The sequence below is a fragment of the Camelus bactrianus genome, chromosome 17 (genome assembly GCF_048773025.1).
Source record: "Camelus bactrianus isolate YW-2024 breed Bactrian camel chromosome 17, ASM4877302v1, whole genome shotgun sequence".
NCBI classification, from domain to species: Eukaryota; Metazoa; Chordata; class Mammalia; order Artiodactyla; family Camelidae; genus Camelus; species Camelus bactrianus.
The window spans coordinates 5,311,111-5,528,317 of record NC_133555.1 but is presented as its reverse complement, the minus strand read 5'-3'; the positions used below and the strand labels follow the sequence as shown (position 1 = coordinate 5,528,317).

Here is a 217,207-nt window from a genome sequence, read left to right as displayed (position 1 = left end):
AACATGTATCACAGTTTTCCTTGCATGCTGGGAGACTCCTGACAACCTATATTTTCCTACCGATCTTAGCACAGCAGATAGGCTTAACCAAAGAGTGCATCAGGCATTCCAAAATATGTTCCCACCATGATAAAAACCAACAACAATCTTCATACATGTACTTAGCAATGTGTACAGTGCTGTCACATACTGCCATAAATTTTTCTCCTCAAGTGTTAGGACAACCTTCCTGGTCTTGTGATTGGCCAGTGGGTGTGTTGATAAACTAAAACCAATACTCCGTGCTTCACGAAATTTTACATGGACTGGATGTCCATGCTACTAAAAGGGGAATTTTTATGTCATCTTTCTTTGAAAAACACAACTTGCCAAAATGAAAATAAGTAAATCTGAACAGCTCTATATTCTTTAAAAAAAAAAAAAAGACTAACAACTCTTTCTACACATTAAAAAAAATACCAATTTTACATCATCTTGTCCCCAAAATAAACAGGGGACATTTTTCAACATTTTATTCTGAAGCCAACATAACCCTGGTACCAAAATCAAACAAGGATAGTACAAGAAAAGAACATTATTGGCCAGTCTCATTCATGAGTAGAGATGCAAAAATACTACACAAAAACATTAGCAAGTTGAATACAGGGATATTTTTTAAAAAGGGTAATATATCATGACTGAGTGAAGTTTATTTGAAAAATACCAGCATGGTTTAATATTCAAATATCAATCAATATATTTTACCATATTAATGGAAAATCATATCTCAAAACTTTTATTAAGAATATTTGATAAAATTAATACCTATTTATATAAAAACTTCTTAGCACTAGGAATAGAAGGGAACTTCTTTAACTATATAATGAGTATGTACAAGATATCCACAGCTAACACCATGGTTAATGATGAAATATTGCACTCTTTCCTCCTATGGTTGGGAACAAGATAAGGATGTCCATTGTCTGGTTCACAATCTCAGGGGCAAAGAAAACAATTAGAATTAATAAGTGAAATTGTCAAGGTCACTAGATACAGGATCAACATAAAAATAAATACATTTAAAAGGACTTAACAAAAATTATGTTCTTAAACTACAATGAAATTAAGTTAGATATCAGTAATAGAAAGATCTGGAAAGTCCTCAAATATAGGAAACTAAACAATATACCCCTAATTAACTTATGGATCAAAGAAGACAGTAGAAGGGGAATTACAAAATACATTTAATCAAATGAAAATAAAAACACAACACATTAGTATTTGTGGGATGCAGCTAAAACTGTGCTTAGAGGGAAATGTATAGTAATATATGCTTACAGTAGACAAGAAGACGAGTTTCAAACCAATGACCTAGGTTCCTAACTTATTATTCTATTCAAACTTATTCTAAGAATACCAGCTTAAACCTAAAATAAGCAGAAGAAAATAAAGAGAAGAAATTTTAAAGATCAACAAAATTGAAACAAAAAAGCAACAAGGAAAGCAAATCTGATTTTTTTTTTAATTTTTAAATTGAAAATCCACTAGCCAGACTAAACAGGAGGAAAAAAAATGACAAAAATTACCAATATCAGGACTAAAAGACAGATCATGACTACAGACCCTACAGACAGTAAAGATTAATATGGAATATTATGTATAAATATATAACAATAAATTCAACAATTTAAGTGAATTGGTAAATTCCTTGAAAGATACGAATTACCAAAGCTCACTCCAGAATAAATATATATCCTAAATAACCTTATATCTAGTGAGGAACTTATCTTTGTAGTTAAAATCCTCCCCCAAGAAAAACTCAAGGCTCAGGTGGCTTTATTGGTGAATTCTATGAAACACTTAATAAAGATAATATCAATTCTATATAAACTCTTCTGGAAAATCAAAGAGGAGAACAAACTTCTTCCCAACAAATTCTATGAGGCCAGCATTAACCTGAGAGCAAAACCAAAGACATTACAAGGAAAAGAAAAACAAAACTCCGGATACGTATCTTCCATGAACATACATGCAAAAACACAAAGCTTAGTAAATCATATCTACAATACATAAAAGGATCATGACCAAGCGGAGTTCTCCCAGGAACCCAAGGTTGGTTTTACGCTTAACAGCAATGTAACTCACCATACTTAGGGAAGAAAAAGAAGGAGGAAAAAGCATATTGTCATCTCACAGATGCAAGGAAGAAGAAGAGGAGGGGAGGGGGGAAGAAGAGATGAAGGAGGAGGGGAAGGAGGAAGAGGAAGCAGCAGTGATCTAGCTCCAAAAGCCCCTCTCATCACCTGCCTTCTCAGACCAGTCCTGGCACCAAATGGCGGAGGCTGGGGTCTCCAAAAGTAGATGCCCAGATGGAGTCAGGGGTACAAGATTTTATTAGGGATCAATACCTGCAAAGGGAGGAGAAAGCAGGGTTGGGCAGAGGGAGAAGTGGAGGTCTGATTAAAGCTTGAGGAGGCCTTAGCTGATAGAGAGCCGGTGCCATCCAGACCATCAGAGCATCCTGGGCCAGCAGAAGCGGTGGGACCTCCATACCCTCGCCTCACTTGCTCACTCGATGAGACTGTCCCAGGAAGGGCATGGCCTCGGCAAGGGGGTTCTGTCCAGCTAAAGCCAACCCTGCAAGAGTTGACACCTAGAGGCTGCCTGCTGGTCACATTCCTTGTAGCTGGGCAGCAAGACCCCCCCTTGAAGGGGACAGCAAGGCTCTGCAGGGTGGACTGAACTGCCCGAGGTGACACAGCCAGAGAGAAGCAGGGCTGGTACTCAGATTTAGTCTGTTGGCCTTAAACTCCACGTTTTCTCCACTGTAGCCCACCATCTCTGGTAAAGCAATGACCGTGTGCTACATTTTATTCATCAAAGACAAAAATAATAGGCCATCGGTGCTTCTAACCAGCTAAAGCTGGCCAGAATCACTCTTGCACATACAGAGGGACATGCTTAATTGTGTCCTCACTGTGTGTCAGGCACCGGGCCATGCTCTCGACTTAGATAATCTCCACAGCAGCCCCTGCAGTAAGTGCTACTATTATCCCCACTTCACAGACAGGGAAACTGAGGCTTAAGTCAGCGAAGTGACTTGTCAAAAGCAAACTGCCACACACACGTCTGTTTAACTGTTGCACAGACTTCCTCCTACCCTGCACGGAAGAAAGCCTACCCTCAACAAAAGCAATTTCCATGTGAGTTTTCTTGTGTCTTCCTCACGTAGGGAAGTATGTAGTCTTAAGCTTTCTGAAATGTTTAAACCAGCCCAAGGAATCTCATCTTGCCTTCACAGATTCCCAGGGATCCGGGCACACAGAAAGGGACCCTCTTGCCTGTGGTAGGGACAGGGCCTGGGAAAGGTGGGCTGGAGCACAACCGAGTGTGAGGAGGGGTGAGGGGATGACACCCAAGTGATTTGGAGATCCCTTTTACTGTCCACTCTTTTTTTGTCTGTTGATTTACTCCCTTGCATTAGAAAAGGCAGCATTTAGTTTGTTTTGTAAAACAGCATAGGCTTTGGAATCAGGCAGACAAGTATTCAAACCCAGATTCTGCTCCTCACTAGCTGTGTGACCTCTACTAAATAGCTTTACCTCTCTGAGCCTGTTTGCCAATCTGTAAGGTCTGACTTTTCACATCCCTATCTCCTGGCACTGCTGTGAGGGATGCTTATAAAGCTAAGCATGGAGCATAGCATGCAGCAACATTCAACAAACAGTATCTGAGCTCTGGCCACTTCTGGACCACGCAGGAGCATGCCTCCCATCTTCAGCCCAAGACCACCCCCTCAGCACAGAAGCCCTGCCTCAGTTTACACACCAGGGCTCTCTTCCCCTCCTCAAATACCAGCCAACACCCACTTCCCTGTCTCCTGACCAAGAATGGATTCTTCCTATTCACCTCTTGTCCCTGCAGCCAGACTGGCTTGAATTTCTCTCAGTCACTCACTAGCTGTGTTATCCTGGACAAATTTCTTTACTTCTCTGGGCTTCCCATTTCCTATCTGCATAATAGGGATAACAACCATACCCCCTTCTTGGGACTGTGGTGAGGGGTCAACGGCATCGGTTGTGAAGGCTCCGTGAACACTGGCTGGCACACTGGAGGTGCTCGATAGATGTCCGTTCTCTTTTCCTTTCTGCTATCCCCAAGGACTCTATGCCAACACTTTCACTAAAAAGTCCTATCTTACCCCAGGCCTTTCTGTAATCTCGGTAGCAGATCAGTATAGCTATTTAGAAAGACAACAATCAACAATAGCTTTCTTAATAAGAAGAAAATAATATGGCTCACTGTGTCTAAAATCAGTTCCCGTTCATGTCCCCATACTGCGTACAGCCTAGTAGGAGAGGTGGACAGGGATCCACAGACCATAAGCTCTCAGCCTGAGCAGTGCCTGTGACAGCTCACTCATTTCTCAAAAGGACCCCATGAGATGAATGCTATATTACACTCACTTTTCAGATGAAGAAACTGACACTCAGAGAAGTTACAGTTCTTGTTCAGGGTCACCCAACTAGTAAGACGCAGACTAGGATTTGAGGCCAGATCCTTTTCCCCATTCTCTAATTGTGGAACAAATCTAGGGACGGTAGATGGACCTTGTCAAACTTCTAAAAGACAGAATTGCTGTTGGACAGAGGCTGACCAAGTAGGAGTCAGCTTTAGTTTTTAAGACTGTTGTTTGGTGTGTATCTGAGACAGGGGAAGGAAGGACAGACACCCAAAGAAACCGGCACTGTGACGCTTTGTTTCCAAATGCAGGATATGTCAGAATCACAAGTTAGAGGTGGCATGTGGTCTAACCCTTATATTTCACAGATGAGGAAAATGAGGCAGAGAGAAGGGAAGAGGCTTGTTGAAAGTCACAAAGCAATCTCATTAACAACTGGTTTCTCCTCATGTGTATATATCAATCCCAGGGAAGACCCTCATTGGCTCTTTTGGGGTCACATGCTCATCCTTGCACCAACCACTATGGACAGTGGGCAGTTCTAGCCCCTTGAGTGACAGCTCCACCAAAACCAACCACTCTTCCTTGAGATGTCACTAAAAGGACTAGCTCCTTCTCAGGTATTGGGTGGGAATGCTACATCTTCAGAGAGGCCTTCTTCAACCATTCTACGAAAAGGACATTCCTCCCTGACCCTGTTGCCACTTTGATTTTTCTCCAGAGTACTTGCTACTCTTTGATATTACTTATTTCTCTTTCCTTACTAGAATATAAAGAAGCTCCTTGAAAGGAGGGGCTTTGTCTGATTTCTCAACCACTGTAGCCCCAGAGGTCTAAAGCAGGGCTTGGCATATAAAAGTGCTCAATAAATATCTCTGAATTTTAAAAAATGAGTAGGGGAGGAGTTTCCAAAGGATCTGGAAGAAGACAAAGGCAAAGCATGCTGGACAGACAAACCACAACATCCACAACAACCACTGTGGAATTTTTAGCAATTCATTTTTAGGAAAATTGATGAAGCAATTGAACTGCTTTTTCAGTGAGCAAAAATAAATAAATAAATGAAAGTCAGCGGGAGGTCTGTGATCTCTGGTTTCTCTTCTATGTCCCTGACTGGCCAGGGACCCTCCTGGTGGCAGAATGCGACTCACTCCTCTCTGCCTGCTTAGCACTTACTAGAGCCTGGCATACAGTAGGTGCTCAAATAAGGGTTTTGGATGCGTAAACCCAGCAGTAACATCTTAGCCCAGGCTTCTGAAACACTAATGTGCATTTGAATCACCTGAGGGTCTGTTAAAATGCAGATCCCGATTCAGGAGGTCCGGGTGGGTCTAACAGGCTGCAATGCTGCCGTGAGCCACGTGAGGAGCACATCTCAGCCTACTGGCAAGAAGTCTGTGGGCACCTCACTACACAAACAGGGGAAATAACGAGTCAAGAAGAGCTTTCCAGAAGGAAAAATGGTAGGGGCATGTGGAGACCCAGATTCCAGTCCCAGGTCTCCCATCCATAGGCCAGTGAACTCGGACAAGCTTCCGCACCGTCTGAACCTCAGTCCCAGCTGCCAGGGCAGGGCTCCCTGGCCGGCCCCACCCTCCCCACACTCAGTGTCTGGGCTGCAGCAGTGGGGTCCGGGCAGGGCGTCTAAGGCTGAATCAGACCCAGCGCTGCCCCAGATGAGGTCTGCGAACTTACACATGAGCCTGCTTTGCGAGGATGTGAGGAAGAGTTAAGTTCAACATACACTGTAGAAAAGAATCCCTGAACCCTCACGGCTGCCAGCCAGCAGCTTTTATACTTCACGAATTCTCGCTGTCCACATTCTGGTTGTTTTCAGTTTTCTAAGGCTGCCCTCTCCCACTAGCTGGACCTCCCTGAATCTCACCCCACACTCTCCCTGGGGAAAAAACCCACAGACACAGCAAAAGACCCTTTTCTGCCTTCCCTATGACTCACAAACAATAATAAAATGATAACTTCACATTTATTAAGCACTAACTCTGTGCCGGAGGTATCAATAAGACCCTTGCCTAGACTATATTAGTGTTTCCTAAAGTGCAGTAAACACCAATTATAGCATGGGATACACAGATAAGCGTCACTCCAATAGTTATATTATTAATGGGTTAACTTCTATTTGACAGTAAATGATACTGTCTTTCCACTTAGGGTAGCAATGTAAAGTCTCCTTTAAATATAAACAAAATGAGCCCATCAAAACCATAATGAGATTATCACTTGACACCAATTAGAATGGCTACAATTTTTAAAAAATGATAATACGTGCTGGAGAGGATATGGAGAAATTGGAACCCTCATACACTGCTAGCAGGAATGCAAAATGGTGCAGCCACTTAGTACAACAGTCTAATAGTTCCTCAAAAGGCTAAACATAGATTTATGATATGACCAGGTAATTCCACCCCCAGCAATACCCAAGAGGGCTGAACACCTATGTCCGTGCAAACACTTGGACACAAACGTTCACACCATTAGTCAGAATGGCGAAAAACTGAAAACAACTCAGATGTTCATCAGCTGATAAATGGAGAAATAATATGTGGTTTATCCATACAATGAAATATTATTAAGCCATAAAAAGGGATGAGGTGCTGATAAATGCTATATGTGGATGAATCTTGAAAACATTATGCTAAATGAAAAGAGCCAGACAGAAAAGGTACGTAGTTTATGATTCCATTGATATGAAATATCCTTAATGGGGTAAATCCATAGAGATAGAAAGTAGATTAGTGGCTTCCTACGGCTGAGGAGGGGTGGGCTGGGGAAAAATGGGGAGTGACTGCTAAACGGTACAGGGTTTCTTTTTAGGATGATGAAAGTTGGGGTGTTCAAAAATTGATAACAGTAAGGCTTACACATAACTGTGCATATATGAAAACCACTGAATTGTACACTTTAAATGGGTAAGTTGTATTCTGTGAATTATATATCAGTAAAGATGTTATGAAATATGTATAATAATATTAGGTAATACTACAGGTGGCATACAAATATGAAAAATGCATTAAGGAGGCAGATATGGCAAAGTCTGGGAAACACTGGATTAGCTCAGCAATCCCTGAAATAATCCTTTATGGTGAATGTTTTTTCCTGCTACACAGGGAACTGGACTCCAAGAGGTGAGATTGTTCATCCAAGGACAAAGAGTTTCAAGTGGATTTTGAACCCAGGCTACTGACTCCAAGACCAGTGCTCTTATGTGACAAACTACACTGCTTCCTGGGCTCCCTTGAGTTCGGCTCCCACCCATACTTTTTCTGATGATGCCTGTCCCTTAATGGCGCCTCTCTGAGACTGGGGTCTGAACTACACCAATAAGTATCACCTACAACTCTGACTATGTAACATAACAAATAGGATATCACAGAAATGATGGTGTGTAATTTCTGAGGCTACTTTGGAGAATACCAGCTGGCACATCCTGAGGACACCGCAAGCAGCCCTATGGAAAGATCTACATGGCAATAAACTGAGGCCTCTTGCCAACAGCCAAGTGAGCACGCCACCTTGGAAGCAGGTCCTCTAGCTGGATCAAGTCTTCTGATGACTACAACCCCAGGCCATATCTTGACTGCAGCCTCATGAGATGCCCCAGAACTGCTCAGTGAATCTGCTCCTTATTTCCTTACCCACAGAAACCATAGGGTACCATATGTTTATTGTTTCAAGCCCCTAAGTTTTGGGGTAATTGGTTATGTGGCAACAGATAACTAATAACTCTGTGACCAATTCCTGCTGATGATACGTGAGCTGAAAAGTTACACTTGACTTCCAGGCCCAAGACACGAGCGTGCCTTTTCTACCTTCTCTTCTCCTCCCATAGAGATCTTTTTTTCCCCCTCCCAAACAGGTATTTGTGCACCCATGTTCACGGCAGCATTATTCACAACAGCCAAAAGACAGAAGCAACCCAAGTGTCCAGCAACAAATGAGTAGATAAACAAAATGTGATCTATCCACAAAACGGAATATTATTCAGCCTTAAAAGAAGAGAGAAATTCTGACATGTGGATGAACCTTGAGGACATTATGCTAAGTGAAATAAGACAGTCACAAAAGGACAAAGACTGACTCTCAAATGAGGTCCGTCGATTAGTCAAAGTCACAGAAACAGAAAGCAGGATGGTGGCTGCCAGGGGTCTGGGGGAGGGAGAATGGGGAGTTAATGTTTAATGGAGACAGAGTTTCAGTTTGGAAAGATGAAAACAGTTCTGGAGATAGATGGCGGTAGATGGTTGCACAATAATGTGTACTTTACGCCACTGAACTGTTCTCTTTAAAATAGTTAAAATGGTAAAACTATGTTGTATCTATTTTATCACAATAAAAAGTCATGACATTGCCTTAGCTAAGCAGTTGTGCTGAGGGCTGGGGCTTGTGTGCTGACGAACTCTCTTTGCAGCCACTATTCACCAGAGTTGTGTTGTAGACAAAAAGAGTGGGCTGCCTGTACTTAGGGTATAGGTCCAGCTGCATGTAACAGGTACTCAAACAACAGTGGCTTAAATGAGATGGAAATCTATTTCTCCTGTGTACAGTCTGGAGGCTGGCGTGATGACTGCTCCACGCAGTCATTCAGGGACCCCACCTCCACTCTTGCACTCTGCCATTCCTAGGGTGTTCTTCTCATCCATGTGGCTCAAGAAGGCTTACCACTGAGGTTCCCTAAAAAACTAAAAATAGACTTACCATATGATCCAGCGGTCCCACTCCTGGGCATGTACCCAGAGAAAAATATAATTCAAAAAGACACATGCCCCCCAGTGCTCATAGCAGCACTATTTGCAATAGCCAAGACATGGAAGCAACCCAGATGTCCACCAACAGATGACCGGATGGAGAGGGTGTGGTATGTATATGCAGCGGACTGCTACTCAGCCATAAAAAAGAATAAAATAATGCCATTTGCAGCGACATGGATGGGCCTGGAGATTGTCATTCTAAGTGAAGTAAGCCAGAAGGAGAAAGAAAAATGCCATATGATATCACTTATATGTGGAAACTTAAAAAAAAAAGGACACAAATGGACTACTTATTATTTATAACTTAGATGATTGATTTCTTGAATATGTGTAAGCACATTTGACTGTCTTTTATGATTGGATTCCTGCATTCTGTTGATTCTTATTTTGTGGTTGGCTTTGTTCCTTTGATAACTATGTATTTAAAAAGCTAAAGCTCTAAACTGTTCTTAGAAACAATGAACAGTATATACATATGTAAATTTTAAAAATATGTGCAGTGTATTATATATATATGTATTTACATGCAGTATATTGTATATGTGCAGTCAAATTGTATCCTTTTTACCTAATAAAACTGAAAAATGAACAACAAAAAAAGAAGGCTTACCACTACACCTATGTCCTAAGCAGCAGGGTGAAGAAGGGGCATGCCTCCTTTCTTTAAGAGACAGTCATTTGGGGTCTCTGTCCTAGAAGTGGAATGTCATTGCTGCCTGATGAATTTTCTGTCGCTGGTATCCCCCAGCAGGATGCTGGCTGCATTCTGTCTTGTCACGGCAGCCATGGAGGTGATGGCCAGAGATCTTGGGAGCCCCATGTTGAAATTAATACAGCCACAACATGAGTAGACTCTGGGTCCCTGCACCACTGCATGGAAGGCTGCCTGTTAAACGTCTGATAGGGCTTTGCATCGTGAGAGTAAACCCCGAATGTGTGAAAGCTCTGAGAGGTCGGTGTTAATGTGTTACAGCTGCCAGCATTCTCTTAACTGTCACAGAGCTTCATGACTGGAGTTTGGAAAGTCAGGTGACACGACAAGCCTGAGGCCACGCCGGGCAATGGAAAGATGGCTTTGGAGCCAGGAGACCCAAATCCAAGCCCCAGCAACCCCACTTATAAGCTATGTGGGCTGTTCAAACTTTTTCAGCCTGGTTTGCTCAGATGTAAATTGGAGATGATGATACTACAAACCACACACTATTTGTGGAGGCAACTCAGTGAGGGAATCTGCAAGAAAGACAGCTGAGAAAGATCTACTTGGGGCAGCGACAGACACATGTCCCCTTGCCATTCTGCAAAGAGGAGAACAGATGGGCATTTAGAAATGGGCACAGCACATCACAACTCACAGCGTGATGAGAAGCAAATGGCCCAATGGGGGGGCCTGATCTCTAAGCCACGGCTAAATACCCAGCCTCGGGCAGGAAACTGTCTTGGGTTTAGCAACAGCTTTGATTCAAGATTTCAAATAGGCCCCTGAGAACTTACTTAGCTGGGACTCAGATCAGGTTTGAAGTATGGCCCAACTTTTTCAGCAGGCAGCCCAGGAAGGAGAGAGGTTGGATCTCTTCTTGTTTTATCTCAACAGGACAGCACTGGTCTGGAAAAGCTGGGACACTCACGTGCTGGCTGGCACTCTGGGGAGTGTGGCTCACAGCAGCATTTACAGCACAGATGCTTCAGGGCCCTGGCAGAATGAAGAGGCTGGGCACCATACAATGGTGAGTGGCTGGTACCCGGAGCTGTGGGGCAGACTGGGCGTGCTTACAGGCACATTTCAGCCCACAGCTGAAATGAACCTGGAATCTGAATTTATTGCCCACTCTGGCTCCAGTTTTTCTAGCCCAGTGTCATCTAACAGAAATATAAGTAAGTTAGAATGTTCTAGTAGCCACATTTTAAAAGTATAAGGAGAAAGATGAGATCAGTTCTAATAATATACTTGACCCAACAGATGACTCTGATTACCAATTCCAATGTGTGTAGGGTTTTTCCCCCACCACCAAGCAATTCTCAGACACTGGCTGGGTGTCCTACCACCCAGCCCAGTTCTGACACCGTCTACAGGACAGAGCATCAGGCTCCTTAGATCAAGGGCTTGGTCCCACAAGACTGCACCGTTCCCCACTTCAGATGCCAGTCTCAAGTCCAGATTGTTGCTTATGCTTCTGGCCAACAGGCTGTAAGTCACAGGTTTTCACACCCGCCTCCTTGGGTTTGATTCCTTTGCTAGTGCGGCTCATGAAACTCAGAGAAACAGTTTACTTACTAGAATATTGGCTTATTATAAAAGGAGATAGCTCAGGAAGAGCCAGAAAGAAGAGATGTATGGGGCAAAGTATGGGGAAGAAGCACGCCACTCTTCCCAAATGTCCACGCATTCACTAATTCAGAAGCTCTCGAACCCTGTCCATTTGGGTTTTTATGGGAGCTTCATTGTATAGGCACAATTGATTAATTTATTGATCATTAGTGATTGATTCAACCTCCAACCCCTCTCCTCTCCCCAGAATCAGGGAGTGGGGATGAAAGGTCCAGCCCACTATTAATGGTAGGTTCCCCTGCAAATAGCCCTCATCTTTAGATGTTTTCCAAAAATCATCTCATTAACATAGACCCAGTTGAGATGGAAAGAGACTTGTTATGAATAACAAGACAGCCATTTCCCTTTTAAGGCTCTCTAGGATTTCAGGAACTGAGGACAAGAGACCAAATATGACAAAGATGTTTCCATTGCCCTTTTCCTTCGGGAAATTCCCAGGCTTTTGAGTGCTATGAGCCTGGAACTGTGGCTGAAGACCATACACATATATGAGAAATATATTTTGGTCATCTGAATTTATAAGATATATATATACACAATATCATACCACTAACCCAAGTATCATCATTTCAACATGTCATCAATATTAAAAACACTGATGAGTTATTTTACATTCTTCTTTTTTATACTAAGTCTTCAAAACCCAGAACGTGTTGTACACATCTCAAGTGGGACCAGCCACACTTAAAGCACTTAGTGGCTGCTCTGGGGGACAGTTCAGTTTCAGGCAGTTGGCATCCCCCAAACCCACTGAGCATCTCCACACCTCCAGGCCTTTGCCCACACTATTCCTCTGTTTGGCCTGGCCTCCTTTCCTTTGCTCACCTGAATGCCTGCTCATACTTCAAGAGCTTAGTGCAAATGACACATCCCCCAACCCCCTAGGATGAGCGGACTCTTTCCCCTGTGCTCCCGTAAGACCCTGCATCCACCTCTGTCCCAGTGCGTACCACATTGGATTATTGTTTGTTAACTAGCTGAAAGGCCAGGACCACTTCCGAGCCATCACCAGCACTGAGCCCCTGCTTAGCACACAGCAGACCCTGGGGCAACTGTGGCTTTCTCTGGGATGAGGATGTTAGGGCACCACGAAAATTTCTTTAAAAGTTCCCCATTAAGTTTTTTGTAATGGTCACAATAAAGAAAATGGTGTAGAAAACATTGCTGGGGGTGTCACCGTTAACCAGAGAAACTGACCCAGAAAGCTATGATTTCTGACTGTATGTATCTTTAACAGTTATTCAGGTCTTAGTTTGTGATCCTCCCTAGGAAATATTTGAGCAACTTTGATAGACAGCTATAAGGTACTGTATATCCAGGGCCAATGGGGAGCGTACCATTGTCCCAGCTGAGTAACTCAGGGTCAGGGTTGACCTCTGTCGTAACCGGATCAGGGCCACCATGTTGCACAACTCCAGAGTGACCACGTGAATGGTGCCGCTGAAGTCGAGCACTCACAGCCTGTCGGCCGATGCAGTGTTTCAGAAAGACCCACCTGTAGGTAAATGTAACTGACTCGACATGCCGCTGGCTTTAGACATCTGAGCCAGGATTTCAAGGACAGCTCAGAATGTGAGGAACCACATGTGTTCACAAGACAGATGCTGCCCAAACCCAGAAGTGCTGCAGCTCAGAGTGCAAGTGTACACTCAGGGTTTGGGAACTTGGAAAGCCTCTCTCCCAGAAACAGGGCACAGATGGCTCCTGTCCCCAGGCTGGCATTCAGGGTCAAATGATTAAATTCTCAGGCTTAGATAAGGAAAAGGATATGGACCACCTCTTTTTCCCCTCCTTTTTCTACTTAAAGCAAACAGTAAAAGACAAAGTCCACACATGTGAAATCACTGGCCGGAAGAGGACTGTAGTCAGACCAGATCATAGAGTGTAAGTCAGAGAAAGAAGTAGACTTGAATTCTGGCTCTACTGTGTGATTTTGGAGAAATTGTTCAACCTCTCCGGACTTTAGTTTCATTGTAGAATAAAGATATTACCATCCCTACCCCACAGTGGTGCTACGCAGTATAACAGAGAAGGGATGCATGAGGGCACAAGCACAGCCTGTGATAAAAGTATAAGTCAGCTTTTGCTGTGTAACAAGCCCCATTGTCTCCTTCTGGGACTGTGGCTGGAGGGGCAGCAGCCATAGGGGTGTGTTCTTCTCACAGTAATGTCAGCAGGGAAGAGGGCAAACCCAACAAACTGCTGCCTGGCCACTGTGAATCACATGGCCCAGCCCAAAGTCGAAGCAAGGAGAAGTACAGTCTGCCCACTGTGGGGCCACAGCAAGAATGAGGATGCAAACACAACTACGGGGGAGTGAAGAGCTGGGACCAATCATTTGATCCACTACAGTGTACAGACACAGTCATCGTCTCCTCGTGCTCATGCGTGCAAACACTGCAGTGGAAAACCAGGTAGCTCTTTTAGTATTTCCTTCTTCCAGAAGACGGCTGTCTCAGACATTGTGGCAGAAGATAGGTGAGTGGAATGACGACTCAGAGAGATTGCTAAGGATCAAGGGGAGGGAAGCGTTGCCAGGAGGGCTCCCCCATCCTTCCATATTAATTCTGGCTCTACCAGTAAAGATCTTAAAAAGCAATAGCCTCTTTACTGCCCCCACCCTGTCCTGAGCCAGCACCAAGGGCATTCAAGGAAAAATGTTTCTACAGGGACCTGCCCGGAGGCATGTCCTGGGTCTGGTGTGTAAGGGTTGCAAAACGATGCCTCACGTGGAAGGTTCAGTCAAGGAGCCCTGGGAGTTCAGGTGGTGGAGAGAGCACTTTAGAATTCATGAAGAAGGCGAGCATTAAACCGAGCTTAAGATAATGAGCCCTATCTGATGAGTGACCAGGGAAGGGAAGGACTTGAGTAAAATTGTATGAGCCCTATCTATACTCAGTGGCTCAAAACAACACACACTGTTTATTACAGCTTCTAAGTCAGGAGGTGGGAGGTGGGCTGGGCTGGGTTTGCTCATACCTCTGTGGGTGGCTGGAGACTCTGCTTTGGTCTGGGTTTGTCTAGGGGCAGCTCAGCTGGGGTGGTGCCGCTCTGTGTGTATCCTTTTTTTTCCTCCTGGACCAGCGTTCTGACCTGGAGCATCCTTTCTCAGAAGCAGGTGAACAGAAACACTCACAGTCTCTTGAAGCTTGGAACTGGCACATCATCACTTCTTCCTCATTCTAGTGGCCAGAGCAAGTCTGAACTCCGGTGCTAGGCAGGTCCTGTAGAGGTACATGGCAAATGGTGTGGGTCCAGGGAAAGGTGAAGAATTAAGATTGTTAACGCAAACTTATTAGAAACAGGATTGGTGGTAATAATGAAGTAAGGTTCTTCCAGAAAATTGTATTCTCCATGACTCTTATGATCGGGAAATCCCATCTCTAAGTACCCACCATGGCATCCCTGCTGTGTGCTGGTCCAGCTTCCACTTTGACATCTCCCGCTCTGATGTGCTCTCCATCTGCTGGAGCACATTATTCAGACTGGACACCTGGTAGGAAGTTCTTTCTGGTACCTAATACCTTTTTGCTTCCTCCCTTTGATGCTGGTCCTGCCACTTAGGTTTCTGGTCCAGCAGCCACTCACACGATTGAAGATCGTGCACTGGTCCAGTGGGTCTGGCTCTTCACTCCCCAAGTGAGCCAGCAACGGGCACATCTGCACAAAGTGGAGCAGGACCATCACCCCCACGGTGGGATGCTAGAGTTCTACTGACCAGGTGTACCTCACACCTTCCCTTCCCTTCCCTGCTACATCCAATCTCAGGTCAAGTCCTCCGGACTTCCCACCCACCCCATATCACTCTACTCCACCTTCCTCTTTTCCTCTCCACTGCCACCTCCCTTGTCTAAGCTGCCATCATCCGCTGCCAGGACCACTGCAATAGCCTCTTTACTGCCCCCACCCTGCCCCAAATCCACTCACATTGCAGTCACAATGCATATCTGCTCATGTCACCCATGGCTCAAAATGTTTCCCCTTCAGGCACATCATGTTGCACACTCTGTGCTCCAGCCTTGGCCCTGGCCATCATCTTTCAGGACCTCCAAACCCCTCCTCACCCAGCTCACTGCTCCTGCCCCTTCAGGCTTTGGCTCACCTGTCACTTGCTCAGGGAGCTCTCCCTGACCTCCTTGACAAGGTCCCATCTCTGTTACAAGGCCTCCCAGTACCACAGACCTCTCCTTTGTGATGCATATCAGAATCTCCAACTTTCCATTCATTTCTGTGATTACTCGACTGGCACCTGAGTCCTCTGCTATCCATCCCATAACAGTGGGCAGTACACAGGCTGGGTGGATCTGTAGTGTCTTGTAGAGTCGCCAGATTCCCATGGTGTAAATACCACCATCACAACAGATTTCAAGCTACCAACAATTGTGGCTTGCAAAATCCCTGAATAATCACTTTAATAATCAGTTTTCACCAGGTAGTATGAGATGGTTCCAGTGTCCCACCAAGGCAGGCCTTGTGTCTGTCCCCTCAATGACCGAAACAACTTCTGAAAAAAAATCACTGAAGAGCCATAAGTATTTGTTTGGTGAATGAATGAATGAGCAGTGCTGAACTTTAAATAAGCCTTCAGGAAAGCAACTGCTGCTTCTAGAAGACGAGAGAATTTAAATGCTTGCCCCAAGAAGGAAATAGGGAGGCAGGACATTTCTGTTCTCTGAAGACTTATTTCTATATTTACTCAACAAAGATGTCTATATCAGGCACAAATCCAGGTGCTTTGCGAATGCTAACCCATTCAATCTTCACAGCAGTCAGCATGCAGATACTATTTGTACCTGCATTCTACAGAGAAGAAAACTGAGGCTCAGAGTACTTGGCCAAGGTGGTGGAATTGGGCTCTGAACCCAGGAAGTGTGACTGCAGAGTCCACGTTCCTAACCATTATGCTATGTTGCATCAGGCCCAGCTCTGGAAATGAGACATGGCCCACATTCCCATCTGTGATCCAGCCGAAGCACATCCGCCCCATGGACATGGTGTGCGCTCTTCAGGTCACTGAACTCAAACAAAAAAGTACCCAAGTAAAAAAGGTTGTGAAATGATGGGGAAGATGTGGGTTCTTCTGGATAAAGACAGAGGAAAAAGATTACGTCTTTTTCAAGAGCCATGAAATAATCATGGGGATGGACTTTAAATATTTATTTGCTAAATTCTAACAAGAGGAAACTGACTTGGTTAACTTTCACAAAGGGAAAAGTGAAAACCTGAGAGGTGAGCTTGGGACCTCAGTATTTGTACAATGTTCTCCGCATATGGTCTCGCTTCATCTTTAAGACCACGGTGGGAGATGAGGATAATCAGGCTTATTTTAATAAACCAAGGACACCAAAGCTCAGAGGTGAGGGGAGGGACCCGAGGCTACGGAACTACCCATCAGCAGAACGCAGCCTGGGTCCGCATCCTCCCTGCTGCTTCACTGTTACTTCCCAAGCAGGTCTTGTAGGATCATAGCCGCTCAGAGGAAGTCAATTCCTGCAGCTAATTATGCCGAGCAGCTGTACAAAGTGAAAACGTAATTAGATTTGAATGAGGTTTACACAGATTCTGGGGTAATAACCTAATACTGCAGTAATAAAATCCAGGAATGTATCTCTAACCTTTGATGTGGTTGTTCATTTAACAAATGAACTCCAAGGTGCCTATTATGTGCTGGGACCGTCAAGGTTATTGACTGACCATTTTACACGTAGCTTTGAGGATCACTGTAAAGAAAGTGGGAAATGGCATTAATTTGAAAGTAAAGCCTGGGACAAACAGATTGTGGGGCAATTCAGAATGTCAGGATCAGCGATTTGATTTTATCTTATAGGAAAAGAAGGGCCAATGAAAGCTTTCAAGCAAGGGAATGACATCACCACTACCGCCATCATCATCATGATCACTGTTCTTAGCTCATCAGGGGCAGAGCCTCGATCTACCTGAGCTCAGTTTATTCTCACCAAAAACGCTCCGCAGAATCTTTGCTCTTGAGTACATGCTGGACAACACGAGAGTGAAGGTTTGGGAGCTGTCAGCATTTAGCTGAATGGCTAAAGGCAGGAGAAAGACCAGCTTTAAGGGGAGACAGAGGAAGACCAGAGAAGCCAGGACAGAAACAGTAGCAGAGGCAGGTAGTGCCAAGGAAACCATGCAGGTGTGAATTTTAAGAAGGAAAGAAGGGAACTATGGCACAGAAGGTCACCTAGCAGTCAGGCAGGATGGGGATGGACACGGAACTGTCAGATCTGCTGACTTAAGAGGGCTCCCAGACTTCAGAGACAGTATTTTCAGAGGAGTGCTGTGGGTGGGCGCCAGATTGCTGTGGGCAGAGGAATGAGGGGGAGGTGAAGACAGGGCAGGCAGCATGTAAACTTACTCTTTTAAGAAATATGATCGTGAGGGGGAAGGGAGGAAGGAAGCCCAAAAGTGGAAGATGATGGCTGGAAGGGTTCTCTGGGGGGATGGAGGTGGGGAGAGACTTGAGCAGTTGTAAGCCAGAATGAAGGAGACGCTGAAGGCAACAAGACAGGGAGGCTATTCCTCAGAGAGCCCCAGGGGGAGCTCCAAGGGATGGGTGGAGAGCTCAGCTGGTGGCTTTAGTAACAGCTCCAGTAGCTGGACTCCTTCTGGGCTGCGAAAAGACAGAGGTGGATCTGATGGTCTCTGTGGCCCCTTGCAGACCTCATACTCCTCTGCTTTTCCTCTTCCTTCCTCCCATCCTCCTCTGGCTTTTCCTTCCTTCTCTGTTTCCACAAATATTTAGTGAGCACCTACAATGTGCTAGGTTCTGTGGCTGTTATCACAAACAAGACAGTGTATATCATCCTTTCAACTGAGTGGAAAGACAGGTATTAAACAAGAAGATGCACAAATTGTGTGTGTGTGTGTGTGACTACACATTGTATGATAATACTAACAATCGCTAATGTTCACTGAACACTTTAATACACTAAATACTTTATAAGCATTTTCTCAGTAACTCCACATACACACACACAATCATAAGAAAAGCACTGCTGGTCTTCCTCTTTGCAGATCAGGAAACTGAGGCACAGAGAGGTGAGGTGACTTCTTCACATGACTAAGAAGAAGACTAAGATAAGTTGAGAATGAGATTCGAATTAGATTTGTCAGTCTCCAGACAGGAGCACTGAACTGCCACACTGTCCTGAGTCACTGTGTTTAGAGCAGTGGGCACTAGGATGGACAAGATATGGAGGCATCCCAACCCTAGGGGAGCTCAGTCTGAGCACTAGGAAGAAACCAAGAATTCATTTACTCCCTTCTTCCTCCAAGCGTGTTCCCTGGACCAACAGCGTTAGCATCACCTGGGCAGGCACTTGTTAGAAACGCATGGGCTCCGGGTCGGATTGACACACTAGATCAGGATCTGTACTTTAACAAGACCCGCCGGTGCTTGGTGTGCACGTTAAAGTCGGAGAAGCCTGTTTTAGAGACACTTCTCTTAAGAGATGGGAAACTGAGGCCCAGGAGTTTGGAGGTTACAGACAGCGGTGCAACTTCAGGGTCTGGTGTCTCGAGCCCAGACTAGGCCTGAATGGACACTTCCACTCTTGTTCTGAGGGGCCAGCGGATAGGACGGGAACGAAGGCGGCGCGCGCAAGCAGCTCGGCGCGCGCAAGGTGCTCCCGGGCTCCCGGGCCGGGCCTAGCCGGGCTGAGGCGACGTGGGCGCCTGGCGGGTCGGGCCGGCGCGCCGCGTCCCCGTCCCCGCGCTGGCCCGGCCCGGCCCCTCAGCTCCACCCCCTGCCTCCCCCTCCCGCCCGCTCGCGCCTCCTGAAAAGCCGGCCCGCCCGGGGCGGCGGCGCAGAGCCGGCCCGGCGCACGAGGCAGGCAGCGCGGCCATGACGGCGGAGAAGGCGCTGCCTCTGGGCAACGGGAAGGCTGCTGAGGAGGCGCGGGAGTCTGAGGTGCTGAGTGGGGGCTGCGGCGGCGGCGGCAGCGGGGGCGCGGCGTCCGCGCGCGACCCGCGCGACAAGCGCGACAAGGCGGTCCACGAGCGCGGCCACTGGAACAACAAGGTGGAGTTCGTGCTGAGCGTGGCTGGGGAGATCATTGGGCTGGGCAACGTGTGGCGCTTCCCTTACCTGTGCTACAAGAACGGCGGAGGTGAGGCGGCCGGCGGCCCCGGCGGGGAATGGAGTGCCGGGAGCCAAGCCCGGTGGGGGCAGGGAGCTACGGGGTGAGCGCGGGACCCCTCCCGCGCCTGCGTGAAGCGGGACCCGTGAGGAGAACGCGGAACCCGGGCCCCGGCGCGCGAGCCTACCCCTGGGCGAGGGGCACCCGTCCGAGTGCGCATGCGCCCTTCGCTTCGCACCTGAGTGTGCCACCTGCTCACAAGCGGGGACTTGTCCACCAGGTGCGTTCTGTCCCAGCATATGGTGCAGACCGAGCCCAGGAGCTGTGTGGGACGGGTGACAGCCCCTTTCTGAGCCTCAGCTTTCCTGACTGGAAACCGGCCTGAAGGGAAGGGACTCATAGTGATCTGAGGAGGCTCGGGTTTTGAGCGCTTACTGAAATGCCAGCCTCTGTACCAAACTTTACCTACATCATCTCATTTCGTCCTTACAGTCATCTTTGTAGGCAGTGGTATACCCATTTTGCAGATGAGGAAACTAAAGGCCAGCGAGGCCACTCATTTAGTAGGAGGTAAAGATGGAATTCTGACACCCAAAGGCCTTGTTGTAAAGTTGATTTGGATGACAACAGGGAGAACTTTTAGGTGAGGCGTTACTGTTTGATTTACTGCCTTTCATTTGCTCATAGTCCTTTCTAAGGCCTCTCTTCGGCCTGTCTGGTGGGAGAATGGGCACCAGTCAGTTCTTTTACTGGTCTCACAGTCACCCACAGCAAATAGCAACAACACTGATTTAATGTTTAGAAGAGGCTTGGAGACTAAGGGGGTGAGGGGCAGGGAGAGGAAGGTGATGAGAGAGTCGTTTCTAGTGACAACATGCCCGAGTCAGTTTGGTGGTGATGCAGTGAAGAATCCTCAAATCTCCCGGCTCAAGGAAGGGGCTCCAGACTTACGAAGCCCCCATCTGTCACATGAGCAGGACAGCTGGCAGGTCCATGGCTAGGGACCTTGTGGAACCTTCTTGAGTTCCACAGTTTCTGCAAGGAAAAGCTTATGTCAATGTATTCCTCCCTCTCTCGGCTGTGTCCCTGCCCCTCCAGCAGATCCCCAGACCCCAAATGAAGGTGGCTCAGAGCTTGGCTAGCAGGGACCACACTGTTAGGCTGAGTGGAGCAGGACTTCCTGTGCGGGCAGCTGCAGGGAGAATGAAATGGCACTGCTTGGCCAGGGCCCTTTCTTTGGAGACATTCATTCTGAAGGCACAGGCCGCTCCAAGCCTGCTCAGCACTGGTAATGAAGTGGCTGCCAGTGTTGTGGCTTGGCAAGGGGGAGAGAGGGAGTAGACTCAGAGACCTCGAACGTGCCCTGTGCCCTCAGCTGGGAATCTCGCCTTTCTCTGCACACTCAGCTTGAATAAGCTGCCGTGTCCACATAGAAGCCTGTGGAAACCCTTTGGGGTAGTCCCAGGCAAGAGTTGTTTTAACATCTCTTTTTTATATAGGAAATTGTCATGCCAAAACTAAAAGGCATTCTTAAGAGCAGAAAACAGTGTAAGTTGCATTAGTTACAAATTCTGCCTCAAATTTAAAAAAAAAAGGTTGTAGTGAGTAAAGTTTAAAAGTGAGTCATTTTTTTTAACTCTAACTTGCCAAGAGTCTCCATTGGGTGTACAGATATCCTGGTTTAATTGATCTAGTTATCTCAACGATTACTAGCTTTGTGACTACATAGGCTTTCAGAAAGTGTCCTCTGTTAGGTTCGAGAGAATTCACAGGTAAATTAAAGCATATTAGGGAAACTTCTGCAGCTTGTTTTAACCACTTATTTTTAGATTCAACAAACAGACCCTCTTATCCTCTTTCACACACTTTTTGCCTTTCTGATATAGTTGGGGGGGGTCTGCTTATCAACTGTGGGCCTTTTTTAAAAAATACCAACGCAGCTCTACTCATAAATTGCAACAATAGCTCAGTATTTCTTTCCCAATGTGAAACATTGGGAAAATAGTATCTTGCCCAGAAAAGCAAAGATCCTCTCAAAACCCGGTAAATACAGACCTATTATCAGAATTGATCAAAATTGTTGTTGTTAATCCTGTGGTTTTAAGAAACTTCATTAGCAAAAAGCAATTTCAGTGAAAGCCTTCATTTGTGAGATGAGATGGTGGAGAATAGCATGTGTTTTCATGCTTTGTTATTAGACGGGAGAGAGAGAATGAGGGATTTGGAAAAATCCCTTTCTTGTTGTGATAGCTTGTGTTCACCCCAGTTATTTAATTTGTTTCACAGAAAGGCCCAGGCAGTGGGTATTGTGTTTCAAGACTGGAGCACCAAAGCTTATGGTGGTCTTTCTCAGATAGATTCAAAGCCAGCCTCTCTGGACAGGTTTTTGCTACGAACTCCTTGTAAATCAGGTCCGTACCTGGGCTTCGTGTATAGGAGCCTGGTGCTACTCAGTGCATAGCTCCTTGAGAATGCTTTTCTGGATGAAGATTTTTTGCAGGTCGCTTCCAAAGAAAGAAGAGGTTCCCCTCCCTTGACCCACTGAGGTTACTTTAGAATAAAAAAGAAGGATGCAACATTCAGAGAGGGACTGGATTTGACCTGTGCTAGAGGGTAAAATGTGTAAATAAAAGAATCAATCATACAACACAACCTTTTTACGTTATCATCTTAGCCGGGCAACAATTCGGTGAGGTAAGTGTTGCAGGTAGTAAGTATTAAAGCCCCATTTTACAGATGAAGAAGTTGATGCTTGGAAATGTGGGGTTGACTTACTCCTGGGAGAAGGTAGCAGCGAGCACAAACCCAGGGTCACATTTTCTGACTCTGGTCCTCATAGTGGGAACTTGAACTCAGAGAACATTGTCTTGCCTGTTGTAGGTACTTATTAAAGCTTTCTTGGGCTGAACATGAAGTGGGCAATTTTAACCTCACCCCCTTATTTTTCATCCTGGCAGGGGCATTCCTGATTCCCTATGTGGTGTTTTTTATATGCTGTGGAATTCCTGTTTTTTTCCTGGAAACAGCTCTGGGACAATTTACGAGTGAAGGTGGCATTACGTGCTGGAGGAAGGTGTGCCCTTTATTTGAAGGTAAGTGTTGAGAGAATCAGAAAATAAAATGATGCCTGAGTGACGGCAGGTGGTGAAGAGCAGGTGAAGACTGTTTTAACAAGATGGAAAGGGACTCAAATCACTGCTGCTCCTTTGTTTCTTTCAGGCATTGGCTACGCAACGCAGGTGATTGAGGCCCATCTAAACGTGTACTACATCATCATCCTGGCATGGGCCGTCTTCTACCTGAGCAACTGCTTCACCACGGAGCTCCCCTGGGCCACCTGTGGGCACGAGTGGAACACAGGTATGGCCCCCAGGGAGGGCCTCTGCTAGTCTTGCTGGGGGACCTGGGATTGGTGGTGTTCCATGTCTCTTGATGTGAGTCCAGATGCCACTGGAACTGAGGGCTCACTCCTACACCTGGTCTATGCACTCTGTGAGTTGCAGCCCTGAACCTGAGCTGAACACTGGCCCAGGGACTGGCACAGGGAGAAGGACTGACTTTGCCAAGTAAAGAAACAGCCCTCTGGGGGCAGAGTTGGGATATGAGGAAGAAGTGTTGAACAGAAATTCAGGGGTTCAGTCTACAATTCCAGCCCTGACTCTGCATGTCAGATTTTCCTCTATAAATTGAAGAGGTTAACTAGATCAAGGGTTGCAGACAGGGGGCCTATAAGCCAGTTAAGCTTTAGATCAGTGACCAGCAAATTCCAAAAGGTATTTGGTTGCCAAAATTGAAAAATCAGAAAAATTCTTATGAAAATTCAGGTTTCCAGCTTTTCTTTAAAAAATTAAGTAGTTCTGACAACACCAGAGCCATGTTCCCATATTCTCACTTTGCAGCAGTGACTACAGCTGAGAAGTGGCTATTGCCTTTGGATGAGGCATCTGTCCTCAAGTTGGCCACAGTCCCCACCTAGCCCACATTGCTCACTTTACCTGTCCAACCCAGGTAGATGTTTGAATACAACACCCTCCTACTCCCTTGAATGGATAACTTTTTAGATTACTTTGGATGCTAATATACTGTTTACTTTTCAATTTGTCTTCTTATCAAGATTAAGTCTTATAATCTAGGGAAGGCAAATACTTCCCAATCTATATCTACAAAGGCTGTGCTCTGTACAGACATCACTAATCGACTGTAGAACTCTTTCCTTTTGAGTCTAGTCTTGGCCTCAGAACACTTCTCCATAGTGTCCTAGGCAGCCACTGCCTTTTGACTGGAACTGGAACACAGGCTTTAACCTTTTCACCATCTATCACCTGTGGTTATGTTGTCCTTGGAAGTGACCAGTCATCCTGAACACTGAGATGTAATAAGTCTGGGTAGGATGTCGGTCATGAGCAAAAGGAACAGTAGACATTAGACCAAGAAAACACTATGAACTGGCTTCTAGCCCTGCACGACTTTCCTTTCTTCCTTGCTCCCCTACCCACCTCATTTTGTGGGATCCCATTTTTCTCTCCCTGGTTCTTAACCTTTCTTTGCCCAGGGACCTAATAGAGATGTTTATTGAACTAAAATTCAAGGACATGTTCTTGGAGGCCTGTGAGTCCTCGTGATAATTTAATTGTGTGTATTTATTTTGAGGATACTCTAAAAATATGTGCATGTCCTGGATCATCTGCATAGCCACCTTAAAACTGAGGACAGTTGGGGGAATCCCAGTGCCTGACTTTGTCCATGTTTACAACTTAAGATGCATTCTTGGTAAATAGCATGGTGGTAGCCAAGGGGAAAAGAGCAGAGGGATTTAATTCTAAAATGGTGCATTAATGCTAAGTGAAGTCCAGCCGAGAACTCAACAAACTGTAGGAACAAAGGTTTTGTGAAAGTGTGACCAGAGGAAAATGGTGGTAGAATTGAGTCTCAAGTAGCCCGTGGAAGAATAAGCAAGCTGAACTCATAGACCCTGCCTCCTATCTGTCAGTTCCATTTTTCTGTTGAGAAGTCCATTTAATTTCACAAGGTGACATTATTGTACTCATCCATTTTATGCTGTCAATTTGAATCGTGTTAGTTCTGTAGTTTAGTTGGTATTTAACTTGTAAATTCTGGTTTTATAGTTGTATGAATACTATGATCACAAAGACTTTATAACTTATTATTTATTTGTATATGATTAAATGTCATTTTAATAAAAATACCTTGTCAACCTAGGGTGTTTGAGAATTTTTTTTTTTACTTTAGGAAAAAAATTTGAGGAACACTATTTTAGAGAATCTGAAAAAAACTGAGGGGGTCTCTCTGCAGAAAAAGGCACAAGGGCATTTTGACTATAATACCAGGTCCTCAGACTCTTCTTAGGACTGTCTGTGAACCCCGCAGACCCTTTCCTTTCCTAATATGGTTAGTACTTGCCAGGGGAAGTGGAGAGGGGGAAGACACTTGGGGGCCTTTTCCCCAGTGGACTGCAAACCTTTCTTCCACTTATCTGCACACGTCTTTCTCTGAAGGCATGTGATGCCACTTGCAATGGGTGAAACATCACATGGAGTAGGTGCTTCCTGCTCCAGAGATGACAGATGCCGTTGGAGGGTTTGTGGGCACACGAGGAGAAAGAAGTGACAGAGTGGGGCCAAACTCTGTCTCTGTGCTGGCCTCTGTGCGGAGTGCGGGGGCTTTTAAATGAGTGTGTGCAGGAGGTGCTGTCCTCAGGGAGCTTGCAGTCTGGTGACTAAGGCAGCTCTCTAAGCCAGGAGGTGCTGTAAAGAGGCCTGGATCCCATGGTGGCAGACAGAACAAGGCAATAATCATGGCAAAGGAGGTGGAGCCTTGGCTGGAATTGATGCCCTGTTCTTCCCCTGACTGACTGGTGACTCGTGAGGAGGGAGAGAGTGAGGGTGGGAGTCCTTCAGCTACTTCTGAACATTGATTCCTCCTCTTCAAGTTAAAGAGAGGTGGGGAAGGTGGCTCCTTGGAGGACCTTTAAATTCCAGCTTTCTTAGAATTCTGGGAGGGATGTCAAGGAAAGCTTCCTGGAGGAGAGGGTAATGGATTGATCTGGGCCTTAAAGGTTGAACACTCAGATGTTTTTAACTTGAGATTCAAATCTCCCTTGGTCATCAAGTTTTATGAAATGAGAAGAGATATTCAATCAGTCCTTTCTTGGACTGATGGAGAGAAGGAGGGAAAGATGAAGACGCTAGGGTTCTTTTCACATTTGGACGTTTGGACGTTATTTCATCCAGTCATCAGGTCTTATGAGGCAGCTGTGTGATTAGCCTCTTTTTACATGAAGGAAGACTGAGTCTCAGCTGCATTCCTGGTGCAGGGACATCGTGACTAATGTACTCTTTAGTCCCCTCATTCCTGCCAGGGCACTAAGCAGAACAGGTAAATGCCATCGACAGGTCTTAGGCAGGGAAGAGGAAAAGATGAAAGATTCAGGAACAAAGCAATAGGAAAGAATTTGAAAGAGACTCTCAGTGGGAATAAAAGAAGGTGCTCTGCCCCCAAAACATTCCCTCCTGTTCCAGTGAAGCCGGGCCTCTCTCTGAAACTGTTTGTTAGTGATTGATTTTCCCCAGTGTTCTCTGAGGCGTGTTTACCTGGAGCGGCTGGGTAAACCTGCCTGCTTGCACCATCGGCTCTGAATGTTTTTCAAGATCCAGCCCTCGCAGAGGTTAATTTTCTTGTGTTTCTTGTTTCCACTGTAGAGAATTGTGTGGAGTTCCAGAAACTGAACGTGAGCAACCACAGCCACGTGTCCCTGCAGAACGCCACCTCTCCTGTCATGGAGTTTTGGGAGTAAGTGGAAACACCTTGTCTCCCTTGGCCCGTGGGGACGCCGTCCTGGTTCTGCCCAGTTAACGTTGCCCCCAGCCCTGGAAAAAGCCTGACCCTGCCTCCAGCCTCGCACTGCCTGGCTTCTGCAGGCCTCTGACTCCTTTGGAAACCAGAGTGGAGATCTTGAGAGGTTTCCCAAGGGGGCAGCTGAGAGAAATGCTTTCTTGTTCTTTGAGGACATGTCAGCTGATGGGCAGTTTAAAAATTCATTTGTATCAAAAGAGAAGATTCGGCGTCTTTGCAATAAACTGAGTCAAGGGTATATTTAGCCTGGAAAGCAGAAGTATCCAGGGGTGAGGTAGGGGTAGGTCAGGGGAGACAGGTTAGCTTTTTCTCAGTAGCTGCGATGTCCTGTGGAAAGGAAGTAGATCAACTCCAATGGGTAGAGGTTGTGAAGAGGCAGGTTTCAAATGTACTTGAGGAAAAGCTTAGTCTCACAGAGTTGTCAGCAAGCACTTCCGAAGGTTGTGAGCCCTTGTTCCTGGATGTATCTGACCCATGTAGGACTGCTGATGGTTGTTGGGCAGGTGTCTGAAGCCATTAACATGATAGGCAGTAATTGTGTGGGTGGGCATCTTCCCAGAGATGGACATTTTTCATCAGTGTTCCAAACGGGGCCGTGACCTCAGAGTTACAGGGCTGCCACGTATGGTTGTGTAAGTTGTGCACTGTGCAGTCCCAGAGGGCTTCACTCACACTGTGAGTGTGCAGAATTGTGCAGTGCCTCCAGGAATTGAAGAGAATTTTCCTCTGTGGATTGAATGCTGGCTAAATGCTTTGAGGCTTTTCAGTGTGAAAAGGTCCAGCTTTGTTGAAGAACTCCTCCTACCCTAATGCTGATTAATAGTAGGGTAGAGGGGCATCTCCTCCCCTCTCTAGAGGTCATTATGCTGAATTTAGATTTATCATTCTATAAATATAAAATGAATGTAAAGAACATGAGTTTATAATTATCAATGAATATAATTTATTTATATGTAAGTAAAATAGTTCTATATATATACACACACATTATATGTATATGTGTATGTGTGTGTGTGTGTGTGTAAATATATATATATATATATGACATTTATACCTCCCACATAATACCTAGGTCTTTCTTGCATGTTTTAAAATTTTATATTAATGGTATCTACTACTCACATTTTTTGTAATTTTGTTTCTTTACTCAGTATTGATTTTGAGTGGTCTCTGTTGATACATGTAGCTTGAATTCATTCATTTTTCCTGCTGTATAGTATTTCCATATATAAAGAGACTACACTGTTTTTAGCTGGCCCCTCTTGGTGGGCATTTAGACTGTCTCCCAGGTCCCACTATTACTTAACACGCTGAGTGGATATTTTGTTTGTGCTTCTCTGCACAGGTGAAGGTTTCCAGGCCATATACCTAAGACTGGAATTACTGGGGGTAGGGTCCATGCCTTGTTAATTTTATCATATTATGTCCAATTGCTTTTAAAAGGGATTGTTCTAATTTACTCTCCAAACAAGAGTTGGATGAGAATTTCTACTGTTCCCCCTTCTAGACCTCGGCGCTTGGTCTGGCCAGAGTTACTAAGTAAGGTCTGCCAGTGGTATAGATATGAAATTGCATCCCACCATTTTAAACTTGCATTTCTCTAAGTACTTATGAGGTTGAGCATCTTTTCATGTTTCTTTTTCTCCATTTGGGCTTCCTCATCTGTGAACTTTCTGCTTATATCCTTGTCTCTTTGGATTGTTTGTCTTTTCTCATAGGCAGGAATTCTTGGTACAGTCTAGATATTAGTGCCCATGCTGCAAATAACTTTTCCTAGCATGTAGCTTTTCTGTCTTATTTATGTATGGCATACAGGAGTTTCAATTTTATTGAATTCAGATTTGCCAATAATTTTTCTTTTTTGTCTGCACAGTTGGTATCTTATTTAAGATATAGTTCCTACCCCAAAGTTGTAAACAAAATTTTTTTTTCTAGATTTTCTTCTAAAAGGTTTAATGTTTTGTTTTTTCACGTTCAGGAATATAATCTACCTGGAATTTTGTTTTTGCATATAGTACAATGTAGGAATCCCATTTTTTAAAATATAAGTAACCAATTTCTCCAGTGTATTTGCTGAATCATTCATCCTTTCCCTGCTGATTTGTAATGCCATCTTCCATATAAAGTTTTCCTAGAAGCACAGGTCTGTTTTGGAGCTTTCTATTCTGTTCATCTCTTTTGCTAATTGTGTGTCAATAGTACACCTACAGTTCAATTTTAAGCCTTGAACTCATAAGGCAAATCCCTCACTTTGTTCTTTTCCAAAAATGTTTTAGTCTTCCAAATAAATTTCAGAATGATCTTGTCAAGTTAAAAAACAACAATAAAGAAAACAACTCTGGGGGGAATTTCAGCTGGGAGAGTATTGAACTTATAGATAAATTTGAGGAAAACTGACATCTTTGTGATTGAGCCTCTCTGTCCATGAACATAGTATAGCCCTCCGTTTATTTAGGTCTTTTTAAAATGCCTAATGAAGTAGTGCTATCTGATGTGGGTGGCAGAGGAGCAGCATTAGAATCAGCTGGTTGGAAATGTAAACTCTGCAGCTCTCTCCAGACCTAATGAGCCATAGTCACAAATAGAGCATCCATATGACCTTGTAGTAGAGTGGAGACTGCTCTGTGGCTGGGCCTGTGTGGCCTTTTCCAGCCCCACTGGGCCGTGGTTTCCCATAGGAATGTTTTGGACCTGTACATTTGAGGGCCTGCAAAACATGGTCTCTGTGCTCCCTTAGAGAACCCAACCTGAATTCCCACACTGGACGAGGTCTCTGTGTAACTTATGTTGTTTTGTACCATTCATTTCCTTTGTAACATGTATGGAAAACCTCAATTAAATTGTTATTTGGGCATTGTGTTCATTTATTGTCTGAATTCCCCAAGAGGCGGTCAGGAAGCAGCACCTGTTCTGGTTTTGCTCACTGCTGCTGGTCTGTGGAAGGCCCCCAGTGAATGGATAGAGAATGTACAGGTACGTGGGAGGAAGGCAGGCAGGCAGGCAGGGAATATTTTCTAGAAAATACTACATGAGGAGAGTCAAAGTGGGCTCTGGCAAGAACTCATCCCGTGACTAAGCTCCTCCGCCAATACCAGGATCCCTTTGTAATACCCACATCTCCCCCTCATTTGGGCACCAGGTGGTGGGAGGAGACAGCTACTCTGTGTCCTCACATGTAACTGGACCTTTTTGTCTGCTACTTGGTCATTCAAGATGAAAACCCATGGGAGAATGAACCTATGGTTCTAGCTTTCTCTTCTGATTCTGTCTGTATTGTCTATGCGGTGTTGAATTCTGCATCCTCAACGTACTGAAACACTGCTGTGACACTCCTTTGTTAATATGATGTTGTTATCGGACAGCTCTAATTCATCTCTTCCCAGAGGTGAGCCTGGAACATGCAGACTCTGTGAGATGCCATTGCATCCTATGAAAAACTCTTTGGGGCTACGCAAATATAAGAAGGACTGGAATCTATGTCCTTCAGTGAGAATATCCTTTGCCTTTGATTAATTCAAATTCCCAAATGTACTTTCCTGTGGAATCATTTGGACTCCCTTCCCTCCTCCAGAGACCGCATTTGGGGCCACGTTGCTTGGTGAGCATAGACTGCCTCAGCCGCCTGCTTACTCACTCATTCAGCCAGGGTCTGAGTGCCTGGTGCACTGCATGTAAGAAAGACACTTTGTGTAGCTGGGGGAGGCGGGAGTGTCAGATGCGGTTCTAGTCGCCTAGAAGTGGAGGGGAGACAAGCCTGTAGATTCCCCAAAAATCAGTTACAAGGCGCTACTTCCCTGCCCACGGCTGGCCATGGCTTCTCCCTGACCTTGGGCATCTAGCATCTTGAACGTTCATTTCCCTTCTCAGGGAATAACTGAACTTGCTGGCTTAGCCACTGAGAGCCGCTCAGGCTCTGGGTTCTGACTCGGGCAGGGGGTCTGTGGGGCAGGGGCGGCTTGTCTTCCTGATGTCTCGTTTCAAAATCAGGCCGTCCTGGTTTCCCTTAGTAACTCATTATGCGTCTGGCACCCGTGCATTTATCTCAATATGTTTGCACTTCTACATTCTGAACCCACGTGGGATTGAGTGTAACCAGCATTGCAGCATCAGATGGGCTTTGGTCTATTTTCACTTCCCTTTCTCAGACCCTCAAGTGCCTCTTGTCCAGGGTTTTGCCGGCAAGTCCGCGCTCGCCACGTATACAGTGGAAGCCGCTTTTGCATGGCACTCGTTCAGCACACATTTGCTGAGAGCATATTGTGTGCTGGGCCTGCATTAAGCTCTCAGGGTGTTCGGTTCTGTATCTTTGTTCAGAAGGATGCAGTCTTGTCTTTCTGGTTTCCCTTTACTGGAGGAGGTTTTTAAAAATTGTTCATTTCTAAATCATATGACCACTTGAATTGATTTTCTTTGGACACAGAATTTGGGCTCAAAGGAGCTAGAGTGAAACTCTAATTTTTGCTGTGTGCCTGGGGCTGCCCCTGCCTCACTCCTAGACTTACCTTTCCCGCTGCCCTGCTCCGAACTGGGCTTGTCCTGGGCTCAGTCTCAGGCTTTTGTTTAGAAGATTCCTCCCAGATTCTTGCGTGTCTGGCTCCTTCTCATCATTGAGTCTTAATTCAAATGTCATTTGGGAAGCCCCTCATCGACCATCCATCTGAATCAGCACCCCAGCCCCTCTCAACCCCGTCACTCTGTTTTACTGTCTGCGTAAGACTTATCTGAACTCCTTGTGTCTTTTTTCCTAGTTTATTCTCTCTGTCTCCATTAGACTAAAAGCCCTGTGCCTGCAAGGACTGTCCCATTTTGTTCCCTGTTGTCCCACCAGCACATTCTAGGTGCTCAATAAATATTTATTGAAATGCATGGATGGAAGAGTGAATGAATGAATGAATGAATGAATGATCAAAGGAATGTGTCTTAACCCCGTGGAGCTTAGTGTCCTCTTACTTTGTGTTTGCCCCATCTATTGAGGGGCATAAGTTCCCAGAATCAGAAACGTAATCCATCTCTTAGGTCAGCTCGCTGGTAGAGAAGTGGGCTCTCCTGTGAACACTTGATTTCTTTATTGCAAAAGTAATCTGGTTTTTTTTTGGTAGAAAATGTAAGAAGTATGTTTAAGTAAGGGAAGGAAAGCACCATACACAATGGGATTTCATTTTCCATGCTGATAAGGCAGGGAGAGGTTACTTGCCAAAATCTACTGCTCTGAATCCCTTGTATCCAGCAGAGCCATCCTGGTAACCATCCCTGGAGCAGGAGCCAGGCCTCCCCGTGGAGCGGAGAGCCTTACTTCTCCACCCCCAGTGATGGAGGCCCAAGCCCCTCTCTCATCGCCACCGGCAACCATCTGCCTTGAGTCGTCATCACCAGGGGTGCCTGCTTGCCCAGAGCCCCAGCCCCCAGAAGGACCAGCGAATTGCTCTGATGCCGATGCAGTCTGAGCGGGACACGGAGAGCAGGAGTTCAGGGCAGAGGCACTGCTTGTACAGGTGTTGAAGTGATGCTCCTTTAAAGTATCATGATAGGGCGTGAGGATGTAGAGACCTGGGCTTAGGGCCAGACAGCAAGGTTTTGAATCCTGTTGCTTCCACATTCCAGCCTTGGGCTCATTACTTAAATGTCTCTGCAACTCATTTTCTTTGTCTGCAAAGTGTGAGGAGGAGGTGGAGCAGTGATTGGGCTTAGTAAGCGCTGAAGCTCTGTGATCTGTTACTATGCATTCTTGATCGTTACAGTAAAGTATTTGTAAATAAAATCGGATAGAAAGGTATTTGTTTTCACAGATTGTGGGTGTCTTACGCTAAGTCATGGAAAGCAGTGATTTGCTGCACCATGAGGGTTCTGTCTGAGGTTCCTTTTATGTCCTAATGTGTGTAGTAAGGGAAGGGAAGCCACATTTAGTTACTAAGGACCTACTGTGCGCCCTGGCCATGAGCATGGCCCTCCAGGCCTGTCACTTCCTTTAATCCACCCCGCCACGGGATAAGTGATAAAAAGATAACCATCTCACTCAGGGAATTCTCAGGCAGGGACTTGTTAAAGGACTTATGCAAAGTACCCCTCTTGGCTAGTAAGAGTCAGAGCTGGGCTGAGAGCCGGACACTGCGATCCTCGCCTGCGTTCCTCCACCCTTCCGTGCCTGTTCGCACTGCCTGTGTCTCAGATGCCATCAGCTGCCTGTCTTATCGAGGACAGAATCCGACTGGCTTGTCCCTCCTCTCTGCAGCCCTGTGACCCTAGGTTCTTGAAGGGAGAGTTGTGCTGCAGATGGAGGGGTATAATTGATGGAGGAAGGGAGAAATTAATGAGAAGTGACTTAAGAGAAGCCTCCAGTGCCTAGCACAAACACACACACACACAAAACCTGGTGGTGAGGCCCTTTCCACGGCGTGGGATCCCTACTTCTAGAGATCTTATAGATCCCTCTTCTTACTGCCTCCTCCTTTGCTGGATTGCACCCTCCAGCCTTGCAGGACCAGAGCAGGCATTGAACTTGGGTTATGTCTTCCTGGATTTCAAGAGGTTCCTGTAAGAACCTACTTAAACCTTGCTTTTGAAGAACTCTGGTTTCAAGCTAAGGCAGGCGTTGAGTGTGAGGTGAGCAGACCTTGATGACAGAGGAAAATTGATGCTGGCCTCCCAGTGTATAGTTTATGCCCTATAGCTGATGGCACAAAGGGTTAATGAATGACTTTAATTCAGGCTCAGGTGCAGAGTAACTCAGAAAGGGTTGTTACCAAATTTTAGTGCATTATCTCCATTCCATATCATTTCTGATAAAACCAAGAGATAATATTTGAAACTCTCCAGATTTACACACATGCACACACACCCCCTCCATTCCTTGCTGTCCCTGGAAGACCTCCAGGATGAGGAAGAAGCACCAGAGCTGGGAGCTGACTCTCCCACTTACTGGTGGGGGCCTGGGCGTGTGATCCTGAACCTGTTTCCTCCCTGGTAAACGAGGACACCTCACAGCCCTTCAACGTGCCGTCAGCATAAAGTGAGGGAGGCAGGTGGGCAGTCACTGGTCAGCGGTAGCTCCTCTCACTCCTGCATCTCGCCCATTCTCGGCCTGTCCACCCTCCCCACCCCACAGCTCGGGTGCACCAGGTGACATTCAGAGAATGCAGGTCCCCTGGTGGGATATGCCGGAGCCGGGGGCAGACCTCCACTCCCGCCCTGGGTCTCTCATCCAGGGCTTTTCCCGGCGTCAGGTGTACCTTCCTGCCCGCTGTCCCTCTGTAGCAGACAGTGGCTCTCTGCCAGCCTGAACACAGTGTCTCAGATGGACCACGCCCGACAAAGGTGTCTAACTCTATTGGAGCTTTCAGCCGCTTATAATGCAGAGCTGCTGTACCAGAGGCGTCCAGGGGCTGGGAAGGCTTGGTCAGCACTCTGGGGCCATGCTGAGTCCTGGCAAGGGGCAGACAGGCAGGAATCTGAGGGTCCTGGAGCCCCAGCCACCAGGTGGTGAGGCCCTTTCCACGGTGTGGGATCCCTACTTCTAGAGATCTTGTAAATCCCTCTTTTACTGCCTCCTCCTTTGCTGGATCTCACCCTCCAGACTTGCAAGACCAGAGCAGGCATTGAACTTGGGGGCAGGAGACTGGGGTGCAAGGCCAGACTCTGCCACTTACCAGTTTGTGATCCACGGCAAGCTACTTATCTCCTCGGAGCCTCAGTTTGCTCTGAGCAATGGGTGTAAAACAAGGTCACAGACACGAGAGTGCCCAGTTCTCTGTTGCATGGTGTGTTCTGCACAATGTTAGGAAGCAGTGCTTTGGAGAGACAGAAACATAGTGGGGCACTTCCTTGTTAACAACTTTTTAATAACTTTGTGGTATAATTTACATACCATGAACTACATCCCTTTTTGGTATACAAGTCGGTGATTTTTTTGAGTAAATTTGCCAAGTATGAAATTTCACCACAAGCTAGGTTTGGGATATTTCCACCTCCCTAACAAGACCTCTCATGCCCATTTGTGGTTAACCTCCACTCCCACCTCCAGGCCACCATTCCTGCACTTTCTGTTTCTGTGGATTTGCGTGGTCTGGACATAGCATACTAGATGGAGTCATACAATGTGTGGTCCTTTGTCACTGTCTTCCTTCACTTAGCGTAATGTGCCCAGGGTTCATCCATTTTCTAGCATGTATCACTGCTTTCTTCCTCTTTGTAGCTAAATAATACTCTGTTGTATGGATGTACCACAAATGTTTGCCTATCAGTTGATGTACATTTGTGTGGTTTTCTGTTTTGGGCTATTTATGAAAAACCTAGGAGTGGAGTGGCTGTCTTATATTTAACTTTGTAAGAAACTGCTGAACTTTTCCCAGCGTGGCTAAACCATCTTACATCTCTGTGAGAAATAGGTGAGGGTTCCATTTCTCCATATTCTTGAGGACACTTATTATTGTCTGTCTTTTTGATTACAGCCATCTTCATGGTTGCACCTTAGTGGGTGTGAAGTAGTATCTCATTGTAGTTTTAGTTTGCACTTTAATGGGGAACAGTTCTACATAAATCTGGGGAACATCAGGTTAGACGGAGCTATAGACGTGTCTTTACTGCAGGACTTCTCAGAGCCTTTAATATCCTAATGAGCATTGAGACTCCCTAAGGAGGGCTACCTTGTGCAGCCATTTCTCAGTGAGGTCCTGGTGTGACCTGGGAACTTAGGGTGTCTTAAAGGATTCGTGTTTTTTGGGAAGTATTAGCTAAGGACAGGGGTCAGGAAACTCCAGGCCAAATCCCATCTGTTGCCTGTTTTTGTAAATAAAGTTTTATTGGAAGATAGCCATATCATTCATTTACAAGTTGTCTCTGGCTGCTTTCACACTGCAAGGGTAGAGAATAGTTAGGATAGAGACCTTATGTCTGGTGAAGCCTAAATATGTATTATCTGGCCTTTTATAGAAACAGTTTGTTGACCCCTGACCTCGGAGTGCCGGGTGCATGTAGACACTCACTTCACCTTTAGCTGGAAGGAGGCACTGGCCCTCGGGGGACGGAGGGGACCAAGGAAGCACTGTGTGAGGCTTTGTATTATTCAAGCTGGTGCTTGAAGGACAGGCAGGATTTTGAAGGCGTGTGAGAACTGGGAAGGGCCTTCCTGGCAGAGAGAACAGTGGAATGAATCCTGGAAAGCGGAGAAGTGCGGGCTGTGTTTGGGGACTGGTGGGGACTTCCGTATGGCCCGGAAGGAGGACTTCTGCAGTGACGGAAGAAACAGGCGCGGAGCTCCAGACCCCTCAGAGCAGATTCGTTGCCTAGTTGTCTTCCCTGAGCGACACATTTCTGGTCCATCTTCCCCAGGATGGGGCTGTGGGTCCCAGTTCTGTCTCTGAAGTTGGACAGATGTGGCTTCAGTTTCTGCCTCTGCCTTTCCGGGGATGTTTCTTCCTAAGCCACAGTTTTCCCACCTGAAAAGTGAAAATCGTGGTTACACTCACCACAGTCAGCATGAAGGAAGTGCGCACTGTCACTGTCCTTGTCGTTACTTTTCTGCCCCCTGAGGACAGGGCTCTTCTGCCGTCCTCGTGGCTGTGGCCTTGCTCCTGGTGCACTTAGCAGCATGCAGGCAGCCCCTGTTCACTATCCCGAGTGAATGCCTGGGGCAGAGGTCTGAATTTCTTGTCCTGAGCCCCCAGCTTGGTTTAGGGCCTCGGCTAAGGGCTCTGCAGGAGCCAACCCCCTGACACGGGGAGAGCTGAGGGCCTGCTCTGGGCCAGAAAAGTGGAGAGCAGGACCCTGAAGGTGGGGGCTTCCAGAGGGGGCAGAGAAGGCACATTTGTTTTGGTGATGGGCCCTTTTTTGCTTGTTTGTTGCTTTGGGAGACCAGAAAGGAGGCTGGAGCAAGGCTATTTATAGCCTGGCCCCTCAGCACCAGCTTTTAGGGCGGTCTCTGCGTCCCTGGCAGCGCTCCCGTCCATGGCAGGTTAAAGAAAGGTGATGTGTTTGCCGGCTCCGTGCTGGACATGAAGATGAGGCCCCCGCCCGTCTGGGAGCCGTTCCCACACCACCTCTCCCAGGCTCTCCGCTGGGGCGGGAGAGAGGGCTCTACTCTGTCTCTGCTTTCTCTGGTCAAACCTCTCCCAGCTCTAGAGGCTGTGTCTGGAAGGGAAGCACCAGGTGTTAGGCTGTTCCTTTCCTCCAGACTCAGCCCCTCTGTGTGTGTGAGATGCTGAGAGTTAAGCAGGGTGATGCAGAACGGACTCCAGCCACTTCCTGCAGGCTGTGGAAAACGTAGGAGGAGCTTTGAGTTCGAGGCATCCTTTCTGGGGTTGGCTTCTGCCAAGGTAGTGGGGTGTGTGGGCATCAGAAGAGCTTGGTTTCAGGTCCCAGTCTGGGCCAGTGCCTTCACCATTTTGGGCCTCAGTTTCTCCACCTGTAAAATGGGTACAGTGATGCCCTTGCAGTAGTTGTGTTGCTGTGAGGGCTGAATGCAGAGAGATGCGAGGGCTCTCGGGGACTGCCTGCCTCAGTCCCCTCTGCTGCTAGCTCCTTCTTGTTCCTTCCTCTGAGTAGTTTGCTTTTAAACTCAGTCTTAGATTCCCCAACACTTTCCCTCCTTTTCCTGTAGAAAATCCACATCTCTGCCTGTGGATTCTTCCCCTGCCACCCATCCTGGGACTTCTGCCCCCTTCTCTCCTCCCTTAAACCCCATGCTTTCCTGTATTTGAAACTCGCTGTCACTCCTGGCTCTTTCCCCTGAACTCTTCCAGGCCTGCCAACCTGAAAATAAAACAAATGTAAGTAAAACAGCTCTTGTGCCCCGTAGCCAGGAACTACTAGCCTCTGACCCAGTCAGAGCAAACTTCACCCTAAAAGCCACCTCACCTGGGTCTCACCTCCCCTCTGCTCCCCACGCAGGGGCGAGCAGCTCTGCTGGCCTCGCCCACCACTCTGGTCCCGAATCCCACAGTGCAAGCCCTCTCGCCAGGCTGCTCCACGACACTTGAGAGATGGGTGCTTCCATTTCAGGACCGCCCTCTGCCTCCCAGGATGCCACCTTCTCCTGTTGCCCCCCTGCCTTTCTGCTCACCCTCCTCTATCTCCTGAAAGGGCTCCTCCCTTCCTGTTTCTGTCCTGTAAGTGAAGGGGTTCAGCCCTCTCCCTCCCACTTCTCCAGCTCCTCCAGGATACCTGACGTCTGAGGGCTTACATCTGAACCTTCTCCCTGCATCTCCATTCTGAGCTTTGAACCCCGAGACCCAATTGCTTCTGGGCCTTGCAGCTGCCTGGGTGTTCCATGAGCATCTCAAAATCATCCTGTTTAAAAGGTTGATTCTCCACCTCTTCTTCCTCTGCCTCGCTTGATAGTTCACTCTTGCTCAGCTAATGACCCCCTATCCGTCCAGGTACAAACCTGGTATCAGTCTAGACCCCCCACTTCCTGGCTACCTGCCACCCCCAGGCAGTCACCTTGTGCCCTTGCTGCTCCCCAGCCCATCTGCTCCCTGCCAGGGCCAGCTCCCTGCCTTAGTCCAGCTCCTCCCCATTTATTGTCCAAAATAAGGCAAAAGTCTCTGCACTGGGCACCCTGCTCCCTTCCATCCTTATTGTCCAATCTTTCCACTGCAGTCGAAGAGAGCTTTCTGAAACTTGCATCAGATGGGGTCCTGCTCCCTTTTAGGATTCTTCTAGGCTTTCATCACCCTCAGGATGGAGCCCCAGCTCCTTAGCAAGGCTCATGTTCCAGTCATTGCTCATCACTCCAGCCTCGTCCTCACCCCCAGTCTCACCCTGCTGCCCCCTGCACGTGGAGCCCTTCTCTGGTCTCACTCTGAGCCCTTGTTCCAGCCTCCTGGCTTTTGCCTTTGGTGGCCTTTCTGCCCCAAATGCCTCCCTCTTCTTTGTTAACTGTCCTCTTACCCTCCAGGACCTCCCCACCCCCACCCCCCACCCCCCCATCCTGATACTGGCCAGATCTGCAGGGAGGGTCCCCTACTTTTCCCTGTCCTGACCCTCTCCATGCTCTGCTCTGTTTACTTGTCTGTCTTCCCCAGTGGGCCATGGGATCTCGAAGGACCTTCAGGCATAGCACAGTACCTGGCACACTGAGAAGATTTTAACAAGTATTAGTTGAATAAATTAATAAACGCCTGGAGGGTACCTCCTGTGTGCTACTTTTATCCAGCGCACAAAGACACACAAGGTGGCTTGAGGGGTTTGGGGGGGTGGGTTTCACCATAGCTTGATTTACAAAGAAGAAAGAAAGGGGTGATTTTAGCATTATAGTGGGGGTCCAGGAGCTAGCGTTGCAGCTGAAATTATGGACCCTGGAGCAGGATCCCTGTGTTCAGGTCCCAGCCCCGTCGCTTGCTCGTGGTATGACTTTGGGCAAATTATTTAATCGCTCGGCACCTCAGTTTCTGATCTTTGAAATTCATAATAATAGTTGTACCTACCCCAAGGGCTGTTGGGAGGGTGAGGTGAGTTCATGCTTGAAAACCTATGGAAAGAAGGGATCATCATTCCCACGTGAGGAAGCTGAGACCCAAAGTCACACAGCTGGTGAGGAGCAGAGCTGGGTGCTGAGCCCAGCCATCTCTGGGTGTGCCAAGGGCTGGAGAAGCAGAGGCATTGCACCTCCAAGCTGGGATTTCAGCCTCTGGGTGGAAGTCTCCGGAAGTAGTGTTCATGGTCTGAAAAAACTGCTTCGTGAAGAACTGCTCTCTTGCCTGGCTCTTAGCAGATGCATAGTGTTACTCGGGTAGGTGTGTTCCTCCCGAGGGCCCATCTCATCTTCAGCATTTCCCACCCCTTGAATGATGGCGGGAGGTCTGTTCCTGGGGCCGCTTTTTGCCAGGGTGTTGGCAGCAAACTCTTCCTTATTCAGACCTTTCTTCTGTCCCAGCACTTCATGGGGGAGGGTCATTAAGAAAGTTTTCCCAGGAAGAGCTGTGCCTTCTCCAAGTCTCCAAATTGAGTGTCCCAGCCCCCATGCTCTCAAAGGCTGCCCTTGTGGCTTTCAAAACAACCCCACAGCCCTGCAGGCTGAGAACCTGGCCCCCGAGCCTTCTTTCTTTAGAAACTCAAGGTCCATTGCTAGTTAGAGTCAGCGCTGGTAAAACCTAAAGAAAATAGTTTGAGGATGTTTTCAAATAATGTCTGGAGGAACAAAAGAGCAATTCATCCTGGGTAGCTTTTAGTAATCTGCTTCCCATTCTGGGAATTAGATTGTTCAATTAAGTGAGAGGGCGCTGAAGCAGGCTGCATGACTCAAAAGTTTGCAGCATCCAAAATTTGGAAAAGAGGGGACCTAAGCCAGCTCACTCCTGGCAGGTCTGCCCCCTTCTTTCTCCCTCCGTCCCCACGCAACTTCCAGTTTTCAGATTCTCCGTTTAGAAAACAGTGACATCAACAAGATGGGGGGGGTGTGTGTGTGTGCGCACACCCCTGCTAGACCTGTCTCACTGTTTCTTTATTGGAGAGTTCGGAGTCTGCGGTGGACAGGACAGAGCGTCCCCAGGTCATTTCCTTCTGCTGCAGCCACTTTCTTTCCTATTCCGGACATCCCCCATTTGCCAGCTGCTGGTTCAGGAAGTTTTAAGGAGCAGTCTGTAAGGTGGTAGGTGTATGTCTTCAGCTGTGAGGCTCTGAGTCTGGAGACAAGGGAGTCGGTGAGCACCCAGAAGTTCCTGCAGGATTTTGAGGGCCAGTGGGTGCATCAGGGTGTCTCTCTGGGGAGAAGGTCCGTCCCTTCAGTAGCTTCTTAAAGGACCCCTGACTCCCTCTCCAAGTCCTCTCAAAAAACAAAAACAGAAACAAAAAGCACTGGAGCATGTAAGTCATTCCTTCATCACTAGAAGACTCTCCTTCCACAGTGGTGCTCAAGGCCTTGCCGTGCGTAAGCAATTCTTGGGGAAACAGGGCAAAATGCAGCTTCCCAGAAACCGCTCTAGAAGGATTCGGACTCAGTGGGTCCAGGATGGGACACAGGAATTTTTGTATTTTTGGCGAGCTCCCCACAAGGTGCTCTGGGTCCTGCTTGTCTGTTATAATAGGTACTCTTAAAGGTTTCATTTAATATGGCCTGTAATTTTAAAACGAATTAAAGCCAACGACTGGGAAGACATAAGAAGCAAATGAAGTAACCGTCGTTAAAACTAAGTAGCTGTCTCCTTTCTTTCTCAAGTAACTTGGGCTTCTTTTTGCCCAACGGACCTTGGTACAGGGCAAGAGCTGTATCATGTGTGCCTTTTTATTCTTAGTATTAATATAGTGCCTAGTACCTAGTAGGTGCTCAATAAATATGTATTTAGGTAGCTGTTTCCCCTCCTGGCTACAGGTCTGCAGCTGGTTTCCTCTTGAGTGAATCCCTGGCTGCACACAGCCTGATTTTGTTTGGGGCCTGCCTGATTTCTCCGGCAGGGATTGGGGCTAGAGGGAGCCCGCAGACCAGCACTAATTGGTGTCATTGAGTAATTAATGCAGAATCAGGCCCCGAGCGGATTCCCAGGGAGACAGACACTGAGGGAGGCTTTCATGCTTGGTGGGATGGGAGCTGCTTTCTCAAAGGACGTTCCCAGAGCGCCAGGGCGACTGGCGTGGGTCTGGAGGGGGTGGTTTGGCAGCTGGAAAGGGGTTCGTGGAGCGAGTTTGGAGGGGGTTTGTGTTTGTGCCATGGTTCTGCACAATATGGAGCGTGGCGAGTCTGACTTTGGAGAAACACAAGCCCCAGGATGGGCTCTGGGTGCCAGGCCTGCGTCAACTCTGAGGGATGGATGGGTGCTGAGGGAGGGCCGCAGCTGGGCGCGTCGGCTGGGCGTGCCGGCTGAGCACACCCAGGGACCCCCCTCCTTAGGCCTGGGCGCTCTGGGAGACCCCCCCTTGGCTGGCTATTCAAGGCTCCCAATGAGTCCTCTGCTTTTCTTTCCTGCTTTTCCGCTCTGACCCCTCTGCCCCAGCATCCCCCACGGATCCCATGCTCTGTTTTCCGGCCTTTGACTGTGCTAGTCCCCGGACCTAAAACAATCTTTGCTCCCTTACTCTCCTGGCTAAACTATCATCCTTCAAAGTCTGGCTTGAATATCACTTCTTCAAGGAAGCTTTCTCGGACTCCCATGGCAGTCAGGGTACGTTGGGTTATGCTGTAGTAACAAAGATCTTAGTAGCTTGAAGCAACAGTTTATTTCTTGCTCACACAACATCTCTGACACGGGGTGACAGGAGGGCTCACGTCCTTACTCAGGAATTCAGGCTTCTGGAGGTCCACCTTGACATGCGCTTCTGTAGTGACAGCAAAAATGGGGAAAGAGAACATGGCAGGTCACACCACCTGGCTCTGAATGCTTCTGTCTGAAGTGACGTGTGTGCCGTTGGCCAAAGCAAGTTCTCTGGCCCCTACTGAGTTCGGCAGGGATGTACAGTCTCCCCCGAGGGAGGGACTTGGAATGTTTACAGCCAGTCCTGCCGTCTTCCGGCACCTTGGACCTAGGCTAAGTAGTTCTTGGTCCTTCCAAAGCCCCTGTGCTTCTTCCATTGTAGCTCTGATACACCCACCGTAAACCATCTGCCAACCAGCCTGTCTTTTACCCCATGGAGTGAATCCATGAAGGCTGGAGGCTGGGTCTTGATTCTTTCTGAGACCCCCATGACCAGCCTGGAGTTTGTCTCAGAGAAGATGCTTGGTGAATGGTGGGGGGCGGGCCAATGAGTGAGTGGGCTATCTCTGCCCCTCTGCAGCAGTAGCTTTGCCCAGAGTGGGGTCCTGGTGGGCCATCTCCAACCTCCGTGACTCTCGGCCCTCCCTTCTGCAGGCGCCGGGTCCTGGCCATCTCCGATGGGATCGAGCACATCGGGAACCTTCGCTGGGAGCTGGCCTTGTGTCTGCTGGCCGCCTGGACCATCTGTTACTTCTGTATCTGGAAGGGGACCAAGTCCACAGGAAAGGTAAGAGGTGAATCTTCAACTAGCCGCAGGCCGGGGAGGGGGCGAGTTGTCCTTGTTCAAGCTCACAGACCCCGAGAGTGCTAGGGAGTTCCTGTTGCAAAGGCCAGCTCCTAAGTTGGGGGACAGGAGGCGCACTGCACAGGGAGTCCACTCAGGAGCCCAGGTCTAGAATCCTAGTCCCCCACCTCTTTGCCACACACCTCAGGGCTGTTCAATTCTACCTTCTGAGCCTCCATTTGCTCATCTGTGAAATGGCAAAGGCTTGTCCTGTTTACTTACTGAGTTGAGAGTCCTGTGAAAAAAGTCAAGTTCAAGTGCTTTGGAAACCAGGAAGAGCTAATCTACTACCATGTGGATTTTGTAATTAAGACGTGCGCCCCCGGTGTGTGCTGGGGAAGGCAGTGCTGGCTGCCTCCGCTGACGGACCCCAAGATCTTGCTCCCCTGCAGTCTGTGGAGGGAGGGGCAGCTGCTCCCATCCTGGAGCTTTGCTGTGCCTCCTGCACCGCCTCCAGGGCCGATGCCTCGTAGGGGAAGAGAAATAGGAGGAGACAGCCCGCTCTGAACTGTCTGAGCCTGGAACTCACTGCGGCTCTTCTGCTCACGTGCTGCTGCCCAGAACCTGAGGCACAGCCCCATCTAACTGCATGGGAGGCTTAGAAATGAGGGGAGCCAAGGGACCTCTGATGAGGACAGCCGTCCATGCCTGCAGGATCAATAAAGGTTATAAATGTGGGGTTCATGGCCCAGCCCAGCCCACTCATGTATTTTATTAAAAAAAAAAAAAAAAAAGGAGGGGTGGGGAGAATTAGTTGCCAACATTTAGAAATCAAGAAGTTTCATATAAAATATGTGAAAAAGGAAACATGTTTCTGGCATCTCTTGGGAAGTTGGAAGATTTGGCAGCCCTGAGCTGAGCAGCCTCCACCTCCTTCTAGGGGTACTTGGTTGGCCACAGTCCCCACCATCCCCTGTCATGCCTGATCCTGTGGCTGAGGGTCAGTGCCATTAGTTTCCTCATTTGTGCTACTCATTTTTTTCTTGTGGGAAAGAGGTAAATAAGATGTTTTTTAATTCCTGGGTCACCCCAACCATGTCACCTCCATGCCTGCCTGCTTCTAGTAGACAGTTGCTCATAAACTTTATTCTAAGCTATTGGCTAGGGGTAGGGCTGCAGGCAAAACCTCCAAGGAAATAGGAAGTTACCAATTCTGGGCCCTTTTACAAAAGATGGTCCCCTCAGCTTCCACAGCGGTAGGGTGATAAAGAGGAAACTCCTAGGATGTGGGGGGACCTACAAGAGGGAAGCCGGGAGAACACAGAAGAGTTGCCAGCAGATGTCCTGTGCCACGGCTGTAAGGAGGCTGAGGATGTACTAGAAAGTCATCAGAAATGTGCCTGGGAGACGAGAGAAAGCAGAACAGAGAATCTCATGTCCCTCCAGCCAACATGATTTCCCTGGTCCTTGCCTTCTCCAGTTTATGTCATAAAGACAATAGGATTTTTCTGTTTTTTCAGATATAAAAATCATTTCATTATTGATACACTACTTCAGACTACACTCATATTGCCCCCCTCCCCCTCCCTGCTGCCTCTTCTGGCTAAAGAAGAGGACAAAGACTGGAGGGGGTACGAACCAGGGTCTGGAACCAGGGTTCATGTCTCAGGTCTGTCTCTCGCTGGCTGAGACCTTGGGCACATCCCTTAACTTCTCTGAGCCTGTTTCCTCTTCTGCAAAACAGGGATTGATAAGTGAGCTCACATCTCATGGGGTGGTTGCAAGAATGAAACACAAGGCTGCACATTCAGCACTTAGTAGAATGTGGAACTGATGGCAAATACTGAGTAAATGATGATTTTTAAAAATCTTGTTATAAAAGTTATTCATTCAAGAAGTAATTCCTAAGGATCTGCTTGATACCTGGCATTATTCAGTGAGTATCTAGAGATGAATAAAACACAGCTTCTGCCCTACCCACATAACGTGTGAAAGTGTTTTGTGCACCGTAAAGAGACAGGAGGCGGTATCATGGTTGGCACTACTGTTGCTCCTACTACGATTACCACGTTTTCAGGAGTTGAGGAGTGGGGCTTGGCTGGGTGGCTGTCGTGCGCGGGTGTGCGGAGCGCTGTGCGGATGAGGTCTTGGTGCGTGCACATGCATGGGCTGTCCACATGCATGTGTGTGTGGCCTTAGCTCTTGGGCCCAGATGTGGGCCATTGCAAATTTGGCTCTCCTCAGCCCCCAGGAGGAAGCTCAGTCCGTGGTGAGGCCACTTGCCACTGGCTGGGTGATCAAGCCTGTGTGTGTCAGACAATTGTAAGGCAGGGACGAGGTTTCTAGGAGGGACAGGCAGGCTGCATTCTAAGAGATTTCAGAAGAGGTTTAGGAAAGGCAAGATAACGGTTACAGAGTGCTCACATGCCTGTTCCATTCAGACCTTGAAACAATCTCATGAGACGGGCTAGCATTACCTCCATTTTACAGATGGGGAAGCTGAGGCTTCGCAGGATTCTGTAACTGGCTCAAGGACACGGAGATAGGGAGAGGAGGGCCAGGATTAACCCCAAGCCTCAGTGACTGCATGGCTCATGCCTTGGATGAGTGTACCATCATTCCTGTCATCTGTGACATAGAGTCAGTGACAGTTTCCTTACGGGCTGGTTATGAGGAGGCCATTCATGAGCCTAGCACATAGGAGGCACTCAGTGGTTATTGATTGCAGCTGCACCTAAATGGTACTATTAAGGGAAATGCTAAAATCCCATGATCAATTGAGTATTTTCCTGAAGACTGGGTTTCATGGGCTCTTCCCCGTGTTCCAGGCCCCAAGACCAGGGTAAGTATCCAGGATGAGATGTGGTTTGCTGGACCTGTGAGATTCCTTAGGGATTATCTGGTCCATCCCACCTCAGTGGATGAGGAGACTGAGGCTTAGAGAGCGGAAGGGATTTGCCCACCGTCACACACTGAGTGTCAGGTCAGGAGCTGGTCTGGTGGCCCAGCTCCCTGGCTGTTTATAAATGAGAAGGTTCTGTGGGTCACATCTGACAGTTTTGAGAGAGAAGGCGACCCCAGATCGGCATGTGGGCGTTTCAGGGGAGGATTTGATGCTTTTGTTAATTGTTTATTACTCACCTCACTTTGGACGTGAGCCCAGCGTCCAAAGCCTTTTCAGATTTGTACAAAAACAGCTAAAAATAAAACAGGGTCATCTGAGTCTTCCTGAATGGGCAGAGGTTGCTCCTGCCTCCTGCCTGAGGGACCCTGGCCAGAGCCGCTTTCATGAGTTGATTCAAGGAAGGGGGAAGAACTCTATCTTCACTCTGTTTTCCAGGCTGTGACTGAGTTGGCATTTCCTCTTCATCCCAAATTCCAGCCTGCTATCCATACCTGGGCCTTGGCAGAAATTTCATTAACTCAAGAAAAAGATTCTGGCCCCAGCCGGCCTCCAAGGCAAAAACTCTAATCCCAACCTTAACTCAGAGAGTGAGCATGTGCCCTGCTCAGGGAGGCAGACGCTGTGGGCTCAGCCTCTCGGCAGGTGGCTCTATAAGTGGGAATTTGGGTTCAGGTCACAAATAAGTAGACCACAGATGAGGCCGTGGGAGTGCTCTCCAGTGGCCTGAGGGGTGGGGTTTGAGCCCCGAAGCTGCTTTGGCATTAGTGTCCCCCCGCCAAGGACAACCACTGCCTGTGACCTTCACCTCCATCTGCTGTGCCTTTCTCAGTGCTTCCCCATCTTCTGGCATCACAGAGGCCTGCATTCAGGATCTCCCAGGGTCAGGGTCACGGTGAGCGATCTGAACTCTCAGAAGAAGATGCTCTGACTGAAGAAAGAGTAACTAGGTGCCAGCTGCAGTGCCCAGCAAGGTGCCATTTGTGGAATGGATGAATTCCGCCTGTGCTGTGGCTCCCTGGGAGGTGCTGGGATGCTCTGGGGAGGCCAGTGGACAGTCTTGCCCCTGCAGAGCATGCGGTGTATGTGGGCAGGCAGATAAGCAGCTGTGATTCTGGGTTTTAGCGCTGGCATGAAGTGAGGGAACAGTTAAGAGAATCAGGTCCTATGAACATGGGGATCCCAGTGGCGGAGAACCGGCTCTGGGGTGTTAGAATGTAGCACTTTCGAGCTGGGAAGGTTTAAGTCCAAACCCTGTTACACAAACAAGGACGCAGAGGCCCAGAGAAGCTGCAAGATTTGCCCAAGGCCACCCCGCTTGGAAGGAGCAGAGCTGGGGTTCACATCCAGGTCTGTCTGCCCTCCCTGAGCCTGGTCCTCATCTGTTCACATACCTCCAGCTGGGTCCACGTGCAGGTTCCAGGACAACACATGGATCAGATTTCTGAGTGCACGGCAGGTGCTTAGTAAGCCGTTTATTTTCCTGCCCCAGTTTTAGTTCTATACAGTTCTTCTTCTCTCTCTAGACACTATTGCGAATTCCCAGAAGTCTGGATTAAAAAATAAATAAGAATGTTTCTCAGTTGTGCACTAAGTACTGAAAAAATACTGAATTCTGAAATACTTGCTTTCTTCAGGAGGAAACTTCCAGTCTGTTTATAACTTGTCATCTTCTGGACAAATAGTTTCACTCTGGACGATTGAAATCAAGTGGAGGCATCTTTGTGATTTTTTTGTGTGTGTCCTTTTTTTTTTTTTAAGATTTTATTTTTTAGGGCAGTTTTAGGTTCACAGCAAAATTAAACAAAGTACAGGGATTTCTCATATACTCACTCCCTGCCCCCACACATATATAACTTCTCCAGCATTCCCCACCAGACTGGTACATTTGTTACAACTGATGAACCTACATGGACACATGATAATCACCCAAAGTTCGTAATTTTCATTCACTTTTGGTGCTGTACATGCTTTGGGTTTAGACATTACAGTATCATATGGAATAGTTCAATAGTTCTGCTGCCCCCAAAATCTTCTGTGCTACCTGTTCATCTCCGCTTTCCCCATCCCTGGTATCCACCAGAAACCAATCTTTTTGCTGTCTCCACAGCTTTGACTTTTCCAGAATGTCATACCATTGGAATCAGACTGTAAGCAGATGTTTTAGATAGACTTCTTTTACTTAGCAGTGTGCATTTAAGTTTCCTCCAGATCTGTACATGGGTTGATCGCTCATTTCTTTTTATCACTGAGTAATATTCCACTGTGTGGATGTACCACAGTTTGTTTATCCATTCACCTACCTATGGATAGATGTCTTAGGTACTTCCAAGTTTGACAATTATGACTAAAGCTGCTATAAATGTTTGGGTACAGGTATTTGTGTGGACATAATTTTTGTGTGTGTGCATGTGTGTGGACATAAGTTTTTGACTTCTTTGGATAAATACCAAGGAGCATGATTGCTGGATCTTATGGTAAGAGTATATTTAGTTTTGTACAAAAACACCAAACCATCTTCCAAAGTGACTATACCATTTTACATTCCCATCATCAGTATAAGAGAGTTCCCGTTGCTCCACATCCTTGACAGCATTTGGTGTTGTCAGTGTTTTGGATTTGGGTCCTTCTAATGGGTATGTGGTGGTAACTCTTTATTGTTTTAATTTGCATTTCCCTAATGATGGGTGATATGGAGCCTCTTTTCATTTGCTTATTTACTATCTGTATATCTGTTCGGTGAAGTGTCTGTTAAGGTCTTTGACCCATTTTGTAATCAGTTGTTTGTTTTCTTATTGTTGAGTTTTAAGAGCTCTTTGTGTATTTTGGGTAACAGTCCTTCAACAGACGTGTCTTTTGCAAGTATTTTCTCCTGGTCTGTGGCTTGTTTTCACATTCTTTTGACATTGTCTTTTGCAGAAGTTTTTAATTTAATGACGTCCAGCCTGTCGGCTATCTTGTTCATAGATTATGCTTTTGGTGTTTTATTTATCTAAAAAGTCTTTGCCATACCCAAAGTCATATAGGTTTTCCTTTATGTAATCTTCTAGGAGTTTTAGTTTTGCATTTTACATTTAGGTCTATGATCCATTTTGACTTAATTTTCGTGAAGGGTGTAAAGTCTGTGTCTAGATTCATTTTGGCATGTGGATGTCCGTTTCTTGAAAAGACTGTGTTTGCTCTTTGTTTTTTTATTTGTCAACCAAATCTACCTTGCCCATCCCTGCCACAAGGTCCTCCCTCTGGTCTCATAGGCCTGAAACCACCAAGTCGCTTTGACAACTCCTCCCTTAACCTCTCACCCAGTTAATGATCAAGTCTGCTTTGTAATCACCCTGGAAAACATCTTGTCTTCTCTGTCTTTATTGTCCATCCATCTACTCACCCACTCACCTAGACTTTCAACAAGTAACGAGCCCTCAAGAGCTCTCCAGTCCCTCCAGCTTGAAAATTCCTCTTAGAATGTCCCAGTTTTCACAAAGATATTGCTGACATGCAGAACAACACAACCAAAATCCCTTGTATTCTGTGAAATAATGATTTCAGATAAATTCAAGGTGGTCTTGTCTTTATTCTGTATTACCGTACTACAACATGGATGCAACGTTGCGGTTTTGTGATATCCTGTTACCTGTTATGCGTATTTGTCGAAGACTGAAAAAAACTGGTCCTTATTTTGTGTCCTTGTGTGGCTTTGCTAGGCCTTTGTCTGATCCAGGGATCAGCCAGCGCTGGCCTTAGGGCCAAATACCACCCATGGCATGCTATTGTAAATAAAGCTTTATTGGAACACAGCCACATCCATATCTTTGTGCATTGTTTACAATCTAGAAGCTTTTGTGCTTCTACAGTGGCAAAACTGAGTGGTTATGACAGAGATTGTGTGACCCACAAAGCCTAAAATACTCACTGTCAGGCCCTTTACAGAAAAAGTTCATGGATCTCTAGTCCAACCTATTAAACTCATTCATGCAAACTATTTGCCACGTAACAAGAAGGTAGCATCTAAATTGCTGTCACCCAACACATGGACCGTTTCAGATACTGAAAAGCTACAGCGATGGTTTGCAATGGAGAGCTTTTCCAAAGGATCCTGAAAATCTGACCCCAGCCTTTCCAGCTCCCAAATGTGCTCTTTCTTGTACCCAAATGCTCCCTTGTTGCGGGTGCTGCTCAATCATTCTTTTATTCATCCTGTGAGTGTTTATTGCTCACCTCCTATGTGCCAGGCTCTTTTCAGTGGTGAGTGAACCACACCTTGAGGCTGACTGTTGGTGGGGGAGACGGAGAATGAGCAGCCATAGAGATGCCATGGCCGGAGAACAGGGGCCTTGATGGGGAAGAACGAGGGCAGGAGACCTCCCCAGAGGGATCAGGGAAGGTCTCCCTGAGAGGGATCCCCATCTGTGATGAGAAGGATGGGAAGGGACTGGGCAGGTGAGCAGCACAAATGAAGTTCTCAAGTGGGAAGGACCTGGTGAATCTGAGAGGCAAAGAAAAGGCGGGGGCCAGATGGAGTGGATGTTGGCATGTGATGGGCAGGGGTCAGACCTTGCAGCCATGGTGAAGGGTTGGGGATTTTACTCTCAGTGCAGTGGAGAGCCACTGAAAGTTTTTGAGCAGGGATAGCATGATCTGACTTCCATCCTTAAAAGCAGGCTCTGGCTGCTTATGGTGACTGGATGGGTGGGGGATGGAGAGGGACGTGCCTGCTCCGTTCGCGGGTGACCAGGGCGGAGGTGCAGTGGAATGGAGAGACGTGGTCCAGTCAGACCCTTCATGGTGCGGCATCCTCATTCTGCGGGACCTGATGCTGCACGGAAGTTGAGACCTTTCTCTTTTTTGACTTTCGAATGGCATGACCTGCCCAGCTCTTGCCTGGAGGCTCTGCCTCTGCAGGCAGCCATCCCTGCCCACCAGGCAATCCAGCGTTCCCTCCTGCTGCCCGCACATCCTCCTTGGTTGGCTCCTGTTTTTCGCTCTGTCCCCGTGCCGGTTCCTTCTGTCCTCCTCTGGGTGGATGATTTATGGATTTTTCCCCCTCCTTTCCTGGTCTCCAGGAGCAGTGGTTGGGAGGGGAGGGTGCTACAAAAACAATTCTGGTCCCTTCCCCGCCTCCTCCTAAGTGCCACTTTAAAGGAAGCAGCAGGATTAGCTGGGATTTTAAGAAGAATCCTGCCTTTTCACTGCTTTAGGGCACTGTTTTTATTCTTTTCAGAGTTCCAGGACACCAAGGCAGGAAAAAAGAAAACACACATACAGACAGACACACTCACACAGAAACAGCTGCAAAGAGCCTTGAATTGATTTTTTTTTCTTTTCCTTCCTTCATTCACCAGCAAGTAGAGGAATTGGAGGTGGTACAAGGACACTTTTTTTCTTTTATTAAATTATAATTGACTTACAATATTATATTAGTTTCAGGTTTACAACATTGTAATTCAATATTTTTACAGATTATACTCCATATAAAGTTATTGTGAAATACTGGCTTTCTTCCCTGTGCTGTACTTACATCTTTGTAACTGACTTATTTTATACCCAGTGGTTTGTAACCCTTAATCCCCTTCACCCCTCTCCCCGCTGGTAGTCACTGCTTTGTTCTCTGTATCTGTGAGTCTGTTTCTGTTTTGCTGTAATTATACAAGGACTCTCAAACAGCCCGTGTCCTCTGCATGATGATAATGGTAAAGCAAATGTTTTAAGTGGCACTTTGATCCAGGCCCTGACCTAAGGTCCTTGCTACATTAACCCTACATTACGACAACCCTATGAGAAAGGTACAGTTGTTGTCCCCATTTTGCAGATGAGTAGACAAAAGCTCACAGGGCTTACGCTGCTGGCCCTAAGGTCATGGGGTAGGGGTGGGTTCAGACCCCTCAGGGTCAGGGAGGAGCAGGGCGGGGCCTTTTAGCAGGTGAGGTTCCTGCTGGGGTGAGCTTGTCCCAGAGCTGCCAGATGGAGATGCAGCCTGGAGGGGCCATCGGTGGCTCCTCCCTCAAGTGTCTGCCTTTTCCTCCCTCCTTCCACCACCGCCAGGGTGGGTTGGAGCTGCCAGCAGGGAAACCATCAGGAGCCCCACACAGAAAATGTATTCTTCGGGGGCACCCTATAAAGTCGCTAATGGATTCAATGAGGCATAAAGCAGGAGTAAAGGGGGCAGGGGGAATAAAAAGGAAAGATGTGTGAAAGGGGAGCGAACGGGCCCAGGAAAGGAACTGGGCAGCGCTGTCTCCCGGCCCTCAAGTGGCCTTTGTTGCAGCCTGAAGCGAGCAGGACGGCGTTGGTGGTGGGGCTGGCGGTGGCGGTGGGGCTCTCAGCGCCTGGCCGATGTCTGCTTTCAGAGAGGAAACTAGAGCGTTCATGAGATGCATGCAGAGAACCCCGCGGGGAGATCCCCTGCCCTCCGCCCCCAGATCCCGAGGACACCCGAAGCCACTGCCGAGGGGCCTTTGTGCGAAGTTGGGAGCACTTCTCACACAACGGTTCTGGGGAGAGCCGTAGATTGTAACATTAAGTCAAAAGAGTTTAGCGTCTTGATTCAGCCCTTTCTTTGGCCTTGAATGACAGCGCTTCACCTTTAGCGGGAACCCTGGCAGCCAGGAAGGTTGGAGAGGAGGGAGGCTTTGCGACTCAGTAATACTGTCTTTATGAAGGCACAAAGGCCCCCCAAAGTCCAAGTGGTTGTTGGGCGGGAGGGGTTCTGCGGCGCTGGCTGCCTCCCGAGAAACCCCTCAGAGCACAGAGAGCGAGCCCGAGGGCGGTGGGCACTGTTAACCCTCCCGGAGCGGCCCCAGGAGCTGGGCCGGCGCGGAGCCCATCCGCGTGCGCGGTCTCCCTGGGAAACGGCGCCCTCCGGTGTGGCAGCGCCAGGAGTCAAGGCGGCTCAGCTCCACGTGAGCCCAAGCGCAGCGCCGTTGGCCTAAACCAGAAACGCGCGGAGGTGTTTTTCTGTGCCTCTGGAATATTAGCACCAGCCTGAGCACCGCAGGGGGAACGTAGAAGAATCGTTTGTTCGCTGTCTATCCTGTCCTCAAGAACTAGGCAAAGAAGGTGAAGTCGGACTAGCAACGAAGAGTGGAATGAACTGGCGTTTGGCGTCAGGAGTCCTGCCTCACCTTAGTCACCTGTGTGATTTAGTGCGGCCACCAAGACCCTCTCTGGCTGCTCATGTCACTTCGTTTCTCTGGGCCTCAGTTTCCTTTTCTTTCAAGGGTAGCGTGACCACTGCTGTGACAGATGCGGGCTATGCTGGTGTCACTAGTGAGAGAACCTTTGAGTTGGGGGCCCCTGGCAGGAAGAGCATGCCGGAGCGGGGAGGACGTGGGGTCAGCGTGTACAGGAGCCTCCAGGCAGGAGTGACGTATAGGCTGGCTCTGACAGATGCGATGAGAGCAGTGACAGACAAAGGTCCCAAGGGGTATCTGGGGGAGTAGCAAGAGATGGCGTGAGCTTATGTAGAGCGTGGGCCAGATGGCCAAGCAGGGGCTGGTGTGTTACGGAGGCACGCACTTGCCAGCGGTCTAGGGACAGTTGGCCAGATCAGTCCAGTGCAGTTGGAGTTGATGGGGTGTCCCTCCAGAGTGCCTGCAGAACCCCTCCTCTCCACCCCGAGGCCATCTTTGTCCTGCCAGCACTCAGCCAGAGCGGCAGAACCAGAAGGAGATATGTATTGAGAGATCCAGTATAAGGAGCTGGTGATTGTGAGGGCTGGCTGGCCAAGTCTGGGGCCCAGAGGGCAGGCTGCCGCTCTCTGCAGGGGCCGGCTGCCCACAGGCAGAGGTTCTTCACCAGGGAGACCTTGGTTCTGCTCTTAAGGCCTTTCAGCTGATTGGATCAGCCTGACCAGATCATTTAGAATAATCTCCTTTACTTCAAGTCAACTAATTATGGACTTTAATCACATCTGTAGAACACCTACACAGCAACACCTGGACGAGTGTTTGATTGAATAACTGGGGGTGGTAGACTCGCTACCTTGCACGTTACAGGGCCCTCCCAGCACCTCCATCCAGGTGTGTCCACCTTTCACCTGGATGCTGGCACAGGAGGCCACCCTGCTGTAAGCCCTGCCCAGGCCCGGACCGTGTATCTGTCACTGCCAGACTTTGTACTTCCCTAACTGTGTGTCACTCTTCCCCTCAAAATGCTCCAAGATGAATGCTCCAACATCTACAGCACCTACTTTGAATTTAAAAATTGCCCAAACAATATTGTAACTAGCTATTTCAAAGCAAAAAATAATCCCTCCAAATTGTCCACCTGTTGCCCTCTGATCCTTATATGTGTGTAACCGTAGTTTGTACCTCATTTAATCACAGCATGATAGAACTTAATGTTTTGCCTTTTTCATTAACAGTTCACCACAGAGCAATTTCCTCGTCCCCATTTGGCCGAAAGATGGTTTTTAAATTCCATGGTATAAATATTTCATGACCTCATAAACTATTCCATGACTATTGGACTCAAGATATTTATAGGTTTTTTTGATGTCACTGAAAATGTTGAAGAAAACACTTTGTTCTCCTGGCTTTCCTTCCCCCAGGAGATGATTTTATTAGGAAGATTGCAAGGGGTGAAAACTCTGCCAGAATCACCTGTCTTATCTGCCCAGAAATCCTCTGTCCACTTCCTCCTACTGCCCCTAAGCCCCCAGCAAGGCTGGGCACCCGCACCTTCTCTCTCCTCATGCCCAGGTATCTTCCCCACGACATTCTTTTTTGTTGTTCTTAGAGGGGTAGGTTTATTTATTTATTTATTCATCTTTAATGGAGATACTGGGGATTGAACCCAGGACCTCATGCATGCTACACATATGCTTTACCACTGAGCTATACCCTCCCCCTCCCCCTTCTCCATTTTTTCCCTCCTGACATTCTGCTCATGGTTGAAGGCCCAGCTGAAATCGGTCCCGGCATTTGGGAAATGTTAGGGTGAGAGATGTAAGACTCCTTCATCCCCAATATTCATTCCCTCAAACCTGCCTCACTTCTCCCTACTTTCTGCCCGCCCTCCCTTCTTCTCCGTGCTCACCTCCCCCCCGCCCCCAGGTGAGCAGGGTGACTGGCAGGCGGCACTCTGTCCTCTTCCCATTCTGACATCCTCCCCACCCTGGTGTCTCTCCCTCCTCCAGGAAGCCTTCAGGGGCTCCTCCCACCCTCATCCTTGGTCTTCTCTCGACTCCCCTGATGGGTCTCACAGCCAGCAGCACCCAGCTGTCCCGCATTTGCCTCTCATTGCCTCATGACTGCTGGGCTCATGGGCCCAGAGACATTTCTTACCCCGTAGGGCAAATATTTATTAAACATGCCCTGTGTACCATGTCCTGTGCCCAGAACTCAGATATCAACTCTAAACAAGTGTAGAGGCTAGAGTTTAGGCAGACGAGTAAACAGGCAGTTACAAAATACCCCTGTGCTGGGGCTAAACGTGGCCCCGGGAGGCAGTGGCATCCCAGCTGGCTGGTAAGTTACGGACGGTTATTAATTACCCAAGGGCAGAGGAGAAGGGCGATTTCAGGTAAAGGAACTGTGTACAAAGGCCAAAAGCTATCTTACATCTTTTTTCCCTCCCTCCTTTCTTTTTCCTTCCCTTCTTTCTCTTTCCTTCCCTCTTTCTTTCTCCTAATGTATGTCAAGAGCACATCTCTTGCATTTCAGGGGCCCTTATGTATTCCTCTGTTCCCAGGGTAAGCCACACGGTAGATACTGGGAACCATTGCTTATTGATTCAGTCAGCCAACAAGTGATGCCTCGCATGTGCTCAGACCCATTGACTGATTGAGGGGAAAGTTCTAAAGGATTTCCTGAAAGCCACACAACCGAACTCTCTCCCCCACCCCAACTCCCAGTGGTTAAGGAAACAGCAGTGGGAGAGGAGTGGAAAATGAGGCAGGGCCTCTGGGGATTGTGTGTGATCATGTGCAGACCCTTTCTGGGGAGGACGAGCCAATGGAGGGTGACTGCAGAGAAAGTGAGATACAGGGGCCACAGAAGCTAAGGAGGCAGACCCACCCAGGTTCAAAGCTCGGGTCCTCCCCCAAGCTAAGGAAACTGCTTTTACGGAGCACCTACTGTGTGCCCGACATTGGGCTGGGCACTCTGGTTCATTGTCTAATTTAACTTCACAACAGAGGGTCAGGTGAGTGTCAGCAAGCTCACTTTGTAAATGAGACACTGTCCCAGAGAGGTAAGTGACATGCACAGGGTCACACGACGCATCGTGGATGCAGACTGAGGACCCAGGTCTGCCAAAAGTGTCCCCAAACCAGTGTTCTTCCCACTGGTGAGTGCAGAGCCCTGAGTAAGTGGTCAGCTCCCATCCTCGCCAGGTGAACACTCATCCACCCACCAGCCCAAGTACTCACCACGTGCCTGGCACCATCAGTGAGCGGCAAGGAAGTGTTTAGGCAGGAGAGAGCAGAGCCAGGTGGACAAGGCTGTGAATCTCCGCTCTGCCCCAGCCCAGAACTTGGTGTGGGCCTTTCTTTGCCTCTGAGCTGTTTCCTCCACCTTTGCGGGGGCCGTAGGAGCACGCATCTCGTTGGGTTGCTCTAAAGCTGGAGTGAGCTGATGCCCGTAAATACTCAAAGGGTGCTTGTCGCAGAGTAAATGCGCAGATCACAATTGTTTTTATTTTATAGCTTGTAATTTCTATAAACCCATTCTCCGGCTTAAAAGTTTTCAGTCTAGTGGGGAAGTAAGCTTGGATTCAATCACTTGAAGATAATTAACACAGTTTTGTAGTGTAGATTAACTGTTAAATGATGGCTCGGTCGGTGTGGAACAGAGTTTGGACAAGGAAGGTGCTGTGGCCCTGAGTGGTCTGGAAAGGCCTCCTGGGAGAGGTGGGATGTGAGCTTCACATTGAAGGACAACCAGCTGGAAGGCTGGGCCAGGCCTTCCAGTGGAGGGGGGAAAAGAAATGGAGACTCAGGGTGGCTGTGGCGGTTGGGAAGTGATAGCCTGGGCCAGACTTCAGGGTCGGGCTAGACTAGGTCCCATGGGTAGTGAGGAGCCATTGAGGGTTCTTGAGCAGGGGAGTGGAGGGCTCCCCAACGGACCTCACATTCACTCTCTGCTGGGCAGCAGCTGTCTTTCCTGTTTGGCAGACACCCCCACCCCCACCCCCACCCTGCAGTGAGAACTTTGGAGCAGATGGTAATTCACTGTGCAGAAGCCAGACACGATCTTTTTCCTGAATCACAAGTGTGCTGTGTCACAGTCGTGTTGGGCCCAGGACGCTGACAGTGATGGTATCAACACCAGGAGACTGGTGCTGACTCTATGCCGGCCCTGGCACCACGGCCTCTACACGCCCTGGTTATAGACCCAACACCCTTGTTCATGATGCAGTTTAGAACACTCCTTTTACCACCTAGAAATGCAATCCATGAATAATCTACCAGCACAGCAAAGTTCGGGAAAATCGATAGAAAACCCCAGTGACTTTTTGAAGGGAAAGCAAAAAGGAAGCAACTTACAGCAAAACAACGTATGTTTCAATATATAAATACTCGGGCACCACAAACATAACGGAGTGGACAGGTGCTGGACGGTGGGCAGTGACTGCATTCAGCTGTGAGACAGGAGAGCCAAGACTCTGTCAAATGTTGTCAGTACTTTCCCCGCATGGTTTACGTCTTGAATAAGAGCTAAGCACATATGTTATCATGGAATCACCGTGAATGCCATGGCTACAGACATGGACTGACTGAACGGGATTGCATTGGCTACTCAGACTCCAAGGGTGGCGTCGCCGTTAGTGACATGATTTTCGGAAATGATGAATAACATTTGCTAAAGTACTGAATAAAAGAGAGTCCAGTCCACCTTCAGTTTATATGGTAATTGCATTTCTGGAAAATTCAGCTTATTTTAAAATGAGGTGAAGTACACTTTGAGGTTGTATGTGAAAGAGTCATACTCTAGGCTTCGTGACTACAAGCAACACACACACGAGTCTGGTGGCACATTTCATGAGAAACAGGGCAGTTTTGTTGTGTGGGGGGACTGTCCCCCCACCCCCGCAGGACTGCCAGCTTTCCCGGGCCTTGGTCATTAAATGCTGCACCTTAGTCCTTGTGGTGACCCGAAAATAGCCCTATGTGTCTCCAGGTCGCCCTTTAGAGGACAGTACTGCCTGTGTAGCAACTGCCAACTTATTAAATTATTTAACCTTCACAGCAGTCCTTTGAAGGAGCAGTTTTCATTCCCACTTTATGGATGTGCACACTGGGGCTTGGAGAAGTGCCATAACCCGTTCAAGGTCCCAGAGCGGGGACCAGAGCCCTCTCTGTTTTTCTGCCTCACCGTAGCACTTAATACTGCCTTAACATGCCATATGCCTTCAGATTATTTCAACAGCCCTTTATTAAACACCTGCTGGATTATAGGCACCCCAGTAAGCCCTGGAGACAGGAGGCAAACATCTAAGATGTGGTCCCTGTGCACCATATATATGATGTACAGACAGGGTAGGGGTCACAACCCAGGAAAAGCATAGAAAGAAGTTCAGGCAGCCAGTGCACAGTCCTTGAGAGGGAGGGACAGGCTGGATCGGCAGGTGGGGTCAGCTTACGAAGGGCTTGTCAGTGAGCATAGTAAGAAGGTGAAAGCAGTGGAGAGCCACGAGGGATTAAAGCAGAGGGGTGGCCTGACAGGGCTTCCTTTATAGAAGGGCCACTGTGGTTGTGGCGTGTGGAATGCGTACACAGGAGCCCAGGCTGGATTCCACGTAGTGGTTGTTCAGTAGGAGGTGGTGGCAGCTTTGAGGAGAGAAGAGGACAGGTTTGAGAAATATGCAGGAGTGAGAATCAGGCCCCGGTGGCTGAATGCAGGGGGTGTAGGAGACAAAGAAGTCCAAGATGAGCCCAACCTCCTGGCTTGAGTGCCTGTGCTTGGTGGTGCTGTGGGGTAAGACGGGGTGATGTGGGGGGAGGGAGAGGTTTGGCTGCAGTTGGGGGAGAAGGTGTCTCTTTGGGGACCCATTATGTTTTCAGTGCCTCTGAGACTGCAGCTGGAGGTGTTTGGGCGGTGGACGGGATGTCTGGAGCTCAGGAGACAGGGATATTGCGTGGGGTCATCAGCATGTGTGTTAGGATTTCTTTACCTGGGGCCCATGGATGCTTCAAGGGACCCCTGAACCCCTTGGAGTTATATAAATTGATGGGCTCATGTGACTAAGTACCTATTTTTAGGGTGAGTCCATAGCTATCATCTTATTTTCAAAAGGGCCTGTGTCCCCCAAAAGATGAGAAGCCTCTGATATGCCCTGTTTCAACTGACCTAAGTCACACCATTATTTTGTATCCCAGAAGGTACTTAATGCTCCCAATTAAGGACATGCATCAGAAGCAGAAACACTTCTAGTTAATCTGCTTTACATTGCCTTCGCTTTCGTTATTCCTGTTGCTTTGAAGCTTCTTTATCTCCTCCGAAGGAATCGGCAGGTTCTTGTGTCTGCAGGTGTGTCGTTGAGGTGTGACAGCGATCAGCCTCGTCACTGCAGTAACAGCGCAATGCAGCTTCATCTACTGGTGGTTATCTCCTTAGATCCTTAAAGTGCTTGGTTGTTTCTTTGCAAGGATATGTGGGGTCCTGATCATTTCTCTAATGACTTATATTTGCTTCACAGAATCAACTTTCAGTCCCTTGTCTGTGAAACACAGTGTAATCTTTTAAGAAGACATTCTAAACATCAAACAGCAATTGATTCAAGTTAATGTAAAATATTTTAACATACAAAGCCCGTAACTCAACAGAAGTGATAACAGGACCCACTCTGACCCAGGTCCCTGACGCTCAGAGAGTCTTAGCTACATTGGAGCTGCCACCTGCAGCAGGGGGATGGGGGTGGGCATCCTGATTTCAGAAATAATAAGGTAAATAGTATTAAAAGTGTGCATCTTAGAACTGATGGAATTCAATCTCTGGGAACAGGTGGGAGACTGAGGGAGAGAATTGAAGAAAATAATGGAGGGGTAAAGATAGGGGCTTGGGGAGCTGAGGGTTAGAGGAAACTGAGTTCTCAGGAAGTAGAGGAAGGCTGGGGCGGGGGTGCCTGGAGGAGGGCAGGCGAGGGGGCCCCCGCTGCCGGCCCTGGCTGATGCAGGTAGCATCAGTGCAGTGAGGGACTGCAGGGCCGTGGACCCCAACTGTGCAGCTCCCCTTCTGAAAGACTTTATTTGTGAAGAGGGGGAAACTGAGCTAACTCCAAGGTGACTCAGTGGGGTTGTCCTGTGAGTGACACCATCCAAGAAAGGGACAGAGGAGGAGGATCAGGTTGGGGGTGGGGGGAGTAATGGTTTTGATTTCGAGCACGGGGAGTTGTAGGTGGGAAAGCCAGGTGGATGTACCCATGGCGCGAGCCAGAGGGCAGGGCTGGCTCCTCACCCACCTGTGCACCCTCTGTGCCTCCCTCGGTATCTGGCATGTAACGGATGCTGGTCAACGTTGGCTGGCTGATTGGCCGATTAATTGATGGAAAGAATGTGTGAAGAAGTGAACCTGTAAAAGACTAAAAACAAAATCGTCAGGAAAGGAAGTGGGAAACCAGAAGCACCCAGTGAGGGAAAGGTTTTTAGCTGGGAACTGGGAGAAAGGCAAGGGCTACGAAGGTATTAGGTTTGACTTAACGGGGAGTCCTGGCATCCTCGGGGTGGGTTCCCGAGTGGAGAGGCGGGAGACACGGCCGCTCGCCATCACCTGAGGCAAGAACCGGAGGCAAGCATAGATTCTTCTTTCAAGAAAGGAAGTTGTTTTGGAAGAAACGTGTTGCACCTAGCACAGGTGATCTGGGAGGGATCCGTGTTGCTCAGGACCCCTGAGGAAGGAACCAGGGGAGCCCCAAGTCACTGGCCTGTGGAATGAACAGGAGGGAATCGGCCTTAGAGAACAGGTGATGCTTGTAGGATCCAGGCAGCATCTTGCTTTTTCTGGCTGCAGACACAGCCCCTGGGCATCAGCTCTCCTCTCCCCTCCATCACCAAGAGCGTGTTGAAGAGGAGAGGACCTGGGGTGGTGCTTCTCTTCCGACGGCCTCCCTGCATTGGTAAACCCCTGCCCAGAATTTAACGGTGTGCTTTCATGGTGCCCTGGGTCTCCATGGCAACACCAGCCTTCTAGTCCAAGAGAGATGGATGGGGTTTAAATCATTATTAGCCAAGGTACCAATGTGTTTTCCTGGCAGTAAATAATAGCTCATAATGCCGGTGGAAGCTTGTCTGGGCACTGCATGGAATATTTATGTCGCTTGGGCTGGTCTGGAAATTTGTTTTCATTTTCGCGGTCTTCATGGTGGAGCTATATAAAAATCAATAGCATTGACTCTCTAGCTAATCTTAATTCACCATGAAATGGGCTTAGACACCAGACTCCACCAGCCAGTGGTTTTGTTTGTTTGTTTGTTTGTTTGTTTGTTTTTTAAAGATATCCTGTGAACAAGGACTTGAATTGGGCTAAACCATGTTCATGAGTGTGATTGTTCTTTATGTCTCTTGTCTCCTCTGGGCCCAGCTTCCCTGCCACCAGCAGATCTCATTTCTTTCCTAGAGGTGAAGGTCCCAGCCTGAAGTGCCCCATGTGCTGACCCTCATGCTGTAAGAAATTTATTCACACAGTGCATGCTAGATCAGGACTCCTTGGAGCAACAGGACAGCCTGTGACCCATCAAAGCCCAGCTACAGGAGGCCCTCTCTGGCTACTCCACTGCCGCCTCAGCTGCCCCTGTGTGTCCCTGAGCTCCCATTGCTCATGCCCCCTGCATGGTCCGTCATTACGACTGCAGGTGTCTGGGGCTGGCTCATTCATCAGCAAGATCTCCAAAACCAGCACAGGGCTTGGCACCCAGAGGGCTTCATACATGGCTGGTGAATTGAATTAAACAGAAAAGTCCTTTACTCTCAGATGGAGAGGCTCAAGCAAGAACAGAGAACTGTTTACCCCAAAAGCCTGTGGTAGACCAGGGATTATGTCCTGTTCTGTTCCATTCATTCTTGCTGGGGTCTGAATGTGCACATTCACCAACTGTTTACAGTCTACATAGGCCGCTGCAGGAAGCATTTTGAGCCCACAAAGATCAGGCCTTACCCTTCAGTAGGTCCCAGCCTAGAGGGAGAGGCAGGTGTAGAGAAGGTAGAATGAACAGAGGGAGCAAAGGGAGGAAGGAGAGCTGTCGACTAAGGGCCGGTGTGTCGAGCCGCTGTGCCTGGAGCCGCGTGGACATTGGCTCACTTGATTCTCACACTTGCTGCAAGAGGTGGGAACTGTTACCCATATTCCAGGGCTTTAAGAACCCACAGCTCAAAGGGGTTGAGTCAATCTCCCTCCATTTTATCCCCATTTTAATGAGAATATCAAGACCTAGAAAAACCACAACTTGCCAAAAATCAGTCACATGCATAGAAAGTGCCAGAGGCAGGGCTTTGAACTTGGTTTTTCTGGAGTTAAGGCCAATCGCGTGTCTGTGTGCTCAGTAGGCTGTGGAAGGAGCACGTCATCCTGCCTGGATGGCCTGGTGTTAAGTCCTGGAAGATGTAGTAACTGAAGTGGTCTTGAAGGTTGGCGAGATTTTGGTACATAGAAAAGAGGGAAAGGACCTTCCTGATGAAGGGAATGACAGAAGCAAAGGCTTGCCCAAGGGAAAGTGCAGGATTTGTTCAGGGAACTCGGGGAGATGTGGTGGGAGACGAAGCTGGGCGGACTGTGGGGGACCTTGAATTCCCCATGGGGCTGGTTGAGTGTAGGCTTTGGAGTTGGGTGGATCTGAGCTTGAATCCTGCCTTTTTCTAGCTGGGCCACTGTGGGCCAAATACTTGATTTCTGGGTGCCTCAGTTTCCACCTCTGTGAAGTGGGAATGGCGATACTAGTTTCTGTCTTTTAGAATTGGACAACATAGGGATAAAACACGTAGAGCCAACAGTAAGTATTAGTCTCATCAATGTATCATCACTCGCTATCTCCTGATCTTCCGTTCCTCCTGAACTGAGCACCTCTTAAGCCCTCTGCTTTCACCCAGGATAGCCCCGACTAGTAAAGCATAACACCATGGGCTCTCAGAGTTGGGCCAGGCCGTGGGTGTGGATGATCTTTTGGTCCCAGTCATCAGCAAAAAGGAAGAATAACACCATCCCCTGGGCTCCTAAGATGCTGGGATTCTTGCCCACTGTGCCCCAACCCTGAAGGTTAGGTTAAATGCTGATCTAATCCTTCCCTCCTGACCTACCAGGGCTCGGAGTGGCATTTTGGGTCAGTATTTAAGAAGTTTCAGCCACTTTCTCTCCATAAGTTGCACCCAAGCCCCCAGCAACCATGTACCACTCCGTGGGGTGCCCCTGAGCTCCTTCCTCACTGGGCTCCTGGAGGCCCATGAAGGCTGGTGATGCTCACTGTTCTCGCTTCTCCAAAAAAGTCTGGCTCCCCCTTTACAGGGTAAGCTTTATCCCTGACATAAACATGTCTGTCATGACACTACTGGAACCCATCCTTCCCTTCGATTCAGTTTTTGAGTCCCTTTTATTCTTTTAAATTGGAATTTGGTCTTAATTGGTCCATCCTTGTCTTCCATTCCATCTAAGAACCCTTTGCACCCCAACCCCTTAGCTGGCACGGCTTCTGGCTGGAGTTGGGTCTCCAGAGGATTCTTGTCCATAGTGGCCACTTTGGCTCATCCCTACTGCCCTCCATCCTTCATCCCAGAGTCTGGCTGCTGCCGGTCCTCAGGATGGCAGTGCACACTTCCCTCTGTCCTTAATCTCTGGGCCCTGTTCACCCAGATTTTCCAGCCAGTGAATTACCACCTCTTTCCACCAGCCTTCTGCTGCCACCACACCAGCAGTCACCCCCGTTGTCAGTGAGAGGACTTTCAGGAGACACTCCTCTGTCCCCCGTTGCCTCTCTGTTTGCATTCCTGAACCCCTAGATGTGTTGTTCTCTGCCAGCCAAGGCCACTTACTCACTGGGCTGGAGGGCACTGCCTATTGACCCAGCGATGCCAGCAAAGGCAATCCCAGCCCTTCCAGTCGTTGAGCAGTCAGTGTCTGCGTGTCGTCTGCTCTGGGTGGTGATCTCCAATCTTCACATCAACCTTTGAAACAGGTGTTATCCTCATTTCACACTGGGGAAGACAGAGGCTCAGGAAGGCCTCAGGGACCTAACCCAGGCACGCATCCTTGTACCTGGTGCTGGGGTCCACACTATCAGGGTGTTTTAAATTGTAACAGAGGTGGTTGGAGCTGTGGCTTACCAAGAAATGGTGGACTCTCTGGCAGGTCTGCTCTAACTGCCCCTTTGATTTTATGGACTGGACCTTTCTGCAGACTTTCTGACTCTGTTTATTCCCATCCCTGGTTGACCCTAGGTGTAGGGTGGTCACTTTCAAGAGATCACCCTCAGGTTCCTCAGTTGTCCTCAGCATCATCTCCTCATTCTGAATAGAAAGGAACAATGTGGGTCATCTGGGCTGGTGCGTTCATTTAAGGAAATATGACGGAGACTGAAAGTGGGAGCAGACCCTACCCAGGATCACAGAGGTGGTCAGTGGTTAGATGTTTAGATTACATGTTTGGCTCCTGGTGACAAAGACCTCAGAGAGAAATAGCAGAAACAAGATGGTTCATTTCTCTGTCCTGTAACAGTCCAAGTGCGGGCTGCCTGCTTTCAGGGACCCAGACTCCTTCTCTTTTGTTGCCTTGCCTTCTCTTCGATGTCACCCTTATTTTTGTGTTCTCAGATGGCTCACTACCTGGTCTTCATTCCCACCTGTGGGAAGGGCAAGAAGGAAAGGATGGGACACAACCCTTCTCTTTAAGAGCACAACCTGCAAGTTGTTCATGGCAACCTTTGTTCATGTCTGATTGGCCAGAACATAGTCACATGGCCACACCTAGCTGCAAGAGAGGCTGGGAAGTGTCCTTGTTCTAGGTAGCCATGGATCCGGTCAAAACGTAGGGGTTTTGTTACTGCAGAAGAAGGAAGAGTGGATCTTTGGTAGGAGGCAGCTCATGGTAAATACTGCTGTGATAGAATGGGGCTAGTGTTGGTCATCCCACCCTCTTTGCTGTTTCCCAGCTCTAATCCTGTCCCTGATTTCCTCCTCAGCCCAGCTCAGGAAGGATGCCATGAAACATGGATCCCCAGGCAGGCCAGTGTTTTGGTATATTCTTTTTGGCTCTGCACATGACAAACTATTATCGTTACACACACACACACACACACACACACACACACACACACAAAACAACACTTTAACTTCTCATGGAAATGTTGCTGCATTGCTAACGTACTGTTATCTCCTTGAGTAGTGAATAGCTTCACTATTTCCTTATGAAAACATGATTCTCTCCACCTATTTGGAGTTTTGTTTCTTAAAGCAGACAGAATGTTTTTTCTACGCTCACTATTTCTGTTAGAATAGTCTAAGAACATCGTTCAAAATGGTGAAGAGGCCAGATATGTCCGTGGTGACCCCCTCCTTCAGATTCTCATTCTCCTGGCATCTTGTTCCTGGAGATCAGCAACATCTTAGTGGAAGTTACGCCAGACTGTTTGGTGCCTGCTATCATGTTCTTTCCTGGGGATTCAGGTTGTGCTCTCTCAGAATCCAAAGCTGAGAAGAGTCTGTTGGCATTCAAAACAATGATTCTCTAAGGATTGGATGTTCAGTACCATGCTTTCCAACCATTTGGCTTGGGCAGATGTACCCCAGACACAGAGGCAAACATGGCTAGAAGGAAAGTGGGGGACAGCTGGGATAACGCAGTGTCTCCTAGCCTGGGGTAGTGGGTGATGATGAGTTGCTGCCCTAAGCCAGGCAAGCTGGGCCCCTGAGGTTAAGGACAGACAGAGGACTAAACAGGAGTCGAAAACAGAAAGGTATTGTCTGGCCAGGTTTGCAGCAGAGATCGCAGCCTGTGTGGTGGAGAGAGCCGACTTCTGATCACTTACATCTCTGTGACCTGGAACAAGCCACTTCTCTCTCAATCCTCAGTTTTTCCTTTGTCTGCAAAGTGATATGAAGGTCAGTTAGTGACACTGTATGACGCATCTCAGGCACCTAGTAGGTGATCAGTTGCGGGCAATGTCTTCCAGTGCTTCAGGTAGCTGGCCCACAGAAGGTTCAGGCCAAGTCAGGGTCAGGACCCTGGATAGCTCCAGGGAGTCCTGGTCCTTTGAAAAGGGTTGTGGTTGATGATGGACTGTTCTAGAAAACACTGCCGTTGTGGGATGGACTTCAGCAATCATCCTTCTTGTCTTTCTCACAGATATGGGAAGTGTTATTTTCCCTGGTGGTCCACAGGATAAGTTTAGAGATATACGAACCCAGACTGAAGAACATCCAGTCACATAATGAGACAGCGCACCCTTTTCATGTGTCTTAAGGCAAAAATGCAGTAAGCTGGCTTATCTCTTAGCACCTTTCTGACACTTGATGATCTTGCTTTTGAGCAGAGAACACGGCTCAGGTTCAGAGCCTTTGGCTAGAATTTAATCACATTTTATCTTCATTGCATTTATTTTTGCATTTATTTTCTATTTGTGGTAAGAGATAATGGTTTTCAGTTTATGGTGGCAAGTCACAATTTTCTTATTATGTATATTTATTTAATGTAAGAGAGCATATTGATATATAGAAGATATTAAGTAAATAATACAAAAGTGATACATGTATATGGTAAAAAAGGGGAGGATGGTAAGAGTGATTGCACTTAGCATTAGTTCACCCCTGCCTCTTTGTAGATGGTAAAATATCTGCTCAGAGAGAATATGGAACTTGCCCAAACTGCCCAGCACATTGGACCTTGTGACCCTGAGGTCTTGGGTCCTTGTCCCTACACCACCAGCTAGCCCCATGCCTTTTGAACAATGCTCAGCTTACAGCTAACCCCATTATCCTAGAAGATTTAGGGAGGAGCAGCCCTCTGCAATTTTCATGGCTTTCTCAATGATCAGACAGTCCCTCTGCTATGAAATAAATAGCTGTATCCTGGAAATAGGGGGAAAAGACCCACAATTCTAGTATTGGAATGCAAATGAGCAATTAGAGTCAATTAAAACAGGATACAGTATAATTACCACCAATTGTGCTAACCTTTATATTCAGAAGGACTTGACCTGCTAAAAGGAAATTAAACAATAGTGTAAAAAAAAAATCTCTTTTTTTAACCAAAGGGTGTGCTTTGGGCAAGAGTCTCCGTTTAGAGGCCTGAAAGGTCTGACAGATGAGACCCTCCTTCGTCCACGCCCACCTCTCTGGGTCCAAGCCACTACTGGCAGTGGCCAGGAACAGCCAGGCTTGCTGGTACATTGGCAATGACCGCATTGTGCCCATAACCAGACCCTGCATAATTTAGCATACTGCCTGAACCCTTGGCTCTTCCAGGCAAATCCTAGGGCCTCAGTCATCCTGAAAGTGAACTTTGTACCTAAACTTCCTTGCCCTCCTTCATTGGACTGGTCTGTCTTTTAAAGGCAGATCTCTTGTGGTTTCCCTATTTCTGAACACTCCTTAAAATCCAATGCAATTTTCTGAACCCCATTTTCTGTGGATCCAGCATTTCAAATGGACAAAATACAAATGCTATTTTGAAGACTGGCATTCTGACCTCGGGGCCCAGATATCAGCCTACTGACTGGTTTCTCTAACATATTTATTGAGCACATTTTGCATGTCATATGCCAGCCTGTGCACCGTGGATCCAGCAGGGGAAGTAAAAGACACAACTCCCTTTCCTTGTGGAACTTACTTGTTAGAAATCTCAAGCTTACAAGGTAATAAAACAGCTGACAGAGAACCGCTATAGTGCTGGGAGGGTGCTGGGGGACTGGGGGCTAGATGTGGGGTGGGGGTCCAGGAGGACGTGCCAGACGACATGGTTTATAGGGGAAGAGGGCGACTCCTGAGGCAAGACTGAGATGCTTCAAACCCACCAATGGGGGCCTCTGCTGCCTGATGCGGCAGATGGGACTGTGGCATTGCAGCTGGAAGGCAGGACCCCTGCCTTTGAGGAATCCTCAGCCTTGTGGGGATTCAGGCATACCCAGGGCTAACACTGTGGGTGGCCCGGGGAGCCAGGATGGACTTTATGGACAAAGAGAGGCATGAAAAGGCAGGGAGGCCCGGAGGAGGCCTGGCACGCTCCCCAGCAGCGAGGAACCTGGCACAGCGGAGAGCAGAGTGCTTGGGGGAGGGGAGGAGGCCGGTCAAGTCGCACAGCAAGTCGGGGCAGCGCCAGGGTTGGAGCACAGGGTCGTCTGACTCAGAGCCCAGCCCTTTGCTCTATATCCCACAAGCTTGAGCGTGAGACTGAAAGGGAGACTCAGGGGCAGGAAGACATAGGCCAGACTCGGAGTGTTAACACTTGGGCCACCGTGTGGGTTTGTCACATGACTGAGAAGAAAGGTGACGGGGGGGCCCTGGGGATGAGGATGAAGGGGTGAGGTGTAGTTTCCAAATACAGTTGGAGATCAGGTTGGCAGGACTTGCTGCTGCTGCTGGGACATGGAGGAAGCTGAGGCCAGCGGCAAGGCAGACCCTGGCTTGAGCACCTGGAGGACAGCCTGGAGGTGCCTCCATGTCCCAGTGGACCAGATTCTGTGCTCATTTCCTCATTCTTGGCTGGTTCTGTACCTTCCTTGCCTGACTGAGCCTCTCCCGTTCCTACTGGAGATCAAGCTCCAGCCTCGCCATCACAGCCCACAGAAGGCTTCATCCCTTTACAGAGACCCTCCAGCCTGTCTCTGTAGCGTCCTTTTCTGGCTGCACGCTGCGCCAGTGGGTTCACGACCCCAGGCACCCCACTCACATGCACACATTCAGCAGTTCTTTCCTTGAGCACAGGACCTGGTCTTACCATTGTCAGGGCCAGGACTGAGACCCTGCAGCAGACTGCAAGTGCATAAGTGAAAAATGGACCAGACCAAGGGAAACAGATAGTGGGTTTCTCCCCAGTTGATGATGGCACTGTGTGGAGTCCTGTGCAGAGCGTCCTAAGGTCACATCCAGGCTTAGGTGTATTGTGATCAACTAGTGATGTCTGGCAGGAGCACAGGAAGGGCGTGGCTGCGTGCATGCCATTTCTGTGCAAGCTCTTGATGACGAGTTCTGTTTGTTTGGACCTTCTGCGGCTGTTCTCGGGAAAAATCAAAGGTGATGTTCACATGTCCGGGATAGAGACAGATTAGAAGGGCCTTTTAGAAGAGCTGGGCCAGCGCTGCGTTTCAGCTTTCACACTGCTCTCCACTTGTGTGCATTACATAATGATGCCCCTAAGCCACCTTTTGTACCCTGACTCGAGGCTCTCAAACGTCGGCTTATAAAGGAATTTTTCTAGCTAATGCCTGCCAGCCAGTGGTTTCATTTTGGCAGCCTGACTTCGTTGTCTGCGCTGTGGTCTCTGGGCAGTTCACCTGAATATTTTCTTTCCCGTGTAGTTTTATTAAATGAGTGTAAAAAGGAGAGTGTGGGTGCCTGTGGAGGGAGTAGAGTTTTCCTAAAAATAATATAGAGGCAGAGCATCTACTTAGAACTCTGAACAATGGAATTGCTTCAAAATAATCATCAGCCATTTAATAAATCATGTCACTGTGCTGACCGAGGAGCAATCTACTCTACATGTTGCATTTGGCCAGGCTATAAATGCCCCTTAATGACATGCCAGTGGCCCAGTCCACTCCATACAGACCAGGCAGAGCACAACCAACAAATGTAGTCACATCGGGATGATCCCACAGATGAAGGACATATTTCTGTGATTTTCATTTGTTCTTGTGTTTTACATGATAATGTTCTTTTTCCTAAATTTTGTGAGCATTGGGGGTTAAGCTCCAGAAATGTCATGAATCAGGTCTTGGGCATTCTGGATAATTAATCTTCTGCCATACAACAGAGAACAGTAGAAATTATACAATGAAAGCAGTAGATTTTAGCCTCCCCAGCTTTATAGACATAAGCTGGTTGACTAGGGAGTGGGGTCATTTTGAAGGAAGAAAATCAAGAACTTATGAAATGCTGCAGACGTATGACAGTTTTGTAAGCTAAGAGAGTGGAGATTTTACAGCACTCTTAGGTCTCTGGACAGGAACCATCAACCCTTGCTGCTTCCTGGTCCCTAATTTGCTGTTGTTGTTATTATTATTATTGTTAATTGCTAGCTTCTCATTATTTATCTGACTTGCCTTCACCTTCTCTGGATTACATTATATATGACAGCAAGAAATTGTTTGGGGTAGGGTGTAGCTCAGTGGTAGAGTGCGTGCTTAGCATGCGCAAGGTCCTAGGTTCGATCCCCAGTACCTCCATTAAATAAATAAATAAATAAATAAATAAATAAATAAATAAATAAAAAAAAAATAAACCTAATTGCCTCCCCCCTCAAAAAACAATCACCAGAACATTTGAGAGGCCAGTTGGTTCAAATGAATATATAGAGCTGTAATTTAACAAAATTAAACCCTGTTTCTTAAAAAAGGGATTGTTTATATTGATGACATGACGTGTAGATTGAGCCGAGGGTTGATTTGGGAACAGGGCTACCGAAGCTGGTGGCTTGGAGCTGTGAGAAGACTGAGGGTGGCCTCATCGTTGTCACCACGGGTTAGGGCCTGCATGAGATTTCCCAGCCTCCCAGGTTGTGTGGGCAGGACCCGTTGACACCACACCCTGATGTTTCTCATTTCCAGCTTTTTGAGGACTGAGTTTAAATCGCTGCTTTGTTGCTTACCAACCAAATGACCTGCCTTCTCTGAGAGTCATCTCTAAGATGGGGAAAACAGCACTGAGTTTGCTTGGCTGTCGTGAGAGTCATGTACACAGCCTGATAGTCGATTGTGTGAGTTTGAAGTCAGCCGGGCCTCCTTGTAAATCTCGCATCTGCCGTTCCTTAGCTGGGCCACCCTAGATGCGTTAGCAGTGGCCCCTCTGAGCTTCCTCATGTCTAGAAAGAGGATAATCATGATTATCCAAAGAATGAATGCCTGGTATGTGGAAGTGGTGAATAAACGTAGCCATTTCTATCGTTGTGTGTAACGTGCTTGGCATGTCCTAGGATTTGTTCCTTCTTCCTTCCACCTCTGTGTCCCAAGTCCTCAACTCCTATTCGTCCTTTATGGGCCAACACCTGGAGCACCTCCTTGGAGGAGCCCTCCCTGACTGCCCCTGAGGTTAGCCGCTCCCTTCTCTGTGCTCCACCATCCTTTGTGCTCCCCGATTACAACTGGGTATTATTCATCTGCCTACATTATCTTCCTACATTGCTGGCGAAAGAAACCCTGCATCGAGAGGGGTGAGAGGCTCCAGCAGTGAAGGAGGGGTTAAGGTGGTAGGTCTTAGAGCGCAGGTTCTTTACCCAAGGAGTCTGAGCCTCTGAACCATCCAAAAGCTAGTACTCACATCTGTTCTTTGCACACTTGTTGGAGGAGGGGGAGAGGGGAGGGTCTGTAGCTGTCGGCAGATGCTCAGAGGTGTCCATGGTCCCAGACATTAGCAAGTTGCTGCTCTGAATGGATGGAATAGGCCGTTCCCACTGGGAGGAAGGAGCTGAGTGATGAGAAGAGAGAATGTGACCAGGGAGGAAAAAGGAGACCAGGAGGGGACGCTGAGTCCTGAGAGGACCTCAGGGAGGGGCACGACCCCCAGAACAGGAGCTCCTGTGGTCTGTCTGATGTTGCTGTTTCCTTCCAAGAGGCTCTTGTGCAAGGAAACTTACGGAAGATGGTGTTTCTTTCACTGCCTTGATTCTTACACAGAATCCACGGGCTGAAAGGGCCTCTCGGGTTCATCGGGTCCAGTTGCCTGCTTCCAAGCAGACCAGGCTGGAATGATCCCAGGAAAACACCAGGCCTTTTCCACTCTAAACAGCTCCCCTCCCGTTCCCTTCTCGGTTTTATCTGATCCTTTCCTATCCTGTCCTGTCTTTGGCTGTGAAAACTTGATTTTCATTTAGAGCAGTGATTTTCAAAAATGTGCATCTTTTACCACATGATCCAGCAATCCCACTCCTGGGCATTTATCTGAAGGAAATTCTAATTCAAAAAGATATTATACCCCAATGTTCATAGCAGCACTATTTGACAGATAACTGGATAAAGAAGCTATGGTCTGTTTATACCATGGAATACTACTCAGCCATAAAAAAGAATAAAATAATGCCATTTACAACAACATGGATGGATCTGGAGATTGTCATTCTAAGTGAAGTATGCCAGAAAGAGAAAGAAAAATACCATATACCTCACAAATGGAATCTAAAAAAAGAAAAAGAAAAGAAGACATTAATGAACTCATCTACAAAATAGAAACAGACTCACAGGCATAGTAAATAATATTGTGGTTATTGGGGAGGAAGAGGGTGGGAAGGGATAAATTTGGGAGTTCAAGATTTGCAATTATTAACTACTATATATAAAATAGATTTTAAAAATTTTCTTCTGTGTAGCAAGGCAACTGTATTCAATATGTTATAATAACCTTTAATGAAAAATAATATGAAAATGAATATATGTATGTATATGTATGACTGAAATATTATGCTATACACCAGAAATTGACACATTGTGACTGAGTACTTCAATAAAAAATTTTTTTAATTATTTTTTTAAATGTGTGTCTTGACCCATTGGTGAATTGTGACATGAATTTAAAGGGGCATGACCAGGTTTTTAAAAACTGAACCAATATGACAGAAAATATTGGAGTGCATCACACATGTAAGATGAGCAAGATTTTGTGAAACTCCCTCTTTCAGCTTTATGTGTTTGTGGGGTTGTGATAGCATATGTATTTCTTTCTTTCTTTGTGGCAAAAAATGAATGGAAAGCGCCGATCTAGCACCATCGTAGGCACTCCATAGATGCTCATGGGAAGACCAGCCTTGAGAGGGTGGGGGCGAGAGAACGGGCCGTGTTAGGGCCTCACTTCTCACCACTGCACTGGGTGGCCCTTTGCTGCTGGCAAGACCGTAGGGGCTTGCCCTGGGGCCCACTGCTATCCCTGTCTTGATTCTTTCCTCTCCTCTCCTGGGCAGGTGGTGTATGTCACCGCGACCTTCCCCTACATCATGCTCCTGATCCTCCTGATCCGAGGGGTCACGTTGCCCGGGGCCTCTGAAGGCGTCAAGTTCTACCTGTACCCCGACCTCTCCCGGCTCTCCGACCCACAGGTAAGAGTTCCTGGCTTCCTGTGCAGTGGCCGCCACCTCTGGGAAGCCTTCTCCATGGAGGCTCAATGGCCCATTGAGTAGTTGGAAGTCTGCAGCCCCCTTCTCAGAATAATACCTTTCAATGCGTAAGTTACAGACACGGGGAATCGGATATATTGAAATACAATCACCAAAACTTTAAAAAAGACATTGGTGATGTGGTAGTGTATGTGCTTCTTTATCGTGACATTAAATAGCAAGATCCAGCATAAGGTGAATGATTTCCACGACTTCAAAGCAGTGATGAGCATAAATGGTATTTGGAGGGGTCTATACCATGACGGAAAATACCTGGGATTTCTGCTGCTAACGGTATTGTGGTTTGTTGCCTGCATTCGTTACTGAAGGAAATGACTTCAGTTAGAGGTCAGTAAAAATAAAAACATACGTTTTTCCCCACCTGAGAACACAAATCTCTGCAGCTGAACATCTCTGAGGGAAACTGGATCTTTGCTGGTGGTTGTTTTTTGTGGGGGAGGCTCACAGAAAGAAAATAATCCGTGACCTGTCAGTTGTCTTTGGAAAGGCGTCAGCTATTCTGAATCATGGGTTGTAACTGTTTATCTGAAGCCTCTCTAGGTGGGGAGGGGCGGTGTGCCTGGGGGTGTCTTAGATAAGAGATGGAAACAGCATCTTTTGGGCCCTGGGCTCCCAGCCTCCAGGCTAACCCAAATTCCTCCTCCCAAAATCCCAGTTCCCAGAGTATAATCCAGACCAATTAAAATAAACTCTCTGGAGGAGGTAGGTCCCAGGTATTGGTATCCTTTAAAGCCCACCCCACCCCACAGCCAGCAATTCCAACGTGTGAAATGACATATTCACCAGATATTTGAGTGGGTGAGGAGGCACCTGTTTTTCTGTGAAAACAAAGATAGATCGTGCAGTAGAATGTGGAATCTGCATTCAGTATAGATCCTGAGGCTTGCGAGAAATTTCAGGTCTGCTGTCTATGGCTTGCAGCCACCCCCTGTTAGGAGAACTTGGATGGAAATGTTTGCAGAGCGCTGGTTCACACAGCTCAGGTATAGCTCATTACAGTGAATTCAAGTGGATGGTGGTGTGGGACTGTGTGCTCATTTCTGTCTCAGTTGGCCATGCCGTGAGGGCCCCACCAGGCACCTGACAGCGGCCGCCTATGTTGCAGGCAGAATCCCTAGGAAGAAGGAAATTAGCTCCTGACGGTTGGCCTTACCAGCTCCAACCTCTGATGGCAAAGACTCAGTTGAAGAAGCAGTTTTGGAAAACGCATTTCCAAAATCACTGGTCTGTGCATTTTTGTGAGGTCTGCGAATGCTGCCTTGATCCTGGGTGGACGTCCTGTTCTCTCCTCTGCTCAGTGGGCTCCCTTCTGCTGGTCCTCAGAGTCAGTCAGTCCCGAGCATCTCCCCGGGTTTCCAAACCTGTCTGGTCATCAGAACACCTTGGCATGTGTTGAAATGTATCGTCAAGGGGCTGAGATGGCACCTGGGAATTTGTATTATTAAGAAACTTCAGAGGCCATTCTGATGATCAGAATAGTTTGTGGAAATCCCGTCAACACATACAACCTTGGAGTTTGCACGCATACACACATGCACACAGGGACACACACCCACACCCACATGCAGAACAAAAGTGAGGCCGGGCGGTTCTCCGTTTAGACCATCTGCCCTAGTCATCCCGGTTTCTTACCAGCTCCATCGTTTTAGGTGTTGGTTCCTAGGCCAGCACTCATCTGCAAGGCTGTTCTGTGAACTGGCCCCTCAGAGCAGTGGAAGCACACAGGGCTGGGAGTCAGGACATGGGTTCTTCCTCTGGTTCTGCCACTGATCCTGAGTGACCTTGGACAAGTTCCTTCCCTCTTTCTCCTTCTGGGCCTCTGCTTCCCTTAATGACATGAAAGGGTGAATTCAATCAGTGGTTTTCAAAGTAGATTTGGAGACCCCTGAGTTTTCCATGAGCCTGGATCAGCAAGCTATGACTGCAGGCCAGCTTCAGCCCTCTGCCCATTTTTATAAATAAGGTCTTATTGGAACACAGCTACAGTATGATTAATTTTTAACTTATTGTCTGTGGCTGTTCAAAGGCATAGCTCAAAGGCAGAAATGAGTAGTTGAGGCAGAAACCATATTGACCCCCCTGATTCAAGGGTCCCAAGACCTGCCCCCCGTCACCACCCCACATTCAGTGACTTATTAGAAAGGTTTGCGAGATGCAGACGCAGTTATGCTCTTGGGTAAGATTCATTTCCAATATCAGTGAGAGAAAGACACACGAGGCAGCATCTGGAGGAATCCGCACGCAGGCTTACGGGGTTCTCCCCCCAGCCAGGAGGGGCTGCGCAGGCCCTGCTCCTTCCAGCGCTGAAATGCGGCAGCACTCCTGCCCAGAGGAACCTGCTCCAGACTCCTAGTCCAGGTTTCTAGTGGGAATGTTTTATGGAGTGTATGGGTACTTTCTGTCTGCGTGATCGATCGCAGTCCTCAGCATTCCAGGCCCTCAGCAGGAAAGCAGGCATTCACCGTAAATTGCATTGCTTGTACAAACAGCCCAGGCAGCCTGCTCCAGCAGAATTGAGTGTCCCAGGCATATAAAACAACCGCATCGCTTAGTGCCACGGGGGACATCTTAGCAGAGTTCCCAGACACCAGTGCAAGCAGGACCCCCTGGAGAGTAGCATCGGGCCTGCGACGGTAACTCTCTCCTGCACACCTGCAAAACATGAAATACTTACTATCTAGTCTTTTCTAGAGGAAGTTTACTGATCCCTGAGCTGGAGAACCCTCAGACACCTGTGAGGGGAAGGTCAATGGACTTTGACCCCCACCTGAGCCCCCACTGCATCCATGTTGCTCTCTGCCTTAGCTGCCACCAGCCTCATTCTGACCACTACCATCTCCCACTTGACAACTCCAGCAGTTCTCCTAATTACTCTTCCACAAATGTCTCTTGACCCCTCTAGTCTACTCTGCCAGCAACAGAATGATCTTTTGGAAATATAGATCTGATAGGCACCTCTGTTTTTAAATCCCTTCTGGGGTTCCCTGTGGTCTTTGGAATAAGATCCAAATGGTGGGGCCTCTAAGATCCTCCATGAGCTGCCTCCTTGCTACACTCCCCCATTATTCTCTTCCTCTATCCTTCCAGACATAAGAATTCTAGACATTGGCGTCCTTTCTGCCTCAGGACCTTTGCACATGCTGTTTCTCTGCTGGGAACTCTCTTTCCTTCTCAGACCCTTCTTCCCCACCTTGCCTGAATAACATCTGTTCACCCTTTAGGGTTCAGTTTAAACGTTATTTGGTCAGGCAAGTTTGTCCCAACTGTCAACCATGTACCCCTGGACTTATTTTCCAAAGTACTTATTCTTTTTGTAGTGAAATAATCATATAATCGTCTACACACACACACACACACACACATATACACACATACATACATATATATATATATTTCCTATATAATTTATTTCTTGTCCATTTATTTATTTGCAGCATATACTCACTGAGTGCCCATGCTGTATCGGAGATTATTATATTCTGGTTGGGGAAGAAGGCAGTAAACAAAACTAACAAGTAAAAGATGCAGTCCCTCAGGTGGCAAGAACCACGGAGACAAAGTGTGGTTATGGAGAGAGAGTGCTGGGGGGAAAGGGCTGTGATTTTCAGTGAGTGGCCAGGGACGGGCTCGCTAGGATGGCAGCGTGGAAGCAGGGTCTTGCCCACCACTGTGTCCCTAGTCCCTGGCTAGCTCAGTGCCTGGTACATAATAGCTCAATAAATGTTTGCTGAACGAATGTAAGAGCCAGAGCTATTTTGGTTTCTAAAGAAAAGATTTTGTTGCTTTAGCGAGAAGTCTAAAAAACCCCAGCTTGCCGGATCTGTGAGCTGTCATGCTTCTTGTCTCTGTCAGTGGTGGCCAGGAAATGGATGTGTTTGTGCGTGTGTGTATCTCCACCAAAAAGCAACAGTTATTGCTGACTGTTTGGGGCAGAGATAAGGACAGTGACCCCAAAGGGAAAGGAGAACAAACCTCCACATAGCTTGTGTTTTTGGAAGCTGGGGTGTGTTGCAGGAAGGGCCCAGCATGGCTGGAGAGGGAGGTGGGAGCAGCCCTGTACCTGCTCTCAATCTGCTCTGGGGGCTGAAAGGCAGGTAGTGAGGGGTGTACAGGCATGTTGAGTCCACATAAGGGTTTTGACGACTCCACAAACTTTGGAGGCTTGTGCATCATGCAAAGCTTGTCTCTGTGTGCCAAGGGAAGGCAGCCTGTAAGCAGGTCAGTAGAATCACAGCGCCCCAGCTAGGACATCTACTCAACAGATAGAGAGATCCTGGTCAGAGAGGCCAAGCTACACAGAAGCTTAGCAACCCAGTGAGGACTGTAGAGCCCAGGGCTCCAGGTTCTGGGCAGGACCACTCCTAAATGAATGGAGATGAGGTCTTAAGAAGAAAACAGATCCACACCACCTAGTTACCACTGTTCTCATTTGTACATATTCCAGACCATGATGAAGTAGAGAGCTCTGGTTTTGATTCCTATTCTCCTGTCATTGGTAATATGGCCTTGAGCAAAGCTCCCCACCTGACCTGGGGCCCAGTCGCCTCTTTCCTAGAATGGGGACCCCAGATTGTACTTGTCTGCCCCATCAGATGGCTGTGAAGTTCAAGTATGATGACTCAGTCCATGGAGGACTGTTCTTTTCCTTTTATTGTTATGTATTTATTTTAACGTGCATTAGGAAAAAATCCAGATATCAGCCACATCAGAATACACACACATGCAGAGCTGATCCTTCAACAGCACACGTTTGAACCATGCAGGTCTATTTATACCTGGATTTTTTTTCCATTAAATTCTGCAGTACAAGACACCGTGTGGTTGGTTGAGTCCCAGGATGTGGAATTCTGGATGCAGGGAGCCGACAATGGGACTTGAGCATCTACAGATTTTGGTATCCATGGCGGGTCCTGGAACCAATCTCTGGAAGATACTAAAATCCGCAGATCCTCAAGTCCCTTACTGTCGGACCTCCGTATCCACAGGACCTGCATCTGTGGATTCTGCCAACCGCAGATCATGTAGTATTTTCTGCATGTGGTTGGTGGAATCCACAGATGTGGAACCCGTGGATACAGAGGGCTGACGGTATACACACTCACACATACACATGACAGCCCTCCCCACAACCACATGGATACATACTCTGAAGGGTAATTGGGCAAGAACTTTGAAAACCAGACATGCGCAGAGGCTGCCACCCAGAACATCACTTATACATGTGCACTAGGAGGCGTGCACATAGGTTTGCTAAAAAGAAAAAAAAAAGTTTATCATAGGAAATATTGGAAATAAATATCCATCAAATCATACATGTGTATATGATTTAAAAAACAAAACAAGTTTAATTTAAGGATAGTATTAAATAAATATTAAATCAAACATGGACATGGCAAAAATAGTGCACGTGGGAGGTGGCTGGCTGAAGTTGGGGACACCGCCAGGGCTGGAGGAACATCTGGGTGGTGGTAGGACTTGCCATAGCCACATGCTCCCCCTCCACACCAGAGGCCAGCTCTCGCAGCTGGAGAAAGCTGGAAATGTTCTATCAGGAGGTTAGTAAAAGGCGTGGTCTTAAATCTCTTGGTAGTGTTTTCCTTTTAAGCAATTCCAGATTTTTTTTTTCTGAGTAATTATCCTGACTTAGTTTCCTGTGTGCACTTCAAATCGCAGCAAGGGGGAAAGTTCCCAGAAAGTGTCACTAGGCCTAGTAGTTCGGCTGCTCTGGGAGAGTGAGCACCCTTGTCTCTTGGGGAGGGTCTAGGAGATGCAATGCCAGGCCTCCTGGGGCTATCAGGAACTTGAGGGTTGATTCTGGAGCCACATAGATGGAGAGCTGGGAGTGAGAGGTGATGGGGGACAGAGAGCCCCAGGGAGGTCGGAGGGCAGCTCAGAGCGTGAGCTTCAGGACGTATTCAGATCTCCGGCCTCTGAGCCTCATTGGTCCCCTGGGCTGCTCCATCCAGCCCCTGGGGATGAAGGTGGTGTCTGGTGGACTGAGGGCTGGCAGGGGGTGAAATGCGCACCTCCCTGGTCTGCAGACTCCATGAGGATGGGGATCCCTATGTCCTGTACCACTCATCTGTCACCAGAGCCCAACAAAGCTGCCCCTTGGTTCATTCCAAATGCTCACTGCATGCGTCCATGTGCCAGACACGCAGTGTGTAGAATGAGTGAGACCCTCTTCCCTGCAAGGGGCCCACAGTCTGGTGGAAGAGGGCAGAGCACCTCTCCTCGCCCGAGTTCCTCTCCCTATGAGAAGAGGGGAGAGAGATGGGCGAGATCACAGCTTCTCGTCCTTCCTTCCAGTCTGTTGAGAAGAACGTGGCGGCTTGTTCCTGATAATGGTCCTTGTGCCAAAGCCAGTGAACGATTCAACCTTTTATGCATCCAAGCGGATGTGAAGCAGCTGCACTCTTGCCCTCCCTTTCGTGTCTTGCCTTCCCAGGGGCTTACTTGCTGGGGGTCTCGGGGGTGCTGGGAGCTGCTGCTGCAGGCGTTAGACAGAACCCCCACGTCCCCTCGTCTCTCCTGCAGCCTGAGATACAGGCCCTGTCCGCGTGCTCCAGGGGTAGCCGGGGGGGCTGCACGTTACCGTCAGAGCTTCCCTTCTCTGAAGACGCGTTTGGGGGTTCAGAGGCCTGGGGTGGTGCCTGTGCAGGTCACCACGGGGAGGGGAGGCAATGACCAACAGGAGAAGACGGTCCTCAGGGGCCTTCACACACACTGGACACTTCTCCCCGCATCCCAGCCAGGGTGGTGAGAAACTCAGATGCAGCCCTGCGGCCTCTCCAGGATCTTGGATCTCCATTAACTCCAGATCCTGGCCGCTCCCCTCCCCTGCTGCTTACAAGGGGCTTAGACACGCCTATCTGCTGTGCCATTTGCATTTACAAAGGGACAAAAGGGGCCTGACTGGTGCAAAGCTCTGGACCCCATCTCCCCCAGCGCTTTCTACAAGGGGAAATCCCCTTTGAGGGGCCCTCCTGGCGCCTCTGGGCTTGTGTGGCAGGGATTCCACACCACCCCCACCCCCACCCCCGCAAGACGAAGTATTGAGCTGGAGGGCCTGGTGGGTGTGTTCACAGGGGCCAGTGAGGCAGGAGCAAAAGCTCCAGAAAGTGAGTAAAGAGCTCGGTGGTGGGAGCCTGGGAGCCGAAGACACCTTCCTCACGGTTGAAAACTTGAAGTCGTTTTCAGGTCTAAAGGGCTGTGCCTCCTGCTGTTGTCGTTTCTAGGGGACCATGGTGGGGAGCTCCCTCTGGACATCCTGCCCACCTTTGGTTTCCCCGTGACACATGGAGTGTCCCGGACTTGGTCGTTCTGTGTCACTGCCCTCCACTCTCTGTGCTGTAAGCTCCGTGAGGGCGAAGGACTGATATGCTACATTCACCCTTAGATCTCCAGCCCTGAATGGTGCCTGCTGCACAGTAGGGCCTCAGTGCATAGTTTTTGAAGGAACGAATGAGGGGCAGTTCCTGACAGAGCCTGTGTAACCTTGCTCTCTGGTGACACCACACACACTGCAGCTGAGGGTGTGCTCTCCAGAGACAGGGGTTTTCAGTGCAGTGGAATCTGGTGTTGAGGGAAGGCGGTTTGGGTCACTACTGCCCTTGAGCATCTGCCCCTCTGCCTCCCTGGGCTCAGGGCTGTCACCTGCCCGCCCGGGTAGCGCCCGGAAATGCCAGCGCACTTCTGGTTTTTAGTTTGGGTGCCTGGCCAGGGCCTGCCACGTAGCGGGGCGTCAGGAACTCGGCCGTGCTCCCCTTCGTGCCTCCAGGCCACCGGCACTAGGCAGGACGGGTCCAGGCCCCACAGCCTAAGGGGAAGGCCGTGAACGCAGAGCCGAGCACCTTTACTGTGGGCCCAGTACGTTCAGTTTCTCATCAAGCACTTGAGGCGACCCCGCACCCCGTCTTTGTCCCCCGGCCATTTGCGTTCCGTGGTCTGTCACAACCTTCTAAACATCTGTCTGTCTTCACTGTCAGCCCTGTGCTCTCTCTGAATTGTGAAGTGCTTCCACTGCATTTCCCCCGCTCACAGTTTTTATTTTCTACCTTTTCGGTCGTTGAGGGGTGCAGGGGCTCTTGCAGGAGACCACATTTTCCCTGCCCCAGATTCCTGCCACTCCTGCTCTGCACTGGGTTTCTAGTGTGTGTTCTCAGAGCAAAACAGAAAGACCTGTCTCAGATCCAAGTCGCGGGGCCTGCTTTCTCAGGGCGTGTGCAAGTCCCCTGCGGAGCCTGCAGCCAAGGTGTCCAGATCCTGGGGATGGGGCACCAGGATGCCCAAACAGCAGGAGCCCTCAGAGCACCGGATCTCTCTCCCTCCCCACCCCACAGGAGGACAAGTCAGGGAAAAGCAGACCCCTGGGTTAAAACCCTACCTGATGAGCCTCATGGGCGTGACCGTGGAACTGCTGCCACCTGGTGGCAGTGTACTCTGATTCCAGGCAAGGACCCAAGGGAAAATGGGCCTCTTGGCTGTTGGATGGTCAAACCAAAACTGACAAAACTGACATCAATTTAGAGATATTGGATATGTTTTTGAAAAGACTGCAAACCTCACTGGCATGGGGGCCACTCCTGGGAATGGAACACCCCCCAAGGTTTCTTTTTGGTGTATTTGATCCTGAGGGAGGGTCACTGCTCCCCCATGCTGGTTTATTGTCCACTCAGGACCAGGCAGAGGGCTGCAGAATCAGATCACACACTGTTCTTGCCTTCAACGAGATGGCAGTCTCTCAGGAAGGACACACAATAAAAACCAGTGATGAGAGTGGGGAAGGGGTGCGTGGGGGTTGGAAGTCACCTGACATAGGTGTGCTCCTTCCAGTCATAGGTAAACTTCTCCAGAGTTAGAGATGTGTGGCCGACCTGGCATCATGTGCTGTTACAGGTAGTGAATGTTTGTTCTTTTCCTTACTGTTTGAAATTCCTCAAGAGGTGCCTGCCAGTGGAATCAGAATGCCTATACACAACATTGAGATTCTGTGCATTGCTAGGCACCCACTGAATTCTTCCAGCCGCAGAGGTGAAGTTTTGTGCTTTTGAGTTTTCAGCGGTTTTAGCAGTACCTTACTAATCTGCAGTTTTGGTGGTCGGAGAGCTGCTCAGTTACCCATAAGAGCAGTGATACTGGTTGTCATTTCTTGACAGCTGAGTCTATACCAGACCCCGTGCTTAACAAACTTGTCATTTAATTTATCCAATTATGGCAGGAGGACCACTTTTTTTTTTTTTTTTTTTTTTTTTTTTTTTTTTTTTTTTTTTTTTTTTTACCAGTCTCTCAGTCATGACCAGAAGCAGAAGTCTGACTTTCCTGCTTACAACCTCCAGCAGCTTCCCCTCGCACTGGGATTAAAATTCAGACTACACACATGGCCAAGACTGAGGAGTCCTCCATGGCCTCGCCCCATCTCCCACATGGCCCTGGGTATCCCAGGCCCTCTGTCCGGACCACTGTTCCATCAGATGGTCCCATGGCCACCTCCCTCTCACCCCCCAGGTCTCCACTCCAAAGTCACTTCTGATCAGCTGAGTTCAAACCTCCCCACTAAAACCCTGTGACTTTTACCAAGCCCCTGTTTTACTTTATTCATAGGAGTAATGGTTGTCTGAACAATCTCACGTGTTCATTTGTTGAAGCCTCCCTGTTTGTTTCCCTGGGTTAGAATGTCCGCTCCATATAAGCAAAGAACCTGTTTGTGTTGTCCGCTGTGGACTCCCTGGCACCTCGCACAGAGCCTGACGCATGCTAGGCTCCCAGTCAATACTAGGATGAGTGGATAGGTGGGCAGGTGGGTGAGTGGATGGACAGATGGATGGATGGGTGGATGGATGGATGGGTGAGTGGATGGGTGAGTGGATGGATGGATGGATGGGTGAGTGGATGGGTGAGTGGATGGATGGATGGATGGATGGGTGAGTGGATGGGTGGATGGATGGATGGATGGATGGGTGAGTGGATGGACGGATGGATGGGTGAGTGGATGGACGGATGGATGGATGGGTGAGTGGATGGATGGATGGATGGATGGATGGGTGAGTGGATGGATGGATGGATGGGTGAATGGATGGATGGATGGATGGATGGGTGAGTGGAAGGGTGGATGGGTAGATGAGTAGATGGACAGGTAGGTGGATAGATGGTTGGATGGGTGTATGGATGGGTGGGTGGATGTAATGGATGGGTGGATGGGTAGATGGGTAGACAGACAGGTAGGTGGATGGATGGATGGATAGGTGGATACCATATGGTGGTTTAGATAAAGGCCTGCAAACAGTCAGAAGAGAACACAGTTATTTCCAATTGCATGTCCCAGAGAAGGCTTTATAAAATAGGTAGCCTTTGATTTGATCCTTAAAGGGTGGGAAAGGGGAAGCTATTTGAAGGTAAGCAAATTCTGCATCTATGGAGGAAATGGTAAGTAGTTCAGTGAGGCTACAGGGTAGGTTTGTGACAGGGAATCATAAGAAATAAGAAATAAGATTGAGACAGCAGACTGAGGCCCCCTCATTGGAAACGTCAGGTGTTATGCCTAAAGAGTTTAAGACTTCATCCAGTGGTCTGTAGGGAGTTGTTAAGTGTTTCTGGGCAAGAGGTTGACTGGCACAAACAAAGCTGTAACTACAGAAGATTACAAAGACGAGATGCTCAGCAGAGCTTGGCGGCTGGCAGAGAGTTTCACAGTGAAACAGCTGCATTTGAATGCCTGCCTCTGACTCACCCGCTGTGTGACCTTGAGCAGGTGACTCACTCTCTCTTGAGACTCGGTTTCCTCTCTCATAAGGTTCTAGAGATCAGAGTCCAGCCTTCACTGCCTCGTGCCCCCTTGTAGATCGGTAAGGTTAGATGAAACAGCATGTGTAAACTTCTCCAGGTGCATAGAAAGAGAAAATAGAGTAAGTTTGGCAGTGAAGAGGGAAGAAGTGGAGACACAGATCAAATGGCCTTGATTTGGGGGAGGGGGAGAGGCTTTGCTGTGTCGTGGGACCTATGAGAAGCGGCCCTCCAGCTGTGCTGTGCCAGGTTTACGGGTAGACGTGGCTGGAGTTAGTGCCCTCGTGTGAGTCTGTGGCTGCTTGCAGAAGCCCAAGGGCACTGCAGAGGAAAGAGACAAAGATGTCAGCAAACATTCAGGGTGCACCTGCTGTGTGCGAGACCTGCCCATGCAGGAGGAGTTCGAGGGATGAATCAGGTGGTGGTTTTGCCCTTGAGGGTTTGCAGTCTCTTAGGGGAGAGGGATGTCACCAGGAGCGGCCGCAGCTGGGCCGTGGAAAGGGAGGCCTCCGGCTGTACCAACACGGGAGAGGAGCATCTGCGAGCCTGTCTCCAGGGACTCTTAGGCCATGTTTTTAGAATTCCAGCCTTATGTTTATTCACCCAGCAAGTAGTATTGAGCACCTGCTGTGTGCCAGGCATTGTGCTAAGTCTTTGCTTTTTAAGTGAATCAACAGAAATGTGCAAAGTATCCACTCTTGCCAGACATTCGGTGGATTCTAGGAGTGGGGAGGGACAGGGTGGATGAGTCATATATACTAGGACAGGAGTTTTTTCATTGGGGGAGGGTCTTTGGCACCCCCTTCCCAAAGTTAGACATAAAATTTTGTGCATTAAACATGTTCTATTTCAATTAATAAGCTTTTAAAAAAGCAGTTTTAGCTTTACAGAAAAATTGAGGAGAAAATACAGAGTTCCCATTACACCTCCTCTCTCCCAACCTCTCCCCAGCGGTCCACATTTTCCCTGCTTTTAACATCCTGTATTGCTGTGGTACATTTGTTACAACTGATGAGATGGTAGTAACACGTTATTATTAACTAAATAAGACCATCGTTTACATTAGGGTTCACTCTTTGTGTTGTACGTTCTGTGGGCTTTGATAGATGCATAACGTCATATATCCACCATTACGATGTCAAACAGGATAGTTTCACTGCCTTAAAATAGCTCCACCTGTTCATGTCCTTCTCCCCCAAGCCCCTGGCGAACACTGAGCTTTTTACTGTCTCCATAGTTTTGCCTTTTCCAGAATGCCACACGTTATGCAGCCTTTTCAGAGTGGCTTCTTTCACTTAGTAATGTGCATTTAAGGTTCCTGCATGTCTTTTTTTGTGTTTTGATAGTTCTTTTCTTTTTATCCCTGAATAATAATTCTGTTGTCTGGATGGACCCCAGTTTGTTTATCCTTTGACCTGTGGATGGACATCTTGGGTACTTCATGTTTGGTCATTGTGAATAAAGCTACCTCAGATATTTGCAAGCAGTTATTTATTTAACCATATTTTTCTTAGAAAGAGTGTGTCCACCCCCAACAGAGATCCTTGTTTCTGAGCTTTGAACCAAAGTTGTAGGTATAGGGTGGGGGTCCCAGCAGACTGCTTAGATTTGAGTCATGGCTCATCTGCTGTGTAACCTCAGGTGCATTACTTAGCTTCTCTGTGCCTTGCATTCCTCATCTGTAGAAAGGGTTGTTGTGAGGATTAAATGAGATAATGCTCACTCGTTATGTGCATAGCATTATGTCCAGCACATAGTAAATGCTCAGTAAATGTTAGCTGTTATTTTCTTTACGAGATGAATATGCCCTTAACTTTATTCTCTTGGTGAGAACTTCAGGCATTTTTATGGCTCTGCGTAGTATGAACTGATTTAACCCATCCTGTTTTCACAGAGCATGCTTTTAAAAGCCTCTAGAGAAGAGATGTGGCAGAGAGGGCAGAGATATTAATGTGAGCTACTATGCTAGCTGTCACTGCACATGTGAGCAGAGCTAAGTGACATTTCAAGACAACTGTCTAAAACCTCACAGCTCAAAGTGTGGTCCCAGAGCAGCAGCAGCCTTATTTGGGGCTTGTGAGAAATGCAGAGTCTCAGGTCCCATCCCAAGTCAGAGTCTGCGGTTCAGCAGTGCCCCCCTCACTGGCTTCATACCATGGAAGTCCAGGGAGCACTGGTCTGAGAGCATTCAGGCAGGCTGAGACCTGTGCGACATCACCAAGGGCCGTGGCCAGGGGAGGCACTAAGGTGAGCAAGGACGCCCTCCTGGGTGTGAGAGCCACCCACCTGCCCTCGCCCGTGCTCCAGGGCAGAGGGAGGGAGGGAGAGCTCACTCCAGGGATTCCGACGCCCGTCTCTCGTGGGACCGTTTGGAAATGTAATGGATCCGTTCAGGGATTGCCCACCCTCTAGAACGACACCATCCAGGAGAGTAGCCACAAGCCACTTCTAACCATTTAAATTAAAAGTAATGAAATTAAATAAAAGGTAAACTTCAGTCCCTTTGTTTCACACATCAGATTTCAGGCACTCAATCGCCACGTGCGGCTGGGGCCTCCCATGCGGGGCAGAGCAGACAGAGAACTTTCTATGCTTACAGAACATCCTATCGGACATGTGTGCTCTAGAGGGAAAAAGCCCCAGGAATCAGAAGAGTCTGTGGGAACTCAAAGTCAAATTTCACTGGGTGCAAAGTGACCCCTGACTGTCTGAATGCCTGCTGTCAACCCTGGCAGTTTCTTTCCTCTACCCCTTAGGGGCCTGGTTATTTCCAGAAGAGTTCAAAGAGTGCCCATTGAAGAATCAGGATAGGGACTGTGGCCACAGCTGTCCTAGGCAGAGGGGACTTCACTGGAGGTCCACCCAGTGAGGTGCGAGGAGGCTCCCTAGTGCAGTGGGGAGACCAAAGATGCAGGTGCCCTGTTAGTCAGAGCGGCTGTTAACCAGCTTTGTCCTCTTTCCAAGCAAGAAAATACCATAGGATGCAAATTTCCCTCCTAATTCCACACTCCCCCTTCCTGGGTCTCTTTCCACCACTTTTATAATTCTGCTTTGTTACTGTCTAGAGTTGATACTTACTTGGATTTTACAGCGTGTTTACCAATGTCTTTGCTCCCTATTATTTTCACTCCTTTCTACTGGATTAAATTTCCTTCTTGCTGAAGTACATCCTTTGGTAGTTCTTTCAGGAAAGGCCTATGGGAACTATGTTCTATTAGTTCATGTCTGAAAAGATATCACCCTGGAATGACATTTCAGCTGGGTATGCAATTCTAGGGTGGTAATTTTAAACTGTTAGTTTAAACTTGGGTGTCCATGTTGCAGGAGCAGTGTGTGATCACACCCATACTTGACACCTCCGCATTGAGTCCCGGGCTGAGGAACAGAGTTTTCTGATACATCACTCACTATAGGACAACCCTTTTCTGGCTCCTAGCTTTTCACAGTAAACCCACCCGGCTTCTGGTCATGCCCAGGACCTGGTATCTTTTCTTCCATGTAATTTTTTATTTATTTTATTTTTAAATTGAAGTTTGGTTGATGTACAATGTTATATAAGTTACAGGTGTACAATATAGTGATCCACAATTTTTAAAGGCTGTACTCCACTTAAGTTATTGTAAAATATTGGCTATGTTTATTCCACGTTGTACAATATATCCTTGTAGCTTATTTCATGCGTGATAGTTTGTAACTCTTAATCCCCTACTCCTGTGTTTCCCCTTCCTCTTTTTCCCTTTCCCCACTGGTAACCACTAGTTTTTTCTCTATCTGTGAGTCTGTTTCTTTTTTGTTATATTCACTAGTTTGTTGTGTTTTTTAGACTCCATATATAAGTGATGTCATGCAGTATTTGTCTTTCTCTGTCTGACTTATTTCACTTAGCATAATATCCTCCAGGTCCATCCGTGTTGCTGCAAATGGTTAACATTTCATTCTTTTTATGGCTTAGTAGTATTCCTTTGTGTATATTTACCACAGCTTCTTTATCCCTTCATCTGTTGTTGGACACTTAGTTTGCTTCTGTATCTTGGCTATTATAAATAATGCTGCTATGAACATTGTGGTGCGTATGTCTTTTCAAATTAGTGTTTTCATTTTTTTCAGATTTATACCCAGGAGTGGAATTGCTGGGTTATTTGGTAGTTCTATTTTTAGTTTTTTGAGAAACCTCCATACTGCTTTCCACAGTGGCTACACTAATTTACATTCCCATCCACAGTGTATAAGGGTTCCCTTTTCTCCACATCCTTGCTGACATTAATTTGTGGTCTTTTTAATGCTAACCATTCTGACAGGTGTGAGGTGTTACCTCATTGTAGTTTTGATTTGCCTTTCCCTGATAATTAGTGATGTGGAATATCTTTTCATGTGCCTGTTTGCCATCCTTCCTCTTTGGAAAAACACCTATTCAGTTCTTCTGCCCATTTTTTGATCAGGTTGTTTGTTCTTTTGATGTTGAGTTGTATGAGCTGTGAGTGGGATATTAACCGTTTATCGGTCATATCATTTGCAAATATGTTCTCCCTTTCTGTAGGTTGTCTTTTTATTTTGTCAATGATTTCCTTTGCTGTGCAAAAACTTTGAAGTTCAACTAGGTCCCATTTGTTTATTTCTGCTTTTATTTCTTTGCTTTAGGAGACAAATCCGAAGAAATATGGCTATGATTTATGTCAAAGAGTATCCTGCCTGTGTTTTTTTCTAGAAGTTTTATGGTTTCTGATCTTACATTTAGGTCTTTAATCCATTTTGAGTTTATTTTTGTCTATGGTGCTAGAGAATGTACTAATTTCACTATTTTACAGGTAGCTGTCTAGTTTTCCCAGCACCACTTATTGAAGAGACTGTCTTTCCTCCACTTTATTCTTGTCAGGGCCTGAAATCTTAACTCTATCCTCGGGAAGGAATTTAAATCCCAGCCCCTTGGGCATCTGTCTACTTGGATAGCCCCGTGGGTTGCTGGGTTTATTCCTTCTCTTCTTTCAGCTTTGACTTTTCTCATTTCTGGCATCTGAAAGAATTTTCCATCCTTCTTTCCAGCCAGGCTATGAGTTTTAAACATCTATTATAGTTCATAATTTTTTGTTTTCTGTATCTCGCATAAAAATATGTTTGACCCTTGGATTTGCCTCTCTTCATCTGCTGGTCTTGAACATGACGTTCTGAATGTCCAAGCAGTAAATTAATATTAAAGGAAGTAGCCTTGAGTCATTTGAGCTTAATTCAACATCTCAGTTTTATTTATAAAGTCATCTGTTTGTGGTGATGCTTTCATATTTCATACTATCCACGATTACATTTTCTGACACTAAATTTGTTTCTCGCACACAGAGTAAAATCATACTCATCAAAGTATTTGACAGAAAGCTCCAGGGGGCCCATTTGTTTGCTGTTTTAACAAGTTTAAGAGTCAGTTTCTAGATTCACCTTCTTTTGTGGTTGAGTTGCTGAGTCCCAGAGACAAGACGTGCCTGACCTATGGCCACAGCTTGGGGAGAATTGGATGAGATGGAAATTCCGGTTGAAACATGTTATCTTTCCATCCTTTGAGTTTGTTTCCCCAACTATGAAATCAAGAAGTCAGACCGGATGTAGAGTGAGGTCCTGACTCACTAGCCTTGTGACCTTGAGCCGGTTACGTAACCTTTCTGGGCTGCCGTCTTATTAAGTCCTAACCTCTCCACCTCGAGTGACTGTTGAGAGCATCCAGCCGGCTGAGCTGTACTTCGGAGCTCCGAGCACACAAGGCTGCTGAGAGGCATCCGCCGTTCTTGCCTTGAACATGCCGGGACTGCCTCCTGAGATGCCTCCTTGGTGAGGAAGGAATGCAGTGGCTCTGATGCTTCCTGACCCAGCACAGATGGGAATAAGGAGGGCAAGGCTTTCCTTGGTCTGTAAGCAGCAAGGTGACGGGGCTTTGATTCCTCTGAGTTTGCTGGGGATTGTGACTTTGGATGCTGAAGACTCACTAGTGTGTGAATCTCACGTTCCGCTTCCCTCACTTCTCGTGTGCAGACAGGTGCTGGAAAGACCCACAGGGCACGTGCTGATCCCTGTGTCACATTCACAGAGACGGCGGATTAGCGCCCAGAGATGTCCCACTGTCAGAGGCGAGTGGCACTGCTCCTTTGTTATAAGCGCCTCCGTCCTTACCTTTCCCACCCTCTCCTGCCCCCAGGAGGCAGTGTTGCCTAGTGTGAAGCTCCCAGGCTCAGAATTGAGGAACCTGGCTCCCCATCACTGACCTTGAAGAGTCATTGTCCCTCGTTGTGCTGAATTCCTTTGCCGTAAAATGAGGGCATGAGGTAAAAGCAGTGGTTTTCATTCTCCCCACTCTCAGTAGCCCTCGACTTTTCCTTCTCCGCATATGACCCACGCTCCTGGGCTATTTCATGCTGACAGGAAGTTCCTCTTAGCAGCTGTATGTGTCTGGTTAATAAAAGGTACCAGAGCCCACGACTTATTCTTTAAAATATCTTCTGTGAAAGTGAGGTCCAGAGAGAGATGATGATTTATCTATGGTCATGTGAATGTTTTTATGTTACAAATCACCCACATGTCTCCAAGGTTATAGACGATAATAGCATTAAGAGTTTTCAAGGCCATGTGGGTCAGTCAGGGGAGAAGGTTGGATGAATGTCATTCTAAGCAAGTGTGTGGTTAACATCCTTGCGGGGGTAATCCAAACTTCGCATGATCACCACTCAAGACTACCCTTCCAGAACACGGACAACATCTCCTTCAACTGTACCTCCCCCTTGGTGGCTTCCATGCCCAGCACGTAGTACGTGCTCACTTAACGCTTGCTGTAGCATGCTGTCATTATCCCAGCGCCATGCTCCTGCCCGGGCCGGGGGCACCATGATACTTGATTCTGTCCCGAAATAGGTGACAGACTAGAGAAGATGCAAAGGGAGGAAGAAGGTAAAAGTTCCCTAAGCAAGACAGATGAGGAAAGCAAATGACAGACATGGGCTTCTTAGCAAATGCCTCAGAGACAGAACATAACGTGAATCTGTGAAATCGTGCAGAGGATGGGGTGGGGGGTGTGCGGTTGTCCACCTCTGTGCCTCCCTGTTCACCACTCCTGCTCCTCTCTTGACCCCTGGAAGGTTGTTCCACCTCAGCCAGAAGGGAATCGGGGCAGACAGTGAGGTTTAAGCCCTGCTCAGGTAAATCCATGAGTTGCATTTGGGTGACTTAAAGAATTCAGATGTGTTTTTAATTATTGAGGGGAGGTCAAGGAGACCTGTGAATCCCAGAAAACTCCTAGGTTTTCAGGCTGGGGACTGAACGCTGAATTTGGCTTCTGACTGTCACCTGGGTAGGGCAGGGATTCGCTCAGCTGATCCCCACTGACGAGCTCATGAGGCGTTGGTCACAGAGCACATATCTTCTCCCAGACGCATCCCCAGGAAGTGTGTCCCTCCCTCTTGGCAGACATGACCCACCTTCCCAGGGAGCTGCTAGTACTACCTACCCCGGGTCCTGCCATCGACAGTTTCCCTTGTTGACTTCATCACAACCTTTCCAGGACATGTCTTCATCCATCCAGCCATTTAACGTTTCTGGGATACACTTCAAAGTAAAATGCAGACATTGGCGCGTTTCGCCCCCTGAACACTTCAACGTTCATGTCGTGATTTATTTTTAAACTGGCCATTGCTCAAGCAGATGCCCGGGATGTCACTGAGGGAGGCATGAGGAATGAGGACAGTCTCTCTGTCTGGTGGCTTTGCCCAGAGCCGAGGCCCTGTCCCGCAGCATCGTTTGGGAGGGAGTGTGTGGCAGCCTGTCTTGTCTCCTGCTGGTCCCCACGCGAGGTTAGCCATCCCTCCTGCTCTCTCACCCTCCATAACCTTGCGTGGTCAGGAAGACGGTCTCATGGCTAGCAGGTGGGGGCAGCCTGCCGGGCTGCGAAGGTCGTGCACTCATCCAGTCTCCGAGCCTGCTTCTGTCCCCTTCTTGGCCTCTCTGGGCTTACTGCTCTGTTAGTCATACTCCCAAGGATCCAGTGTCATTTAAGGTTGTCACCTCTCCGTTCAGAGGAGAGGAGAGGTGTGTGGAGCAGATGGCTGCGTGACCGCGAAGGTTGGCGAGGACGCGGGCGGTGGAGGGAGGACAGTGTATGGGTGGGCGGGTCCCCAGACGTCAGGCACCAGATCCACTGGGACATGGGCCTGTGAGGAGCTGGTCACACTGGGCGCTCTCCTCTTGGTTGAGATGGTGGGAGTCTATTGGGAAGACTGAAGGGAGGACTTTGGGCTCAGCAGATCTGGGTTTGGGTCTTCCACCTACCAGCCAGCTGATCATGGACCACTTCTGTAGCCTCTCTGGGCCTCTGTGTCCTCGTCTGTAAGTGAAACAACAGTGGCACGTAGCTCGAGCTGTGGCAAGAACTGGATGAGGTTAATGGTCAGCTTTGTAAGCCCCCAGCAGAGCGTGAGTCAGGGAGGGTCTGGGGGCCTGGTTTTCTGGGGCTGAGATGATTAAGAGAACGTTGTTTTTTTTTTAGGAGCAAAGGGCGTCTTTGCATTCTCAGACAGTGCTCATGCGGGCAGCAGTGGAGGCTCATGCGGAGGTGGCAGGTTTCCCCTCTGCTCTCAGGGCGATGGCCCCAGGGAGACGGAGACGCCCTGAGGCCTGCAGTGCTCCACTCCCTGGGTTTGTCTGTGGGCCTGGGAGAGGAAGGAGGTGTTGGGGCAGTTCCAAGCCTTTACAAGGGGCCTGGGCGTCCTGCTCAGTGTGAGGCATTCATACCAGGTAGGGAGGAAGCGGGGCTCTAGGACCAGCTGCTGAATGGGCCGAGAAGAGCTGACTTTTCTTCTGCTTCCCTTCCTGGGACACACCTCCTCAGCCCCGAGACCCTTCAAAGATGCTCCTCAAGCCTGAAGTCGTGAGCCGTCTGTGGCCCCTCAGCCCCTCCCGCCAGATGAACATGTACCGTGAGCTGGGTGCCAGCGCGTGCTCTGCACGCATCACCTCATGTCTCCAGGGCAGCTTGGAGCTGCTGTCATCCCCACTGTACCCACAAAGAGACCTCCTTGAAGTCACCCCGCAGAGCCGGCCCTCAGCCAGATCTGCCTGATCCTTTGCGACCCAGGGACGTGCTTGGCTGACTTCTTCTCCTGCGTACACTTGCTGGATTGCAGGCTTCTGAGCAGAGGAAGGCGCTCTTAGTTATCTCTGTATCGGCCATACCTGGCTGGTGTATCATGCTTAGAAAATGAGGTTGAGGGAATTGACCCACTGACCATCAAGTTTCTTACCAGAAGAAAACCTCAGGGGTCTCCTGCCCTAACTTCCAATGCAATGCAAGAATCGTCACTCCATCCCCAAGTCTGCTTGGTTACTTCTAGCAACCGGGAGCTCACCCCAGGGCTGGGTCTCTCAGGGAGGAAGCTCTTCCCTGTTGACTAAGACTGACCCACAGGCACCATGGGTCCCCTCTGGGAGGCTGCTGGGGCAGGAATTTGAGCGCGTTCCCTTTCACTGTCAGAATTCTATTGCACATGGAATTGAGTGGCCTCTTCTTGCATCCACCCTGTGGCTACCAATGGCACTTTCCCACTTCCAGCCAAAGATACAGTGACGAATGAAATACCAGTTCTGTGAATCCGTGGGGTCTGGGGAGGAGTGTTCCATCCCCCCTCTCAGACCATCGCTCTCAGATTTCAGCTCATTTACCATCTCTGACTGGTGGTGGACTTCTTGCACCACAGCTGGGGGCAAAAGAACTCTGTGATTGATTAGCAATGTCTGCCTGGGCAGGAATATGGATGGGATGTGCATGCGGCATATTTGTCATCTCATTGCATCCCGGTTTCCTTATTTTATAGACTGGAAACAGAGGCCAGAAAAAAGAAGGAACTTTAGGGAGAACACACAGGAATTTTCAGGACAACCTGGGATCACAATCAGTGTCCTGACCCTCTGAGTCTAGCACATTCTCCACTTGGCCTGGTAGCTAGGACTCTGCACAGGTCTTGAGTTCTCCCTACCTGTGTACTGGCGACTGAGCTGTGTGGCATTCAACATTTGGGGCGGGGGGGGGGTGCCAAGCATGTGCTGGACAAGGTGTGAAGTGCTGGGGTGCCTTAGTTAAAGAGCAGACCGAACTCCGCGCTCTCCTGGCACTTCTGTTCTGGCTGGGGAGACAGACAAGGAGCAGTGAAGGTGGTGATGTGAGTAAATGTACTGCCTTCTCTGCCTGGGCAGACGCAGAGGAGGCTGCCTCCACCAAATGTGGCTGCTTCCTCTTCCATTTTCCTTCCGAGGGAGCCCAGGCCCCTGCTGTAGGCTGGGATATACGCCACTGCGTGGCTCTCCCAGGGCCAGGAGCCTCCTGGTGTGCCCTTTCTGTCCCTGGCCTTCTGCCTCTGAGCCAGCTCCATGGTCCTTAGAGGAGAGAAGTGGTTATGGCGGGAGATGGCAAGGTTTCATCCCAGCACTGGCTCGGATGACACCAGAGAAGCACCAGCTTGGGGCTCAGTTTGGCCTAGAAGACCCTGGCAGCTGGGTTCTGCAGCCCCACCATTGATGCCAGTCAGACTCCCTGGCCCCAGTGGTCCTCCCGGGGGTAGGTAGGCCTGCTGCTCAAGGGGCATTTAGTAACACATGGGGGCGTAATTCTGGTTTCCTCTATGACGGGGGCACCTCTGGCACTTAGAGAGTAGGACCCGATGATGCTGAGCCACCTGCAACGCACAGGACCCTCCTGCACAATTGGTGTCTTATCCCAAAGGCCAGCAGCATCCTCTTAGAGGAACACTGTTGGGGGAAGAACTTGTCCTAAAGTGCAGCCTCCGCAGCTGTGTGGACAGTCCCAGGAACAGCTCAGGACTAAGAACACGCCGTCTTTGGCCTTGCCCAGACCCTCCATTGCAACGAACCTCCTCTGTTTAGCCCTTTGATAAAATGAGGTTCACTTGTCTCCTGCGATGGGTTAAGATGCAGGCCTGCATGGCCCCAGGAGTCTACCACATAAGGCATGGAGGTCACTGCCATTGGCCCAGTGTCAGTAGCTGCTCGTCTACTCTCTCCACGCTGTGTGACCAGGACACAGCTGTCCAGCCTCTGGGCAGAGACCCAGCACAGTGACTCTGCTCCCTGCTCCACACTGAGGGCCACTAGGGTCAGCCTACCCACCCAGGCTCCCCCCGCGGAACTGAACGGCTCCTCACTGCCCGTGGAGCAACCCTTCAGCTCGGTGACACTTCACTGGCAGGGCCTCTGGCCGGGCTGAGTCGGCCCCCAGGGCTGGCTGCCGGGGGAAGGGCTTGGCACCAGAGCCAGAGGCTGCAGAACGTATTTCCAGTGGGGCTTCCAGGCCAAGAGCTTCTGCCCCTTCCCCTACTGTTCCTGCTGCCCGCCTGCCCAGCACATTAGCATTTAAATGTATCCAGAATCATCTCCCCCAAAGCCCTCCCCCAACACTGAGTCCGCTGGGGAGGGAGTGTTTGAACCCTCCTCCCTCCTGGACTCCCTTCCCTCATAATGGCCATACTGTATTCATCCCTGTCTGTATGTGGCATTAGCCGAGAGGAGGAGAGAGGGTGCCTAGCAACCCGGAGGGGCTGAGAAAGAGGTGGGAAGGAAGTGATTTTCATGTAATTATTCACTTCTACAAAAGCCGCTGTCAGGTACACACTGGAAACACAGCTATTGTATTATTCTCCTAACCTACTTTTAATCTTTTGAGAATATTTACCAATATAAAAGGCCAAAAGAAAGAGTTTAATTCTGCCGTTTTCTGCTGGGCCATATAAGTTACGTTTCTGCCTCAGTGGAAGACTCTGCTTACAAAAATGGTGTTGTGCGTGTGTGTTTGTGTGTCTGTGTGTGGCTGGCTGGCTGAAAAGAAAATGTTAAAGAAAGAAAAAGCTGTGGGTCATGAGCCCAGGAGGGCCACCAAGCCCTGTCCTGGCTACTTGGATCTGAGAGCCACACGCCGCATGTGCTGCTGGGTCTGGCGGCATTTGCCTCTTCCTGGCGGGGCGCTGGATGGCGAGGAGCAGGAGAGCCATGCGATGGATGCTGGCTCCTTGTGTCCCTCCCTGTTGTGCCCTTGCTCGCCACCCTGAGGGCAGGTGAATTGCTTTAGTGATGGGCGGCTGCTGCATTTGGTACTGCTCAGAAGTTGGATGAGCTCCCCCCATGGGGAGGGGGCTGGGATGGTGGAAGAGACTTGGGGGCTCGTTTTCACATGTACAGTGGAGTGGCGTTAGCCACCGAAAAAAAAAATCAGAATAAAGGAGTCATACCAGGTGCCCTACTGCATACCAGGTACGTTGCATTCAGTGTGTCTTTCTTTTGGGAGCAAGGAAGTGAAGTGCCCAGGGTTGCACTGCAGGTAAGTGGAAGAGCAGGACTCCAGCCCAGGTCTACCTGACCCCGAAGCTCATGCCTTTTCCATTAAGCCCCAGTAAGGCTCAGAATCAGCCACTTGGGAAAAGCCATCTCGTTTAATTTAGTCCCCTGCGCGTGAGGCTTCAGTGCCTTTCCCCAGAGCAGGCAACGTTCCAGAGGCTCATTTGTCTCTAAACCCAAGGACTCCTCACACAGTGGCCAGTGTGCACATCTCTCCAGAGCTAAATGGACAGATGACTTCCCCTCTCTGGTGTTAGTTTTTTCATCCATGAAAGAGACATCATAATTGCACCGACCTCGGCAGTGAGTCTGATACTTGTAAAGCGTGTAGAGCAGCCCCTGGCGTGTCGTCGGTGCTTGTGGAGGTGAGCGGGCGTCCTGGTTGTCGGCATCACTAGCAGCACACAGCTCCTCTCACCGGCGCTTTCCTGGGAGGACAGCTTAATGCTCCGTTTGTCAGAGACACCACTCTGACTGTCTCTGAGCACCACTAACTCCAGGGCGCGGAACGGGCACGCTGGCCCACCTGCTGGCGCCAGCTTTGGTAACGGGAGGAGGCGCTGCCCTTCTGCTCTTATGGGCGGCTCTGTTCGCAGACATGAAAGCGCTCTGCTAGGGCAACTTCTGTCTGTAGCCCCTGCCGCTTTAGACCCTGTAGAAAACCACACCTGCAGCTCCAATTCCCTTTACGGAGGAGGGCCCTGGCCCCCGCTGCCCCGCCCCACTCTCTCGTCATTTCCCCAGTCACTTGTCTCCACCAGTCACTGTGTTACAGCTCATCTGCTGTATGTATGGTCCATCCCTCCTGCTGGAACGTAAGCTCCCCGAGGGCAGCAGCCCCTGGAACTTCGCCTGGCACACAGTGGACACTCTGTGCTTGTTTATTGTCAGAGAAAAGGGAAAAGAGGCTTTTTTCTTCTCCTCCAGGTTTGTGAAGAGTGGTGTGTCCAGGGAAGGGATTACTGTTGACTAAGCGCCTGCCATTTGGCTGGGTTCCTGAGCACCTCCTTGGCGCTCTCCATGGGCTGCGCTCTGCGCTGAGTGTTTGTTTCACACACAGCATCTTCTGTGTGTGAGAGAAGGAGGGAGGTACTAGGCACGTATGCACAGCGGCCTTCTCTCCAGCCTCCCCAATTGGGGAAGCCTCTTCTCTCCAAAGGTGAGGAAAAACATTAAGCTGTTGCGTCCAAAGTCCTAAGAGGTTAGACATTCTACACAAAAGGGCAAAGTGGGAATAGCGGGAGGGGGCACATGTGTTTCCACCCCACACACAGCTGTCTCTAACCTGGGCGTGATGACTCCCACCCAGGACAGTGAGCAGGTCGCAGGACATAGCACGATGTCTTGTACACTGTAAAGTGCCATCTGTGTGGCCTGGGGCAGCACGTACTAGGCATCCACCTTGATAGTGTAGCTCCTGAGCGTGGGTCGGGAGGAGTGTGTCCTTGTCCATCTGTCCATCCTTCTTTGCTTCTCCCGGCCAATACCATTGAGGACCTACTCCATGCCCGCTGTGCTGGGCCCTGCTGGTTCAGTTGGAAAGGCAACTTACACCCTGATCCATTGCTTTCTGCACCTACTGTGCGCCCAGGCTCATTGGAACCAGTTGCCCTGAAGGAGGGGAAGTAGCCCCAGCTAGAGGGCAGGACCCCCTCTCTTCCACAGGGGCTCTGCTCCCCGTTCCTATGCAAATCCGTCCTCCCAGCTTCTGAATGCAGACCGCCCCGGCCGCGCTGCCAGAACGCCCCCCATTCATTGCTGCAGAACATGGGGAGGGATCCGCTTCTCAGTGGCTGACCCAGCTTCCTTAGGGTTTGTTCTGTGGAGACTGTTTTCCCTTCAAATTGTGTTGAGAAATAGGAAGCCCTTTCTCCGCTGAGCTGCCCCCTTTGTCGCGTCCTGGGAGATGCTGGTCAGTGGGGCTCAGTTGCCTGGTCTTCCTTTCATGGAGGTGGGGTTGCCTTTGTCCTGTTGACCTCACAGCCACAGCGCTGTTTAAATCCCGCCCCAGAGTCCAGGCCTCCCCAGCGCACCAGGAGGCCCCGGCTTTTCTCTTTACAACATGGAGCCAGAACGCCTTGGGTTCGAACCTGTCTCTGTCCCTTATTAGCTGTTGGATTTTCAATGGATTCGTCTCCTGTATCTAAAAATGCGGATGACAGTACTCCCTAGTGAGATGCTTGTGTCTATTATGAGGTTGTTCCATGGACACCTTGCATACACAGTAGGTTTTCAGCAAATGTTGACTCAGGAGTCCCACCTCCTGAGACGTCACCAAACTGGTAGAAGGTTCATGAATGTGCTGTTAGTCTGTTTTATTAGCTTCTTTTTGCCCCTCTATCAGAGCATTCCAATGGCCCCCATGATCTAGCTTGATGTTTGTGGAATTTCTTGTTGAAGAAGGAAGTCACCGTTGATGAATTAGACTTGGGATAATGCTGTGTGTTCACCACCCATCTCTTTTTTCCCTTCCTGAGTAAAATAGGAAGACTACATTTCCCAGACTTCCTTGCCTTGAGGTTGGGACCACGAGACTTGATCCTGGTCAGTGGTGTGTGGGCAGAAGTCATATAAGTAATTCCCAAGTCTGGCTCTTAAAAACTTTCCAAGCAAAGCTCCAGTTCTCTGTCCCTCTGCCTCCAAGGTTGTGCTACTTGGAGGCATCATAATAAGGTAGGAAGGCTTGAGTCACTGTCTTTGGGTGAAAAGAGCCCATTCACAACCTGTGATGGGCTTTGCATGGCTGAAAAGTAAACTTCCGTTGCGCTAAGCCATTGAGACTGGGGAAGCGGGGCAGTATTATTTAGTCCAGCATAACCTAGCAGGAATTATTTTAACAAATACAGAGGCTCCCTAGTGAGTTCATCTGTTCCTTCCCAGCCAGAGGTGTCGGGGAGGCTAACAGTTGGGGCCCTGTTTTATTTTCACAACCACAGGCATATTTAAAAACAGAGACACACATCAGGTATGCCTGGCTGCTAAGGATTCTAATGGTGCAGAGTCCACGTGAAGACATATCACACTTCATCGTGAGAGTTTTTCAAGAAATCTAATCCTGGAGGTTCTAGGCTCTGCATGCCCAACGAGCATGTGTCTCAGCAGAAAAGTCGAATCAACACTGGTTTTCCAAATGTAGAAAATAGAAAGGGCTAGTGGAGAAAGTTTTGGATGTGGAGTCAAGGAGAGGTTGTTACTAGTAAACTCCCGATGACTTGTAAGTCTGTGTCACTAGCCCAGACTACGGTATTTAGCCCTAGACTTTCCACCTGTCTCCTGAACAGCTCACTTGGATATCTTGTCTAGATTCTACTTATACCCGCTTCTCCCAAGTTACACCTCCAACCTCCCTTACAAAACGGGCTCATCCTCTAGTGTTGCACCCCAGCAAATCCCTCAATTCTGGGTATTCTTCTCTCACCTACAGTGAAACCCAATCTCCTTTAATCTGCCCTCTGAAAATTTCTTGAGATCAAGGAGACAAGATGGCAACAGAAAAAGTATATTTTTTTAAATTTCCCTCAGTCACCTCATCCAAACAGAGAAACTAGGATAGTAAAACCAAAAACCTATGGACAGTACCTTCAGTGTAAGTAGGTGGCTCCATGAACCACAAAATGTGAACAGGTAGGGTCAAAAGCCAGCAGCAGTAACATCTACATGGTATCAACTCTGTGGGATGAGATGAAGATGAAGGCAAAGGGAATTCAGGAGATGGAGAGGCAGGAAACCCAGAAATCTCTAACATGTATTCAGCCCTACAAGGAGAGGACTCTGGGAGTAGGAGGCCCGTGGATCTATCTGATGATGTCAGCCAAAACTAGGAGGGGTATGTGCTGGCTGCAAGGCACAGGTGAGTACAAGAGGACTGTGGGAAGTTCAGGCAGGAGTCTGGGAGCTGGACACTCTAGAGACTGACCAACTGAGGCTCTGTGTCAGAGAGGAACCTCACACTAAGGAGAAACCACTGGAAGCAGAATCCAAATGGAGCAGGACAAAGACACTAGAGGAAACAAAAAGAAGTTCTGGAAAAGAGTGGAGGAGGGAAATGGAGAACAATAATTTCAGAAAGTACTGTCTACAAGGCCATAGTTTTAAAGACTTTCTGAGAATAACAGAAGAGTCAACCCTAGAACTGTGAGGCCAGAGAGTCTACCTGGATCACCTTCATTCCTGTATACAAGAAAACCCCCTTGTACGAGTACAAGACAATGCATTTCACCTGCCTGTGAGCAACAGAAAAGGATTGTGGTCAAATTTTATACGAAGCTATTGTAAGAAAAAAGATGCTATTAAACATTAGCATATGTGAAATTGTTAGACAAAAAGATTTGGAAAGAGAGCTGACAGGAAGGACAGCTTATGAAAGAAAAAAAGTGAAGAAAGAGTTTTTAAAGAATGCAAGAAAAAGTGATAGGTGTAGAAGACAGACAAAGAAGATCCAACATACAGACAAGTTCCCAAGGAAGAAATCCAAAATAATGGAAGAGAACACATACTGAAAACAACTTAGGATTTTTTGTCCTGAAATGAAAGAGTTGAATTTGCATCTTGAATAAGTGTATCACAAGCCTGGGAAAAAATAACCCAGAATAATCAACATTAAGATATGTTTTTATTAGAATAATATTAAAATTATTGGGCTTCAAAGAGAAAGCAGCATACCTATTGGACATTCAGACAAAGAGAGTAAATGCTTTCTAAGGGGAAACAAATCAGAATGACCTCAGACTGTTCTACAGCAGCACTTTGTTCCAGGAAACAGCTGAGCAACGTCAGGATACTCGGGGAGAGAAAAAGAGAACCGAGGATTTTATGTGCAGCCAAACTGACTTTCAAGTACAGAAGCCACAGATCAACTATTAGGAACATGAAAGAACCCAGGAAATATATTTTCCATAAGCCTTTCCAGAGAAATGTACTAGAGAACCAAGCTGACTGGAGAGTCATTGCATTCATTATTAACATTCATTATTAACACAAGGGCTGGGGGTGAGCATTAAATTTATAGTCACCTGTAGAACTCACACTGTTTAATGGCAAAGGGGGATAATATGATATAGACTGGTTGTATGTTCTGATAACACAGACATAGTACAAGTATTAAAAATTGGGAGAGAAGGGAGGGTGTGTATGGAAAGTAGAGTTAATTCACATAATGCCTTTAAGTGTTAACTGGAAACAAATATAGTTTTAACCACAAAGAAGAAAAATCACTTGTTTTGGCTTCAGCAATCCTGCGAGGGAGGTTTAGTCCCCACTTTGCAGATGAGGAGACTAAGCCTCAGAGAGGTTAAGTAGCTTTTCCAAGGTCACACAGCTGTAGCAGAGTCCCACACACCTAGATTCTTGCTATTCGGTGAACTATTGTCCATAACCTCTAGAAAATTCTGGATTTAATTAAGGACATTTATATTTAATTAACCCAGGAATTGAACTTCTAAAAACTGCATTCCTGAGATGAGGACATTTGTCCCTTTGTGGAGTCTTTTTGGAGGCAGGGTGTGGGTGGGGGATTTCAGAGAACCGGGCCACCCCACCCACCCACTTGCTTTCCACCCACCTGACTTCTCTTTTTGCCAACCTTTTTGTGCCTTCCTACAGGTCTGGGTGGATGCTGGGACGCAGATCTTTTTCTCCTATGCCATCTGCCTGGGTTGTCTGACTGCTCTGGGGAGTTATAACAATTATAACAACAACTGCTACAGGTGAGCACTCCCCGGGCCCCACCAACTCTGCACCAGGCCCCTGGAGCCCTCCGTGCTGCCTGGCTTGCAGGGTCAGGAGATGAATGGGCTGTTTGTCGGCCTCTCCCTGCCCCGGGGTCAAAGAGCGGACCACCAGAGGACCTAGGAGAATAACAGATGTGAGGAGAGTGCATTCCCAGACGCAGAATGAATCCACTCCAGGGGATGTATTCAGATCTCCCTCCTCCTCTGTGCAACAGAGATCTACTCCAAGATGGATAAGTGATTGGCCCAAGGTCACACAGCTAGGAGGTGGCAAGGCTGGCACTTGAACCCAAGTCTTCCAACACTGAGGGCCTTGTTCTTCTGCATTCTGTTCAGGAATTTCCTTCCTGCTTCTTCTCACTTGACTGTAAATGCCTCTCCAGTTCCCCCTGGGGTGGCCTGTGCCCTGCTGCCCCTCTCCTGATGGGCCTCCCTCCCTGGCCTCCTGCAGCTGGCTGCACCCAGTGTGAGGCGGGGGTTCATGTAGGAAGACAAGACTGAGGCTGCCTGACTCTGGCTGCCTGGTCTCTCGTGCCTGCTGCCTGAGTTCTTCCCTGAGGCTGAGACCCACGGTCACCCAGCAGTGCATGGTGGGAGTGAACTCTGCACCCTGGTCTCTGGCCCTAGGCCAATGGCCTGTTTGCTGAGGTCTCTGCACCCCTGAACTCAGTGCCCGATCACAGTAGGTGGATATGCAGGGATGGCTGGACAGCACATCCCTTCCACAGAGTTCAAGAGCTCCTTATTTAGGTATAAACTTGCGGGATAATGGCGGTGAAGCCATCCCTGAACACAGATTAGTTGGAAAGAGAAAAGGTTCTTCAGCAATGATTCCAAGATAGGATAAGTATTTTGGTGGAAATAATCAAGACAGAGCTTCCTTTCTTGCCCCATGTGTGAACCAGAGTCAGTGTTAGATTGACTGGAGAGGTAAAACATTTCTTAAAAGGGAGCCATTCTAAAATGAGAAGTAAAATATCGTTTTCATAATGAGAAAGAAGCAGAAAACATCAAAATAATTAAATCACAGAGGAAGAAAGTGACATGTTAGTTCACATACATTTTAGAACTTCTAAAATTTCTGGAAAGACATACAGGAAACTATTAAAAAGAGCTGCCTCTGAAGAGAGGAACTGAGATGTCGCAGATGGGGAGACAGGTTTTTGTCCACCTATAGCTGCCTGTACAGTGCAAATGTTTTGTTTTGTCTTGTCTTCACTCTTGCTTTTCTGATTTTTAAAAAAATCACATTAATACAAATATTATCTACATACCTCTGTATTACATCTCCAAAGAAAACATTATGAAAATCATCTATAAAATTAAAGGGCCTGCAAACAAAATATAATATGATGCTCAAAAGGCTTGTACCCTTAACATGTAAAGAATACAAGCAGATCCATATGAAAAACACTGGAACACCAGTAGAAAAACCAGCAACATACTTTTAAAATAATGAGCTTGTTTTCCTCAACTAGCACATGAGCTGCGGTCTAAGAACAAACTGCATTCTATGCAGGTGAGAGTGCGCTGAGGGGGACGTGTCACTCTCTGCTGGTGGGATGGGAACCTGGACATCATAACCACATCACTCAGTTACTGTGTGAGTCAAGTGGGAGCCTCATTTCAGAGAACTCTTGTCAAAGATGAAGTCCCTCCCACATTGTCCCCACCGGCAAGATAGGGAAATGGGGGCCTGTGGATATCGTGCCCCCAGCTAGATGTGGTGGAGCCCGGACCCTGGCCGCAGTCTCCTGCTCTCCACCCCAGCCCTCTGCTGCGTCCTCTCTGAAAGCCAGCTTTGTGATCCCACTACCAACCCATTCATTAAGTCAACTACGTGTACTGTGTGTCCACTGAGTGCGAGACTCCGGAATCACCGCCTTGCGACAGACACACAGCTCCAGTCTATAGAGGTTGCAACTTGGGGAAACCGAGGCAGTGAAAGCGGGCAGGTCCAACATGCTGGAGGCAAGGGCCCTGGAGAAGCCAGTGCGTCATTAGGCAGCAAGTTCTGCTGTCCCTGGGGCGTTGGGCAGAGAGGTCATTGGGAATGGCTGGACAGAGCAATGCTAGAAAGCGGGGAAGTCAGACCAGGTTGTCCAGAAGATCCTTTTGTCCTTCAAGGCATTCACGGGACGTGGGTCTGGTGGGGTGAGAGGTAAAGCACTGTCAGCCACGGGACACAATAGAACGTGGATGAGAAGGGCACAGGGACAGGGAGAGCAGCACAGCAGACCTCTGGTCCGGCTTGAGGGTGACCCTCTTGGGATTTGGAGCGGATGGTGCCTGCAAAAAGCCGTCAGCACGTCAGCAGCCAGCACTCAGCACAGGGCCGTCTGTGCTGGGCCTTGTGGAAATCTCTTGGTTACTGTCCATCACCACCAGCTCAGCCGTCAGCTCCATGAGGACGCAGGCTGGGTCTTCTGGTTCACCACCATCCCACAAGCCTGGGCTAGCACTGGCTGACGTGTAAGGAAGCAAGGAAGGAGCCGTGCCATTATATTGATGCAGAAACTGAGGCCCGGGGAACATCACTTGCTCATGTTCACATTGCCAGTGATGGAATGTGGCTTGGAATCTGGGCCTTTCTGGCTCCTGCACCCCTATTCCTCACTCCCAGGCCCGGCCCATTCTTTGCCAACTGCTGCAGTCAACAAGGATTTGGTCAAGACTGCCTTGTCATCAGGCTGTGTCTCAGGGAAGTGGCAACTTTCTTCCCCACTGAGCACGTGGGTGAAGTATACTGACTGCCCCCAATCCCTTCTGCCTCCCTGTCCAACAGGCAGTTGCCCCCGCCTCCCGTCAGCAGAAATCACATCCCCTAGGTGACCTTGCAAAATCCTAGGATTCTTTTTATTTCTGTTTCCAAATTGTTCCATGAGCAGATCTTCCCAACTCAGAGGGAGTAAATTAATACCCTCTCTTCTGACAACATAATAGCTCTGGAGGTCTTCAAAGCCCAGCTCAGCTCCTGCCAACTTCAAAGCACTTGTTACACAGCTTTTCACCTAGAAGGTGCCCAGTGGGGAAGGAATTAGAGGAATGGGGATGGAGCAAACCAGGCGAGGAAAATCCTCACTTCAGAACACAGGCTGCTCAGCTCCCTCAGCTGGGAGGTGGGGGTGCTCGAAGGAGGGGGTGCAGGCGCAGGGCTGGAAGGCACCCTATGTCCACTCAGAGCCTCTGTCCCCCTGTGGTGTGAGGAAGTCACTCAAGGCCTCTGGGGGAAGATGGGGACCTTGCAATAAGGGACATTTGTTTTCAACAACCACATGGACGCCCTAAGATGATTTTCCAAAAGTCAGGATTTGGAAATCTGAGTTCTTAGGGAGCTCTGTTTCTGTGTAGCTCCTAGAAAAAGCATGGGCTTTGGTGTCTGAGACAACTGGATTCACATCCTGCCTTCACCTGCAGATGACAGGGAGCCCAAGGGGTGCCTGCCCTCCCTGGGCCTCGGGATTCAATGACATGACATTGGACACTGCAGGTCCAAATAACACAGGAGAATTCTAGATTGGAAAGGCTGTGAAGAAAACACTGTCCTAGCCAGTGCCACCTTGTTTCAAATATGATAAGTCAGAGGCAGGAAACGGGCATACAGGGCAGATTTATTCCAACCTCAGGAATAATTTTGCCCTCCTGGGCTGAGCTGAATTCCCCTTAGAGAGGAGGTGATCAGGCTTGCAGATAAACTTTCCAGGCCTGCCAGCCCAGCCTATGTCCACAGTGCCTGAAGAATTCTGTAAAGGGACCTGTATCAGTCACTAACTGCCACATGAATGCTGTGTAACAAGCAGCCCTAGAATTCAGTGGCTTACCACAACAAGCATTTGCTTTTATTGCTCACAAGTCTGCTAGTCAGTTGGGGACAGGCTGTGGGTTGGGCAGGTTTGGCTCCAGCATCCATGCCAGGCTCAAGCTTGCTCCATGTGTGCATTCTGGGGTCTAGGCTGCAGAGACAGCAGCATCCCTGGAGAAGTCCTCATGGTAGGTCACAGAAGGGATAAAGGACAAGTCCAATTGTACAAGCACATCTCAAGCCTCTGTTTGTGTCACAATTTGCCAAAGCAAGTCATGTGACTGAACCCAAAGTCAGTGGAGCAGGGAAGTAGACTCCATTCCAAGAAAGACGATATGAGAGTGACTAATTGCTGAAAATGATTTAATCGATCACAAGGCCCAAGAGACCCTCTTATCAAAGCCACCTTGTCACATAGCTGGTAAGATCAGGCCCAGAGAGAAGAAACTGCAGGGAGATTTGGAACCCAAGGCTCCTGACCTCCAGTTTAATGCTCTGTCCACTATGCCCTTGATTTCCAGGGGCAATTCCAGGCAACTGGGGGTCATAGTCACCAACATTAGTGTAATCTTTGGTTGCATTACAAGAAGTACGGTGTCAGGAAAAGAAGAGGTGAGAGTCCTGCTGTGTTCGTGAGTTTGGTGCTCAGTCCTGGATGTGACATTTGAAGAGGGGCTGGACAAGCTGGAGTGAATTTCAGATCACGAGCAGGATGAGGAACACTGGCAAGAGAACTGGGAGGTTTAACAGAGCAAACTAAAAACTCAAGAGGATATAGGGCCACTATATTCAGATCTCCAGGCTGTCTGGGAGGGTAGAGCTAAAACTTACCAGAGAGGGTGGATTTGGGTCAAACACCACTTGAGGAAGTTCTCACACTGTGAGCATCAAGAGCCATCTGGGAAGAGAAGGCACCATGGAGTCAAGTGACCGGTCCTGCTCTCTAGGTCAGGAGCAAAGGCTGGCTCATCACCACCCCAGGGATGAACCAGGCTCGGGCAGGAGATTGAACAGACCACCTGGTCCCCTCCCTTTAAAGTGGAGCATCCCAGGTATTGTTAGCCTGACTCCCGCATGCATGCTCTGCAGCAGCTGAGACCCCACGAGGCTGATTCCCTGACCCAGCCGTGCAAGGCTGCACAGCCGGAGCTTGGGGGTTCCTTCTTCATCTTGGCAAAGCCCTGTCGCTTGTAGTCTGATTTCTCCTGGGTCACAGCTTTATACTGGTGCTTCTTTGCTGGTGAGCCCTTCCCAAGAGCAGGGGACAGTCACTGCTCTGGTAAATCCCCTCGTGAGAGTCTGGCCTGGAAGGAGCTGCCCCTCACAGCAGCAGAGCAGAGGCTAAGCAGTGGGGTTTGAGAGACGCTGCTCCCATAAAGAGCTTGGCCAGGAGCGTTGTCTCCCGAGGTTGCTTTGCTGGCTGAGAAGCAACCCTTTCTCTCAGAGGCTTGTGTCCTCTCTTGCTTTCCTTGGTTTTCTCTCCTGCCAGGAATTTGGAGGAGTGTTGGTTTGCCTCCAAGCACTTCCTTACTGGTTGTGCATTTTCCCACTTGTCAGCCTCCCTTCCCTCCCACTCCCTCTCCCTGCTTCTGGTCCATGACCTATTTTATCTTCTAGAAATGCAGGAGAAGCTGTGTGACCATGGGCCAGCCAGCTACCCCTCTCTGAACCATGAGGGCTTCCTCAGGCAGTGGGCCACTCTGCCCTACAGAACGGCCATGGTGCTCAGACAGAATGTTCCAGCAGTGCACCTGTCCCTCCCGCCCGCTGACCCGAGCCCTTCTCGCTGCTCCCTCACAGGGACTGCATCCTGCTCTGTTGCCTGAACAGCGGCACCAGCTTCGTGGCCGGGTTTGCCATCTTCTCGGTCCTGGGCTTCATGGCATACGAGCAGGGCGTGCCCATCGCTGAGGTGGCAGAGTCTGGTAAGTTTGCCAAAGTGAAACTACAGCCTTTCTCCTCAGTTCATTGTTCTCCTGGATTCGAGTCTCAGGACATGGCCCCACTGTCCATCCACAAACCAGGCTGCAGGGAGGGAATCACCAGCCCAGACCACAACCACTGCTCACCTGGATGGCCGCCTTAGCTTTCACTGGCTGCCTTGCCTCCACTACCCTTCCCTCGGTTCCATGCACTACTCCCCTGCAGAGTGATTTTTTCAAAATGCACACTGGAACATGCCCCTCCTTTATGAACAGCCTTTTCTAGCTTCTGACAGAGCTGAATCTTCCATGTGGCCCCAGGGCCCTGTCCTGCCTGGCCCCTGTGGCCTCACCACCCTCCTCATTCTCCCATGCTGACCCTGCCCCCTACCCCTGTGGTCTGCTTTCACTTCTGCCACATCGCTCCCTCCCTCACACCCCAGGGCCTTTGCACATATCCTTCCCTCTGCTTGGAGAGCCTCTTTCCCTTTCCTTGCTCTAGATGTAGAATCCCCATCAGTGTGACATTCTTAAGCGTAAAGTGACATGTGTCTGTATCAAACACACCACAGGTAGGGTTATTGCTGCTGAGGTGATTGTGCAAAATGGTGAATAACTCTTCCCTTGACTCACATGGTGTTTGAATTCTGGGAAAATTCATTGTATATTAAAAAATACAAGAAAAAATAGTTTATATTTACATAGCAACATTAGACTCTAACCTCCAATAAGTCTAAATAGGTTTTTCACCTACAAAAATGTCTGTTGGGACAGTTTGTTGGGGGCATCACAGGGAGCCCAGCCTCCCTGGCCTCCATCTACACGCTGCCGTTCATGCTCCTCATTCGTTGTGACAACCCCAACCACCCCTGGGGCCACACTGCCTCCACTGAAAACCCTAGTCTGGGGTGTGGCTGCTTTTGCCTGACGTGCACAGATAGGGAAGCATGCCTCTGACCCACCAAGCTGAGCAGGGTGGTGGGTGTGAACATCAGAGTAGGGAGCTGGTGGCCAAGCTCTGCTTCATGACCACTAAGGGTCCACCATGCTCTGGATAATGTATGTCAGAGATAGAGACAGTCCCTGCTGAAATTACAGGACCAGAGCTGGACCAGAGGATTTTAATGTGATCAAAGCTCTCAATCATCAAGCGCCCACTGTGGGCAGCAACTGTCTCATGTGATCCTCGGCTCAGCCCTCCAAGGTGGCACTTTTGCTACCCCCATTTTACAGATGAGGATCCTGAGGCTTAGAAAGTGAGGTCACACAGGCTGGAAGGAACAGAGCTGGATTTAATCCAGGCCATGCTCTGACCATTCCATCCTACTGCACACTGTGGGCAGGCCCATGGCACTTCACAAAACGTGCTCCTTCCTCAAATTAAACCACATGCGGCCCCATGAGGAAATGGCATTACCTTTGCTGTGGGAGCTGTGTCCTCTCTGAGAATCTGCTTCCTCCTCCGTAAAACAAATGAGCTAATTCCCACCTCAGGTGTTGAATGAGATTGGAGATCTTTAGTACTACTGTTACTCTTTTCATCATTATTTCCATTTTATAGGTGAAGCTTAGAGACGAGTCATAGAAAGGAAAAGCCAACTGAAAATAAATTTTATTGTTATTTTTTCTTATTTCAAATTGAAAGCATATTCATTATAGAAAAATGTGGAAATATTGACAAAGGAAAAACTCTTCAATCTGATAATACTATGGAGTTCTCCTGCCAGAATTTTCCATGCATGTATACTTATATTTGTGTTGATGGAAACTGGATCACATTATCCTTGGTATTCTGTGGGTTGCATTGTTCAATTCATAATAAAGCATGAGAGCTTTCTGCCTCAGTAAACAGAGATCTCAGTCATGAGTTTTCATGGCTGTGGTGTGTTCCACTGAATGGATGTACCATGACTGATTTACTCTGTCTCACTTGTTAGACCCCACGGTAGTTGTTCATACACTACCACATGAAATGCTCACTGCACCTCTGCAAAGCAGGCTTTGTCAAAGCCTCCATTTGTGGCTATGCACAATGTGCCCTGCACAACTCCAGGGGGTGCCATTTACATAAACAGCAGCCCTGGGCTTTATACTGTCTATTATGGATGAGGACCATGTAGCCCAGAGCGTGAAGTGCTTTGCCTTAAGGCCAGACAGCTCATAGGTGGTGCAGCCTAGCTCTGGCCTCTTCTGCTTTACCTTCCAGTGTCACTCCTGGTGCAAAGCAGGGAAGCTTGCTCTATGGTTAGAGGGTGGATCATACAAAGATCCCTTTTAAAAAGTCCCTATCATTTGGAGAAATTGCAAGTTGCAAATGAATATGTGGCACCCTCACCTTGCTCAGCCAGACCTTACAGGGAAATTTATTACTTTTAATACCTAATTAGAAAGAAAAAGGATTTAAAGTAAAAAATTTAATTTTTTATCTGAAGAAGCTGGAAAAAAGTGGACAAATTAAACCCAAAGTACGTAGAAGCAAAGAAATAATAAAAGTAAGACATACAAGCAATAGAGACAATTTTCAAAGCCAAAATTTGCTATTAGAAACAATTACAAAATGTATAATACCCTGGCAAGACGAATCAAGGGGGAAAAAATGAGAGAAAACACAAATTACAAATATCAGGGATGAAAGAGGAGATATGGCTACAGATCCTACAGGCATGAAAAAGGAGAATAAATATTATGAACAACTTCAAGCTAATATACTTGATAATATAAATTAAATGGGCAAATTCCTTTAAAAATATAGCTTACTCAAACTGACTTAAGAAGAAATAGAAAAACTAAACAGCTCTCTATTTTTAAAAGAAATTGAGTTCATTATCAAAAACTTTTCTAGCAAGAAAACTCCAGGCCCTGATGGTTTCACTGGTGAATTCTACCAAGCATTTAAGAGAGAAATAATATCAGTCTTAACACAAATTCCTTTAAAAATTTGAGGAAGTAAGACTTCTGAGTATCTGAGGACAATGATAGCCATAGAGCTACTTTTATCTGAAGTTTTCCCCAAACAAGAAGGAAAAAAACAAGAGGGGAAAAGTATATTCTCCATCATGCCGTGCTCCCTGAAGGAAATGTTGAAACTGCAGATACCTGTAACAGAAAGAAAAGTCACCGATCCCAGTGCTCAGTCTCTCCTGCAGAGGCAAACCAAGAAAAACTGTGGAACAGACAGAAGACAGAGGCTGGTGAAGGGACCCAAGACTGATTTGGAGCAATCACTAGAAAGATTAAATCTACTCTAGATCTGCAAATATTAGGAAGGATCCAGACAGATCCTTTAGCAGGGACTACAGAAAAGGGATTCAAAGCAGGTGTGATTTCAAAGGGCCAGGACCATTTAAAGGGACAGGCACAATTTAAAGGAGGCACCATTTGAAACACAAAACTTCTGGGGGAGGGGAAAAAAAGGCAAAAAGGAAGGGAGAAAGCACCCTTTGACTATTAGATGAAGGCAAACCAAGAAAAGGGGATAAAATGTGAAGTCCTGCAAAACAAAAGAGTGTCATAAAACCAGGGTGTAGGAAGGGGAGCTCACCCTTCTCCCACACCAAAACAAAAGACTGCCAAAATGCCTGGACTTTGCTGTACTGACAGAAGAGGGTATTATTAAGCTGGGACTATTCCAAAATACCCAGGAACATGAACAAGGGAAAAGTCAAGTCCATACAGAACTACTCCAGAAAATCAGGAGTAGAAATTTCCCACATATCTATGAAGAACCACACTGCCTCTCTGAAAACCAACCATGGACTAGAATAAAATTGTAAGTCAACACTCCAAACAGAATTAAATATACTCAAACAAGCATCTAAGGATGTGAAAAAGCTCTTTGAGTCAGAAACTTTAACAAATGCATGAGGAGAAGAACAGGAATAAATAAAAAGAGACTTGATGGAAATCAGGGAAAAAATGAGAAAAAAAGAAAAGACAGTGTTATCTCAGAAATGACTAAACTGTAAAGTGTCAAGTGGAGAACAGTCTCAATAAGGGGCATTTTAGAAAGGAAGGAAAACAACCAAGCGAATGAAACGACATAAAGAAGTAAACACGATGCTTCCATAAAAGTAGAAATGGAAGACCAGCAAAGAAGAAACATATTCATATTATCAGCATCCTTGAAGAGGAAAAATACAACAGTGGAGCAGAGGTTAATATTTAAAGCTATAATCCAAGAAAACGTTTAGAAACAGAAAAAGAGCTGAATCTATACATTGAAAGGACTCCTTGGGTACTAGGGAAGATTACCCCAGAATGATCAACTCTAAGACACCCTAGTAAAGATACTAGCTTTCAAAGATAAAGATAAATCCCCAAGGCTTCCAGACCAAAAAAAAAAAAAAAAAAAAAATCAAATAACTTAAAAAGGCAAAAGAATTAAACTGGCATCATACTTTCCAAAGCCAACATACCAAGCAAGGCAACTGTAGGGGAGATTTTTTTTTTTTTTTTTTTTTTAGTTTACACAAAGAAATGTGAACCAAGGATTTAATTTCCAGCCACTTCTTCAAATGTTAAGGCTATAAAAAACGATTTTCAATATACAAGAACTTAGACTTCTACAATCATCTGTCCTTTGGAAGAATCTACCAGAGGGTGAGCTTCATCTAATTCATTTAATGACTGGGAAAACTTCAGGAAAAGAACTGATGGTAAAAACTTTAAATATGTATGTAAGTATACATATAAGACCAAAACAAATGTGGGGAGGAAGTGGGACTTGCTTGTTGTAGGGTAGAAATATGCTACGTACTGTTACAAAGTAGAAACCATTCAACTAAAAAGTGGAAAGAGGAGCCAAGAGAAAACAGAAAAAACTCACTGATGACTGGGCAATAGGTGATGGTGAAGGATACTGGGGGGAAAACCTGGAAAGCCACATAGTAAGGGATTAAATAAGAGAACAAGGGTCTAAGAGCATTAAAAAAGGTAAAAATATGAAGGTAACCATACACTTAATTTTTATGTTTTAGAATAAAAACATAAACCTTCCTAAAAACAAAAGCAAAAAAAATTACAAATAAAAGAGCAAAGAAAGCACAACTCATAGAGATACATATACAAAATATACATAATTATAAAATATATTCAGTTAAGACCAAACATATTAACCATACCAATAAATGTGAATGGTCTTAACGCATCTATTAAAAGGAAAACATTTTCAGCTTGGCCCAGAAAGTAAGACCTCCATACAGGCATGCATTGTTTTATTGTGCTTCACTTTGTTGTGCTTCGCAGATACTGCATTTTTTTAAAAATTAAATTTATGGTTTGTAGGGGAGAGTGTAGCTCAAGTGGTAGAGCGCATGCTTAGCATGCACGAGGTCCTGGGTTCAATCCCCAGTACCTCCTCTAAAAGTAAATAAACCTAGTTACCACCCCCCTGCCAAAATAAAATAATTGAATAATACAATAAAATATAAAAACATACATAAATTTTTAAAAAATTTTTTAAGTTAAAAAAAAAAAACCCAAATTGATGATCTGTGCAAACCCATGTCAAGCAAGTCTACCAGCACCATTTTTCCAAAAGCATTTGCTCACTTTATGTCTCTGTCACATTTTGGTAATTCTTGCAGTATTACAGACTTTTTCATTATTACTCAGACTTTAATGGATGAGGAGTTGCTTCTTAGGGATGAGCAAAGAAAGTGATTTCTTGAGACGGAATCCACTCCTGATAAAGATGCTGTGAAGATGGTTAAGATGACAGCCAAGGACTTAGAATACTACATACACTTAGTTGGTAAACCAATAGGAGGGTTTGAGAGGATTGACTCCAATTTTGAAAGAAGTTCTGTTGTGGGTAAAATGCTATCAAACAGCATTGCGTGCTACAGAGGAATTGTTTGTGAAAGGAAGTCGACCTGTGCAGCAAACTTCATTGTTGTCTTATTTTAAGAAATGGCCACAGCCCCCCCAAGCCTTCAGCAACCACCTCTCTGATTGGTCAGCAGCCATCAACATTGTGTCAGGACCCTCCACCAGCAAAAAGAGTGTGACTCGCTGAAAGCTCAGATGATGGTTAGCATTTTCTAGCAATGAAGTATTTTAAACTAAGGTATATACATGTTTTAGACATAATGGTAATGCACATTTAGTAGACTACAGTGTAGTATAAACATTACTTTTATACTTGCTGGGAAATCAAAAATTCTTATGACTTGCTCTATTGTGATATTCTTTGTTGTGGGAGTTTGGAACTGAAACTGCAGCGTCCCTGAGGTATGTGTATGTATGCCTAAAACAAAATGATTCACAAAGGCTAAAAAAGGGATAGACTAGGGTAGCAGTCCTGATATCAGACAAGATAACATTCAAGCACAAATGCACTAAGCATGACAAAGGATACTTTTTAATGGTAAAATCCACAACTCACAGTGAAGATAAAATACAAAAATATATACACCAAATAACACAGCAGGAATCTTTATGAAGCAAAAACTGCAGGAAATGCATGGAGACATAGATAGAAATCAACTAACAACATGAGGAAATTCTACTAAACATATTTACAATAAAAATGAAAGAATGAATCTCCAGAATATATAAGCAGCTCATACGACTCAATAAGAAAAAAATAAGCAACCCAATCCAAAAATGGGCAGAAGACCTAAACAAGCAATTCTCCAAGGAAGACATACAAATGATCAAAAAGCACATGAAAAAATGCTCAATATCACTAATTATCAGAGAAATGCAAATCAAAACTACAATGAGGTATCACCTCACACCAGTCAGAATGGCCATCATTCAAAAATCCACAAATGACAAATGCTGGAGAGGCTGTGGAGAAAGGGGAACCCTCCTACACTGCTGGTGGGAATGCAGTTTGGTGCAGCCACTATGGAAAACAGTGTGGAGATTCCTCAAAAGACTAGGAATAGACTTACCATATGACCCAGGAATCCCACTCCTGGGCTTGTATCCAGAAGGAAATCTACTTCAGGATGACACCTGCACCCCAATGTTCATAGCAGCACTATTTACAATAGCCAAAACATGGAAACAGCCTAAATGTCCATCAACAGGTGACTGGATAAAGAAGAGGTGGTATATTTATACAATGGAATACTACTCAGCCATAAAAACCGACAACATAATGCCATTTGCAGCAACATGGATGCTCCTGGAGAATGTCATTCTAAGTGAAGTAAGCCAGAAAGAGAAAGAAAAATACCATATGAGATCGCTCATATGTGGAATCTAAAAAACAAAAACAAAAACAAACAAACAAACAAAAACAAAGCATAAATAAAGGACAGAAATAGACTCACAGACAGAGAATACAGACTTGTGGTTACCAGGGGGGTGGAGGGTGGGAAGGGATAGACTGGGATTTCAAAATTGTAGAATAGACTACACTGTATAGCACAGGGAAATATACACAAAATGTTATGATAACTCACAGAGAAAAAAATGTGACAATGAGTGTGTATATGTCCATGAATAACTGAAAAATTGTGCTGAACACTGGAATTTGACACAACATTGTAAAATGATTATAAATCAATAAAAAATGTTAAAAAAAAATGAAAGAATGAAAATAATTACAGCCCCTGTTCATAAACATAAGAAAAACAACAACAAAATGAACAAAAAGAAAGCACAAGGAAGGAAATAGTAAAAATAAAAGCAGAAAGTAAAAAGTAGAAAATAGAGAAACAGTAGATCTGGGGTTTTTTTTTAATAATTTAAAAATTAAGTAAATTCTGGGTTTTTTAAAATAAAAATAGGCTAATCACCCAATGATTAAGGGGGAAAAAAAAAAAAAAAAGAACAGCCACCCTAACAGCAAAATAAGAAATGACAAAGGGGAAAGAGCCATTGAAGTAGAAGACATTTTTAAAAATCATGAGATTACTTTGCAATCCTCTTTGCATATAAATTTGAAAACCTGGTTGAAATGAATATTTTCCTAGGGCATAGAGATTGCTAAAATTGACCCCATTTGATTTAGAAAGCTTAAACAGGCCAATTTCTGTAGAAGAAATAGACAAAGTTATGGAAGGACTACCCCACAAAAACCCACCAGGCCCAAGGAGTTTCTCAGAGGCATTCCACCAAACCCTCAAGACCAGATAGTCCCAGTGCTCTGTCAATTATTCCAGAGCATTGAACGGAGAGGAAAACTTCCTAACTCATTATATGAAACATGTAACATTGATACCTAAAATCAGATAGACAGTGCAAAGAAAGAAAGCTGCAAATCAGTATCACTCATGCATATTGATGAAAAAATACTAAATAAAACATTAGCAATCCCAAATCCAAAATATTAGAATCCAAAATCATACTAAGAAGGTAATATACTTTGCCCAAGTAGGATTTATTCCAGGAATAATGTAAAGTTGGTTTAATGCTAAGAAAGCCATTAATATCACACACCCTATTAATAGCCCAAATGAAATAAATCATAAAATTATTTCCATAGGTGCTGAAAACTCTTTGAAAAAACTCAACACCCATTCACTATAAAAAGCAATATTAGATGGAAATTGAAGGATATTCTTAAATTTGTGTATATCAAAGTTTAAAAAGCAAGTACCCATAGTATCTTACCCATCATGTAGGGAAGAAGGAGATAAAAGAAGATACGTGTGCTCGTTTTTGCAGAAGAAATATAAAAAGGAGAAACTAGAAAATAAACAGAATGGTTACCTACAGAGGGTGGGTGGAAAACGCACAGGAAAAGTGGAGGAGTTAAGAAGTAAGGGTGAAAAGGAAGCAGCCCTTCTCTGGGTGTATGTCTTTGTTAGCTCTGACTCTCAGGACCACAGTCATGTTTCTTATACCCCTGGAAATAAATAGCTACTTTTCGTAGGTGGAACCAAAGTGGAATATAAACAGTAACAAATGAACTTAACTGTATTATAAATGAATAATACAACCACACTGAAAAAAATGGGAAACAAAAGAACTCACATAAATGAATTTCAGGAAGCAGTATTTTGACTGGACACTGTAAAGTGGAAAACAAAAACTACTGTATCCTTGTTAGTACAGGGAAATGGGTTAGCAGTTCTGTAACTATTGTGTGTGTACCTTAGGATTTAGCAAACAAGTCAATATAGATAATTAGAGGCAGGTTTTTCCACTGTCTAAGAAAGAAGTTACAAATTAGGAAAGTAGAGAAGCTAGAATGAACAGTATTAGAATTGGAGGTATCAGTATGGATTCATGGTTTCAATAGAAATACGGGTAGATACAGATTCATGTGCATGTATGCTTGTGTGGGTGAATATATGTATACATGTTTCCTGGCTTTGTGTGCCGGGAGGGGCCTATGAGCAATGATACTCTAGCAGCAGTGAGCATACCTTGTGGCCATATCTTTGTTTCTAAACACCATTTTCCAATAAAAGAAACCAGAGCTCCTTGGAGAAGCAGTTGATTCAAGTGCTGGGACAGGACAAGCTGAATCTGGAACATTCTGTGATGCCCCTAAAATAAGAACATGCTCGTAAAAAGAATGGAGGTTTATCAAAAGGACCCAGGAATCAACCTGAAGAACTTTGCGATGGTTGAACCAGGGACAACTTGAATAGCAAAATAATTAATGATAGTATTGGATTGTGATCCCTAGAATAAACTAAATACCCAGGCGTCCATACCAGAAATAAATAAAATTGAATAAATAAATAAGTGGGTGTGGTCAGCTATTCCTTATAGAAGAACTCTAATTGATAAATGTAAAAGGAATGAAGAAAATATAAACCTACTAGGCAAACACTACAGGAATAATTGTTGCAGGCAAGATCCACCAATGGATGATAAAATTAACGGGTAAAAGTTTGACTTGGAACAGAATATTTTCATAATCTTAGTATCTTCCCCAAGAGAGTTACCAAATACAAAGGGAAACATAATAACTTTACAGTGGAGAAGACTGGCATTCACCAGCTTATTCAAATGATCAAGGTAAGCATCACCTGTACTAATATTTATTGACATCGCGTGTCCCCTAACATGATATACTGGAAAAGACACAGCATCGCTTCTGTAGTTTTATTACCAAAAATATGTATAACCTCTGTTTAATAATGCAAGCATCAGACAAACCCACATTGAGGAGCATTCTGCAAAATTATGACCAGTACTCATCAAAAATATCAAAGTCATGAAAGACAGGAAATGGCTGAGGAATTGTCACAGGTTGGAGGAGACTAAAAAGGCATAAAACCATGAAGTGCAGGATGGAATCCTGAATTGGATACTGGGACAGGAAAAAGGACACAAGGAAAAAGATTAGGGGAATGTGAATAAGGTCTGTAGTTCAATTAATAGTATTGTACCAGCATTGATTTTCTGGCTATTAAATATTGGATGTTTTCCCCTAAAATCAAAGCATAGATGTATGGTGTCTCCACTTCTGTTCCATATGGTACTGGAATTCCTAGAGAGTGTGACAGTTAAGAAAAATAAATAAAAAGCATTAAGATTGGAAACTGCCTTCATTCGTAAACAACATGATTGACCACATCAAAAATCTTAAAAAAAACCTACAGAAAAAAAGTACTAAGGGAACTTAGTAAGGTCACAGGATAGAAAGACAATAAACAAAAATCTATTGTATTTTTTATATGCTAGCAACAAACAATTGGAAAATGTTAAACTTTTGCTTTTCACAAGACAATTTTAAAAATGAAAAGGCAAGACACAGACTTGGAGAAAATATTGATAAGACATCTCTCTTGTAAAGGATTCATATCCCAAATATATAAAGAATTCTCACAACTCAATAAGAAGGACACAACCCGATTGAAAATGGGCGGAGAGTCAAGAGGCACTTCACAAAAGAAGATAAATGAATGGACAATAAAGTTATGTGAAGATATTTCACAGTGTTAATCAGGAGAGTACAAATTAAAATCATAGTGACGTAACACCTCACACTCACCATAATGACTAAATTTAAAAGACTGACAACATCAAGTGTTGACAAGAATGTGGAGCCACTGGAACTCTCTAACAGTGTTGGTAGGAATGTAAAATGACACAGCTACTTTGGAAATCAGTTTGCCATTTCTTAGAAAGTTAAACATATGATTACCATATGACCTGGTAATTCCACTCCTATGTAGGGTAGACAAAGCTAATCTATGGTGGAAAAAAAAAAATCAGACCAATGGTTGCCCAGGGCAAAGACAGGGAATGAGGGTGGAGAGACTGCAGAGGAGCCCCAGGGGGCAATGGAAATGTTTTGTATCCTGATTGCAGTGCTGGCTGCCTGGGTATACCCACTTTTCAAAACCCATTGAACTGAATACTTAAAAGGAATACTTATTGTAGGTAAACAGACTTTAATACGGCTTTTTTTAAGGTGAAAAAACAAATGATTAGAATGAATGTTTATGCAACAGTTACCTTTTTAAGTGCTTTCCATGTTCTGCATGATCTCACTGAATTCTCAAAACCACCTCATTAGGTAGGACTCCATTGTCCCCACTTTCCAGCCGAGGAGACAGAGGTAGAGCTCATAGTAACGAACAAGGATGTGAGCCCTTGACCACCGTGCTCCTGAGCTCAAACGTCACAGTCTCTTCCTTGACATTAATTATTAATGACATTTATAAAGCTCATCCTGAGGACGTACTAACAAGCCGTCGATCTGGATCAGCCAAGAGAAGTGAGTGTGAACCTAGGAAATGAGGGGAGGAACCCAAAAGAAGAGGCAGCCTGGACTCCTAACTACCTGCATAGGAATCGTCAGGTGACGGGTCCTTGCCTCACCCAAGACTGGCTGAATTAGAATCTCTGGGGTGGGCCTGAGAACCTGCACCTTAATAAGAAGGCTCTCCTCCTCCCCCCATCTTCCCAAGTAAGAAGAATAGAGACAGGTCTGTGCAGAAGAAGGTCTGAGTGTCTGACCAACCTGGGCTTGACTCCTGACCCTTCCAGACCCTTGCTTACCTCTCTGTGCCTCAGCTTTCTTGTCTGCAAATTGGGCATCATCATGGTAGCAGCAGCACCGAGTGGCTGGGCGGTTGACGTGATCTGAGTGAGAATTAGTCACAGCGCTGGCACAGGGGAAGCACTCAGTACTTGCTGGATTAAAGTAACAATTGAATGAGGCCCAGCGCTTTGTCTCTCTCCTTCCTCTCCAGGCCCTGGTCTGGCCTTTATTGCTTACCCCAAGGCGGTCACCATGATGCCACTCTCCCCACTGTGGGCCACCCTGTTCTTCATGATGCTTATCTTCCTGGGCCTGGACAGCCAGGTAAGGGGTGGGGGAGCCCAGGCTGGGAAGGTAGGGGGGGCCAATGCTACCCTTAGGAGCAGTTCGGGGCCCAGACACCACCTCCTGGTCCTGGGTGTCAGGATCAACCAGATCATGGAGGACACGCAGTTGTAGAAAAGCATCTTCTTCTTCCTTTATCTCTGCCCCCATGACATGCCATGCCTCAGGCGGCCACATCGGTCCTCAGTACCACCACCAGCTCCCACTCCCCCATGTCCCACCACCTGCTTCTGTTCTCATTGTCGCCTGTGGGCCTCTCCCAGACCCCTCATCCCCTTGGCAGTCTGCCTTCCTCAGTGGAGGATGTGTAGTTAAAACCAGCAGTCTATCTGTGCCCATTTTCCTTCATCTCCACACAGATGCTTGCACCTACATTTTCTCACACTGTAATTCACCCTGGCCCACTCACCCAACCATCCTCCAGTCCTCTCCTTGGTCTTCCAGCCAGAATCCTGTGGCTACCAGGCTCTCTTCAGCCTCAGAAATCTGCCCTTTGCCCCTCTGCTTCAACGTGGCTGGTTTCCCTAAGAGCCCCGAAGAAGGTCTTCCAGCCAAAGCCAGTCACTCTGCCGTCAGACAGGGGTCTGTCTGCGAGGTGCTGCCCACTACCTGTGACCTTGTGTGAGTCACTTAGCACCCAAGCCCTGTGGCTGGTGTGTCTGTCAACCACGCCAAGTCCAATTTCTTCCCGTGGATGGTTTATCAGAAGCTGCTAAGCCGAGCTGCGGAAGCACCGGGTGTTTTTGCTGATAATCGGCCCTTCTATTATTTCGGGCAGAGGCCTCAGGAGGGATCGGCGGCTTGTGTGTGACAGTGACAGGCCTGCCTCCTCTGCAGAGGGACATGGGGGCTGAGTCGCGGCTCTGCGAGTGTCGGGGCTGAGCCAGGCCAGCACTAGGGCTGAGAAAGCCTGTTTGCAAAGGGGGCTGGAGGCCAGATGTCCATCACAGAGGGTGGATGGCTGCCTGCTCACCCCCAAGTGTGGATGGCACTTCTCTGTGCTTGGACTGTGTCTTTACTTCTTAATCACGTAACCACATGGGCTGGGAGGCTCCTTATACCATCCCCATTTTACAGAGGAAGAAACTGAAGCTCCAAAATGCCAGGTGACTTGCTGGGCCATGCACCAGGTCTCTGTGCCTGTTGGCCCCTGTGCTCTGATGTCTCTTCAGGTCAGGTGCTAAATCAGCAGCCTCCCCTGAATCTCCTTCCTTCCCTGGGGACCTGCGAGAAAGGATGACTACAGTCAGCCTTGCCGGAGAGGCAGGGAAGCCTGGAGGCTAGGAGCCCAGGCCTTGGAGTCAGACAGGACTGGGTCTGAGTCCCAGCTGCATGACTCTTACGGCTGTGTGACTCTGGACGGTCGCTTCACCTCTCTGCGCTACAGTCTCTTTGCACAGTGAGGATGGAAATACCTTTCCCAAGGAGGTAGAAGTGAATCAGAAAGGATTTGGAGCCAAGAAATGGCTCCAGGGAAGGGGGCTGTCCCCACATGGTGACCTCCCTGTGCCACACAGTGGTTGCAGCCCAGCCTCTGGAACAAGGTTGCCTGGTTCAAATTCAGGCTCTGACACGTACTATCTGTGTGACCTCAGAGCAAGTTGCTCTCGTGCTTCCGTGTCTTCATGTACAAAACGGGGATAATGATAGGGCTTAACACATAGAGATCAAATAAATTAATAATTAAGTAAATTAACTGTTTAGCAATGAGTCTGGCACATAACAAGGGCCATGTGTTCACCATCACCATTATAATTATTATTAGTCATTTATCAAACATCTTCTGAGCATCTCCTCTATGCCACTGGAAACAGATGAAAATAACATGGCCCCTGCCATCCGGGATCTCACCTTCTTGTAAGGAGACAGTTAGAAGCAAGCTGAGGTCCCATGGGATGAGGGGTAGGGACTAGGCTTGGAATAGATTCGGGGGTCTGTTCTGCCCGAGCGGGAGACAAGGAGGAGCAGTCAGGAAAAGGCTCGTGCAGGAGATCTGCCCATAGTGCTGGGAGAACCCAGGGAGGGGGTGAGGGGTGCGCTGTGATCTTTGGGCTGGGTGTTGATGGGTGAATAGGAGTGCAACTGATCCCATATCTGGCCTGTCTCAGCATAGCGGAAGCAGATGCCCAGTGGCTCAAGTCTGCCTGCACAGTCTGGCTGGGCGCAGAGACTCACCCAGCCCGAACACGAGAGCTGAATGTGGCTCACCTGACTGCCTCCACCCAGCAGAGGGGCATCTGCCCACCAGATGCCAAGGGCAGGGGAGCTGTCACAGTCCTGGAGGATGAGCACGTCACGTCCCACCCTCAGGGACTGACCAGAGCCTGCCACCAGCAGAGCACTCAGCTCTCAGGACGGTTATAGAGACTCCTGACTTGGCTCCAAGGCAGAAGCTGGGTCTCATTTAAGTCGCTGACCCCAGGACAGGGCCCAGCACGTAGGTACATGACAGGCAGCATGAGGGAAAGGCGTTGTAGCTTTAGAGTCAGGAGACCTCATTTCAAGTCCTGACTGCTACTCCTTGCTGAGACACGTTGGGCAGGTTGCTTCCCCTCTCTGAGCCTCAGGGTCCTCATGCATCAAATGGGCTTCCTGGAGTGCTGTAAATGCCGGGCTTACTGCTTTTGTTCTTGGGCCTTTGCTGGCGTGAGTAAGTGTGGGAATGAAGGTGAGGCTTGGTGGGAGGGAAGCCCAGGGCTTAGGGCTGCTGCGCTTGCCTGGAGCCAGGGCCACGAAGGGCTCACACCACCGTATCTACCCTGTCCAGTTCGTGTGCGTGGAAAGCCTTGTGACGGCCGTGGTGGACATGTACCCCAAGGTCTTCCGGAGGGGCTATCGGCGGGAGCTGCTCATCCTGGCCCTGTCGGTCATCTCCTATTTTCTGGGCCTTGTGATGCTGACGGAGGTGAGTGATGTGGACACAGGTCAGTGATGTGAACAGGGGAGCACAAGGTTCAGTGCCTGAGCTTTGGGTTCAGCAGGTCTGACGTCAGATCCCAGCTGTCACGTTGACTAGCTGTGTGACCTGCCAGGTCTAGTGCTTCTCAGGGACTCAGTTTTCTCATCTCTGTAATGGGTTTTTGTGAGAATCCAGGGAAAGTTTTTATGAAGCCCTTCGCACAATGTCTTGCATGTGTAAATGCTCTGCTTAAGGTCTCCACTGTCACTGCCAGAGGAGAACAGAACTCACAGAGGGAAAGCCTGGGTTAATCTAGTCATCGTGAGAGTCTCGATGCCTGGGCCACCCCTTACAGTCACTTCTGGGTGAAGGGGACAGTGTCCCTATGGAACCCTTGACTGCTTATGTTTATTGGTCTCAAGTTCAGAGCAGGCTTTTCTGGGGCACCACTGAGAACAGACACACAAGAGGAAATCGGGCACCTTCAGGCACTATGTGTTCCAGCCCCAGCCCTCCACGTGTACCCTCTTGTCTCTGCGGGGTCTGTGAGTGAGGAGGGGTTCACCATGACCCCCAGATTAAGACTGCCTCATAAAACCATGTTTCTCCCCTCCTGCTGCCATCCTGTCTAATAAGTACTTTCTCAAGTACCTGGGGAAGGTGAGATTAGATCTTTTTCCACATACTCACAAAATTAATTTATTTAAAAAGACAAAAACAAAAAAACAAAACAAAACGAAACAAAAAAAAAACCCTGTTGCCTAGAGACAAGAAGAGCTTTTGTAAGAAACATGGAAAAAAATGAGGGATTTCAGACCATGTCCAAGCCACTGATGTGATACTGAGGTTGGTCTGTTGATCCTTCTCATCCTCCACTTCTCAGCTCAAATGCCACCTCCTCCTGGAAGCCACCTCTGCTTTCCTCCCCCCACTAGCACTTCATTCTAAGCTCAGCCCAGCCTCCCTCTGGCTGTTACAATGACCTGTCTATTCACCTGCCTCCCCCACTGGGCCCTGGGGTCCTTGGGAACTGGAGCTGGCCTTGCTCAGCTTGGCACCCCCAGGGCCTGGCACTGGGTGGGCTCTGGGGTGTGGCGGCTCATGTCATTACTGCTCCTAGTCATTGTCACATTAATGGGGGTGGTAATCAGCATCTGAGCAAAGGACTGTACAGCACTTCCCGTTTCCACCTGGCCTCTCACACAGAAAACAGCACTGCAGTGAGCAGGGCTTCATTGGGTGCTGATTAATCACAGGGAGCCAAGTCTTGTCACTTACAAATTGAGGGGTTAACCTGATGCCTTAAAGAGGCTGCTGGGGCTACAAGGAGGGCAGGCGTCGGCGGGGCGCCCCTGACTTGTAGCAGGTGGGCAGAGGGCCTTCCTGGACACACCGCCCTGGGTGCCCCCAGCTCACAGAGCCTTTGTGCCCCCACCCCAGGCCTCGGGTCTGCCCCGGGCACCCCAGGCCCATCAGGGAGCCAGCGCTGTGCCCTCCCAAGACTATGAGTCAGCAGACACAAGGCCCCACAGGCCAACCTCTCCCTCCACGGAGGCGTGTCTGTGAACCAACACACCGGGGACGTTCAAATTGCCAAATGGGCCGTGTCAGCCTCAGTAATTGCTGGCAGGATCTTCTCCCTCATTTATGCTCATTTAAAGCTCGGCTCTAGGGAAAAAAATAGTCCTCAAATGCCTCATTTTCCACTGAGGCAATTTGGTGGTGGCTGAGGGTGGGGGCTCTGCAGCCAGATGCCTGGGTCCAGGCCTCAGCCCGCGACGGGCTAGCTGGGTGACCTGCCGCCAGTGTCCTCACCACCCCGTGCCTCAGTGGCCCCACATGAACACCGAGGACAGCAGCAGCGCCTGCCTGGTGATCACACTGGGCAGAATCAGCCAGACTGAGGTGTGGGAAGCGGTTAAGAAAGAGCCGGCACTTGGGGGGCACTATGGTAGGGCGTCCTTCTGTTTTGTTTTGTTTTTTTTTTTTTTCTTTAATATACGATGTGCTGGGAAGGAGATCCTCGGGAGAGCAACCAGAGGGCCAACTCAGAGTAACTCGGAAAGCCAGGCCCCCCGCCGCTCCTTCTCACAGACGTGAATGCCGCCTTGTCCGGCACAGAAGGGGGGGCCCCTGGCCAGATACGGCCCAGAGATGTGTTGTGTTTCACCCTCGCCGTGGTTTTTTAAGAAGACAAAGAATTGACCAAAATTAAAGAGAAAGATTTCTTGAGAAAATCTGGATTTTTGACGACTTCCCGAAAATCTGCAGGTCCGGCTGCACCCAGGCCTGCATCCCCCAGCAGGAGTCAACCACAGTTGTGTGGGGCCCATGAACTCCTGTTAGCCACAGCCCCCACCACTCCCAGGCATCACACACTGGGACCACTTGTGTCAGCACTGAGGTGTTCCCCCTGATCTAGCTGAAGAGATGAATGAGGAAACAGCCCCCGGGTATGTGGTCTCACATGATGGGAGGAGGCCTGGGGGCTGCGGGACCACGAGGAAGAAGCTTCATTCCAGTAACTGCCCACGTCAGACACACAACGAGGATGTACAGGGTTAGTCCTGGCCTCTTAAACAACCCCCAATTCTGGCATCAGAATGCCCTCCCTCCTGGCTGTCCCTCCCTTTTGCACTTTTATTTCCCCTGCTTTTGATTGTGTCCTGCTAAGGATCTCATTGTCTTATAGGATTTTCTTTATAGATCTCAGCCCTTCCCACACCTGCATCTGGCCTCCCCTGCCTCCTAGAGCTCTTCCCAGATCACCAAGACCAGCCAAGCTCGCACTTCCTAGGCCTTCCACTGAACCTAATCGTCACAAATCTGCATACTACAGAACTGGCCCACGTCATTCCTGCATCCCTCAAAGGTTGCACACCTACTCTGTACAGAGTCTTTGGCTAGATACAGGGGCACAGCTGTGGACAAGCCATTCAGAGTCCCTCCCCCATGGGGTGCTCACTCCACACGATTTAACTTGCACTTAACTGGGACCTACTGCAAGCCAGGCCTTGCACTGAGGGCGGGAGACACACGGAGGACCACTGTGGGAGCCTTCGCAATGGGAGCTCAGAGCTAACAGAGCAGCTGATGGGGGGACCTTTTTAAAAATCATGAATCCATAAAGTGTGAATGAAAGAATGAGAACTGCCAGGGAGGGCTTTTGGAGGAGGTGACATCTGAGCTGAGCTTTGAAGGAACTTACCCAGTGGAAGGGAACCGCATGTGCAAAGGGATAGAGGTGAGACTGTCCCTCAGTCTGTCCAGGAGGGGGCATGTTGAGGGTGGCTGTGGGAAGGGAGCTGAGGCCAGGTGAGGAGGGCAGCCCTGGCTGGCAGGCTGAAGGAAGCCAAGCTGCAGAGTGACATGGTTGGATGTGCACATGGGAAAGATCCCTGTGAAAGCTGGTGCATGGAAGGGTAAGGAAAGGGTGAGGCTGGAGGCAGGGAGGCCAGTGGGGAGGCTGTCGGAGCCATGTGGGGAGAAGGGCTGAGCCTACTCCACCTCCAGCCTCTGGATTTCTGTGTTGTCTCTGGCTTTGGGGGTACAGAGACAAGACGAACCCTTGCAATCCCAGCAACTCACAGAGGGTGGTCCTAGGGGGCGCCCTGGTGTGGAGGGTGCAGCATTCTAGGACGCTAGGGAGACCAGTCTGCCCTGGTGGAAGTGACTCCTGGCTGGTGGTAGCCACAGAGCAGAGGGCCCTTCCCGAGGCCGGCTGACTGGCCCTGCTCTCCCTGTGTCTTCATTCCTCTGTCCGTGTGCCTCTCTTCCTGCCTGCAGGGCGGCATGTACATCTTCCAGCTCTTTGACTCCTACGCCGCCAGCGGCATGTGCCTTCTCTTCGTGGCCATCTTTGAGTGCATCTGCATTGGCTGGGTGTACGGTGAGCAGAGGCCGAGCCCGCCCACACCCCAGATGGGGCCACGGTGCCCAGCGCAGGGTGCTTCGGGCCTGGGTGGGCTTAGCTCCTCTGTGGCTGGTTTCCATCTGCATGGACCTCTTTGTCCTTCCCCTGAGGGACTTCTTGGCCCTTCCCACTTGTTGGGAGACCTTCCTCCTCTTATACCCCTGCAGCACAGGGAGGGGTTCCAGGCTCCAGCACTGTGACCTTGGGTCTGCCTTTTTGCCCCTGGGGCTCAGTTTTCCCATCTGTAAAATGGGGTAGTCACCACCATGTCTCTAAGTGTGAGGCAAAACAGCCAGCCCAGTGCCTGGCCCTCTGTCAGCATCTCCCATTCCCCAAACCAAATGAGTGGGTGAGGATTGCTGGGCTCAGTGATGATGGACACCCCCGAGCATGGCTTTGGAATAGACACCCCACAGGCTACCTCGCCAGGCCCTCACGTTCAGAACCCCAACCCCTACCCCCACACAAGTAACCTAGCTCCTGGCCTTGCGTCAAAGGGACCACCTTCCACCTTTTCCCCAGAAACTCCTCACCGTTTCCTGGGCGTCACTGCCCGAGGTCGGGTGGGGTCTTCCTGAAAGCAGACCAGAAGCCCTCCTCCCACAGTTTATCCTGAAACCTCACATATGTAAGTCCTTGGTAGTTTTTAAAGCGGTAAATAAGGTCCCTGCTGCAATTGTCTCAGGCTGGGGGAAGCAGACGCTCATTGCCTTTCCTCTGAGTCTTGTACAGAAATGCTCTGGGGTGTGTGTGCCCGTCTGCTTTATTCTGGACAGGAAGCAACCGCTTCTATGATAACATCGAAGATATGATTGGCTACCGGCCGCTGTCACTCATTAAATGGTGCTGGAAGGTTGTGACCCCCGGGATTTGTGCGGTAAGGGTCCCCCAGGAGCTGCCTGCAGCCCAGCCACCCACCACTTCTCTACTCCAGAGCCCAGGCCAGGCCGAGGCTGAGACTGAGGAGGGGATGTCCCCCTGGGGGACCCTCTGTGCATTCCCAAAGCCCGAGGCACCCTACACCTTTCGAAGCTGGCAGTGGGGACAGTCTCTGAGCTTGGCCTCACTAGGACCCAGCCCTGCCACCAGCTTGCTGTGTGACTGAGCAAGTCACCTCCCTTCTCGGGGCCTGATTCCGTGCCCGCAAACTGGGCAGCTGGGACCTGCTTCTGTGGGAGCTGAGGGTCCCGTGAACATTTGGCTCTGCTCTTGGCAGTGAAGCAGCAGCCTGGGGGTAAAGAGGGGCCCACACTCTGACCCTCGGACCAGACCGTGAGGATGAGGTGAGAGGATGTTTAATTAAAAACAAAACAGTGCTCTTCACCCGGTTCTCGGCACTGGAAGTATCTCAAAGCACCTTCACAAACATCTTGCTTCTGAAAGGAAGCAAGGCCAAGGCTTCTGCAGGGCGGGGAGGGTCTTGCAGGCTCTGTGAGGGTCTGTTCCCTGTGTTTCTCGCCGTGGACCGAGCAGGGCCTCGCCTCTCCGAGGCTGCCACACGGGATGGACCGTCTTCCCTGCTGGCCACCTTTGTGCAGGCTCAGGGTCCCCCACCCCAGGGACCTCTCCCCGTCTTCCCGCAGGGCATCTTCATCTTCTTCCTGGTCAAGTACAAGCCCCTCAAGTACAACAACGTCTACACCTACCCCGCCTGGGGCTACGGCATCGGCTGGCTCATGGCCCTGTCCTCCATGCTCTGTATCCCGCTGTGGGTCTTCATCAAGGTGTGGAAGACAGAGGGGACGCTGCCTGAGGTGAGCGGGGCTGGCTGTGCTGGGCGGGCTGGTGAGCACCGGTGCAGCCATGGGCGCCTCCGGGTCCCAGCTTCCTCATCTGGGCAGTGGGTGTGTGAGAATGTGCCCCCACGTGTCTCTCGGGGGATCCTGGCCAGCTCCTCCCTGGCAGGTGTCTGTCGTTACTATTGTGCTGAGGCCTCAGAGTTGAGCCATTTTCCCTGAGCTTGGCCTCAGTTTCCTCATCTGTAAAATGGACCAACAGCAGTCCCTCACGTCCAGAGGTTGGTTGTTGTGGACTCAGCGAGTGCAGAGAGGGAGAGCAATTAGACCAGGACCTGGGACAGAGAAGGACCAAGTGTTAGCTCTGATGGTTCTGTGGATTCCATTCATTCAAGACCCATTCCCACAACACAGGGAGCTGGTCTGACACTGTGGGACACCTGTTATGTGTCATCACCCGGCCAGGCTCTCTCCGTCTGCATCTCCTTTAGTCCTCAGAGCCAGCCGGGGTGAAAGGCATCACTGTCCATATTTAACAGGTGAGGGAAACTGAAGCTCAGAGAACTTAAGTCACTTGCCTAAGATCTCAGCCAAAAATTAGCAAATCAAATTTTTTAAACAATTTTATCAAAGTACATTTTCTATATCATAAAATTCACCCATTTCAGGTGTACAACTCTGTGGTTTTTTAGTAGCTTTCCGGGTAGTGCAATTATCACCATAAATCAGTTTGCAAACCTTTTTATCTCCCTAATGAGATCCCCAGTGCCCATTCACAGTAAGCCCTGTTCCCAGCCCTAGACACCCACAAGTCTGCCTCTGTCTCTGTGCACGTGCCTCTTCTGGATGCTTCCTGTCCTTGGAACCACGCAGTACATGGTCTCTTGGTAACGGAGTGAACTAGGACCCCGCCCTTCGACACACACCACACACACCCCCGCCCCCGGCGCCTATCTTCCCTTCACTCTCCCACCTGCGGGCGGATCAGAAGGTCTGAGTCAGTTTCTCACCCATTTAGCAAACTGTCTGCTGTGCTCTAGACACTCTTCGAAGCCATCTGCAAACACTAAGCCATTGAATCCTCGTAGCAGTGCCGTGAGGTGGAGGCCCTTCCTCTCCCCATGGTACAGAGGAGGCAGCTGTGGCACAGAGAAATGAAGCAAGTTGCCCAAGGGCACACAGCCTTGGAGTGGCAGAGTGGGTTCCCTGGAGGCCTTGCTCTCGGGCCCCCCCACCTCGTTTCTGCCCCAGTGCAGCACCACAGGGGGGATTCGGGCTGACCAGTATCTCCCAGGCCATGGCCATAGGCGAGTGCCAGCCCAGAGTCGGCTCCAGCCAGCCCGCCTGCCCACGGAGGGGCCTGGGCTCCAGAAAAGCCAGAGTGCAGCCAGAAGGAGCAAGCAGAGAAGGAAGGGCCCTCTCTCCAGCCTGCTCGTCCCCCAGAGCAAGTCCGGGGCCTCAGCAGGGCAAGGGCGCTTGTTAACTCTCATGCGGGACCAGACATGTCCAGAGGAGAGCAGTCCTGGGGCCCTAACACCTTGGCCCTGTAGGCCCCTGCCAGTTAGTTCCCCACCCTCTGTTGCCAGAAGATTCTGTCAGCTGATGGGAAGGATCTGGAAGGAAAAACAGGGTCAGTGGTACCCACCTCAGGGAATTGCTGTGAGGGCGGATAGTCTGGGTGCTAAGAGCTGTGAACTGGGCAACAAATCTGGGCCTCAGGGCAACCCTAGAGGCAGATGACGCTGTTACGCCTTTGACAGAGGAGGGAACGAGGCGCAGGGGCTGAGTTCTGGCCCCAGTACGTGGTAGAACTGGGATTCAAGCCCAGGTGCCTGGCCTTGGAGCCCTTGCTCCCAAGACCTGCCCTGTGTCAAGACCCTGGTGCCCCGGGGGGTGTTCAGCATGGGGAGGTCTGCCCATTAATCTCCCCCTGGGCAGGATCTGAGAGAGACAACAGAACCTTGATCGTGAGAAACTAACCACCCAAACGTCTTTCCAGCCTTCTGTGGAAAAGGTTTATGCCCAGAAAAGGCCTCCTAAATCCTGACCTGACGTCTTCTCTCAAGGGAACCTGGGGGCACACGTGAGGCTGAGGTGTGGGGCCTGAGGCGGGACCGTGCGGGCAGGAGTGTGTGTCAGGGGTCTGCCCGTGGCCTCCGCTCCCTCATCGGTAGAGTGCCGGCCACTCTGCAAGGCGCCGTGAGGCTGTGGCCGTGAGCGTCAGCATCAGAGAGCATGTTTCCTTCATCAGACAGGGCCACCTATTCCCCTGGATGTGGTGACGTCTTTCTGTGGGGACTGTCCTCATTTGTCCAGCAGCTCCTCCTCACAGCAGCCCTCCAGGCAGGTGCTCCTGCCCCCTTTCACAGGCGGGGAGATGCAGCTTGGAGATGTTGGGTGACTTGCCCCGCGGGGAGTGAGTGGCCAAGCAGCGCTAGCTTCTCCGTGTCCACGGGAAGCAGGGATGCGGCCAGCAGCCTGGGTACAGCGCTCGCGCCCTGGGCCCCTGCAGCGGCCCAGTGCGGGCCTGGGCCCTTCCGCTGACCGTCTCCAACTCCTCAGCCAACTCCTCGTTGTCCCCCTGTCTGGGGGCTGTGGGAGAGGGGGAGACTGAGACCCAGGGAGGTCAATTCATTGTCCAGGACAGAGCTCTGAGTGGCAGAGCTGCAGCCCAGCCTCAGTCTGATGGGTTCATGGCCCCGAGGCATCCACTGTGCTGTGGGAGGCACCCAGGCAGGCCTAGGACCCCGGCAGCCGTGTTCAGACAGCTCTCCTCTCCCCCCACCTAGAAATTCCGGAAGTTGACCATCCCCAGCGCCGATCTGAAAATGCGGGGCAAGCTTGGGGCAGGCCCACGGACGGTGACGGTTAATGACTGTGATGCCAAACTCAAGGGCGATGGGACCATTGCAGCCATCACAGAGAAGGAGACGCACTTCTGAGCGCCGCCTGCCACCTCGATGCCTCTCCTCCTCCTCCTCCTCCGCCGTGTGTACAAATGAACACCCGAACCGCGTACTTCACCTAATGGTAGAGGCTTGCTCGTTTGGCACAGGATTTATTAACAAGTTAATTTTAAGGTGGCCATGTCCACTCTGGTTTAAAGTCACATTCCCCTCCTCGCCCCCCAGTTGTCATGTAAGTAACAGTACGGAGACATAATCCTGCACAGGGACTAGCAGTCTTCTTGTGCTAGGATGGTTTTAACGAGTGTTTGCTGGGGTTTAGGAACAAGTTGTCTCCTAGGGTCCAACTTTTATACTCGGGCTGCAGGGCAGGTGGGTGGGTGCCATGCCTGCCCTCCCCTGTCAGCCTTTTAACCGACCGGTCTGTGTCCCATGTTTGTCCCTGACGGTTGCAGCTGCCCCTCCTCCGAGCCTCCAGGCTTTCCCTTCAGACCCTCCCTTTGTCATCCCCACCTTCCTAGAGGTGGGCTTGCAGACAGCAAGCTATGTCACAGGGGAAACAAAAGGTCGCACCAGACTCGGGACTCCTGGATAGCAGGCCGCGCTCTGGTCCCACCAAGTGGCCTGGGGCACTCCCCTCCCGTCCTCGGCCCGAGCTTCTGCATCTCCCCAATGGGGAGGCCTGGATCAGGTGATCTCTGAGATTTTTCCCGGCCACATCTCTTGAGGATTCTCTCTGCATGCCTCACTGGCTTGCAGACCTGCTGGTTGATCTTGGATTCTTCTGAAGACTTGCAGGCTGTCATCCCTGCTTCCACCCCCCTCCCACCCACTTATTTAAAACTAAGTTTATCATGGAAGCTGTATGGTTTGATTTCATCCGTGAGTGGCCCCGTCCTCTGGAGACCAGCCAGGTCCTCAGCCCCATGGCAGGGCACCTCCTGTCTGTCCTCTCTCACCCTCAGTTCTGCCTCTCTGTCCTGTCACTACTCCAGCCAGGATCTGCATGCTGGGGCCTTCCCCCAGCCTCCCGGGAGGAGCTACAGTCCAGCCTGGAGCCTGGGTTCATCCTCCACCCCCTTCTTTACCCCTTGCCCTCCGCTCTCTCTCGTACCATCATGCTACCTCCAGTCCCTTCCCTGTCCTTCCTGTCACCAGCAGAACCTTGGAACCTTCTCGAGGCTTCTTCCCTACCTTTTTCCCAGGAGCTGTCCCACCTGCCTCTCCGGCCAGGGTGCTGGGAAGCCTCAGCGCTCACTGGAGGGGAGACCCGGGCTCCCGCCCCTCTCCCAGTGGGTGCAGGCCTGGGGTCTGCGGAGGAGGCTGCCGCTGCTCCAGGCCTCCCTGGCTGATCCTCTCTTTTTTAATTGGATTTGACGTCAAATCTCTGCCTTGGATCCTGAGTTATTTGGGGACAGGGAAGGTGCATTCTTTATCCTTTTCCTTTATGTTCCCAATTTCTTTGGTGGAAACTCAACCTTTCTTCAAACAGAGGAGTTGGTTTCCTGTAATGACCCTGTGTGTTTGATTCACCCCACTCCCAGCTTCTCTGCTCTGACCAGCCCCCACCTGAAGCCTGCGTTTGCTAAGACGGATGCCCAGGACCCCCCAGGAGGTCGGGATGCCTGGGTCTGGGCCCCCCTTTTGCACACACAGCCCAGGCCTGCCCGGCATCTCCTTGAGCTGTCTGATCCCGTGGACCCGGGAAATGGATGTGGGAAGATCCGGGCTCAGGCTGAGCCCCCTGCCTATGTTCATCCTTGTCTGCTCTTCTCCCATCAAGTCGGGGAGGAGTCTCCCCAGTGTTGCTGCTACTGGTTCTCCACCAACCGCTCTCACCAGTGCACAGCCCTGCCTTCCGGGGACGCACTGCATTGTACAAGCAACACAACACTTCACTCACTTAACACGACTCATGGGGCAGAGCGGAGGAGGGCTTTTGTTCTTCGTTTTTTTGTAATTTCCTACTAGTATTTGGGTAACTTTGGGGGGTGGGGAGGGCAATGTGGGGGCAGGTGATTCATCATTGTGGTGACTTTTTTGATATTCCTTAGAAACAATACATCCTTTCTGAGATATTTACAGTATTATTAAAAATGAAAAAGGTTGTACTGTTTTGCATAATGGACGTTTTTATTGAGTATTCAAAGGGTACACGATTGTCGGCTTACTCATTTTTAAATATTAAAGAAATGAACAAACTCTCTGTGGCTGTTCCTAGCGGAGTGATGCTCACCGGGTGGTTCTTTCTGCTTTATCACCTTCGTGATGTTCCTGAAAAACCGTCTTGGTTCTGTATTTGGAGCTTGCTGCCTCAGCTTGGGATTACAAATTAGAAACACGCAGGGCTGTTTCAGGAGCCCACACTGCCTTCTGTGTGACCCCGTGCATTGAATGTCTACTGTGTGCGAAGTGCTTTACAGAAGTTCTCTGTTTAATCCTGCAACAACCCCAGAAGGAAGGCGTTCCCCCAACCTTGTTTATTTATTACATCCCCCACTTTACAGACAGAGGACATTGAGGCAGAGAGAAGGCGAGCCATTTGCCCAGAATCCCACAGCTAGTAACCAGCAGGACTAGAAAGAGAAGTCAAGTCTGTCTGACCTCAAAGTCCAGTCTCTTCATCACTGCCCCCAAGTGCCTCTCAGGCTGCAAGACAGAGAAGGCAGTAGCCACCCCGCATTGCCACAAAGTCATGCACCTATGCCATTGGGCAGCGCTGCGTGTCTGAGGCAGGCAGGCAAGGTGGGCGGAAGGACAGGAGGATTTGGAGTATGCAGCCCTGGTTTGGGCTTCAGGACCTGCCCTTGCCAGCCTCAGTTTCCTCATCTCTAAAATGGGGATAATTGCTCCCACTTCAAACTCGGTACTTAGGAAGCTCCTGTGAGCTCTGGGTGTGAGTGGTAAAGCTTCGTGTTCACACAGGTTATTATTATCCTGAAGGAGTTGTGCCTAAGCTCTGAAAGTGTGGTATTGTTCAGAACTTAGACGAAAATCTCTTAAATCTGTGTCTGAGATTTCCAAACACTGGCTTAAGACCCCAGAGTGTGCTTTGTCCTGATAGCACATGGCGCAGTGAGATCATCTACACATGGTGTCTGCTCATTCCTGTCTGGTTGACTCTTGCTTAAAATCCCTGATCTCGGGGTCCCCCTGAACCTGTCTTGGGAAATGGGGGAGGGGATCAGGCAGCAAAGAGCTGACGCTTCAGGCTGAGAGCTGCGTGTTTTGAAAAACAGGGTCATGTGTTCAGTCGGCTTTTACTGAGCACCCACTGTGTTCCGTGCCTGGACCTAGGACTGGGGATCCTGAGACAAGTCCTTGTCTTGAATGTTCCTGCTCTTCTTAGTCAAGAAGAGAGGTGTCCACATTCCTCCGGACATGGAGAAGTGCATGAGGAGAGGATGTTCTGCCTTCCCCCGCCTTTTCCAGCCTGTTTGAGCACTGCAGGGTGGCCCTGGGCAAGTCAGCCCGCTTCTCTGGGCCTGGGCTCAGCCAGCAGGGAAGGGTGAAGAACACGCGACCCCACGAGGGGACATGGCTGGCTCAGGAGTCGCCTCGAAGTCCTCTACACACCTGTCTCGCACTCAGCCCCTGCCCTCTCCCAGGCTGTTAAAGTCAAATGAGCCCTTGGCCTGGGCACCTCATGACCTGTTAGGGAGCAGAGTCAGTCTTTGTCGCCAACTCTCGGCCTTCTCTGTCTCACTTTAGAATAAGGTCCCCTCCGTGAAGGATACTGGGAGGAGCAACGCACGCACTGCCCTCAGAGCCTCAGGCTAGCGGGATGTCAGGACCACCCCCACGAGCAACTCCAGGGCAGGATGTGCCAGGGACCAGGTGCTCAGGGAGTGCCAAGGGCAGGAATGAGAACCATTTATTGAGCACCTACTGTGTTCCAGGTGTCATGCCTGCATTATCTCACCAGAGCCTCACATCAAAGCTCACAGGTAAGTGTTATCAATCCCATTTTTTCATATAAAGGAACTAATGTTTAGAGAGTATAAATAATTTGCCAAAAATGATACTAGATACATCTGGCAAGTGGAGGAGCTCAGTAGGACCAAGGTTGGCGGGGTCTACAGAGAGCCCGCATACCCCACCACCACTTTATCAGACATTTAAAACTTGAGTTGCTCCTTGGGGCGTGGGAAGACGTCACCAAGCAGGGAATGGCATTGGTGTTGAGGGAACACCCTGTGCAAAGGTAGGAGGCAGAAAGACATCTTTGGAGAAATACAGGAGAAACCAAAGTCCTTCCCATTCTGGTCTAGTCTTATAACCCCTTGTGCCACTTCACCTGCTGTGCGGCTGGGTGGCCCCTCCCCAGTCTTTCAGGGTAAGGGGTTTGGGTGACACCTACACCAGTGCAGGTCCTGGCACAGAGCAGGTGCTCCCCCGGGCAGAGGCTTCAGTGAATGAGTGTCCAGCTTGCCGGGGAGTAGGGAGCTATGGGAAAGGGAATAAATAGGCATTGAAGACCTGTCTGCTGCTGGAAACCATGCTGGCCCCTCCCTCTGTATTACTTTGCCCTCAGCCTCCCTGTGGGTTGAGTGGTGGTCACACTCTACCGGTGAGGAAACAGGCTCGGGGTAGAGTCAGCTGCCCCAGGTCCCAAAACTGCTAAGAGCCCCAGGGGTCTCTGGGTCCAAGGCCCATGCCCTTTCCACAGACCACCTTTGGAAGGTACTGAATGTCATCACAGCCATGAGCACTGATGGGTCATTCAAGGCCATGGAGAACCAGGTGGTGGTGGAGGCCGTGTGGGGAAGGTCTTGGGGTCTTCAGGAGCCTTGAAATACCTTTGGTGACACTAGGAACTTCTAGAAGTCTCCACAGTTCTCCAGAAGTGATATTGTGCCACTCGGGTTCACAGAGATGGACAAGGCGATGTTTGGAGCCAGTGAGGCATTGAGAGTTGAAAGGACCATTGGGACCCCTGGAGACCTGAGGGACTGGGGGGTCCTGGGGACCCAGTAGAATGATGTGGAGACATCAGTGCGTGATGGAGCCCTTCGGGAGCTGGCAGGGGTTGAGCACACCGCCAGGTGGGTGTGGGAGTTACAGGGGACGCTGGGACAGATGGAGGACCTCTGGGGAGCACTGCAGAGTTACTGAGGGCCATCAAAGGTAACAAAAGTATCAGGACCCTTGGTCACTACTGGGGGGCTTCAGAGCCATCCAGAGTTCTAGAGGGCACTTGGGGTCACCTTGTGGGAACCGTGCTTCCCAAGAGCGCCTGTAGGCTGCCTTGAGGAAAGAGGAGGCAGGGGAGGCAGGGGAGGCAGGGGTGGAGACAGTGGATCTGATGTGACTGTGAATGAAGAGGGGGTGGTGCCTGCCCGGCAGGGATGGGGAGGCCCAGTCAGATCTACAAAGCACAGGAGGCAGTGGGCAGGGTGGGCCTGGGCCAAGGACTCCACGACCTTGACCTCGAGAGTGGAGCAGGCTTGGCTCTTCCAGAGACCCCCTACCTGGGTGTGTCAGACCAATTCTGGCCAACACTTGGCTTTTCTCGTTCTCGTTTCTCTGCCTTCCTTTTGGGTATCTTCCCAAAGTGCACCGTTCCTAGAGTGAGAAGAATCTTTTAGCCTGGTCTGAGCAGGAGCTTGGCATCGCCCCTCTGCAGAAGGGTGACTTAGGAGAAGCCCAGCAGAGGGTCTGGGCCTGATCTGTGGGAGCCCCTGGCAGATGGTGGGGAGGGGTCAGAGGAAACAGCAGAGCAAAGGCAAGTGTCATTTATCAGTCACCTCGGGTGTCGTTTATTCAGCACCTGCCAGGCACCTGGGATAAGGTCAGGTATTTTCCATTGGCCTCGAGATACCCCTGCAACTGCGATTCATGCCCACTTAACAGATGTGGAAACAAACTCAAGAGAGGTAGCTGGAGGAAATTGCCTAGTGTCACACAGACCGAGCTGGAATTCAAACCCAGGTCTATCAAACCCAGTGTGCTCAGTTTTTCCCTCTATACCAGGAGGCTTTGGGGTTGACCCGCAGGTCCAGCAGGGAAGAATGAGTTAGGGGGCCTCCTGCCTTCATCCCTGCCCTCCCTCCCACTCAGGGTCCTGGACTCAGACAGGGTCCGGAGGCAGCAAATCAGCCACCAGGTGGCGCTGCTGCTAAACCCAAGCCCCTCCCTGTGGTCCCGGCTCTGACCAGTGAGGTCAGAACTGAAGCAGAGACTGGAACTTGAGACCAGAGGATCCAGAGGCTTCCCTCTGGGTGCCCAGACTAGGGACCAAGAGGCTGCCCTTGACAGAAGGGCACCATTCACCCTTTTCACCCTGCCCCATCCCTACCCCAACAGCCAGACACACCCGTGTTCAGTTCTCAACACCCCTACTCGCTGGCTGTGTGGCCTCAGGCAGATGACTCCACCTCTCTGATGTCAGTTTCCTCTTCTGTGCCACTGGACAGAATAAGCCCCTCCGGCAGGGATGTTGCAAGGATTAAACCAGATGGTGGTGCAGGCCCCGAAGTGCCTGAAGCAGAGAAGGACTGTAGTTCTTGTTACATGTCACTCTTCCCAGGATGTTGGCGGCAGAGACCTGCGTGCCTCCTGGTTCTGAACTTGCTCTGTGCCTCTTGCCTCCCTGGACCTCAGTTTCCTAATCACGAGAGCTCTCTCTCTCTTGGTTATTCTAAGGATTGAATGAGGGGGTAGCTATGTGGCATTTGTTTTACAGAGCTCCAAATAAACAGGAAAAGTATTAAAATATTAACGTTTCCAGGAGGTGTGGCTAGGTGAGTATGCAGATGATGATAAAATATGAGGTACGCAGGGCAGCCCCTCAGGGACGGGCCCGGCACACAGGACAGACTGTGGGCTTTGCTCTGACCGCAGACTAGCAGGGATACAGGCCCCGTCACCAGGCCCTGCCTAGATACCCGGCCCAGTCCCTTCCCAGCTCTGTCTGCCCAGAAGTCCTGCCCCAAGCCCATTTGGACACAAAAATACAAATGAGAAGTCCAGGCACGGAAATGGAGGCAGTGATTATCTCTGGGTGATAAGGTTTGGGCTGATTTTAATATTTTTTTTCTATACTAATTTTTTCTTTAACAAAGAACATCTTTGGCTTCTATGGTCCAAAAAATAAAATCAATAAAGCTATTTTTGAAAATCCTCTCCTCACCACTGAGAGGTGGGTTACAAAGCAGGCCCGCAGGGAATGAAAAATGATCCTCATATGATTGGAAGCAGTGATGACAGGAGAAGGGAGGGGAGGGCTTGCCGCCACAAAGTTTCCTCGGTCCTCCGGCTCCAGCCTCCACGCGGGCATCTGGTTGCCCATGAGCTGAGCCTCAGGATGAGGGAGAAGCAAATGGGGCAGGACCCCTCCTCTGGACTGCGTAATTCTCCAAACATTCAGGGACACGCCAGCAGCTTCCAGGCTCATCACAGGGAATTTGTCACAGGAACTTGTCATAGCGAGTTTGTCATGGCTGTCTGAGGGGAGAAGGAAACACATAGCAAGGAAGCCACCTCGGTTGAGGGCTGCCTATGTGCTAATTACTGCTGCCTTCTTATCTCCATAGACTTGCCCTCCCCCCACACACCCACTAAGGGAGCTGGGATCGTTAGCCCAATTTACAGATGAAGAAACTAAGGTCCGCACTTGCATATTTAACTGTCTTCTGAATAGCTCCTTTTGGGTGTCCACTGGGGCATCTTAAACTCAAGTTCTAGTTGAATTCATCTCTGCCACCCCCACCAGTCTGTTCCTTCCTGTCTCAGTCAGTGACCCCACCATCCAGACACTTCTTTCATTCAGCAGATACTGACTGAGCACCCACATGACCCTGTCCTCACGGAGCCTCCATTCTAGTGGGAGGACCAGAAAGTGAATATTTTAAAAAGTAAAAATATACAGCATATCAGAAGATGGCAAGTGATTGGGCGAGAAATAAAGGGGGGAAGAGGCATAGGGAGGACCAAGGAGTATGGAGTGGGGTTGGAATTCTAACTGGGAAGGTGAGCGAAGGCCTCACTGGCAAGGGGAGAAAGGGAGCCTGTGCCTTTCTTGGGAAGAGAATTCTAGGCAAAAGAAATGGGCTGTGCAAATGTCCTAGGGTCAGGGCTTATCTGCACTGTTCGCAGAGCAGCTAGAAGGCCAGGATGACTGAAGCAAGGGGAACATGTAGAAGAGGAGGTGAGAGAGGTGGTGGGCAGCTGCAACTCTGTGGAGATGTTAGATAAGGAGCAACAGGAGGGTTTTGAGCAGAAGGACATAACTGATTTCTGTTTTGGTAAGAACCATTGGGCCACTGTGAGGGGCTTGGATGGAAGCAGGGAGAGTAGTGAGGAGGCTGTTTTCATCCAGGCAGGAGAGGATGAGGGCTGGACTGGAGACACAAAGGGGCAGATGTGGTCAGACTGTGAACATATTTTGAAGGTAGGATTTTCTAAGGGGTTGGAAGTGGGTGGGAGGGAGTTAAGGATGGCCGAGGTGTGGGACCAGCTAGTCAAGTGGGAAATCCTCCTCACTCCCCACATTCCACCGATCAGCCAGTCTCCTCAGTTCTTCATCCTGGAAACCTCTCACCTCCACTCATTTCCTCTCACTCCAGCCACTGCTCCGGGCTATCCACCATCACCTGGACTGCTGCCGGGGCCTCCTGCCTGGCCTGCCTGCTCCCCCCCTCCCACCACCTTCTCCCCTTGTCATCAGGCCCTTCACACCTGTTAGTGCCCCTGACTCACCAGAGCGCTTCCCGCGCATGCACCACCAGCTGTTGGGGAGCTTTTCTCCTGCCTTGGAGTTACCACCCCAAAGAGAGATAAGGGAGCGCAGCACCGACAGAAGGGGAATGAGGCTGGGTCACCAAAACCCCTCAAAGTCCACCGCTCAGCCCTACCCAAGCACCAGACCAGCTCCACAGCCCAGCGTCATTCAGAGGGGTAGAGAATGGCAGCCCCAGAGTTGGCAGGGAAGGCTTCCTGGAGGCGGTGGCAGGGGCTGGGCCTTTAGAGAACTCAGAGCTTAGTGATTTCAAGTGGGAGCTCTGGCACCTCACAGATGTGGGTTTGAATGCTGGCTGCACCACTTAGACCATCTGGGTGACCTTGAGCAAGTCCCTTTACCTCTCTGGGCCTCAATTTGCCTCATCTGCAAATTGGAACCAATAATCCTCAGGCACTGAGATTTTTGCAAGACCTGAGTTCCAATAAGGTGTTGGCTTAATTTAGGATAATGTCTCCTAGGGCCGGAGGGCCCTCATAAAAGAATAGGCTCAGACTCTGGAGTCAGAATGAATCCCCATCCCAACTCAGCTGCTTACCAGCCCAGAGACTGGCAGTGAAGCCCCCACCTCTCTGAGCCTCCACTCCCTCTCCTGCAAAGTGGGGCCCACCTCTTAACCAACAAGCAGCTGCCCACATACCCAGTGCATAGTAGGTGCCCAGCCAAGGTGTTAGGGAGTTTGGACTTCACCCCTCGAGGCAGTTGAACCCGCTGCCTGAACACCTCCCTTACTGGGCCAGGGCAGCTGCAGCCCCCGTGGCGTGTTTTTATCTCCAAGCCGCAGTGGGCTCCGCAGAGCTCGGCAGAGTCCCTGTGCACAGACAAAGAGCTGTTGTTCCCGCAGATCTAAAATTGCTTCCCTCTGATTGCCGCTATACAAACCCAGGCGGCTGCTCGCTTCCCCTATCCAGTTGGGTCTATTTCAAGAACACGCTGATTAGCGCTGATTGCGCCTTGATTATGGCGAGCGCATCGCCCAGCCCCCTCCCCAGGCTCCGTGGGGAGTACACGCTCCCACTTCGACTGCGGTCCTGCTGGCACCCATGGGCCCTGGACCCACAAGGGGTGCAGCGCAGCCAGGCTGGGGTCCTCATTCTGCTTCTACAGCCCGTGGGACTTTGGGAGGTCACATCTGCCCCTCTCCAGCCTCTATTTCCAACACTTCAAAATTCTTCCTGCTCAAGAAGTCAAGGAACAAAATAGTGTCTAGGGACGTGTGACTTTAACAGGGGGCTTTTGGAAATTGTGATGGGTCATGAGCGGTAGGAACATAGTTTTGGCCAGGGGAAGACTCTTTCAAACACTCCATCACACCACACATACACACACACACACACACACAGTGTCACACACACACACACACTCATACACACACTCATACACTCTCACACACACACACACACACACTCACACTCACTCACACACACTCACACACACACTCACACACACTCACACACACACACACACACAGATTGCTCTGCTCCTGCCTGTACTTGAGGCTGCCCTTGGAGCAGTGGGATTGAACTTCAATAACAGAGCTTCCCTTTGCTGAGACGTGCCGGGTGCCTGGGGCACATTATCACGTGCAAATGCCACAGTCCTCTTTTGAGGCCCCTGTTTCATGTCCGCGTGCAGGTGAGGACCCTGGGGCTCCCAGAGATGAAGTGACTGGTCTAGCATCTCCCAGCCAGGGAATGGCTGCGTCTGGACTTGAACCAAGGTCATCGCAGGCGCGTAGCCCGGGCTTCCCAGCACCACAGAGCCTGCTCAAGGCTCTTCGCCAGGGCTAAGGAGAACCATGAATGAGAACAATGGATCAGACGTCTAAGGCTAGTTATTTCTATGATGTCAATCCTGTGTGATCGTGGAAAACTTTTCTCCCCACTAGGGGCCTGTTTCTTCCTCTTTAAAATGGGGGGTCGACTCAGGTTACCCCAAACTCCAGGCCATTGTCCATGGTGCATGGACTGATTCTTGGAAAAATCTGAAAGCAAATTTTTAAAATGCAGATTCTGGAGCCTACCCTTAGAGATCTGAAATCAACAGGCCTGGATGGGCCCAGGACACTCTCCAGGTGAGGGTCAGTGGTTCTGTCTGACGTCAGTCAGTTCTTCCCCCAGACTCCTCATGCCCCCCACACACCCCATCCATCCACGAGACCTGTCTACTCTCAGATGGGCCTCCAATCCACCTAGGGTCCTGCACCCCGATGACTCCCCAGCCCCAGCCCAAGCCCCCATCATCATGCGCCCAAAGCACTGTCTCAGCCTCCTCCCTGGACTCCCTGCTGCCACTCTGGCCTCCTCTTGTCCATTTTCTACACAGCAGAGTGAAGGATCTTCTTGAAATGCAAATCTAAACACTAGTACCATCCCCCCGGCTTAAGCCATCAATGGCTCCCCATTGCTTCAGGGATAGAGACTGAACCCCACACTTTGGCCTACAAGACCCATACATTAGAGAGAGCCAAAGCTCACTTCCTGAAACTATCCTGGGGGAGACTGGGCTGCCCTGGGGTTAGTAAGCTTCTTGTGCAAGGAGGAAATGCAAGAAGGTTCTGTGTATCCACTCAGGAGGGGGCCATGGAGGGGATGTCTGCTTTGGGCCCCCTGGGTCCTTCTCCGGACCTAGGAGAGCCTGTGGGCTTCTAGGACAAGGGAGCTCTGCCCTCCTGGGGCGCGCAGAGTGAGGGGGCAATGGAGACCTGGCTCTGGTCCTCAGAATCCCAGGCAGCCTAAGCAAAGGCCTATTGACAGCAGCAGGGGCTCCAGGCTCTGGCAAAGAGATTGGAATTCTCATTAGATTTCCCACTTGGCCCCTGGATCCTGGGTAGCTCTGGGGAGTGGAACACGCTGCCCAACTCCTGACAGCCCTTCTGGCCCGAGAGGTTTCTGAAGAGTGTTCAGATCACCTCTCCCCTCTCCTCTCTGCCCCCCTGCAACCCCTTCTCCTCCAGCATCCCCCACCACCTTCCTCTTCTTCTCTTCCATATCTCTGCTCCCTCCCCGACTCCCACAGGCTTCTGCTTCTCCTCTGCGCACTCCTGCTGCCTCCTCCCCCCTTCCCATCTCTTTATACCCCTTCCTGTCTGACAACCTCACCCCTGTTTCTCTCCCTCTCTGAAGATCCCCTCTTCCCGACCCTGCTCCCATCTGTTTACTAGACCAGGGACCTCTGTCCACCCTGCCCAGGGTCCCAGGGAGGGCTGCAAGTGCCAGGCCAGGCCAAGATGGACCCCAGCGGCCCAATCCTGAGGAGGGGGACACCAGCCCTGTGTTCTCCCCTGATGTCCTGAGCTCCCACCCAACACACAGTGCTGCTCAAGGACTGTATTGGTGGCTAGAGACCAGCCGTGATCCCAGGATTGACCTCTGGGCAGGAGGGTGAACGTCTGAGCTGCTCTCTAAGTTCCTAGACGAGCCCTCACAGGGAGGTGGGACTGGAGGGTTAAGATTTCTAAGGCACTTTCTTACCCATCATCTCCGTAACCCTCCCTGTGCCTCTGCCGGGTTGGGATGAATCACTCCAGCGTTACACATGAAGAAACCCAACTCAGGAAGTTGAGGCTGTGAGCCCCAAACCTACGGCAGGTCTAACAGGGTCAGGGCTCGAACTCAGCCGTGTGACCCCTGGACACCTGTCTCCCTGTTACCTGGTCCCGGGCTCCAGCTATGGGGGCCCTCATGGGGCTGGTCAGGATCTCCAAGGCCCATGCTTGGGATGTGGGAGAAAGGGAGGATGTTTTCCCAGATTCTGGGACTCTGCAAACCCCTCCAAGCCTCCCACCACCACCCTCGTTGCTAGGCAACAGCTGCTCATGGCTGAGGGTACAAGCAGGGGTTGAGCAGAGGGAGGCTGAGCAGCTGGCTCAGTACTTCACAGAGAGGCTGGAGGAAGCTGTTCCCCGGCAGGTGCAGTGAGAGCCTGCGCCTCAGAGATGCACAGGGACTTACCCAAGGCCACTAGAAAGGAGGGTTAACACATCCCAGCTCCAAAACGCCAGAACTGGCAGGATCCTTGGAAAGTCAGCTCATAAAAAGCATATGTGCTACAACCCTCCATTGCTGAGCCAGGGCAGCCATTGCTAGCGGATGACCCTACTCTCTCCCCCTGAGCCCAGCCTCAGATCAGAATTCTCATCGCGGTGGTCAGGCAGTTCTAACAATGGACCAAAGCTGGCATGCAAGATAAAACTACTTACTTATTATCTCTTCTGTGTTCCAAATCTCTCACTTACAGATGGAGAAACTGAGGCCCAGAGCAATGTGACAGAATAAAACGCACGTGGGGCCTGGGAGTCAGCTAAGCTCAGGTCTTAGCTCTGTGCTTCTTGTGTGTGACTGTGGGCAAGCCATTTCAACTCTCTGAACTGCAGAATCTCCGTTTTAGAATGGGTTTGATGATAGCAGGTCCTCTTTGTGAAAATTAAACAGGGGAGTGGGGGCAAGCCCCTACCCTGGATTCCAGACACAGAGCTGGCACTCAAGGGATTTTTGCCTCCTTCCTTCCTTTCTTGTTTGTCTCCTCCAGGGCTTGGCAGGAGCCAGGCTGAAACTCAGGCATCCCCCGTCCTCAGGACACACCGTCCTCAGTTCCAGCTGCTCCATTCCTTGGGGGAGAACTGAGCTCACTGGGTCTTGGTGGAGCTGGAGAGGGGAGGAAAAGATGGGGCTAGTGCGGCAGGTGTCAGGCTGGGGAGGGGGAAGTTTTCTGGGGTCCGCTCAAGTGTCTGGCTGGCAGCTCAGGTGTTGAGTCAGCAACCTTCTCTCCCTCAACTTCTTTTTTTCTCTCGTCTCCAGACTCAGACCCCACCCCGTGGCTATAGGGGGAGGACCCAGCGAGGCTGCCCCTTCACTCACATCACAAACCACACACCACACACCACACAAACACACACACACACCCCACAGACACTCGCACACGGCATACACCACACACACTATACACACATCACAGACATGCACATATCACAACATACACACACACACACACACACACACACACACACACACACACCCCAGAGTGACCGGAGGTGGTGAGCCAGGCGAGACGGTGTGGCGGAGGTGCGACGTGTGGGCAGCCCTGGTGAGGGTTCTGGGGTGGCAGCGGGCTGGGAGGGGTATTAAGGAGGAAACGGAATCAAGGGCAAGTCGATTTCTACCTTGGGCAAATGGAGGCCACTGCTGTGATTTGTTGAGGGCCTGCTGTGCGCCAGACCCAGATGCTGTGGGGAGTTCGTGACTGCCCCCCAGCCGGAGACTGGGTCTGCGGGCCAGATGGGGCCCCAGGGGGCTGTCCAGGGCAGCAGCTGCAAAAACATCACCCCCTTGCTGCCTTTACCTGACCTGCAGCTGCTCCAGGCCTGCAGGCCCTGGGCAGAGAGGCTCATTGGAGGCCCACCTGCTGGGGTTGAAATTGGAAAGCTTTCAAGAGGTCTGGTGCTCAGACAACAAATTCCCTCACATTCCAGGCGTTCCGCCATTTTGTTCCCTGGACTCCCAATCCAGGGGACTCAGCCCAGGTGAAGGCGGCCAGAAACCTGGTCCCCTGTTACTAGGACCGACCCCCAGAACTTAACTTCCACATTCTGATCAATGCCTCCTTAAGATGAGGTTCCCAAACCCACCAGGAACTTCTTTAAAAAAATTCAGCTCCCCAGGGCCCATCCCTGACTTGCAAATGAGAATTTTCTAGGGAATTCTGTATTTTTAACAAGTTTCTTCATGACTGGGAAGCGCTGCTCTGGAGTAGAGACCTGGCACGTCTCAGCACAGGACAGAGGGGAAAGCTGGGGGCCTTGGAAGGAGAAGGCCTGGGGAGTACATCCCAGCAGACCTACTGTGTGACCCTCGGCAAGTCACTGAACCTCTCTGAGCCTCACTTTCCTCATCTAGAAGGGGAAAATTGAATGTAATTCTGGTCCCTGCATCCACTGCAAAGATTCTTCATGAGGCATGTCAAGTTCCTGGCACTCGGGGTGATTAATCAGCAGCAGTTTTCACAGTTGTCTTGGCGGTATGTCCTTCTTGTGGATGTTTAGAGAGAAACTGCTGGCTTGTAACGGCTTGTAACGGCTCCCGGAATGGTTCCCAGGGCCCGTGGAGCCAGGAGCCTGTTCCTGCTCAGATGGGCATGCTGAAATCTCTCAGGCAGGTCTCCTTGGCGCTAAGGGTACCAGGCATGTGCTTTTTCCAGCAGAGGCCAAGAGGGAAGGATCGTCCCAGTGTCCCCGGCTCCCCTGTGGGTGGGGGCCAGCCCACTCACCCAGTCCCAGTGGACAGGGGCGGAGGGGCCTGAGCAAGGCTTAGAGAGAGGAAACGAGCCCCAAAGTGGGTCAGCACTGCCCTGGACACTAACCCAATTCTGCTCCTTCCTGCCCGCAGGCCTGCGGGCCACGGGACTGTCATTTTGCATTCACTCCTCTCCTGCCAGCGACTTTGACCCCGTTTTCTACCTCTTGCCAGTGTAAGGAGAGGCAGGTTCAAGCAATCTGTGTACAGCCCACAGTGGGCTGCAGGGAGGGTCTTATCGTGAGCACTGGGTGTTCTAGAAGGATTTGTCACCATGTGTCCCAATTTTATTTGGAGTAGAGACTACAGAGGGATCTGGAGGGCAGGATAGTGGTCAAAATAATATGAGCTTTAGGGCAGCCAGTTGCAGTCTCACAACCCAACTCCCCCACTTCCGGACACTCTGTGTGCTTGTGCAATTGGCTTCATTTCCTCTGAGACTCTGTTTCCTCATCCATAAAATGTGCGGTTGCAAAGGTTAAATGAGATGGTATCTACAAACATCTTTACTTGGAGGCTTGCTGAGAAGCACGGTCCACAAACAGCAGCTGTGGTGCTTACTCTGGTATAACAGAGGCTGGGGGCCAGCTTGGGAGGTGGCCAAACCTAGTCTGGAATCCTGGCTCTGGCTCCAGGACCATTGTGATTTGGGACAAGTGACTCACCTTCTTTCATCCTTCGTTTCTTCATCTGTAAAATGGAGACGCTTCCCTCCCATGCTGGTGAGAATCACATGCAGTAATGTTGTAACAGAGCCTCATGCAGAGTAAACTCTCAGCCAGCAATAGCTATTAATAATGACAATCAGGAATTGCATGTGAATCTGTTCACTGCATGTTTAGCGAGCACTTACCTGCATGCATGGCACTGGGATCTGGGAGCACTGGGCCCCAGAGACAGAGATTGACGACAAGTGGATGAACCACCCCAGTGCCGGTTATTACCCCATCTCCATCCTCTGTGACCCCAGTGGGGGAACCCAACTCAGCCCAATCTCTTTGCTCTCCAGAGGAGTCCAAGGGAGAGTGAGGGACCCCAAGTCAGCCAGCCAGGGAGGGAAAGAGGCCAGGCACCCCAGGACACCACACTGCCTCCCCCACTGCCCCTACTCCCCCTGATAATCCGTGGCCCCTCCCTAGGTGGGCAGAGTGGAGCTGGCTTTGAGCTTCCAGGGACTGGTGCCTTCAGAAGCAATCAACTGGCACATGTGGAGTGGAGAGCTCCCCGGTTGTCAGTGACCTAGCGACTCTCCTGGCACAGCTGCTGGGAATCAAGCTGTGGAGGCCAGGGGTTCTGGTGGCTTTTTCTGCCCAGCTCTGTGCCCATATGTCCAGGATGTGAGACGAGGCTCTGTTGAAATCCAGGCCGAGGGGAGTGGCCAGAGGCAGAGGGAAGAGCTGAGTGAGGTCTGCAAAAGCAGTCCCAGTGGAGGCCTGCAGGGGTTAAAAAAGATACCTCCCCAGACTGTGAGCCACATTCTCCTTGGTTGTACTTACTAGCTGTACCTCAGTTTTCTCATCTGTAAAATGGAAACAATAGTAGTACTGAGGTTGCAGGATGGTTGAGAAGTTTAAAAGAGTCCACAGATGTAAAGTGATGAGAACAGGACTTGACACATAGCAGAGCTTAGTGAGTGTTACCTGGTGTATTGTCACAGCGAGCTGTCCTGCTGGGCCAGCAAACACAGACAGGGAATTATCAAGGTGATACCTAAAGGAAGCTGATGCAACTGGCAGATGCATTTTGGTGCCTGGAATGATTCTGATTCACATGCTCTCTACCTCTAATCCACCCCCTCAACCCAGATCTCAGCCACGGCTGTCTATGCAGGCGCCTTCTCACTTTGCTCAAGGACATGCCAGAGTCTTTGCCTAAATGATGGGGGTGCCCACAGAGTTCATGGGGACCTCATGCACACACAGCTCGGAGATACCAGGGAGTCAGCACCCCTTCCCAGGCAACCCTCCATACATGGGGGACAGGGACTGATGGACAATTCTGGGGGAACACAATTCTAATGGGCAACTCCTCAGAAGTTGCTGGCAGGTTTGACTCTCATTTTCTGCTCACTCCTTCTACCTCATTCCTGTCCCTTTGGTGGCCCTGGTCAGACCTTTGTCCTCAGCTCCCTCAGGTGGAAGTCAGCAGTCCCTGGGGCCTCATCCTCACCTGCCCCCAAGTGCACCCACTGCTCAAAAGCAGAACCTCAGGGAAGGCAGCTAAGGTCACACAAGCTCCGCTCCCAGCCTCTCAGAGACAAAAATAAAGTGTGTAATTGTCAGAAGCATTATGGAACTGTCAAAGGTATATGAAATCACTCCCGTGAGTTATTAATAAGCCACGGGCCTAACTAATCAGTGATGGTATAAAAAATGACAAAAATGTTTATCAAGAGATAAAGAGTTTAAAAAAGAAAATATGTGAGCTGTGGGAATAGTTGTCCATGAGTTTCCAGAACCAAGAACCAAGTGTTGGGAGAAGCCGTGTGCCCCAGTGCACAGTGTTCCAGGACCATGGAAAGTGACACAGATGGGGGAATGGGGACTTTGTGTCACCGTGGCTCCTCTGATCCCAGAGCAGCTGCCACAGCTGTCCGGACCTCCATCCACTCCAGTGGCCTTCTGCTCCAACTGCATTGCCTATGTCTAAACCACTGTCAGAGCTGGGGACTCCGCTGGCTGTGGCCTCATCTGCCTAGACTCCGGTGCACTGCTGAAATCACTAAGCCCAAGGCCCCCGTCACCGTAGGAGAGGCTGGAGGTGCATCCTGATGATAATTGTCTTTCTCCAAGTAATTTGAGGTAACTAATCAGCACCTTGATGTTGGCAGCTATGACTGATAATGGAGTTAGTAGCTGTCAAACTGAAGGTAATAAATGTCTCCTTTATTTAAAAAAAAACCAGTTAATTAGCATAATCATGGCATAAACGGGCTAAATTCCTAGCCCAATGTGGGAGATGAATAGGAATTATGATGCCTTAAGGGTCTCTGGTAGAGTTATCAACACCACCCAGGGGGTGGGGTCACCAGTTCGGAAAAAAGGAGAAGAGCGCAAGTGTATGTCTAGGACTGTTGCTCTGTGTGTCCCCAGGAGACGTTATTTTATGTAAAATACACCCCTGTTTTCAAGGCAGTGATGTTTATCTTGGCATTTTTCCAATCCATCCTTTCATGTGTATTTCTTGAGCACCTGCTGGGAAGGCAGCCAGGACTCATTCTTGGCCAAAAAAATTGTTGAAGTTCACAGAGTGTGCTCCCCACCCCCCAAGCCTCTCATCATCCTTCTCACTCCCAGAGAGCTTTGCTCTCTGTATTGTCCGGGTAAGGAGAGAGCTCATTCAAAGTTATACATGTCTGGCAGGGGTCCCTAAGGAGCGCTGGGAATTGAAACAAATCAGCTCTTATGTCTCTCAAAGTCATCTCCGCAAATCAGTTGCTGCCTGAGTTGTGTGCCCTTGACGTGGGAGAATGAGGACAGGCATGAGATGATCCTAGTAACACAGACCCTTATATAGCATTTCCTAAGCGCTGGGCACTGACCAAGACAATATGCACATGCATTTAGTCCTTCACAACATGTGAGGTAGGTACCATTATCATCCCCATTTTATAGAGGAAGAAACTAAGGCTCAAAATGATTAAATAACTTGCCTAAAGTCACCCTGATCATGAGTTCCAGAGCCAGGATTTGAACATAGACAGCCTAAATCCAAGGTTCAGGTAAATCCCAATCTGAACAGGAGAGCTGTGCTTGATGAAGTCAAACACTCATAATCAAGGGCAGGTCAGGGAGCAGAAGGAAAGTAGCATATTCTGAGCACCTAGTATGTAGAAGTGGGTTATGGAGACCTCCAGGGGAACCAAGACCTGGTCCCTATGACTGAGGGGATTGGCTTTTGAGCAGTCGTTTCATGTGCTCTGGGTTTGAATCCTGGCTCCTCCACTCACCAGGCAGATGCCCTTGGGTAAAGGTCCAAGTTTGGGTTCCTCTGGAAGCTGAGCCTGAAATGAGGATTAAAGTTCAAATAGTTTGTCTGAGAAATAAACCTAAGAAACCTCGATAGTGGTGTAAGAAAGTGTATTAGCTAACTATTGCCATAACAAATTACCCCAAAACCTAGTAATGTAAAACAACCAGTGTCTATTTTCTAATAGTTTCTGAGGGTCAGAAATCTGGAAGTTGTTTAGCCAGTGGTTCAGGCTCAGAGTTGCTCATGAGGTTTCAGTCAAGCCATCAGCCAGGGCCACAGTCAATTGAAAGATGGACTGAGGCTGAAGGATTCACTGCAAAACTCCTCTCATGGTTGATTCCTCACTGGCTGCTGGCTGGAGGCTTTAGTTCCTCACAGTGTGAGCCTCTCCATGGTGCCTCCCATGACATGGAAGCAGGCTCTCCGTGGAGTGAGTAATGGTGGGGATGGTTGCCAGACAGGAACCACACGGTCTTTTATAACCTAATATCAGAAGTGACATACCATCACTTTGCCATATTTTACTGGTCACATAGACCAACCCTGATACAATGTGGGAGGGGCTACAAGGATGTGAATACCGGGAGGTGGGGGATCATGGGGATCATCTCAGAGGCTGGCTGTGAGAGAAAGTGAAACTGGGCAAGCAAAGGAAGCCAGTAGACGATGTGTTATCAAGCCAGATCCCACCGTGGGCGACTAGAGCTTAACCCCACAGGGGGACTCTGGAAGACAGAGTGGAACATGCCTCAGAGTCATCCCAACCTAGAAGGGAGAACACAAGGGTATTTTTCCATCCAATCCTCACCCACCATTGGTTGAGAGATGTTTCCATGAGCATCAACTCCAGCATTTTTCAGCTTTCCCTGTGCACTGGACAAGCATCATGGGTGATGCCCTAACAGAATCTACTACAGTGGCAACCTCCTCTCTCTTGCCCTAAGATTATTGGTCTGTAGGTGAGGGTGATAACACCACTTAGATAATTGAGTAACTGTGCAGTGGTTGTGCCTGGCAAATAGGAAGTGTTCAGTAAAGCCTGTGATGTGGCTACAGTGGTCATTCTGAAGGTTGGTTGTGAGGATTAAATGAGATGGTGTCAACACTGCTCTTCTTAAATCCCCATTTCTTGACTCCCATTCCTATGTTCTTTCCAACTCAGCATGTCACAAACTCCAGACAGTAATACTCTAGGTCTCCATGCTCTGATGTTTAGAGGAGCCCGGAGACAGTTGGGGGGCTGGAGGTGAGTGGGAACAGGTTATTTTAAAAGCTGCTTGCAACCTCAGCGTCCAAGAGATGCACAGGGCCCAGGGAGCTCGGTGCCATATCAGCACCATATCAGCACCTTGGACAGCGCCCCCGATCTCAGCCTGGCACAGGCCTGCCTCACCTGGTTTCATCCCCTCCTTGTTAACAGTGCCTCTACAGGAGTTAGATGTCTTGAGATCGTCCTGAATGTCAGCAAAGTGGTTTGTCTGAGGCTCTCTAGCTAGAGGAAAAGAGCTAGGACTCAGAGTCCAGATATAATTGCCTTAGATAAGGTGCCTGATCTTTGTTTCCTTATCTGTAACAAGGGAACAACGTTGGCTTCACTGGACATGTGATGTGGTTTAATTTTCTTCTGCCACTGTCTTGAAATTCTTAGTAATTTTTTAGTAAGGAGATTGGCATTTTCCTTTTGCACTGAGCCCTGAAACCCACTTAGCCAGTCCTGCATGGGAATGATAATCATAGCATTTCCCTCTACTGGGCCTGTTCTGTTCTCCACTCCAGGTCTACTCTCCAGCCTTCTCCTCCTACCCTATGGCCCAGAAGGCTGACCTATTAGGACTTACTCTCCAGCTTCCTTGTCCTCTGACGAACTGTTGAGTTCAGCCAATTAAAGGCCCTGGCTGATGAGAGGGCAGGGGTAGGGTGGATGCTCAGGTCCAAGAGCATACTACCCACCCCCTAGTGGGGTGTTTTTCCCTGGCTCCCTTCCTGCTGGGCCACTGCAGTTTGGCAGGTTCCTCTACTGAAGCCGCAGCTCCAGTCAGGTGGCCCTCTCCTGAAGCTATGGCCACTCTCTGTGTATTCCAGCAACAGCTCCTTCCTTTGGTTCATTTAGGCGCAGAGTTTCTGGCCTCAGATACTTCATCATCCTTTATTGGTTTCCCTGCTCCTTTTGTTGAACTTTCCTGAGTTTTTCCATATTGTGTGCACCTTCTCTTTCCTGTCAGGACCTTGCCTGATACACTCTCATGGGGTTATTGGGAAGGGTAATAAAAATCGCACATGTGACACATTCCATATAGTCCCAGATGCATAGTAAATACTGAATAAAATTCACTATTACTGTTGGTTATCTAGCTCCAAAGGCCTAAAGCTCTGAGCCATTATGCTACCCAGCCACAACCCTCCCAACACACACACACATATACACACCACTCTACTGAAAACAATTCATTTGGTGGCATGTAGATAGCCAGAGATAGCTGTTTCTAGTGGTTTCTGGCTTGGGAGTGAAGCTTGGAATATAAATCGTTCCCAAGGACCTCTTGTTTCTAGCTCATGGGCTCCAGGCCATTCTCTGATTCTCAGCTTGGGTATCTCTCCCTCCCTCTCCCTCCCTCTCTCTCCCTCTCTCCCTCCCTCCCTCCCCCTCCTCCCTCTGCCTTTCTCTTCCCTCCTCCTTCTAAGAAGCTCCAGCCAGCCAGCTGGCCTGTGGAGGCCTCACTACCCTCCAAGACTTGGGTCTCTTCAGCCTTGACCCTCCTCTGAGACACAAGGGCTCTACACTAAAAGACAGGGCTTGGTTTCGCTCTCTGTGTGGGTGAGCAAATCACCTGACAGCTCTATTGCCCTTCCCAGGGGGTAACCGGGAGACAGCTTAAGACCAGGAAATATAGAAAGACCAGTGTGGCCAAGATAGTGCAGTACCATTAACAAGGGCACAAACTGATCACTGCTACTGCTCAGAGCAGTGCAGGGCCCCTTGAACAGCAGGCTCGGCTCCCTTCACCGGAGCCCAAATCCACTAGACTTCCAACCACATAGACCCCCAAACCATGGAACTCCTGCAGCTTTGGGTGTCCTCATTGTCCCAGAACCATATCCATCTTGTTCTCCACTGCATCCTTGGACCCTGACCCTTGCAGTGGGGACTCCATAAATGCATGTTGAGTGAATGAGCGGGTGAGTGGATGAATGAACTCTTCAGTCCATAAGCTAGTACAAAGGCCAGCTGACCTCTTCTTACATTTGAGATCCAATTTATTTCAGATAAAGTCTCTCCTCCACGTTTGCCCTGAGGATGCTATGGGCGAATCTCCCACACGTACAAGGCATCTTTCTCCCAGTGACCTTCTGACTCAACCGAGCATTCACTCCCCTGACCTGTGACAATTCTAGTTGGGGAGAAGATTTCTTCTTTTACTGCTGTGGTTGGTTTTTCCTCTCCCATGCAGCCCAGGCCCTGACCAGGAGCCCCACTGCAGAGACAGGGAGAATTTCCAAGGAAAACTCCAAGAGCACATTTAAGAAAACCACAGAGACAGCTGTTGGGATGGAGAGGCTTGGCTGGGCTGGCAAAGGAGGGGTATGGAGGTTCTTCATGAAGACCTCCCCGAAGACCTACCTGTCTCAGGTCGGATTCCCCAGAAACAGACCTTGAGACAAGAATTCAAATAGAAGCGGCTTATTAGGTGGTGACCCCAGGCAGCCCTAGTTGAGGAAGGTGGAGTGGGAAGGGGGTAAAGAAATGGCTCACTACTGAGCAGGTTACTTCCCTGGGCAGCTGGGGCTCAGTGCTCACCTTGAGCCATCTGTGAAGGTACAGGAAGCTGGGGTCCATCCCCTCCCACTCCTGTCCATCTTTGGCCAGGACTGCTTTCAAAAGTACATGCAGCCTGCCCCATACGGCCAAGAGAAAGCACTCAGGTGGAGAGGGCCAGGGGCAGGGCCTGCAGTGGGAACTGCCTGCACCACCTCCCCCTGAGATGCCCCATCAGTCACCCCACGAGAGGACAGAGCCTCCTCTGATGTGCCCATGGCTTGCATGGCCACCATTTGTGCAGGGGTTTTCCCAGTACATGTCCTCTACCACAATCCTCACCCAGGCCTGTGAGGTTGGGAGGTGTGGGAACAGTCATCTGCTCTTGACAGATGAGGAAACTGAGGCATAAAGATAACATGACTTTTGTGAGGTCAGACAGCTAGTGAGTGAACAGCATAAATGAAAATTCCTGCCCTGATGTCTCTTACATTCTCAGAAAAAAAGGTAGACAATAAAACAAAATAGGTAAGCAAAATGTATAGGACTTTAAAAGGTGAAGAGTGTGGTGGAGAAAAACTTAGGAGTTGACCTAGAAAGGGGATTGGGAATGCTGGGGGAGGGGTACAAAATGGAGCAGAGGGATCAGTGAGAGGACCAAGTTCCAGGCAGAGGGAACAGTAAATACAGACTGCTTTCAAAGAGCCGGCCAGTGTGTGGGGAACAGAAGCAGCCAGGAGGCCCAGATGGCTGAGATGAGGGGTGGGCTTCCCAGAGGAGGGGACCACGGGGCCAGAACATGCCTCGAGGGCCATTGCAGGGACTTGGAGTTCCACTCCTGAGCAGAGGCGGGTATCTGGTCGCTTAACAGAATCCCTCTGGCTACCGGGTTGAGGGGAGGATGAAGGAATGAGTGAATGAATGAATGAACAAGTGAACGAAAGAATGAGTGAGTGAATAAGGATCCTGTGCCTCTTCCCAGATTAATGACTTACTTTAAGGAGAGACAGAAGGTGGGAGAGGGTGAGAAGTGAGTGGAAACTACACCGCACAGAGTCTGGAATTCGGGCCCAGCAGACAGGCAGCTGGGCCTGGCGGGAGGCTGATGGTCTTCACTGTGATCCCGGCTGCCCTGCCGTCCCTGCGTTCCCGCCGCCAGCACGGCCGCAGGGGGGCTGCTGTGATCATAGACATGAAAGCGGGCCCCACGCAGAGAAGATGATCAGAAGCCCTGCGACAACTGTTTGGCCTTCGCAATACCACTTTCAAGAGGCCCCAGGCGGCCCTTCTCATCCTCCTCCAGCCCCAAGAGCAGGCTGAGGCTGTGACACTCCCACCCAACAGGAGAAACTGCACACAGTTGCCAAAATAATAACACTCTGACGAAGGCAGCCCTGCTCTGGAGGAGGAGGCCTATGAGGCTGCACAGAGTGTGGCCGCAGGTGCCTGACCTTCAACAGAGCATCGATCCTTTGGACCGATCATTGCGTTTTCTCTCTCTCTGTCTCTCTCTCTCTCTGCCTTTGGACTGTAAGTTGGGAAGGTTGAGAGAGAAGAGGAAAGAGATGGAGCTGAAAGGGGAGGAAAATGAAGGAAGGAATGGAAGGAAGGAAGAGAGGGGAAGAACAGGAAGGAAGACAAGTGGTGGAAGGGCCTGTGTGAATATCAACTTTGGGCTTTCTAGTCACTGTTTTGGTTAATCAGCACGACAGCCCTATGAAGCAGGTCCTATCAACACGCCCATTTTGGAGCAGAGGGTATAGCTAAGCGTTAGAGCACATACTTAGCATGCACAAGGTCCTGGGTTCAATCCCCAGTATCTCCATTAAAAATAAATGCCCACTTTGCAGATGTGAAAATGTGGCTCAGAGAGGTTAAGTCACCACCCCAAAGACACAGAATGGGGAAGTGGCAGAGCTGGAGTTCTATATTCTAAGGCTGACCCTACCTGTGTACGACAATCTGGTGTGTGGCACATTCTGTGGTTGGTCCTTGGGCAGGGTCAGGACTGAGCAGTCTGAGGTCCCTGGAGCCCAGGCTGCAGGCCCAGGTCAGTACTGGAGCCAGGGACGGGGAAGGACACCAGGTGGAGGAGCAGAGTCCAGCCACCAGGCCTCACTGAGCTCCAAGCGCCCTGCTTTCTCCACTCAGCCATCACCCATGGACTGGGCCACGCTGGGGACGCTGAGAGGACTTTGACATCAGCCCTGTCCTCATGGGGCTACAGACCAGGGAGCCCACACAACCAAAACCCAGGGGAGAAGCTTTCCACTCCTCCCAAAGGACCTGCTTCAATCTTCAGTGAGGATTTGACTAATTCTGTCCATTCCCCAGCATGCCCTGAGCATCTCTCTCTGACAGGCTCTGTGCCTGCCCCTGGGGCTGCAGTGGTGAATAAGACAAGGCCCTTGCCCTCAAGGAGCGCCCAGCCAGGCTACCAGGAGAGGCAGATGGGCACACAGAGAGATCCAGAGCAGGATTATAAATGCCTCGGAGGCAGTCTTTTCAGAGTTGAGTGGAAACCCAGAAAAGCGTTGATTGGAGAAGGTACAGTGGGCTTTGAAGCATGATTAGGAGTTTTCTCAAACCAAGGAGAGAGGCCTGAACATTCCAGGTGGAGGGAACAGCTTGAACAAAGGCCCGGGGTATGACAGGTCATGATGTGGCTGGGAAATTGTCAGGAGGCCAAGGCAGAAGGAGCAGCCAGAGTGTGTCTGTATCTCTTTTTTTCTCTTTTCCCCATATAGTCTCTAAAAATCCTTTTTTACTGCTGGAGCAATTCTGCTCTGCTCTCAGTTTGCATTTCTGAAGTCCAACATTCCCGTTAAAGGTTATCACCCCCAGCCCCCGCAAAAGTATACGAGTATTCATCCAAATAAAACACCTCTCTCTTCCGAGGGAGGAAGTGAGTTTCTGAGCGCATGATTTTCAGCACATTGATACCTGAGAGATGGGAGGATGTTTTTTCATTCAGCTGGAGGACAGGAGTAGGAGAAGGGGCCACCCACTCTCCTAGCCGGGGAGGCTGGGAGATTTGGCATGGATGGGATAGATTAGCAATCAGGGGGAAGTGACAGATGGAAAGGAAAGGGGCTGGATTCAGATTAAAGAGGCCAAGAACGCAGGCTGAACTGCTGGAAGGCTGCCGGGTCGGGGGTGCCAGGTCGGCCAGTGGCCACCCCAGGCTCGCTCGGGGTGAGCACAGAGTTGGCAATCAGAGCTGTCAGAAGTGATTAATTCCTCAACAACACAGTGCATTGGAGAACTGACTCTGACTCAATGGCTCATTAATACCGGACTCTGATCAGCCCACAGATGCTATTTCAAGCCACTACGAATAAAGGGCAGCCTCCTGGGAGCTCGGCATTAACCTCCGTCACTTCCCCTGCAGGACGCAGTCGGGGCCGGGAGGGGGTGAGCCTAGGGTGGGCTCCAGGCCACCAGCCCCCCTCCCGTGTGAGGACAGACCCATGTTCAGCAACTTGGTGGGGCCAGAGCCCAGGGGCAGATCAGGCCCAACCCCTGCCGTTTCACAGATGGAGACACTGAGGCTCAGGGAGGCTCAAGGGTTTTCCCAGGGTCATAGAGGAAGGAACAGGACTTGGACCCGACTCTGGGCCTGAGCCCTTCCTACCCTGCTCTTCTGTCTCCCAGCCCCTGACGTAGATGGGGCATCTGGGAAGGACAGCAATCTCGTCTTACTCAACTCCATCCCCCATCCCCCAGCCCTAGATACAGAGAAAGTGCTTCATGTAGAACACACTCACAAAAGAATAAACTCTGAGTCATGCCAAATGTGAACAGGTGTTTTAATCAGGTACAAACTGCTGTGTGTGTTTAGGGGAAGGAGAGATTGCGGAAGGCTTCCTGGAGGAAGGAGCATCAGAAAGGGGCCTTTAAGTAAAGAGGCCAGTAAAGACTGGCCCTGCCTGGGGCTGCTCTGAGCATCTTCTCATTTCAACCTCTCAACATCCCAACAATGATCATAGTAGTGATTATATCCACTTCACAGATGAGGAAACTGGGGCCCGGTCAGGCTGAGTCCTTTACCCAAAGTTCTACAGCCAGGAAGCAAAGGAGTTGGGACTTGAACACAGGACTTTCTGTTGCCAAAACTCATGCTCTCACCAGCATCTGAAGGCCCAGCTCAAATAGTCCTGCCAAGGGTAAGTCTTCCCAAACTTCCCCAAGATGTGGCCACTCGCCCTTTGGGATCCCCACGTCACTCCATCCCAAGATCACGCTAGCCTCTCCTGCCGGAGGTTCCGGTCAGCTGTGCCTATGGTCAGGGGATCATTGCGGCATCACTCACACCCACACTAAGCACTGGACTTTGCAGGCTGGGAGCCACCCGCAGATGTCTGCCAAGGTGACTTTAATCCATGGAAACTGAGATCTCAGAAACGCCCTCCACAGAGGGTTGCTGGGAGGATTCAGTTTTGGACACAAGTTGGCCGGTTGGTGACACCGTGACATGCAGGTTGGTAAAAGAAGTTACCAGAGAGGAGGGAGGTGAAGGAGTTTATTAGGTCCTGCTGCCATAGACAACAGTGGCCACACAAATGAGGGGTGCCTGTGTGAGCATCGAGGGCCGGTTGTTGGGGTGTTTTATAAGGTAGGGCCACAGGGTGCCTGATAGGCTTTTGCACAAGTCTGATTGGTTGTAGGTGAAGTAAGAGGTTTAGGGTCCATGAAGGGCGGTGGAGTCTGTGAGTCTGATAAGGTGGGCTGAAACAAGCCAGCCTGAGCTGTTGTGAGATTAGGCATTACCTGGGGCTACTAGTTTGTCAGGGCAAACACACCCAGTAAAGAATGTACTTCACCTTTCGAGGGATGTCGAGACATCTGAGAGCCCAGGAACGGGGGTCGTTGGACTTTGAAGGACCCCAGCTGGCCCCACAGGTTCCCCGAGTGGATGCTCAAGCAGAGACTGGCTCAGTGCTGGGCACGCAGTGGGCTTTACTGCAGGGAGAGGTCACTGTTGGGCTGTTGATTGTTACTCCAGCTCGACCAGCCTCCCTTCCTGGATTCAAAGCAACTCCTGTCCCCAGAGAAGGGCAGACCAGGGAAGGTCACACAGCCACTTGAGGTCCAAAGCCAAGTTTCCTGACTCCCCAGGAAGTGCTCCTTGACCCTCAGAAACTTGCCCACTCAGCCCTCATTGAGTTCTTCATCCTTTGACAACAGAAAAGCCCCTTCTAATGAACAGTTCAACCACAGCTCCGCTACCAAACCACACATCTGTTCTCCGTTCCCATCTCATCCTGTCTCCGCTGTTTTCCCTGTTTCTGGCCAGAGGTTAGAAGCTCTGCCTATCAGACCAGCCTGGAGTGTGCTAGGGAAACCGTGTGGGCCCAGGGGAGTGTGTGTGTGTGTGTGTGTGTTTGCCCTACAGGAATGTGAGTGTGTATGTGCATAAGAAAAGCCGCCCCCCTCATGTTTCTCCTTTGCTCTCACACCACAACCACACTCACAACACTTCCAACTCCAGACGCCATGAGTTTTCCACACATCACACAATTTCACCGCCAGCTGGGTGTCCTACAATTCAGTTCTGCCACTGTCTACCTGGAGTGTCAGATCCCACAGTTTAAGGGCTCAGTCCCATGAGACTTCCCTCTCTTCACACGCCAATCATGTGTCCCAAGTTCTCACCTGCACTTCTGACCAGCCAGATATAAACCAGGGTTCTCGCAATCCCCTCCTTGGGCTTGGTAATTTGCTAGAATGCCTCACAGAACTCAGGGAAATGCTGGCTTTTAAGGTGGAGGCTTGAATCCAGGTCTTTCTGTAACCAAACCCATGCTCTCACAAGTATCGGAAGGCCCAGCTCAAATAGTCCTGCCAGGGCTATCCTGCCAAGGTTACTGGTTCATTATCTAATAAGGGATATGGTAAAGGACACGGATAAACGGCCAGATGGAGAGGTACATACAGATTGGTGCAGAGGGGTCCCACGTGTGGGAGCTTCTATCCCTGTGGAGTTGGGGTGCACCGCCTTCCCAACATGTGGGCGTGATCACCAACCCAGAAGCTCTCTGAACCCTGCACTTTGGGGCTGTTTATGGAGGTTCATCACACAGGTATGGCCAGCCATTAGGTCAATCTTCAGCCCCTCTTCTCTTCGCAGAGGACGAGGGGCAGGGCTGAAAGGCCCAAGCTTCTAATCACGGCTTGGTCTTTCTGGGGACCAGCCCCCATCCTGAAGCCTTCCAGGAGCCCACCCAGGGTCACCTCAGTGGAACAAAAGGCACCCCTATCATTCAGGAAATTCCAAGGGATTTAGGAGCTCTGTGTCAGTAACATGGGTCAAAGGCCAAATACTTGAACAAAAGATGCTCCTGGGCTCTTGTCACTTAGGAAATTATAAGGGTTTCAGGAGCCCTGTGCCAGGAGCCAGGGGCAGAGACCACACACATGTATGTTTTCTAGTAGCTCACAGTGTGTGTGTGAGCCCAGCACCACTGCGTGAGGGTGAGCCCAGCGCATGCGTGTGTGGTCTCACACAGACAAGGCTGTCGTCCATGATGCAGTAACAAGTGGTCCCCAGAGCTCAGCAGCTCACAGCGATGAAGATTTCCTTTTCAGCATCTACGTTACTTCCAGGGCCACCTATGGCTCTGCTTCCTGTCAGCTGCACCCTGGGACCCAGAGTAGAAGGGCATCCTCTACCTGGAGTGCTGCCGGTCACCACAGCAGAGGGACAGGAAGCCTTGAGGAACTGGGAGCTGGCTCTGGAGGCTTCCACCTGCAGGGACGCAGCTCTTCCACTCTGATTTCAGGGGCTGGAACGGGCCATGTGATTGGGCCTGTGCCCAGCAGGATGGGACACGGGCCCTCCCACAGGGAGAGCCCGCCCCGCTGTGACTCAGGGATGTGAGGAGCCTGTGGTCTCAGCAGGTCTTGGCTGGCGTGAGAAAATGCAGCTGCGCAAATCCACGTGTTGGGATGCCTTGTGCTCTGGGTGTAGACAGCTGTAGGTCGGTGTTTCTGGATATAAAAAAAGTGTGTGATTGGTGTGCACAAGAGCCTGTGGATGAACGGGAGTGTGCGCGTGACGGGAAGAATGTGGATGGGGGAGTGTGAGCACGTGTGTGTACGTGAGTGTGTGTGTGAGCGTGTGTGTACAGATGTGTATGTGTGTGTGACACGCTCCAGCCAGGGCACTACGCCCATCTGTACACGCGCCAAACGCTTCCAGACTCACACCCGGACATACGTTCCCTTCCGCAGGGAGGGAGCTCTCACAGACGGAGGGTGAGATGCTCAGTTTCCCAGCTGATGATTTAGCAGGTTTGTTCACCCCTCATTTGTGGCCATCTGTTACCTTCCACACAGCAGCTGGGCTGTCCCCACCTGGCCTGCGCACTGTGGCTGCAAAGGAATGGCAGCAGGACCGGGAGGCAGGGTTTCTGTTGTCAGCTACCAGCTCCAGAGCCTGAGGTCCCCTCCCAGTCCCAGGACTGACTCAGATCTCCCTGGGAGGGCGGGGTGGGAGCCCAGTAGGGGACAGACCCAGCCCCGAGCCGTCCCCAATGCTAAGTCTCTTCCAGAAGGGATTTGGGGGTCTCCAAAATGCCTTAGCCTCCCCCAAACCTCCAACACGCCTTCCCTCCTCCCAGCTCACCCCTCCTCCCCCTGCAGGAACCTCCAGCCAGAACAAGCCAGCCAGCCCCTCATCATGGCTGAGAGAGTCACCACGCGTCCAGGTGCTGGTCCGGAGCCAGGCTCTGAGCTTAGTGCATGACATACACTCTCATTCAGACCCACAACGCAGGTGCTACTGTTCTCCCTGTTCGACAGATGAGGAAACTGAGGCCCAAAGAGCCACACAAGTTCACACAGCCCACTGGGAGCAAATCCAAGTCTTGTGCTAAGGTCTCCCTGTTCAGCCCTTTCCAATGGGTCCAGGGCTGCTCCAGGTCACCTCTTCAAGGAAACCACCTGACTAGCAACCTGGAAGGGCCAGGTCTGGACTGTGGCAAGACAGCAGCCCTGGGTGTGGATGCTGGGGGAGCAGGTGGAGCGGAGGATCCAAGTCACTCCATCTTCTTCTCTAGTGACCACCCTACCCCTTTCTAGGAGGAAGACCCTGCCTTCTGATTCCAACACATCCTTGAAATGAGCCTTCCGAGCCCAGGGCTGATCTTGTCATGTCCCTGCTCAACCACCATCCTAGCTCAGGATGAAGTCCAGCCTCCCTAACAGGCTGTCGCTGGCCCTGGCCTTGAGCCTTGCCCGCTTGTCCAGCCCCACAGCCCTACCTCCCATCCTCTCTTTGTGCTGAATTCCTCACCCCCCTCCTTCACCTCTGGTGTTTTGCACACACTGTTCCCTCCACCAGTCCCCTTCATAGCTAACTCCTGCCCACCCTGCCCTCCTCAGGAAGGTCTCCCTCCTCCCAAGTCCATGGCAGATCCGGTCTCTGTGTTGCCTCCTCCCCTCCCCTCCCCTTGAGATGCCTTACACACCACGTGGGATTTGCATCTCCCCCACTGAACTGTAAGTGCCCCGGGGGCATATGCTGCTTCCCCAGTCACTCATTTAACAAACACTATTAATCTCCCTGGGCCCCAAGCCAGGGATGATTCTAGAGGCCAGAGACACAAGGAAACAAAAAGGGAGGATGAGAGGGAGATGGACTGCGCTTGGGCAGCAACTTTAAGACAGGTGGTGAAGGACAGTGGTGGTGACGGATATGCCAAGACCTGAATGATGAGAAGAAACCAGCAACACAAAGGTCTGAGAGTTAAGAGCTCCAGGCTGAGGGGACAGCAAGTGCAAAGGCCCTGAGGCAGGAGTGGGTTTGGAATATTTGGGTTAAGCCCAAGTGGCTGGAGTGTAGACAGCTAGGGGAGGGGAGGGATTCAGAGAGGTAGCAAAGGGTTTCCTCTACATTTTTAATTTTGTCTTTGAATGCTCCAGACTGCCTCCTCCAGAGAGCCTTCCCTGACTTCACGATGCTCTTGTCTCTGAGCACCCCCAGCCCTACCCTGATGACCCAAATCACCTCTCAGCCCCCTTAAGATGGACCAATCTCCAACCCCAAGCCTTGTCTTATTGGGACAATGTTAAAAGCATTTTACAAGTGGCCCTTCCTCTGGTCCTGGGTCCCATGGCCAGGAGAGCATCTGAGAGATTCAGACAGGGTCCCCATCAGGACAGCTGTCCTCCGTGTCTGCTCCAGCTCCAGTTAGCAAGTCACTGGGGGGGAGGGGGGGCAGGCTGGACTGGCTGGGCTGTCAGACTCGGTTATTTATGGAATTCAATTTCCCTGGCTCCCTGCGACTCCCAGGAGCATCACAGGGAGGCTGCAGAGAAGAATTTTGTCTGGGTCTATGAAGGGGACTCGACTGCCAACTGAATCAAACACTGTCTGGAAGGATATATGGACATTTCAGGGCAGTGTCTGGGGACAAGGAGAGGTAGAACAAAGGACTCTAGGCTGAGCATGAGAAAACCTGGGTTCCAGGGCTGGCTCTGCCCCATTGTGAGGCAAGCCCTTCTCTGGGCCCCAGTTTCCATCTTAATAAGAGGTGAGAGAGGTTGACCTAGGTCAGGCATTGACACACATGTTCTGCAAAGGCCATATAAAAATCATGTAGGCCTTGTGCGCCAGAGTCTCTGCCACGGCTGCTCACCTCTGCCCTGCCGTGCAAGAACAGCCATAGCTGATGTGTAAGCAGATGGGCGTGGCTGTGTCCCAAAAAACTCTAAGTATAAAAAATAGGTGGAGGCTGACCTCGGCCCATGGGTTGTGAGTTGCTCACTCCTGATCTAGGTGACTGGTGTGTCTGTCAGGACACTTTAAGTTGCAAGCAAAACCAAAACCAAAAACAACAACAACAACAAAAACTGCTTACACTAAACATTGTCTAGGGGAGGGGGGCTTATTGGGTCATATAAGGAAAAGTCCCAGGGGGCTTCAGGCATGGCTGGATCAGGGACTCAGATGATACCATTAAGACTCATGACTGAGTTTCACTTTCACCACCCCTTGACTGTATTTGCCTCTATTTTGGCCTTGATTTTAGGCAGACACTCTTCATCAATGGAAGTCGGCATTCCTTCTGATTGGGCCAGCTTTGGTCATGTGTTCCTTCCTAAACAAATTGCTACAGTGGGGGTGGTGAATTTTCCCCAGCTGGCCAAGCGTGGGTCACTTGCCCATCTCTAGAGCCAAAGGTGAATCCAGCTCCACCTAAGCCACATGACCTGGGAAAGGTAGAGAGGTGATTTCCCAGAGGGGATTTCAGGCAATGGACGGGGCTACGCTTGCCTGTACCGAGCCTCATGTGAATTAGAACAGTGCCCTCTTCTGGGTGGACACAGTCATACCCTTCAGCTTGGCCAGTAGAGTCCAGACTGGATTTCAGACCCACTTGTCCCCTTGGTCAGGCACCAGTGTAGTGAATGATATGCACTATAGTACATGGAGTGGCCCTGGAAGCAGACGTCTCAAGATGTCCATGTGGCCCTCCCAGTGGACAGTTGGGGGATTCTCTTTGCGGGGCTTGTCCTGGGGTTTCTCCTTATGGTTTCTCCTCATTATTCCTCCCTAGATAATTACAGCCACCTCCTGGATGCCTCTGGGTCCCCACTCACTCTCTCTCCACCCAACCCACACCACACACCATCACCAGATCAATCTTCCCCAGGCTTCCAAGCCACTTCTCTGCTCAGGAACCTTCCTTGGCTCCCCACTGCCATCAGGACAAGATTCCTGTGCCTCGGTCTGGTGCTTAAGTCCCCCCATGGTCTCACATTAGCTGTTCTTTTCAGTCTCGCCTCTTCTACTCTTCTGTGCTGAACCGAGAGTCCAAGATTTGAGTTGGCACCACCATTCACTAGCTGTGTGATCTTGAACAAATTCCTGTTCCTCTGGGCCCTCAGCCTCATCATCTGTAAGCTGGGGATAGCAATGGATATGTCTTGAGGACCATGAATCACAATTTAACAGCAGAATGTTATACAAAATACAAATGCAATGTGTTGTTATTCTACCTCGAGTTACTCCAGCCTTCCCCAGCTTGTGGGTTCAGGTGGGTCCCAGTAATAATCATAAGTCACATTTCATTGGCTCCACCTCCCCCTCACATAGGACCTAAACTGATGTCTGCCAGGTGCTCAGCAACCAGCCTGTCAGCAGTGGCCACCGGCGCCATCCACTGTGCTCTTTCCAGCAGCCACCTTGGCAATTGCCTGAGAAGCTGTCTGCAGCTGTCCTTGCTGATGCCTGGGCTGTCCCCAGGTGTCCCTCAACAGGAGCTGCAGGCCAGGCACAAATGGGGAGAAGGAAGCACCTTGCCCCCTCTCCGTCACACCTGCCCCCTGGACTGGGGCAGAGCCTCATGGGCTCAGAACTTCCCCCCTGTGGAAGGGACCCCTCCCGTTTCTACTGTACTGTTCCCCTCTTCCTGGCCTGCATTCCACACTGCAAAGAGAACTGAAGGGGTCTGTGAATTTGCACAGGGCAAACATATCTTTATTTTAACTCATTCCCTTCCATCACCAATGAAGGTAACAAACCAGTCATGTTGGCCATACCTGTGCCGATGTGCAGCCAACAGAAATCACGTCTATTTTCATGTCACTTTATGGTTCTTGCAGAAATTGCTTAAATATCATTTATGTTCATCATGGCTTTGAAGTTACAGTAGTGACCAGATCCAATGTTAGATCTTGTTCTTTAATGCCTTAATAGAGGAGTATATATTTCACATATATGTGACAGTTGTGATTTTTTTCAATATTTTGATAACTGTGTTTCTTTGTCATTTTGGGTATTTTATCTTACACACTTAAAAACATGGTTCAGAGAAGGGCTCATACGTTACCCCAGCATACCAAAAGGGCTCATGGCACAAAGAAGTCTAGTTAGACGTCAAGATTGCTACCATCCCGGTCTCTCCTGCCCTGTCTCCTCTCCTCTTCTTCCCTCTCCTCTTCCCTGTGAGTAATTGGTACACAGCTCCTCAGATAAGCCTAAACCTGTCAGAACTGCAGCTGTAGGCAGGAGCCAAGTTCACCCCCTCCCCAATCTTGGTGCTTTATAAAACCCACTGTGTTGACCATAAAAGGCTACCCTCCCCTCAACCTGCACACTTTTCCTCCCTCTGCTCACATGGACTCATGCAACACATTTGTGTGTCTAGAGAGAGCACAGTTCTATAAACAGGGCTGCTGGGCTACACCCCCCGCCCCAGCACTGACCTTTCCCCCACTGCTGAAAAAAAGGGACTTCTGCATCATGGCCCCTGGGAACTGGGTCTGGATCACCTGACCTAAAGCTATGATGACCAGCTGGGTCACACAAAATAATGAGAGGCATTTATTCTCTTCTCTTCTCTTAAGAGGAGAAGCTGGGGTGCATGTTCCAAAGTATGAGGGCTTCTCCCACTAAGACTGGGTCTGAAGGAATCTGCTGCCAGGAAAGCAGGCTCCAAATCTGGCCAGGTTTGGGGGAAGCCCACATCCAGGCAGACCTGGCTGCAAACACAACTGCCTTTCTCTGGGTCTCCCTGAGCAGCTGGGGTTGTATGAAAAGAGATAGCTCTCTGAGGGATCTTGTTTTAAAAAGGGCACCGTGAAAACTGGCAGAGACTGAGGAGGAAGAGGCAGAAACTATGCGTACAAGAGTGTCCCAGGCACATTGTATGCATTGGCAAAGACTTGGACTTATATGAATAACCATCAATGGAGAAATGCAGGGAGCACTACCAGCCTCACTGTGGAAAGGTACACAGCCATTCAAATGGAAGAATGAGATCTATTATACACCAAAATGCAAAGATCGCCAAGATGTTGCCAGGTGGAAAAAGCAAGTGGCATCAGAAGCAAGGTAAGGATATTTCTTCTCAACTCTCCTTTTTAATGTCCTCCTGGGAGTTCTAGCTGATACAATATGACAGGAAATGAAAGTAAAAGGCGTACAGGTTGCGAAGGAAGAAATGAAACTATGTTTTCAGATAACTTGTTTCTCTATGTACAAGTAACTATAGCAAGGTTGCTGGATACAAAATTAATATACAGAAATCAACTGCTTTCCTATATATCAGCAATGAACAAGTGGAATTTGAAATTAAAAGCACAGCACCATTTATATTAGTACCCACCCCCATGAAATACTTAGGCAAAATTCTAACAAAATGTACACATGATCCATATGATGAAAACTACCAGCTCTGATGGAAAAAATTGAAGAACAAAATGAATGGAGAGATATTCTGTATTTGTGGATAGGAAGCCTCAATATTGTCAAGATGTCAGTTCTTCCCAATTTGATCTATAAATTCAATGCAGTCCTAGTCTAAATTCCAACAAGATAGTCTGTGGATATCAATAAGCTGATTCTAAAGTTTATATGGAAAGGCAAAAGACCCAGAATAGCCAACACAATATTGAAGAACAAAGTTGGAGGACAGACACTACTTGACTTCAAGACTTCCTATAAAGTTACAGTAAGCAAGACAGTGTGATGCTGGTGAAAGAATAGACAAATAGATCAATGGAACAGGCTGGAGAGCCCAGAAATAGACCCCTGTAAATACGATCAACTGATATTTGACAAAGGAGCAAAGGCAATCAAATGGAGAAACAAACGGTGCTGTAACAACTGTACATTCATATGCAAAAAAAAAAAAAAGAATCTAGACAGAAATCTTACACCTTTCACAAAAATTAACTCACAGTTGATCACAGACCTAAGTATAAAATGCAAAGTGAGGAAAGTCCTGGGAGATAACATAGGAGAAAATCTGTATGACTTTGGGTATGATGATGCCTTTTTAGCTACACCACCAAATGCATGATTCATGAAAGAAGTAATTGAGAAGTTGGAGTCCATTAAAATTAAAAACTGCTCCATGGAAGACAACGTCAAGAGAATGAGAAGACAAGCCACAGAGTGGGAGAAAATATTTGCAAAATACGTATCTGATAAAGGACTATTATCCAAAATACACAAAGAGCTCTTAAAACTCAACAACCCAATAAGAAAACTAACAACCCAATTTAAAAATCAAAAGACCTTAACTGACACCTCATCAAATAAGTTATACAGATGGAGAATAAGTATTTGAAAATATGTCCTACATCATACGTCATCAGGGAAGTGCAAGGTAAAACGACGAGGTACCACTACACACCTATTGGAACAGCTAAAATCTGGAACACTGACAACATCAAATGCCGGTAAGGGTTTAGAGCAACAGGAACTCTCATTCACTGCTGACGGGAGTGTGTAAAGGTAGTTATTTTGGAAGACATTTTGGTGACTTCTTACAAAACTAAGCATACTCTTACAGTACTATGCCACAGTCCCACTCATTGTTACTTATCCAAAGAAGTTGGAAATTTATGTCCGTACAAAAACCCACACATAGATATTTACAGCAGCTTTCTTCATAATTGGCAAAACTTGGAAGCCACCAAGAGGCCCTTCAATAGGTGAATGAAAACATAAATTGTGGTACATCCAGACAACGGGACATTATTCAGCACTAACAATAAATGAGCTATCAAGCCATGAAAAGACATGGAGCAATCTTAAATGCATGTTGCTAAGTGAAAGAAGACAATCTGAAAAGACTCCATGTTGTATGATTCTGACTACGTGACACTCTGGGAAAGCGAAACTAAGGAGACAGTGAAAAGATCAGGGTTCCCGGAGGGTGAGGATAGGGGAGGGATGAACAGGTGGAGTACCAGTGATTTTTAAGGCAGTGGATACTATTATAATGGTACATGTCATTATACATTTGTCCAAAACCGCAGAATGTACAGCACCAGCAGTGAACACTATGGTAAACGGTGGACTTTGGGTGATAACAATGTGTCAGTGTAGGTTCCTCAATTGTAACAAAAGTACCACTTCAGAGGGGACATCAGTCATGAGGGAAGTGATGGACGTGTTGGGGCAGGAGGTATACGAGAAATCTCTGTACCTTCCTCTTCATTTTGCTGTGAACCTAAAACTTCTCTTAAAAAAAAAAAAGCAAGTGGCAGAATGACAACTAAAGTACAAAGCTATTTTTATCATACAAACACACACACACAAAAACATGTTTTCCAGGTATATATAGATGTACGCAAATGGAAAGAAAGAAGTCTGGAAGGATGTTTAGCAAACTGTTCATATCATGTCTGGAAAGGGAGGAGGATAAATGAAAATTAAGTGGGATTAAAAGGAACTTCTGTCTTAAAAATTGTAACAGTTTAAGTAAGGAGTAAATACCAGAAATACTCGTGTAATTAATAATATTTTTTAAAGAGGAAAAATGATGGAAAACAAAATAAGAAAAGAAAGAAGAGAGAGGGAGGAAGAGAAAAGAAAGGTAAAAAGAGAAGAGAGAAACTTGGGGAGAAAATGAGGAAGGGGAAGGTCAGGGGGCACCTAATGGGGCAGAGACCCCCTGTGGCTCTGCAATGTTCTCTCCCATGAAGATGTCAGTGCTCTCCCAGCTCCTGCCCGCCCCAGCCCTGGCCTCGGGCAGAGTGCTTTGTTCTCCTTATCAGTGGGAACCAGCCAGGACCACATCTCTGGACCCACGCCTGGCCAACTGATTGCAGATTGTTTCTGAAGGAGCATTTTGCAATGGGCTTTCCCTCTCCAGGGACTATTCTAGGAATGTCAATAGCTTCTGTGTGGAAGGAAGATGCTGAATCCATTTCTCTTATAAATAATGGTACTGTGATTAGCTGCCATTCTGATGGCAGATGATGACAGTGGAGCAGGCATTTGCTGCTTCTGGATTTCCCAAGATAGAGATGGAGGTATGGAATGCCAAAGCCCTGATGGGGCAGCCACTCCATGCCTGGGTTTGAGAGCTGTGAATTCCTGCTGCCTCTCAACACTGCTCCTGGGTTGTTATCGTTCCCATTCCACAGATGAGGAAACTGAGGCCTGGAAAGGTGAGGTCACTGGTCCAGGGTCTGTCTGACTCCAAAGCCAGCATGTTAGCCACGGTGCTGCATGCTTTGCAGAAATGTTTATTGGGCCATCTCCTCCGGACAAGCTGGGTCTGCACAGAGCACAGGCTTCTCTCCACCTGTGAGGGAATGGGGGCTGCCTCTTCGCAAATGGCAGTCTGTCTGAGTGTTTCAATATTGATTCCAGAAAGGTATGACACGCACAAATATTTGAGCATTCCGCAACGAGGCCGCTGCCGGGGACCTGCCCCAGCGTGACTCCCCGACAAGATAACAAAATGCTCTTGCGTCCGATTAGTCCTATTATCTCCCACGAGGTTCGCTGTGGCTTTTCAAGTGGTTGCGCACATTAATGTGGCGGCTCTTTTGCTAATGGGGGAACTTCTGGCATGGAGCGGGGGTAACAGGATGTGGTGGAGGTAACAGCGTCCCTTCTGAAACAAAACACCAAGCCCTGCTTCCCTGCGGGAATGTTTTCTTAGGTCGAAGAGAGGCTTCTCGGTCTTACTATAATTTTGGAGATGCTGGATGATGGATTTGTGTTGTCTGTGGAGACAGAGTCTGCTACAAGCAGCTGAGGGGCGGAGGGCAGGAGGCATGGGCAAGGTGTGGGGAGCAGACTCCGGCACGGCCTTCCCCTGACCCATCACCCAGCAGCCTGGGGTCTCGGGTTGGCGGAAGTGGAGTGAAGTCTCTTTAATTTAAAAGTGAGGAACCTGGGGCTCAAAGAGGGAAAGGACTTGCCCCCACACACACAGAGACCTGATGACAGATGTGGACATCCTCACCACCCCCAAATCAGGTCTCTTCTCACTGCATCACCTAATGGTGGCCTGTGACAGGTTTGGGGGCGGGGAAGCCCTAGGGGGAGGATGAATGAACTAGCTTTGGAGACAGTCAGGCTTGAGTTGGGATGTCAGCTCTGCTCTTCTTCCACTGTGTGACTTTGGGCCAGTGACTCTCCGGGCCCCCGTTTCCCCACGTGATTAATGTGCAGCAGGTTCTCACCTTCCTGGCTCTGCGACCAGGTAGCCAGGTGCTCTCAGGCGAGTCACTGCTTCTCTCTGGGCCTCAATTTACCAGTTTCTAAAATAAAAGTATTCAACTAGGTAACATCTTGGGGCCATTTCTGGCCTGATGCCCTGTAAGTCTATGAGTCAGTCAATGATCCCGAGTCAACGGGGGTGGGGGGGGAGGACTACGGCAATCACACTAACAATGAAGGTTCAGCCATTTATTGAGGCCCATTGTGTGCGAGAGCTCTGCTGGGCGCCAGCCCTCCTCATTTCACACCTACGATATTACAGCAGCCTCCTACCGGTCTCCGGGTTTCAATTCTTCCCCCTTTCAATCTACCTCACATATCTGGCCAGTCTCAGCAATGTGAAACCCTACCTTACTCTCTGCTCCAGCACATTCAGTAGCTCCCCAGTGCCCCCAACAAGGTCAACTCCAATTCTTTGGGCTTTCCATGTTCCGGCCTTGCCCTCGCTTATGGCATCTCCTACCAGCTGTGTTGTCTAATCTTTGGCTAGCCCTCCCCTGTGTCTCGTCTCAGAGGTGCTCAATGAACATTTGTTGAGTGAATGAACACATGGGTGCAATGTTTCTCTAAATTAGGCTCTTCAAACTTTAGTCATTTTCAAACCAGCCACAAGAGTTTTGCAAAAATCTGTGCATTGTGTCTATTTTTATTTACTTAAGTATTTTCCTTTTTTAGATTAAATAAACGTATCCGAAAAGGAAACTGTACATCACACTGTAACCAGAAGATCAGTATTACATGCCAGAAATAGGTCTCCACTAAAATAGATACAAGGACAAATGAGCAGTGTGTTCAATCCTAACTAGATATTGGTGTCTACCAAGGCTGGGGTCCTAGGCTCATCTCTCATAGTTAACACGGGATTGCTCAGTACTGTGGAGAGGTGTTGAGATAAATTAGCACCAACCTGAGACTTGCCCGTGGACAGAAATCACAAGGACATTATAGGGAGATGAAATAGAAGATCTTTTCCATGCCAAGTTATTCCACTCCACTGAAAATGATCCTAGGTACCACCAGTCATTGCCAGCCTATATTTTGGGAACTCTGCTAACAGAACCCATTGCTCTAGCCCATGAGGGATGCATGTGAGTTCTCTGGAAGATTTTAACCTGGCTTTTAGGAAAGACATGGAAACCGTGCATCAGCTACCTGAACTTCAGTGTCCCTTATCTGAAGCTGCACTGCACAAGGGACAGTTCTCAGAACTCCAATGAGATAAGTTTGTTGTTTGAAACCATCTGACTGGTGGAATAATGAGTTCTCCACCACTGGAGATAAGCAGATAGATGCTAGACAGTCATGGGTGGGTGGGTGGGGGGAGCAAGGAGCGGGGGATGTTATAGAGATAATCAGGGCTATGAAACTGACCTGACAGCCAGACTTTGCTTTCATAAGTAGGCAAAACACATTTAGAGCAATGAAAATAGAGAGGAATTAACTTTTGAACAGGAAAAAGAAAGGGGGATGGAAATGGTTATTATAATTCCTTTATACAAGTAATGCTTCATATTTCTCAGTCCAGCACTGGATTCATCAGAACTATTTTGGTTTTAATCAACATAAACTGAATTCCTACTTGCATAAGTGATGAAAAAGGAACGTAATGAGATTTAAATAATAAAACTGTCTTCAGGCATGGCTGAATCCAGGGACTCAAACAATATTCATCAGGACTCAGTCCACATTCCATCTCTTGGTTCTGTCTCCCTCTGTGTTGGCTTTATTTTCAGATAGGATCTGCTCAAGGAATGAGAAAGATGGCTCCCAGCAGATCCAGGCTTAGGAGCCATGGTGGGGATTGAACTTCTGCTTGACAATAGTTTTAGGAAAAGTCCCAGGAAAAGTTCTCATCAATCCAGCATATGCCACAAATCCCTACCATTGAGATCAGGGTGATGTGTTCTGGCTGTGCCTGGGTCACAGGTCCACCTCTGAAAGGAGGGAACCCCACCCAACCATATGAATGTGAGTGGAGGAGGGGAAGTTGCCTCAAACCAAAATTGAGATGCTATCACCTGAACAAGCTGAAATGAATGTCTGGCAAGAAAAATGAAAAATTGCTTCCATTTTTGCTACCCTCACATCCTTGCTTAAAGCTCTTCATCCAAGATGGTATCTAGCCATCCATTGGCCCTTAGCTCAAATGGCACTTCCTTGAGGAAACTTTCCCCAACCATCCCAAGCTGGGCTGAGATCCCCTGAAATGTGTCCTCCAGGCAGAGCACTCTGGACCTGTGTGGTTATTTGACAGAAGCCCATCTCCCACGCTGGACCAGGACCACCTTGGGGTCTGTGGCCGGTCTGTCTTGTCCACCATGACATCTCCAGGGCCCAGGATGGTGCCTGGTGAGTAGAAGCAGCTCAATAAATATTTATTTGAAGTATTTGAAGTACAGGTGGAGGTCATAAGCACATGGGAGCTGGTGACCAGTGAGGCCTGAGGAATGGGTGGGTCAAGGAGGATAGCAAGATTCCATGCTTGGGGGCGAGAGAGTGGGAAAGAGGCAGGAGAAGTCAGGGTGACCCTGGGGAGCACTGTGTGTTGTAGGACACCAGGATGGGTGACCGGGGTGGGGGACAATGAGGGGTGGGAGATGGCAAGTCAATCAGCAAATGCCAGCCCTGGAGAGAGAGAGAGGTAAAGAGTAGGTCAAGGCTGGACAGAAGGAACCCTTTCTGTGAGTCCTTGTGGGGACCCAGAGGGAAGGGCAGTCGTGGCTCCATTCCCAGGAGTCTTTGTAAAAGGGGTCAGGGGTCCGGACTTGGCAAGGCGAAGGGAGGGAGTCCTCAGGCACTGGGTTGGTGTTGGCTGGGAGAGATGGTTTCTCTGGGACAATCCCCCAAACCTCAAAAACTGGAAGGAGGAGAGTATGGCGGGAAGGGCAGGGGAAGTTCTGCCGTCATCCCTGAGTGTTGTTCCAGGCTGTGATTCCCATTGTAGTCATCTGTTGATCCTTCTGCCCATCATAGCCACTTGTGTCTTTTCTCCATCACCAAGCCCTGGCAGCAGGCAGGGAGCCTTCTCCTGCCCGCCCTCCCTACCACATGCACACATCCAGCCTGGTACCAAGACTCCAAGTCAGAAACTGTTCCCTGTGTGACAGGCAGCGGGAGGTTGCCGGGGGAAGAGGACAGGAGCCTACCCCCCACCCACACTGAGGGGGCTTTGCGATCCACGGAGAGAGAAGGGGGTGACAGAGAATGAGAAACAAAAGAGGCCAGCAGAAGCAGATCGGCCAGGCTGCGAAAAAGAAAAGCCAAGAGGGAAATCCATGTAGACAAGGACTGGGACACAGAGACCTGGACAGACAGTCCAAGCAGGGAACAAGCCACCAGACTGAAGGCGAAGGAATGAGAGAGTGAGAGCAGGAGAGAGGGGAACAGGCGAGACGGATGGGGCGGGGGAGAGGAGAGAGAGAAAAAAAGGAGGGAAGAGGGGAGAGGGAGGAGTGATGCAGAGCGAAGAACTGGAAGCGGGAAACGGGAGAGAGAGGGAGGGAAGACGAGGAGGGGAAGGAAGGGAGCGGGGTGAAGGGAGGCGGGAGACGTGGCCGAGGAATGAACCGAGAGGAGGCTGTCGGGTCGGGGGAGCGCGGCGGGCCGGGGGCGCGCAGACGGGGGCGGGCGGCGCAGTAGCGCCCCTCCCCGGGAGGGGCGGGCTCCCGCGCCCCGGCCCCGCCCCCAGCTCGCGCCCTCCGCCCCGCCCGCCGCGCTCCCCGCCCCTCTCTTCCCCGCGTCCCTCCGCCCGCCCTCGAAAGACCGAGCGAGCAGCGAGGTTGCGGGCGAGCCGCGCCGAGCCGGGGAGCCGAGAAGCTGGGAGCGCAGCGCGGCCCGAGCCGGGAGCGGCCCCGCGCCCGGAGCGCACCGGAGCGGCCGAGCTGCCCGCGCAGCGCCCGCCGCGGGCCGCGCAGCCGGGGCCGCAGGTAGGAACGAGCGGTCGGCGTCGGGGCGCGGGGCGCAGAGCCCGGGACGGCCCAGACTGCGCGACCGGCGCCCCGGGCCGCCGCCGCGGGCCGGGCTGGATGGTGGGGTGGGCACGCCGAGCTTCCAGCCGCCGCGCCTCTCCTGGCCTCGGGCCTCAGGAAGGAGCCTGAGGCGCCGCTCCGACCGTCGATGCGCGCGCCCCGGCCGTCCCTCTGGGACGCGGGTGGGCCCCGGGGGACTCGCACGGGGTCGCGAGAATCTCCTGCCCTTTCCCGGTCGCCGGCCCCTCTTCCCCACAGCTGGCGCTGAATTCTGCTAGAGCCGTCGAAGCGCCGCATTCATCCCCAGGGGGTGGCGGGGACCTGGGAAAGAATGATAGCGTTTGGGGAGCCATGCGCCACTTCTTCCTCTGGGGTGAGCTTCGCCGAGGTCGAGCAGTGCCCCTCTTCTGTTCTCTGAGAGCCATGGGGAGTAGGCGACCCGGGAATGGGACACCTCCTTTCAGTCCTGGGGCAGCTTAAGCTCTCTTGAAATTTTGGCTAGAAAGCACGCCACAGTTTGGGCTTGAGCTGAGCGCGCAGAAGCTCGCGCGCCGCACTCTCCCCACTCCTTTCCCTGAGGAATGGGGGTGAGAGGGGGGTCCCCCAGAGGGTTTGAGGACTGTGTCTTCTTACTGCCTGTTGCCGCGGGGACCGTTCTCACCTTACTGCCTTATGTCCTGTCATTTACTTTATGGGGACTGGAGAAAAGGGCGACCCTGCTCCCTGCGGTTACCCCGGGGCAATGACCACCGGGTCTCTATGCAGAGACCCTTTGTACCCACCCGTCCCCATGGCTGGCACCCACAGATGGCCTGTTCTAGCTTAGCTTGCTCTTCAGACAAGGAACTCAGACCTGATAGCCCTGCACTGAGGCTAATATCCTCTCTAAATGAACGTGAACCCCAAGGAGAAAATTGGATTTTTAAAAGCCTAATGACAGTGCTCAGTTTCTTCCCGATGTGGGGCTTGAGCTCTCCCTCCCTCTCCTAGGAAGCTTAGTCTCATCTAAATGAAAAACTAGGAGGGGGGGGCACTGAAAAAAATGGCTCCTGAGCTTTGGTGACACCCCAAAATCAGAGACTGTGTCAAGCTAAGTGAGCGGACTTTGGGGTCGACCTTCGTTTTTCTGTGACATACAAGATGGGTGTGTGGTGAGAGAGGGAGTGTTGGGTGCTGGATAGAGCCTAGATTCTCTCTTTGGGAACTTTGGGGGAAATGCATTCATAAAAGAGTCTGAAAAGGGTACCCCAACTTCCAAATTCCAGAACAAAAGGGGTCACTAGAAACTACAGTCATCTGGACTCTGTTTCTCTGGGAAGGGTTGAGCCAGCCCCAGCTCTGGTCCTGGTCAGAGGAGCCCCAGACCCTCCCCCAGGCAGAGGAGAACTAGCCCTTAGGGGTGCAAGTCCCTGGAGGAGTGAGAGGGACCTTTTCCCAGAGCAACGGGGCAAAATGGCTGAGCCTCCCTCGAGCCTCAGAAAGAAATTGTCAGGCAGGCGGCAAACAAAGAAAGCACTCTCTCTCCAGCCAAGCGCTGGCTCAGTGGCCAGTCCTTGGAGGACAAACAGGGAGTCCTAGGCAGCGGGACGCAGCCCGGTGTGTCTGGTGGAGCATCTGGAGAGTGGGGTGATCCCTCAGAATCGCACAGGAGAGGGGCAGCTGCTGTGGGAGAGAAGCGGGGACCATCTCTGCATATGCTGTACCCTTTATTCCAGGGCTGGAGGCTGGGTGAGAGGTGGGTGGGTACTGCCAGGAACTTGGGATGGGGCTAGGACGGGAAGCTCGGGGCCAAGGAGGAGGCAACTCAGAGGGTAAAGGAAAGAGCTGAAAGAAGCACAATAGCCCCATCTCTCCCCTGATTTCTCACGCCTGGCAACCAGGAGCTCCCAATGCTATGAATTTGTTCGCGCGCGGCCCAGCACCCAGCAGGCACTCAGTAAATGTCGTAGAATGAAGCCTGCGTGGATGAATATGCAGACAGCACTAGCATGGACCTACCTGCGTCACTGAGCAGGAAGGCTACAAAACGTGGCCTCTGAGACCATGGCCAGGAATGAGCCCACGAGCTGGCTTCAAGCTGAGGTGCTGCCATTTTCTGGCAGGTGACCTTGGCCAAGTTCTCGTCCCCCTTGGAAGGTAGGAATGGAGAATCAGAAGCTTCCAAGGTGCTGAGCTGATAATCCCTGCAGTAACCTTGTGCAGCAGGTGCTGTTCTAATCCCCCACTTCGGAGGTGAGGACACTGCAGTACAGAGAGGGGAAGTGACTTGCCCAAGGTCACACAGCCAGGAGGAGGCAGGGCAGAGATTTGAACCTTGCTCTTCTGACTTCCCAGGCCAGTGCTTGGCCCCATTGCTGGGTCCCTGGGCCTTGGTTTTCACCTCCACAAAGTGACGTGTTGGGGTGATGGTCAGGGTTTGATGACTGACAGTGAAGCCCACCAGACTGCCATCTAAGCAGCGGCTGCGCCCCTGCCTTCCCAGCCTGTGCTAAGAGCAGCATTAAATAAAGCACGTGTGTCAGGCGGCTTCTTGCCTTCACATAAAGACGCCGTTCCTATGCTTGGCTGTGAGCTCAGAAGCTGAGACAGAGACATCCCAAGCCCTTGGAACGTGAAGATGTCTTTTCTCCCTCTCCTGCTGTGTGGGTCACAGGCTGAGTGTCAGTCCCAGCTGATTAAGCCTTGCCCGCTGCCACCTCCAGCCCCCAGCGTTCCGAAGCCCATCCCCTCTTTGCCCTTGGGAGCAGGTGGGGTGCCTGAGCCCCTCCTTGTCACCTGGCCTAAGGCCTGCCTGGCAATTTCTTCCCTTTGATCACTGAAGCCCTCTCCCTGAGCCGCAGCCTCAACACCAAACCCAGTTAGAGGCCCTTAATCACCTTGCTCCCCAAATGGAAAGAGAGACCTGTGTCTGTGCTAGTGTCGGAAGGAACTGCCCTTTTAATTCAACCAAGTCAGGTCGCCCGAGCGTCTCTGCGTGGAGAATGGTGGGCAGAGCCCTGCCCCTGCCACTCCGGGATGCAGACAACCTTGAATTGACAACAATTGCAAAAAGCAGCAGCACCCCCCACCTCCACCGCAGTAAGGAGCCCGCGATGTTACCCACTGCTCTGTCGCGTTCCTCGGTGCCAGCTCCTCACATGGGCTCAGCACCGGTGGTCCTTTCTGCCACCTCCACCCCATTCGCTGGAGGTTTCTGGAAGGTGGGGGAAAGGTGGTACATGAGAGAGGGAAAGGCTGGGAGGCCTGATGTGGACCAGAAATAGGGCTTCCCGGGAAATGTGCCACCTTCACTCCGAGCTTACCTGAGGGCCTCTGGAGCGGGGGAAGGAGATGCGAGTCAGTGGGAAGCCGGCTGCTAGCGGAGATAGGCTTGCCTGGCAGAGACAGTAGGTGTGAACGTAAGCTGTGACATTTCAGCACAGACTTGGATTCAGTCATAAACAGGGGAGAAAAACCACCAAGTGTTGTTCCAATGATAATATCATCAATAACAGTCATCACTGAGAGTTTTGGGACTTGATAACCTACCGGGACCACGCCGTGTGCTTTCCTGATTGCACTGCATTTCATTTTCACAAAAGCCTGTGAGGTACGTAGCAGGATTGTCCCTGGGCAGACAAGGACTGAGAAGGAGAGAGGTCACGGCGTCTGCTGCAAGATCGCTGGGCTTCTAAATGGCCCTGCAGCCCAAACGCAGCCACCACATGCTGACGCCCCTGCCACGGAGAAGGGCCTGGCCTTGCTTGCTTGGCAAGGACCATGACACCCCGTTTAAGGAGCTGTGCAGTTAGAACGTGCTTCCTAGTTTGTCTCATCAGTTGAGCTTTGCCACAGCTCAGGAGGTTGGCGGTGTGATCACTGCTATTTGATAACTGGGGAGGCTGAGGCACAGAGGGATGAGTTTGTGCCCGAGGTCCCTTGGCTGCAAAGTTGCAGAACTGGGATTCGCACTCTGACGCCCCGTACATTGTATTTGTGACCTATGCTTTAGATTCATTTAAAGCTGGTGTTGATGTTGTGCACCCAGCCACCTTTCCTTAACTCTCGGGTGTCCCCCGACTTGTCACCACCCGCTTGCTGCTCTGGAAGCCATCGAGAGCAGCCAAGGAAGCTATCAGCTCTGATTCCCATGATCTGACATGACACGAAAGTGGCATCCGATTTGATGCGAGCTGCCTGCAGCGAATGGCCATCTATTTTTACATTTCTCACAAATTGGAAATTACAAGAAGGCCAGGTCTTGCAGAGCGATTGGCCGGAGCGCTCTGAAAGCAGGGGGTGTGCAGGTGGGTGGAACGGGCCACATTAAGGTGCCAGGGGCCCTCTTGGCTTCAAAAGGGGCCCCCAGCTTCTGGGGCTGGATGGGATCCTGGCGCACAGACCAGGCTGGAGGATGCAGGAGTTAGTGGCTGCTTCAGACAGTGACCTGCAGCTCTGTCCCCCTATCACCTGCACAGTGTCTGCAAGAGCAGGGTCTCATGCCAGCTCCTGAGATAGCAGAGTTCTGGCCAGAGGAACATTCAAGGTCAGAGATGCCCCGAAAGACACTGACAGCAGGTTGCTTTCATGGCCTTATTGTTTAGTAAGGAGGTTCTGCGCAGGGAGAAGGCAGCAGCCACAAGGAGGTGAGAAATGACATTTGGTATCGGTTTTGTGGTTTTCTGGAACCTAGTGCTGATAACAATTCTCCTAGTCATCAGGACAACACTTCACAGTTTGCAAGAAAAAAGAGAGAGAGAGATGCTTTTGTGGCTATTCTTTCTTTTGCTCCCGTGTGGGGAAGAGAATGTGGTTCCTCATATCCTGGAGAAGAGTCTTCTGTCAAACACAAAGAGATTTTTCTTTAAGCTCCTTTTCTCAAAGTGCCCAAATCAGAATGACCTTGACTCAAATGAGGCCTTTTTGTGCACATGTGAATACACACACACTTAACGCTTAAGTGGAATTTCACAAAGTGCCTTCTATTGAAGTTTGCAGTAGCCTGGGCGCTCCAAGTGAAAGTAATATTATTGCTATCACCATGATTGTCTCCACCTTTTGCATGGGGAAACTGGTGTATAGCCAGCCCTGAACACTTCGTCCCTGACCTCTGGCTTCCCAGCTGAGGGGAGTCACCTTTACTAAGCCTGAATCCAAATTCACCAGGTAGCCCCTTGAAGGAGCCCAGAGAAGCCCCAATCTGTTGGAGGTGGAACACAGCACAGTGAGCACAGGGGTGGAGACTGCCAGACAGCCTGGAAGGGCACAGCATGAGGCTTGGAGGAAATGTCTTGTTCCAGCCTCACCTGAACTCTGGCCAGCGGCTCTTGTCTCCTTGGTGACATCTAGAGTTTGGGGTTTGAAGTGTGCTCATTTGGCCAGGGTGGCCCAGTGGTGGTGGGGCTGGGTGAGGGGAAGGAAGGGTGATTGCTCTTAGATGCATGTGCCTGTGCACAAGTGTGCTTCTCTAGATGGATTTGGGTGAAAATGAACACGAGGGACCCTGTGAGATCACCTAAAAGGACCTCAGGACCATGGGAACCAGTAAAGGTGCGGGGAAGTGTTGGTATGTGAGCTTCAGATGGTTTGAGACAGTTTGAGACATGCTATTGGAGCTGCTGTGTGGTTTGGAGTCGTGCCCAGCCAAGAGGGAAGGGAAGGGGTTAGGGTAGGGATGGAAACCACTCACCCGGCCTTTACCCCCACTTCTCCTCTGCCAGTTCTAGGGGAGGCAGGGACACCTGAGGCTTTGGCACCTCCCCTGGCTGTGTGGCCAGCCACCGACCACTGGGTACCAGTCGTGGGCTGCCTGAAGCTGATGAGAACGATGCTAGGGGATAGGTGTTGTGTCCCCATCGGCAGAGGAGGACCCTGAGGCCAAGATGGGTGGAGTTTCTCCCCCCGGGTTACACGGCAGAGTTCAGACCTGGGTCTTGCTGGTACCCACCAGCTGTGCTTTCCCACGCCACCCGCTGCTTCTGGAGAGCACCCAGAGGGAGCTCGAGGCGGGGGTGTGGGGCTTTGACTCAGTGAAGCAGAGGATGAGCGACAGGAAGCAAGAGTGACCGCTGCTTCCCAGGCAGTGCGTGCTCTCCATCCTGTGTCCAGCCCTCGTGGCCACCTGAGCCTCTTAGCGCTCACGTTGGATGTTTCCGGAGCTTGAGCTCAAAGACCCACCTATGTTTTTTGTTTTTTGTTTTTAAAAAAAAGGCTTGGGGATGGGGAAGTAGTCTTACTGAAGAGTCTTCTGTAAAGATGGAGTTTAAATGCACTCATGTATTACATATATGTACCTCCTTAACAGGTTGGTTCAGCACGGCGACACCAAATCATCAGACACGTACGAGCCCCAGTTTTGAGCTCTGACTGTGACACAGGCACTGAACCCAGCATTTTACAAGCAGCATCCTAGGATCCTCAGTAGGAAACTGTGCCCAGGGAGCTCTCGTGGTTGCCCAAGGTCACCCCACTGACTGACCCATGCCAGGACTCAGATCCAGGTCTATGGGACCTGATGCCTGGGCTTGCAGACCAGAGAGAGGAGGCAGAGCTGCCTCCCACGGGTACCGGCTGCCCTTGAGCAGAGTCCTTCCCTAACCTGGGCATCGCTTGCTCAGACCATGAAGCCAAAGGGTTTGGACTGGTTGGGTGGATCGGCTGCTTCCTGCACCCGGTGCCAGCTTTCCAAGCAGGGCAAGGGAGCCTGCACGCCCTACTTCCTCCTCTGTTTCCCCTGTAATAGCCTCCCTGAGACTAACGACTGAGAAACTTAAGACCCCTTTCCCCAAACAGCAGTAAATGCCTCTAATGACAGAGCAGATGCAGCACTGTTAATTACGCCGCGGGTATTAAATGAGAATGCCAGCCCCGGAGGAGTTAAATAGCACCGCTGGGCTGGCAGTGGCTGTGCCATCAGCCTCCACCAAGGCAGGACCACCCCCTCCCCAACCCCGGAGCCAGTCTGAAGTCACAAAGCCTAGTTCACATGGGCCCCCTCCCCAGCATGGGGTCCCAGCAGCTCCTTGGAGCTGGGACATCAGTGGCTGCTCTGGGAAATTTTCTTAGCAGCCTCTGGGGGCGGCGTTGGTGGGGGGTGTCAGAGGCAGTTGTAGGCAAACAGCTGAATCAGATAAAACTTTGAGCACTGACTTTGTGCTAGTCCCTACTATGGGTCACAGAGATAAACTAGGTACTGTTTCTTCCTCTGAAGAGCTGCTCACAGTCCAAGCTATAAATTCACTGAGTGGGAATGCTGTGTCTTCTGGCATCTTTGGTGCATAGTTGGGGACACATAGCAGGTCCTTACCTCTTGCTTTTGATTGCCTACATAGCTCCTTAAGTGAGAGCCAGAGGCCACACAGGTGGGGCCAGAGCAAGACCAGCCATAGGCTGAATGGAGCAGAGGGACACGCAGGGGGCCTGGCTTTCACCAGCTTGGCCTTTCCAGATAGCTGGACTTTCCACTTGCTGGTGACCATGGATAATCCCTTTGCCCACCCTGAGCCTCAGTTTACACATCTGCAGATTGGGCGCAGTGAGGGCCATCATGGCCATAGGCAAAACTGTGTCCCTGAACCAACCCTAGCCCTGAGGCTATCAGGTCACACAGACTGCATAAATGTCTGAAAAATGACATTTTGTATGCAATTCAGCAGGAGAAGACACAGAGTTGCCAAAGGCAGGTCTATTTATTCTTGTGGATTTAAAATGTCACTCAAAACTTCAACCCTCTCCAGTAGCTCTGGGTCCCAACCTCCTGCTTCCTGCACCTCAAAAGCTGTTTCTTACGTTTTTCTAGGCCAGGGAAAGTCACAAAACCCACCTGTTTCAGACACCCCTGTTACAGATGGGTAAACTGAGGCCTGGAGAGCAGGGGTCCTAGCACCTGCGGGCCTAGGACCCAGAGCTTCTAACCCCTAATCGAGTGCTCTTTCCTCTGCCCCATGCCAGCCCAGCTCCACCGTTGAGAAATTATTAAATAGAGTTGGTGGAAGGACTCTGGTTGCCGTGACAACGGAGCCTGTGTCCTCAGAAGATAATGGCGTTGCACAAGGCAGAGTGATGTGTGTTGAATGCTGATTCGGGAGCTGCTGGAGCGAGCGAGCGAGAGTGGAGGGGACTGTGTCTAGAGTTTGAGCTTCCCCAAGAAAGAGGCTGCGAGTGGGGGCAGCTGCAGGGAAACTTGCTTTGTCTGGAAGCGTCCTTGCTATAGCCTCGCAGAAAGGGATCATTTCCTTCACTCTGTGGAGGCACAGAGTGAGGTTCAGAGAGGTGAAGTGACTTCACCCAGGTTGCACACCTGGGCGAGAGGTGGAGCTGGGATTCCAGCCTCCAACTGCTGCAGGGAGCCTAGGCCATGGGACACTGTGAAGGGGAGGGCAGCTGGTGAGGTGGGGACACAGGGTACCGAGTGCCTAGACCTCTCTAAAGACTGTTGAGGAAAGCCTCAAAGATGGAGATTCTGATGGGCCAGGAGCAATAATTCCAGCCCAAGAGGAATAGGAAACTAAGTCCAAGGTCAAAATCCGCCCTCCCACTTCCTAGCTGTGCAAACCTAGGCAAGTCACTTTACCTCTCTGAACCTCAGTGTCTTCATCTGCAAAATGGGGATAACAGACCTAACTCATAGGATTGTTATGAGACCAAATAAGGTACCGTAGGTCGAGCATCAAGCCCCACTGCTGGGCATCAACAATTATTAACCATGGAGAAGGGTCTCCTCCCAACCATGTATCAGCTTGTAATGTGTGGTGTTGGACAGCGGAATTGGCTAAAACGAGTATAAGAACGATAAATAACAGGGGTCTTCATCCAGGCTAGTGAATATCAGCAGAACAAATGAACAGCCCCCGTTACCAAAAACATGCATAAATATTTTGTCTTTGGGAAGCATGACGGATGGACCTCACTGTAAATACACTGTCCCTAAAAGCCTGTGCACAGACCACACCGGGGAAACTGTGTTTGCCCTGTGCCCCCTCTCCAAATGACCCCACACCGCGAGCCCTTTTGGAAAATGAATACTCTTACCCACGCTCTTCATTTCTCTATCCTGCACAGCTGGTGCAATATATCCCCTCCCCTACATGGGAGTTGGGGAACATGGGGTTAACATGCCGAGAAACCCCCAAGTACATCATTTGCATGCTGGCAAAGATGTGATGCAAGCTGGCAGAGGACCCACTCCATTTTGGAAGCAGAAAGAGGGTGCTGGACTCAGGCATTTGGTTGTTTCAAAAGCAAGGGTGAGAGCTGGGATCCGGATTATTTAGAGGAAAACGACCATTTTGTTACCATAAACCTGGCTGAGCAAATCCACCCCCAGAGTAGCAACCTGTTCCTGGATTCCCGGAGCGGGCAGGTCGTTTGTTCTCTGCTGATCCTGGGGCCGGAGGGCAGGGTGGGAGGCAGTGAGCACAAGAGCCCTGATTCCAACTCCTCCAGCCTGTGCCGGGGGCGAGGGTCCGGGAGATTGATTCAGTGGCCACAAGAAGACAGTTGACATTTAGCCAGGATTTGAACAGATGTGCTAATTGCAGGGAGAGGTACCCATGTCCACTTCAGGAACTGTGTTTAATGGACAGTTTGCTCTGAGAATTTGATGTGATGGGCATCTGCGTGTGATGGGCTCCACCGCTCCCTTTTACCCACTGCCTCTGGGTGACGATAACTGGCATTCTGCCCAGGACTTCAGTCCCATGGCTATCTTCTAAAACAGCAACAACAGCCAATAATAATACTAGCCCTAATCCAGTGGTGTAATATCACCGGGCATCAAGGACTTACTGTGTACCAGGCTCTGGATTCGCTACTTTACATATTTTCCCATGTAATCCTCATGGTGGCCATGAAAGTAGACGTTGCCCCTCTGTCTTAGAGAGATTCTGCAGTCACACAGCATCCGAGCTGAGGCTCAAAACCAGGTTTTCTTGCTCTCAGGGCCAGTGGCCTGTTCAGTCCTGGCTCTTGACAAATAAGCCTCTGAATACCCTTGACCTCCCCAGCGGAAGTTATTCATGAGTTTCTTCATTGTTCGTGGGACTTAAGAGCATTAACTCAATAAAGATCCCATTTTCCCAAATGGGTAGTTATTCCTGCTACATGGCATTTTTCACTTGACACAGGAGGGGGGATTCATATGATAAAGATTCCCTTAGAAAGCTTCCTCGATGAATCAAGAACAGATGTGTTGGCTAAAGCGAGCCTTCGTTTGTGTCTTTTAGAAGTAAAATTAGCTTTCTCTTGTAGGAAATATTTGAGACCCAGGAATCTGACCCTGCATCAACTCTAAAAATACACATCCTCCTCGTTCTTGCAGAATATTCTAAAGCGATGTCTCTCGACATGTTTTTAAATCTATGGAGCTGTATTAAAAGAATAAGGGGGAGAAAAAGAACAATAGGACCTGTTGTTTCCCAAACATAAGCTCATAATGCTGAACGTGCTTTTTTTAACCACCCTCACCCCGCAAAAGTTTTGGCGTATTTCCTCGGGAAGGGGCAACAGTAGCCTCCTCTTCTTTACCACTTCGGGAAAGAGCTCTCTGGGGTGACAAGACTGCCATGTACTTTAGGACTGCAGACTCAAAGGCCACGGAGGGCCGGGCGGGTCAGAGAAATGAGTCAAGAGGCCAGCAACAAGGTGACAGTCGCGGTGGGACTTGTAGTAAACTGAAAAACATGGAGCTGCCCCCCCACCAAAGCACGCCACCAAACACAAGTGTGGGACCCGTTCGGCCCGCGGGCCACCAGTTTGAGATTCCTGGTGGTTCTTATCGTGACTTTGTGTGATCTTAGTCCAGACGATCTGTCTTTGGAGCTTCGGTGTGTTTGTCCCCAGAGCGGGGCTGATGGGGCCTGCAGAGCTGTGGAGAGGAGGAAATGGAGCCCCAGGTGCGGACCCCTGACAGGGAACCGCGGAGCTGCCCAGGGCCGTCACTGAAGTACGTGCTGTGACACGGAGTCAGCTCTCGGTTCAGGCTGCGCGTCTGTGTGGGGCTTGATACACGTCCCCATTTAGTTCAGCCAGTCCCTGTGGTGGTGGTTTTTTTGTTTTTTCCCCAAACCTGAATTCTTAAAGGGCCTTAATCCCAGTGCCCTTTAGAGCCCTTCAAGCGCGTCTTGACAGGAGAGGATGGTTATCTACCCCCTGCTTCTCTTACAATTGTGTCTTAAAAGGCAAAGGTCAGCATAAAAGCAGGACAGGTGGGCATCATGGCACTCTTACTTCCTGACCTGAGTGGATCCTTTCCTGGCCGGTGGAGCCTTTTCAGAGACATCCCCTGGAGCGGAATCTCCTGAATTCCCCACGCCAGGCAGAGGAGGGTGGGAAGAGAGACACCAGCTGGAACAGGACCACGAGGGCGTGGAGGCCGGGAACCTTGGCCAGTCCCACCACAGGTCCCTCCGTGCTGGTACTGGGTAGTTCTCAGTTGTGCCTGTAGTCCCCACCCCGCCCCCAGGGCTGAGACTGATGGGCTGGCCCCCAGCACATCCAGTTACCGCAACAGGAGGAAGTTGGCAGGGGAGGCCCTTTGGCCTGGGCTCCCATCACAGCCCCTCAACCGCTCTGACCTTGGGCTCCGCCAACCCCTGAGACACAGGCTGCCTTCCCCTTTGGGGTCTCGGGCAGGTTCAGTGAGATCAGTGAGCAGAGCCTTGTGCAACACAGAAGAAGTCAGCAGCGCACCTGTGTCCCCTTCCTTCCCTCCCTCTGTCCTTCCTTTTCTCTGTCTTCCTCCTGGCCCCTTCTCCGGTCACTCCGTGCTCCCCTCCCGTCTCCCTCTCTCCATCTGTCTTTGGTGTCTGGAACTTTCCTTACAGGAAGCAATGAAGAGCCCACAAGGCTTGCAGACTGTGTCTCTTCACAATCCGGTGACCTTGTGGTGGCCCCTGACCTGGCTGTGCTGGGAGCATGGACACCAAAGAAATCAGCAGACGCCCCAAATCGGGCTCGTTGCTGGCTTCCCAGAGCAGCCATCGTTAATGCTTACCAGCCCACCGCTGCTTTGGAGACAGGGCCACCTTCTCCAAAGCAGACATTTCCTGAGTGCTTGTAATAACAGTGTCCCCTGCCACCCAAGGTAGAGCTCAAGAGAGCACGTGTGTATTTGGCACTGCTTGAGCCACTGTGGGAGAAGCAGAGCAAGCTGAAGACCCAGGTCCCATTAGGACAGAGGTGACAGTGGAGCTGGGGAGATAGGACTGAAGAATCAGTTACTAGTTGGATAAGAAACAAAGCTGTGCGGAGTGCCTGGGCCTTCCCCCATCGCCACCACCACAATCCGGGTTCAGACACCCTCCTCGAGCCCCCTTCTCCCTCTCCTACACCGCTGCCAGGCTCTTGCCATATCACCCCGGGATCAAATCTCCCCACCTTAAGAGGTTCCAAGGTCCCCAAGGCTTGCCCAGTGCCCACTGTGGGGAGGAGCTGTTAGAAGCAAGGGCTTTGGGGTCCAGCAGCCACCTCCTGCATCTGGGCAAGTTGCCCTCCTTCTCTGAGCCTCGGCCTCCACATCTTTGAGAGCTGAACATGATCGATCATCCATGAAACGCCCTGAGTAGCGTGAGCACTGACTAAACGCTCAGTATGATCATCATTCTCATTACAGGGTGCGGTAATCACTTCACCTCTGGATGGGTCTAGGAAGCCTCCAGTGGTTTTGAAGCTGATATTTTTCTCACTCTGGTTGTTGGGTGGGGTGTCCTCTAACCTCCTGCATTCAGAGCCCTTTACTGCTACTGCTGGCTCCCCACCCATGCTCCCTAAATCACCCCCGACTGTCGCCATCCAAGCCAGGCCCCTTACTGTCTCTAAATACATTATGCATGTCCTCTCTGCCTGGAGTGGGCCAGAAGCAGTTAGGCTTGTGGTTAAGAGCAAGGGTTCCAGTTCTGCTTCTCCAGGTGTGATTATTAAAAGAATGTCCCCACTTCTGTCCCCTTTCCACCACTCCAAATGCCATCCTCTCCCAGTTTCTTGTGGAAACCTGGGCCCCCTCAGCAGGGTACCATCCTTCCTTCTCTGGGCTATGGATGTTGATTATCCACAGCCCATCAGCCAGCTGTCCCCAGCGCTCAGTGGCGGCGGGACTCAGACTCCGACTGGCATATTTATCCCCCTGCACCCAGCATGGGACCTGGCTCCCTGGAGGTGCTTGGTCAATGCAGGTTGGATTGGATTGAAAATTGCCTTGATGAAGCGAGGGGCTCAGTCGGGCACTGCAGATACTTAGGGGCCAGAACAGATGTGAGCAAACTGCTGATTGTTGAGTGAGACAAGCAGGCTGAGATGAGAATGAGGATGGAAGTTGGGAGGGTGCTCTATGCGAAAGGAAACCGAGACACAGAGAGGGAAAGGGACTAGCTCAAGATCACACAGCTGGTAAAGTGCGGAGTGAGGATTCAGACTGGGGTCCTCAGACTTCAGAGTCTCAAGCTAACTGCACTTTCTCCTCTCCTTCCTCCTCTCCCCGAGAAAGGCCCTCTTCCTGCTGCAAGCACAGGTTGTGTCTGCGGGTGGAGAAGAGCGGGGGACTCCCAGAGGGGATCACTACCCCTGGAGCTGGCTGCCTCCTGGGGGCCTCTGATTAGAGCCCCAGCCCCAGGGGCCTGGTGAGAGCTCTCAGCCTAGATCCCTGTGACCTCTCATTGGCTCCCCGGACACCTGCAGGGTTTGTGCAATATGACCCTGGGGACAAGTTAGCCTTTCACAGGGCCAGACCATAGAGGGCACAGTGCCAGCAGCCTTTCTTGGGTTTCTTAAAAAGAGCAGCAGGCCTAGTCCTCAGGGAGGGAGTTGGCATTCTTCCACACCCCAAAGGCGGGGCTTGGGGGTTCCACAGGCACCCTACCAGAGACAGGAGAATAGAGCAGTTGAGAGTGTGGACAGAAGAGCCCAGCTGCCTGCATTCAAGTCCTGGGCCCCTCTAGTTCCCGGCTGGGAAACCTTTGGCAGGTCACTTGACCTCTCTGTGCCTGGGTTTACCCATCAGTAAAATGTAGGGGAGGCAGGGAGAATAGGAAGTTCATATACATAAAGCACATGGAGCGGGCCCTGCCTGGCCTCTGGGTAGGTGCCCAGCTGGCTTCCTTCCCGCACTCTGAGGTCTTTTTCTTTCCTTCTTTGTTAATGAAAAGTTGGGGACTTTTTTTTTCTTGTGCGCAACCGCAGAAAAGAAAGAGTGGCATGACTCACTTCACCTCTGGATGGGTCTAGGAAGCCTCCAGTGGTTTTGAAGCTGATATTTTTCTCACTCTGGTTGTTGGGTGGGGTGTCCTCTAACCTCCTACATTCTGGTTTCGTAGAAACCAGACTTCTAGGCTCTCTGAGGCTGCAGGAAGAGGGGAAGGGCTTACACCTCAGTTTCCTTGTCCATCGTGGGCAGTGAGGCCAGGCGAACCCACCTCCACGCAGTCACCTCTCTTCCTCTCTGGAACCCAGCAGGCAGGCTCCAAAGGTCGCAGGCCACATCCAAAGGCTTCAGAGAATGTCACACAGGCCAGATGTCTGGGAGGCATCTGCTAGGTGAGCAGAGGGCCTGGGTTAAATTCTGTGTGACCCTGGGCAAGTCATCTGATGTCTGTGAGCATCAATACCATCATCTGCAAAATGGGACTGATGATCATTTTAGCTTCAGTGTATTTAGCACTTGCTGGGACATGCCCAGGGCTCGAAAATTTAAATCTAGTCCTTATAGTGTGTAAAGTGATTACCGTTGGCCCCATTTCCTGATGAGGAGACAAACACTTGGAGGAAATACGTACCTTACTTGAAAGTCACACCGGGGTGTTGTGAAGAATAGGCATTCAAAACTTGCTGCTGAGAAATGCACCCGGGTCTGCAGATCACCTCTCAAGGATGCTGACGCAGTTGAGGGGTTTGCACCAAGATGTGGAGCTGCTTGCCTTCATCTCTAGAGTAAGAGTGCAGTGGGCTGATAGTTGGGGGGTGGGGAACTGTAGGGGTCATGACACTCATGCGCTGTGTGACCTTGGACCCGCCACCAGCCCTCTCTTGGCCTTTTTCTTCATCTGTAGACTGCTGGTGTAGACCAGGTGTACCCATGTGGCATGGATCAGATCTGGGCCAGAAAGGAGGCTGCATAGGTCCTGGTCCCAAGCCCCGCTGGCTGAAGGTTCAAGGGGAGGGCCTGCCATCCAGACCTGCAGCCCCTGTTTGGCCTGCATTGGTGCCTTGACAGAGAATGACTGCTCGCCCCAGACTGGGGAGGCCCTCTCCAGCTGCCCCTTCGGAGCACTTCTCCAGGGAGCCCTCCCTGACCTCAGGGCGACGCAGGCAAGGGCTGCCCCAGCACCTGCCTCCCCCCCTCTGCCGCACATCCCAGCCTCCCATCGCCTTCTGCTCCACAGCATCAGCTACTAGTTGGCCCTCACATTTGTACAGCGTTTTCAATCACAAAGCTCTTCCGGGGCCATTCATCTCTTTGAACGGCCTCTGAGCTGCTGTTTACTGAGCACCTCCTGTGTGCCAGGCCCTCTGCTCGCCTCGGCCTCCTTCCATGCGTTTTCTCCCTTCAGAGTCTCACAACAGTCCCATGACGTGTAGGGGTCGGTGTTTACGGATAACAAAACTGAGGCTCAAGCGAGCTAAGCAGCGAGCCCCTGGTCACTCAGGGATTTGGCCCAAGCTCTGTGAAATCATCAGGGTCACTCGTAACCTTAGCCTCTGCAGCTGCCGTGGGACCCTGTTCCAGTGCAACCTCTGGTTGCGTGGGTCTGGAGCGGGGCCCAGGACTTTGCACTTCTAACAGGCTGCCAGGTGATGTGGATGCTGCCCTCGGAGAACCGCACTCTGCGTAGCAAGGCCCTAATTCACTGAGCAATGTGAGACTCCTTCACAATAGCCCCAGGCTGGCAAGCCTCAATTTCCTCTCCTGTCAGATGAGTGAAATAGCCCTTGGCTTCCAGGGATGGGATGAGGACTGGGTGATAGCACTTGTGAAATGCTGGGCACACAATAGGTGCTCAATAAATGCTGGCTTTTCTTCCTCGAGAGGAGCTGGCGTGGTTCTGGGTGCCCTACAGATGCTCAATAAAGCCACGTCCAATTGACTGAGCCGAGCATTTCTTCCTAAAGCAGAGAATAAATGGCATTATGTTTCCCCTTGGCATGCTGCCAAACCCAATATTAATTTTTTTCTTGAACCAGAGTTTCAAAAAGAAATTTAAAAGCGGGTAGAGTGATTGCAGTCTGAACCAAGCCTCTGTAATTTCTGTAATTACAGAACGGGAGTGAAACAAAGCAGGAGTGCGCACAGCATCATGGGAGCAGCAGGGCCCCCCTCCCAGGCCCGCTGCTCCCCTCCCCCCAAGTTCTTCATGGCGTCCCACTCACTCCCACTGGGTTCTGGGCCCAGCCCTGGCCCTAGACAATGGCAGCTTGAGATTCTGGACTGGCCTTTCTGCCTCTGCCTAGGTCCCCACCCCACGCAGCCGCTGTCCCTCTGATGCAGTGGGACAGAGGGGGATTGTCCTAGGCAGCTGCCGCAAGCTCCCCTCCCCCAAGCCTGCCATCTGGCCCTGGGCTGGGCTGCTGTCAGCCAGTCCACCAGCAAGGCCTATGGGCCCTGCCTCCAAAATAGATGTCCATGCCTCACTATTTCTGCCTAAACTGCCAACGTTCAAGTCACCATCATCTCTTGCCTGGACTCTTACCTCTTAAGGAGCCTCCTGCTTCCACTCTTGCCCCTCTACAGCCTCTTCTGGGCAGTCAGAGTGAGACTCATAAAAGTAAGTCAGACCATCCCACAGCTTAAATCCTCCACCTTCTCCCAACCCCTGTAGATCAAAATCTCAGCTCCTTGCCATGGTCTCTGAGACCTTGCGTGATCTGGCCCCTGTCTGCCTCTGACTCGATCTTATCCCTCCCACCCTGAACTCCAGCCACCCTGGCTTCCACACTGTCTCTCAATAGTGCCGAACTTACTCCTGCCTCGGGGCCTTTGCACTTGCTGCTCCCTATTTGAAATGTTGTATCCCAGAGAGACACATTTCTGGCTCCTAATTCAAACTGAAACATTTTTTTGTTCAGGCCAAATAAAACAAGCCCAAGGGCCAGTTTTGACCCATTTTGCCACTTTTGATTTCGAGACTCCAAACTCCACGTGTTTTCTTTTCCTTACAAAACAGTTCCTCATTCAGAGTTTGGCAGATGTAGTCCTTCTGCTTCATTTTGCCCTGTTTTTATCGATGGCTTTGGGACTTGGTCACAGAGTGCACTTCAAGGAAGGATGGGGCATCATGGGAACATTTTTACCACCTTCCTGTCTTGGGTCTCTTTCTTTTTTTCTCTTCTTCTTGGAGTCTTTTCCTTTAACTCCATCTTTCCCAGAGCCTCCCTGAGTGAATCTTCTTCTATAGTATGAATCTAATCACATTATCACCCTTGTCCCATCCCTGTAATTTGTCCCTAAGTTCCTTAGCCTGGTTTTTGAGGCCCTTCATAGACTGATCTTCTTAGCTTCAAGCCCCCCTACTTCTGTTCATGTGTTTCCCTCTACTTGGGGTGCCCTTTCCCTCTTTTGAGCCTAACGAACACCTATACAACCTTCAAACCCCAGCTGAATTGTCCTTTCATATGGGATACCTTCTCTCGCTGAATTAACTCATTCCTTCTAGGCCTACAGTGTCTGGTTCACATAGTCGTGCAGCACTTATCACAGAGAATTATGAATAGACATAGCACAGCTATTTCTCTTTAAAGGCTGTGACCTTATCAAGGTCAGGGACCTTGTGTTACTAATCCTTACCACCTGTCCAGCCCAGCCCCATGCGCACATGAGGCCCTCAGTCATAGTTACAAAATCAGATCTTTCTTCTGGCACCTGTTAGTTCCCTGATTCAAACTCTGGTGACCCGTGTGGTGTTCAGAATGCAGAATGCTTGAAACAATTGTCCCACTGCCGGTTCAGGTCTTAGCCCGTTCTCAGGAAATACTTGTTGAATTAATGAAGGAGTGAAGGAGCAGGTGAGTAAATACAGACGACATGTCACTGGTGGTCTCACAATCACTGTGCCGTTTGAACATTGCTTTGGTGAAATTCAGTTAATGGTGACACATTAAGGACCTGGAGGAATAAGTAGCTGGATTCTTGGTCTGCAGCCACCTGATGAGGAAGAATTGGAAGACCCTGGAAAGAAAGCCTTGGACAAATGCCCCAAGTCATGAGGTGGTGAGGCCTCTCCTACCAGCAGCTCCACCAGCAGATAAAGGAGCAGGAGGGAGGGGAGGTGGAGTCTCGATGCCGAAGACACTGGGAACCGTTCTCTGACCCTGGGCAGCCCCGGCACCGGTGTCTGTTCCAGGAAAGAGGGAGTAACACTGGTGAAAAGGTTGTTTCTGCTTCAGAGATCATTAGTTTTCTAGAAAGACAGCGGGTTCCCTTGCCATGAATGTGCACGTGCCTGTGCTGTCTGCATGCAGTTATTCACGAGAGCGACACGTTAACCAGCTGGGTCAGGAATTAAAATTCCCAAGCAGCTATTCCCGGAGTGCATGAGCAAGGCAGCTTCCTGAAATGGCTCTGTTTTCGCCCTGGATCTCAGGCTGTTTCATTAACAGGGTCCCTTTGTCTTTTCCTCCCATCTCTGAGATTTTTTTTCTTGTCAGATTTTATTAACTACAGAATAATAATTTTTTCCCTACTTTTTAAAATTGAAGTATAGTCAGTTACAATGTGTCAATTTCTGGTGTACAACATAATGTCCCAGTCATACATATATTTATATATATTTGTTTTCATAGTCTTTTTCATTAAAAGTTCAGAGTAATACTTTTTAAAATTAACCGAACACACAAAGGTACCACTCCTGGCTTCTGACTGGCCCAAGGGGATCAGCTCGACCACTCTGAGTTGGTATAAAGAGAGCCCAAAGCAAAGGGCTTGACATTTTTATTAGCTGGTATTCCCCACGGCAACTCAAAGGCTGATTTCGCTCCAGCTTCTGAAAATGCTGGAAGATGCTCCAGGGCCTGAATAATAAGCCCTTAATAAATGTTAGCTGCTATTCTTGTTACTAGTATTATTGTTACATCATCCTTGTCATTGTGGCCTTCTGGGATGCTAAGAACACCAGATTAAGAGCCACTATCCGTACACAGTTGGCAGCAGATTAAGAGCCACTATCCGTACACAGTTGGATTGTCTGATCACAGCCGAGATGCCCTGCACCCTCGCTGTGAGCCGGGCGTTCTTTGACATGCTTTACAGGCACCACAACCTTCCGAGGGAGGTATTATTATGCCCCCATTTCACAGATAAGGATCAAAGAGGTGACGTAACACAGCCCAGCGTAAGTGTCTGAGGGAGCTAAGGTCTGGGGCGGTTCTTACGAGAAAGGCCTTCCTGGTCTGAATCCTCAAAGAAGCATCAGTGATATTAACTGACGGCTTTACATTCTTGATCTTGGTATACCGCGCACCTTCTGAAAGGGAAACTCCAAATATGGTCGTGTGGCTCCCTGCAGGGAAGTTAGAGTTTGGCTGAGTCTGAATACACTTTTCCAAATTCTGGAAATCACACGTGTGTCTTCCTCGTGGTGAGTTCTTTGGAGCATCTGCATCTTTGCTCTCTCCAGGCTCGGCACGAGGAGGTATCCAATCTACTCGTGGAGAAGACAACAATAAACTTCCTGGTGAATCGGAAGTCTCCTTCCCCCCAGCCTCGAATGGTTCCCGCAAGGGATGTTCACAGCCCGTCCCGCCCTGTTCCGTACGCTGTCCCATCTTGCCTGCTTGCCAGGGGCTGAGCCAGAGCTGCGCCTGGCTTCCCGCCCCCAGTGGTGTTGGATGAGCTCGTGGCCCAGTGCACAGCACCAGTTTCCAAAGCCCAGTAGATTTGGGAGTTTGGTTTGAGTCTCTCTGATAATCAACAAGCAAATCCAGAGTGGAGGCCAGAAGTTGTTGTTCCCGCAGGACACAGGGGTGTGTGCAGAGATTCAAATTGTGGCAGGAACCTCTGAGCCAATGTAAGCAAAAGCAGGGAACTTATTTGATGACCGTGGGGATGCTCTACAAGCTCCAAGAGCAAGAAGATAGCCAGTCTTAAGAAGTCCTGGAACCACGGAATAGAATGCCTTGAAGACTCTCTGCTCGTCTTTTGGTCTCTGATCGCCTTCTCCCTCAGCAGACCAGCTCTCTCTGCTGCTGTGAGTACAAGAAGGGCAAAAGATGGCTGCCTCAGAGTTCCCAAGTCACTGGAGAACCTGTCTTCTTCCTCAGCCCCATGCCAAATTCCCAGGGAAGGAGCCCTGACTGACTTGCCAGGGTCAGGTGATCAGCTCTGGCCCAAAGTGGTTGGATCCTTTTGAACAATCATGGAGGCTGGTACCCACAGGGGTAAATCTCGGAGACAGTTGAGAGCACCATTGTTTTGGCAGTTAACCGTGGACCCCTCCCCGCCAAGGGGGTCTACTTTAGCCTCTCCCACTTTCCTGAGGCTGCTGTGTCCGCTGCATATCCCAAGACTCCCTGGCAGACCACAGAATCGGCTGCCCCCTGCTGTGCCTGATATTAGGAGACACTAACTTCACTACCTGAGGCTAAAGTTCCCTCTGACATTGCCCTGCTCAGGCCAGGGTCTAGGTGGGCGTCCAAGACCAGCCTGTGGCTTGTCCTTGAGAACAAGAAGCAGGGTTGGCAGTAAAGTTTAGATTGTCTGAAGGTGGTCTGGTTCTCCGTGAACTCTAGGAACAGACCATGGTGTTTGGTAATGGGGACTGCATGTGAGGGGTGGGGGGGGGGGCGAATGCACAGCAAACGGGGTCCCCCCAAGGGGGCAAGGCTGAGGGGAGGAGGCCTCTGGGGCAGGGGGGCCAGGGCCCACACCGCACGTTGCTTTGGCTCAGCTCCTACACCTGAGAGTCCACAGACCAGTGCTCGTGAATGCCTTTTGCTCTGAGGGTTCCATAAGTTTATTCTAGTATCTTTTTTTTTAAAGAAATGTAGAACATTATAGAAATCCAGAAAAGCGTAAAGAAGAAAACAAAACTCACTGTGAACAGGGGCAGCGTATAGCTCAGTGGTAAAGCGCATGCTTGAGGTCCTGGGTTCCATCCCCAGTACCTCCTTTAAAAAAGTCACTGTGAACATCTTAGGATATATCCTTCTGTCCTTCTTGGCGTTTTAGTTTTGTTTGTTTGTTTTTTAAATGAACAGTTTGGTGAGGAGAACAGGGACAAAAATAGGGGTCACACTAAATAAACTGTTTTGAAACCTAGTTTCCTCCCTCCACAAAACAGGAGGCTCTCTCCCACATTCGTTCCTGGTCTTTTACAACATTTCTGCAAGTTTGGATGGAAGACGGAGGAAAATATCCACTGCATTCTTTGGCTCCCGGGAGGCCCTAGGGAGCCACAGCCCCTCTGTGGATTTCTCTTTTCCTTCTGATGAAATTATGGAACGTTTTCCTCACGTCGCCCTCATGCGCACCCCCACCGTTGTCCTGAGGGCAGCAAGCCCACGTCTGCATGTTCCCAGCACTTTGGGGCCAGTGTCTCGCTGCATGCACTCGCTGTGGGCACCCCTGCTGGGTGGTTCCTCCCTCGGGGCTGGTACCCAGCACAGACACTGGTGGGCTTCCTGCACCCCCGCTGCTCTCTGTCCAGGGCTGCCACCTGCCCCGCTTGCCAGCTCACCTCCTCTCCTCTGCTTTGCAGGCTCTCCCCACGGGGGTTGCTGACGGAGCTGCTCTGGAGCTGACCCAGCACAGAAAATCATCAGGTAATATCAGTAATCAGTGTCAAAACAACTACCTCTGGAGTTCCCTCTCTGGACCAGTTGGGTGAAAAGCACTTTTCCAGCCATTAAAGTCATTGTTACCACGATTCTACAAGCCAGATAGGATTATCCCCATTTTATAGGTGGGGAAACTGAGGCCAGAGGCGATCAAGAGAAGTTTCTTAGGGTTACTCAGTGGATAAAAGGCAGACTGGAGATTTGAAACCAAGACTGGTCTGAGTCCAATGTCTTGCACTGTCCTCCACCCCAGGCTGCCTCTGCCTCTACGGAGGTTAGAAAGGTGCAGAGTGTAGGTAGACTATCTGGGGGAGACAGTGGGTCAGCGAACTCACACAAGCTGGTGGTCCTTCCTCGCCTGAGGGCTGGGCTGGGCTGCCAGCTCCAGATCTCCTTTTGTGAAATTTGTTAGAAGTATAAATCCAGGACTTGTCTCCTAGAGATTCTGATGTGGCATGTCTGTGTCTTTGTAGGGCTTCCCAAGTGACTTGGAAGCACAGCCAGGCTTGAGGACTGCTGATGAAACAGCAGCGAGTCCTCACTGTTTGCCAGACGCTGGGTGCTCACTAAGTGCAGAGCAGCCGCCTGATGAGGGACGCACTACTATCGTCCTCAAAATAAAAGATAGGGAGGGGGGCCCAGAGAGGTTAAGACATTTCCTTAAAGTCACACAGCTCGAAAGTGGCAAAGAGGACTTTGATCACGATCAGAGTCTGTGCTCACATACTGCCTTCACCCACCACCTGCATCCAGGATGCCTCCCTATTCAGCCCCACATTAAGGCCCTGCATCTCTTACCCTGCCTTGGCTATATGGCCTCAGAGAATGAAGACTGACCCAACTGCATCCCGGGAGGCAAAGATGAGGTGCACGTAATATTTCTGTTTGGAGGTTTGGTTGCCTCGGGCTACTCTCTGACAAGGACACCTAACAGAGGGCAAGGGACACAGGTGGCAGCGTTGACGCTAGCCCGGGAGACATCAAGACCACATCCTCATACGCTGACTTTGGAAACAAAAGGCACCTTCCTTCCTCCAGGAGCAGGGGCTGGCAGGAGAAGGAGGGTTTACAGGAGAGCCTTTTTGGCCCCTAGTTTGTGGGTTATTTCGTTTCATTATTTTCTGGCAACTCTAGGACCTTGACACCCTTCAGTGTCAGTCACCCCAGCCCTCTGTTCTCCAAAGGTGACCTTGAGCCGCAAAACTGCTGTCCACGTGGACTGGGGCCGACATTGCACGTGCATCTGCCAGGACCCCTGCATCGAGACTTCGAGACATGGCAACCAACGGCAGCAAGGTGGCCGATGGGCAGATCTCCACGGAGGTCAGCGAGGTCCCCGTGGCCAATGACAAGCCCAAAACCCTGGTGGTCAAGGTGCAGAAGAAGGCGGCAGACCTTCCAGACCGGGACACGTGGAAGGGCCGCTTCGACTTCCTCATGTCCTGCGTGGGCTATGCCATCGGCCTAGGCAACGTCTGGCGGTTCCCCTATCTCTGCGGAAAAAACGGCGGCGGTAGGTGCTGGCCTGCCATCCTCGTGGCTGGGTCTGGACCCCACGGAGTGTCTTGCTTAGGTGTTTTCTGGGGTGCCCTTATGGAAGTGGGTGCCCTAAAGACTCCAAAAGGAGTGCCAGGCCCCACTTCCCATTTCTTGTCCTTTTCCAAAGGAGTCCCAAAGGACGAGAACCCTCTGTGATACCAAAACCTTCACCTCTTCATTTTACAAAGTGTGGGGCATGTGTTTTGAGCAAAGGACATCCTCGGGCCTCACTCTGGCTGTGGCTGCTGCTTTTGAGGCCATGTTAGAAAGTCACGGTGGGGACCCCAGAACACCCCACAGTGATACTTCCTCTGACCCGATTTCTTAAAGATGTGGGGCCACGAGCATCTCTCTTCCTGACCTCATAGGGGCCTTCCTGATCCCCTACTTCCTGACGCTCATCTTTGCGGGGGTTCCACTCTTCCTGCTGGAGTGCTCCCTGGGCCAGTACACGTCCATCGGGGGCCTGGGCGTGTGGAAGCTGGCCCCCATGTTCAAGGGTAAGTGCGGAGTGGGGCTGTGGGTCTTGGTCATACTCCTGCCTGCACTTCCCGCGCCTGGACAGAGAGAGAGCTGCTGGGTCACATCTGAGCAGAGTGGAGCCCTGGCAAGGGGCCAGGTGACCAGTGGTGATGCTTGGGTGGTGGAGGCAGAGAGGAGGGCTCAATCCAGAGGCCCCCACATGCACGTCGGCCTGCCCTGGGGGCTCATTTCTTCAGCAGGGGCTGGGGGCGACTTTCCTCGCCTCCTTGTTCAGTGCCTGCCGGACACTCAGGTGGACATGTGGAGGATCACGTGTGCTGGGCCCCAGACACAAGTCCTGGCTCCCTCACTTGCCAGATGTGTGTGGCCTTAGGCCAAGTCCCTGCCTCTCTCCAGGGTCCAGTGAGATTATAGATGTCGTGAGAAATGACAACGACAGGAACTGGGACGGTTATTATTATTACTCTATTAGATGACTGTCGTGACGGTGTGTCTGCTCCCAGGTGTGGGCCTTGCTGCCGCCGTGCTGTCATTCTGGCTGAACATCTACTACATTGTCATCATCTCCTGGGCCATCTACTACCTGTACAATTCCTTTACCACGGTGAGTGGCCCCTGCGACCCACCCTCTAGAAGGAACTAGACCCAGACCCCACCCGCCGTCCACTGGGACCACCATTCTGCCGACAGGGCTGTACCTCCAGGTGGGGGACGTGGTTTCTCTTCAACAGCCCTCGTCTCCCCACAAGTCATAACACTGTTAGCCCATTTTATATGGACCCAGACAGCCTCAGTTCAAATCTTGTCCCTAGTATACACAAGCTGTGCAGCTTCAGGGAAGAGACAACCTCTCTGAGCCACAGCACCCTCATTTATAAAATGGGGGTACAAGTGAAACCCACCTCATAGGGTTGTTCTAAGGATTAAGGAGCAAAGAACAAGCACTGTTAGGGTTCACTATCAACATCAGTGTGCACAGGCTCAGACCAGTGAGGTCTCCTACCCAGCGTCACATAGCTGGGAAGTGGCCTCGGGGTGGACACAGGAGAACTTATGGTGCACCCTGGGAAGCTGGTTTTCAGAGTGAAAAGTTTGAGATTCAAATTTCAGCTCTGACATTTAGGAGCTGTGTGATCTTGAGCAAGTTTCTGCCCCTCTCTGAGCTCTAAAACAGGGATCACAACATGACCTGCATCTGGGAGCTGTTGGGAAGGGGAGGTGAGATAATGGCTCTGAGCAGGCTCAGGGAACTGTGGGGGTGGACGGGGTGTTCTGGGACCACTGTTGCCAACCCCTGGGCAGCCTGTGGGGTTTATCTGTGCTACTGTGTCTTTGCAGACACTGCCATGGAAACAGTGTGACAACCCCTGGAACACAGACCGCTGCTTTTCCAACTACAGCATTGTCAACACCACCAACATGACCAGCGCCGTGGTGGAGTTCTGGGAGTGAGTGCGGGGCCGTGCATGGGGTGGGGTATCACCCAGGGCCAGCAGGCACAGAGGCACCCACAAACGGTGGGTGGGAGAGTTAGGTGAAGGAATGTTTGTGGAGACGTGAGTGAGCTCAGGAAGCCACAGGGAGGATGAAGCTCTTTCCTCCCCTAGAGAGAGCCGGACTGCAGAAGGGGCCACTAGACATGGACTGTGACCTTTAGTGGAGAAACCCAGCTGCAGACAAAGCCACGGTCCAGCAGAGAGGATACACTCCCCATTCTCTCTCTCCTCCCGCCCTCTGAGCTCCTGCCATTGGTCAAATCCACCTAGAAGCTGAAGGCAAGGGACCCTGTGATGCTGCGGTAGCAGGGAGGAGGGTGGAGGGGGTGGAGTGGGTCTGGAGGGGCCAACAGAGAGGAATAAACAGCATAGGCCCGGAAGAATCACCAGGTGAGCCAACAAAAATCTCAGTTCATCCTGAAAGCCAGTGTAGTCTGCTTGGAAACCCAGAGTCACGTCACATGGAATGAAGACAGACAGACAGACAGACACACACACACACACACACACACACACATACACACACACACACACACACACACACATACACGTCTATGTATGATTGTATTTTCAGGGGAGCGTATCATAGAAGATGTATATTGGGGGCATTGACTTTCCAAAATGAGGTCCTGGGACCCAAATCTTTTTGGCAAGAAGGAAGCACCTGTGCTGGGCAGCTCGAAAGGATCTGGACCCAAGTGCAAAGGGTCCACCTCACCTTGGATAAGCTGCCAGGAGGAGCTGTTCCGGGAGTGTCAGACACGTGATGTCAATCTCTCGGTGCTGGAATCTCATTGGCTGGGCTGTCTCCTTACAGATAAAAATCAGATTCTGCTCCAGCTGGCTCTGCTTCCAGCATCTCCCGCATACAATTCTGTCACACACATTCAGGCTTTTCATTCAATCGTTTCTTCAATGAACATTTCTTGAGCACCTACTATGCGCCGGTTAGAGACATGGGCACACAAACAAGCAAGGGCAACAGCAGATGACCGATGCTAAGAGGAGGGACGCACAGGAAGCTGTGGGGGCTCCAGGGAGGCCCCTGGACCAGCCCAGGTGGGGAGCGGCGTCTCAGGATGAACAGCAGCTCAGGGAAGACAGGTGTTGGCAGAAAGAGGCGTCTGTGTGAAGGCTCAGAGGCACGTGAGAGTAAGCAAGGCTCGGGTGAGCAGGGGAGAATAGTTTGGTCTGATGAGCACGTGGGGGGCTTCAGTGAGTGCCGGACCACAGAGAGGAGCAGGGCCGGCTGTGAAGGCCTTGCAAGGTCGGCCTGGGGAGCTTGGGCTTCGCTCTGAGAACAGCGAGCTATTCACTGCAGGGCTTAAGCAGGAGAGCGACACGATCAGATGTTAGAGGGATCCCTGCGGCTGGAGTGCGGATAGAGCAAAAGCAAAGGTGGGGTCCTGCTGCAGCCATCCAGGTGAGCATCATGGCGGCTGAGCTAAGGCACTGGCAGGTCGCTCGAGCAAACAGCGCTTTCTTCCAATTAGTGTATCAGGCCCGTGGTCCCTGCCCAGCCCTTGGAGCCCAGGGGTCACAGCTGTCAGCGCCATCACAGTGGAGGATCACCCGTGTCCACACCCTGGGCACCCCCGGGTCACTACAGCCCCCGCCAGCCCCATGTGACGTCCCCTCCCTCGATGTCCCACCAGGCGCAACATGCATCAGATGACAGACGGGCTGGATAAACCAGGTCAGATCCGCTGGCCTCTGGCCGTCACCCTGGCCATCGCCTGGATCCTTGTGTATTTCTGTATCTGGAAGGGTGTTGGCTGGACTGGAAAGGTAAGGGGTGTGCACGGTGGGGACCTGGCGCTGGGGGGATGGGTCTACCAGGGGATCTCTGCCCTGAGCAAGGAGTCTGTACCTCCCGGGAACCCCATCCGACTTTAAGTAAAGCAGGTCCCTTCATCTCTCTGTGCCTCGGTTTCCTTTCTTGTAAAATGGGAATAATAACATTACCTACCTTCTGGGCAGTTGTAAGGATTAAAAGAAACAGTGCAACTTAGGCCCTTAGCACAGTGCCAGGCTCGCAGTGAGTCCCTTGAGATTCCCTTGGGTCTGACAGAGTCATCACAAGACCGAGGGCAGATGTTGCTCCTGGACCACTGAACAAAATCCCTGAGATCTACTCGGTTCCAAGTTTGGTCTAGGTGCGGGTGGTCCAGACGTGAGCACAGTCACATCCCAGCCTTCGAGGGGCAAGAGAGGTGGACTGATGGACGGAGTGATATGCAGGCCCTGTGTTCAAACAGTTCTGAGTTCACACCTCATCTTGGCCATTTACATGGCTGTGTGACTCGGGGCAAGTCACTTCGCCTCTCTGAAACTGTTTCCTCTTCAGTAAAATGGGGCCAGTAACTGATTATCCATTGATTTGTTATGCAAATCAGATGAGCTGGTGATTTTGCAAAGAACTCAGCAGTTAGCAAAAGGAGTTGTTACTGTTTTTGTTTTTATTATCAGCAAGGGCAGAGCCATGCCAAGCTGGGATGTCCAGCCTGGAGACATCTGGGGGTCAAATTGCCAATCAAATCGGGGGTCACCTTCCACCTCTTTCCGTCTTCAAGCTCCACCCCAAGAGTCTGGGGACAGAAGATGGTCAAGTCTCTCACCAGCCTGGGCCTGAAGGAAACTCAGAGGCAAGGGTGTTGTCTGAGGTCTTAGAGCAAGTAAGGAAAAGAAAGGATTTGAACTGAATCAGGCTGAGAGGGAGGTCCGGACTACCCAAGAAGCTGAAACGAGCAAAACAGAACCTGAATGAGTTTCATATTTGGGCACGGATACAGCTGACGAAAAGCTTCCCTGTTTCAGTCAGGCAGGACCTTTAGACCCACTGGGTTCTCAGACCTGAGGCTGGTGTCAAAATACTCCTGCTTTGTCCCTAGGCTAGGCAAGAGGAAGGCGGGCACAGCTGTCTCCCAGCCCGACTTCAAGATGCAGAAGGTAGGGCCCAAGGGCTCTGGAAGACACAGAGCTGAGTTGGAATCTCAGAGTCCCCTGGTTCCTAGCCATGTGCACTCAGGCAAGGCATTTCATTCCTCTGAGCCTCAATGTCCTCATCTGTTAAATGGTCACAATAATAGTACCTTACAGGGTGGCCACTGAGGGGGATAATCAGTCTATACCAAGTGTAGAGCATATGCCTAGTACACAGTTGGCACTCAATACATGACATCTATTGTAATAATTTTGGGTGGTATCTAGAGTTCCTGCTACTTTAGAAGAGTGACTACTTCTTGGGGACAAAGAGTGGGGCTCCTCTTACTGCATCTTTTGAGTGAGTCAACCAATCTATCAACATGCACTTGTTGTGCACCTACTGTATACTTGGTTCCATGCTGAAGACACAGTGAAGTGCAAATGTAGGTGACATATATTAAGCATACAATACGTCCTCACACACCCAACCTTTCTGAGCAGCAAGGTCAACTGTCCCCAGACAAAAAAAAAGCTAGGCTCAGAGAGGAAAAGAAATTGACCCCATGTCACATGGCTTGTCAGCGATACAGATGGCTTTAAATCCCCTTTTCCTAATTCCAAGTACAGTGGTTTTTCCGCTGGGTAGTGGCTGCCTTCCCTCACCCTGAAGAGCCTCAGAGTCAAGTCAGGCAGATGAGACTAACCCAGAGAACAGTTCACGCTGGCCGGGAAGCGGGGTCACATCAGCCTCGGAACTGACCACCAAGGTCGCTGAACTTGAAGGTGCCCTTTCACACTGGTGAGCAAGGAAAGGCGATTTCAGACAGTGACATCAGTCTTTTGATTATCAATTCAAAATAATTTGTAAGATGATTATCCTCAGTGCTGGTCCCTTTGTGGGAAAGGCACTGTTTGTAATGCGGGACAAAGTTCAGTTTCTGGAAGGTAATTAAGCAATGTGGATCAGAAAGCCTTTGAGATGTTTATTCCTTTTCACGCGGTAATTCCATGTCTGAAAATGTTTCTCAAGAGTAGTAAAATAATTTTGTAGGCAAAATTTTATCCATGGGGTGTCCAACGTAGTATTATTGAGACTCACATAAAATTGGGAGTAACCTAAAATGGGTAACAGTAGAGGAAACTTAAAAAAAAAAGGGTGGTGGGACCTCCTGAGGTCTATTTTGTGTGATTAAAAATAACTGTATTATGAGACAATAAACAGTGTTCAGTAAATAAAACAAGAAACAAAACTGCATGTACTGTGTTTTTTCACTCTCAACATGTTAAATGAAAAGATAAATATATACTTTGAACTTCATTTGTAAGAAAATGTGATCATATAAGCAAAGTCTCAAAAGTGGACATTAAAATATTAACATCCATTCATTTGTGTATTTGTCATGCACTTATTAAGTGTCTACTATATACCATGAACTGTTCTTAGGCACTGGGAAAACAGAGAAGTGGACAAGACTGGTCCTGTCCCTCATGTAAATTATATTCTATGGGCTATTGAAAGGAACTTTGTATGTGTTCATGTGTAATTTAAAAATTTCCTTCTTACCACATGTATTACTTGAATAATTTAAATAGAAATTAAAAATAGGAGGGATAGAAGAAGGGAAAAAAAAACGGGTGCTGAGCTCGGTGGTTCAGACACCAAGGAGGGGCTTCAGAAAAGTGGCCAAGCAGAACAGGTTAGGAATCCAGGAAGGCTTCCTGGAGGAAGATGAACTGGAAGCAAGTCCAGAGCTACAACAGATACCAATGTAGGTAAAGTGGGGAAGGGAAAAGCATGGGCCCTCTGGAGAAGGTGTGACACTACCCCCTTTCCTCCCAGGTGGTCTACTTCTCAGCCACGTATCCCTACATCATGCTGATCATCCTGTTCTTCCGCGGAGTGACGCTGCCCGGAGCCAAGGAGGGTATCCTCTTCTACATCACGCCCAACTTTCGCAAGCTGTCAGACTCCGAGGTGAGCAGCCCTCCCCGCCTGGTCCTGGAGGGCCCTGGCTGGGTTAAGAGCACGCCTGAGTCCTGAGCCACCGTTCACCAGCTTTAGGATAAGCTACCGCACCTCTCTGACCCTCTTACGTGAGATGGGGTTGCTGCCTTGTGGAGCTGGTTAGCATGTGTAAAAGGCCCTGGGGCTATGATTATAGTTTTGACAGTTTTTTGATCATTCTGCCTGTAGGTGTGGCTGGATGCAGCTACCCAGATCTTCTTCTCCTATGGGCTGGGCCTGGGATCCCTGATCGCACTGGGGAGCTACAACTCTTTCCACAACAATGTCTACAGGTGCGAGAGCTCAGGTGCTCTCCCGTGACCACGCCCCTCCACAGACCCACCCCTGGCGGTTCTGCACCCCTCTCTGATCCAAAACCTCTGGCCATTTCTTCCGGTTCTGCCCCTTCCCTAGGGATGGGAATGGGCACTCCCCGCCCTGTAGCTCCTCTCGCAGGCACCCTCCTCCACCTGGCCCCTTGGTAACCACTGTCCACTGGCTTACCTTCCTGCCAGCCCCGTCTTCCTGACTGCACCCTTCCCTCTCTGCAGGGACTCCATCATCGTCTGCTGCATCAATTCGTGCACCAGCATGTTCGCAGGATTTGTTATCTTCTCCATCGTGGGCTTCATGGCTCATGTCACCAAGAGGTCCATTGCTGATGTGGCGGCCTCCGGTCAGCACCGCACAGGGGAGAGCTGGGGGGAGGGGCTAACTGCGTGGTGTTTGCGGTCTTTATCACTGTCAGCATCACCACCACCGAGGCTCACTGGCATTGAGTGTTGGTACGCGGGGTCAGTGCACTGAGCATTTATGTGGACTGTGCCCCTCAGTCTTCCTGACACAGTGGGGTCCATGCTCGTTATCCCTGTTTCATAGATGATGAACCTGAGCCTCACTGAGATCACCTGCCCAAGTTCTCAGAGCTCAAAGATGGTAGATCTAGAATTAACCCCAGACCTGCTGATTGCAAAGCTGGGCCATCTTGGCACTTTCAGCACCATCCTGGACATTTGAGGGGAGAAGACCCACTCTTGTCCCCTGGGATATGAACTTTGGTCCAACCCAGACACGTTCACCACCATGACATAAAGTACCCACATCGGTCTGCGTCCACTCTACTTGCCACGGGGTCATTGATGCTATGCAGTCCATGGACAACCCCAGGCAGCCCCCCTTCCCCGCTCAGCCTGGAAAGCAGCAAATGTGAAGGACCCACTGGGTGCACGGCAGAGGATCCAAGGCTCAGGGGGCAACATGACTTGTCCCTTCCCTGTTGTGGGGAGCTGGGTGGATTGTGAGGAAAGGAACATTCTCCACCGAAGTCCTAATTTCCCGTCCACCATCTCATTTCTCTGGAACTTCCCAGCCACCCTCTTTCCAGAGCCAGACCCCAGGGAGGTTACAGTCTGGTTCCTTCATCCAAGGTTTTCTCTGATCTCTTGGCTCTCTTTCCTCTTCTGCCCTTCCCGCCGCAGGCCCCGGGCTGGCGTTCCTGGCGTACCCAGAGGCGGTGACCCAGCTGCCCATCTCTCCCCTCTGGGCCATCCTCTTCTTCTCCATGCTGCTCATGCTGGGCATTGACAGCCAGGTGAGGACGCGCCCCCTGGCACCTTGAGGAGCCCCCACGCAGCCTCATAGGTCCAGGAGCAAGCAGGGAGAGGATCCCATTGTCTTAGGCCCCCAAGAAGATGGCCAAGAGTTTCAGACCCCAAGAATGTTCCACTGCATGAAACTTTCAGGCATCAGCTCAGCCACCTTCCCCTTTTCCCAGGTGGGGAACCTGATGCCTGGAGAGAAGGGACTCTCCTGAGGTCACAGAGGGAGGCAGAGGCAGTCAGGCCTAGATCCCAGGGCCCTGCTCACCCCAGAAGGTCAAGCTTTGGGTGGGTGGGGTGGGGCTGCCTTGGCTGGCTGACTGCCGCTCCCCCCGCAGTTCTGCACGGTGGAGGGCTTCATCACCGCCCTGGTGGACGAGTACCCCAGGCTGCTCCGCAACCGCAGGGAGCTCTTCATCGCTGCCGTCTGCATCGTCTCCTACCTGATCGGCCTCTCTAACATCACCCAGGTGAGCGCGGTCAGCACCTGGCACTCCTCTGGTGCTGCCTGCCCCGGGCCACTCCCAGGCCCTCTGTGCCCCCACCTTGTCCCATCCCACCTTTCATACGTTCATTGAGCATCCTCTCCATGCCAGACCCTGAGTGACGACCCAGCAAGGGTCCCTGCCCTCAAGGGGCTCCCAGGCTGGTGGACCGAGCTAGAGGATACAGCCCACAACCTGACTTGGGGCACCAGGGATGGCTTCCTGGAGGAGGCGCTGCAGGGCTGAGCTTGAAGGACTCACAAAATTAACCAGCGAGTCACATTGGAGCTGGGCCTTTGAAGCTGACACCACCCCTGCCTCTCATTCCCACCTTTCTTTCTCTACCCATAGTCATGAGCACTGATCCCTGCATTCAAGGACCTCCCAGTCTAGCCAGAAGACAGGCATACAACTGAGGAATTACCCAATAAGTATAAATGACCCTAAAGTCATGGGCTCAGCCCTGTGGGTCTGGTTTTTTTTTTTATGATCCACAAAACCAGCATTGGGCCCAAATACAGTCCAGACCCAGGATGATTGTTCATTCCTTCATCCTTACGAGTTGCTCAGCACCTACTGTGGGCCCGGCACGACACTGGAGAGTCAGCAGTTAATGTTGCAGACACAGTATCTGCCCTCTTAGAGCTTACATTTTGGTGGATAAGACTAACAGGCAAATTAGATCGTTAAATGCCATGAAGAGAAGAGGACAGTGGGACAGAGAATGACCAGCAGGGGTGAGAGGGATGCAGCATCAGACTGAGTAGTGGGGCAGTCCCTCTGAGGAAGTGACAGTTGAGTTGAGACTCATGTGGCGAGGAAGAGCCAGCCGGGGGAAGATCTAGCTAGGGGAGGCAAGCACAGCAGGTGCAAAGGCCCTGGGGTGGGAACGGGCTTGTGAGCTCAAGGGACAGAAAGAGGGCCAGTGTGATGGCAGCAGAGGGAGTGAGGGGGGAGGCAAGAGGTACAGAACCGGATTATGCAGGACCTTCCCTGGCAGGCATTTGGATTTGATTTTCTTTTCTATTTCCTTACTTCCTTGCGTGTCATATGTCTTATCTAAGCTGTGAAGTGTTTTAATCTGGGGAGAGACATGACGTTTAACATTATGGACAGGTGGCTCTGGGGACCAACTCCTCTTTCTGCCCTCCAGCTGTTCCAGAAAGGGGGCATTTCCCTCTGCCAGCAGACATTTTCTTCCAAATCCGCAGAGTCAATGCCCACATCCTTGAAGGATCACAAGGCCCCCTATGCCTCCTCTAATTCACCCGCAAGCTTTCTCACTGTAGCATGGCCTCATCTCAACCTACAAAGCCTGCGTTGACTGTGAACTGAGGGTACTGGGGAGCAGGGGAGGTGGACCCCTCACCTTTTTCCCTCTTGCAGGGGGGCATTTATGTCTTCAAGCTCTTTGACTACTACTCCGCCAGTGGCATGAGCCTGCTGTTCCTCGTGTTTTTTGAATGTGTCTCCATTTCCTGGTTTTACGGTGAGCATCAACCCCTCATTCATTCATTCATTCCTTTCTTCAATCACCATTCAGCAAACACAACTCTAACACTAAGCCCTTCCCGTACATTAATTTGTTTGGTCCTTACAGCAATTCAGTGAAGTTAGCACAGGATGTCCTATGTTTAGAAGATACCATAAGCAGCAGGGACCTACTGCGCAGCTCAGGGAACTGTATTCAGTTATCTTGTAATAACCTATAACGGAAAAGAATCTGAAAAAGAATATATGTATTTATATAACTCAATCACTTTGCTGTGTACTCCAAACTAACAAAACACTGTAAATCAACTATTCTTCAATTTTAAAAAATTGTTAAAAGAAGATACCATAAGAAGAAGAGTTAAATTCACTTAAAATGAGAGCCAAAATTTCTTTATAAATTTTGGGCTAAAAAGTTTGCTCGAGATTTTCTCTAGAAAAGGGAAACTGAAACTTAAAAAAAAAATTACAAAGTTAAATATTTTTTAAAAGCTAGGCTATAATTAAAAGAATGCACTATCTCAGAACAAAGAATGTGGGAAACAATGATTTTTAGTTGTTTATTTTGCGACCTGCGTTTCCAGACCCAACTGCATGATAGCTGAAAGGCTGTCCTTCCCTGCACTGTGGTTATCACAGCAAGATCGTGTTTTTGGAAGAAGTGTTCTCCAGGGCCCCTCTTGGTCCTCGGTGTTCAGTGCATCTTCTTTGCAGTCCCGTCACCTCACCCGCCTCGTCATTTTCCCTTCTCACTCTAACCTGTCTAACGCTGTCAGGTCCTCACTGCTCAGTGACTGCTTGTAGTCCGTGCAGTGCCTGGTGTCCCCCTCATGAACTTCATGACATCTGCAGGTTTGGGGGGGCTTTTTGTTTGTTTTTTGCAAGATTTGTGGTTCTTCTTTGCAATCTATCACCAGTTTCTTCTGGCATCAGATCATCAGGGAAAACCACCCCTGCCCAGCAAAGCTTTGAGGAATGGCTGGGAGAGATGTTGAGTGGGAGGGACACTGAGAGTGAAGGGGATGCTTTCCACAAGTACATCCTGTTGGTGGCGGGTATTTTCACACTCAGGTGACTTCCTTCCCCATGCACCGTTTGCTGGGGGGTTGGTTGTTTGATATTTAGATAACGAGGACCCCTCCACCCTGGAGCATTAGCCCTGTGTTGCAGATGAGGAAACGGAGGCTCAGAGAGGTTAGGCGACTTGCCTGTGGTTGTACTGTGAGAAAGCAGCCGATCGGGGCCTCAGGCCTGCCATCCCCACAACTCACCCATCCCTCCTGCTCTCGCTCTGCATGTCCCAGGTGTCAACCGATTCTATGACAACATCCAAGAGATGGTAGGCTCCAGGCCCTGCATCTGGTGGAAGCTCTGCTGGTCCTTCTTCACCCCTATCATTGTGGCGGTAAGGACAAGGCCAGACTGGGCTCTGGGGTGGCTCAGGTCCAGAGAGAAACTTCTGGGGCCAGAAGCAGGTGGACAGGCTCCCAGGTCTTCCTGTTCCCTAGTAACACCGTTTCCTCCTGTTTGTGCTGAGCAGCTCCTCTGTGCCTTGCACGGGACCAGACACGTCCTCACAAGCCTCAGCGCAATCAGTGTGGTTGCCCCGCTTTGCTGCTGCAGGACCTGGGGCCACCCAGCCAGCATCGCCCAGGGGGCTGATGCGCATTCACAGCAGATCACCCTGATTCTGAAGCCAAACCACTCACACAGGGAGGCCTTTCATTCTCAGCATTGCTCCTTGCAAGGGGAAGCCAAGGCCTGGGAGGGGCCTTTGGGACTGGGCCACTGCATGTGTTGTGTCCTGCACAGGGGCACCCAGCTAACGGCAGACTGGGGGCAACGCCCTGGTTCTGCTCGCCAAACTGGTTAACTTGGAGTAAGGGATGCCTTCTCTATTGGCCCTCCCAGAGGAGCCACACTTTGCTATTGGGCCTTCCAGAGAGGGCACCTTCTTCTTATTGGCTCTCCCAGAAGGGATGCCCTTTTCTATGGGTTCTCAGAGAAAAGGCGCCCTTCTCCATTGGTCCTCCTAAAGAGGGTGGCTTTTTCTATTGGTTCTCACAGAGAAGTCGCCTTCTTCTTATTGGTTTTCCTGGAAGGAGTGCCCTTTTCTATTGGTTGTCATGGAGACAGTGCCTTTTTCTATTGGTCCTTCAGAAGGGGTACCTTTTTCTATTCTGTACAAAGGCATCTTGTATCCTAGCAATGGCCTTGGCTGCAGGGCATCAGCCCCAGGGCAGGGGTGGAAGGCAGTGGACCTGTCATCGGTAGGGTCTAGGGAGCGGCCTTGGCTGTCCAATATGGGTGACTGCCTTCCCCCCTCCACTCTCCCCTGCCCTCCCCAGGGTGTGTTCATTTTCAGTGCTGTGCAGATGACCCCTCTCACCATGGGAAGCTACGTTTTCCCCAAGTGGGGCCAGGGCGTGGGCTGGCTCATGGCCCTGTCTTCCATGGTCCTCATCCCCGGGTACATGGCCTACATGTTCCTCACCTTAAAGGGCTCCCTAAAGCAGGTAAGTCCCTTCTTCACCCTTCGTGTCACTGGGCCCCTTTCCCCTCCTGTGCTGGGTACCACCTCTTCCCTTGTGGAGCACAGTCTAGCTGGGGAGACATACAAGTTGATAGCCAATGACAAGAGAGCATTAGCAGTCATGATTGAGGTGAACCAGGGAGATGGGTTAGCCTGGCCTGGGTTGAGGAGAGTTTAAGAAGTCTTCCTGAAAGAGGGGATAGCAAAGAAGAGGCCTAAGGACAAGCCAGTCTTAAAAGTAGAAGCAGAAAGAAGGTCCCTAGAAGGGGACAGGAAGCATGTGAAAGGCCCAGGGGTATAAACTGATGTGTGTGACTGGAGGGTAGTGGAGAGCAGTGCAGGGGGGTAATGAGAGGAGGCTGGGAATGTAAGGAGGTTGGGTCAGATCCTGAAGGGCTTTGAAAATCAAGACAAGAACTCTGGTCTGTATCCCAAGGGCAAAGGGGAGCCATTAGAGGGCCTCCAGCACATACGAGGTCTACATCAGTTCTTTGTTAAATTATGTTGAATTCTTGAGTGAAACAAGGCAGTGCTGGAGGCACCCAGGTGCTGAGACATTGGTGGGGTAAGTATAGGTGGGGAGATTTCACCGAGGAGGGAGGGAAGGTCACAGCTAGGGGGACTGGATCAGTGGGAGGTTCACCCTTTCAGAGACATATATTGAACACCCACTATATGCCAGACACTATTGTCAGTGCTGGGGACACAGCCATGAGCAAAAACGCCACCCTTGTGGATCTTACCTTCTACCTTCTACAAGACCTTCTACAAGAGGAAGGTCAACAATTAACAAAATAAAATCACATTAGATGGGGGGGGTGAGTATGATGGCGAAAGAAACCTAAAGTAAGAAGGGGGCTTAGGGGGTGCCGGGAAAGGGGTTTAGGGGGTGCCAGGAAAGGCCTCGCTGGGGAGATAACACTGAGCCAAGACCTAAGGAGGCAGAGATGGAGCTGTGTAATTATCAAAGGGAAGGATGTACAGGCAGAGGGTACAGTACATGCAAAGGCCCTGAGGCAGGCACTTGCTTGGCACGTGTGAGGAGGCCAGTGTGGCTGGAGTGGAGTCAGTGAGTGGTGAGGGAGAACGTTGGGGCCTGAAGTGACAGGCACCAAGTCATAGGGGGCCTTGTAGGACTTTGGTGAAATGGGCACCATTGTTAGGTCCTGAGGACCAGAGGGCTGTGATCTGACTTTGGTTTTAACAGAACTCCTCGGGCCAGGGTGTCGAGAATAGAATGAAAGGTGTGAGGGGCAGGAATGAAAGTGGGGGGCCAGTGGGGAGTTACTGCAATAACCCCGGTGAGAGGGGGTGGGCAGGCCCAGGTGGGGGTATGAGGGGAGCAGGATGGGGCCAGAGCCTGGGTGCCCCTGGAAGGCAGAGTAGATGGTAGAGACTTGAAAAGAGGGTGGGTGAATGTAGTGGTTAGTTTCTATCCCAGCCCAAAACCACTGTCCACAGCGCATCCAGGTTATGATCCAGCCCAGCGAAGACATCGTCCGCCCTGAGAATGGTCCGGAGCAGCCTCAGGCCAGCGGCTCTGCCAGCAAAGAGGCCTACATCTAGGGGTGCGGGGCGGCTCGCCCACCCACACTCTCACCCCCACCCCCACTGCACACAACCACCACGGGATGTCTGAAGATATCGTCTCTCTCAACCTACCTCGAGTGGCGAGTCCAGACACCATCACCACACAAAGAGAGGGAGGTGGGGACAGTCACACCCCCGTGGGCCCCGCGTGGGCGAAGATGCCCAATGGCTCTGGCGCCTGTGGGCTGGTGATCTTTTTAATCTGGGCCCCCTGAGCATCAAGCAGTCGGCCTGTGTGACCGCTGTGGTAGATCATATTTATCCCGCCAGCAAGAGTGTGACTGGTGAGGCCGCATACTCCTGGCTTTTAGTTGTATTCCTGACTGTTCTCTTACCGCTGAAACCCATGACTGTTACCTAGGCCTTGGTGGGAGTCCGGCTCCGTCGGAACGCGGCTCTGTGCACATGGAAAGGGCATTTTGTACAATGGGCATTTCCAAGGAGAGCTCACTCTTAAGAGCAGGGCGCCAACGGAGCTCTTTTATTTTTTGGTTTTCTCCTTCCCGAGGCAGCTTGACAGCCCCCACCCTCTGTCGATCTTCCCAGAGCTGCTTTCTCGAGCAATGTGCATAGTGTCCTGTTTGCCTGCGGCGCCTGGCCGAATGGGCATCTCTGCGCTGAGCTTTCCTGTCCCCCAACTCGTTGCCAGGCCATTCCAATTGCACCTGGCCCAACAGCAGTCCTGCCAGATGGGCCCCACTCCTTAGAAAACTGCCACAAGCACAATTGATTTTTTTTTTAATCACCATTCGAGGGGGCCTAAGATCCTGCTGGGGAAATTACCTAATCAGGAGTTTTTCTTAGGCTGCCCGGCTTTACAGAGCACGGAACTCTTGCCCAGGAAGTTAAGGTGAGGCTCTGTCCTTGAGTCAAAGTGGATCCAGTTATCTTTCCACCCTCCCCCGCCCCCGCCTAAACTATCTTCCTCACTGCAACCCCAGTCAAGGCTGCTGCCTCCTCCCCTTCTCTGAAATTCCTCCGCGGGAATCTCCTCACTGCCACTAAAATCATCCCACCCCAGTAACGGAGGAGCTAGTGTTAATCCAGAGATGCCGTCCCTGCCCCTCAGAGTGCTTCCAATATTAAAACTGCTTCATCGGGAAGTAGAATTTTTTCCTTTCGAGAACTGGGCTGCGTGGTGGTAGTGGCAAATCACAGGAAGACAGTTTCTTGTAAGCTCCAGTAACTCAGCGCTTCTTATTTGCCAGGAACATGGGTTCCCATGTAGCAAATCATCTATTGTGCCCTGTACTCCTTAGCTAGTTAACTCACAAACTGTGTTTTACGACTAATCCTTAATAACTATGGTAAATAACTGTGACTGTGGGTTTTTTAATCTGTCTTTCTCATCCGAAAGTGACCAGCATATCAGTTATTGCAATAAGGTATTACCCTCAGAATATTAAGCACATTCTTGTAGAGAAAAAACTGAAAAGTCTGCGTACACATATAAGTGCACACATATGTACATTCATCCTCACACGTGGCACATAGTGTCTCATTTGATATCATGTAGGAAACCTAAAACCGTTTCCTTAAGTCATCTGTAAAATAGTCTCATTACTAAGGCATCCCAAATGCCAACTGGTGAATCCAAGATCAAGATGCATATGTATTGTTCAATTATAGGGTTTAGAACAAAAAGAACCCTTCACTGTGTCTCCTGGTCCCACCCCCATCCTTTGTGTGAATTCCTTTAGATTAAGGGCAAGAAGACTTCTTTCTCTTTATTCTTCAGTCTGAAACTAAGACCAAGTCTTTCTCAGACAAATGCAGCATATTTAATGTTTGTAAGCAAATCTAAGTGAGATGTTTGGCAAGAAATCCCTTAACAGATTTCCATCCAAACCTACTTATATAGCACAATATTACATGTCGTACAATTACTGTGAGAACTGTGAATATCTGTAACTTTTTTAGTATTTGCCCTGGGGAGGGAAAGATATTGTATTATCATATATGCTTTTTTTTTGCAATAAGGATTTATTCTCAGAACACCAAGTAAATCTATCTCTATATTAAAAAAATATATGTAATATATACATATTCAAACTATATACAGAGCCTGTTTTAAAAAAATTACAGTATTATTTAGTAAAATTATCTGTTCTATGGACCAAATGTAAAATATTTATAAATGAAGATGCATTTTAAATGTCTATAAATGGTGTCATAATTAGAGCACAGGCATTATGTACGTTTCTAAGAACATAGAGGGAAAATAATAAAGGTTCTATGATATACAGTGTCAGACCTTCAGTTCTTTGGGGTGGGGACACCATAGCCTCTTTCATCAGAGCAATGACATGCATACAAAAGGTTTCTTCCTCTACGGAGACAGAGAGAGAGAGAGAGAGAGAGAGAGAGAGAGAGAGAGAGAGAGAGAGAGGGAGAGAGAGAGAGAGAGAGAGAGAGAGGGAGGGAGAGAGAGAGAGAGAGGGAGAGAGATCTGGGCCCCAAACCCAGGGAGATGGAGCTGGACTTCCCCCAAAAGTCTTGGAATGAATGGACAGAAAATGATTTCTGAGCCACATAAGGAGGTGCTTTCCCTATTCTAGGAAACTTTAAGGTGGTCATCTAAATGAAGATCTAAAACTAAGATAATGGGAGCACATTTAGTTAACAGCACTCATTCATTCACTCATGATTCATTCCTCAAAATACTTAATCTTAAAATCTTATTTAGAAAATTTTGAATTCTACAAACAAGTTGTAAGAATGGTCCAACAGACACCCAGATTCACCAGTTGTTGACATGTTGCCACTTTAACTCTGCCCATCAAGATTCAGTCTGGGAAGCAGAACCGCTACGAGTGTTATGGAATAAGGAACTTATTAAAGGAACAAGACCTTATACAGCTGTGGGAGAAGTTAAGAAGTAAAGTCTGAAAGAAAGAGTTGGGAGATCAGAGGTGAGCCACTAGCCAGGTGAGCAGAACTGGTACGAGTGTTACCGAGGCTGTTGCCCCCAGAATCATACCCCTGCCCCTCCCTCAGATAAAAACCAATTACTCTTAAGTTTCAGGAGGAAGCTGCAAAGAGAAGAAACAAGAACCAGTTAAAGCCAACTAAGCCCAAGATGGAGGATTTGACTTCCAGTAGACCTTGAGCCTCATTATATGCTCATTACAATACATTAGCATGCTAAATGACACCCAGCAGTGCCTTGACAGTTGATGATTGTCATGACAACAACCAGAAAAGCCCATACAAGGACTGAAAAGGAGAGCTGCATCAGTTTTGGGTCCAAACCGTACTGCTGTTCTCAGATAACTCATGAATATTCCTCCCACTCTTTCCAATTCACTCCCTTTTTCCTCAACCCTCCTAGATATTTGGTGTCTCCACCTGCATTGGGTTGAGAAGTTGATTTGCAAACTAAGTTCCCACTTCTCTATCTTTGGCCACTGAATAAAGCCTGTACTGTTCCAGTCTCAGCATTGGTTTCAATATTGGCTGTGTGAATCTAATCTGAAAAAGAACCTCCCTGGCCAGGACAGGGGTCTTGGCCCAGGCTAAGACTGGGCAAATTCTGTAACAGGCAATTGTGTGTCCCCCACAGTTCCTTGGTGCCCCTTTGCATAGCATAGCATTCATCATGACCCCTGAGCACAGAATTCCGGTGGACCTACAGTGTGTGGGAGCTGAGTGAGACTCAAAGCAGCACAAGGTAAGCGTGTTATGTCTACAACTGAGTAGGTGGGGCCCTGAGAGGCCACACACTCTGTTGGAACCAGAACTTGCTTCCAACACAGAGAGAAGGCAACTGTATGCTAAGAAACACCCAACAATAGCCAAGGAACCCTGTTACACTCATTCAAGTTACTTCCCTTCCCACTTACACTGAAAATGGTGGCATAGAAGGAAAGCGAAAGGTGTGGCAACCCATTCTTTCCTTTCCTTACTCCTTCGTTAGAGAGCTGAAGGTAACGAGTATGGGCAAACCGTGTGCATATCAAGAAATGAAATAAAAACAACTCAGTTTTGTGCCGGTTTCTGCTGTTGCTGGTAAGCACGAAGTGCATACACATGTGCAAACTTTGAAGTACTGTTGTGTAATTCACATATCAATTAAATGTGCTTATATTCTCATTTGCACACTATAAAGCTGAACAGTAAAGTTCATGTTAAGGATTAAGATTTTAAGTTTCCTTTACTTAGAATGACATTAAATAGCAAATTAAAGAAAAAAAAAAAACCATGACAAGTCAAGAGAAATACCATGGATGGAAGAAAAAGCCTTATAAATAGGGCTTCTTTCCTGCTCTTTGAACAAGCAGCCCTGCATATTCCTTTTGTACTGGAGCCTGAAAATAAAGCACTGGCCCTGGGGGAAGCCTAGGGAAGGCTGTTGCTTCCTTCTGTGTAGCATCCACCTCTGGGCCACTGGTCGGTAGGGCAGAGGGCAGGGGAGAGAAAGGACAAGGCTGACCCCTCCACACCTCTGCACCTGACCCTGAAGACCTTCAGAGAGTAACAGCTTCTGTTTCACTTCTGCCTCCCAAACCTTGAGCAAACGTTGCTTTTGGCCAACTTTCACCCAGAACCATATAGCGAAGCGGAATCTGGGGAAAGTCATTTTAGCCAAACTAAGTGAACAGTATAATGCAACCTCCCTCCTTCTCTCTCTTCATACATAATAATAATAATAATAATAATAATAATAATAATAATAATAATAATAATAATAATAATAATAATATTTTAATGATGATGATAATGATGATAATGACTTTGGCAAACCATTTGAGAATAAGTTGCTGACATTTGGACCCTGCTTCTC

The 217,207-nt window shown here is 49.6% G+C and overlaps 2 protein-coding genes across 4 annotated transcripts; both read left to right on the top strand.

Annotated features, from left to right (window-relative positions):
- The first annotated feature begins 19,330 nt into the window (after nt 1-19,330).
- Nucleotides 19,331-132,368, top strand: SLC6A11 (solute carrier family 6 member 11). Of its 2 annotated transcripts, XM_074344345.1 has the most exons (14): nt 19,336-19,659; nt 22,587-22,721; nt 22,849-22,989; nt 26,349-26,439; nt 42,276-42,408; nt 72,328-72,462; nt 101,293-101,396; nt 107,023-107,147; nt 119,258-119,370; nt 122,159-122,296; nt 126,077-126,179; nt 126,980-127,080; nt 127,787-127,957; nt 130,729-132,368. In XM_074344345.1, the coding sequence occupies exons 1-14, from the start codon at nt 19,395-19,397 to the stop codon at nt 130,879-130,881; spliced, it is 1,908 nt and encodes a 635-aa protein (XP_074200446.1). In that variant the 5' UTR covers nt 19,336-19,394; the 3' UTR covers nt 130,882-132,368. The 2 variants fall into 2 exon arrangements, with proteins under 2 accessions (XP_074200447.1, XP_074200446.1); XM_074344346.1 differs by lacking the exons at nt 126,077-126,179; nt 126,980-127,080 and having other exon boundaries at nt 19,331-19,659.
- A 41,977-nt stretch (nt 132,369-174,345) lies between these two features.
- On the top strand, nt 174,346-214,665 carry SLC6A1 (solute carrier family 6 member 1). Of its 2 annotated transcripts, XM_074344344.1 has the most exons (16): nt 174,346-174,502; nt 196,201-196,264; nt 197,464-197,792; nt 198,187-198,318; nt 198,805-198,905; nt 199,640-199,749; nt 201,453-201,585; nt 204,563-204,697; nt 204,917-205,020; nt 205,279-205,403; nt 206,206-206,318; nt 206,664-206,795; nt 208,197-208,299; nt 209,606-209,706; nt 210,650-210,817; nt 212,296-214,665. In XM_074344344.1, exons 3-16 carry the CDS (start codon nt 197,555-197,557, stop codon nt 212,398-212,400), a joined length of 1,800 nt encoding a protein of 599 aa, XP_074200445.1. In that variant the 5' UTR covers nt 174,346-174,502; nt 196,201-196,264; nt 197,464-197,554; the 3' UTR covers nt 212,401-214,665. The 2 variants fall into 2 exon arrangements, with proteins under 2 accessions (XP_074200445.1, XP_045371281.1); XM_045515325.2 differs by lacking the exon at nt 174,346-174,502 and having other exon boundaries at nt 195,387-196,264.
- The last annotated feature ends 2,542 nt before the right edge of the window (nt 214,666-217,207 follow it).

Bases quoted from the DNA above. Each gene is read 5' to 3' on its own strand.
- SLC6A11 (XM_074344345.1), top strand. From the start codon at position 19,395: ATGACGGCGGAGAAGGCGCTGCCTCTGGGCAACGGGAAGGCTGCTGAG. The intron at 42,409-72,327 runs GTAAGAGGTGAA...TCTCCTGGGCAG, and splicing joins GGACCAAGTCCACAGGAAAG to GTGGTGTATGTCACCGCGAC. The intron at 101,397-107,022 runs GTGAGCACTCCC...GCTCCCTCACAG, and splicing joins TATAACAACAACTGCTACAG to GGACTGCATCCTGCTCTGTT.
- SLC6A1 (XM_074344344.1), top strand. From the start codon at position 197,555: ATGGCAACCAACGGCAGCAAGGTGGCCGATGGGCAGATCTCCACGGAG. The intron at 198,319-198,804 runs GTAAGTGCGGAG...GTCTGCTCCCAG, and splicing joins GCTGGCCCCCATGTTCAAGG to GTGTGGGCCTTGCTGCCGCC. The intron at 206,319-206,663 runs GTGAGGACGCGC...CTCCCCCCGCAG, and splicing joins TGCTGGGCATTGACAGCCAG to TTCTGCACGGTGGAGGGCTT.